The 288,358-nt window shown below is 37.4% G+C and overlaps 2 protein-coding genes and 1 long non-coding RNA gene across 15 annotated transcripts in view; all 3 read right to left on the bottom strand.

The window, feature by feature from the left end:
- HDAC2 (histone deacetylase 2) overlaps positions 1–6,944 on the bottom strand; it is a 23,768-nt gene extending 16,824 nt beyond the window's left edge. The window contains exon 1 of one of the 2 annotated variants that reach the window (XM_021555497.3): positions 6,764–6,944. In XM_021555497.3, coding sequence (XP_021411172.1) covers positions 6,764–6,815 — 52 coding nt within the window. In that variant the 5' untranslated portion in view covers positions 6,816–6,944. Of the gene's footprint in view, positions 1–458; positions 509–6,763 lie in introns of those variants that run through there. The other variant, XM_085575047.1, reaches the window with a different exon arrangement.
- A 3,359-nt stretch (positions 6,945–10,303) lies between these two features.
- LOC116183480 (uncharacterized) lies at positions 10,304–35,438 on the bottom strand. 2 transcript variants are annotated; one of them, XR_004148115.3, is made up of 3 exons: positions 14,504–35,438; positions 13,742–13,863; positions 10,304–13,271 (listed from the first exon to the last, which is right to left on the bottom strand). It is a non-coding gene; the product is annotated as an uncharacterized LOC116183480 (long non-coding RNA). The 2 variants fall into 2 exon arrangements; XR_014953719.1 differs by having other exon boundaries at positions 10,304–13,863.
- An 11,920-nt stretch (positions 35,439–47,358) lies between these two features.
- Positions 47,359–239,900, bottom strand: HS3ST5 (heparan sulfate-glucosamine 3-sulfotransferase 5). Of its 11 annotated transcripts, none has more exons than XM_021555514.4 (5): positions 238,783–239,422; positions 168,552–168,622; positions 139,974–140,174; positions 53,711–53,849; positions 47,359–49,112 (listed from the first exon to the last, which is right to left on the bottom strand). In XM_021555514.4, the coding sequence occupies exons 4-5, from the start codon at positions 53,815–53,817 to the stop codon at positions 48,182–48,184; spliced, it is 1,038 nt and encodes a 345-aa protein (XP_021411189.1). In that variant the 5' UTR covers positions 53,818–53,849; positions 139,974–140,174; positions 168,552–168,622; positions 238,783–239,422; the 3' UTR covers positions 47,359–48,181. The 11 variants fall into 11 exon arrangements, with proteins under 11 accessions (XP_021411189.1, XP_077638391.1, XP_077638392.1 ...); XM_077782265.2 differs by lacking the exon at positions 168,552–168,622 and adding an exon at positions 202,450–202,771; XM_077782266.2 differs by lacking the exons at positions 168,552–168,622; positions 238,783–239,422 and adding an exon at positions 239,882–239,900.
- Between the last annotated feature and the right edge of the window lie 48,458 nt (positions 239,901–288,358).

Genomic DNA, 288,358 nt, shown 5'->3' on the forward strand with positions numbered 1-288,358 from the left:
CTTAACTACTAACCCTGTTACACCCAGAAATTAGCTCCAGATCCATTGTGGCAACCACATGCACAAACATTCCCCAACACCTGCTGCTGGAGATCCACAGTAGTTTAACAAGAACTTTATAATCCAGATTAGCCTGTTACATTGGAGACCAACTAGGCACACAATTAAGATAACAAATTTGACACTCATTTCCAAGAAAGGAATAGCTGTTATCATGGGCTAGTAGCAAGTTTTCTTATGAGCTCAGGTATTGTTAGAACACACACAACCCCACTCTGAGAACTGACATTCTCAACACATGAACCATTTTAAACGGAACTGTCTCTGGAAACATTAACAAGCTTATAAAGTAAGTCCAGTTGTCAATGGCTTTCAGCTGGAGATTTCTAAAATACCTCTTCATGACAGCATCTCTTTTCCTTTTGACCCAATTTCCCGATAGGATTACTAAACTTTACCTTCTTGAACTTTTTACTTTTCTTTCACATCCTTCAACATGCTCTGCCTTGTCCACTGGGAACAAAAGAAACACTATTTTCACAATGTCATACTATTTTGTAAATTTTATCAGTCAGAGGTAAAAAACAGCACTACTACAAAGCAGCTTTAGTTTCACCTCTTCAACATGGGCTTCATGGAAAAGGGTAAATGTCAGCTTGCAGTAGCATCAGCAGCTACCAAGAAAAACAAGTATTACAGTAAGATTAAAAGTTTCAAAGCATTCTAAAATCCTTCAAGCTTTCAGTTTTCAAAGAGACAAGGAAAGTAAGAACACTTAAGAAAACAGATATAACCTAATGTACCATAAGAAGATGTAGAAAAACTACCCTTCAATACCTAGCTCTTAGCCATCCTATAACAATAGAAATACCAAGTTTCAACATTAAGAACTTCGAAGAGTTTGGACCTTCTAACTTGGATACTGAAGGGGAAAACCAGCACTGTTTGTCAGCTACTTATTGCAAGCCTATAGGTTTGGACACATGCAAGTCAAGAGCAAAAGTATTAAGAGTATAAATAAACTCCTTCCTTCCAACAAAAACTTTTTCAAGCACTTTACAAAAGAATACCTTATATATTTCATGTTTAGGAAAAAAATCTATCACAGCTCTTTGAAACTAATGCCTAGAAGATGAAAATCAACCATTTACTAGCTCTACTTTATATTATGAAGTTACTGTTAAGTTCCAGATTTTAAAAAAACCTTCAAGCTAGTGAGAGCTTTAAATTCTGAGATTTTTAGGAAAATAAAGATTATAAATAATGTGATATTATTGAGAAAACTTCATTACAAATGCATCTGTGGCTTAAAACTGAGTTTTTTTAAGAGATCATTTCAATTTTAACTACTGCAGCTTCTATAGCCATCACTGACATTTTATTCAGATTGCTGATGGATGGGGAAGCCTACAATTAAAAAAATTATTTTAGATCTTATGTATGATGTAATTGTGTTATTTTCCCCATACGAAATAGAAAAAAAAATAAAATTAACCAATTTCCCAAATACAATTGCAACATATCCTTCAATTACTCAACTAAACAAATTTTAACTTATACATAATCTATATACCATACACTGCAGCATACAGTTATATAAATAAATCAAGCAAAATTTTTAGATTTCATTTATTCTTTTTCTTACCCAAAAGGAGAATTTTAAAAGAATTGGCACGTTGGTAGATTTAATGGGAGTTTATTTGTCAAACAGAAGATCTGTAAGTCAGTATCTGGCAGAAGAATACTGATCCTTCTGTATTAGAGGCCAGCAGTAGTGACTAACAATAGATATCAATATAATACACTTTAGCAACAGACAATATAATACCATTTATATTTTTCAGGTCTTAGTATCACTAACAAAAAACGGTTTTGGCATTAGCCTCAAAAACAAATTCTTAAAGCATATGGCCAAAAAGCCTATCAAGTATCAAGGGATTAGTGATGCCTATGTAGGCAGGGGTGAGGAAGGAAAAGCAGAAAGATCTCCTCTTTCTTCATTAGTACCTTGATTTTCAACCAACATCGTGAAGGGGACCCATCATGGAGACGACATATACGGTGATGAAGGCAAAGTTGCCAAAACTCTCTCCTCCTTACCTAGTGAAGAAGGTGGTGCACTTCCTGGTACAAACACTTCATCTACTGATCCTGAAGTTTATGTATCTCCTTTTCATAATCACAGCCTTACTAGAGTACTTTGGGAAGAAAAGCAAGGTGTACCACGAGCTAAATGTGTGAGGATGGGACTCACTCACTGATGGAGCTAAAAAGCTCTGCACAAACCTCTGCCAGGCTGACTAAAACTGTATCTAAAACTCTGTATATATGAGGAATGGGTACAGTGAGGTTAAGCTCACAAGATTATTACTGCAGATACCATGAGCACTTCACTTTATACTTACTAATATAAAGGTAAATTCTTACTAATATGGAAGTAAAAATCATACAAAAACGTTATGAGCACAGTGTATCACCAGTGTGAGAACACATAGAAAGCACAAAATAAAAAGAATGTAACTGAATGAGGATGAGAAGGGAAAAATGCAATGTAAAGTTTGCAAATCTATTGATCTTTCACAGCAAGGCTTCAAAAACTGAAATTTACTGTTTTATATTAGTAAAAATGCCAGTTAAATGGCTTCCATTGAGAAGTAACAACATATAATCTCTGAAAGTCTTTAATTAAGAAGAGACAAACCAAGCGTCCTTTAATGCTATAGAAGTTTACTGCCCCACAGTTTACTATGTGATACAGACCTACCTGACAATTGTAACATACACTGTCGTGTTTTGGGTTCAAATATATATATATATATATACATACACATATACATATATATATATATTCTTCTCAATTCATGCAAGTTACATGCCAAAATGATGAGAACTATCAAATAAAAATAAACCCATGATTCCTTTGATGAACATAAGTTTTAGACATCCATTTCTCAATCCAGGACTTTAGCAAGGCCTAAAGAAAACATTTTAACACACAGAAAAATGCAAGAGGCTACGTGCCCTAAAAGAATTTTAATTCTGGCCAAAACACCACAACTAACAAAAGCTATCTCCCCAAAAAAGTATTAATTTCTCCAGTTACTATGACATACAGAAAAATAACACCATTAAATATACTCATTGCAAAGCAGTCTGAAGCGACTGAACTAAGAGACAGGAGATGACATCTACACTGGTTTTTTAATACTTTGTAACTTGTATATTAGATTACTTTATAACTTTTAACTGATAAACTGTTATGTACATGGATCACATCCCTGCTTATTTTAGGTATAGTTACCATGAAATGATGAGGTATTTATTTCAGAACTGTACTATGCAAAGAAATCTAATTGCCACAATGGAAACCACATGGAAAAAACATAACTTTAAAGCAGCAGTTACACTGAATTTACTTCAGCGACTCAAAGGGGTGAACTCATGTAAGGCTGAATGTAAAATAAAAGATCATCAGTGCCTGATGAGTCCAACAAACAGCTATTCAAACAGGTCTAAAATTACAGCACTAGTTTCTGAAGGATCGGGCATTTTGTATTGGTTTTAAAGTTAAGCAGACAGCAGAAGAGTAGCAAAGATCTGACTTTTGAGCCTGAGCAGAGGCTGGACACCATCACAATGTTTGGAAGGCACTGCACAAAGTACTGATGAATTTCCAGAAAATATTCCTGTTTAAGTTCATTTTATCTGCAGATGTAAGCTTTAACAGAAGTACTACTCCAACAATGCCCAACTATAGTAACACACTGCCCTACTAAAACAGGTTTAGTCTCGTCTTTATGGGTGGAACCAACAAACTCTGATGCAGATCTTTCAAATTTTTTCATGAAGGTAGAGCCTTTTGAACACCCACACTAAATTATGCACAAGAACCAATCTAAACAATACTGCTAGTGCACCGGCATGGAATAAATACATGAACTCACAGTAACCACACCAGTTGCTGCACGATTCTCTAGAGCTGTGCCAGTCTGTGCAGGAGCACAGAGCTGGAAAGACCATCTGGGGTCTGTTCTCACTGCTGTGGGCAACTGTACAACACCTTGGAAGAGCTACCTGAGCCACAATGCTGCAAAACCATGACAATAACCTGAAGACACATGGCAAGAGAGTAAACTAAAAACTATGATAGCCTTCCACATCTAGCATGGTTCTAAGCAGTGTGAGGAGCACACTTTGTTAAGCTGTATCAAGACTAGAAGAATTTCTGAAAAATATTTTAAGCAAGATCATGGAAGTATTTAAATTCATATTTTAATTCGTTTTTCCCATAGTATACTGGCTTAAATTTAAGCAAAGTTCCTGACCTGAGCATGATCACAAGCAGTGAAGATTCTGCAAAATTGGATGTGGTTAACTTTCTATTGCGAGCAAACTCAAGATAATGAAATCAAGCTTTGTCTACTCAAAGTTTATTAGTTCCACATACAGTATGAAGACTGTTAAAACTATTGATTTAGGAAAAAAAGCCTTAACAACAATACACTCTAAAGAAGTGACAAGCTAATTAAAAAATCAGCATTAAATGACAATCATACCAAGTTTCACAAAAAGCAGGGGGAAGTTTATTGCATCTCAGAAGATAAGCGTATATGCTTCTGGAACTTTTCAAGACCTTTTAGTGTGTAACTTTTAAGAAACAGAGTAAAAGTACGTGTGGAGAGCCAATTATGACCCAAAAAAAGAGGTAATTTACTTCAGACATGACATTCCTTTAGAGATATACCACTACCTCAGTATTTTTTTTTGTTTTGGGTTATTTAAGGCTTCAAACACTCTGTTCACTGTGATTCAATGGCTTTGCTGATACAACAGTTAGTATTATTCAGAATTGCCAGATGAACCACACAGTAGCATCAGGATATCTATTTTCGGTATTAACTCTAAAATTTTTTCTAATAACTCTATTTCCAAAAGGCATGCAAAATAATTGTTGGATTTGGCAACACAAAAAAATGAGACATCAAAAATATTCCAAAACTGTTTCTGGCACATATAAAATATTTATTTTAAGGTACAACAGGTAATATCTTCTCTACATTATTAACTACATTTATCCTAGTCTACAGATAAGCTGCAACTGCTTTAAGTCACCATTTTCCTGCCACCTCCAAACTTGCTCCTCTTCCAGTTTCTCCTGACTCTTCACAAGTATAGCTTTAATCATTAGATTAGGGAATCTAATGCTAGCATCGAGTACCAAATCCAGTGATCACAGAAAAACACTGTATCAACATCTGGTGAACTACAGCTACCTGACTTTATCAAATAAAAAAAAAAAAAAAAAAAAAGGAAATTGATTTTAAAAAAGGCAAACATTTTCAGAGAGAAAGCTTATAAACTATCACTGCTGTCTTTATTTCAACAAGGCGAAAAGTGATTCCTCTTCCCTAGGAAAAGTAAGATCCTAGCCTCAACAAAAGTATCCCTAACAGGGGCCTCCTTTCCCCTTTAGGCTGAACAAAGAACCACTGCTAGCAACAAAGAGAAGGGGGCGGCAACCACCACTCTGCCTTCTTTAGTGTGGTTAAAAAAAAAGCCAAGACAGGCCCCACAAGATCTGCCATTTCCAAAGAACAGCAGGTTTGCTACAGCAACACAACCTTTGATATCTTGAGTGGGTTTAGCCACTCATCTTCACTTCCAAAATGGTGAAAACACCAAAGGTCTCCGGCTGAACATCCTCAACCTCTGTTTGCTGACTATTTCCAAGACCAGTCTCAGATGCAGCCATACAAGATTGTTACAATAGGAGGCAATTTAATCAAATCTCTAAACTAATCTGCCCATCTAGCTCACCTCCCAGTACAAAAAGGGCTAAATAAATTCAAGCTTAAGAAAACTAGAAGTTCTTGGTGCTGCGGCCAGAGAAAACCGCAAACAAGTTGCTGAAAATATCTCAAACCAAGCACTTTTTTTGCCACGACTGACAACGCCGATCGCAAGCCCCCTGTGTCCCCACTACACCAGTGTGGCAAACTCAGAGGGCCTACATGCAAGTCAAATTCCACTATTATTAACCACCCACGCACACAACTTTCCGCGTTTTGCGGGAAGGGAGGCTCGTGGGAGCCAGACCTCTGCTCTGATCCGTGTTCGGCTTGGGAATGGGGGAGGAGGAGGCAGAGAGCCCCTGTCCCTCCGTACCCCAGACCTCGGCATGAAAGCGCTAGGCAGGGAAAGGCCTCGGCTCAACAATCACCAGGTGCCAGAGCTACACATGGCCTGGACTTTCTTTGCAGGGGAGGAGCCAGACACAGCAGCAGCTTCAACGCCTCCCTGCTCAGCGGATGGAGGGGAGTGTCTCAACTTTTCTTCTTCTTTTTTTTTTTTTTTCCTCTTTTTTTTAGGGGGCGGGCGGGGGGGGGCACGACGCGCGGGCGGGTGGTGAGTATTTTGGGGCGAAACAATGGCCACAGCACCTACCACCGGGGCTGGGGGATAAGGGAGCTCCCCGACCCTCACCTCGCCCGACTCCACCACGCCGGCCCCGCCGCCCCGCGGGGCTCAGCAGAGCCGCCGGCGGGAGCGGGGCGCGGCGGCGCAGGTGAAGCCAGCGAGGACCCCCGCCCGCCATGGGGCCGAGCCGAGCCGGGCCGGGCCGGGCGTGGGGAGGGGAGGGCCTCGTCCCGCGGGACGGGGGCGGCCGTGCCGGCGGGACCAGGAACACAGCCCGCCCCGGGCGGCCATTAGAGGGGCGCCCCCCCCGCTCTTGCACGCGCGCTCCCGCGCCGGCCCCGCTCACCGTCGTAATAATAGCAGACTTTCTTCTTGCCGCCGCCCTGACTGTACGCCATAGGGCTGCCGCGTCGGGGCCGTGGGCAGGGAGCGGGAAGCCGAGGAGAGCGCGGAGCCGGCTCGGAGGGTGGGAAGGAGGGGGCGGGAGAGCGGGAACTCGCGACGCCGGGACCGCCAGCAGCGGGAGCGGGCCGGACTCTCGGCAGCGGGAGGGGCAGCTAGCGGGACGCGCCCAATTTGCCGCCGACAGAGGGAGGAAAGGGAAAGAAGGAAGAGGAGAAGGCGCACGCGAGCGGACGTGGATTCCCGCCGCCCCCTCCGTGAAAGTTTTCCTTAGTTATACACAAAAGCCAGGGAAGAAGCCAGTGGGAATTCTTCATAAACAAATTCTTGGAGAAAACTATTTTCTGTCCCACCCCCACGGCGCGCAGTGGTACGATCCGCCGCGGGTGTCGGGGCGGTACCCCGCCCCTCAGCGGAGCTGTGTGGCGCATGCGCGGGGTGTCCCATGGCGGCTGCGGCAGGAGCGGGCACGGGGACCGCCGCGCTTGGGGCGCAGCGGGCCCGGCCCTGCCCAGCGCCAGGGCCGCGGCCGAGCCCCTCAGCCGCCCCGGCACCGCCCGGGGCCGCGGCCGAGCCCCTCAGCCGCCCCCGCACCGCCCGGGGCCGCGGCCGAGCCCTTCAGCCGCCCCCGCACCGCCCGGGGCCGCGGCCGAGCCCCTCAGCCGGCCCCGCGCCGCCCGGGGCCGCGGCCGAGCCCCTCAGCCGCCCCCGCACCGCCCGGGGCCGCGGGGCCTCGTCCCCAACCGCGCAGCGCTTTCCGCCGCGCTAGGGCCCGAACTTCATCCTCATCAGGGCGTCTGCAGATGCTCGGCCGGCTGGGTTGTCGCGTCTGGTCCCCTCCCCAACTGAAAGTCTACTCTTTTCCACAACAAAACTCGTTTCTGTTTTGTTTCGGCTTTTTTGAGTGCTCCTGTCTGTCAGTACTCTGTCTTAGTGGCAGGCGTTGCATCTCAGTATTCCTGTTCTAGAGGAAGTTCAAAGCATGCTTCATATAGCAATTCTCCCAAAAAATCAGCGCATGCCACACAAGAAGCATTTAACATCTGAATAATTTTTTTCTGGAGATCTATCAGCCGTTTTCTCTCCTTGCCTCGGCTCAGGTACAAACTCAGGAAGGAGAAGCATGACGGCATTCATGCTTAGCCAGCTTGCTTGTATTTCTATTTATACAGGGATTCACACTTGTGATGCCTGATAAACTGAGTCTGGGGGTACACATCAGTTACACTAAAGTTTACTGTTTCTTCAGCTGACCCCAAAGGCCTATATTTACAGACTTTACACTCATCCAAGTCTTGACCAAAGTTTGTTGATTTGCTGGAGTCTCTAAAAGTAACTAAAACCCCTGGTTATTGCCACATGTGCTTCACTATTTGAAAACAAGGCAACAAGTATAACCTATGTCACACAAAACCAATACATGCCTGAACACAGGTTTGGTCTTTGTTCCCAGGATTAGGTTGCTTTTTCCCCTAGAAGTACCTCACAGGGGTCTGGGTCCTTGTAATTGATTTAAAAAAATAATTTTATATTATTAGAGACAGACAACTGTAAAATAAGTTTGTTAAGCACATGCATGCACAAACACCTTAGGATAATCCTGGATTCCACCCCCCATCCTTCACCTTTTAACTAAAGGATATTATGTTACGATGTCATCAGATGGTATAGCATTTTTAAAGAGCTTTTTTCATATTCCATTTGGAAATTTTTCTCTTAGACATAGCATACAAAATTTATTCCTACATCTTATAATACAGCTGATGTTTGTTTCTTGGTGTGAAGTGCAGCAAAATACCTGTATAACACTATCAGAGGCACGATATCCATTTACTGATAAATTCCTTTTTATCTCAGCGTTCTTAGTGCTGTCACTACTTGAACAGACTTAGATTGGACTCCAGAAGCTCCATGATTTTGTATTGGCTAACCACCGCATTATATGCTTCTTTGACCACTAAAATTCAATGTGTTTATGAAATTACTCAACATTTTGTAGTTGTCTGATAAATTTTTCTATCAAAATAGTAAAACAACATATCAACTACCTCAATATCAGGAATACTTTTATTGCACCACATAGGGAATTCAATAAAAGCAGTGATGTATTGTTAAAGTTCTTATTAGGGACTTCATGTGAAGAAAAAAAGCTCATAATTTTAATTAGTCTCAAATGGATACTCAACCTCATATAGGAATAACTTATTTTGGTTTAAATGGCCTAAATCAAAAGAGGCTATGTTGCTTTCAGGGCAAAAATAATTATTCATAGTCTTCTAACATCTGAATTTAGGCAAGTGCAGCTCTTATTTAGAGAAACTCCTTGAATACCAACTCATACCTGCATTAAGAAAGTGTCAATAAGCATATAAAGTTATCCTTTTGTCAAAGGGGTAAGAATTCATTCACTGAATTCACAGTAGCTCAGTATGACAGTAAGGACACTATTACATTTAAAGGTCAGTAAAGCTTAAATATCAAGTTTCACGGGTTGTGTATACGAGGGTGATTTCCTAGACCAGTCCCGCTTCTAGCAATGCAGGTTTTGCAGATGTCTTCAAAGCTGCTTGTTAAGTGAACAGCATGCTACACAAAAGCTAATGATCGAGAGGAAACTTCGGAGCGTCACTTGTGGGGTAAACAGACACCCACACCGGCCAGCTGAGGCCCAGGCCCCTTGGAAAACTGAATAGACCAGATAACAAAGTATCACTGGGAAAGGCTGCTGTTACTTTTACTATGTTGCAACATGCAGACACTTTATAATGTAATGATTATTTTTTTTCTACCTTCCTGTAATGGCTTGTTTCTGTTACTGGGTGAATGCTAACGTTATTTCACTCTTTCCCTGCATCATTATATTAACATTAGCTTGTTATTTCACACTGAATTTATGTTATACCTTAGATAGTAAGGTTTTTTTTGGGAAGGGACATAAAAAGCAGCAATAAGGATCTTTTAAACAGAAGAGTAACTTTCATCTTCAACATATACATCCAACATTGCAATAGAAAGTATTATTATTTCTTACACATTTATCCTAAATCACATCTACTGTAAAAACTCACAAAATGATGAGGCAAATAATGGACAAGAAGGTCTCTATAAGTAACAGTTTATCCCTTTACTGTTCTTATCAAAAAGCAATCTATAATTCTCAAATCCCTTCACTCTCCCTACCTCCACTCAACTAAAGGTATTTTTAAAACAGAGCTTAAATGGAGGATCTGGAGCACCTATTTTTTCTCTTAACTGCTGCTATAGAAAAGCAGTATTACTTTGCACACCATGAAATGATGAACAATTCACCTTCTTTCTCTCTCCTTGCATAATCTAAAAGCAGAACGATACAGCTAGAAAGCTTGCCATCACCTAAGCTTATTTCTTATCCAAACTATTAAAGCCCATGCACACACGTCGATATAGCCACCTTAATTCTCTTTAACAGAGCTCAATAACTAATGAAATTGACAGGAAAAAAAAATGCACTAAAACTGAAAATGAAATCTATAGCAAATAAAAAAGAAACCCCAAACAGCCAACCAAACTAAAAATCAACCAACAAACCATTAAGAAACAACAAAACTTCTCTTTAAAAAGCAAAGAAAATTATTCACCTAAGAATTGATGAATCTCTGTATTAGCAAAGGCCAGAAAGGGTCTTTAAGATCACCTCATTCCAGACCATAAAATCAAAAATAAAAGAAAAAAAAACCCCAACAATCCAAACTAGTTTAGAGAAACATACAAAATATATTCATAAATTCAACTCCTCATATAAGAGTTACAGCTTATACCATTAAGCACAACTCAGCACACCCCACCCACCTCCCTTACCCCTAGCCATATTCCTTTCTCCTACCACCCTCTTTTTATCTGTGAAAGCAGCATTTTCAAGTGATACCTATTAGCACCATTCACAGCTGCAAGCTTGTAATCAACAGACATATATGTGTGGAGAAAAATCACAGACAATGCTCTTGACTTGTTCTGTTCATGCTGTTGATAGGCCTTAGATAAGCTCTGGAAAGCATAAGAGTAAATAAAGTTTTGGAGTCACTTTCCTGAGAAGAAAACATAGTTTTCATCATGCAAATACCTTGCTAATGAAATCACTTTATGTAGAATGTCAAAATCATTAAAGAAAACATAGATAAAGAGAACTAAACAAAAAAAAAGGTTCATATTTGCTCAGATTCAGATAGCTTATTTGCCCAGTAAGCACTGACAATATTGCTATCTACCAACTGCTTTTGAATTTCAAGGCTGCTCAATATCCTTCCTTAATTGCTGCTGGAAATTGCTAAGAGTAATAGTGATTTTGTTTTAGTGCTATGCAATAGTTTGGGAACTGGGGGAGCTTGCCCTGCTCCTGAATGCTCATGCTGATAGTAAGGGCAATGACTTAGTTTTAAACAGTAGTAGGCCAGTATATTTTCTTACATGCCTATCATTTTTCTGTGCAGTGTCTTCATGTCTATGTCATGTGTGTAAATATAATTAATCTGTTTCGTATTGTGCCTAGGACAGATGTACCCATTCTCTGATTGTCTCTGCAATTGCCTGAAACTGGTTCCGTCTGCAGTTGTGTGCCTGGCAGTTTGATAGCCAGGAAAACTCTGTCTTCAGTGCACAGCACATAAACTTGCAGATACAGGTTTTACTGAAAGTGGCATAATTCAATAGTTCTAATGCTTGTCTTTAAATAAGTGGCTAGAAGCATCAATATTCAAATATTTTCTTTTAGAATCTTACCTTTTAAAGAGTTGTTAGGAGTAGGAAGGTGGATTAGAAGAAAACTGCAATGGTAGGTATAGTATAATGAGAGCATAGTAATTAACTTTTCCTATTTGTACTGAAGGTTTTAAGAGACCTAAGGAAAATGGTACACATTCACCTTTAGAAGAACTTAGATGTCTCACACTATTTTTTTAGTTTAAATGCCATTTGTTGGTGACTGGCTAGAATGCCTGGTATATAGACTTTTCCAGTGGTCATTGTTTGCAGAAACAGATCAATTTAATTTATTCATGCTTTCAGTGAGAAAACTCAATGATGTCCTCTATATCGGGTAATGTCTGAAGAAAGACTTATTTTTTTTAGAAAATCTGACAGATATTTATGACATTCAAATGACAACAAAAAGATTATAAAAATAACCATCCATCATAATATATTTCCCAGAGACACAGACCTCCATATCAAGCACAGTCCTTGTAACTTACTCATGTCTGCTTTACTTTGTTTTATTCTATTTCTAAGCTAAATACTGAAGCTGAATGGAAGACAAACTTGTAAAAAGTAGCAGACAGGCCTTCTCAACTCATAAATGCTGCTTTAATAGCTTTGTATTAGTATGCTTGCAAATTGCTAGGGTTAAATATATTTGTTCATAGCAACAGTATAATTTACAGAAACCTGTATGGATATAGACAGGTAAGGGTTTTTTTTCCATATGTAGTGGGAAACTTGTGCCATGCTAGTGGAAAACAGCCCACTAATAGGAAGTTCACAAATGAGGAGCACTGCAAGACAGAGATGAGCATGGTGAAGAGTATCATGGTCCTCCAACAAATACTGAAGAGTGAATCTTGAACTGCCATAACCTATAAATCACTTCCTTGTTTCTTCCGTGTCTCAGCAGCTGAGCAGGTCAAAGCTGATAAGACATTCTAGTCCCTGCATGATTCACTCTTCCTCCTGTTTCCTTGATTAACCCTTGATCTCTCAAACAAGGAAAACCAGTGAGCACTGGTCATTTATGCAAACATCTCATCAGTGTTAGTTTTTGCATATCTGGTGTACCATGTATAGTGTTATTAAATAAAGATTTGTCTGCAAAAGAAAAATGCATCAATTTATTTTAAATCCAATTGAAATCTAATTTATACTGTCATGAGGCTTTGTATAAGCACTATTTCAATTTGACAGTGGTAGGTTAGCTTCAGTATAGACTGACTCTAATCTTTGGAGACTAATTGATATAAAGCAGCATCCACATAGTTATTTGCATCAATTAGAAAACAATTAAAGGTAAACAGGGAAAAATTATCTTCGAATTAGTACTTATCAGTTTGAATTTCATATTTGACTGAGTCTTATCAGTAAAAAATCTGACAAAATAAATGGAGATGTGGAGTCTACAGATAGTTCACTGCTCAGAGGACAAGACCACTCACCACAACTTTAGCCATAAAAATACAAGTTTTAATAACAGAAAGAGTAACCTGAGGATGGATGTGTCTGAGGAGTTGTGCAGTTATCAGCATGGAGATGAGGTCCTTGGCAGTTCTATTTGACTTTATTTCCTCTGTACAGAAATTGCCAGCAGGTTGTGGATCAGCAATCTCATTATTGCAAAGTCATGAATGTTCCTTCTCTCCTCATCCCTTGTTAGGGTGGATATATAACAGGTGCAATGTACCACAACATTTCTTTGCAGCACAACAAACCTGGGTGTCAAAAAAGAGAAAAAAAGATGAGAAAAGGTTTCTTGTTAGTTCTCTTAAATCTAGTCAAAAAAGGTCATAATTTAGAACTTTTTATGCATCATTTTTTTTTTCTAGAAATATCACTCAAAAAAAAAAAAAAGAAAAAAAATTAGTCATTATCTCTCCCAAATGCCAAAATATCCATTCTACAGCACTGACTCAATATTACATTCTAGAAACCACATAAATTGACCATTTTAGAGCCTATGCTTTATTGGTAGTTTGTAAGAATTTGTCATATTTTATCCAGGTGAAAATACTGCAGTATATATACTGTGCATATTTTGTTCTTTTACATGCAACACTGCCTTTAGTAAAGGAAGCAAATCCTTTTCTATGCCTTTCTGCCATCATTTTTCCTGGAGCCATCAATGTTGATGTGCTGGCTGAACACTCACGTCTCTGTTAATATTCCTGTTTCCTTGCCTCACCCCACTCAGTAAGTAGATTTCTTTGGGAATATCATATTCATGCAGATGGTGTCTGGTAGAGCAAAGCATTTGAAGGGCAGGATGAAACATGTTTCTTGTCACTGGAGTGATTAAGGAGCAAGCTACAAAAAATAAAGGAGAAAGTCACTGTTACATATTTATTCCCCATTAAATTGCCCATGGCATTTTATATGCTTTTTAATCAGTTTTAGCCCCTGATATATTCAATATCAGGGTTAAATAACAGACTTCTTGGAAGACTGTCTGACAGCTGGCATGGCTACAATCTATTTTACTTGACCTTACAACCATTTTCTATTTTCAGGGTTGCCTAAAAGCAGGCCACTATATCAACAAAAGGGCCTACTTAATGCACCACCCTCATCTCTTCAGTCCCTTCCTGGATTTCTCTGCAGGTCTGTGTGTCCCTAGACACATCCATCAGAAGGTCATTGTGGACAAAGGTCAGACAGGCAGGTGTGTGGGAAGTGCCTCAGTGCTTCACCAGCGAGAAGACTGTTGGGGCCCATGTTCTCCAAAGAGCCATGCAGTGAGTCATATCTGATGAGTATTCTTAGGATATTACAGTAATGTCCATTAGGCTACAGCTAAGAAAAAGAGTAAATGTAATGGTGTAAGACTAATAGAATGTTGCCCTCTAAAATGATAAGGAGTGACAAGGAATCAATGTGCTTTAGCAGGATCATAGCTGAGAGACTGTGACTATCTGTGCTTTACGTGTTGCCAGACTCTAAATCTCACCTGATTCTTTCATCTCTCCAACCCCACGTGTGGTCTCTCGCTCTTTCCAGTGTCACAAATTCCAAAGTTTCCTGGTTGGCAGTCATATCTGTATTTTAGGTTTTCCATGATACTTCCTGCCTGAAAAGAGAAGGCAAGTCAAAATTGCATTGAGCTGATGAGAGAGGCAGAGGAAGAATGCTGGTTCAGGGCCTAAGTGTGACTACTCTAATCTTTAGGTGTCTTCTATCAAGCATCTTTTTTCTTCTTTTCTTCAAATGGTGTTTAACTTAAGCCTAACTGTCTATAATTATACCAGCTGAAGAACTGGACAAGCTACATTCCAAATGATTTCCAAACAACTTAGTTTCACTGCAGTTTACTTAAATAGTCAAACCTATTTTGAGAGCACTGAGTAGTTATTTCTGCTACTGTATTTATGTCAAAAGTTTTTACAGTTCCAAATATAAGTTGAGTTTCCTAAGAGACCTAGACTTCAATAGCAAAATTTAGGAGAAACCAAAGACTTTATTTCCAACATGAAGAGCAAAGAACTAAATCTCATATCTTTTTTCAACTCAAGCATTTAATGCTCTGTCATAGACAAAATAAAAAACAGAGGTTAATCTGTTGTACATAACCTGATAGCCTAGCTCTCCACTACTTTATTCTTCATGCAGTCCTGAATTAAAACTAAATTTAAGACTGTTTATGAAGTGTTCCTTAATTCAGATTTTTAGGTGATAATCATTAAACATACTAAAATGTTAATATGCAGCATTCACAATGTTGTGAGCTGCATTTTTGAACCATACGATGGATGCATGAAGCTGCATCTGCCTACCTTCTGTTCCAAATGCAGGAAAGAGGTAACTACAGATTTCTTTAACAAAAAGCTAAGGAGACAAATATTTCCATATTTGGCAGTTGAAAAGAAGAGATAATAAATTTGCTAGTTATGAGAGTCAACCCAATGAAATTGCTGCATTTTGGATGACTGACAGATTCTCTCTACTGAGAGATTCTCAGTAAGTAGAAAATACCCCCAAAATTTAAAAAAAAAAAAAAAAAAAGTAAATGAACCAACCAAACCAAACAAAAAACCTCCAACTTTGATATTTTTTTCTTCCATACATAAAAAATAGTTGCAAAGTATTTTCTTCTCCAGATCTGCTTGAGGGAATTTGTCCTTATGTGAGAAGTAACTATGTTAGTAATTAAGAGCATTTGCTATTTATAAAATAAAAAAACTCCTTTCATAAAAAAAATTATCCAGACCCAGTGCTGTCATGTGATCAGATGAATGATAACATATGCATGATCTCATTAATATGTACCCCACCATCCAAATTAACATTGAGGTTCCTGAACCCAGTCTTCCTTCTGACCTTCACGTGTCCTTTGCTCAGCCTCAGCTTGCAAAGGCAGAATATCATTGGTAAGTATTTTAAAGCTTTTTCCAGCCTGAAGTTTAGAGGAATTTGATGGTATATTGTAGTCATTCCTCTTCTGTCTCTGATAAGCAGTGATAGAAGGATGTTGACATTTAAAACATTATCAATGGGAAGCTAAGTTGATGCTCAATGAGAAGGATGAGGAAAATTGTTCCTCAGAACATTTTTAGTTAAGATTCCAAAAGTGCAAGCAGATGCCACTACATCTGTTACATTCTGTTCCCATGTTTGAGAACATGTCTCCCACCACGTTAGCTGGAAATTTCATTCTGAGTCAAATACCAACAAACATAGATATTCCCCCTCAACTCCCAAGTCTTTCTGATCTGGAGAACAAAGAAGTAACATTTAAAAGATACTAATATATTTTACAGCTTACTTGCAAAAATCTAAACTCTGCATGTATTTACTATTAATATTGATGCATATGATGTAGAAGAAACTTATTTTTATAAATTTTGGGTAAGTAGCTAAAAATGTGTGTGCTAAAAACAATGTGAGACTAGAATCTAATGAAATATGTCTCTCCAATATGAGAAACATATCCAGTGTGAGAAACGTGTAGGACAAAAGGCACTATGTGGTCTATATGGCCATTTTCACAAAGAGAATGGCAAAGGAAACAAGCTGTAAGTGACTAAGTAGGAAGCAGCATATTTTCATACTGCTTGCAATTATGGAATACTTACAGGTAATTCATAACAAAGAAATGTCATGTGTTTTTTGTTAGTCCTTTTATAAAAGTGATTCAATCATTTGCATATATGTATTTTTTTAGTATGTTGAATTAGTTTTTCTGGCTTTGAAATATTCCGATATATCTATTAATAGCATTATTCTCAACATCACGTGCTTAGAACATATAGAATTCGAGTCTTAGGGCTGTGAATCATAATTTAAAATCATATTCAAATCCTGTTTATGACTTCGATTTATCAAGGCAATACTTTTCAATGGTTGCACAAGTTACCTTTTTTTTTAGTTTTGTAGAATTTATACTACAGTAAATCCCAATGGAATTAACTGTTGAAGCCAATGGAATAAAATGAGCACAGTGTTTACAGACAGTTATTTAAGGGCCAAATGTCAGGGAATCTGTTATGAAAGTCCCCAAGTAGCTCTGTTAGGAGTCTGTATTACAGCCACATGTTAAGGGAGAGCCTGAGGAAAGGGATACCTAGTTCGTCGTTACACACTGAAAACTTTACCTGTTAAACTACCATTCAGATGGAGAAAGGCAGCTCCAGACATGCCTTAAAGGAAAAGTTCAGGAGAAATTACAGTCAGCACCAGCTTTCCAGGATCATGCTGCGGGTTCCAACCAGACAGAGCACCTATCTTGGAGAACTTTCTGAGGTTTTTAATTAGGTGGATATAGGTGGCTTTCCATCAAACTGGGTTCCTGCAGACAGCGCCCATTTATCCTGCAACCTGATACATACCAAAAAGTCACTGAAGAGGGTAGCTGTCTCAAATCCTGAGACATTAAAGTTTTCCTTAGCAAGATAGTTATAGAAGTTTCAAAAATGCAAACAGATCCATGACTCAGAATTTAGTTTGATTATGGATTTTTTCCAATAGACAGTTTGGATGTGGCCATCCGTTTTGGAAAGCTAAGGTAATTTTATGTAATGAACATGCACTGTACTCTTCAAGTTGAATTCAATGCCACAGAGCTGTCCTGAGGTTGATTAAATTACTAATTTAAAACATAGAGAATATATTGTATTTAGGGTTTACTGTGTTAATGCATAATGTCAAGTATTAGTTCTTATTTCAGACAGAATCAAGCCTTAATAAGGATCACTTGCACATAAAGTCTCTGAAGGTTTTACTTTAGAAAAGTCATACTAAGAGTTTATTGTGTTGCTTTCCCCATCCATTATAAGGGACATTTTTAATTGACTTGGCAACACAATTAAGCAAAAAATTCATGCCAGTGGGGGACACAGCAATGTATTTTGTTTGGCTGGGGTATTTTTTAAAGCAATTCAAAGCAGAAAGTACTAAAATTCTCCTTTCTTTTTCATTAGGAGGAAGGAACATTTTTTAAAAAATTCTCTTTGTTGTCATTAGTGACAATTCTGACCTTGAAGTTAATGTCTTCCATAAGCCTCTGCTAGTGATTTTTTTTCCCTAGACCATGTAACCACTTCTTTAGACTGTACTTCTTTTTAATTGACTTGCTAAGCTTTTCTCCAAAAGATTTTTTTCCCTTTTTTTATCCATTTCTTTTGAAATTTAGAGAAGGTAATTTCAACTTACTTCAGTCTGTTATAGATTCTGGAAATATTCCAGAGGCAAATATAGGACTAAAGCAAACTAGCAAAATCAATTATTTTAAAGTTTTTCTTTTAGTTTAGACAATTTTGACAATAATGCTAAAAGGATGCTGCAAAATGTCACAGTCTGGTCAGGAAACTGCAGTGTAATGTGTAGTGAATAAATAACACACCAAGTGACACTGATAAAAGATTTCTGGGGAAAATAACATCCTCAAAATGTTTTCAAATTGTCATACCCCAATTTCTGGTCCCACTTACATCAAACTAAATCTGCAGCGATTTCACTGACAACATCGAGATTCTTTATCCCATAAATAATGTTTTCATGAAAGGTGAGCCTCATTGGAGTTATTTCAGCAAGAAACAGAGATAGCTCAAGCTTTAAGTGAAGGAAAAAAAGCACAGGGATCATTATGTCTTCATTTCACCTAAATAGTGGGTGCATGGCACTGACTGTTGGCCCATTTTCCCTTGCAGCAACCATCAGCCTTCCCTTGTCTGCGTGTCTGGGCTTCTTCTCTGTGAGAACTGTATGAAGAGGAATGGGGCCGAGGAAGTGGGCTGAGACATTTTGATATCCTCTGATAGTCATATATGTACTAGTACATACATTTATTTACTAGTGCTTTAGAACATGTAATTCACATTTTGTACATCATGCATGAAAATAAAAGGACTGGTGGATGAGAAGCTCAACACAACTCTGCAGTGTGTTCTTGCAGCCCAGAAAGTCAACTGTATCTTGGGCTATATCAAAATAAATGTGACCAGCAAGGCAAGGGAAGTGATTCTCTCCTTCTATCCTGCTCTCCTGGAGTGATGCATGCAGCTCTGGATTCTCCAGCATAAGGATGTGAAACTGCTGGAGCAGGTGCAAAAGGCCACAGAGATGATCAGAGGGCCAGAGCGCTTCTTCTATGAAGGGAGGCTGGGAGAGCTGGGGTTGTTCAGACTGGTAAAGAGAAAACTCCAGGGAGACCTTATAACATCATTCCAGTACCTAAAGGAAGCCTACAAGAGAGCTGGAGAGGGACTTTTTACCAGGGCATATAAGACAAGGGTGAAAGACTCTGAGCTGAAATGCATTACGTTTAGATTAGACATTGCAAAGAAATTCTTTACTACAAGAGTGGTGAGTGTAACAAGTTGCTCAGAGAAGTGGTGAATGCCCCATCCCTGGAAGTCTTCAGAGCCAGGCTGGATGATGCACCTTTGACCAGCCTGGTCTAGTGGTGTTACTGCCCATGCAGAGATCTTGGAACAAGATGATCTTTAATATCCCTTCCAACTGCAAGCTTTCTATGATTCTATGATTCTGTGATTCTCTGCAATTCAAATACAATCCTTAGTTCTGAGGATGTAGCACTGATTACTATATTTTCTGCAACTTACATAATTGTAGTTCTCCATTATATTGTAGCTACACATTGTAGTTCTCCAGTGTAATACTTTTCAGCTTCATGAGCTGATGTTTTGCAGCTGTAAAACCGGTGCAATGTTCTCCATCGTCTAGCTGTTCACTGACACAACAGGGAGACCAAGATGATGTTCAAAGGCTGTCCTATTGAGTACTAATTGGTATAATTACATAAAATTATATTTTAACAGACTTTCTGTGAAAGAAGTTAGGGTAGCATTCCAGTTTACCTGCATGTTTCCCAAAAGATATTTTTTCTCTTACCTGTGACTTTTCTGTGAATTTCTTCAAGCACCATCTTCCAATGAAACAAAACCCTAGGTGTCTTAAGAATTCTCTGTTCCTTAAGGCATGAATGTGCTCAAATATATACCTGGACATTTGTAAAACCACACAAATAGAAATAAACTGGTTTGCATTAATCCCAGGTGGAATGTTGTTTGTCATGAAAATGGAGTTTTGTCAAAGGTAAACCTTGAACCCACAAGATAAATTACTGAATATCCTTAACTATGTCATTACTTTGTAATAAACCTAATGTGATCATTCTTTATTCCCTTTCTTAAGGTGCACATAAAATACTCAGTCTGAGCTGGTGAGTTGTTTACTTATGCTTTGCAATAATAATAAATGAAGCTTCTTTTTTTTTTTATGTTTGTCTCCTAAAAGGTTCCCTATCACTACACACTATACACTTTCCTTTCTTCTCAGAAGCTGAAGCAAGTGTTTGATTTATACTAGCTGAGGAAGCAATCCTAAGCCTAACACTTTTCAACATATTGCATAAACCTGCCTTTATATTACTAAGAAACAAAAGACTCCAATAGCATAAAGTGCAGATGGCAAAAAAAAATGGTAGAGGCGACAATTTCTGTCTTTGAGGAAGGCAGAAAATGTTTCCTTGTCTCCTCATTGTTCACTATTTACAAGTTCGTTGTCTGTCGTCTTTCACAAGGCATGAGCTTGGCAGAGTCCAAATGCCACACATCACTATTTTTGCCAGCAGGAGAACTCTTGCGTCTCTAGGTGGATCTCTAGAAAAATTGCTTTTTATTATATTTTGATTCATCTGGCTCTGTGATGGAGTTCTGCTGCAATTGTTTGAACAGTTTTCAATGAAGATGGCATAAGGAATAAATGTTCACTGAATCCTTTGGGAGTGAAAAGAATGCATCTGCCTGTTATATGTCTCAGAGTTTAATTCAAAATAGTCAAATGATCTGCCCAAAAGTATGTGCCTTATTCTCAGAATTTAAAATATGCTGTCCCTTAGGTTATTCAGGTTATGTACTTTCTTTTGCTTGTTGTTCACTCTTGACTGTCCATCATCCAAATGAACACCTGAAGTAGGTGCAAAATGAGCTATTAATTCATTTTCTCTTCCTGGTAAGTGACTTGGACAGCTTATGCATAGATTAGCCTTCCAATACCATTGGCATTCAGCTTGAGACGACTGAACTCAGCTGCTCAGGGCTAAGGGATCCTGTTGAATTATTTTGGGTGATTTCAGCTTTCACATGGCCATTTGATTAGCAAAAGCAGCACCAATACTTTCCTATTTGATTTGTGGCTTGGTATTTTAATAGAACAATGAGGCAAATCCTTGACTTATCCTTAACTGGCACAGCCCCTTCGATTTTATTAAAATAATTGCAAAGTGAAAAGTTTTCCAACACTTACTCTGCCTTGAAACTGCTTGTGTAGCTCCAAATTGCATTTTCTCAGTCTAACAGCATTCCAGTATAATGGATTTGAAATAAAAGTAAGGACTATTCTAATGCTAAGTATAGAACTAATTTTTCAAGATGTTGTTTTGGTTTTGGTTTTGTTGGTGTTTTGGTTTTTTTTTTTAATGAATGACTCTTTGGTTGTTAAATGTTACAACTACCTCTCTTCAACTTCTTGCTGGAATGGGCACAATTAATAGTCTTGCCAGACATTTAGACCTAGAAAAAAAAATACCATTCTGTACTCAAAATAAAACACTGTTACCAGTGGCAACCTCATTGCCTGTTTTAGCAGACAGATCAAGTGCTGAAGGAGCACTGGGACAAATCCACTCTCCTCAACATGGGAGAAGACTCTTCTTTGTCAAGGCAATGTAAGAAGGATGCTCAAGCTATTCTCGCTTTGTGCAAAATTTCAGAGCCACAGCTTCTAACATGGGTTATTCTATAGTAAATTACTTTTAGAGCAAGTCAGAAATAACCAGAACAAAGCAGGATAATAGCAGCTGTCATCTGCTTTCATTTCTCCAATGGGAACTAAATTCACTAAAATGAACTGTAAGAAATCATGGGGGTGGCTCTGTTCCTTTTCACCTGAGCCTGAATATCTGGCTTTATCCTTCAGCTGGGTTCAGGCAAATTAGCTCATTGAGGACAACAGCCATCTTGTCTTCAGACTACTGAGGACAATTTAATTTAAAATTAAATCCTTTTGTTTAGTGAATATTACAGAGGCCATTCACTGCCAAAACAATTCTGTGGGGACTAAAGGACTGGGAAATAGCTTAGAGTTACTAAGAGGTAGGCATTGTCCAGTAGAGATCTTTTTATTCCCAAATAGACTCTGACATCAATTCAGAAGAAGGAAATGGAGGATATCCTGAGTACAGCCCCTTGGGTTCACCCAGATGTTAGCTCAGGAGACCAAACACCCTGGATGGAGATGCCTGTGTTCATCCCACATGTGTTACTGCAACAGAAACAAGCAACAAGCAACAGAAACATGGAAAACAGCCAGACCATGAGCTGAGACCCAGACTGTGACATTCCAAGGGATGGGACAGCAACACTAGGCTGGGGGCACAGCACCAGCAGCACCAGCAGCACGCTCTGAACTGGCCAGTAGCCAAGCACTTGAGCAGGAGGCTTTAGGTGTCAGGTATTGAGCATCACCTGAAGCCAAGAAGACAAGGCACTGCAGCTACAGCAGGGATCATAGGGACAGGAGCTGGAACAGCAGAGCAATGAGCCCTGGGAAGTCAGAGTCACCAAGGTTATCGCACATCTGCCCAGCCCTGTCTGTCATGGACATGGACTTTCCTGCTGGCACAGACAGCTGTGGGAAATTGTACTTGGGCTCAAGGGATCGAAGGCTCCCAGAGACCTGAAACTGCTGGAGCTGCTTCTCCCTCAACACTCACCACAGGCACAGTAATACTGAGTAGACCCTGAGTAGCATACAGGACTTCAGCACCTGCTCATGCTGCATGCATCCAGGCAGAATTGATTAATGATTTGTGCCATTATGCTCCTTCCATCTTGGTTTGACATGTGAGCCAAAATCTAGGCACAATTCCTGCAACACATCATTCCATATATATTTTTTTCTTTGCTTTTTGCCACTGGAAAGAATGGCAAGTTTCTCTTCAGCAGAATTTTGCATTATTGTTGCACTCTCCTTACAATTGTCTGTATTTATTGTTTGTATTTAATCTTTCCTCTGCTGTTTCTTAGAAACACATGATTGAGAAGTCATCATTTACTCAAAACAATGACAAAATATTTTATTACGTTTTATTTTAGAATTATAGTGAGGAAATAATGCCTTAGTCCACAGGGTTTAGAAGCTCATAAACCAAGGATTATTTAGAGCAGTAGTTGATATGGCAAATTATTTACCTCTGAAGGCTCCAGAATGGATGAGGGATTGTTTTTATCAGTTTACAGTAGGATGGCATCAATCAATTGGAAAAACTCACTTCATTGATGAGCAATTACTTAGCAGATCTTTTACTAAAAAACAAAAAGTTGCAGGGTAAGTGAGAAAAAATAATAGGAAATTTCTTCTCAGGGAGAAGTTTATCTCTGTTGTAAACATTTCAAGCCAAATAAAGCATAGATAGCATGCTGATGTAGACTTACATGTCATGGGAATAGCTACCCTTGTCAGAGAGAGCTGACCATCAATTACTGAACCACAAAATAACCAGATTCAAAGTCTTTTCTAAGTGTTCTGTACTTTTTCCAACCACAGTCTATTAAAGATTTGTACAAAAGACATTCACACAAAAGGTTTGCTAGTGTTACATATGCCTATGCTTGCAGACATTACTCAATCTGAAAACTTGATTTTGAATAAATTATTTTGAAGTAATCAGTTGCATGCAATCAAGAATAAATTAATGGCTGCATATTTAATTTTCCTGTCATAGTTCATCTTGGACTATAGATAATCCAAAGATTGAGATACAGTCACATGTCCACCTCAATAGAAGCAAAGACCACTTTACTGCATAACACAACAGAGAAAAATCCTCTTTCTTTTGTGGAAATTTCAACTTATAGTGTAAAAAATTACTCATGACACTTTTACCCTATCACCTAACTTCTTACCCTATCCTCTAACACAGACGAAAATTCCTGAATCTAGGAGGAGACTATTAAAAAAAAATTAAAAAAGCAGTGATTAGAAAAAAAATATAAGATTGACAAAATGAAATGAGGAAACAGAAGCGAGCAAGATAAATTTGAATTTGGAAAATATTTTTTGCAAAGAGCATGGTTAAATAAAGGAAAATATTACCCAGAGATGTAGAATCTCTGTTCTTGGAGATTTCCAAAGCTGAGGTGTACAAGAGCCCAAGAAACCTGATCTAAGATTAAAGTTAACCATAAAATGCACAGGAAGGTGGACTAGCTAACCTCTAGAAATCCTATCAACCTGTAATAACTGATGACACTACAGTGTGTTGTTGCTGAAAGGGGTTGAGGAATACAGATCATATCAGGCATTAGACAAATCCATTGACAATATGTCCATTAATAGACAGCAAAGAAAGAGGATGTGCACTCCAACATCCCCAGTGATCATGGATGCTAAGGATGAACAAAACAAGTAGTGGATATGCTGATGTATGCAATATGCTCATGATGTCTCTTTAAGCAGCATCTTCTGTTGACATAGCCAAGAGGAAAATTCTTGGCAAATGAGCATTTGTTCTGATCCAAAGGACATATAATTTTATCATTAATTCTTCTTACTTATTAGTCAGATACAGCACTACTGCTTCTGGGTCTCTGTTACATTTCCTGGATCCAGGTTTTCAATTACAAATTGTGTTCAGTGCAGAAGATGTGAGCATGGAGATACAGACCTTGGCATTCTGATATTTACTGGGGGACAACTGAGCTCTGTATTTTGGGATTAAGCTAGTTTCTAATCTGCTAATAGAATAGTTTTTGATCACACTTCAGAAAACATCTGGGCTATGCCTCAGGAAACAAGATGAAACCCAGCGTATGTTTTAAACTTTAAAAATATTTTTTTGTTCTTTGATAGGTTGGGAAAAAATCAAATTAAAATCTTAGGTAACAAAGAAATACCTAAAAGCATATCTCAGCATATATTTACTAAGAAAAGCCTATAATAAAATGCTTGTATTTAAACTGGTAGTAGTAGTCAAGCTGACTGAAATATTCAGCAGGCCTGAAATGCTCTCCCTGAGAAACATTCTTACTTGAGCTGGGATCTAAAGCCTTCACTCTGAAAAAGAATTTGGTCATACCCAGGTTCCTCCCACCCTGCTGGAGACACTGTGGTTATCCAAACTATGAATGCCTCTGGAACTTCTGCTAGGTTAGCATGCAATCTCAGTCTCTCTGGAGTAGCCCCATCTGTCTATAGCATAATGACTCACACGTTGCTCCTTAGTAAAGGGTAGAGAAAGTCAACACTCTAGGAATCTGCAATCCCCTTTGGTCGTCCACTATGCCAGAACCTTGACAACAGCTTTCGTTATTGCGCTCTAGTTTTAATGGACTATCCTTTTTTTTTTTTTTTTTTTTTTTCTGGCTGCAGTAGCAGTTCACAGAAATAAACCAAAATTATTCATTATATTAAAAATTTCCCTAATCTTCATTAATGCTGATCTCTTTAGTGTTATTTATTGAATGATAAAATTACCATTAGCAGATGGCAAGTGAAGTATATAAAATGCAAATGCCTACAATATGAAGCAAGCATATTTTACCGAAAAAATTTCATATAAGTGCACATCATGATTGGTCTTTTTTTGTGCAGAGAATGGAAGATAATGGGAATGCCTCTCTTAGATTAATTAATCTATTTATTCAACAAGCTGATGCCACTAGTTAGGTTAACAATATAGAAAGATACATGATACTGGAGCATATGTGCTGCTGTTAAAATGAACTTTTTTGCTCTATTAATAGAACTTTTTCCTTGTGATTCTAAATGTTAATGATACAACACCCAAAGCACAAAGTATATTAGATAAGAGGTTGTAAATTGTTTCTCAGTCTTACTCAGAAGCCTCAATAACCCTATTTTACAGATGACACTAAGAGCACTGAGATACAGATTCTAAATAACTGAATAATATAGAAAATATTCTTTTTCTGGTTGCCAGGGCTCTTCACATTCCCCATGCAGTTTATTTGAACTTGTACATCAAATTCCCATTGATTCCAGTGGACCTAGACAAGTGTCAAATATTCAGAGCTGTAGCCTTTGCAGACTATATTATAAAGTTAATGGGAATCATACAGAGTATCCCCATTGTCTCATTTCATGATTCAGCAGGTTTAGTTCTTCCTTTATGCATCTAATTCCACAGAAGCCATCTGAAAAGTCCTGAAAACATCAGGGTAACTGCACAGTGGGGATCCCCCCAAGCACATATCCTTTCTTAATGTACCTGCGAGTGGAAAGGCTCCCTCATTACAGAAACAAAGGAAAAGTGCCTTCTTTGGTGGGAGTAGCAGTAGCAAAACCAATTGCATTTGCTGTATTCTTAATTTCCTTTCTAATAATTCCATGATACTGTAGCCTTTGCAAACCACAAAGCCAGCTGACATAGGGCACAGAATTATTCCTACTGGCATGAATAGAAATTTCTGATGCAGCCTGGATGTTACAAGCTTGAATTTGCTTAGTTGCACATTGTTTGTGACAAATGAGAGACCAACAATAATGAGGAGATGGGCTATAAATGTTATGACAGAGTTACCAGACTCTTTGCTACATCTGCATATTGCATGTCCATGGAAATGAAGGTGTAGGTGAGAAAGGAAAGGGTTTAGTCAGCTAACAGGGCAGTAAGAAGAATCAAAACAAATGTTTTCTAGAAAAAAAAGTATAGAGTGTTGCTGTGTATGGGGGATTTCTACAGTTTTAATGTCAGAAAGCTTTAAGATCAGACATGAATCCCTCTACTTGGTGGATTTAATTTACATTTAAAAATAAAAAAAATCCTACTGTGATTGAACTGCTTTCAAAATATAAACTATGGCTTCATGTGGCTGTGAGTAGACGTGCCTGGCTGCTGACCATTTCCCTCCAGCTCTCCTTGTGTGGATTGAATAATTTGGAGTTTCAGGTCATAGCCCAGAGGCCACAGAATATAGAAAAAACAGGCAACATATATTTTTTTTCTCAGTAAATGTATATGGGCAGGAAAGGATTATCAACTGTGGAGCAGTATAATTTCTGCTTTCCCCTCAAAGTCATACATTTGTGATTTGAGTTGCTGGAGAACCACAGAAGGGGTTTTTGTGCTAGATGATTATAGAAAAGACAGCTGAAAACTAGACTGAGGCTTGGTTCTGATGGAAAGTCATATTAACAGTAAGGTAATTCTTGAGAGAGTAAGGAATTATTAGTATTTACAGTTCTACAGATTTTGTTTTGTAACATAGAAGAGTAGCTTTGTTTGCACCAGCTAAACAATAATTAACTAAATTTTACATGAGTAAATTAAATCCCTTCTGTCCATTTAGCTGCAATTTATTTCACTTTCAAGCAGTTGCTACTCACATTATTTTTTTTTAAATTGAGCAATAACCATGCTTCTATCTCAGCAGATTCTACAGCTGTACCAAACTTACAGGTAGGTAGGTACATACAGAAAGTTCCAAGAAACTCTCTGGTTTCACTAGTTTCACTGGCTGTGTCTGCCCTGCAGTTTCTGTTGAATAAATAAGTATAATTTACAAAGATTTGTGATTGAATCTCTGGGAACCAGGCTCCTGAATGACTGAGCGTTCAGTCCAGCGGCTTAGGAGGAATAAAGGGCAGTACCCAACTCCAAAGTTTCAGGATTGAGCAAGCAGTGAGGGGCAAGACTGTATGTGCACATTCTACTGCAAAACTGTGAGGGCCTACAAAATACAAAATCTAAGTACTTTGCTTGGAAAAATAGCATAAAACTGTAGCTTTTAAGGACTTTGGTGGAGTGATATTAATTGGGCCAATAGTGTCATTTTGCTCTCTACGTACTGTACAACATTAAAAAGAAAACCAAGTTATAGATACTGTGTCAGGTAAAGCTTTGTGAGTTAATTCACTTCCTGAAAGAATTGAAATTAAAACCAGATTCTAACAGCTAATCATCCTTCTGAACTGTACCATGGAGTCCTAAGAGTGGGACCAGGCCCCTGAAGAACTTCAAAAACAGTATTTCTGAAGGTGCTGTCAAAAATTAGTGTATTATAATAGTATACAGGTCAGACATAAGCTTTATTAACTATGATTATGGTTTGCAAATATTCAGCCAGTGTTTCCTGCTCTGTTTGCCTCTTCTCTGCAAAGTGATTGCAGAGACCCAGACTATATACTGTTTAAGAAAAAATAAAAAACCTATAAATAAAAAGAAAGAAAAAGGAAAGGGAAGACAATAATTTCAATATTAACAAAACCAGGTACCTATTCCAGGGAGGGCTGGACTCATTAAGTATCTTACTAACTGCCACAAATAGAAGAAAAAATTAAAGAGTAAATGTGAAAATATGCAGAGCAGAGCCTATAGGAGTGGCAAAGCCATTATTGTCTTTAATTAATATGAGAAGGTGGAAATTGTCAAAAACTGCTAGTATTTAGTCAGCAGAAATGTTCATTGATTTAGGACAAACTTCGTAGCCAGATGAAATTTTTATTTAATAATAATAATTATACTATCTCAGTGTGACTGAATGTGGACAAGCAGAGAAAGCTATAATGCCACTGAAAGTATTGCAGAGGACATTTTGGTCAAATCCTAAGAGTCACAGACATCTTTTCCTGTTTAGGATAATTTTATAGCTGTGTGACTTGTCCTATGACAAGTCAAGGTGAAGGGACACTGGGGATACTAGAGGCACAGAGAAGGGACCAAAGCCAAGTCCTGTTTCTGATGATGATGTTCTCACTCATGCTCACCTACTTAGTGACAACTTTCCCTCACCCCTCATTGTCTGGGTATTTCACACTATTAATGATGCTCTGAAATTAATTCAGGCAGGTGACTGACATTTGTTATATACTACTCATTCTTCTTCACCCCAAAATAGTGATGTGCTGTGTTTTGTATATATATATACTGCTATTTTGATTGGATTTGAGTTTCTTTATTTATATGGAAAAATGTCTATATCATAGAAGTAAGGTTGAAGAAATGCAAAATTTAAGGCTAAGAGTCATCATGTCTTGGAAGAATTCCTTCCATATTTTTTGGACACCATAGTGTAGACCTCCATGACAGTGTGGGAGACTTGTCCTCCCTCCTCTGTCACCTTGTTTTGACACTGGGTATTTTCTAGCCCCTCATCTCTTCTGAATATGGTGCTTGGCTGACAATGGGCAGTGGGGCTGCTGCAGAGGTGCTCTACAAGCTCCCAGAAACAACCCATCTAGCAGGTCTCATTTAAGCTGTGATGAAGGGTGAGGGACAGGGCTGAGCCAAAACACAGGCTTTTTGTACTACTGCAGGGTGTGGGTATCAGATATTTTATGGTACAAGAATTGGAGATTGAATAAAATCATATTTAAATCCCCAAAGTCACTCAAATCAATTTTCTAGTCTTCTCTGGCCTATGTTTCTTTATTTAAAGACAGTATCACTTCTACACGAAATTGCTTTGCAAACTATATATCAGCAGTAAGTGAGAGAATATTCTGAATAAATTCTCTAAGATTTTGAAGGCTAGGATATAATGTTCTTCTAGTCAAAATGAGAAATCTGTATCTTGTATTGCAAAACTGGTTTCCCATTGTATTCCTTGAGGGGGAGCTCCAGTTAATGAAAAGGATGCAAGGTGAAATCCACTGAAAAAAACCCCAACTCTACAAAGTAAAAGAATATTTCATAAAGATGCTAATAAGCCAATTTAAGGAATTAATCTCTCACTCCTTTGTAAAAGGTTTAATTTTATAGCTGTTACACTGCTTTTCCAGCTGTCCCTCTTCAGTTAGTACACAGCAAAGATTTGTAGCCAAGATTTCTGTGCCATCTTCAGGGGAATACAACATTCTCCTGCACCTGCAGCTCATGCTCCTTGTGTGCACAGAATTTCTCAGCCTCTCCCACCCCAGACTGCATGTACTACTTTTCAGTGAGTTCTCAGCTACTCTCTGGGGAATAATAGTTTTCAGACTGCATGTACTACTTTTCAGTGAGTTCTCAGCTACTCTCTGGGGAATAATAGTTTTCACTAAGTTAAATGTTAAAAAAAAAATTGTTTTATAACATGCAAAGACAAATGAACAAAATCTTTTATATTTTAGGATTTTCTTCATCCCATCCTTTGAGAAAAAGTTAAAAATTGCTACAAATTCTGTATGGAGTACTAATCCCAGTTGTTTTGAATGTGGAATGAACTGCACTTTAAACTGCAGGTTCAGAGGTTCTCATAGTAAGGTAGAATCTTCCAGCTTTAATTTTTCTTCCTGAACATGTTTCTCTTTTATTGAAACAGATTGCCTTCTTCCCCCTCTGTGCCACTTCCCCCCTGCCCCCTCCCCCTCAGGTTTATTTTGTTTTTCTACTTAGAGATTCATTTTAACATGAAATTATAATTGCACTCTATGAGTGAACAGCTACATGATTAAAACCTTACTGCCTTTGAAATGCAAATAGATTGTCCTTGCAAGTGTGCCTGGGCATCAATTTTGTCTATTATGCTGAGGAACAGACTAGGTTGCTAAATACTGAGACCTGAAGGATCCTTGTTCCTGTTATCCTGTGTTTCAAAATACTAAAAAATCCCAGTATTTGGATAAGAAAGCCATGAACCAACAAACCATTGATTTGCCTCTATATCTTCTGCAATACAACAAAATGAGTAACTTAAATAATTTTATGGCCTTTGTTAGTTATGTAGTTTCTATAATGTTGTTTTAGGCAGGCCTTAGGCATCTTCTGTACCTTCTGTACAGCTGGAAAGAAAGGAATCTTTACTTCTGTAAGATATAACTATTTCTACATGAATAAAAGCAAGAAGATTGACTTATTGTAATCTCAATATGCTGTATTTTATCAATTATATATATATATATATCTATATATACAAGCATAAGGTAGCTGTGCAGTGATAAGGCATCCATTAGTCTAAAGATGAACTTTGCCACCTTTCTTTCATTGTGCAGCACGTGGACAACACAGGCCCAGTTCCCCGTGGTTGAGGAAAGCTTTCTCTCAAAGGTCAAAGAAAGGTTGTAGGGCTGGAATGGGCCAGGCTTTCAGGATGACTTGGCATTGTAAATCTTGCCTCTTAGGCAAGTGTGCACAAAACAAGGAGGAAAAGAAAAGGAAGATGCACATTGGCCCATTCGCTGACCAAAAGTTACCACATGTAGCTGGGATGGAAGTTTCTAGCTTCTACTGTTTAATGGAGCTCATGGCTGACCAAGCTGCTCCCTACTACAACAAGAATTTCATCTCTGGGCACTGCTGCAGTTCACTCCAACACATCACATCCTACCAACCATTGCTCAGCTGGCACAGGAGCTACTGCCTGAGGTGGATCTTATCACCTGCTGCTGCAGAGGTGGCAATAGTCAATGTTGAGGGCCTGCAAGTGCTTCGAATACAGCCATTTCCTTTCAGAAAGTGACTCCTTGTGACAGTTAATGCTGTCAGCTGTACCTCTGCAGCTAAGGCATACACTCTAAGTGTGGGGGATATTGACAGGGTTAACAAGAGGAGAGGAAGCATGACATTAATTTAAATTAAGACCTTGGAGACAGATTTCCATAGATTTTATAAGTCCATTCTCTTCTGTAACTGTCTCAGCTTGGTGTTTTGTGTGAGTATAAACAGAAGAATGTTTCTACACCTTCTTTGTGACTCAGTAAAGCGTTGATGCTCACGATCTGGTACAAATCTGGTACATATTTTGGAATGTACCAGAATATGCCTTGTGCTGAATGAAGGTAGCCTTATTGCTGCTTATCCCAGTTTTTCAGCACAGGATGGCTCCCTCGAGGGATTCTTGGTTTTTCATCTCCAAAACATCTCTTTCATTAGCTCTGCCATCTGTTTTATATTAAGCTAGTCTTAATTATGATGATGCCTCTGGTGTTACCTGTGATCATGGCCAATAGACAGTCTCATTCTTGGAATGTGGGAGAAGACTGAGACCTCCCTTATTCATGTCTTAGGGAACATAAAGTGGCCAAGTTACAGCTAGCAATAGTGAAGGAAGAATATATTTGGCTTAGACCTGGAAAAAAAAAAAAAAAGGCTGAATGTTTTTGTTTATGTGACATACATTTTATCTTAAGCATATTGTAGCTTTTCTGTATGCTTTATATCCTGGTATTATACATATATATACATATACCAATACATACCAATAAAGAAGGTGTCTGGAGACTGTTTGTTGCCACAAATCACTTCCTTACCATAAGGAGTTCTAGCAGCATGGACCATGGTGAGGCAGTGCTCTAGACTAAGACCTACCCCTGATTAGATTATTGATAGAGTAATATAATTATATAGATAGAGTAGCCACAGCACTAAAGAGGTTTCTTTCCTTGTAACAAATTCTTGATACACTTATTATTGTATCAATATGCTTATTTAAATATAATATTATAGAATCCCAGTCTTGCTCTTTAAACTTCTAGAACTGAAATAAAATTCAGTATAAAAATTTTACTATTATTATTTTATTATTTCCTTAAACTATATTTAAAAGTTTAAGACTAAGTTTAAGACTAAGCACTCTGTGTTAGCTGCTTTTCACCTTTTTCTGATATGACTTTTTGTGTTTTCTGCCCTCTATGTCCCACAAGATTGGGGTGTTACTTGTAAAAAATATGTTCTGCTAAAGGTTCTGCTCTTCTACATTCATCAGTACTTTCTGGCATCAGTTATTTCCCTGATAAACAACTCAGAAATGATGAATTACATGGCCAGCTTTCTCTGTAACTAATGTCTTAAGTAGATGAGTGATGCATCTCTTGAAGATTTCATTATCAGTAACCTAAACTTTTTTGTGTTCCTTGTCCATGAACCAATGAGACTCTTCATTTGACTACTGGACTGTAAAAAAGGCCAAGTTAGTTTTATTCAGCCTCAAAATCCTGAATGTGTTTTGTGCAGATTACTGGAAAATTAACATGAGCTTCATCGAAAATATTCAGCTCTGATGAAAGATCTTGACAACCATGTCCTTGGGAGCAGTTATACAGGGCCTGCTTAGGACATTTCTTTCCACAACCATCAGAGGAAAAAGTCTCCTGACAATACTCCCTAAGTAAAAACATGAAATGATTCTGTGATGACAGTTTCACATACAGGTCTTGCAATGCATAGCTGGATCTAGTCTGGTCCTGGTAGTCTGCAGTGAAGGCTCGAGGATAGAATAGCATTTTAATGCTAAGTGCTCACACTGGTAGGGCTGGCATTCAGAAATCTGTGAGTTTTTGTCCTACAGTACATATGTAGCATGGACAAGATTTTGACTTTATTTCCTTGGTGCTGTATAATTACACCTTTATACCCCACCAGTAAGACCTCTGAGCACCTTCAGTCCCAAAGTGCTAAACCTACCTAGGATCTGGCCCTCCCTCCTTGCATTTAATTGACTTTGATGCAAAATGTCCCTGTGAACAGTTCCCACTTCGCAGTTAGTAAAAATCTCTGGACCATGAATTCCTGTATGTATGTATAATGCAGCAATAGTAAAAATTGATAAACAATAAACTAGAAACTGGGGAATCTAGAATAATTTGCAAACATAAATTAAACAGAAACAAGAGGAAGCAAACACAGCTGAATTTTTCCTTATCTCTGTAGATGTATGGTTCATTAGGCATTCTGTCCAAATAAACTTTAAATGTGCAAATATGAAAAAATTAAATATCTCCTTTTATTTTAAATATAAATGTATGTTGTTTCTGTGGATTAGTAGTTTCTTCATGAAAGTATGCACTGTTCCCATCACAAAAGAATTCTAAAAAATATTTGAGCTGTTTTTCCTTGTCTTATGACTACTGCCAATCTTCAGATTTAGCTATTAGCATCATGCTCATAGATCAGAGAATCACATAATCACTTAGGTTGCAAAACACCTTTGAGATAATCAAGTCAAATTTATGATCAAACACCACCATGTCAACTAGACCATGGACACCTCCAGGGACAGTGATTCCACCACCTCCCTGACAGCCCATTCCAAGTCTACTCACCTTTTCTATGAAGAAAGTCTTCCTAATGTTCAGCCTAAACCTTTCCTGATGCAGCTTGATGCAATATCCTCTTGTCCTGTCCCTTGCTACCTGGGAGAAGATACCCACCTCCAACTGGCTACAACATCCTTTCAGACAGTTTTAGGAAGTAATAAGGTCACACCTGAGCCTCCTTTTCTCCAGGCTAAACACCCCCAGCTCCCTCAGAGGCTTCTCACAGAACTTGTGCTCCAGACCCTTCACCAGCTTCATTGCCCTTCTCTGGACTTGCTCCAGCCCCTCAATGTCCTTCTTGTAGTGAGGGGCCCAGAACTGAACACAAGATTCAAGGTGTAGCCTCACCAGTGCCAAGTAGTGGGGGAAAATCTCTTTCCTGGTCCTGCTGATGACATTATTCTTGACACAGGCCTGGATACTATTGGCTTTCTTGGCCATATGGGCACACTGCTGGCTCATGTTCAGCCAGCTGTTGACATTCCCAGGTCCTTTTCCACAGGGCAGCTTTCCAGCCTTCCCTCAGCCTGTAGAACTGCTTGGGGTTGTGTAGGACCCAGAACTTTGTCTTGTTGAACCTTATGCTGTTGGTCTTGACCCATCAATCCAGCCTGTCCATATCTCTCTGCACAACCTTCCTACCATCCAGCATCCTAACCCAAGTCGGTGTCCTCTGTGAATTTGCTAATGGTAGACTCCATACCCTCATCCAGATCATCAATAAAGATATTGAAGAGGACTGGGCTGATCTCTGGGAGACACCACGGGGATGGATGTGACTGGATGCCAACTGGATGCTGCACCATTCATCAAACATGTCCGAGATGGATCATTATCTCTTTCCTAGCCCTTTTGTAAAGTATAAATTATCCTGTGTATTTCTTTTGTGGTGACACTTTCTGGCCTAATGTGACACGTTGGTATTCCAATCAAATGTCTCTTTGACCTTATGAACTTTTCAGTTTATATTTCACTAGCTGGTTCCAATTAATTTACACAAACAAGCTTTCTGTTACTGCCTTATCAACCAGTTTCTTGAAGAAAAAAAATTATCTATAGATTCACACAGGAATGAGTGCACACACTCTTGTGGACACACACAGGCACATATACACTATTTAATTGAGGAGGCAAGGCATACTTCACTTTCAATTAATTCAACACACTCTCACTGCTTCTACAAGTAGCTCAAGATTTTGATAGAGGCAACGGTTTGAATTTCAGGGACTGCACATCTAAGTTATTTTGCACATAATTACCTAATGCAGTAAGGGTGCAGAACAGGTGCCTTCTCTCATTTGGCATCTGCAGCCTTATCAGACTGAAGTTCAGCTACTGAAGCTGTAAGACATTTTGGATTTTGGTAAAAGTCCAGCAACTCCAGCAACTCTAAATGTCAAGGGAAAAAAATATAAAACATATTTATGAATTTTTTTTTCTGTAGCACCAACTCAGATTTTTGTAACCACCAACTTCTCTGATTACATGTCTAATTTATTAGCTCCTTACTGCTGTACATTGTCAGGCTCAGATGTTAATAAATTTACCTGGTATAACCTCCACACAGCAAAGAAACTTGATTCCCACTTTGTTGAGAAGAAACTGAGACATAAGTGACCTGCCAAAGGTCATACAGGGAGAGTGAAGCAGAGCCAGAAATTCAACCCATAGTGCCTGACTTTTCAGAGAGAACTTTCATAGTAAGATGAGCTTTTCCCTTTTTCATATCATGTATCTTTTTAAAAAGTCAGTGATTTCTAGCTGGAATATCTAAAAACATAAATCTGCATTTGTGAGTTCTTTTATAAATATTTGCTTTTCAGCAACTTCTTCATCTGCTGACTTGATGCTTCTTTTGAGATTTTTGTTGATGTTTTCTCTACATTGTAAAATACATTCCTGAAAGTGGCAATACCACTTGTAAAAATAATCTTCCTATGTTCTACTTTGCAATTTATAAACTGGCATGAATATCAGTTTCTTGGAACAGTTAGTTTTTTAACCTTAAATAGGCAAACACATATGGATATTCATAGAAGTAATATTGTTGCAAAAATCTTATAGTATAGAATACCAGAAAAATGTCTTTCACTTTTCTTCCAATTTATTACTCTTTACAACCGTTGTGGAATTCTGCTATGCAGTCACTGAAGTTTTATTATGCTGTCTATATCCTTTTGATCTACTGAAGATTAATGGAAGTCAACTGCCTTATTACCTTTCTAAGTGAGACATGATTAGGCTTCATTCAGGAAGGTTGACTACTTTTAAATCAAGACATTTTCCTTTTTTGAAATGTTCCCATCTGATCTTTAAAAAATGGTACCCATGAAGGCAACATGGTAGCTAATGTTTTACTGAAAAATAAGTTGGGCTAATTGTTCTATAATCTCTGTAAGACACATAGGATTTTGTCTTAATTATGACATTAAACTGGTCCATTCTCAGTCATCAGAAGTGTTGAACATTGATTCAGCAGTCTCTTTTAAAAACTACCACTAAAATTTTCCATCAGATAGTTATTACAGTTGCCTTTAGAAACCTTGTCTGTGACAGAACACCCTTATTCCTGGATCATTTCACTGTAACAGAGTGTTTGAGGTTTTAAAGTGTTATTTTCTATGAACAGGAGACCCAGTCACATGAATCATCTGAAAAACAAAGGATTTGAAAGGGATATGAAGACCAGATCAGTCTCTCTCCTCGTCCCACTTTGTCCTGCAGTTATTGTAACATTGTAGAGAAATTCACTCTACTCTTGGCTATTTTGTGTTCTTCACAGCAGTCAACAGGGCTGTCAAACAAACCACTTTGTTGTGCTCATTGTGATATGTTCTAAGGCTTCATCATCAAATAGATGATCTTGTTCTCCTAGAGCATGTGCACTTTTTTCCCCTAGAAATTTCAATCCAGTGCAAACAATTTTGACTCATCCATGATATAAGGATCTTGGCCATTGAGTTGAGGGTTCCTGACATTCGGCATCTCAAGTGAAGCTGTTGAGCCTAAGCCAGTCAAGCTGCCAGAAGTTTGGAAATCCTAGCCTTGCCAGCCCAGCTGCTGTGCATAATGGAATAGCTCATATGCTGAAGACATTTGCAAAAGAACAGAAATATAGTAACCCCCAGACAGCTATGAAAACTACCCTGCATCCTTATAACTCATCCTGCAGATGATACAGAAGGGACTTTCTCAGTATCATATAACAAAGTTGAAAGGAGGGATGGTGAAACTGAAGGAGACATAATCTAAATGGTCTTGACACTGATGGAGCAATTCTGCATAGAAGCTGATCCTGATTTTTTTTTTGTGTCAAGTTCAATAAACCAGTGATGTATTTTTGGTCAAAATGACAATAAAATACAATCATTGGGTAGCAGTAGCTGACTTTCTGATTATTCATTCTCTCACCAATTTTTTTTGCTATCTGGAAATAGCTGGGGAAAGACTTTTATGAACATCAGTGTTGATAAAATATTAAATATGTTTGAACCATTGAACTTTCTGTGTTTAAAAATTAAATTAATTATTAAATAATTGTGTATTTAAGGTATCATATTAAAAAGATGCACCACAGGAGTTATGTTCAATTTGATGATCTTTACAGCAGTAATACCCTTGGACAAAATAAAGAGCTGCAGTGCTACTCATAATATATATGTATAGATTGTCATTTCTGTTATGACTCTGGCCTTTGAATAGAAAACTGACACCTCTGCTTCTGAGTGAAGAGCTGAGAGGTCTCCCACCAGTTCTGTTGGATAATCCAGCTCTTACGTTCTCATTATTATCACTATTATTGTTTCTGTTGTTTTTATTCTTAGCATTACAGCTGCATTTGTTCTTCAGAATTAGGGCTACATGCCTTTGTAACAGCTTAAAGTGATCTAGCTATGAACCTACCTTAGCAGCACTTTCAAAGCAGAGCAACAAGAGGCAAAGTCTATTCCAGAGAGACCCGTGTTCAGCTTGGGCACAGTTACCCTTTCTATGAAACCCTGATCGTGAGGTCTGCAGGTGGAGACCAAGAGTCCAGATTCCAAAAGCTGAGGAATTTTAAACCTAAGTATCCAGCTGCTGTGGAAGGTGTTTTCTTGGTAAGAGGTAGGCTGAGGTCCGGTCTTCTTAAAAATTGCTGGGAACAGGGTAGAAAGCCCAGCTCTCATATCAACACTCAGCTCATGTGGAGCAGATCCTTTGAAATGATCCTCTATGACTTATAGAGGAAAAAATTGAAAAAAAAAATCCGGTATTGAACTGAAAAAGTTCACTTCAGGTAAACCATTCTTATTTATTTATCATATTATTTTCTCTGTTATTTCATTTCTCCCATATACCTGTAAAAAGCCTTTTTGATTCCTCCTAAATACTTTGTCTGTCACTTATCTGTTTACTTATTTCCAGTTCATACATTGTACTCTCAAATATGGAAATTGATTTATTTTATTGTTCCTTTCTATAGTAAATATATTTTTTTCATATTTGCAGCCGTAAGCTTTTATTCCTATTTCTTGCCAAAGTGCATCTGTGCTTGCTTCTATGTATTCTTTCTTCTCAAAAGTTTAGTGCCTTTTCTCTATTACTTTTATTTTTCTCCAAGTTTCCCTTTTTATAAAATATTTTTAAAGTGGCTTTTATCTGAGAGGCAGAAGCTGGTTTTCCTTCCAAGATACAAGCTACAGGATCATAGCAATGATTCATTTGGACAATTTAAGTTGGTTACCCCCACACATAAATTTTCTCACCTATAACTTTTGTAGCGTCCTTTCCCTCCTGCAGTCTGACAAGTTCTCCGTGTTGGAGAAATAGCATAATCCTTGCCTGAAAGGTATGCATTAACCATACCTGACTAAAATTCATGTAGGTCAGGAATCACAGCTTGACCATCCCTGTTTTATAATAGCTCACAATGTGTGGGGACATATTCCTTCACTTGAAGCCTTGAGCTGACATCTGGAACAAGCTCCTTTTTAAGTGGTTAATTTCTCCTGTGCTTTGATTAGGAGGATAATAAACTGTCAGTCATGTTCATAGTACCTTTGGCTTGACACACAGACCTGCCTTTTCTGCCCCCCTGGAAATTTGGTAACTCATCCAGCAAAAAACTGAGCACAAGGGCAAAATTTCTCTCATGTGAGAAATCTTAGCAAGTCCATAACTACTGCTTTACCCTGTGCACAAAAGTCACAGAGTCCCTTCTGTACTGCAAATCCACAACAAAATATGTGAACAAACACACACTTACCAAAGCAAGAGATTTTTAAACAGCCTTAAGGTGAGACAGAAAAGACCCATACCAGTGTCTGTCTCCCAGGTGTACATGAAAGACTTAGAATAAGGCTTTCTCTGCATGTACATATACAGAAAGGTTATGTAGCAAGTGAGAGACTTGCCTTTTATGCCTAAGAAGAAGATGACAGCAGTACCCCCAGGAATCACAGTTCTTTGCTGAGTGATGGGCCAAAGTGCATCAGCAAACAAGCCTGCTTTGCCCTTGGTCTCCCACCATTGCAGATTTTGGTTCCTGCAGGAAAAATCAAGCCTCTCTTCTAGCTGGGGAGTGCAGACCAACCCACAAAGCTGCACTGAGGCTGCTTCTCAGCTTAGGAGCTTCCCTGCTTTCATCTGCATCGTCTACAATCACCCACAAAGAGACACTGGATTAGTCTTTATTCTGGATTTGTTCTTCTTTCCATAGAGATTATGGGAAGCCTAATGGTGTGGGACCTAGAGTGGAAAGTTGATGGGATAGATTAGGCAGAGGAGGAGGAGAATGGTGGCAAACATGCTCCCACAGGAGCTGTGTCGGTCTCCCAGGGAGGTTTCTGTTGATTATCATTATCTGTCAATACTCAGGCCATGGCAGCTCAACACCAAAGGATTTTTCCCAATCTGGGTGTAAGCAAAATTTTGCTGGGATACAGTGGATATGCTAAGACCCAAGTCAGTACAGAAAGACTATATTTATGACACAGCCTTGGCCTGCCTTTCAGGATATGTTATTTTGAACAATGGCTCCAGCCACTGCCATAGTCCCCTCTTTTCCACACCTGAAACTTTCCTCAGGAAACAGGATCACAAAATTTGCTTTAATAGAGCTTTTCCCACTGATTTGGCTGTAGATGTGGTAGATGTGGTCTGTTAAACCAAAGGCGGTGGAGTTTTATTTTTGTGAGGTCTCACTCTGTCCTGGGTTTGATTTTCATTTATGTGGGAGAAAATTAGCTCCTTCTAGATTCGCAGAATGCACTTACAAAAAGCTGCAGCAGGAAAACTGGAATTAATTGAATACCAAGTGCTATTAAACCTTCAGCTAGATTACACACAGAACTGTACAAGTTAAAAGTACATCAGAGCTGTTGAATTGTAACTATTAACATAACATAAAGGAAATGAAATGAGATCACCAGTGTTACTCAAATGAAATCTAATGCTGTTCTCATAATGCATTATCAGGTTGGACGATTGCTTGGTGGCTGATAGAGCAATTCCAGCACCCAAGCTCTTGACCAAACTAGTTAGAGTGATTGGTTCTCCCTATGCCATGTGAACACCTACAATGACATTACACCCTGTAATCCACTATTCAGAGATGAAACATTGCAGAGGACATGGTCCCATCTCTGTGCAAGAAGCAGTGGCAGTGCTGGTTTCCCTGTGCAGGCCTAGAGGGTTTTAAGTGGGTGCTAACTTACAGACCTAGACCATGGCTTCACATGAGATTTGCAAGTTCAAGGGTGTCACTCCAAGACATTTGGGGTAAGTGGGGATCACTTGTGCGATGTCTCAACTTTTTAACCACCTCACAGATTTTGTAACACAGGAGTAGCTGCTAGGTTATTTCTACATGAGTAAGTATAGTGCCTTCTAAGGATTCAGCAACCAATACAATCAATCAGTCATGCCAGATATATGTTTATAGCCTCTTACCTCTCCAAGACTTCGTGGCATCCATCCATTAGGCTTCCAGAGGAGGCTGTACAAGATGAGCTGGTGCTAAGCAAGCCTAGCAGAGTCATAGCACACAGCCTTGATTTGCCACTGTTTTGTCTCTGTTTTGCAAAATGCCTACCTTACATTTGAATTTCCTCAACTTAGGGAAATTTGAATGCTTGTCTCCTGTGTTCAAAGAATATCCTAATTATGATGCAAGTAGCTATAGCCTTTAGGTGTAACTCAATGCATTTTTGGTGTTGAACAAGAAAGCTGTTAAGAAGAGTCTTGTCGGTTTACACTTAGGAACATCCAGGAAAATAAGGTACCTATCATTTTAGTCAACTCCTGTGATTATTTTTATTATTTTATGCAACATAAAAATGCATTGCCACTACTTTTATCTATCAATTTACTTTGTATTTTGTGCAATTGTTATTCAAATTCACTAAAGTGGATTAAAAATAGAAATCTGAATTGTTTAGGTAGCTCCAAGACTTGAGAAGATGTCTGCATAGTTATATTCTGGTTTTCTTTTAATATCTAAGTGTCAAAAGTGAAAATGAATGTGACAGCTGTGAAATACTCAACTTCAATTGACAGCATTTTAAAATAAAGCCTCTGTGGCTTAGCAAAGGAAATTTTGCTAGATCTTGAATATAAATGAACTGGTATAACTAGCTCTGCTCATTCCTCTTTTGTTATCAGTGGACAGACTGGTAGGCCACTGTGCCAGGGCAGACCACTTGCATAAAGGTGGAAACTTTAGAGTCCAGGTCAGAAATCTAGTCAGACTTTTTACCTCATCAGCACTTAGCGGAAGTTTCTTCTCCAGTTAATTCTCGGGGCACTTCAGAGCAAATTGATTGAAATGAGCCTGAAGGTGTAATAGTAGCTGCCCACTGTATGGGATATGCATTGCTAATTACTACTGATGGAAATCATAATTACTTGTGGCTACCTCTTGGAAGAGTAGACTTACTTTATAAATAAAAGAAAAAAGAAATTGTTATTTCCTTCATCTGCTTGGTGTGGGCTGGCTGTTTCAATGCATACCAAATGTGGAGTTTTTAAGACAAAAGATGATTTCACTTCACTATACTTATAGGTCTGGGCTGCATCTTTGCAAGACACTGTACTCCTACATTGCCATCCAAAGTAAAAATGCTTTTTTTCTGTTCCTATAAAGCTGTATTACTAGTGAAGCTTTATGGAGGAGCTTGCAACAACTGGAGCAATTTTCTGAAGATGGAGTTAGTAATAGTGCTGCTTTTAGTTTCACCTCTTATGAAATGCGTATAACTTTTTTTCCATATAGTAGGAATTGTAAATTAATTCTTATGTCTCCATGGGTTTGAAATGAAAACGAAGCCTTCACAGTTCAATGAAGTGGAAAGTCTTTCATCAGAAGAAAATCAGTCAAGGAATTGGATGGCAAAGACCTCATACATTGCAAAACAGTTGGTTGCAATTAAGGCCAGGGGTAAGATATGCATGATTCGGTCATGTTTCCTTTTGTCTATTTAATCAGCCTGAGGCATAACATCAGATGGCTTGAAGTAGCATTGTTTCCTTGTCATATCCTATGTTTTGCTGTATATTATGTGTACTTTATATGTACTGTATCAAAGGACTACAGTCTGTTCAAAATATAGATGTTTCATATCCTGAAATAACCAACACACTTTCATAGAAGCATTAACATTCTAAAGTAGTGAGCACTTCTGCTGAGGGGAAATTATTTTGGAGGTTGTTAGGGAATCATGTAGTAATAACGTCAGAGATAAATTCCTTGTACCACAGCCCTTCTCTATGGTCACAGTGGCAAAGACAATGACAGCCTGTGCTGATATTTCTCTTTCTGTCTCACAAGACATACTTTTCAGGGAGAGCTGTGGATCACTGTGCACCATGAGAAAAAAATTTTAAATTAATAAGAAGCTGAGTGGAGTCAAAGCTGAACTGAAAGCGAGCTAGACATAAACTAAAAAGAGTCCAGTAGTTTGGTGACCATCAGCTACTGAAGTCACAACACGCTACTGCCAGTTTTACTAAAAATCTCAGAACAGCAGGTAATCTTATTTACCATATGCTAAGCACGGTGCAGCAGATGGACCATGGCATTCTAGTCTTTTCTGTGCTTTCCTTGCGCTTGTCAATTCAAGCCCTGGGAAAAAGGCTGGTATCCAGTTGATAACACATGGATGTTCTCTAAGGGCTTTCATCAGTGCATTATTGCAGAAAGGACTGAAAATCCTTTCTCTATAAATTCAAATGAAGTTAGGGAGAGTTAGTGGTTCTGAAGATGGTTTATTATGTCTGTCTCAAAGTTGTCAAAAGGTAAGTCAGCCTTTAAAAAACAGATTAGCCAGAGCTGATCTGCTGGTAGAAGAGTGCTATGGAATATCACATATAAAGTATCTCCTCAAAGAAGCTCATAAACGAAGGAAATATCATCTTGTAGGTACTGATCATAGTTAGTCTGGGCACATGCCTGTTTCACTAGCATGCATGAGCCTTCAGTAACAAAATCAAGTCTTTATAATGCAGAGACTCACTGGAGCTTAACTATTGAGTTTTAAATTGTTTTTTTCTTTGTGAAATAAATTTTATGTGGCAGACTCTAAATTAAATAGAAAACTAACAGCAGTGTAGCTATGTAGACAGTTGATGTCCTCAGAACTAAAGAGTACATTAGCAAAAAATGTCTGAGATTACTATTAAAATCACTTTTAATAATTTACATGAAATCCTTAGCTCTGTAAACAAACTCTTTTAAAAGTGAAATTTAACATTATTTATTCTGCTTCTACTGTCTTTTATAAATCTGAGGACCAAGCATGCTCAGGGACCTTCTATAAGTATAAAGTAGTGTGGCAAGTATTTTTTCAAGAAACTAATTAGACAATCCGTAGCATTTTTGAGGTGCGTAAGGAAGGAAGATAAAACTTCTGTTATCATATCCTTATGCTTATTATCATATTTTAAAGTTACTACCCAAATTTCTCTGATTCACTTTGCATATTTATTCTAGCAAAATGATAACATAAGAAGGCTTAGAGGACTGCTTGGGGGCACCTCTTCAGTGGGTTCAAGGTGTTTTTGGCTAAGTACAAGAAAGAGGAAGGCACTCAGTGTTATTACCTTTGAAGCCTATCCTTTCCCACTGGAGGCATCCAATGACTGCCAACCACTTGAACATGGAAGTGTCTTAATGTTTTCTTTGTTTTAATGCCCTGCACAGAGCATTAAATTCCTGGCCACTTCTAGTGACAGATACTAATTTTAAAGATGTTTGCTGTGACCCAGAGCAGTTTTAGTGACATTACTCATCCTTTAAAGTCAGTTAGTCTTCTGGCTGCCTAGTGAACTGAAGTAGCTCGACATGGAAGGGGCAGGTAATCATGAGAGTCAGTGCAAAGGGGTGGGAAAGAGCACATTGTATGAGGACAGAGACTGGGATCTTGGCAAGCATGAGCTGGGTTGACTTAAATTGCCGTGGGATTGTAGACTCCTTCTATACACCTGGTTTCTAAAGTTATTTTTACAAAGGAAAGGAATAGCATTTTAAAAGAAAGCAAAGATACCACTCCCTGTGACATTCAGCTTCTGACTCCCCCTCATGAAGCAGGGTCCTTTGTGGACCTCCTGGTCTCTGTAGTCTTCTCAGCCTGTACTGAAACTAGCAGCAGTGATCTGTAGGACTGCCATTAATGAAAGGTCTCTCCTATCACAGGGTTCCAGTAAGTTCCAGCATGAGAATAGATCAGCTATCCAGGGAGTAAATATGAGCCCTGTGGTGCTTCCATAACCTGGGTTTGAGCAGTGGCTGGACTGGCTTGTGACACTGGGGTTCCACTTTCTCTGTGGTCTGTACAACATTGAACCAATGAGCAGTACCCTATAAGAACTAAATGGTATAGAGAGATTTTTCACAAGGTCACAGCATAGTTGAGGTTAGAAGGAAAATGCAACCCCCACTGCTCAAGCAGAGACACCCAAAACCAGTTGCCTAGGACAGTGTGCAAATGGCTTTTGAATATCTCCAATGATGGAAAATCTACAACTTCTATGGGCAGCCCATGCCAGTGCTTTGCCTGCACATTATAAAAGTGCTTCCTGATGTTCAGATGGTGGTCCTGTGTTTTTAGCTTGTGGCCATTGTCTTTTAAAAATCTTGGACTATTATATGAAACATGTTGCTAAAAATGGTCTGTCTTTTTTATTCTTAGAGATTGTGGCAAAAGAAAAAAAGGAAAAAATCCATTAACATAGGGTATATGCATTTCCATAATATCTATTCCACTTTCCTGAAGAAAATGCATTATAGTGGCTTAATAGTAAATGAATCTCTGATCTCCAATTATCAGTCCTTTATTTACCTATGTACTAATTTCTGAAAATACAATTTCAAATTCATCTCTGATAATCCTTTATACTGCAAAATGTTGTCCTATGTATTTTAAATAGCAGCTGGGACAATTAGATAAAAATATACAGAAATAATATCTGTTTTAATCCAAACATTTACCAGAGCTGCGAGCCTATAATTTTAGAGTTCAGAAAATGGGAAACATGCAATGTCTTTAGAGAACTTAAATGCAACAAGTTAACAGCTGCAACTTCATGTAGCTGTGCATCACTCTGAAATCATAATTTCAAGCTAAGAATGATCTTCCCAGACTGAGCACTCATGATCAATTTGAATAGAAATTATTCACTCAGAATTTGGGAAGCAAAGCAAAGAGTTTGAAGTGATTTATTCAGAAATTTCTCCTAAAGAGGAAAGTACCATAAGGTCAGGACTTCACAAACTGGTTATGAACACTGAGGCAAAATCCCCATTAACCTAGGAGAATGTTTTGGGTGATGTGTTGTATCTATATATTATGAATCAGTTTTGAAATTTTCTCTTCATTGGGTTATGTCAAATAGACTTGACAACATTGCATTGAAGGTTTAGTGAAAGTGAATCACTCTCCTGCTCTTTTAGTCTTCTTAATATACACTATAATGCCTTTGAACCCTCTTTCCTCCTCTGCTGTTCCTGACTATTCTTCTGTGCATTTTTGAACCAGATTTGTCTAAGATATAGCCTAAATTTATCCACATCCCTCCAAAATTGCAAATGATAAGCTGGAGTTAAGCCAGTTGACTTTAACAGGAATGTGCGTAGTCGTGCCTGGTAGATTATAGTCTCTGTGGCTCTTTTGATCAATGCAGAGAGATATTAATTTCAAATGCATATTTTGTGCTTGGAGGTAACTTTGACCTAACTAATTTGTCTCTTTCATTGCAAATACATCTCAGCCTTCAGTCAATTTTTGGCCAGGACCATATGAAGTATGACCCAAAGCTGCCTGGAATCTGTCTGCCCACCTGAAGACCATGAAAAGGTTAAATTGGATAAAAACTACCTGTTTAACTCTATTAGATAAGTTAAATTTCTGTCTTTTTGTCTGGAAGTAGGCAAGATAAATGGGTCTTATACAGGGAAACAGTGAGTTGTACTGTAGCTACTGCAGAGAATTTCACATATGCTCTGCTGTGTTGTGCTGGCACGGCTCCGATGCAGCATGAAGGGCACACTGCTCACAGTGTTAGCACATATGATTAAAGATACAGCAAGACAAGAAGCAGTCTCCCAGAAGAGTTTTAAAAACCACTTATTTAGAAAAACCAGTGCTTCCAAATCGTGGAACAAAATAAACAGCCCATGATGAACACTTGGTCTTCTTTTAATCTGAACTACCAGCCACTCTGCTGCCATAGCCCAGAATATTCAGATATTCTGGACACCTTCCAAAATTTTTGTCTCCATCAATCTCTAGATGATATTAATTTCCTGAACTAATTTCTTGTCACTTATTGAATGAAAACATGAGCTATATGTTTATCCAGTAATAACAATACCGTTGTTGTTTTCTTGAGAGCAGATGCATCCATTACCAGATGAAAGCGAAAGTATCACAACTGTTTTCTATGACTTCTGAAGCATCACCAATTCTTGGTGATGAAATCACCAAAATCTTTCTTATAATTTTATTCACCTGTCTGGGTTTTTTGGTTTTAATGACGACTCTGCCTTTTTGATATATCTGGTTATAGTAGGCTTTTACAGTCATGCTTTAGCTCACAGGTAGCTGCATTAATTTTAGCAAAGTGCCACAACAAACATCAACACTGTTCTCTGAGGTGCACATTGCACCAGATTCTTAGATGGATAAGCTTTTTAATAAACCCTGCCTCACCACATGTATCACTTTTCTCAACTGTCTATAAACCAAGATTACCTGGGCATATCTCTCTCACACATACCTATGATTTGTCTAAGCTAAGGGACCACACTGACATAGATCAAGCAAAGGTGAAAAGCCATTGCACATATAGGTAATTTTAATCCATTCCATTTTTAAATACCACAATAAATTTAATTTTCACAATAAATTAAATAGCCATATTCAGTTTACAAAATAGAATTACTTAGTGTGAAACCAGTATTTACAAACATTGTACACTATGTACACCATGTTTAGCTTTGTTGACACACAAGTATAGAAGAAAAAATTATTTGACCTTTTCTTGACACATGATTGACATGCTACAAGTGACACTATGGTCCATACAATAAAACAATAGTGCAAACTCACCACAAGAACTCTAAAATAATGTAGTTTGTATGAGATAAGATATTCATTTAAAATAATAAGAAAATAGTACTATTCACTCTCATTGTAAAAATTCAGCACTGTGTTTAAAGTGTCAGTATTCCTTTAGCAATACATGTACCAAATATAGCCTCAAGATTATGCTTTCTCACAGCTTTACAGACTTTTGACAAGAATTTTTATGGCATAAACTAATGTTCTGCTTAGATCAATAAGTATGTTACATAAACACTTCACTAAGCAAGAGGAACACTGACCATTTTAACAGTGTCTGACTTTGTTTCCCTAAATACTTCCTTTCCCTTTATTATTATATCTTAAAAGATGCAACTATATTGACAGTAAATTTATGTTAGTTACTACTCTGTAGAAAAAAATCGATCCCACTGTATATTTGGTCACACACTGCAATATGTACACGTATGCATGAAAAAAGTTACTTTGCTAGTTGTATCTATGAAAAGTGCATATTTCAGCAGAGACATCCTATTGCATGCCTCATGTGCAACAGAAAGTGTTGTTTGAAGTTTTGTTTAGGGCCAGTTAAATGTCCTCCCCGTGATCTGGTAAAATTTTTGATTAAAAGGATGGAAGAACTTGCGCAATTTGGTAATGACAGAGGTGTCCACCTCTGGATGGATGCGTCCCTTGCTACCCGCCAGGCACTTGTTAAAGACAATGTTAAATCGCAAGCAGTAAAACCCTCTGGTGGCATTGAAGTATAAATTGTACTGACTTATCCTTGGAGGAAGATTTAGGAACTTCTCAACCAGCTGGAGTTCAGGCAGTGGTTCTGTGATGAGCCGATCTCCGTCCACAATATGAAACTGCTCGATTGGGAAGTATTTTAACCATCTCTCCAGATGTTTTGTATAGATGCTGGTTCTCACTGCCTTATACTTAGTGTTCACTTCGCAGGTATTAGGATCAATTGCCAGCTTCTCAAATTTGTAGTAAGTTTTGTTCTTTCTTTCCTTGCCTTCCAGCACCTGAGTGTAATCAGAAATAGCTCTTGTGGTAGGTTCCCTGACAATGATCAATAATTTGATAGATGAGTTCATTTTGTAAATCCTTTCAGGTACTTCCTCAGTGATAAAATACGCAGGGCTTTTCTCAATTGTTATTTGATGAGGGTAAGAAAAAGGCATTTTTTTCCGGTACCACTCAATTCCCTTAGCATAGTTTTCATCATTGTCAAAGAAGTGAATCTCTTGAGAAGCTTTGACCACTGCAGGGTGAAGGTTCAGCATCTCCAGTAGTGCTCGGGTGCCTCCTTTCCGCACCCCAATGATAATGGCCTTGGGAAGCTGCTGAACCAGATTGTGCAGTCGAATTTGTTCCTTGGTGGCATTGCCCTTTCGAAATTCATGGAGCAGACCTCGCTTGAACTGCAGGGCTCGCAACGGGATTTCGTCCTGGCTGCGGGATCCAAAACGACCATCAATGGGGCAGAGGGGCTGCAGTCTGCAAGTAAAATAAGAGGTACTTGTAGAAAGAGGGTATCTCTCAAGACAAGTTTTATGTACAAGGGAATCATGCTCTTGGGAACATATTCAAATGTAATGTGATATGCTCATTTTTCAACTTTTATCTTATTCTGCCAGCAATTAAATAATTTGCATTTTTTTAATTGTTTAATTGGTTATTTTTTAGCAGTGATTTAGCTGAGAAATTTCTAACTTGACCCATCTGTCCTTTGCCAGCATAGGAACTGTGATTACTGGTCTTGTGTCTTCTTAAATCTTGCCTAAACTTCCACATTCCTCATTATTTTGTGATGAGTTTGGCAGTTTTTAAAGCATTGTAAGATGAATTATATTTGCACATTTTGATCTGAAGATACACCTGATTTAAGTAATCTCTTTCCCACACTTTTCTCATTCTAGCCTGAAGTCTTCCCATTGTGCTGATCCAGAGATGGCTTTTTTAGTGAAGAGGAGAAAAAGGGATGAAAACTGGCTTTCTAAGTATCATGTTTCAGTATGTCTCCTCCACTTTACAATATGCCCAGTGTTTCTCTGCCAGTCAGAGCCAGAAAGATCAAGGTTCTGATTCAGATAAGATTAGCAAGGTACAAAAATAATGGCAAGAAGAGTTTTTAAATATGCATTTATTGCATTGTTACATCAACAATTTTCTTATAATCACTCTTGTATCCTCCCATTGAACCTTATTTTTTGTTTTATTATTTCTTCTTTTGCAACTGCATTTTTGCACTATTCTTTTATATTCAGCTACAATTTTTTCCCCTCTTTTCTACTTTCTAATTCTTTGTTATTGTATCTGATACCATTGGATCCAAGAAGTGGTTCAGTAAGAGAAATGTTAAAATTTTACTTCTACAGGACCTTGAATAAATTCTCATCCCCACTGTCAAATCAGCACCTTGGACATTATACAGGCCAATATTTCACTGAAGGTTAACTTGGTGTGTAGAGAGAGCTTCCAAGGTCCTAGAAAAAATATTATTACTAATTTTTTTGGAGCCATGCTCTCCAAAATTAAGGATATGTAAGAACAAAGGTTGCCTAGGAAATTTTAGTGTGAGCTTGCTGTGCACATATATTATGATACAGTTCTTAAATTACACAGCTGCATGCTATTATTTTTCACAGGACCCCTGCCTTAGCCAGTATACCAGATGGGCAATGCTCATTAATAGCTGTTTAGGTATTCAGTATTTATTCTAGTTTCTCAGCATGTGGTCCCTCACTCATTTACTATATATTATTCAAACCCTGCTTTCAGGACATAATTATTTATTTCTTTGCAGGTTTTCCATCCATCACTGCTTGTTGGGGTCTAATTTGACACTGATTCTAGGACAATGGATGGTTGGGACAAAGTAAGTTTGATCACCCTAGCTGACCTGTTAGCTGCTTCCTTGATTATCCAGATGCTGAGAGATTATATCCTGTCCAGACAGAGCCAAAGAAATAATCCATATGACATTGCTGGGTTCACATAAACTCTAGCTAAGTCCTGCAGACTAATTAGAAAGTGTGATGAAAAGTGAGTTCCTGTTATTTCTTTTCTCAAGTGTCTAGCTTCTTCTGACTCTTTGTTCTCTGCCATCTACCGAAAAAGCCTGTTTTGTGGCAAGGACTGAATCATTGAAAAGCTGATGCAAATCCACCCATATTGGGAAAAAAATAAAAAGGAAGAAATGTCTTAACAATGCTACAGTTTGGTCAGACTGTGGTGTGGCTGATGAGAGTCTTAATACATCAGCAAGGTGGCAGTTAAAAACATAAGAAACAGAAGCTGCAATTGCTGTCTCTGTTCTCTTCCCTCTCCTTCTGCATATTTGTTATTTGTTTTCAAGCGAAGAGGATTCCACAACAGCAGTTCCAGACCCATCTCAACTAATTTTATCTCTAGCTAGCACTGCCTTCAGTGTAACACAACAGCTTGTCAAACAGGGTGGTTTCCTTTGAAAATAAATAAATACTCAAGATATCCTCTAGCCTAAGGGAAAAGATTTGATGTTGTTAGAAGTCCTTCCTCAGCCTTTATATTTCGGGTTTTTTTACTCCTTCCCCCTGATTCTACTCTCTCTAAACAATCAAAAAGTAACTTTTAAAAGATCTTGGCAGTGGTAAGTAAAGGGCAGATCCTCATAGTTTAAACCAAGGTGTAACTATTTACTCTTACATTGCAACATGATAATATTCTTAATTGTCTGAGTAATTTTCCTATTAAATAACAGTTCTTTGCTAAGAAAGAGTACATGGCACTTATATCACTGAGTTTCTCTCCCAGGTAATTTCTCAAGCTGCTACCATAAAACTCCACAATTCTTCTTGAGAGAACTCACCATGAGCCAATTAATCTCCAGGAACTGCATTTCTGAAAAGTTTCAAAACAGCTGAAGTAAGTCTGGCAATCTTAATGACCTGTCTCACCTGATCCAGAATACTTGTTAATTTTCTTCCAATGAAGGTGTCACAGCAGCAAAAGATTATAAGCCTGGTTCCAGCAGGAGTATTTTGTAGCATGGGAATCAGATGTGGAGGCTCCTGGTACTGCCAGTCAGGGAGTTGGGTAACTCAAAGACTAACCCAGGTATGCTCAAATTTGCCACAGAATCTATTTGAGCTTCCACATATGAAGCAGATCCATGCACTCAGGAGCTGAAGGAAGGTGGCCTCCCCTGGAGGGAAGTGCTCATCTTATCAGATTTTATGACTCAATGAATCATATAAACTAGTGGTAATTTCCCTTTGGGCCTAAGGAAACTCAAGACACTGCCATTGGAGAGCCTAATCTGAGGCTATTAAACAAGAGCCACCCCCAGTTCTCTTGTTCAAATTAGATCAGCATAAATTAAGCATAAATGTGTCTGGATTTCTTCCTGAACCATTAGTTATTCCAAAGTCTGTTGAAGCCACTCAGCATCCTTTTACTGAGAGATTCAACAATGATGAAGCAGAAGAATATTTCTAGTTAATTCATCCATGTCTTGTCCTTTCTAGTACTTCTTTCTCTCTATTTCATAACAATTCCATACACAGGTCTGCTTTTTAGCAGTGTGGTATGCTTCACACTGGGTAAAGCAAGAGAACAAAACTGAATTTTACTGCTGTTGGCAACATTATGTATGAAACCAGTGGAATTCATTGCCACAGGAGGTCAGTGAGTCAAATACTGTGGAGAGATAATTTTATAGCCATCAGTAAATTCTGAAGATGTGCAAGCATAGATAATTGGAGAAGGTTAATTAGACTTCATGCCTCTGAGCATAAAATATACTTTTGCAGGGACCAGTAAGGATTTCTGCCTCCATTTACAGAATCACAGTAGTCTCAGTGAAGTTTCTACTTCTGAAGCATCAGAGGACCATTAGGGGAAAGAAAATATAAGTTCCAGGGCTTAATTTGCAATGCACTTGCTCCTAGCTGAGTACATGGCCTCCTTCTTCTGGAGTGGATTTGAGGAGTGGAAGAAGGCACCCAGTGACTGCCAATGGGGCCCACCATTAACTAGCAATGGACAGTAGCTAGCTATGTTTTCACTTTCCAAACACTGGATAGTCATACAGCATTGTATGACAATTTTGAAGTCAAAAATATGTTGCATCATTTAAAAGAAAGAAAAGAATACAGCATTAACACTTGCAAACTGTCTACCTGCTTCTGGAAATCTTGTAGGTTTTTTATTTTTTTTTAATTCATTCTTTCTAAACAGCTTTCTTATTTTCCTTGGTTGTTTGTTTTGGGTTTTTTTTCCCTTTTTTATTTTTTAATTTTGTTTTTCTTTTGAGTGTGTTGTGCCTTTGTGTAGCACCTATCACAGCAATCCCAGGCCATTTCAAAGCTGACAGGAACAGCAGTGTCAGTGCAGCTAGCACTACCATTACATTGTCAAAAACCAGTCAAAACTCAGCCTGGTCAGAAGTGCCAAACATTCTTTGATTTTCTCTGCTGTGCTTTCTACTACTCTCCAGGAAATCATTTGCAGAGAAAACCCACTTATTTAGCACATTGAGCTACAGAAAATACCAGCTAATTACCATAGTTAAAATTCTCAAACCCTGAAGCAATCTTTCAAATGAAATAGTATTCAAAATTTGACAAGCTGCTCTGCAGGCTCATACTTAATTTTAACTACCACTGTAGCACATTAATTGCTTGCTCACAAATTTAGAAAAGGAGATGTATAAATACATCATAACTGTTTTGCTGAAACTAGAGGTCAACACACAGATGTACACAGGCAAAATGAGCTCCTGTAATGACATTTTTACTGGATGCTGGTTTATTTCTTCTCTGAAAACAAGTGTCGGTGTGCTTAGAATACAAATGGACAAACAGAAAAACTTTGACACGGATGACTGTGACTATTTTCCTACTCTCTTCTCTAAAGGGTAGGAATAAATAATGAAAACCACTATTAAAATAGCCAGTTTTTCTGTCCTCCCATACAAATAGACTTTAAGAAAAAAACCCCAAAAGCCAACAACAAATCAAAAAACAAAGCATGAAAGCAATCAGACCCTTGAAGCAAAAACTCAGACAATCCTAGCCCATTCTACATAAGAGAGCAGCTACTTAATGACTTACCTATCCAAACTCCCAACTCTGGCAACTAGATATAGGAGACTTCCAATAGCAAGGCTGCCTAGCACAAAGAGCTTCTGTCTCAGCAACGCCTGCTGTTTGAATAGCATGGCCCTCCATCAATCTTCAGGACTTCTTCAGTCTGCAGAGACAAGAACACATAAAACACTCATCAGAAAGCATAGCATGTGCAGGGCAGTGTTTAATCAGGTGTTGCACCTGATTAAGCCACCCTTGCAAAATCTTTTCAAAAATGCAAAATAAGTAGTTAAACTTTCTTTTTATTTTTGCTATCAGTTTGCAGTCCCACATGGCAATGTATCTGGGGTAGGATGATAATTCTGGAAGTGGCGGTTCAGCTGCATCCACCATTACTAGGTCTGTCAGATAGCCACAATGTAGGTCTTTACTGTAGAAGCTCACATTGTAATGGGATATCTTGTTAAGTAAATATGTTTATATTTTAAGCCTTTTGGAATCAGACAGATTTAGATTTAAACAGAGCTTTAAATGCCCTGATGTAAAGTAAAGCCGCAGTAACCATGAGTTAGGCTTGCAGGTCCTGTGTACAGTTTACGGAGGCACGTTTACATTATCTCTATGATTATTAGAGTGTATGCTGGAGAGAAATCTAAAAAAAGAGGTCCTGATCCATGCTAGCAAGTCAATTATGACAGAACTGAGAAGCAGGTAGCTGGGATGGGCACAATAATGATTTTTCAGCATCAGTGTATTCTATCAGCTGTGCCTGTGCTGTGCCTGTCACCTCAAGACCTGATGGGACACAAACTTTCACCTTTGAAACAAGCATGCCCACATCCCCAGTTTTTAGCAATACCAAAGCATATATTTAAATATCTTTTTCTGATGTGCTTCAGAGACCATCTAAATCCCATAGTTGAGTATTGCTTCAAATACTATAGTTATTGAGGTAGTCAGGAGTAAAAATATGTGATCTTATGACAAGAGGATTTAACCAGGAGGCTCTTAGCCAAGGTAGAAAGAAGTGCTGAGTAAAACTGTTTGTCTTTAGTTTGACTCTTCCTCAAGAGTTACATTTATGTTCTGGGCTGGATTACATGTGTGATCTGTGCAGATCTCTTTAGAATCTCAGACCTGGATTCCTAATATATTCTGACATGAACTGAGGGGAAAGATCAGGTCCTCCTTTCAAAGCACAGTCAAAGACGACATAGTTCTTCATTCTGTACCAGTTCTGAGCTTCCTTGTACATATGCAGGAGAATTAAGTTTCAATCATTTCACTGCGTCAGGAGGAGTAAAATCATATAATCTACATAAAAAAATGCTTTCATCACCAAATGGTAGAAAAATCATAAATATAAATTGTCATAATCTGAAATACTGATCCAAAGTCTCATTCCCTTTATCAGGGAATATTTCTTGTATTATGGAGTAGTTTGGACAAAAATTTTTTTTCTAAATTTTGGTTGGACTTATTATGAACAATTTTTGATGTCAAGTTTCTTAAGATTTACTACAGCAAAATTTCTTCTGCAGCACATTTTCTTCTTTTTCAGCCCTAGGATTTACATAAAGCAAGACTGGGATACATTATTATAAGCATGAAACTATATGCAGAGGCAGAATTTTTGGTGACATTCCAAGGTTTGGCTGGCCACTGCTAAACACGGCGTAAAAGCATCTTTCCATTTCTGGAAACATCTTTTTCCATTTCTGCCCATGATGTTAAATTTTTGGCCCAGAAGGCCCACTTAAAAATCCAGGAAACAGTCAGAGAGATAATACAAGCTGGAAGCCTTTCCCAGCAGGCAGCACTCATGTAGCCTGCCTGCCCCAGGGCTGGCTGGGTTTAAAGGTGCAGATGCAGGTCATTCCAAACTGGCATTCTTTAAGCATAGTTGAAGAGCCATTCTGAAGCATATTTATTTTACTGCTATAGAGAAAGCTTTCTAATTTCAACCCACCATCACCTGATAAAAGAGCCACACAACAATGAAGTTCTGAGTCTGACTTGTCTCTAAAACACTTCCAGTGCAATAATAATAACTCCTTTTAGAGCCAGGTCACAGCTCAGGACAACCTATCATGCAGGATAACTAATACAGAATATATTGCTTTTTGCGTAGATAAAAGCAATTCTATAATAAGATTCTTAGATAAAATCTTTATTGCAACAAGAATAATATAAAACACAGAGTAAAAGAACTTTGCAATGTAAATAGAGAGACAGAAGAAGTATTACCATCCTTTAAAAAATAAATGAGGAGCAGAGGTACAGAGAGATTAAGTGATTTGCTCAGGGTCACAGAGAAAACCTGTAGCACCCGTGAGATTCAGTCTGAAATAATTTCTTTCTAGTGCTTTAACTACATGGTAAACTTTTGCCATTTTGTAATATGCATTTTTTTCCCATAAAAATAATGTATAAATGAGGAATTCTATACATTGATCAAGGCAGAAAATATGTAGTCAAAGTTGAACTATTAAGAAAAATGCACAGATGCTGCACCTCTGTGTCAATATGTTACTAATTACTCTTTTAACAATTTAATTTTAAAAGATGAAAGAGAAGAACAGGAAGCAGAGGATGAATTTTCATAGGTCCCAGATTTTAAATCTTTTGGTGCTGCTCCCTCTAAATAAAGGTTTATCTTCAGTGCTACAAAAATGAACTTTGTCTCTCAGAAAACATATATATATATGCAGCCTTCTATACATTAAACTAAAGTTTAATTTTCCATGTGTTCTCCTTTATACAGGCTCTTGGATCCCACTTCAGTCCTGCCTGCAAGCCTTAGTGAGGCTGTGGAGGTCATCAGGACAAAATAAAATCAAATTAATGGCAAGATATTTCCTGAAATGTATTCCACAAGGCCTCATGACCTCAATATTAATGTTTGAAATTAGAGTCAAGACAAAAAAAAAACCAACCAACCAACCAACCAAACCACAAAACAAACACAAACAAAGCAAATCAAGCAAATCAATCAACCAAAAAAAGCCCAAACCTGTTCCAGTTTTATATTTGCACGTACCTAAGTACAGAAAACTTTTCTACAGATTGACAAGTATTAAGCACACACTAGAAATGTAAAGATAACGCTATGTATTTGTTTCATTTTTGTTTTCATTTTTAGCATCTAATTTAAAGGCCATGGATGGAGTTTTATTCCAGAGAGATGGTCTCAATAAAACTTTCCCTAGATGTTAATTCTTTTCCTGAAAAAAACATAGAAGAATATTATCTTGACTCCAGAAAAGGCTACACCTTGCAATGGATATACTGAGACAGTTCTGTGTGCCAGAGGAGAGGGCTGAAAAAACATTTCTATTTAGGACACAGAGTTAATACAACCAGAATGTGATTAAGGTGAAGGTCCCTAAGGTGAAAATGTTGCTGGAGACTAACATGGCAACACTTAAATGAAATGGAAAGAAGAAATGAAAAGGAAGAAATTAAAATTCTGGGAAGTATTATCAGGTGTACAAAGTTTTCTGTAAGGAATGCATACTTTTAAACTTTACAAGAAGCTGGAAGGGAAGATAAAATGTAATCCAAAGCAACAAGACTTTTAGCAGTTATTGGAGGTAAATAAGGTATTTTTAAAAAAATTTGCTCTCTTTTAGGGGCATGAACTGAACTGTCACAAAAGCTACTGACAAGTGGGAGGAGGGTTGGGAGAAAGCTGCAGGCAGAATTTTCCCAGTAGTTGAATGCTGAATGTAGAACCTCCCACCCAAAGAGATGACAGCACATTGTTGCACAGCTCCAGTGGGCTTACAATTAAAACATCTGTCTTGGACAATTTAGTTAAATATGCATACAAGAAAGTTGTTTTGTGTCTATCTGAGACAGTCATAATGTACAAAGAGCAACACAAATTACTGAATGCATGATTTCTAGAAATGTGTGAAACATCATGTGTATTTAAAAATGTGGTTTGTAAATTCTGTGTAAATTAAAAGTGAAATGTGGTTTGTGATTTCAGATGTACATCTGATCTGAATTATTATACTGACATGGTACAGTTCAATAAAGAAATATGAGAAAGTGGCCTTACCAGTGTATTGATGTGAATGCCTCATTTAACCCCTTTCCCTACATACCAAATTTGCTGGTGAGAGGACCAGGGTTATTGAGTGGATTGCCAAGAGTCAGTACCACTATGTAGAACTCAGATGATAATACCAACTGAAAAATAGATGGACTGTTCCTGACAAGATGAAGGGATCATGGATAAAGGTAGTGGGCATGACGGACAAATAATGTAATTTTTTTGTGAACTGTTGTAAAAGTTAGTTTTTGGTTCAAATTAGGTCAAAGTCAAATGAGTAGGAGAAAACAGAAGAAGCATGCTAGTAATGATGGCATTACTGATAAAAATCTGAATTGTGCAGAAGCACAGAAAAGAGAATCTGCTGTTATAATCACTTATTCCAAATATACAGACAATGAAACAAGAAATTGCTAGGAACTTGTTTGCAAATGATCAAAGGGAAATTTTTGGACACATGGAGCAGACATGAGAAAATGTTATAGATAAATAAATAGCATGTGGATGGAAGTATAAGAAACAACAACAACATCCTTTCTTTTTGCAAACAGGCTGAAGAGATACAGTCTTGATAGAGTTATGTGATTAATCAAAATGAAGCAAAAACCAAAGGCAAATATGCACAAAGGAAGCTAGAAAAAGAATAAGTAAGATATGTTTTTATTAGAATTTGTTTGGCGTGTTTATTTATTTTTAATTTTTCACACCAGCAGGGGTCAGCTGTTGACCAACAAATATTTGTTGTCATACACTGCAGAAAGATCTCTGGGTTTATAGGAGATTTAAACACAGTGATTGGAGACAAGTCAGGGAACTTATCACTGGGCATGTTTGCATTATGTCTCTTGAATGTTAACTACAGTTTCTTCCACTTCTCACTGTCAATAAAAATCAAGCACCTAGTCTTTTTCTGGGGTATGAAATCATATGGTTATTGGGAGAGCAGGGGAATTTATGCCTCAAACTGTGTGCATTCTCCCCAGCTCATGGTCTTAGTCATGGTCTGCCTGGAAGAGTCAGTCATGTTACTGCTCCTTCTTCTCCAGGTCCTCCCCAGTCCCTTTTTTCTGTCTCACTGGTCTGGATTAGTGGCAAGGAAAAGACACAGTGGTGCTGTACTTTTTCCCCAGTAGCCTGTGCTTTGGTGGTTTCCTTAATTGCAACAGAACAATTGCACCATGTAAACAGTGTTAAGGTACTAGAATGATCATGATAAAAAGAATACTATTTTTCATTTGAGAGAGGATTTTTCCTTCCTAATAGCATTGAATGGTCTAAGAAGAGAAAAATACTTCCCTTTTTTGACACAGTAAAATGAAGTGGATAATGGGAACAGAAAGATTTGAAAATACCTAATATTTTAGAGAATGATAAAGTGCTGACCATTGAGAAAGGGAACTTGGATTTTTTTCTTTTTAATTTTTCATTAATGGTTCATATTTCAATATAAAAAATAAATTTAATTCTCATGAGTAATCACAGTTTTCAGTTTTTTCTCTATAGTATAAGGCTGAGATGGAATAAAGTAAGATTAATACACACTTGCTCAACTTAGGTTTCAAAGAAAGAAAAGAAGGAAATATAACATGGAAGAAGTTCACAGATTCATGTAAGTGTTCCTGTGTACTAGACGTGTCCTTTTCTCCTCATGACTCATATTGACTGAAAGAGTGGAGAAGAAAATGTCAGCAAAACTGATGGAAAACAATAAATAATGCAGATAAACTCCAACAAAGATTTCCTATACTGTTATGCCACAGCTGTGACAATAACCTAAAAATACCTTTTTTTTTTTGTCTGCTATTGCAGAGTTTGAGATTTAGGACTGTCATTAAGCTGCCCTTGAAGCCATTTCTTTGTGTAAAGAAGTGGTGAAAGCCTTTCTCCAGAAAAGCTGCTAGATTCTGAGACCACCCATAAAATCAGCATCTGTATGTGGATACTAGATAAGAAAACATATTTTCATTTCTCAGAAGTTAGCACAGTATCAGTGCTGAAAGAGTATTTGTGACTCATAATCCCCCATCGGGGCTGGCTAGGGTAGCCAGATATCTGTGTTCTCTGGAGTCTATAGGGTGGCAATGACTATTAGTCCACTGCTCACGGGATATTTCACTCCAGACACATTGAAGACCCATCTACTCATAATCGTGCTGTCTCTAGGAAGCTGCTGTTCAAGTGACAACAGTACAGAAGGCCAGAACCAGCTCTTTATCACATTCCTTTCTCAGCCTGACCCTTCCCTTTTTTCTTCTTTTTTTTTTTTTTGCATCTCACTGAAAGACATTGAGCAATATGGTGTTGGGATGAGAGAAACAACTCAAAAGCTTGCTATTGACTTTGTGGTGCCCTGTGCCAAACAGATCTGCTGCCAGATTGTCAGAGCAGTTAGGAATCTCAGGCGCTTTGATGCCCTTGAGGTCTCAGGCACATCTGCTGAGGAAAACTGCCTTATTGCATCCGAGCCGGCGAGGCGGGCGGCCGCGTTCTGCTGAGTGATGCCTGGGTTGCCATGATCCAAGCTTAGCTACAGTGCTCCAGGAACATTTCCAAGCACATAGATCTTAATAGAACTCCATTAGTCCAAAATTCAGATGCCTGTCTCCTTGCCAGAATCCTGAGTATATTACCTAATACTGCTCTTCATAGAGCATGAGATTAATCTGATAGGGTTGGCCCTTTTCTGTGGATTAAAGGTACTTCCCCAGCTACTTCCCTCCTTTTCTTCTGAAATGATCACCTTCCTGAAATGATCACCCTCCTTGTCTGCTCCATTTCTCAGGAATGGTGGAGCTGATGACACTGAGATAGAAAATCTGAGGAAATGCAGTTATTGTTATAGAGAAATTATAATAGCTGCTACTTTCACAGTCTTTAAAAGACAATACCAGCCTTGTTTCTTCAAGATGGCACTAAAACAACTGTAACAAAAATAACAATAATACAGGAAAAAGGAAGTTAAGGAAAAATTCAGTGACATCTGAGAGGGAAGCAATGACTGCAAAAGTTATAAGAAAAATCACAAAGGGAGGCCAATAGTAGTGTCATGTTAGGAATAAACAGTTTACTTTTCAACTCTGGGAAAGATTTAGAGAAGATTATAAGTCTTCTGAGAAAAAGGTAAGCAGGCAGATATCCAGAGCTTTCTTTATTTTGTCCTTCTTTTAGGATCCAGTCCTCATCATGAACAGTTTCACTGCATTGAGCAGGATAAAAAGGCAGAGAGTTATTGTCTAATACAATTTAGTGTAAAATAAAATTACCTTTTGTCACAAATTAGTAATTTTGAAATGTTCTTTTCCACTACTTAGAATCACATCCACAGACATGATTATTTTTCTTTTTATTTCTCCTTTTTCTTTTTTCTTGGAAAAATTACCCTTTCCCAAATAATATCATGTCTAAAATAATACATATGAAAGGCTGTTTGAATGTTCCTTAATTGATTGAAACTGACAAATAAATTAAATTTCTCTTAGATATAAGGCAAAGTCTATGTGGCCTTCTGCAGTTTCTGTTTTCTGGTGACTTCCCTTCAGAAAAGCAGCAAAATGGAACTAAATTCAGAACATTACTAGGAGTCAAAAGCATTGATGGGAAAACTAGCAGTAAAAACTTAACTGAGCTGCAAATATATTTTGATGGCACACTGCATTTACAGTAAATCCACCTCACAGATTTTTGCTCCTGGCTTTTACCCCGCAATGAAAAAAAATACCATTGCATGAGAGTACCCCCACATGCCTCTGTGCAGCTCATATCTTTATATAGTATACTTACTCATCTCTTTTCTCTTATTCAAACTCATATACTGAACTATCCCATTGCTGATGAATAGACATCACACTGTCTGATAATGAGCACCTACATTTGTTCTGATTGGTAGCATCTCTGTCTTTTTACTCAGACCCTTAATCTGAAACATGATCAGCTCAGATGGCTCTCTGTATGCAGGCTATATTTCATAACTTCTTTGTCATAATTGTCCCAAAGATTCAGTCCATTACCCACCTATATAAGTCTAAGTTTTTCCCATGTGAAGCTCCCTTCACCATTTAATCCCAGCTACTTTTTCTCTGCCCTTGGGCAATATAACTGTCCTTCATTCATATCCATTCTGAACTGTGCTGCAAAGGGCATTCTTCCATTACAGCTCCCTCAATACACTTCTGTCTAGGCACACTTTTACCATCTTCCCTTTTTCTTTGTCATACTTTTCTGTCTATTTCTGTGTCTGGATGCCCAGATCCCATGGGGCTTCTGCTGGGAGAACAGGAACAAATGGAATTTAAAAACTTGACCCCGGAGATCGTTATTTTTCAGAATGCAAAGTCTCAGTTCTTCCCCTGTAAGTCCTGACCACAACACTTCCCTTAGAAGTGCTGCCAATTGAATGTGGAAATCTAAGTGAAAACATTAATGACAGTTTAGACAAGAACTTGTTAGTGTGCCTCAGTGAGAGAGGCAGACCTATTAACAGCTTTCTCTGAAAATGAAGGAGCTGGGATTTTCTGCTGTGCACGTGTTCTAAGGACCAACATTACACTGCTGTATTGACCTGAGTGACAGATCACATTTCATTTAGGTGGAAAAGAAAGGGGAAACAAGAAGACAGAGCTGTTACAGTGTTATGGTGTTGTGGAGCTGCCCAGCCCAGTGTCCAGAGCTGGAGAGCTCCCCATAAATGAGCTCTCTGGTCACTACACAGTCCTCTTGTACTGGCACAGCCCATTCATCCATCTTCCTCCCCTTGGGCAGCCTCAGCTGTAGACTGGGTTTCCATTCATTCTCCTACATGTACTCAGCCTGGCAAATATGCCTACTTCATGGTTTTAAATTCTAAAAAAAAGAGAACATAAAATATCAACAGAAACATCTTTGCACATATTTTACTGGTAGGTTTCAGACTCAAGCAAATGCCAGCAGAGAAGTGTGTGCTTCTGATCTTTGCTGGCACTCACACCAGGAAAATTACTGAAGGCCTGCTCCTCTGCTGGCATGAGATGCCTCCTCTCTCTGTCTCTTTCTGAGCAACTTAAAGAATACTTTTCAGCATACTATTCATGATCCTTATACTATTTCATGCTAATGCCTCTTGATTGTCTTGAAGACAAAATTTTACTTGGGCTTCATAGAATAGAGAGGATCTAATCTTTTCTTTGTGGGCACTTGTCACATAGTATCACTTTCCTAGAGATGCATTTTTAAAAATAATTTTGATTTTTTTCTCTGACCCATCATAACCACATGGTCTGTTCATATTTTTGGATATAGACATATTTTGCCTGCCTGGTAAAATATGCTAGAAATGCTGCCACTAGAAGAGGCTGTCACTTGTTTGCCACATAGTTACTGGTGAATCAGTGAGACAGAAGGCATGGATCTAACTGCATGGAAAAGTAATTTTGTTTATCCATGAACTTGAAATAACTGTCCTATGCAGTTCACATTTGTAATGGCAATTAGTCAAGTTATCGCTGGTTTGGCTTTGCTTCTGATGCTCATTTACAGAACCTACAACCTGATATCTTTTGCAATCAAGGGATGGCTGGAACCTCAACCCTGACACTTAAGTCCAAATATGGAAAATTGTAAAATTAGCTGCACAATTCAAAATATCTTGGTTGGGTAAGAATTAACCCCAGAATATCTCAGCATTTTGTTTACTTGGCTGTGAGACATACAAAACAGTTTCTCATGTTCTAAAGGACCTCATATTTAAAGCAACTGCCATATAAGTATACAATAAAGTTAAATTAGTTCTGTTTGTCCATGAAAGCAGAGTTCCTAAAGGGAAATTACAAATTGTATAGCTATCAGAGTGAGTGACATCTTATGAATGTCTCAACAGATGGAATAGTTGATCTAATAATGAAGAAAACAATACTCACTAATAATTTATTTGTCATTTGGTGGGGAAAAAGAACAGTGAATAATTTATTTGGTCAATATTATTCAATCATCAATAGAAATGGTAGAATAATTTATAAATTTACTTATGAATAATTTATTCATCAATTGATGGCAGGAGGAAATTAATGAAGTAAACAACAGTCATATAACAATCAACAGGCTCTCTGAGGCAGGCAGGACAGGCAGGGAGGAACTGGGAGAACGGATCCTTTCTGTCAGGCTCAGAGCACAGGGGACCACCGAAGGGCAGCTGCTCCTCAGTCACTTCTGTAGCTTGCTGACAGTAGTGACCTTCTTCCTCATTTACCCACCCAGAACAAGAGATCTGCAGAGGCGCCCTGAGAGCACTGTATGGTCCATTCACGTGCTTGGGGATGGTGGAGACCGTGTGGAAATTCCTGCTCTGCTGTTCCGCTGGCTGCTGCAGGGAGGGCGCAGGGCTGACTCTGCTTGCTCTGACATACGGCAGCAGAGCTGGGGGCCCTCTCAGCCCCCCAGCAGCATGGAACTTGTCATGCAGCCGAGAAATGTGCTGGGCTCTGCTTGTGTACTCAGAGGAGGAGGCAGAGGGTTTCCCTCAGGAAACCACAGGATGCTGTCTTCTGCTTTTGGTTAAAAAATTAAACTTCAAGGAATCTTATAGAAAACAATATTGGTTGTGTAACTGAATTGTGCTGTGCCAAAAAATATGCTACAAATTGCTGACTGCAGAGTTGAAAACAACGCTTTTGCCCACCATATCTCTTCAGAATGAGACTTCACATGTCTGTGTCCATCAAAATCATTTCAAGGCAAAACTTATCTGAAAGTAACTTTTAGATTTCTTCAACTTAGAAACATCTTTCCAATGTGGCTGTGGGTGGGGGAGGTCTATTCCATGTAATTCATCCAGAAACACGCCACTGCCTTCTGATAGCATTCACTAGTTTGCTCTGAGTTTGCTCTGCTCTCATTGAATGAATCCCTGAGAAATCCAGTCTGAACATTAACCAACAGCCACAACAGAATAATTTTAAAATAAATCACCTGGAAATGGCTTTTTGTGTAATAATCTCACATTGCAATAGCTGTCATAAAAATATTAATATAAAGTAGACATAAGGATGTGAGTAGAAGGCTTCTTTTTCTGTTCTCAATGTACTAAGTTTAATGGCAAATATATGTGCAGTTTGGGATGAGAACAGATGCCCTTTATGAATAGACTAAGTGGAGGAATCAGCTGGTTTATGTTCTTCTCTCAACTCTCACCAGGATTTTTCCACTCTGTTCCTTTGTTAGCTATAAACTGTAACTACTGAAAATCAAAAAATGAGGGAAAGTTTATGAATTATACAGAGTCACAGAGTTTATTAGTCCTCCATGCTCATCCTCTTGGGAGACACTGCAGGAAAAGCTTTGAGCAATTTCCAAATTTTAAAATGTGTTCTCTATGTCTTTATCTCATTCAGTTTTTGATATGGTGCATAAATTATTTATTTAGACTACCATTATTTTGTTAGCTTGTGTTGTCCTCTGGCACCATATCTGCAGAATGATATTCATTTTGCATTTGCAATGACTAACCTAAAAGAAATCAGTTCATTCTTCCTCTATTCAGCTCTCATTCTTCAAAATTATGTGAGAAGGACTGAGATGTGGACAGAATTCCTTTTGACCTTGAATCCTACTTTTTTCATCCTGCCATATCACAAGAGGATGTAAATAAAGTTAATTTAAGAAATATTTCTATTTTCTTCTCTGTCTCTGTCTCTGTCTCTCTTTCTCTCTCTCATGGAGGAAGGAACAGGAAATAAATTCTTCAACACCATTAGAGTTTAGTGAATTATATGCTTTGCTGGTTAAATTCAGAGAAGGGTCTTTTTTAATATATTTTAAGTCTATTACCGTCAAGTTAACTTTTGAGGCTGTCTCATAACTTCCCAGCAGCAATAACATCTGAATGGAACACCTCAATTACTCCCCCTTACCATGTATAAAACAGAGACTAGTCCTTTTCCACACCCAAAGGTACAATGTGTTCTTAAGCAAATGTTTGTTATGATTGATTTCCTCCTTTGTTGTTCCCATAACACACTTACATTCTTTCCTGCCATCTCTCACCCTGCTCTGCTGATATAATTACCAGGTAGCAGACTACCAGAAAAATTTCCATTTAACAATTTATATAGGTAGCTTTACACGCAAAAGAATGTGATAATGCACTGGAGCCAGATCGTAGCCTGGTGGAAAACCTTGTCCTCACTGTTTGATACAACAGCAGACTCAATTACACCAGTCAATTTTACAATTTTACTTCTGCTGGAAAGCACCACTGCAGTGCATCCCTTTCCAGACCCTCCTCAGGGCTCCTTAAAGCCCTCTTGCAAAAAAGGAGGATGTTCTAGTGGGAGTGGGCTCGTGGTCATTTCTGTCCAGCTTGGTTCACCTTGTGCAAAGAGGACCTGGTGATAGCTGGTCATAGTCGCAGTCTGTGAGGAGGTAGCCACACTGAGCAGCTGGCTGGGAGACACTGATGGAGCTGCCTGTGCTTCAGGGCAGGGGCACATCCCCACCTGAGGCCCCTGTCAGGATGGAGGATGGATGGCAGCGCCACAACTCCTTCCCCTGTGCTGGCAGCCACTCAGGCAAACAATCTGCCTCCTGGCATCTCTGCAACAGACCCCATTTTCTGCAAATAGATCATAGCCTAGAATTAGGAAACAGTATTGCAGTATAACCTAATGCTATTTTGCTAATGTCAGCCATGGATTAATTCACTGATGTCTTTCAAATTTCTGTCCTCTCTGCAGGTTCATTTTAATCCTTCAGTCTTTGAAGATGTTTCTCTCGTGGCTCTATGAACATTCCTGCTGCTAACTAACCACTTTACTTGTTTCTAACTATATTTCTGGGGTTTGTGTGCATTAATATACTAATGTCTTGTATTACTTTCTGGAGAAATTCTCATCCTTGAGAATGGCAGACACTTTTATTCTTCTGTGTTTGATTAAATTTAATGTATTTAGTAGTTCTCTGGTACAGATCACAACTAAGAATCCAAGCAGGTGTGATGATGCCAGTGTCCATGTTGTTATTATCAACAGAACCAGATTTCTGGAGAGTGCAGAATGAGATAAAACACCTCTTACCTCCAAGTTAATGCTGTCTATTTAATAGTTGCCTAACAGACTGAGTCTGTAGATGTCTTTGTGTTGTATTAGGTGAAGGAAGGAATTCACTAAATTCTGTTTTATAAAGCACATGTATGTAGTAAGTAAAAAAAAAGTGACGTGGAGTTGAAGTTTATATATGCAGAGGACTTTTTTTCCATTCTGTCCTTCATCTTTTTGTTTGTAGAAGTATTATTTGTTATTTTTTTTGTCTCTGACAGGTGCTGTTTCAGTACCCTCACCAGCTAAACCTGCAAAAAACAGGCCAAAATAGTATCAGCAACAGCAGATTTATCAAACTATCCCATATCAGAAGAACCATTCCCACAGTCCTGCTGTGATTCCTGGAGCAAGGCATTCAGGTAAGTACAGGTGTCCTGCTGATTCCCTGCTATGGGGTGACTGCTCCCTGCTGCTCTCTGCTTCTCCCCAGTTTCCTGCTGATAGGAAGCCTGTCCTAAGGAGAAGATGTGAGGCTCCTGCCCAATCCACCCACACTCCTGGGCCACAAGGGACAAGATATACAGATGGTAAGACCCAGGGAGAGGGCTTTTCCCTGCACCTGCCCACCTTGAGATCCCTAAGGGCTCCCTGTGCTATTTATATCTGCAGGTCATGGATTTCGACATGGACTAGTACTACATAAAAACTGGCACTAAGCCTTATTCTGCCTAACTTACCCCGAAAGGTGCCACTCCACATCAGTTTACACAGTGCCCAGCTTCAGGCTTTATTCACACTGCTGTGTGAAGAACAAGGCTGACTAAAAATATACCAGCACTGCATGCACATTCACACGCCTTATCCTAAATACTCACAGCTCTAGCAAGGTCTGTTGGAGAAACCAGATGTACGAATGTGTTTGTACCCTTTGATACATCAGGCAAAAAAAAAAAAGAAAGTAAAAAAACCTCTTTTATCTCTAGGAATGCTAGCAGTTTTTGTACATCTATGAAAATATCAAATACTTGCTTTGAAATTAAGTCTGTAAGCTGAGTATAAATGAAATACTAAAAAATTACTAGTGTTTAGTCTGCAGTGTAAATGTAAAAGAAAGAAAAATTAAGTCATCTCTCCAGTTGTCTCTAGTCAGTGAGAGATGGTTCTGCACAGGGCTAAGCATCCTGTTCCTTCCAAGGTCACTGAAGGGGCCAGCCCTGGCACTTGGAGCCTCTGCAAATGTTATATCTGTTATTGCAGCCTCTGTAAAGATATAAATGTTACACAACAAGAACAGCTGCTGGGCTTATCCTTTGAACAAACAGAAGATAATGCAATTGAGTTTGCTTTTGGCCAAGAAAGGTCTGGCTTAATGCTTTAGATAGAAATGTGGATCAGATATTTCACACCAGTTTAACACCTGGAATTCTAGAGCAGTCTCTAGCCCCTATCTTGCTGCATTCCTACATGTTTCCCTGCAGTGCCCCACGTCCAAGCCTTGATAGCTGCAATGCTGTGGGAATGCTGCAGCCTCTCCTGCTTGTGACTATCTCTCAGGCTGCAACTTTGAAAAGACAAATTTGTTCCACTGACAACTTCTTCCTTTGTTCAGGATAACCATTTTCTTCCACCAAAGCCTTCCCTTGCCAGCTAACAGGAGTAATGGAGCTGAGACCTCTGCTGTGACTCAGAGTGCTCTGAGCTGTACCAACCATCTGCCTTATAGGAAGGCAGTTCTGTTTCAAATTCCCATAGAAGAACAATACTATTATTACTGCTAATTAATAGTAGGCAAGGACACAAACCCATTCCAGATCAAATTAAGTTCCAATCAAAAAAGTCAGCTGTGATTTCTAATTGATTGCATTTTAAAATCAATCAGTTGGATTGTGTGTGTTTTCCACAAGATTCATCAGCTTACTGATGCTTGTCTTTTTAGGGGGACTGAGATTCAAGTGGAACTGAGAAGGTTTCTTTTTTTTTAAAGTAGAATTGACTTTTTAAGTGGAAGATCTATTTTAATTAAAATTTTACAGTGAGATTTACAGTGAGTCAAGCTCACGTTCCTCTGGAAGTTTATTATGAAGCTATGTGGAAAGAAAGATGCTCTATGTATTTATTCTCTCCCAAAAGGGCATATGAAGTTAAAATGAACCTCTGTGCCTGCTAGCACATACTGACCCCATGGGCCTCCTAAATTCCTGCTCAGCCAAGGCTGCTTCACACTGAGAAAAGAAAATATCATCACCTCTCTTCATGATGGCAGATTAAGTTTTCCCTAGTTCCCTCTCTTTGAGAATCAAGCTCCAACATAACATTTATGGGTGCTAAAGAGCTGAGAGGATTGGTCAAGTTTTAAACCAATAACATCAGCACTCCAGCCAAATGGGGCATGATACAGTTGAGGGATGTTCACCCCATCCCTTCTCTGTGTTATATTAATAGTTTAATTTAGTGCTTCTGGCTTTCCTCTCACCCAGTTTTCAGGGAATAGCTGTTGAATAGCGGTTTCCTACAACTGGCCATGAACATTCAGAATCAGGAGGAGGGACATTCTGTGGAGCACCTTGGTTCAGACTGTGGCATTGACAGTCTTGGGAAGTTACAATAGTATAACTAATGATATTGGAGTTAAATCTTTGACACTACATGGGAAAGCTGTTATAAAAGTCTAAGTCCCCAAATTCCTGGACTCTGGGTAGATGATGACTGTATTTTGAAAAGGTTTGTAAGGAAAGAATATAATGTGCACTAAGCACTCTGTATTACAAAGGATGAATAAAGGAATACCAAATGATAACAACCATGGATCAGAGGAAGTCAATACCATATGACATACAACAGCGATGCAGGTAAACATGTTGCTGAGTGAGCCTTTGGAAAAACAGGTCAATATTGAGTCAATCATTCATCAATATGGGATAACCATAAAAATGATGGCGTTCAGTATCAGAACACAAAGACTTTGGTTAAAGACACATTATATTAGTAAAGAAGCCCCAAACAAATAATTCTACATTTAACTGAGACTGAAAAATCAAATTTATGTCTTGGGCAGAACCAATATCAAATGCTTTGGGACTTAGCTAATGGACTGGTATGTACAATAATGGGTATGTACATTACCTGGGACCCTGGACAGATGGCCCTGTCTATAATGTACATTTTATTTACTTATCATTATTCTTCATGTTGCCAAAGCACAGTTAAAGTTGCTGGAGAATCAATGTGTATCTCCTTCTTGCTATTTCCTTTTAAATAGGAGGAAGGACAGAAGCTGACTTTGGTGTGTTATGTTCCAGTGTTCCTAACCAGGTGAACACTATGACTTGAAGGCCATGCTCCTGAGGGACACAACAGTGCAGACATTCTCTAACTTCAGTGCAACTCTGAGACTCACCCTCCAGAATGTGATTTTCCCCTCTGAAGAACATACTTGTCAGTCAATAACTGCTCTTCTCAACCTTTGCTTTTAGGAGAAATGGAAAACTCATTATATTCTTCTTACACTCTCTCTGTTTTCTTTAACTAAATCATATTTGCCCCTGTAAAAGACCTATTGATTAATTTAATAGATCTTCTGCTCTTTCTACAGATTAACATCTTTTTATCTTACTTTTTTGGTGCAATCTTCACTTCAGTCTATTTAAGCATTCTGAAAGCTTTATAGCATTTTAAAACTCTTCATTCTTTTGTCCCTTAGGTATCACCCTAGACAGGGGTGAAATCACACAAGCACTCAGCAACTACCAGCCACAAACAGGGCCCTTCCCCCTAGAGTGGTGTCTGGTGCAAAGATGACAAGTGACAAAAGCACTTGTCACTCAGAAAGCTGACATCAGGACTGCTGGGCTAAAAGTTGACTCCAAACCCCAGTGGGCATGAATAGGAATACATAAAATTTTCTTCTCTTTTATAGCAGAAAGAATTCTGACTCCTCAGCTCTCATCTCTTCTTTGGCTAGAGCCTTTGGAAGTCAGTCTGGGTGTGAAGCTGCAATAAAACTTGAGGACTTCAGCAGAGGCAAGAGGAAGACAACTAATATACCAGTGTGATAATGCGGTGTCTACAGTGTCAGGGTAGGAAAAGCAGGATGCAATGCTTAATGATACAAGTATCTCCTCAGTCAGTGCCCTAAATGTCAAAAGCCTCACCAATTTCATAGAGACAGAAACTTTGCTTCAGAGCCACATTCTGGAAAATCACTTTCTTCCAGATATCAGTCTTAAACCATGACCTCGCAGTGTGCACTGTTTCCATTGAACTGAATATTTAAGCTTTCTCACAAATTTCCCATCTGCATAGAGCAATTTGTTTGTTGATGTTTAGACATGATTGACATAATTTGACAATCTGGCTTATTAGCTTGCTTTGTAACTATGTAAAATGCTGACAATGATTATCCCAGTTGACTGAGGACATGCTTCCTATGACAGAGTAAACAAATGCAGCAAAGAAGGCATTTTTCCAAATGATTGCTCCAACCCCCTAATGAGACTGCTAACTTATTTCATCAGGGTTGCATTACACCAAGCGTCTTAATGAATCCTCAAGCCACAAAGCTCAGTTTCCTGAGCCTGAGGTACAGCAGCTAGCATTGTATGCCTATGGACTTTTTTCCTGTCTTTAGCTGTGTGCCGCATTATAATGAACCTATTTATTATACTGCCTGCAAAAAAGACATTTCTTTTAAAAAAAAAGTATTTGCAGACTTAGTTTCAAAACCTACCAAACTCCTTAGAGGAGTGCTTCCTCCTATAAATCAGTGCCTCTTAATGGAAAGAACATGATGAAAGAATGAGTAATGGTCGGTAAAAAAATAAGGATAAATCAACCTGATCATTAACCTGCTTGCACAGTAAATTCTCTGTGCTCTGAAGGCCAGGATTTAAGACAGTTCCTCTAAATCAAAAGATTCTTATGAATCCTGTTCTGCAGCTCCCTTCTATAAGTTATGTTTGAGTAGTCAATGACCATGTGTAGCGGATGTTTCTCAGGTGTTCATACATATCAGCAGTGATTTATTTGGATAAAATAACACATGGTGTTCCCAGGGGGAAAAATCATTACTTTAGTTTTGGTGCATCTAATTACAGTAAGTCTATCATCCTCACCATCTCTCCTAACTATCCAGGGAATTGGCAGAGTTTAACAATGAAGAAGACAGTGCTCCAGTGTCCAATTAAGGTTTTCTTTGAGGATTAATAAATCATGTCTCATCAGCCCCACTGACCCAGAGGTGTTAATCTTCACCTTATCACTCTAATCTTAAAGCAAAATTCTGCAGATCAAGTGCAGCAGAATGGTTGAGTTAATTGTTCCATTAGGCTGATGAAGTCTTTATACCAGTATCCAATAATACAATATTCTCTAAGCGTGTTTTGATGCTCTGTTACAGAACAGAAAACAAACAGCAAGAACTGCCACAGCTATTTGGAATAGGTGACCAGTAGCTTGAGATACATACTCAGCTCTTCTGCTATAACTGAGCTGCAATTACATACTGGAACAAGAGACTGAGAAGATGAGAAACAGCCAAGAGAGGTTTTAGTACATCTAAATGCAGTTGCAAAAGGAAACAAATCATGTAGTCAATAATGGAAAGAAGACTTAACAGTTATCTGCCCTGTAAACAATATCCTTGATTAGAAGACATTAAAAATACTGTTTTATTTAAGGGCAAGGATCCAAGTAGTTCACTGCAAAGATTTTTTTCTCACTGACAAGTCTACAGTAATAATGGAGAGTGTGGCAAATTGAGTTAAAATATGCTCCTAAGCACTGCAATAAATTAGAAATCAAATTTTAACTTGTTTCTGGCCTACATTTATTTGGTCTTTTTTTTTTTTAAGTAATCAGGCAGGTTAAATTCTTTTGTCATGAACACACAAAAATACTGAGCTTATATTAGAAATCCATTTAATAAACATAATTTTTCAAACAGTTCCTTCTCTTGATCTGAGTTAGGCAGGAAAGGAAATGTCAGTTGATACCTTTCAGGGTCACATACTTCTGTACCACTGAACAAAGAGCGAGAGGGATGGGATCAAAGGCAGAATAATTTCATGGGATGGATAGAGGGAAAAGGAAAGAGGGCTGGACTTCTAAAGGCTTTTGAATGTGTGATCTATATTCCCATTCACACAATATTTGCTTCCATATATCTGTCTCCTTTTCTTCTAAACAAAACACAAGATTTTCCTTTCCATCTGCCCACTCTCTCCCACTCCTAAAGCAATGGGACTCAGACTCCTCCCTCTTCCAGGTACATCACTAAGGAGTATGTGTTGAATTCAAGAGGATAGAAGCATCTCCTTGCAAGTGTGAAAAAAGGTTAAAATATTAGGTTAGAGAGAGGAAAATGAGTATTTTTTTCCTCCTCTTGCTTTTTATGTGAGTCACATCTTATGCTCTTTTCTGAAACTCATGCAAAGACTTCTTTTACACTCTGGATTTACCCCTGAGTGTATCACCTGAAAAAGCAAAAAAATTTAAACAATATGTTTATTTATATTGTCTGTCACAGAGATTTCTCAGAGAAAATGGACAGCTACTATTTCATCCATACTATTATTTAATCTTTTTTTGAATATTGGAGATATTTCAAAAAGATTAATCCAAAAATAAAACCAGGTAAGCTATTATCATGTCCACCCTCTGTGTGCAGTGCTGAGAAATGGACCAAATCATTATACTGACTTCAAAGCATTTAATCTGCAGAAAAGACAAGTGGCTTACATATAAATGTGTACATCTTATAAAGCCCCTAGATGGGATCATTTAAATGATTAATTTAACCAATACAATTTTGAGATAAATTTTCCCCTACTTATCCCCTACTTATCCCCTACTTTTCCCCTACTTTATTCTGTTAAACAATTTAGTGTTTAACAAAATACTACCAGACATAGAGCATTCCCAAGGTCACTCTACTAACCCTTCTTCAAGACCCCCATTGAAATCCTCCTCTAGTATAAGACTATGAACAAAACAAAATTAATCCTTCCTTGCCCTCCAGCCTAAGAGGATTCAAATTCACATATCTCACTTCCCAAGAGAATTGCAACCTCTTCATCTGTGTGCTGGCGTATTTATGTATGCACATGCATATGCCAGTACCCAGAGACAGAGAGATGGACAGAGCACTTTGTGCAGCTCCTGAGAAAGATCTTTTGTTTTACATTAAATAATGAAGGATTCCTTGGAATGGAGAGCAGGAAAGAGCACGGCCATAGGGCAGCAATTAGGGCACTCAGCTGGTAAAGAGGACTGTTTTCTGCTCTTTGCTTCAAAAACTACTTGCCATTTAAACTAGTGACTTCTCTGATCTCTTCCCTCTGCCCTGCCTGGTGAAGCATGCAAGCCCTCACCTTCCAGGTGGCTGGTCCTTCCAGCAGGACTCCCAAGAAAAGAGATCTTCCCTTGCTTGCTGCAGCTTGTGTCTCCATTGGGGCACCTTCTGATACTGAGTGGCTGTTAGGTCAGCATGTGGTCAGGTCACTGTCTTGACAAATACCTCAAAAAGTCAAATAGCATCCATCTCAGAAAGCTCAGGCAGAATTCAGCTACAGCTGTTGCTTTTATGCTGTACTGGTGTTAGACCTGATTCTCCTTCCATGGGTTGGAGGAGATGCCAAAACTATGACAGTGCTTGTCTTTGGGTAGGCTCAAAGAAAAGTGGTGTCACCTCAGGTGAGTCCTAGCACAAACCAAATATCCCCAGTTACTATAGCTGAATTCTCAAACAAGACAGCTGTCTACCCATTTTTCTAGTAATGCAGGTTCAGGCAAGTGACTTCAGAACATGTCTAAGGCTGTGGTTAATTACTGCCAACAAGTAGGTCACTCAGCTAGGCTATCAAGATTCAAGTCCTTGCTCTAGACCAAATAATTAATCACAAGCCTCTATTCACACCAGGTGAATAAATGAATGGATGAATGAAATAAATATCAAGGAAAAAATGAGAAATAATGTCTGATTCATAAAATACAGAAAGAAGGCCTGGCACCAATCTGTAAAGCAGGGTTTACAGTCAAGGATGTCAAGAGAAAGAAGATGTTTCTCTGGCCAGAGGCAGATGCATCCTTCCCATTTATTTTCCATTTATTAGTTCTGGTGGCTCCTGAACAATTCCAAGGTGGAGCACCACACCAGGGAGTTGGTAGTCTGGGAGAGGACAGTTAAATCATGTCAGTACCTATCTTCCAAGTGCCAGTGCACGTAAGAGGGTATAACTTACAGGCCCTCACCTGTATTCTTAAGATGTACAGAAGAAGTAGGTGTTTCCAAAGTTGGCTGAAGACACTCATATTCAGCTGTTGTTCCCAGAACAGAAAAGTCTGAGACAGCAAATTGTGGTACCGACAAAATAAAATCATTTCCACAGAGAACATTATTGTGAGACAAGTAAAATGTTTGGAAAGTAGTTAATGCCAGTTCACTCCCATTCATACATTTTTAAAACGAATTGATAAAATAAATCCATTTTGTAAGTCTTTTGCCTTTCATATTTCTTCTTAGTTTCTTCTGTTATGGAATTCCACTGAGTGACTATCTCTGCACATTATGTACAGAACATAGCAGAGCAGTGGAATACTTTTATATCTTCTTCTGTCTCCCTCTGCCTGAATTTTAGTAATAATAAATTTGTATGGTTATAACACAAAATTGAAAGCAAGCTGCCTGACAAAGCAGGCAGAATAGATGAACATCAGTATTGCCTTACTTTCCAGATTTATGACAAATTACATTTAGTTTATACAGAAGATGTTATTACCCTTGTGTTTCTGCAAAAAATAAACAAAAAAATATTACATTATAGTTATCATTCTGCTTGGCAACAAAATGTTAAAAAAAAAAAGCAAATAAAAGGATCAAAAACCTGTCTGAGTTGATGAAAAATAAAGTGTGAGCCATGTGTATGTCTCTCACTGAACAACTTTCAGTTCATCAGCCCAGACATCCATTTATAACATTTATAACAGTTGCAGACTTTAATAGAAGCCCAACTTCAATTTGCTGGAGCTTAAAAATGAACTTCTATTTTAATCAGCTGAACCTTAGCAACATGAAATTGATAGGAGCATTTCCACACACTTAATATGTTTGAAGTTGCACTTTTGATTTGCCACTAGTTAGTTTGGGGCACCTTTTTCTGCCAGTAGTTGGAAGACTGCCATTTTGCCTCTGTGCTACTTACTCTGGTTTCTTCTCCAAGTTAGAATTTAATTTCTCTGTTTATTTATTTTTAGCTTGAAATGTTTCTTTTGTCACCCCAGAAAGACTATAGTTGAGGTGATGATTTCTCGTGGGTAGAAATAGAGAAAGGAGAAGTGTTTCTCTTTCATGGAAAGACGCAAGCAGAGATGAATGAATGAAGAGACAAACTGCCATAAATGAAGCATGTTTCTTCGGCTCAGGAAGAAAAACTAGAAGCTGTGGAAATATCCAAAACCCTTACAAGTGCCAGTAAAGTAAAAAACATCTCACAAGCCTTACTTCACACTAAATATGACCCTCCCTTGTGGATAGCTGTTCATTCTTAGAAGATCAGAGCCGCAACGGGCTGTCTGCCACATCCTCTTGTCACCTCTAATTGAAGTGTAAGAAATTAGTTGCCAGATTCTGTGGCACAGATTGAAAAAATATTATCTTGGCTACAGAGAAGCAGCTTTTGTCAAAGACCTGGAAGAATATTTCTTGCTAAGAGTTAACAAGGTAGAAATTTTACTTAAAAGAGCCTGGTTGCAGTTTCTAATCTAATAGAAAAAGCTATAGCATTGATTTTGAGCACAGCAGTTTTTATTACAGTTTGCATCTGATTCTTCAGGGGAAAAAACATAGACAACTGCTGGCTGTATTTTCTTATACTGCTTTGCATATCCCTCACTAAGCATGGTGGGAAGTCAACAAATAATGTATTTGGATTACCCTTCAGGGATCATCCATTTTTCTTCTGCTAGTCGTCATGTGAAAGGCAGGCTCTTGTAGGTCTTCTACCTGCAAACACCCTCTTTCTAAAGGGAGCTCTTGCCAGGCTTCCTCCAGATGAGAGCACACCCCCTAGGGACAATAGGATTCCCTTTCTTCCCTTTCCTTGTCCTTGGCTCTCACTGAATATAATTTAAATTGTTACACAAATCTATTGCAAGCAAGATTTAAAAACAAACAAAAAAAATTTGGTCTAGGATGCAAGTATTAGACTGCAAGCTCAGCCCAGCAAATTTATTTTCTCTAAGATTTGATTTCTTCTCTGTCATTTCATTTTCTTCACCTAACAATTTGCTCAAAAAAACAAGTTTTGTGAACATAGCTGCTCTCAGCATACTGTCCATATTACCTCAGTAAAATAAGTAAATTTGATTTCTGGACATATGTAGTGTTGTGGAAAAGGATCTTCATTTACTGACAAGCCTAGTGGTATAGCTAACAGCATTTCCCAAGTGAGGTGGCCTTGCTTTAAAAAAAAAAAAAAAGAAAAAGAAAAAAAAATCAATATTGACTCTTGACACATTTTCATTTACATCACTGCATGGCTTTCAGACTGGGCACAAATCAATAAGCAGCTTTTAACACTGCTCAACCAGTTTGTTCTATGTAAAAGAAGAGAGATTTGCCTCAAGTGGCTTGTTTTTCCCCTTTGGGCTCCAGGCAGACTCTCTACCATTAACAGTGTGTGATTCTCTGAAATGAAGTTGAGTTTATTTGACTGCTCTTTCTGTGACTGATCAGAGGAGCTTGAACTGTAATATTAATCACACAACATTTTCTTCATCACTACTTACAGTCAATTGACTTTGTACTTAGTGAAAGCGTCTCAGGCAGCCAACTCAATGTACCAGAGGGCAAGAAGTCAATAGGAGGAAGAAAGATTTAGTTTCAAAACACCCAGAACACAGCCTGTGGAGCCACTGACACACACATATTGGGCACTTTATCACAGTGCAGGTGTGGTGCTGTCGCATGTTTTTATTTGCGTGATGAAGGCACCCTCATCACCTTCTGTTCAGCAGACCCCCTCAGCTAACTGCAGCTTTTCCTTCAATCTCAGGGTTACGTGGAAGGTGTAGGGACTAAGTAGTTTGTCCAAATTGCACTGGGTTCAGCAATTATTTAGTTTCAATTTAACTCTCTAGATATTTCACCAGAGAACTGACCCATGAAGTAGGCACCTCCTGCCTCAGATACACTGATGACTGTTACTCAGATGCCAGGCATACTTCATGCTAATAATACTATCCATATGCTTAACAAATACCAATTTGCCTAAGGCACGATTAATGCCATTTTAATAGCCACTTGCTTACAGCAGGCCTTCTAAAACCACATCATCACATATTGATTTTTGGATCTAGAAGGGAGGGAGTACAGATGCCCAGGAGGTACAGCATTATCAGTTTTGTTTCCTAGAGTCTCAGCACAGCACCTCAGAGAATTTTTAGCTCATGAAGCCTTCACAGAAGTTTTCACACCAAAGAAGTGCACACAACATTGAAAACAAGAGCCTGGAGGATTCATTTATTGGATGTGATTCTTTAGAAATGTTCTTTACTAGAAGCAGACTCTGTGTGAAGTCCAACATGCCATAAAATGGGCAATTATGTCTTTTCTATGGCACATTTTAGACATGCATGATCAGAGTCTTCCCACTTGTGTAAAGCATCCTGTTGACTGCCTTCATTGTTTTCATGGGGATTCTCCCTAAATAAAATGGATTCCTCAGTAGTGTGGAACTGATGTAACACCAAGTAAAATGTTGTTTCATCTTCTCTGGGCTTTTCTGGATTAGATTTCTAATTTTCTACACGCATAGATACAAGTAATATCAAAATAATGTATAGTAAATGAGCACATGCTCATATTAAACGTTTGCTATCACTTTATTAAGCAAAAATATTGGTTTCTTTTCTATGACTAAACTAAAGTTTATTCAAGACTGTTTTAAGTGAATAAAATTAGTATCATTTGGATGAAACACACTGAGAATATTTTAGATATATTTTTCTGGTTATTAATTTTTCAAAATTTCCATAGGCTGGTCCATACCAGTATGGAGTAGCTGTCGTCTTAGATGGGAAAATCAATTTTGATTTAAACATCCAAGTTTTCTTGACACTTGTCTCCTACTAGTTTAGAGTTACAGGAAAATATGTGTTTCCCAGAGGAGAAGAGTGCCGTCATAGAATAAAGAAGGAGTTTCAAGGACACTCACAGAGATCAGTCAAAGACAGGACTTTAAATCTGCATTCTTATTCTGTTGGGAGGGGATTCAAATCAAATTCAAATCAAATCAGTAAATGAAAAAGTAAAATTAGCTCTCTATTCAAATCAATCCAAACATTAATCTGGAAATCAGTTCTGTATACTACCAATTTTGCACAATTCTTTAGCCCTCAGTTCCTGATGCAAATACAGCAACCACTTGTTCTCAACTTTATCCCCTGACATTTATGAAATAGTAGGCAAAACTAAATTAATTGCTCAATTAGGAAGCATAAAATTGTATGTCTTGTGGAACGGATCCATTTCATTATGGTTTGTACTCCATGTACTAGTACCAGATACATAAGGCTTGTATCACTACTCACCAAAAAGCCCATTAAATGCCAAGTCCACAGGCATGCTCCAGCTGATCTATGCTGCTCCACCAGTGGCAACTGAGGTAAATTGCCCTGTATGGTGTGATGGGCTGTTGCCCAGAAGTTGCAAATGTAGGCAGTGCACAGCCACAGCAGCCAGCTCCATGGAGCAGCAGGAGGGTGAAGGATGAGGGCAGGACTGCTGGGGAGTCAGCTCTGTCCCTATCAAATGACAAACAGTGGGCACACCAGCAAAGCTGCAGTCAGGCTGACCAGCTGCCCCTACATCCCATCTAAAATTCACTGGCTACTTAGCTGCAAAATGTGAGCAGTACCTTCATCCCCAAACTTGTAGCAGATATAAAATTTCACACCCACCATAAGAATACTTGCAGCTCCTGATTTATTTTGTAGATTTCTGATACTATGTACTTTCAAAATTTATTCTGAACACCTACTACACCAAGTAAAAATGGACACTATATAGCAGTTGATATAATAATAAGAAAATCTGAGGTCTAAGACAAAATGTCACTTGAATAAACTTAAATCTGATTTTTCTGTCAATTAAATAGGCTCATCCTAATTGCTGAGACTACCACTGAAGGTCTTTCCCCAGGATAGAGGACTTCACCTTTCCCCATTGTTTAGGGGCACAGGTAGAAGAGAAATGGAGTTGAAGCATCATGTCTGAGTTCATCCATCAGCCCAATGACCAAGAGATCACATGAGGCAACCATGCCTCATTTTCACTAGATCTGTGAGAAAATCCATAACTCTGGAGCTGAAAAGTCACTGGGGAGAGCTGAGGAAAGTGATGGATACATGAAGCTGGGTGTAGAGGATAGAGAGAAACTACACTTGCTTTAGAGAATTTTGCATATCTGTTGGATTAAGCACAGCATGACAGACTGTGTTTCAGCTGTGACTGTTCCAGTTTAGTGGTATAGTCTAACAGAGATAATGCTAGGCAGGATTTCAGTGGCTTTGGGGTGAAAATAAATTGTCCTAAACCTCCTGTAACAGAGCCTAGCACTCCCTCCCAGAGACCACACTACTGAAGTGCAGCATACGTTTAAGTGGACAGTCAGAGTTCAAACATATGCAATCACGCTGCTATTTCACAAAGGACTCCATTTGGAATGAAAAAGAACATGAGTATAAGGCCATGGGAATTTTTCACCATCTGTGATAATAACTCAGAAAAAGCTTGGCATGCAATCTGCAAAAGATAATTCTCTTTTGGGGATGCGATTCTAGGATTTACTTCCAGGATTCAAGTATTAAATTTTTTTAACACCTTATGATCATTCATAAAGGCAAATGATTTCTATGCATGACATAACTCTTTGAATGAATTGCTAATTGGTGTAAAACATTTGGCACAATGTATTTGGTCCAATATTTTCAAAAGACCAGACCCAGTACCATGCTTAGACTGGTTTACAATATGATACTCCACTATAGGTTGTCCTGTTTTTTCATATGATGTTTTCTGGAATCCGAGAGTAAAGGCTGAAGTGACACCAAAAAAAATCATCAAGTGGTTTTCTGAGTATATTTTTTTAAACCTGTTTACAAACAGAAAAGTTTTGTAACTGTAAAGCAACAAATCTCTGCAGGCGTACAGGAATTAGGATTTCCCAAAATTACATTGTTAAAAATCCCAGAAACTATCATTAGGAACAGGGATATTACCAGACTAAGCCAAACTGACAGCTTGCATACATAGTGGTTGTCTGTCTATATTCTGGGTAGAACTGTGCTCTGGGCAGGTTGGAAAGTTCAGCACTAGTTTGGACCGGTATCCAAAGTGCCCAATAAATAATATGTCCTTTCATAAGGCGTGCCTGACCCAGTGATAACTCTGCTGCCTGCGGGCACACAGCGTCAGGCCCCTTTTCTCAGGACAATTCTCTGCCCCTGTACCGAGAGAATCTGAGCCAGTTTTTCCTAGCAATTTCCATCGGAGACCAAAATCTGCCAGCCCTTCTCCCTACTTCTTCCTCTCCCTGAAATGAATGGCACGAAATTATTATGAAACAACATGGTGAAATATGATCAAAATGTTCATTAGTTGATGAACTTGCTTAATGGGGAAATTAGTTCCTGACCCTCTCAGCCTGTGATTGGGTTGTGCTCAGGATATAGTACTTTTCTGCTTTCATTATTTAAGAATCTGGTGTCAAATTTAATCCTATTCAGTTTGTGTCCTCAATCATTTCTTTTGACAGCAAGATCCATTGCTAATCATTTATTCCTGAGTTGGCTGGGGCTTGCAACACACTGGTTATTAATCAGATTGGCTTTTGTATTCATTAGTTGTGAAATGCACTGAAAAAGCATTCCCCTTCCTCAACCAGACTCATTCCAGCACAAATGTGGATGTGGATTGAAATGAAACCCCCACAGAGCTGAGAAATTCTGGCCTCAGCAGGAACATCAGAGAACCCAGGGCAAAATCCTGCTCATGACTCATTCTCTGCTTTGGCTTTTTCTGAAGTCCAGAATTGCAACAGTTCTGATCCTGAGACCATAGAATGCAAGGGCGATCAAGCTACAGCCAGAAGAAAAGTATTTGGGGAACATCCTCTTTTTCACTCATTACCGTCATTAAACAAATCTCATCAAATTTTTGTGTTATATTGGAGTTAGAAACTGCAACACTTTGTGTGAATCCACGGCAACATTGGACATTTGACAGTTTTGTTGGTCTGGGTGTCCAGTTTTCATCACTGGTGTCTGCCACTTGTTTGTCCCCAGCCAGGCTGGCACAGCACCAGTGTGCCAGTGCCTGCTATTTATATTTATAATCCTGGTCCAGGCACACAATAGCAAGCAGGGCTACGTGAGTGTTACAGGCAGGGACATAAAGAGGTAAGGACATCTATAGGTACCAATGAATGTTGCACATCCTGTGTCTGCTGTGATATCCAAGTCCTTTGATCTCAAGTAAAACTTACAAAGCAAAATAAGGATAACAAACATCCCAGCATACATACCCAGTGATGTAAACATCTATAAGGGAAACATATTGGGGTAATATTTAAACCTACTTTTATGCAGAAAGTGTTTTTAAAAGACACAATTAACTGAATTCTGTATTGGTTTGCAACAATTAAAAGTCTAATGCTGATGAACAAGTCTCTGTAGTATAGTGATAAAATTGCAATGGCATCTTTTCAGAGTCCTGGAACTAATATCAATAGCTTTATTTCTTTTATGCTTCTCAGGAGTACGAGATTAAGAGGACAATTTTCCTACCACAAAGCATACTAAGAGTTACTGAGCACAATGTTGCATCTTTATGCTGCTAAAAAACCATTTTAAATAGCCCACTGGAGATAAAATTTAAGGGAGATGGATTTTCCACTAAAAGGTGCATATGCTTGCTTGTTTTACATAAGCATTTCTCCCAGGGCATGATCATAGCAGTCGCACACACGGCCATGTATCACTGGAGACACAATTTCTTCATGCTAAAGACTGATATCCCACCATGTGGTAACACTACAAGGCAGAATGCACATGGAGCCAAGAGGTGTTATAGCCATGAAGTGTCATTGTCATTGCAGGATCAAACACAGCATTGGGACTGCTAAATTAAGAAGTCCGTAGCTTGCTCTATAGCCTACTCTCTCATCTTTAGAGAAGTTTGCAACCTGAAGGCTAAATACCTTTTAAATCAGCTGTTTTACTTACAACTTCCTGAACAGTGGTGGAACATTGGCTTAAGGAATTCTAGGTGTCATGAACCCAAATGCACATCAGGGAAAATGCTCTCTGTTACTGAACAACAACAGGACAGTGTTTTATCCTCTGTCCTGGAACTGTCTTACCAGTGTGGTGCAGCCCTTGGCACCTGTGATCCTGAGAAAGGATATAAAATGAGAGGATATAGTAACCTTGGACCTATACTGAGATCAGTTTACCCAGGGCATGGGAAGGGTGGAAGTAAGAAAAAGAAATGGACTTTCCATCAAAATCTTTACTCATTTCTTGCCTGGAGAAGTTACATAATGATTACCAGGTACTACAACACTTTTATCACTTTTTGCAATTGATTTAGTGAAAGATTCATATTGTGTTGCCCGACACTAACTTACACAGATGGTTACTTGTTTTATGAGCATCAGGTATTTATATTCATTATATAAGCATAAACATACATTAAAAAGATCCTTTTGAAAAAAAAAAAAAAAACAAGGTTATGATTTTGTAGTACTACTGCAAAACCAAAATAAAATTTCTCCTGTGTTTAGCAGGTCTAGGAAAAAACTTGTTGAGGACCATCAAATATATTCCTATAAGAAAGCCAAGGATAAATTTAATTCAATTGAGTCATACTCTAGGAGGGAAAGATTAAAGTGATGTTTTATCTTGTGTTTTTTCCATGCAGGCTTTCTGCTAACAATCACTTTTTGATGAAGCGTCCAATTTAGTTTCAAAAATCTTTAATCAGATTTGCCCAGCTGTTCCAGAGGAAGGTGCATTTGTGTAAGACTTACCTGTTGTTTTTCAGTTCTTGCTGCTGTCTCTATCCAGAGAAGGATAAATTTAAAAAGCAAGATGCATGTAAAACACTTGTTTTATAGGTATACCCTAATTCTTGTACAATTTCTTCTGTATCTGTCATTGTCACTGTTCATGCAGATACTGATCATTTCAGGCAAATATTTTTTGTTCTCATCAATATTATGATTAGCTATTTACAGAGTTGTGTGAATGTAGCCTTGTTGTAGAAAATATAGAATCAAGGAATCACAGAGTTATTGAACAATTTATGCTGGAAGAGACTTAAGATTGTGGAGTCCAGCTGTCAGTGCAGCACTGCCAAATCCACCACTAAGCCATGTCCCTAAGTGCCATCTCTACACATCTTTCAGATACTGACTCTGCCAGTTCTCTGGGAAGCCTGTTCCAATGTTTGACAGTGCTTTCCACAAAGGCTTTCTCCAAATTTCCAGTCTAAACATCCCCTGGCACAACTTAAGGTCATTTTCTCTTGTCTGTAGAATAAGTGAGGGATCATTCCCTCCACATTGACAGTAAACCTTGCAAAACTGATCTTATCATGCTGAAGTTACCAGACTACCAGAGATGTGTAGAAGGGACTGGGGGCTGTGGGGCTGCTACAGAGGCTGCTGAGTGAAGGCTGGTTGCATGGGTGCCCAGAAGTGCTCCAGCTTCAGGGCCAGGGCACTGCCAGCACTGCCATAGCAGGAATCCCCCTTTTTCCCAAGCAGAGTGTGGATACTGGAGATAGCAAAAGCAGCTCCACCAGCAGCACTCTGTGTTCTCTACTTTCCTATATTGTTTTTCCCCTGGTGCACAAGGGTGCTCCTTTATTTTACCTGTCACAAGGACAACTCCTCCAAGCAGGTTTACTATGCTATTTTTCTAGAAGAGTGCCTGCAATTTCTGTTTTCCCACCAAGTTAATGAAACTAGGGTCATAATTTAGAAATTTGCTCTGAAGAAATCAGGTTTCTACTGTCCTTTCTTTAAAGTGCTTTCACTCTCCATGAGAGCAAATGACCCCTCATCCTGCTATTGCTAGAAACTCCGTGAATCCCATGCTTGCATTGCAGCCCACCTTAAAGGAAACTGAAATACACAAGCCGAATGTAGCCCATAGCTGTATTTTTGGAAGACAGCCATTTTCTAAGGAAAATGTTTTGATAAATTAGTATGTGGTGGGAGGGTGATATTAGGATTTTGTAATGCATCAAATTCCCAGATTTTTCTCTGTGAAAAGTAGGGAGGTAACAAAGAACATAATATATGTACATATATACACATGTATATGAAGAAAGGTGTGTATATATTTTAAAAATATTTGCCTGAAAAATAATATCTGCTTCTATTGAATTCTGGAGATAACTTATATTATTTACTATCAAGATTTGTTTCAAAAGTATAAGTCAATGTGGACATATAATTTTTAGCAGGTAGCAGTACTTAGGAACATAAGAAAACCCTATATTTGGGTTTATGTGAAAATTTCTGCAGAATTCCTGCTCAAATTAAGCCATTCATATATATATATATATATAAAATTAGAAAATGAAGTCACAGAGTTAGCTTCTGCTAACACAATTAAAAGGTGTTTTTTATTCTACCCTCCCCCAATAATTGTTTTGCCTTGTACTTCCTGATACAACATGTGCTTACACTAATTGAATATCTAAATCACTGTAAAAAATTTACATGCTGTAGACTCTACCTTCCAAAAATGCCAAATGTCACCATGTGAAATGATAATTGATGTGCAGACAAGAGAGAAAAGAGGTGTTTTAATTACAGGACAAGGAAATCTTGTTCTGATCTGGTAGAACTGTGACCATTTGTGTGGAGCAGAGTATTTGGATAAAACATAGAAAGGAAATAAGGTTCTTCTCTCAAAAAATTAGCATAAAAATAGTCTTAAAGTTTCAGTGCCATTTGAATTACATCTGCTGGCCATACAAGCATAACATTTCTGTTTGTCTCATTAAGAGCTGATTTTTCTTTCTTTATCCCACCTTCATCTTTTTACAGTGCATATTCAGTGACTAATTTATTTTATAAATCCTAATTTTTCTAGATCCATGTGATTAAAGAGGAGAAACAGAATGAAAAAACCCCACCCTACTCAATGCAGCAGCAGCCAATTCACCAGCTTTAATGACCATGGAGAACAGCTTGAAACCAATATTGATGTGTTGTCCAAAAGATAAGCTCAAATCTGATAGAAAGCCAATTTTTTTCAAATACTTTTTAGCAAATCATGGGTTTTGTGACCTAACTAGATATTATGGCTGACCATGCTGAGTCCAAGGGAATCCAGCATCAGAAGGCTGCTGAAGGTGGTGATTTAAATCTTCTTCCTTGGTGCTGGTGCCCAAGGTTACCTCTCTAGTGTATGTCTGAGAGACTCCAGGATGGAGGATAGAGCAGATCATTGGAAGGCATCCCACAAAATATAAACCTGCAGAGCACTGGGGTCATGACAATGCTGAGCAACATCACTTTAGCCTTCATATAACATCAGCCAGCTTAATGTCCTGGGGTTGTTGTTACATCTTTTGAGTATGAATCAGGGAAATATAAGTTCTTTCTTAGTTTTCTGCTGCCAGATCTGCAGTCTTAAGAAAATAAATTGGTAACAGCACCTGACATCATCAGCTTGTTAATGGAAGTTCTATCCTCTGGCACTTCTGGTATTATCTTTGACCATTATATACTCTGGCTGAAAAAAAAAAAAAGTACAGAGCAGGATAAAATAAGATAAAAAGGGGAATAACAGAATAAGATGGACATTAGCAGAGAAGGATGGTCACTGAATTTAGGATACTTCATTAGGACTCAGAATGCCCTTTCACCTAATAACTATTTGCAGACAGCAAAGTGTTTAAGAATATCTGTGCCCCAGCTCCATGTCTTAAAATATATTCTTTCTTCATTTCATCTAATTAGATTCAATCGGTTCAAGTTAGGGGCTTTCTCTAGCTATGTACAATGTTTAACATGAAAAGTTGTGTTGTACTGAGTGCATTGGCTACCTATGCTCTAGTAAATTAAATAATGACATCTACATCTTTAATAATATTATCTTCATAGAATCACTAGGTTGGAAGAGACCTTCAAGATCACCAAGTCTAATCCAGCCCTAACAACTGAACTTAACAATGGCACCAAGTGCCACATCCAATCTTTTTTAAGCACATCCAGGGATGGTGACTCCACCACCTCCTGGGCAGACAATTCTAGCACTTTATCACTCTTTCTGTAAAAAAACTTTTTCCTAATATCCAACCTATATTTCCCTTGGTGCAGCTTGAGACTGTCCTCTGGTTCTGTCAGTTGCTGCCTGGAGAAAGACATCAATCCTGACCTGGTTACAGTCACCTTTCAGGCAGCTGTAGAGAGTGATCAGGTCACCTCTGAGTCTCCTTTTCTCCAGGCTAAACAACCCCAGCTCCCTCAGTCACTCCCTCATAGGGCCTGTGTTCTTCTAATAGTGGTCACATGTGCAGACTTTATTTTAGCCTTTAAGTAATGTTTAACATAAAACTATATTGTCCCAATCTACAGAAATCATATATAAGATGAAGGAAGTATTCTTATAAGGCTGTATAGTATACTTATATTTTTACGATACTATATTGTTCACTATTGCTATACTTTTGTTACATGTTTGTTATAATTTTTGGTATATAACTACATATTATATATATATATATGTATGTATGTATGTATGTAATTGTATATTAAATTAAGAATATGAAACAATAGGCCTTATACATAACCTCTTTTTTCTGTCTCAAGATGCAAAATTAGCTGTTTAGCCCTTATGTTTTTAAGATTTAAAAGACAGTGCCAGTTAATCTCACTCCAGACTCTAAGACAGAATAGTTAGCTGCAAGTTATAACTTCTACATATGGTACTTTCATATGTATGATTTCATTGGAATTGTGTTTTACTGTTAAATATTTATTAATCTAGTGAAAAAAATTCTGTCAATAAGATAGTTCTGGACATAAAAGGAATATGTTTCTCTTTTTTGTTATATAAGTTTTTGGCTTAGACACAATTATAAGAAGTCTCTCTCTCTCTCTGATATAAACAAACCCAGAGCAGTTTCAAGGAAAATATTGTTAAGAACTCCACATCGTACTTTGTGCAGTCATTTGGGGAAAGAATTGAAGTGATTTCTGCTCCCTAAAAGCAGCTTCCTGTATTTCTATCTACTTCTGGAAAAGACTGTGTAGTGGTATGGATTTGATTAGCTCATATCTTTTCTTTTGAGTCAGAGACAGGGGAAATAATGAATGACTAATCACTTCAGGTTACTAGTTTTTACACTGAGGCTATTACAAAGCCAATTTAAGAAGTCATACAGAAAGCTATAGATATGTGATTAGGTTATAATGCTAATGCAGGGAATTGTGTATAGATAATTATTCTGCAGTACAGATAATTCCAACAAAGACTAATCAGATGTATCAAACACCTAACGATCACAATTTTGTCTGAATTCCTTAAATCTTCATTTTAAAAGCTGCAATTATATTGTGCCTTTTTAAAAAAATATGCTGGGCTCTTTCCTTCCTTGCCTTGCACAACATTGACATGCAGTTTTCACAGAAGCTTAGTTCCCACTACATTCCTACATTCATCACAGCTGGGGTGTAATTCAAATCAGCTTTGGACCTTCTTTAAATTCCACCAGCTGGCAACAGTTTTCTAGGGACTAACCCAGGCAGCAGAGGCAGCAGAGCACAGGCTAGAGCTCAGGCACTGAAGGGGGTCACACCTCTGCATCCAGGGCTGCTCACTGAGAGGCCAGCAGTAATAACACACTTGCAACAGCCTAGGTGCAAAAGGAAAAAGGACAGACTGTATATCAAGATAGTGCTGTGCTACTCTTTTTGTCTGATTTCTAGGAATGGAGAGAGGGCTGGAACAAATTTGTTTATACTGTTATTATCAAATATGTCTCCTATATTATGGAGCCATATTTTTAAATGCAGAAGACAAGCGCTTGTCATGTGTGCCTCCTCCTGACCTCCTGCACTGTATCTCCTTCTCTCCTCCCTTGTCACCTTTCTCTTCTGAGTCCTCTCGTCTGCAGCTGTGTTCAGAATAGGTCCTGCATCTCCCTGCCGGCAACTAATATCTTATCCAAAAACATATGACTCAGTATGATGTCTCTTTCTCTTTTCCATTATTTATACTGTGTGCCCTACACAAAGTCGTGCTACTCAGTTCTGAAAACCTCAGTGCAATTCAATTCACATCAAATCAGCCAGTTTGTCAGCTTCTCCATCACCTAAAAGCTCTATATTCACTGACTGACCTCCCTGAGCATATCTGCTACCTTCCTGCCTTCTGTCACATAAAAAACCCCAACACTGCTGCCATGGTGCTTTCAAGGAATTGACTGATTTGATATATAAATTGTCTGTTGTTTTCCCTTTCTTCAGTGTCTGCTGACTTTTTAGCTGTTTCTTCTTAACATGCTTGTTCCTCAGGGCAGAAAAACTGCTCAGAAAGAATTTAGCATGCATGGTGAAGTGTTTAAGTCATGACTACTACATTGTGTGGCTATGCAAAACCAACATTTATAGTTCCTGTTTTATTTCAAAATGTGTTTTTAGATCAGTCCTTGAAAAGTTTCAAATAATATTTTCCCAACAAATAATGCTCTGTGAAAAATCTTTCAAATAAAACCTTTTAAGAACTGCTTGTTAGGATCTATTAATCAGCAGACATGTCCTATATAAAGACAATTTTAAAGGTTTAGCACCAGCCAAGCCCCTGTGAGCTCTACAAGGCTACCACATTCTGCTTCTTCAAATGTCCTACTGGAAATCCTTTTCTGGCTGAGCATGAGCTGTAGTCTGAATGGTTTCTGAGGGTGACATGAGTTGTAGCATCAAGTACAGTAACAACTTAATAAACACATAGAAAATCACAGTCTTCTATTATTCTGAGGTCATCTAAAAAGATAAATACAATTAAGCCTTGATTTGACCTGTTTCATGGACTTTATCTTTCAGTAATTTTTAAAATCTTAATTAGTATTTAGCATTTATGCAAGGCTGTGTGATATATGAGTGCAACAGAGTCCTCAGCTGAAGGACAAGTATTTTAGTGAATGCGAGACCTGACCCAAAGGCTATTTGCAGCAGTTTGTCATTTAGTACAGGGAAGGTTAGGTAGGTTACAGTGATATATGATCTCTCATGCTCTGGACCTAACAGCACAGTTGAGCTGCTCCTGTGACTTTCATTAACTCTGTGCAGCTCTTTTCATATACAGAGTAAACTGAAGATGTGACAGCCCTTCTCCTTGTGTGTGAAAGAAAAAGGAATACTTCTGGTAAGTTTGGTCAGTCCATTAAAACTCTGTGCTCAGTCCATGTAAGCCTGAATGCAAATTTCTGCTGAGTTTATTTTGCACTCATTCATACACCAAGAGGGAGAGAGGGGAAATCTTGGCAAGTGTTCCACATGGAGCACTGCCAACATGCTGCATTAAACAGTCACCCAGTGCAGGAGCAGCCCAGGGAATGCCAGGGAAAAACAGCACCTGCAAGTGTTCTGCAAAAGTCATGGGGCTATGGAAGGGGTGAAGAAAGGATGTAAATGGACAAAATATGATGAAAAACTGCTAGCAGCCACAGGCATGCAAGACATACGGACAAGGTATTCTGCTTAAGGGGACAAATTCTTCTCTTCCTTTCATGTATACATAAGAAGTAGAGCTGTTAAAATTTCAAGGAGTGAGAAATGGACATTTTTTTCTAAACAAACAGTATTTTGAAAAATGCGGTTTGTTTAGCATTGTTTCACATTGTTGCCATTTTCCCCCTCAATATTTTCCATTGGAAGACTGACCAAAAAAACACAGAAAAGCTGAAAGACAATTATTTTTCTCTAGCCAGCTGGACAGGTACCAGCAAAACCAAATAAACAATCATATCAAGAGGCAGTTCATAATGTAGTTTGTAATCACATTTTCATCAATAATGCTCCTGGTTTATATTGAAAATCTTTTCAGTTGAAAAATTTCCAGCAAACTCTAAATATAATGTTGAGTGCCAGATTTTCCCTGTAGGCTGGTGAATTATTCTGTGGAACTCAAGTTGCCTTGCATAAAACTAAGCTGGATGTCTGTTGTGTGTTACTATATCATCTTGGGGGTTAATATATGAAATTCCTCATTAGTGGCAGGCCTTTTAAAAATTCTTCTGGTGTATGGCAACAAGAGAAATAAATGTTCAGGTATGAATATGAGCAAAAAAGGAAGCAAATGCATAGTAATCTTTAATGGCAATTTTATAATTCCTCCTCACCCCCAGCTCCCCATGTAACAGCTGAAGAGGGAGCCCAGTTTTCAGGAAAAAGTAAACTCAGTCCCAAAGGCAGAAAAATTCTAAGAGCTATAAATTAAGAAAATCATCAACTGGTTTACAAAAAGTCAAGGAATGTGCAAACACTTGTGTGCTTTCCATTCAGTCCATAGCGGGAACGGGTGCCCCTATCTGACCCTTGCCTAGCGAATATCCCCTTCCACAGCAGGGTTGGGAGGAATTAAGGAGGAAATCCATAAGACTTCTCCCATCCACACCATAACATCCTCACCAAGGCAAGACTGAGAGTAGCATGCTGGTAACAAAGTGAGAGATCCCTTTCTCTCCTACATTTACACGCAGGCAGCTGATACCATCTGATATTAGCACTGATTTGGATCTGACAGTGAAGCTCTGGGTGACATCCACAGGACAGCATTGATTGTTTAACCCAAGCAAGTCATGTCAGTGAGAGCATGAGTCAGGCATAATGTGGAGGGGCACATGCCAGCTTTCAGCCTCTTCCTGCTGCATGGCATCAATTTGCTTATGGAGCTGGGTTTAGAATCCCTTTATACCCGGGTAACCGTTTTCTATAGTGATTTTACTTAAGTGACTGAAATAAGCTGCTCTTGCTTCTTATTCCTGTAAGGATGATTGTCACTAGTCATGTGTGACCTTGCAGCATGCAATCCCTCCTTGGCTCTAAGATGCTGACTCAGTGCCAAGTACAGGATGAGTCAAATGCATTATTGCAGTTGCCTTAACTTCTGTAGCTTTGGAAAGCAGCTATTCCACAGCGCCTTCCACCCCCTCACAGCAGACATCTGCATTTCTTCTATATATAGATCAGAAAAAAAGCCTTAGAAGGAAGAAAGAGCACTGGCATAGTGAGCAGCTGGAGGAACTCATGCTGGGAAGCTCCCCTTTACATCACTGGCTACTCCCAATCTCTGCAGGGAGTCCATGGCTGCACTTCTCTGATGTCAGGGGATTGCAGCAGCTCTCATTGCACCTCTGTTTTACCAAGACATTGACACTTGTGGCCAGCAGTGTGGCCTGAGGGGTAGGTACTGCCTTTCACTTGTCTTGCATCAAGATAAAATTTTTATGCATCTTTATTTTTTTTTTTTTTAATTTTAAAAATTTTTAACCCTGAGGTTGAAGTACATTAGGCAGCATGATTTCTAGACTCCTTCCCTGGCTCTGGTAATTCTGTAATTGTTACTTGGGGTACACAATGCCCTGCTTATAAAGGGAGGAAATATTTTTTTTCATTCACACAAAGCAGGCCTATAAAGCCTAGCTCCTACAAAGACTCTAGCATGGGACTTTCCATGAAAAAAATTCCCTGTATAGTGGACCAGAATCTCAGACAAGAAACAGCACTGGGCAGAGCAACCTGTAGCTGTGGATATCTGCATCATTTCATGTAATGTGCCACTCATCATGGTCAGGTGCAGCAGTGAAGTGTGGGAGTCCTCCCACAGAATGCTGTAGTGCTGCAAGACCAAGGGAACTTCTTCCACTTCCACAACATTCTTCTGGGGGGTCCAAGATTCTTTGTTAACAGAAAAGAAATAACAGTCATGGAAATCTGGACTATAACTGTGATGTTTCTTATTAGAATCCTTGCAAAAAGAGGTTTAAAGGACTGCTTTACCAGTCTACCTAAGGAAGATTAAAAAGATAACACTTGATAGACAAGGCACTCATTTAAGAATGCTACCAGTAAACCAAACCAGTGAAAACCACATTTGAAGTCTCTGAAAATTAAAATGTCTATGGTGTACTGCACCAGTTCTCCACATTGCTTTTTAAATTCAAAAATTTTCTGAATTTCCCTTACCGATTTGTGACATTTTTACTGTTTTCATGATATATTTGTTATTTCTAACCTAAATCTTCAAGACAGTTTGCTGAGAAAATTCTAGCACACAGAACTGCTTCATGAAATTAGAATGGCCGTCAGGAGCTAACAAATCTACAAAGCTTTAAATAATATATGAAACTCTGTTTCAAACTGCCTTTTACAGTGGAGTGATAAGACAGATCATTTTGGGGATTTAAGCCTCTAAATATTTTTCACAATTTCAGCTTATGGAAAACAAACAAATCTAAAATATGTCATCGGAGGGGTTTTTTGTTCACCAAAAGAAAGTTATTTGCTGTTTGCCAGAACAGCAATTACCTTATCTTCAGTTACTTACTGTGGGAAAAAAATCATAGAAATTAATCCAGAAAATTTTATTGGCACAAAATGTCACACCTGTGTGTCACCTGTGTGACATTTCTCTTGACACCCAAGAGTGAAGCCTGGTGTCTCAGTCCTGTGCAGCATCACACAGAGCTGCAGAGCACCACCCCAGATGTCACCTGGGAGGTGAGCTGCAGGTGGCTGTGCTGCGTGCTGTGGAAGGGGATGAGGTGCTGGTGCTCCAGCACGGACCAGGGATGTCTTCTGAGGAAACACACTGCCCAGCTCAGGACAAGGGACCTGGTCTATTGCCCACCTGCCTGTTGGTGTAGGTTTTCACAGTAAGTGGCTCAAGGTGATGTTGGGGATAAGAGGCTGGATTGTTTTGTCATTTTTGTTTTGGGAACTGGAGCACTGTGCAGAAGGATCCAAAGGACTGGAAGCAGCCCTTAGCAGCTGGGACAACTGATGGTGAGGGTAAAGCTACCTCAAACTGCACAGCCAGCCTGTTGCCAAATGTGCTGACAAAGGAGTTTTCAGCTTTCCCTAACAGATGTTTTCCAGGGTGCCAACCCTGAGACAAACATTTTATCTCCAGGGAACCAGACCTCGAGGTCCATAGGGTTTTCTCTCTTTGGTCCTATCTCTGCCTGGCCATCTTGTTTGTTAATGTTCACTTGTAGGGGCTGAGAGTCATTAGCTCCCTTTGAACTCGCTATGAATAAAAATAATTTAGCATCACAAGCCTGAGATAATTTTGAGTGAAATCCTGGCATATTTCAGGCAATTAAATGAATGGGTTGTTATCGAGTCTTTTGTCCAATTGATGCATAATTTTACCACCTGAACAGGAACCTTCTCTGTTCTTGCTTCTTTAGGCACATTCCCTGCTCCACTAAAACAGAAGGACTTAAAGGTGGGGTAGAAATTGCTGAGCCAACTAAAAATTTCCTGATGTTTCCTAACAGCAGAGGATGCTTTTTATGTCTTCAAACTCTCCTAGATTTTGAATAAGCAGGCTTGAGATTTCCATCTGGTCTCTTAGCCTCACTTTTGGGCATGGAAATTTCATAATCAAAATAATTCATCTGGTTCAGAAAATGAGAACCAGCATTGAACTGAGCCTCAAAATAGAATAAAATTGGAAAAAGCATGGGGAAGTTATGATACAAAGAAATGGGCTGAAGTATAGGAGCCAGCAAAGACAGTAAGTAGAAAACTGAGTATGAAAGAAATATGCATTCCCAGATACAGAGCAGAGGGTCTGAATTGAGTGGTAGCATGCTCATAAAGTGAAAATAAATTGTGTTGCCAGTTTTCTACTATATGTCTAGGAGTTATTTCATGCAGTCTTTTATCAGACTCATGCAAGGTGACTTGCAGACACAAAGGGGTAGGCAATAAAGGAGCATTGTCTCATCATCATCTCTTCCTGATTGCGTTTGAGGGAATATTAAATAATTGTTTCTTTTGCTAGCAAATCACAATTCTGCTCTAAATATATTCAATTTTTAATTCTGTTTAAGTGACAATGGCTACTTGCTTTTTGAAAGTAGAAATCATTATAGGTGTACAAAGTATTAATTTTGTTTTAGCATAATTTCAGACATCTTGGGGACAACAGCTACATTAAGATTTGAAAAAGAGGGAATGATCATATGGAAGATTGAAAAATTTTGTTGAAAAAGCACTGAAGAGAGATTGATTTTTTTTCTGACTGAAAAAAACTTATGCTAGATTTTTATTGTTTGCCATTTTCTCAAATATTAAGCTCAAAATTTTAATCTGGAAGCTCATACTAGTTTTTACTCTACACTATATTCTTGACAACTGTCAGTAGCAGTTTTTAGTTTAGTATTTTCTCTTAATCTCTTTCCTCCCCTTTACTACTATATTTTATGTGTGCTCTGTATATTAATAAGTTTTTGTACTTGTATGGGTAGAAAAAGTTGAGTCCCTGCCATCATTACAGAGGAAATTCCTCTTGTTCATGTTCATCACACTTTACTTACGTTGGAGTATTGTCATGACTTCACTTTAGCACAAAGTCCTTTCTCTTAGCATGAATAACAGTCTTTTTGGTTTTTTTATCCCTCATGGCATTGAACAAAGTCATTTCACTCAATGTAGGATTTCTGAGAACAAAAATTATCTAAATATTTGCTTTCAGGGAAAAGCTTTTTATAAGAATGAAGGTTATCTGAAAGGATATTTGGAAGGATTGCTGTGAGAGCACCTGTAAAAACACCTGTGAAAGCAGAGAAATTAAGTGATGATTGTTAACTATGCTGTTAATGTGCGCTCTCATTGTGGGCAGCACACCAACATATCTAAAAAAGGAAATTCTTTTCCTTCACCTTTCATTATTTCTATGTTATCTAGACATCCTACAAATATAAATTTGCTTTTCTTGACACCACTCTCAGGACTTCTATTGATATGAGGGTACATTGAAGAGATAAGAAGAAACACAGGGTCATAGAAATTGCCAAGGTAGATTAAATCAGAGGTCTATGTAATTCATTGCCAGCAAAAGTATTAGATAATCCACAATCTTTAGGTAACTTTCTTCCACAGAAAGTTGATGGCTGAGATCTAGACTGTAAAACAAAGTGGATGAGAACTGTAACCTCTTTTTTTGAAATAACAATCAACATGTGAACAACCAATATTTTTTGGGAGGATATCTTAATGTACACATTTTTAAACATAAAAGCTTCTTGAAAGAAAATATTACTTTTTTAAACACAAACTCACATGTCATGGCTCATGCTATCAAGAGGATGACAGCTCTTTTCATTGGCATCTATTGTTAGCTGTGTTTCATATTTTACATGAAAAATTACATTAAAAAATAGCTTTCAGTTCTTAGCAATTCAGTATTTCTAACAGGAAAAAATATGTGGAAGCCTTTAATAAAGGCTGTTGCTAAATTTAAGGTCCATTACAATTACAACATCTTGAAACATTTTTCCTTTCATTATTTTTGCAGATGTTGCTTCTTGCAGCTTCAAGGTGAAGTATGCAGCACAATATTGTGATTTGTTGGAGAGAAGGATAAATTGACCCAGAGGATATGGCACAAAACACCTGGGACAAAAAAAGCTGTTCTTTAGGTGTAAAAATTTCACAGAAATTGAATCAGTGCAGTCTGCACCTTGCTTTCCATGTTCACCTCCAGATACAGACAGATTTGTTTGAAAAAGAATTAAACATTTTGTTTTGCTCATTCATATTTTTTTAATGCATCAATCTAAGTATCTTTTTAAAGAAGGTAACAAAATCCAATAAAGCTTTGATATTTAAGCCTAAATATGACTTCTAATACTTTCCATTTTGATTCAGGAACACAACCTTTCCACACAGTAGAAGCAAATATTCTAATAACAAAAATAGTCACTTTATATACCCAAATTATTTTCCCTTTGTAGCTATCACTGACTCCACTACCTTCTCTCAAGTTTGGTTAAGGGTTTCAAAACTAACAGGAATGCATAAGAGCCTGACAGAAAAATATGGACAGCATATTTAAGTAAATCACCTTGTCTTCAGAAAGGAAGGGATTAAAAAGCAGATTTAATTTATTCTAAGGAGTAGCTCACATAGCCTGTTGTGTCAGTGTCAGCTCTTATTCAGGAGACATATTCACATACAGGACAGCTTTTTACTGAAGAAGTGTACTTCCCAAATTTCACATGCCAAATAAACTGAAAAATGCCTTACAAGTTTTTGACTTTGGTGGACCCCTGAGAAAGAGGTGTTTCTCATCTGCTGGCAAGGCATATTTGTCACATTTCAGGCAAGAGTATCTAGCCATCTTTTAGTTATCTATTTGCTTGCCAGAAAGAACAGATGATGTTAATCAAAGCAATGATGGAAGAGAGCATCCAAAAAGTCCACATGGCTTTTGATTAAAGTGTGTTAGATAGTGTTTTAACTTCAAGGGTTTGGTTGTTGTCACAGATCACCACAGGGATGCCCCTAATACAGCTGTGCTTTTTCACCAGTATTGTACATGGTACACTAACTCTCTTGCTTGTTTTTTTTTCACATACTTTTTTTTATTTTTGTTCAAATGGTTACTAGAAACAGTTTTGCACAACACCCAAAATGTGCTACCCTGTCCAGAATGTGTCAAATGCCTTGCTCAGACAAACTTTTCTGGCAGTACTAATAGGGTCTCAGAGGCACTAAAATTTTCATGGTGAGTGCAGCAAACAGAGTCCAGCTTCACTGCAGAGTGGGACTATGGCCACTTGGAAGGATTGGCATAAGGCTAGCTGGAGTGACTGAAGGGTATCACCCCTGAATGCCCACAATTGCCACTGAAAGAAATTAACACTGGTTTAATCCTAAATTAATAATGTGAGGGATATCACCTGCCTGGGGTGAGCGAACAGGTGAGGATGTGTCAGAGAAAGGAAACTTTCAGGGTTTGGAATTTGCATAGAAACCCATCACAAACAGGTGGGAAGAGAGAGCACTTTAAAACTGCAGCTCAATTACTACATTAAAATTCCAGTTCATTCTGAAGAAGAGGTTTAATAAACAATCAGTCTCTCTGAGGAGTCTTTATTCTGATTTGTCATTACACACAGACAAAACTGGCTTAGAAACTGTGTTTCTAATTGTGAGGCTAATGAGTGCTACTGCTGGTTTAAAAAAATTCTGGAACTGTTGGAAACAAAAATTTCAGTTTAGTCCAAAAAACTCCCTGATTAAGAAGAGTTGCAGAAAGGATTTTTAATCAAGCTAGTCTAGTGGAAGCTGTACATGCCCATGGCAGGGATGTTTGAACCAGGTGACCTTTAAAGTCCCTTCCAAACCATTCTATGATTCTATGTATTTCATGGTACCAAATGACAGAAAAATGAGATTGCAGAAAAAATTCGGTGGTTAAAAAGGCAAACTAATATGTTTGTATTATGCATGTAGTTTGCACTAAAGCATAGTAATGAAAATCAGCTCTTGCTCAACAAAGAAATGGATGCAAACAACTGTGTGCCAAATGTTGGTATTATATTAGTTCTCAGGGCAGTTGAAATAGCAAAGAAATGGTAGGAAAAAAGGGATAATAACAGAGGAAACTGTGCCACTGTGTGTATTCCTGGTGTACCCAAATTTTAATTCTGCAAATCGTTCTTGTTGTATCACTTCAAATGAGACCAAGTATAATTACAAGTTTTTCAAAGAAGCTGGGCAATGCCCTTCCTGTGAGAGGTAATTGCATAAACTGGAACTCCTCAGGTTGAAAAAAGAATATTGGTAGAAGGAAAATATGATTTAAGTCTATAAAATTGTGAGTTGCACGTAGATGCTGAGCATGACACTGATTATTCATTATTTTTCAGGATGTAAGAACTAGGAAGAACAAAATGAGATTATTATTAGGTGGTTTAAAATAAACAAAAGGAAGTACTTTTTCAAGTAAGGCATAATTCACTTGTGGAACCCTTTGCAAATGTCAAAAGTATAAGTGTATTCAAAGGCAGATTGAAGACTTTCAATGAAAAATCCATCAAAAGCTATTAAACACAGTGAAGTGATTATAACACACAGCTCACAAAATCTCTGAAATGCAAATTAATAGGAGTAGCAAGGTTACAAGTTAAAGTATCCTTCCGTATTTGCCCTGTTTCCATCACTTCTTCCATAAGCACACTTTATTTATTTTTGGCAGAAATGGGATACTGGAGTAAATGAACTTTTGAGCTGATCCTGAACAACTGTTCTGTGTGTTGTATATAACTCAGATTTCACTTAAGCCAACAGGGTAATTTCAGTAATTTTAATGGGAGCTGAATTACGCCATTTGAGAGAATGAGCCTCCCAATCCCATATTTTACTAAGGGTGTGAAAACTAAACTTTTTAGATTGGTAAATGCAAATTCAAAGGAAGCAACAGTTGCCCAAACCATTGAGCATGTGGAATGCAGCTGCAAAGAGAGACCACTGTAGGGATTTATTTTAAAACTGTATGCAAAATCTCTAAGTTCATGATTGATCTTTCCTTGAATTTAAGTGACTGGTCAGCTGACTGCTTTTGTTCTCTTGAGTGGTAGCTGGTCTGTTTGCATGACTGTTCATCTGAGCTTGTAAAATGCAATTCAAGTCCAGCCTACAGTTTTATGGAATTATAATGATAATAGATATGGCCAGACTACAAACATGTCACCTTCCTTTTTCCAAATTATTTGTTTTCCTGAGACACTCATTAGTAAGTGCACAATTAGATCAATATTATTTGGTTTTCTTTACTTTTAGAGAAAGAACTCTTTTAGAACACAAGTCATGTATCTGCAGACAGAATGTGCCCTTAACAAAGAAAGAAAATAAAACCAGACCAGAATGCAATCCACAAAGTGATTGCTTCAGTCATACTACCGTAAGTTTGTTACTTAAGACAAATTAAATACCAGTGATGTATTAGCATATATAAACTTATAACTGTCTGATAAAAATATTTATTATTTGAAAGAACAATATTTGAAATTTCCAGGAAGTATTGCTTTGCATATGTGAGCATGTTCTCAAGACACCTCTCATCCAAGGGCTGTAACATTGCACTTCATGAGATCCATTGTATGCTATGTGGGGAGAAGGAAAAAATTCCTTCCACTGCAGTGCCCTAAAATGTGAAGAGCAATGCAGGTACTTAGCATAGGCATTTAACACTGGTTTAGATGCACTATAGTAATTCAAGATTACACGAATGATGCTAATAGCTTTGACACAGGAATGATGGAGGACTCCCACCTTGGAGAGCTGTAATACTCTGGGGCACCACAAAATGCACTAAGGACGCATATTAAGGTATTTCATTACTCCCCTAGGTTTCAAGTGTAAGCTGTAAGGAGAGTAACAGGTATGTTCCAAAGGCAGTTCATCTCAGCCTGTGGCATCATTTTCACACAGGTCACACCTGCCACTTGTGGAAGGTTGCCTTTCCCTGTAGAGAGAAGATTTTAATAGGTAACTACTAGTCCAGGCTTGACTCCCAGTTCTTCTTCAACCAGTTCCAAGAGAGGTGAGTCCTGCAAGGGGACCATTACACTATTACAAGCAAATACTAGTGATGTAATGAAGTTTTGTTCCCTGAACTCACAATAAGGCCTAAGGAGTTAATGTGAAATGTTTCTCTTTTTTGATGTGGGAATGGAGTAAGGGGACTGAAGTGACTTAACCCAGCCTCCTTGATAGGTTATCAGCAGAACTGGCAATGCAGTCTTTGCTTAAGAGCAGCTAAATAGAGTGCATAAAAGCTACTTTATTCTAATAGTGACTGGTTAGTAACCTGGCTCAAAACAGAGATGGAGCTAATTAGATTTTTTTCATGTTTCATAGCCAAATATTAACTATAGCAGATTTAGATGAACAAATTAAGATTCACAAAGATGTTTATTATAGAAAAATTCAGGAAACTGAATGGGAAATAAGAGCAGTAGCTTTTATCTTTATTGTCTAGACTTACTGGGGAGGTGTCAATACAAGCCACCTCAAACACAAATCACAATGAAGAGAAAAAATTCACTACTGTCAGAAGGATTTTATTAACTTTACTGCAGTCTTCCACTCAGTAGAATATCTTTATAAGGAGGTATGGAAGAATTTCTACACGGTTCTTTTGTGGTATTGTTTTGGTTTGGTTTGGTTTTTTTTTTTTTTTTTTGTTGCCTTTTTTTTTGTTTTGTTTTGGTATTTTGTTTTGTTTTGTTTTGGTTTTGTTTTTTTTGTTGTTTTAAAAAAATACTTCCTATTATAATGAGTGAGATAAGTAGAAATGAGAAGAGTATTTCTACATTTTTCTGAGTAAGAAAAATATATTACTCAGTTTTACATTGATTTATGGTGTCTTTGTTTTGAAATGTTGTATTTTAGTATATAGTAAGAAAGATTTTTTTTAAAAATCTTTCTGTTTTAGAAGAAAAGAAAGAGAAGAATGTGTTGGAAAATGTAATTTTTTAAACAGTGGATGCACATATAAACCCATACCATGTCTGTAACAGAAAAAAAAATTACTATGCATAGAAATTTCAATATGAATATGCATGGAGGTGATATGTACATGACAAAAGTGTTAATACTTCCATCTGAAGTTCCAAGAGGTGTCAATATGATATCTAAATGCAGTATGTGCCGTATTTTCAACAATTTGGCTTTCACTAAATGTATTCTTTGAATAGATTCATACATTGTTCAAAAAAGGACAGTATAATCTCATTTCTCATATGTCTATGTATATTTTTATTTACCTGTACTCAGATGTGCAAACTTACATATCATCAAAGAAAATTATGTAGCAAAATTAAAACTAATGAAAAGGAAAACATGAGGATTATATATGAGAGTTCCTTATTCCCTTTTCTCTTCAGAGAAAAAAATCCCATCTATAAACTTAATACTTTTGAATAAAATAGCCAGTCAATACAAAATAGTTTAGATAAAAAATTTTGAAAAACTTCTGCAGAAACCAATGTCCTATATTCTGTAAACTTAATTAAAACTAAGACTAACAACAATGTCTCCAGTTCTAAAAGCTGAGTTGAAATATGACCTGACATAATCCTTTTGAGTTTAAAACCTGAAGGCTAAAATCACTCCAGAGTTCCAAATAGTCTGGGAAAATTTGAACAGCAAAAGTGTTGGCTGTCCTTTACTTCTTGAGTTTTCCAGCTGTTGAGCTCTTCTGGATTCATTTGTCCTTCTTGGAAAATATTTGGCATTTAGATGCCTTCCTGGGTGATTGATCAGACATAGTTTCTTGTGCATCTGGAGTCTCCCTGAGATGGTCATGCAATATCTCTGTATTTTAAAAGTAATTTTATGTTTATACATTTGCATTTATACAAACACAGAGTTCTTATACTCAGTTTTACCACAAGCCAAGAAGCCCATAGGACTGCACACCAATAATGGGTTTTGTCAGCTCTGAACAGAGTGGAGCTCCTGTGCTGCTCTGATGCATCAATATGTAAGTACTCCATTGACAGCTGGATTAGTGCACAGCATGCATTTTCTTCTTTCTGAGTATTTTTTTTTTTTAATTCAAGGGTAAACGTCAAAACAATGCTGTAAAACCAATTAAGGAGAAAGAAAACAAGATTAGAGGTGCTACTTGAATTATTTATTGTTGTTCACCGTTGCCAAGTCTTTAAATAAGTACTTAATAGACCTTACTGTAACTCTCTGAGCAATACAGTAATTTATTTAATGCACAATTCAGCAGTTTCTTAACATTCAACTGAAATAGTCCATATAGTATGTTGTGAGTCTTTGTGAAGCCTCCTAAACTTGGACTGTTCTCCATTTATGAGTCTTCATGCAGAGGTACATTTATTAATCTCATTCAATAATCTGATATATTAAACAGGTATTGATCTCTGTGGAGGGAAATATCAAGATTTGTTGACCAGAAAGCCTAATTCTGACCAATTTAAAGCCAAGTTCAATATTTATCGTGATGGGAGATAAATCACCTCATTCAGGAAAACAAGAAGCTGCTATGTATACACTGCTATTTATTATTGGTGTTTTAACCAGAAATATCTGGAAATCATTCCTCCATGGATTTGAATTTCAGGTATATGACCATTTCATTGATATTAATACGATAAAGTGGGAAAAAATATTAATAGGGCTGGGGAAAATCATCTTTCCTAACCCTTACCCATCTTCTAGGGAATAGTCTCAGAAAAAATTTACTTTTAAGAATGAGCAGACTAGTCAAAATAGCTACAGATTTACTGATTTGTGGTCTGCTAAAATCAGGAATCTTGAAGTGCAGGCACAGCTCAGCAGCCTCCTGAGAGTATTCACAAAGGCTGCATGTAAATCTTGTGGGGGTGAAGAGGGCAGCACCCACGGACAAAGCTGGAAACACCTCGGTATGGGGCACACAGGATCCACAATTTCACACAAACAGTGCCACCAGCTTGTCCCAGCTACAACAGGAACCATGTTTGTTCTCCTACAATAGAACCTGTTTCTTATCCATGAAACCATTCAATTTGTAAACTATTGCTTATCTAGGACCTGTGACTAAGATGTGGTGCAAGGATCCAAATATTGCATATTATGGACTTTAATTATTTTTTCACATCACACACTATGAAGACAAATTTATCAAGGCTTTACCCTCCACATTACCATGGAAATCAGCCTGTGGAAATGAGAATGCAATATCTGTGAGGTGCTCAGGTTTTATGGTAGGATTCCCTACCCACAACCAACAGAAATTTCTGGTTGTGGAGGGGAAGAAGTTCTGGGTTTGAAGGAAGATTATTTCTGATGCCATTATCTGACTATTTGAGCTGTAGGTGTCTTATTCTCTAAACATTTGGGCTGAGATCCAAATCTTTATCTGTACATGTGCCTGCTTGAAAAATAGTGTCAGACACTCATTAGCAGTAACCTACTACTTTTGAAATTGACACCATTTACCTACAGGAAATTGTCTTTTTGAAATAGTACTTTGTACTGAACCATTCTGAGATAATTGTTCCAATTAAAAAATACATGGGGCATTGCTGTGCACCTCAGGATGGAAACTTTATTGTGCTGTGAAAGAAGTCAATAGGAGTTCAAAGTATTCAGCCACCTGCAGAACTGATGATAGAGAGCCAAAAAATTTGTAATTCATGCTGGAAAAAGAAACTGTTTTACAATCAGATACAGTGTTGAAAAGGATGAGGGTTTTAGCTTTGTTTCTTCTCCTCTCCCACCCCATCTCCTTCTCTCCCAGCTTCCAAAACAAAAAAAAAAAAAAAAAGAAAAAAAAAGAAACTATGAATTTCTTATGTCTTTGAGTATTGCTGAGCTCTACATAAATAGGAATATGCTCGCTGTAGGGAAACAGTGAGATTCAACTATTCCCATTAAAATGCTAATTACAGTCCTTTTATAGATCCGTTGGAGAGGATTTGGGGAACAAAAATAGCACCCAGAGATTATCACTGAAAGAAAAAAAAAAATCAAAGAAAATAACATGACATTAAAAAAACTTGCTTCTAAAATTAGAAGCCCACTAAAGTGAGCCTAACCATTTATTCTCCCTGGAGCTGCTCCATATATTAAACTGATACTGAGAAATCATGAATTCTTATACTTAAAAGCACAGCTCACGATTTGCATTATTGCACTTCCATAGATTTTGTGTCCTGTCCAAACTCTCACTGACAACTGGAGAGAAAGTCCTCCAGTCCTTACTACATGGAAATAAATATTGTGGGGAAACAGCATTAAGCAATACAATCATAAAATTATCTGTTATTAAAAACAGAGCAAAAAATTTTTAGAGGGAATATATTACTCAGATGTAAAATAATATGTTTGCCATTCACTCTAATGTTTCAACATTATGATTCAATCTTCTAAAAAGCTGACATGGAAAATAACGGTGTAATAAACCAATTTATCATAATGTGTAAAAGAAACTACTGAAATAAATTGGAATAACCTTTCAAAAACTAGCAGCTTTTAAAAGTATTAATTTCTACTCCAGATAATTGGAAAAGACACCTGGGTGGCCAAGCAATATTTTTTATGGGATTGCCCTGTCAGGGACTCAGATTGTCTTCAGAGTCAGGAGCGATCGTTTAGCACTAAGTGACAGTGAATCTTGCAAATGGGTCTTCCTGGATGCTGTTTGCCATAAATTACCAAACTGAACTCCCCTTCAAGGTCAGCCATAAAAGAAGGCAGATATAAAATGGCCTTCACAGATACCCAAAGTAGTCTTCAGGCTTCACATAACCAGGTGTTAGTTATGTTGGATCCTATAAAAGTGACTTAATGGACACACAGCATAAATTATTATCAAACTTTGAAGATATTCTTGGGAACTAAATACCAGAAGAACATAATTTGAAGTTGTAGCTCCTAGGAGAAGGCCTAACACAAGTTTCTCCCCATTACAGAGCAATATATGCAATGAAACTAAATAACATGAGGATAGAAGATATCAGCATTTCAAGGCACACATGCAAAACAGCTTCTTAAAGGAAAGTAAAACATCCTAAGACTGTTAACTTCTTTTACCTTTTGCCTGTCACAAAATCTTTTGTCATTTTTTTCTCAAGACTATCTGTGTTTACATAAGCAATGTTAGTTCCAGTGTTTCTTCTTTAAAGTGATAGTTTTGGATAAAGTAAAGTTTAGTCAGTTAGGCTTATAAAAGCAGGCACTAGTGGCATAAAACTGTGCTACGAAAGTGAATTTAGTGTTTTTTTTTCTCTGCGACACAAGGAATAGTTGGATGACAACATGGAAACTGTGTTCCAACAGAAACAAACATTAATTCACATTAAAAAAAAAGTGTAGACAGGACCTGGTCTCTTTTGTGGTATCTGCATTTAAGCAGAGATCCCTGTCACTCACCACTAGAAAGTCTGGACTGATGCTTTGTTATGGAGCACTGTCTTCAATGCTTCTTATTTGAACTTCTATTGCCATAAAGGCAGAGAAGTCATGCTCAATACTCTGTGTTTTTGGAAAGGCAGGAAAAGCAGGAGAATATGAAGAGGCTCAATAAGTGGCACAGTGCAGACAGCACCTGCTGCAGGGACACAAGCAAGCCCATGGATGCCATGGTGCCAGAGGGAGCACTAAGGGTCATAGAATGGTAAAATTGTTTAGGTTGGAAGACACCTCTAGGACTGCTGAGTCTAACCACTAACGCAACTCATCCAGGTTTATCACTAAACCATATATCCAAGTGCTACATCCACACAACATTTGAACATTTCCAGGGACGATTATTCCACCACATCCCTAGAAAGCCAGTTCCAATGACTGACCATCCTCTTGGTGAAGTAATGGCTCCTAATATCCAACCTAAACCTTCCCTGGTGCAACTTGAAGGAAGGTACGTCTCCCCTGAGCCTCCTTTTCTCCAGGTTGAACAATCCTCCTTTCCTCAACTGCTCCTCATAAGACTTGTGCTCATGACCCTTCACCAGCTTCATTGCTCTTCTCCAGACATGCTCCAGCACCTGAAGGATGCTTCAACCCTTGATGTGTTTTGGTTCATGTCATGCATGGGGATCTCACAATCCCATTATATCCTTCCCACAGTCCTCTTTCTACTTCACTTAAATGTATCCTGATGCTAATATGCTTTTAAACAATTCTGTATTGGTGTGCCACAGCTGATCAGAAATCTTTCAGGAGCTGCTGCAGTGCACAGAGCAAAGCTTCAGCTAATGCAAACTGCTGGCATGTTTTTCAGAAGCCTCCCAAAATGAGAAATTTCTCTTTGCATAAGTTATACTCTTTAACCTTAAAGCAGCAACAGACCTTATGTTAAAAATACTTTGAAATAAAGGTTTGAGGATTTATGGAGTGAACTCCAGCTTAACTATGCCACCTTAGCCAAATATTCCCAAATCATTCCTGTCATAACTGTGTCATATTGTGTAGTATGAACACACGCTTCTTTAAATTAAACTTTTGATAGTTTTACAATAGTTCTGTAAGAGCTCATGAAAGGATAGAAACTTTATTGGACAAAGCAAAGGCTTTTGAACGCCTGTGGTTATCCATATGAATTAGATAACTTAGAAGGTCTCATACTGTGTACGTACCTTTCTTTGCTCTGCAGTGCTGCTTTCCTCCTTCCCTCCCTGTACAGTGAGCCAGTCCTCCTTGTGCTATGATAATACTTTTCTGTCTGCTATGACCTCTGGAACTGAATAGCTGTTTCATATAATTGCAAAGCTACCCCACTCTTTCCCACTAGCTTCACTTCAATCCTGAGAAATGAAACAAAGAGAGATTCTCCTCACAGCCTCTCTTCATTGAGCTCAGATGTCTGAGCCACAGCCAAAACTAGGTCAAACAGCCCGTTTCCACATCACATACTGACCTCTTAACAATTTTGCTCTGCGATATTCCTAGTGGGTCTTCGCACAGACATTTACAAGAAATGAGAGGAATATAATCCTCTCCAACACTTTTCTAATTTTAAAATAAATTGGTGACATAGTTTGAAGTTCAGTCTAAAGATGTGCTAATTATACAGGGAAAAATCTAATTAACTGAATCAGGAAACCCATAGCAACTATTGTCACATTCTTGTATGACAGAAGCATCAATCTGGCAGTCACTGGAGCATACGCTCAATAACTGCCTGAACTCAGATCCTTTTTCATCAAGACCTGCAAAGTTAAAGTGAGATACCAGCTATGACAACAGTTCAGCTTCACAGGCCATATTGCATGAAGCAGCATTTCCTTCTCTCCTCTTTTTTTTTTTTAATCTAAAAAAAAATATATATATATAAGAAACCTCCTAAACAAAATACACTTAGCATACTTGTAGGTTGAAAGTGTTGAAATGTTATGAAAATGACATTCCCTGAGAGTGAAAGGGGATTAATTTGTAACATAATGGAATATATATTTTTTTCTTTCTGCGGCACTTAATATATTACACTGAAAACCCATGGAATTCTTGGTAGAAGATAATGGGACATTAAAAGACAGAGTGTGAAAATGCCAAGAAAACAAAATCCAATGTATATAGGAGAGATGAAATTTCACCACTGATAAAAATGATCACTTCTGTAATTTATCTCTCTCAGCACTCATTACTCTGACTACAGGAAGAAGTTAAAATATTATGGACATTTTGAAGGCTCTTCCTTCTCCAAATTTATCACTAAAATAGGAGGAAAAATGCTAATCTCAGAGGGAGGGAAAGACACACTATTTGTAAACTGTAATAATGTAGAACCTGTTTAAATAAGTTTGGTACATATGTCTTCCCAAAGCTTTTAAATTTAAAGGTTCATCCAAACAACCCCTGGCATAGATAACATTGCTGATTAAAGACTAGAGGAGGCATTTAGGGTGCATAAGATTTTTTTTTTTAACCAGCTGATATAACTAGAAGGAGCTTTCAGGCTTAAAAGAAATTCAATACACTTAATGGTGTGAGAAGAATGATACAGGGCAACACAGTGCTTGGGAAAACCCAAAACTTCCTGCAAGGCTTATATATGTGTTTCTGATATCCATTAATTAGTGAGCTAATGTACAAGATACATGTAAAGAAGAGACTATCTAGAAGCAGTAAATTCTTAGTGTTTGACACAAGAACTAACAAAAATCTGTGTCTGGAACACTGTAGCATCCCCAGTGGAAAGGCAAGATCTGAAATTAAGGTCAGTCTGTGGCAAGGAGCACTCAAGGTGTTAGGTAGGATATGGCATGCAAATGAAGATTGGGAAGAATATTGAAATAAAATTGATGAAAATGAGCCTGGCTAGACAAGGTTTTTCAGGATTGATACAATGGTAAGGGGAAAAACTTGCTGCAAAAGGAGGTGAACTGTGTTAAGCTTTGACTGATCAGCCACATCCTTCCACAGAAAATGGCACGTATGACACATTTGCATCTTCAAAAGACTCACCCACACTTGCTGTGAAGAAGATGAAGTGATATACCCTAGTTACTCATCTATGAGGCTTCACTTAAGGAAAATAAGGATTATAAATCAATTTGTGAATGTGTGTAGATCATAAACTCATTAAACAGGTAATGTCAGAGAGGGATTTATGTGTTCTATTTCTTAGTCTATTACTAAGACTTAGTAAGCAAAACAGCACAATAAAAGAACACAAGTAAACATTCCATAGATTAGGACAGTTTTTGGATAATGAATTACAGAAGACACTGTCACAGACTTGGTAGAAGTCACTATCACTGTCACAGACTATCACTACAGATTCAGTTGCACTTGCTTCACTTCAAATACCTCATGTATTACTCACTCAGCTAAAAAATTTTGAATTAGGAGATAATAACTTACATTGCTAGCAGAAAATAAGGTTGCTGGTCTGCCATGAAAACTACCTGTTTTGCCACAGCAGTGGGGTCTGAGTTATTTGTAAGAAACAAATATATATGACTTAATTTTACAGGGGAAAGATATGGTACCATGATCACTAGAATTATAAATCATTTTTTCATACTTTCCTTCAATATTTTAGCTTGGTCTGTATGAAAAAAAATCAAAATGAGTATGTAGGTTGTCTTTGTGGATCACAGCATCCTCTTCTTTGTAATTTTTATCACTTTTATGTAAAAAAGCATCAATTTCTTTGAGTTTTTTATTAAAGATGAACAACCTCCTTTGGATTGTGTTGTGTTGGAACTCAAAATGTCTCTCAGACATTTTTAGAGGTTCCAGGCCTTGGTCAGAAGCATTTTAGATCCTGGCAGGCAGCTGGAAACAGCTGTGATTTTGAGTTTGAGCCATGGAATGAGTTACCAACTTTGAAGGTGGAACAAGCAGTCACAAAGGGTTAGATAGTATAGTAAAAGTAGTTACAAAACAGAAGGGAAATTTTTTTAGTATTGTACAGGGGGGTTTTAGCACCTGTACAGGGGGGTTTTTACTTTGTACATGGGGGTCAGAAGTTCTAAGATGGAGGAAAGTGGGCTGATCCTGTTCTTCCTCCTGCTTCTTCCTTGCCTCCATGTTTTTGGTGATGTTGGCACTCACATATTGGTTTAGAGTAGAAAAGCACTTTGTAATATAGGTAGTAGTTATTGGGGAAAAACTATAAACATGTAATATGTAATATATCATATAAAAGATAGAAGCAGCCCTGGGCGTGGGGAGAGAAGAAGAAGACAGCAGACAGGGAGGGTGTCAGGAGTGTGTGTGTGTGCCTCTGCCCAGGCCACTGACCAAGCAGCCACAGCCCGAGAAGACAATCTTTTAGATAACTCGCAATAAACTGCCTTGAGACCGAACAAGAAGAGGCTGCAGAGTTTTTTTTTGGAAGCACATGTTGGAGGAGAGACTTTGCCACCACACGAGACCCCAAACCAGGCCCGGGGTTCTCACAGTGTTGGATTATCAGTTATTCTCTAGAACCTGGGCTGTGAGAAGCATGAAACCCTCTTACAGTAATTTTTAACACAAATGATGACTTTGCTGCTGAATCCCTGGTGCACAGATTAGCTACCACTCAGTACCCAAGATATTGCTTTCAGGAGGCACTTCTCACTATGAGCTCCAGGAGACCAGTTCCTCTTATTTACAACCAAATGAGTAAATAAATGGATATTAATGCAATATTTGCTTTAAAATAGTGACTTCTGTAGCAACCTAGAAAAAAAAAACACATTAAATTCTCCCTTAATTAGATGAAAGAAACCTGATCCTTGCTGTATGGGCTTGAGCCCAACATACCAATGGAGGGCAGAATCAAATAATTTATGAATTGTACTCTACTCTCTGGTTTCAGGGCAGGTTCTTGCCAGCCATCAGCAAAACTACAAATTACCATTTGAGTCATCATCTAGAGAAAAAGTTTATATGCAAGCAAGTCCATTGCCCCACCTACAATGATTGCAATATTATTTTCTTCAAGGATATAATTCAATATAGGTAGGATTCCTCAGTCCTTAATGAAGACTTAACTATTAATCTCTTGTATAAGAGCTGTTAGGTTTCTCCAGTAACATTTGCTCTTTATCCATCTCTCAGCATCTTTTTTTACCTAGTGAATCTCCCAGGAGATCATTTTTGTAGTGCTTTATGCACAACACATTAAATTCATTCAGCATTTAACATATTTACTTGTGATTTTTTTTTTCCAATAGGAAGACATAATTATAAATCTCAACTTAACATTGAAACATATGCAGCAGGTGTCTTTCAAAGGAACTAGAGTAGTTTGAAGACTGGAAGCAAAGACCAGCTGCAGTAATGCTTGTTTTCTTCTAACCCATACAGGGGAGAGAGGGGAAGGTGAGAGACAACTTGTCTGGTTGACTAGCAAGTAGTGGCAGTAGAAGGTATTGCTGTGGGTCTTAGTAGGCATACACATATGCTTGCAGCAGTACCTATTAGTGGAGATTTTAAGGACCTCAGTATTTAAGTAGCTAAATAGTCCTTTTAAAGATGTCATCACGTGTATATTCTGCTTTACTGTATTTTTGAGGAACCTTCTCTTCTTGTTGCCCTGGTATGTTTTGGGAACAAATTTTAGAATGTGTCTTGTAAAGGTTCCCTGTTTGTGACATTTCTCAGGGCCTTAGCATTATCATTTTGGTTAGAACTGTTCTTCCCTGTACTGATGAAATAGAAGGTAATGCTTCACAGGGAGACAAGAGCTGTGGGGTTTTGAAAGAAATATGCATGTATGTGTACAGGAAAGTCTGTGAAGGCAGAAATACAAAGCCAGTGCCATATCTTCCCCATATTTCCACTGAACAGGCAACAAGGATCAGCCATCATCTTTCATCCTGTTGTCAGATAGATCCAGCATGTTCCCACACATGAGGTGGAAGAGACAGCACAGCCCCTTACCTTAAGAGGGGCCCACATTTCTGTGCATAAGATCTTTAAATATCCATAAGTATCTCAGAGATTGTGATATGTGGTTTCTTTACAACCATCATTTTCCAGGATGTGAAGACAGGCTGGGTGCTGTCCTTCAGTGGTTCTCATAAAAAAATGTAACATTTTAAACCTGTAGGACCCAAATGTCAGGCATGAAGGAAGAAGTTTTAGCCAAGGTGCGAACACATCAGCTCTGGAGTCACTCCCAGAGCACACTGAAACTCAACAGAAGAAGTAAAAAATTGATATAAAGGGTCACTGGGAATAATAGTGAGGGTACTCTGTAAAGCACTATGAGAAATCCCCACACATCTTTCAGAGCATCAATGAGTTGTGGAGGTGCATTTCCACCACACCAACCACTCCCACAATGGAAAAATCTTCAGACCTTCACAGTGAAAAATTTGTCACATCCCAATAAGGCAATATTTTTGTTTCTGTTCTGATTTTTGTTGAGAAAGATTGAGATTAATTTTGGGTTTGTAGAAAAGATTTTTGTTGAATTGTCCTTCCATTCAGGATTGATATTGCTATTACAAGTATTTTACCAATAAACGTTCCATTAATTTAAAGCAGCTGCAGCCCAGAGGGCTTCTTTTAGACACTACCCTCAGAGTGTTGACAAGAAAATATTCAGAATTTTCTTGGCCCCAAGAGAACAGGCTGGAATCAATCAACACATTTTTGCTTTGTTGTAATGAACATCTGGAAATTAAATCCCTGTTTTCTGTAGCTGGTCTGCCACAAATTTTTCTCTGGTATCTGTAATAGGCTGGGCACTATCTGAGCAGTACCTGACCAACTTTGTGGGACATTCAGGAAGGTGCTGAGAAATCAGAAGACAATTGCCTCAAACAATAGTGGGATGCTCAAGCAGACATTTGGTACGCCTTTTACCTGTGCTTCATTGACCCAGGTTTCATCAAGATTCTGCACAGTTTTAGACATAGTTATCTGAAGTGCTCTGTGTGAGTGTATTGAGACACTGCCTGACTATTCCCTAACACCACCCTGTTATAAACTGGGATGTGAGCTACACCCAAAGGCAATTTTGTTTTGCAAAGGCCTGACATAAAATAGCAAGGACATATTTAATTAAGAAGTAAAATTCACTTTTCTGCAAGGACTGGGAGAAGGAATAATAAGCATAAGTGTTTTCATGGGGTGAATTTGAATGGAACAATGAAGATATTGGACTGCTGGTGATAGGTAAGTTACAGTGTCCTAAAAATGAAACAACTGGGAAGGGAACAATAGTTCCAACCATAAAAATAAAAATAAAATTGTAAAGGGTTTCTAAATAACACTTAAACCAATTTTCTTAAATAGTCTAAAGTTTACACAGGTAAGATGTTCCTTAATTTTCTGCAACAAAAGCCTGTTTTGCATTAAAACCTGATTCAGCTACAAGGAAAATTCATCTGGATTATTTTTTTTTCAGTTTTGGAAGGAGGAGCTATCTTGTACAGATTCTAACACCATTAGTACTTCTCATATCAAATATATATATGAAGTAATTGACACTGTCATTGAGTTGAAACCATTAGATCAATATTAGCTTGAGAGGTCCCATAATTCTTGCAGTTTTAACATTTAAATGACATTGCTGAATATAAAGTGTATCAAATGGAGATGATTGAGCATTAATTCCTCATTATTGTGGAAAGGATGATTAACTTCATTGAATCTTCACCTGAAATTTTTTGGCAGGGCATTAAAAATTGATCTTTATTTTTGTATTTTTCTTTAGAAGTCCAGGTACAGAATAATGAGTGTTCAAACCTTGACTCTTTTTTTAGTTATTTATAGAGACAAAGAAGCCTATTTTGTGATAATGTGAAATAATAATTAATTTTATGTATTCTAATTTGAACTGCTGGTATCATTGCTGTTAATGAAGTCTCTTCAGTTCACAGAAGATGGTACGTTATTTCAACAAGACCAGCAAAATATGTAAATCAACATGTGTGAAACAAAAAGGGAAAAATAAATCCTGGTGCTGTCATATTTCCTTCTGAAGTTCTGCAACAAATTAGAAGTAATTCCAAAGAAAGGGTTATCTTTTACTATATGACACTTTTATGAAATTGTTTTAGCTTTTCTCTTTAGTGCAGGAAAGAAATCATTACAAATAGGATACAAGTGACCTACAGAGGATAAATCTCCTCCTAGATATTTCTTTGTGTTTGGCTCATTGGGCATTATATATAATAAAGAAATTAATTTTAAATATGTTTACTTATATTTAATTTTGAAATAAATACTACAACAATATGTAAGCCTTGATCTTATTGCCACAACCATTTCACATTCATAATTTATGAAACAGCTTATAAAGCATATTAAAGCTTTGATGATCAAAAGGCCTGGATGTAATCTGGCCTCTTTGTTGTTTTTGGCTGGTGATTGTCTACAGTAATCTGTATTTGATACTATCATGGTCCTCTAAGATACTAACATACAGTAATATTAGAAAACTACAAAGACTGTGGGATGGAAATTTTCATTTGCTCCAGAAAATATTAATCAACTCTGCAATAACAAAAACCATAATCACTGTAATTAGGTTGTTCAATATACAACAAATTTTGATTCATCATTCTTAGCTGTATTTTCTCCAGTTCCCCCTACTCTAACTCAAATACATTTCCTTTTTGTCTTCTCCATATGTCTTTGTTGTTTAAGTGATTCTGTGAGATACTTTGGAAGTATCTGTAGTCATACTGAATCAGCTAGATATTTTAATATTAGAAACTCTCTAATTGTCAATATCATTACAACTACTTCACTTTTGTGACTTGGGTTTGGTAATTTCAAAAATGATTATTCTGGTTGCCTCACATGCCATTCAGAGTTTTCTCTAGAAGAACCTTCCTTGATGTTAGTAATATTTTGATCAGCAATTTTGGAGTGTTAGTTGATTGGTTTTATGAATAGCATGATATCTGGACTGATCTTTCCCATGGGACAATGTAAGGTAGAAAGGGAGAATTATCTGCTGAATTGATTTGAAAAAATTAGTTCTCAAATGCCACAGTCAGAAGGTCATGGTAATGGTAGTGGCACGAGGAGTCAGGCAGAACAGAAATTTTACTTTCAGGGAAGCAAAGAGTGCCCAGAGGAGACCAGGAAGCATGCCCTGGGCAGCAGGTTCTCCTGGCTCTGCCATCATCACCTGCACTTTGGCTGGCTGGCATATTTTCAAATGAGTAGAATTAAAACCCCAAAAAAACAATCCAACACAAACCCAACAGGAAAACATCCTCCCTTGGATTAAATGACCCAAGAACCTCAGCATAAGTTTTAATTCCCTGTTTCTCCTTTAGCACATCGAAATACAGTTAACAGTAGCAAATGTTCATATTAGATAAGGGGAATTGTTGCTACTCACATAATTATGCTGTTTCTGTATCTGAGTCTGGCAGTGAGAGAGAGAGCAAGACATCACATCACACTGTCAGGACAGTTGGTGCTTTTGACTAGAATTCATTTTCCAGTGATCAGAGATGCAGTTTTTATAACTACTTCTGTGCAAACTCAAACATCAATGAAACAAACATCTTTCAGAAGACAAGCTCCTTTTAAACCTTTTTTGCACTGCTGATGTGCTTAATGTGTTTTTAAAAAACTGCAACAAAAACAAGTGTGCAGATCAAAAAGTGCGTACAAATAGAATCCTTAATCTGTATCTGTAATAGGAACTGAGCATTATGAAAAGTGCAGAGATATATTTTTTAATGACTCAGACAAATCCTCTCCTAAATATATTCATTAGTTTGGGGTCTTTTACTTTTTCCCTACCTAGCATAACCTCTTCAGAAATCTTGATATTTAGAATCATGTTCAAAAGCTGTTCACAGTAAGTCATCTGGGGTACTCAAGGAAGTTTTGTTGTTTCAAAACTCTCCTCCCCCTACCATGCAAACCCATTGCTGAGGACTCATGCTTGCCATCTGCTGGCACTTTCTAAGCCTCTAATAAGCACATTCCTGTTTCGTGGCCTCTTCTTTGTTCCTCCAAGCGACACAAAACACCCCCAGTACTGCCGAGGTCAGGCAGAAGTTAGAGGTGTCCCTAAAAGGCAGCATCTCCCCAGTGGGATACCCAGATACTGAACTAATCACATTTGCTGGGCACATTGCCTGATCTTTTTTTTCTCTTTGAAGTGTGTTTTTTTTTTTTTTTTTTATTAATGCTGGAATAACTACTTCTCGTTTAAGTAGGAAAAGCATTTTAAGAAATACTAGTTAGCATTTATGAGAAATATTTTATTTCCATGTGATTCAGTGGGGTTTTGATATGAAAATGCTTAGGATTCATGCCAGTGTCCTTGCTCATAGCAGGGCACTTGGAAATAGTTGGTTATTTAGGGGTTCCTCCAATCAAACCAAAACCATTCTAATATTTTATGATTTATAAAATCTTTTGACAGTAAAGAAATGTTGAAAAAGGCATGCCTGCATAATGTAAAACTGCATGCACTTCCTTTCAAGACTACATTTTAAGTATTTTCAATCACTTTATTAATATGACAGTTATTTGCAATTTTAACCATATGCACTTGTTACATTTTTTGTAAATATGTTAAAAAATACATGTCTGTGCATGAATATGGAAATGCATGTAATTTTATAAAGATAGATGTGGATATCTGTGTATCCATGTATTTCTGTATGGCAAGCAAACCACCTATGACTGAAAAATTTTGAGCACCACTGGAATTTCCCTGTCTTTAAAGGGATGAGCATACATGCATGTATGCACATACACTCACATAATACACATACACTCACATAATATCCTTTCATGTGTGTCCTGTAGAAGAGCAGGTAAATGGAACTGCTTTCTTCTGTTTCACATTACCCAACCTGTATTCTTCAGGGAAAGATTGAAACCCAGCAGAATTCTTGTTCTGTAATGATAGCTATCCCTAGTAGGGAAATTGTTAAGTGGCTGAAGTGGTAATTTTACAGAAGTACTGCATAGCAAACTTTCATTTGGATGAGGAAAATGTAGTGTGATAAGACCAACAAAATAAACAGGGTCTTCCATCCTGTTTGCACAAAATGACTGCTGAGTCCCAGGTGTGGAGATGAGGACTTGTGCTCTCAGCCCCTACACACAAATGTGCCATTCTTATATGAACCATTTATGAATGATTTATCACATTTTAATTTCTGGTTCATCAGCAATGCTATCAAAATAGGAATGAAGAAAGGCCATGGCTAACTTGAGCTAAGTTAAAGCAGTAAAACTTCTGAATATCCTCACTGACTTTATTGAACCAGTCCTTCTTTGTGTCTCTTCAAGGGAGAAAATATGCTTATTTGCTTTTTTTGCAAGGTGTTGATGAAGTAGCTAGTTCTAAAGAAGGAGAAAATAAAAAGTAAAATAAACATGTAAGAGTAATTTTGTGTAAAGAAAATATTGCAACACTCAGACCAATGCAAGGATGCCTGAATCACATTTCCTGAAATGCAAGACATGGCTTCCCTGAGTCAGACAGTCAATCAACCTCTAAGGATGTCAGACTGTGGAAATTCAAAGCTTAAATGACAAGCATTCCAGTCTAGAAAATGTAATAGAGATTAAAAAGAGTAAAAAAAAAAAAATCTCTTAAAACACTAGCATATGAGAAATAAATGATAAATCCTATAACACACATATTGAAAAAATACAGGGAAAGCCTAAATCTAAATCTTCTAATCTCTGCCCCTCACTCTTCCTCCCACACTATTACAACAATGAAAACCTTACTTTTTGGATTTTCTTGTTTTATTTAGGTAATCTCTGAAATGGAAAAATAGCACACATTAAACTTATGTTGGTTTCAGAAAATGAACGTATTACATGTTTTTAGGAATTGGTCAGATAATCTTATGAAACATTAAACTTCTTATTAAGATCATATTTTAAAAAATGTCACAGTGACACATTTCTGGGAAGCTTAATTATGAGAAAAGACACCGATAGAATACATTATTCTTCACAGAGGAATATAAGAAGTAACAAAAAATAATTTTTCTGTTACTTATATAAATAATTTGGTACAATTATAATGGTGTTCAATGATTAATGTTGGAATGTTAGAATAATAACATTTAAAATAATTGCTTTTGTTCCTTTAATCTCATAGTTTCGTTGTTCTTTCATCTTCTGCTTAAATCCAAATGGTTGCATTTGAAAAGTTTTAAAAACATTTCACCAGAAAATCTCATAGAGATATATTATCTCACTTTCATTTCTGTCCTGAGGCTATCATGCTTGACAGTGACAGAAAATGGTTTCAAGGACAATATAATGACAGAGAAGGAATAAATTAAAGGAAACTATAAACTACTTAGTTGCAGAAATAATTTGCTCTTGTTCTAAAACTGAAATCTGAAATAAATATTTTAGACTGAAAAAAAGCCTATAAACAGGAGCAAGCTTTAAAAAAAGCTGCTACTATTTAATTCATGATAGCATTGTTTTGAAGAATTCCTTACATTATCCAATTGCCACTTTCTCTGCAAACTATAAAATTTGGGTGAAAAGTTGATTACATATATATTCTGAAAGTATTTAATCATTAGCAATGTCCTGCTAATCAGGCATAAATGTGAGGGATTGGTTAAAGAATGGTGATTATTTTCTCAGTGCTGAAATACAGCAGATGATCCTCCAGTCCCTACTTTTACAGGGCCAAAGGCTACTTCCACATGTCGATGTGGAGCTGAGAGCAGCAGACTTTATCCTTCATACCTGCAGGTCTTCTTCACACCCTTTTCCTCTCCCCTTCATACCACACACTTTGGTAGCACTTTTGCTTGAGCAAAACAGAAGGAAACACCAAGCATATGGGGTAGGTGCAAAATCTCAGCCACAGCCCTGGATTTGGGCTCTGTCTCATAGGATGGAGAGGTATCTGTATGACCCTGAGACTGAGAAACCAAAGCTAAGAAAATGATTCAGAGTTCATGAGACCCATACCAATAACCAGTGTGTATCCATTAGGCCTGATCTTACTAATAAGTTTAAAAGATACTGATTTATTTCAGATCTAAAGGTTGACTTTTCTAACTCTAATGTTTCTAAGAGTCTGCTGACTTTATTGTGGCTATAGCAAAGTAATAATAGTGGTGGTTCTTCCTGATTAGAGGAAATTTTTAAATTCCCTTAGGCCAAAATCCTTTGGTGCCTCTGCAGAAACATAAAAAATGGATAGCGAATTTGAAAAACTGAAATAAACGACAAGTGATTAAAGGCTATCAGCACCTCAGAAGTGGCAATATGAATGAGGACATCTGTTTTTAAATAAAACATTGATGTGGAAGTCCTTATGACTACTTTCTGAAATCCATTCAAAATCCTTTATTGTTTTTAGTTTTCATAACTAGGCTGATTTAACCCAAGGTGTCCATTTTGCTTTAGTAATTTTGAAAGTCTCTACCATAATTAATGGTTTGTATAGTAACAGCAAACGTGGCTGTTTATTACTTTAAAAAGAAATGTAAATATTTATGACCTAATATACCAAATATGATTAAGGATGTCAGGTAGCTAAGTTTAACATTTAAAGAAATCTTATATTAAATGCTGATTTAATACTTTGTGTTTTCTTTCTATGCATATCAAATGGACCACTCACTGTGAATTACTGACTGCTTTCTAAAGTGTAAAGCTATATGTCTTTCAATTTTGATTAATATATACAAAGGTAGCAGTATGCAATTCTGTTCAGAGTGGCTATGCTTGCAATGCCTAGATTAAATCATTTTGAAGAGGTTATGAATTAAAAAAAAAATTACAACAAACCCAAGACATAACAAACCCAGAACAGTTACAGCATTTTAGAAATAGTTATTAATTTATTTATAGGTTTAGATTTATTGTGGTTTCAATAAAAACACCAAGTAGAAAAGATAAAGACTTGCCTTCATGAAGAGAGGTTTATTTTGGGGAATCAGGGCATAATTTTTAACAACTGTATGACTACAGTGACTTTGTAATAATTACATAAACGTATCCTGCTTTATATCACGCTTTATATTCCCACAATGCCTTTCCTTTTCCTCAAGTGCCATACCCCTTCTAGTTTTCTTAATACTTTCCCAGTCACAGCTTACTAAAAAGCTTTTAAATAACTTAAGCAAACCTTTTTTTCTTTTGTCCTTTTTTTAAAATTAATCACCTATAGAACTGCATATTCTCTAGGTACTATGAGATGAAGATTGCCCCCATTTTGCATAAATTGCTTTTTTGTTACTATTACAAGACTTATAGACTCAGCTCCTTGTTAAAATGGCTCACAATAAAACTGAGTTTGCTCAGGTCACACTAGAGACTAACACTTGCCCAAGGATATTTCTGTGCCTTTTTTTCCCTGAGAAATCCTCCTCATGGAGCAAAAATAACATTGTTAAATTTGCATCCAGTTCACCTGGTTTGCAGTCCTGGGCTTTTCTAATGTACTGCCTTCCCTTGGCTTCACGTGGGCCGTAACTTTCACTTTCTAATCTGTTTTGGCTAAGTGACAGCGCAGAAGTGGAGGAAAAAGAGGAAGCCTTTCTCCATTCATCCATCCATGAATTCATCATTGCCTTCAAACTTACTTCATTCTATGTCCTTCTGTAATTTTGGTTATGATTGTCCTTCCTGAGCAGTGATAAATGTTGAAAAGAAGTCACTGGCAGGGGTAAGGCCAGGTCAGACACTGCTCTGGTGGGTGCCTGCCTCCTTGGCTGCTTGTTGGAAGGTGGCAGCAGAACCTGGGAGGCTGATATTTCCTTCCCTAAGCCTGAAGTATCTCTGTGGTTTGCTCACCAACATCAGAAGGAAGGGTACAGCCACACACAAAAGCATGTTTCTTAATTTGTTCTTGTTTCTATTTACATAAAAGGGTCTGCAATTCTTGTAGAAATCAGGTCTTTTGATTTTACTGACTTGTTACTCTGTTTTATAATCAGTGTCCTGATGTTTCTAAGCAGTATCCTTCAATTCTGAAACAATTCCATTACAGTGACAATTCAGTTGTGCTTAACATGGAGTGTATGCTTTCCTCTAACTTCCCCCTTATTTGAAAAATGGATTATAGATAAAAAAATCTAAATTCATAATTTTAATACACATAACACTGAAATTCCCACCTCTCACCCTCCTTGAGACATGAGGTAAGTTTTTCTGAACCAATATGTACCATGAGTAGAAAATACAGTCAAGAGGGAAAAAAAAAATCTCATTGCTCAAATAAGCAAGATATGTATATTCATATCTTCACAAAGAAATTCAGCAATGTTTTTAAAATGAGAGAATTTTGGAGATTTTCCAGCTTTCTTCTGGCACTATCAGTAGGGGATATTTCAAACTGCTGTTTCTTCATCACAAATGCAGTGTCACTATTAAGCAGCATCCAAAGAGATAACTGAGCTGATGGGTCTGGCCTGGTTTATTGTTTGATGATTGCATCACAGGAATGCAAACAATTCTTACATCCAGTGATGATGCAAGGCAAATTTCAAAAAAGAAATCAACCATGCATTTTATTACACTAACATCTTATATAGTACTGAGAAAACTTGCTTGTGGACTAAAATCAATACATTAGATACAACTTGTTAGCAACCATACCAACTTCCTAATCTACATTTCTTTGAGTTGACAGAGTAAAGCTAACCAATGCAGACAACAGGACACAAGCAGAAAGGCTCTGGGTAATATTGGGAAAGGAGGCATTACACGCTCGAATGAAGAAAAAGAAAGCGAAAGAAAAGGCAGACAACTCTCTTCATACATCCTTTTGCTCACACATTGAAAGTGTGAAAAGGATATCCAAGAGTCATTTGCCACATGCTCTGAGGAGAAACTTTAAAAAAAATTGTCATATTTTTTGTCACATTCAAGAGTTTTACAAGTATGAGAGAAAAAGCTGAAATCGGACAGCGGTACAAAACAGATGGGCTGAATTTCACTTTCTACCTCTAATAGGAATGACAGCTTCCTCAAATGAAGATTTTTCTCTAGTGACATTCTTTTCAAAGCTGAAAAAATGTATCTTAATGATGCCTGTGTGAGATGAGAGTATTGTTAATGTCCCCCCACAAGACAGGGAACTGACCACAGGTATTCAAGATGAATTGTAAAATATAAAAGCAAACTTGAAAGTCATCCTGAGATGCTTTTAAGCTGACCCCTTTCCGATGGCATGCTTGGGGAGAGGCTACCCAACACCTTCAACTGCAGCCAAGAGTTGTTCACTGTTTCTGCCAATAGGGCCCAGATGTTCCCTTTTGCTTAGCAAATGGAATGAATTGGGAGTAAAATGCTCTTAGGGGACAACTGTGAAAAAATTTTAGTCACCTTCCCACCATTACTGAGAAGCCTGTGGCAGAGGCCAAGAGAGTTTTCTCTTTAGGTATGTCTTCCTTGGGATAGAGTTGATGCAATTTAAGGAGTTTCCCTCCCTTGCTGTTACAACATGCACAGCCACCTAATGCCCTCATCAAGTGATTGAGTCAGCCTCAGAAAAAAGCCAATGGGCTTAAAAGCTTAAAAGCTGCTAACCATGAATACAACTCAGTTGTGAAGGCAGAAACCTTCAGCTAAAGCACACGAATGAACAGATGGTGGGCAGTAACTCCTAAAATTGCTACATCCACTTTTGAAGTCTCAGGTGTTTTAATCTTTTCTTTCTGCATTTTTCTGCCTTAACTGACATAATTTCCATTTTTCCTACACAAGACTGTGGAGTTGCATTATTTGTATGTTTTATTATCCCTGTATTATGTATTGGTTTATTCCTTTGTACCCCCGTGTGCAACTTGGTTTATCCCCAGTTTTCCCGCCTTGTCCTCCCTTCCCGCCTTTCCAGTATCTATCCATCACCCTGAAAGAGGCATTTTACCCCCCCCGGGTGCCTTGTCTATCACTCAGTGCCCCTTCCCATCCATCCAGAAGCTTCTACTCAGGGCACCGGGTGATTGGGCGAGGACCTGGGGCTCCCCCCATATCCTTCCCCCATTGGACCCCACCATATCCCCCCATCCCGGAGCCACCCCCTATCCCTATCCCCATTGGTCGTTGGATACCCCTCCCTTACAGTTTATAAGCCAGTGCAAGCACCTTGTGCTTGTTCCTGTTGGCTGGCACCGTTCTAGGATATTTGGCCCCGTTGGGCTACAATAAACTCGGACTTAGCCCCCAGCAGGATCCGCTCTTCATTTACCACCGCGAGGCTTGCTAGCGCTGCCCGGAACCCACAAAGGCACTCTCCAAACCCCAGCTGGGAGCGGCGGAGGGTGCCTCCATCGCCCACCCTCGCCCCACAAGAGCTAGCCAGGGCTGAGAGAAAAGGGAACCGGGGCGGGAGCACGGCACAAGACAGGCATGTTACAGAGACTAGCATATATCTTCTGTGTATTGGCTGGTTTGTTCTCAGTGCATAGCTCCTCATGCAGTAAATGAAGCAGAGGTCTGAAAAAACCTCTGTGTAATCATGAACTAAATATTGTGACATAACATATGCAAATAAGAGAAGTGAATGCTTAAATAGGCTACCCTAGTCCCTCGGTGCTTACCTTGGCCACATTTCAGGGCAAAAAACCTTCCATTTCTCTATGCACCCTTGCTTTTCATGGCACAGAGCTCAGGTTTGCGTAGCATTCTCCCCTGTGTAGGAGTGCTGAGAGGTGCACAGGAGCACACAGCAGCATCTCTAGGTCACTGCAGACAAGGTCTCTATATGGCACCAGTCTTTTCTCCTTGCGCTATGTGTGCAGTTGAAACCAGACTGTGCACCAGACCTTTGTGAAGGTCCCACCAGACAAGAAGAAGCAAATATTTCAGTAGGTGGAATGAATGATTCAAGTACAGAGAAATATTGAAATAAAAAATGCCAGTTTTCTTGCTGATTGTCCTTCTGCTACTGATCCATACACCTGCCTCCAGCAAGCCCTTGCCTCACTCTGACAATTCTCATTGGCCTTACTACTTTTTCAATTTATAAAATATACACCTTTCATTCTCCCCAGCCCATCATGCCCCAGATTTTAGTCCTTGTAAAAGCTTGTTTGTGTGCTCTCCACATGTTCATCTTTGTTTAAAATGATTGTTCACCATCTGCAATAAACAATAGGAAGAATGACCTGCAAGCAGATACCCAATGTATTTTTTTTCATACAATTTAATCACAGTCAATTTGTGCCTTGGAAAATCCACATTAATAACACATATGTAGAGTCACAGAAGTACATTTGAAAGTGCCAATTCACTTTTATTTGCACACTATAGTGCAAAACCAAAAGGCCAGGGGCAATAGAATGAGGAATACTGAATTGTTGTTTGCAATGAAAGGTTGTTGTTGTCTCTCCTTGTCTTTCCAAAAGGCTAAAATTATTTTTATTATTATTATCATTATTATTATTATTATCTCAAACAGTAAGCCTATGGCTTTGCTTGTATCTTGAATTGTGAGCTTCTTATTTAAGGTTTTTCCCAAGTTCTGTCATTTGCCTTGCTTGCAGTGTTTGACTGTGGAAGCTGAAACAATCTTCCTCTGTAGAGCAATTGAAAGAGTTGCTACATATTATGAACATGATCCCACAACACATCTGGCAGTGCATTTATTGGCATAAGCTTGTTACCCTTTTGTAGGAGGTAAAGTCCTGAGGAAATCATCTTAGAAATGCTAAAAGAATATCTACTGATGATGTCTGGTAACAAAATATCCTCTAATGAAACTGGGAGAACTGAGAAATGCTGAGTGGAAAATAGTTCTTCATGCACTAAGGGATTCCAGCAGCTGAGGTGTTAAGGAACCCACCAAGAATCACGGGACTGAAGATAATGTTGCAAGGATGGCAGAAATGAGCAATGAGTGAGTGGGAATTACTTGTATTTGCAAGCCTTGCCACCTGTTACTGGTGTACTTACTCATACAGAGCTTGTCTTAGGTATTTGCTACTTTCATTCATTTTAACCTGCAGGCTGTAAACACATTTGTTATGAAAAGCATAAACAAAACAAAACAAAACAAAAAAAGAACTCACACAAACCCCATGTGAAGCCTCTGAAATCTGACTACGGGACTATTCATCACATTCCTATCCTCATCACAAAGGCACTGCAATATTTGTTATTAGTAGAGAACTTGAGGACAAGAGGAAAAAACAAGAACAAAAAAAAGGAGAAAAAGACAACACAGAAAAGAGTTGGGAAAATGAGCAAAGGCAGAAGAGAGATGCTGATGGTGTTGGAGAGAAAAAAGAGGAGACATGGTCATGACAGAGAAATGAGATTCAATTCAACAAGAGACTCCTTTATGAAGAAATGCATTTGTGCTTTCTCTTGCCTCAGTACTTTTCCTATTGTGATAAGGTGAGGCTTTTGAGTAAGTTTGAATGTAGTAGTGTCATAGCCGTGATGATCAGAACAGTCTCATGTGTACTTTTAGCCAAATAGTCTTCAGTAGTTCTGAAGTCCATTTTGTCAATTCAATGGGAATTTTAATTGACTATTAAAATACAACATTACCCAATAAAGACATTACTGAACTGCTGCAGAAATACCAGAAAATGTGCTGTCAACAGAAAAGTGATTCTCTTCTGTAGGCTTATTGGAAATGCTACAACAGCAGAGACAGCCTGGGGCAGCAGAAATTGAGGATACAGAACTTTCCACACATGCTTTCCCCCCAAATATAAGCAAAACAAAGTGAATGTCTAATCGTGAAAATGTTAATTTTGCATGATTCTCCCTTCTCATTACTTCATATGCAGTAGGTTATATTCCACTGTGTGATAGAGAATGATGGGAGTCTCATGTGTACAACAAAGGGTAAAAATTACAGACTAAATGAAATACCCTTGAAGACAATGGACAGAACAGAGATCTTTGAGCACATTTGTCCTCTTTTTGTTTTCCAGACAAACCTGCCAATAACTGCACTGATTTAAGGCACGAGGATTTTTGTGTCCTTGGCTTCATGAGTTCACAAGGGAGGCCTGACTCTAAATTTCACCAGAGTCCTGTCCCAGCTGATGGTTCCAATCAGAGCAAGTTCGTCTGAACAGCACTACAGGTGGAAACGTGCCTCACTATTGCCCGTGAGCTGTCCCACATGCACAGCTCAGGTGATGTGACACTGCAGCAGGCATCAGTGTCAGTGACAGTGTGTACCAAAGTCAGCTCATTGGTGAGGCCAGTGAAGCTTGTCACAGCTCTGCTGTCCTCACAGAGGGGTGAATGCCACAGTGAACCAATGTAAGTTATAAACAGACAGCTTGTGCTCTAAAGAAATGATGTGTTCACAGGAATGGTAATATCACCACATCACAGCAATCATCTGAAATTTCATTTCTGGAAATCAAATAAATGAAACTGAGCTTGTGCTGAACCTGTGTAAAGGAGTGGGTGACCTTCCATCTAATCTTGTGTTCCTCATTAAACAGCAAACAGTTGAGAAGAAAGTGTAGTAGATTGACAAGCAGCATGAAGACCATATACAGACTAAAAGCAGCATGAATATTACACCATTGCTGGTCTCAAAGGGCTTTATTAAAAACAAAAGCATATAAAGTAGCTCCTGAACAGGATGATTTTTAATTGTGTCCTCCTGGGAAATCTGTACAATACAGACTTGCTTGCTTGTCTTGTAATCTAGAGAGACCTGACAAGCTCTTAACAGCTTCTCTTTGGTCTAAAATGAGTTACTGCTGGGTTTCTGGACTCTAGCTAGTCTTAGTGGTGAATAATATTTACCTGGTTCTAAAACAAATGAAATTTTATCGGTATCTTTTTATATTAAAAGAAAATTAATTTATTTTATACTAAAAGAAAAATTAACCAAATACATACAGGGTGTATTTGAATGTCACATTCAATGTGACATCTTCTAATTTCCATTTGTTATTAGCACAAATCTCTATACAAACAGCAGTGTAAAAGCAGCAAATAGCAACCATTAAGATGATACCTGCAACATGCCCAAGTGTCATGGTACTGGTGACCAGCCTGCATTGCCTTGCACTTCTTAGAAAGGCAGATTACCTGTTTGGCCTTTAGGCAGTGCAAACCTTCTTGAGCTGGATCTGGAGCAGAGAGCTGGCAAAGCACTACAGTGCCACACGACAGTGTCCTCCATCATCTACACACTGTGTTCTGCATGTAGCATAGGCAATGCACTAGGAAGGCTGGGAAGAGGAAAATCTGTAATAACTACAGTGGGTGAATAACATAGGGGGGGAAACCCCACACCCTGAAAGAGAAACCCTCTGCACTTAACCATGATAAATATTATGAAGCACCAATGGAAAGGATTTTAATTTTGATCCTGCCTCTGTGTAATTTTAGAATTTTTTCCTGGGCTAGCAGGGGTTCTTCCTTCCCGTTGGGATTTACAAGCTAACATCTTTAGGAGGATCAATAATTTATCACAAAAGATAACCAGAGGAGAAAGAGCAGAGCCCTACTCTACTACCCCTGGCTTATTTCACAGCTTTATAGTTAGTGCCAGACAAAAACCATGCACCAGACAGGCAGGACTCTTTCTCTGATGATGAGGCACCCACTTGGAAAGAGACAAACCAGGCTCCAGTGTCTACTTGGCAAAAAAAAGGGAACAAAGCACTCCAGCAGGGAAGCCTGGCACTCTTCAGTTTATGTTACTGAAACCTCCATGCCAAGAGGTTTCTGCATAACAGTCTGTAACTGGACAGCTTCTACCAAAATTGGGTCAGCTCCCTTCACAGGCACCAGCTGAGGATCTGCCCCCCAATTATTTATGTTTACTGTGATATGGTAACGATATGGTACATTCCCCAACCATCCCATTGCCTTACATTGATCTCTCAGATGCTGTGAAAGATGATGAAAGTAGTAAGATGAAAGAAAAAGGAAAAGCACAAAACAAGCTCACATTAAATATTCATAACTGGTAGTAATTACAAACAGAAAGTAGGAAATAAAGCAGTAATGATTATGCAGTGTCCAAATCTATTTACAACTCCCTCCAGGAATTTTTCTCCATAAACTTCTGTTGCTGTAGTTGGAAAGTGACCCAATATTTTTGGCCTGTGTCTTTGGTCAAATTTTGCTACCTTGTTTATCTGATATATAAACATAGGCCAGGTTTAGTTGAGACTAAAATTAAAGCTCTACACCTTATTTCTGCTCTGTAATAAAACCTATTATGAACCTCTGTCTTCAGTAAAAACAAAATGGCATTTCTACTGTGCAAAACTTTGGATTTCAACAGCTAAAATGTTGTGTCATCACTTCAGGTGTTAAATACTGTGATTTCATGAAAGGAACTGACCTCTAATTCTTAGAAGTTCTTACTTTATGAGTTTTTTAATATGACTTCTGCTTATTTTTATAACTCGGTCAATTCTGATTGGTCATTATTAAGTCTGTTAACCAAAACTTTTTTAAAAACTACATGTAGAAAAGGTTCCTTTTCAAATGTAAGTTGAGAAGAAACTAGGAGCTTTATCTGAAGGCCTCTCTTTCATGTAAAAACTGATGAATATGCTGACTTGCTTGGAATGACCACTTTTTCAACTACATAAAATCATAAATTTATTTCATTCTGTCTATATTTCTATGGTCTAAAAACTGGTGTTTCTTAATCAGTGTTAAATGCCAACACATGTAGAAGAACCATGAAATATGTGTTAGCCAATATTTCCTGAGCCATACCAACCATCTCAAACCACAAAAGTTGCAGATAATTCAACCTGTTCCTACTTTGCTTAATTTTAATGTTCCCATGAAGTAGCCTTTCCCTTTGACATGGAACTTAATTTTATGGAAAAAAAGCAAGAATTCTACTTCTGTGGTGAACTTGTCAGTTTTTGCCATCTGAGCACTCAGCTTAGGAGACTGCAGTAGCCTTGTTAGGTTTCTAAGGCACCCTAATTACACACATCTGAGACTGCAGAACGCTTCAATTTAAGCCAGCATACAATCAAGTGCTGTGCTTTCACAAATACTCAGAAACATCATCTGCCAGGATCAAGAGAAATTGAATGGATATCTACTGGGTTTTATCTGCAGCTTTGATGCATAATTTTTCATTTTCTTTAGACGGGTTTAATACAAAGAGAGAACATGCCTAGAGTCCCACAGAGGTGTTTTGACATTAGGTTTAATAAAGCATGAAGAAGTCATTAATAAATAATGTTTTGCTGGTTAACAAGTAAAGCTGAATACATTCACAAGACACAGAAGTAGATCACATCATGCATGCAGCCAAACAACTTGCTAAAATGACTGCAATGGTTCCATTTTTTCCATTGTGTTTGGCACAGCCCAACACATTGCACAAATAAACAAGTACTGCAGCATATACACATATATACACATGCACCTTCAATTACAGTGTTACCTGTCAATTTTTGTTTGCACTCAATGGGATTGAGGGGTTTGTAAACAAGCATTCATGAAAATGACAAAGAGCTATTTATATATTGTTAAGCTTTGCAGAGATTGAGCATTGCTGTCTGGAGTTTCAAAGGAAAAGATCTCTTGTATTCATTGAGTTATGCATCATCCCATTCCGGTGTCAAAGCTACAAACTTAATACATTTTACTGCAGACACGTTTGAGCTACAGCTTTCAAGGCTATCAATATTTCCATGTGTCCTTTTTTTCCCAAGGTTAAACATTCTGGCAAGTTTTGACAAAGGGTCTGAGGAAAGTATCTATGTACTTGGGTCAAATACACAGCTCCTATCTCCTTTGGCTACAACTGGGTTTCATGTGGAATCTGTATTGGGAATGTGGCAGCATTAGGGTCTGGATTCACTCTCCATCATGATGACTTTCTCAGCAAAATGCCTAAGTTGGGAGCTGAAGTCACCTTAAACTCTCCCTGTAATCAGTGCCAAGAGACAAATGTTTCCAGAATGTGATTCAGATCTGGGCTTCGGATTACAGAATCAGCTTAAAATGAGCAAGTTCTCAATTTAGAGACTTGTGCTTCATGCTTATGCTTGTAGGCAGGAAAACTCCTCAGTCCCTCCAATGAGGCCAAGGAACAGATTGTACAATTCAAGTTTGGGCCTGTGAGATCTATGCAGTTTGTGAGAAAAAAAAAGATAGGAAAATGTTTCCTTATTTTATTTTTAGTTGGAGATATAGTCATATTCTAAATAAAGAGTCATGATATTCAGAAATGGGGACAAAGATTCCAACTGCATGTCTTCAAGTCTCCAGCACAGTTTGAATAAGCACAAAAATGCTCCAGAAAAACTAACTGTGTTAGTTCACTGCCAGTTGTAGGTAGTGCAACTATCTTGGAATGAACATTGATTAAAAAAAAAAAAAAAGAATATTAGATGTCATCTATTTACTGAAAACCCAACTTTCAACATATTTAGTGTGCTTATGAAAATGAGATTATTTTTCACACCTGATTGAGCTGCCAGGTTCCAAGAGTTACTGAGAATAAGAGGATTGGAGGAAGCTATAATGACTTCTGAAAATGACTTAAATCTCTGATATATGTGAGGAATGGAATAGCTATTTAGGTCGGGCAATTTTTCCAGTTGTTTGGAGGATTTTTTAGGAGAAGATATGAAGAAAATAAACTTCAGATCCATGTCATTTTTAGAACATGAAATTGAAAAGTACCAAATCTTTTAATCTGAATCACAAATGGGGTGATTTTCCTGTGACATTTTGAATTTTGCAAAAGTAGATAATCCTTTTTTCTAAATATCCACAGATATAAGGTGTTCAGGGATCTGAAATATTACATGAGCATTTTTGATATGGAAGAGTAAGTAGGAGTGGATAAAGTGCATGGCCCATTTATTTTCCAAGTTTTTCTTCCATTTACCACTGAACATAATTTCTATCCATGATAGGTAACATAAGAGTGCAAATGCATGATCACAAGTCAGTGAAAACAGAAGTATTTTAGTGAATGCACTTTCTATATATTATCCTATGGCCTCACAATCTCTACAGACTTGAAGTTGGGAAGCAGATTTGAGTGTGGATTACCTCTGAAATGAGATGTAAATTTTAGAATTCAGTCTCCATTCAACTTTTTTTCCTAATTAAAACCTAAATTTTCAAACCAAGAAACAGTTTGCCCATGCTCTCAGGTGAAAATCACAAGATTACTAGGAAACTGTCACTGGACAAACAATGCAGAAAAAAAGTTTTTGGAGATACCTGTCTAGTGAAATCTGAACTGCCTGTGGAAGGCATGAATTAACTGGATACACAATACAACCAGTACAGCAATGCTTCTGGGTTGGGTGATGACATGATTTGAAGTGACAAGCTTTCTTGCAAGCAAAGATGCTTGTGAATCTTCAAATGGTTGGTTTCTCTATTCAGATTCTGCTTGTACTATACTTCAGGTATTTGCATCTTTCTAGGACCATGCCAATAATCCTGAAGCATATATGAGAACACTGATTTAAGGAGATAATTTAGGAATAACTTAGTGTTATAAAACGTTGGACAAAAAATTACATCAGAAAGTTCCATCCATTGTATGAATTGGCATAGCTTTAGAATGCTACATCCACAAGATCTTAAAATAGCAAGCATCAAAACTTTGTTTATGGTTAGCCTTTGGACTTCATGAAGGTGTAGCTGACACTGTCAAAGTTCCAACAGATATCCACGTAGAAATATGTATATACTACCATGTGATGTAATTACACAATTTATACAGATGTAAAAGGAAGGCCTTTATGGAAAGAAAATGCCATTACTACCTCATTTCAATGTACATTAACCTTCAAGGAGGAAAAATCAGAGAATAGTATTTGTGCTACAAATCATAAAAGTTAGCTAGGACAGTAAATCAAAAACAATAAGGAAAAGAAAGATATTTAGGGTTTTTTTCCCCCTTTTGCATTAGTAAGTTAAAAGAAAATTATGATTAAATTTTTGTAAACAGTGTTTACATAGTTGTGGTATATTTGAAATATTAAGATGTATTTGAAGCAAAAGCTGTTAAAGCAGGAATCACTTTGTGAAGACCATTAAGACAGTAGTTTTCTTGATCTTCATGAAGATACCAGCAAACTAATAAAGGAGAGAAAATGCCACCTCCTATTAGAACAATGAAGAAGAACACAGAAGGCATTTGGCAAGCTTTAGTAAGCACATCTTTCAATTGGGTTGGTAACTCTCTTTTAGGGAAGGAAGAATGTATTAAGCTTTCAAGTGACAGTTCAAAATATAGAAAAAAGCACCAACCAAATCAACAAGCATAAAGTTCCTAGGGAACCCAGTATTTTTATGGCAGTATTGCCTGTGAGTCTCTAGCAGATCAAAGCATGTCAGCTTTCATTATATCCCCTCAAGAGCACAATGTTCACACTGCAGCTTCAGATTTGCAAAGGTTCCAGGAGGCAGAGGCTTATCAGGAAAGTGTTTTGGAGTGTTCACTGCCCTGTCTCTGCTGGGACTTCTTGCAGTGACAGGGTATTTTGGGAGGGACAACACCACTAGACTGTGACATGGATTGGCTGGCTGTTTGTTCCTTAGAGGAGCTGGGTTATACAAGTGGTCATGGAAAAGAAATTCCCAGATTTCTAGTATTGTCTCCTGTGCCCTTTTAGCTGGTCAGACTGCAGTCAGGATTTATGATGATACCTTATGATTTGAACACTGAAACAGGAGAAATTATGTATTTACACGACTTCTCTAACAAGCTCTGTCTTTTAAGTACCCCTCTAGGAATACATGTACAATTTAGCAAAACAAATGCTTTATTCATTATGGCAATGAGTATAGCATGGCTGTACACATACCAATTGAATAATAACTTTGCATTTTTTATTTTATTCCTCCCAATAACTACACGTTCCTACAAGTGTTTCACAGGCATGCACTGAGTTTTTTACATAGCTTTTAATGGAAAACATTTTAAAGAGTTTTAAAAAAGTGAATGAAGCCATGATAAGCAGCACAGCTGGCAACCAACAGGAGACTACAAGGAAGACATTACCAGGAGGAAAATATTCTAGAAATGCACTTTCCTTATGAGGCCCAAAGATTAATGAATCAAGATTGGTGCTCCAGTTCATACACGCAAGCCATATACAGAAAATAAACAGGACGACTTGAGTACTCTCTGAATGCATCTTTGCTTTTGAGACAGAAATTTCTGACAAGTATCACCCAAAAACCAAAACTATGCAATCACCAGTAAGAAAGGCAAAAAGCGGTGTTTTTATTTTATTCTTGCTTCCTCCTGAATGTGAACTGGAAGAAATACAAGGGAAATATTTAGAGGAACACATCTTACTTGGTCATGTTGTGACCTCAGAAAATCTAGGGGACTAAACAGTAGGTGACTGCTTATACCAACAAACTCCTCAAGAAAAGGACACCAGGATGCCTTTTTCTGCTCCCTGTTGAGGAAACTAAGTAAAAAAAAGATAATGCTTCCAGGTAGAAGGTTCAAGGTTTTTACAGTGAATACCAACAGTTTTGCAATTACTTCTCCTTCATAGAGACACTCATAACTTTTCATCTATGTTTTGGACCTGGTTCAAAAACCTGCTCCATCCTGAAATTGGATTCCAGCTTCCCCAGAAGTATTTTGTATGGCTTCTCCAGTTGTGTGTTTTCATGGGACATTACTTGTTTATAGCTTTCATGTATGTTTTCACCTCTACTTGCCAGTTATTTGTTACTATAGGAGCTGCTGTGTCCTGAAAAATCCTTATTAAAGGATGCTTGTATGACCTCCCAAAGTTTAAATCACCCATCTTTAACCTTTTTGCCACCAAGAGTAGAAGTTTTAATTTAAGCAGACATACAGGACTTCTGGAAGTAAAATGCTTCGCTGAAAGGCTTCTGCAGTATGTACAGATCCTAAAAGCTCATTGCATAACCAGAAGAGACTCATTAAACCTCTCTCAGGAGCCTTCTTTGCTCAGAAGGTTTCAAATTGTTTCTTGTAGAAACTGTCCATTTGCAGAAAATGAAAAAGCAATTGTGGATATCAAAAGACCCAAAATGGCTGTACCTTTGAGAACAAGATTAGTGCTTACTATTCTTATACAAATAGGAGCCTTGGAGACACTGCACTGCAGGAGCAATGTTCTCTTACTGTGAACAGTCAAACAGCCCTGCATACAGTGAGTTGTAGAAATGAAGCTGAGATCTCTGTGGCTAGACCTTCTTTTTGGAGGTGTTCAGGCATTTTCTAGATTTTGCTGGTTTTGCTGCCTCATATTGTAAGCAAAGTGAAAACTAACACAGACTGAAAAAAAAAAACCAAACATGTTGCAGATGCTTTTAACTGGACTGTGAAGAGTTCTTGGTTCATTCTCTGGGGCCACAGCTGAGCAATGTGCTTATCCTGCCTTTTTTCCAAGGATATGAACAGCCTCATTGCAAACTAATGCTTAAGGCATGAACACAGGAATCTTGCTCAACTGGCTGTCTGGATCATTTCTGTCTTTCAACCAGTATTGTCTGGACCTCACCCAAATTTATTCTCAACCAGATGCTGTTCTCCAGGAGCCATTTTCCTCTAGGCAATGCAACATTTTTATGATGGCTCTGGTTACATCTGTAGAAAGTGAGATATACACTTGGGTGTCATCTGCAAAGCCTGTAGCAGCTTAGCACCTCTCTGGAGTTTTCTGGCAGTACTGGAAAGGGATGTAGGCAAAAGATTTGTAGTCCTATGGTCAGACTGCAGGTGCAGGATATTGGGAAAAAAGCAAATGATGTTACCAGTTTTTCTGGGATCCTATTGAAACCAGACTTCGTATCTGCAAGGTATATAAGATTGGAGTACATTCACTCAGCATTTAAAGAAGGAAGAGATATAAGTAATTCCTTGGCCCTGTGTGAAATTAAAGTCCTTGCAAATTAATACAGCCACACCAAGCTGGATATTGCTGTAATACTAGCAAATGGAAACTTGGTGTACAATATAAAATTCCCTGCATGAAATAGATAGAATGGAGAATATTGTTTCTTACTGCAATACATTTTGGACACTGTGTATTTTACATTTAATTTTATGGTGCAAAGGATATTACTGAAGGAAGGTCTTTAGTTGATAATTTTCTTGTTTGGTAGAGCTGATATATTAAAAGGTTAATGTGCTAAATTTGCATTTTTCTAGACTGATTATTTCTTACTCCAATCTGTCTTTCCCTGTACTTAACCTCTTTAAAAAGAAATCATATAAAATAGGAATTCTTTTCTACAATTTTAGCCAGAAAACCTTACTTTCCCTGCCGATTTTCATGCTCTACAAGCTTTGCCATCATAAACCACTTTGCATGTATTAAGGAGTATTATATTAGATGAGGCAATTTAAGTGTATCCCATTTCACTTGGTGAAACTAAGCAGCTTTGCATTATAACTAAGTTGAGCTAATGAGAATATATTTAAAGCATGTGTTACCTGAAACTGAAGTTAGCTAGTCATTCAATACTACAACCTGTGGGTTTGCAAAACGATGGCAGGAGTCCTGCTGTGAGGGAGATAGGAAAATTATTATAATCTGCATTCCTAAATTGAATGAGTATTTTGCTCAGTAGAGGCCTCTTGACTGCAAATAGTCTGAAATTACATCCTGCTGTTTAAAATGCCTTTTTTCCAAGTAAGTAAAAATGCCCACATTTTCTTAAATCAAATATTTTTTTAAAATCTTACATGAATTAAATTATTGAGAGAGGGAAAGCCATAAATCCTTTACTACCTCTTGTAAAAACTGTTTGATATTCACATTTTTACTAGAAAGAACAAAGTGTCTAGAATTGATGAATTTATGTTTTAATTATTTAATTATTATATTGTTAAAGCTTATCATCATATCTCTCATCATTTTTTACTGAAAAAAATCCATGTTTACAAGTTTTTTAATTTGTACAGAGAAAATTGTATGACAAATATCAGAATCAGCTAATAGATGTGATGTCTAACGTTCTACTAAGGTAAATTCATATTGAAAGTTTTCAGAAAAGACTACACAAAGGAGAGCAAAACACCATGAGTTTACAAGAAGACACAGGGGATAGACTTCTGCCACAAGAGTAGCATGGTAAGCATAACTTCATTCATGTGAGTTCTTTATCTCATTAAAGCCAGAAATGACATGATAGGAAAAAAAAAAAAAAAGAAAAAGGCCCTGGGGATAAGGATTAGAGGGCACTGTACCTGTTTGAGCAATCATTTTCTACCACATGAAAGCACTAAATACTGCAAATACTTTTTATTACATCCTTGCTAAGAGTTGGAATGGAAGAGGAGGTGTCTCAGCTTATCCTCCTCAGATTGTTTGTCCTTTAAATGGTGACCTGTGTAAACATTTACAAGAAAAGATGTCTGTGCTCCCACCGTAGTCAATGGGAGCCTGGGCTTTGCAATACTTGGCCATGTGTGCGTTTCTAAGTTGAACAAACCAGGACTAATCCTCTTGCCCAGAGAGTGGGTGACCCTGTCTCTTCACCCCCAAAAAAGGTGTCTGTATTAGCTGCTTCTTGGAAACTGTTCCTTCCCTACCTCCTCCCTGAAACCGACCGTGCAGTGAATGGAGTGTTGGGCAAGACCAAGGAAATACGTGAATGGGATGGATGGATGAGCAGGAGCCAGCGATCAAACTGATGCCTAAGCCCTGTTTTGCTGTTATGGATAGATGTATGTAGCTTTATGCTTTCTCATAAGAAGTAGTGGCTAAGAGGAAGATGAGGTCAATCTCATGTGAAAGGTGGTCCTCAGGGGGACCAACGAGACATGCAAAGGTGATGACAAGGGTACAGACATATCTTAAACACAATGTTTTTCTGGATCTTTAGGGACCTTCTGCTAAGTTTCAGTCTTGTTGCTTTAGATTAGGATTCACAGCTCTGACCAACTTCTGAAATGGTGGATAGATCACTTCTGGGTTTTTCTTCAAAAAATATATTTCACAGGAGATATTTTTGTTTCCACACATTAGTTCAACCTCCTAGGACATGGAAGGACAGAATTCAGTTTTTTCTGTGTCAGGGGACTCTCCTCCCAACTTCTGGGAGGAAGTTGTAGCCTCCAGAATATAGTCTGTATGTTGTAGGCTTAGCACAAAATCTCCAGGATTAGTTTTAAATCTCAGGTTATGCCAAATGTTCCCAGTTCACAAGCCTTTTTTTTTTTCCCCCTCTCATTAAATGCAATATAGATACTCAATTCAGTATAAACATAATTTATTCACTTACATCAGGGTAATTTCTTCCTTTTGCTATCTAAGCTTTTGTGGGTCTTGTGTATAAATCACATGGCCTGCACATGTTTGATAAAATTCAGTAACCAAAATTAACCATGGAAAATTTGGACAGGTGGCACTCCACTGGTTTTACAGCCAGTCAGATAATTTAGCTTATTAATTTTGATTTGCACTGTTCAAACGAACATGTCTATTATCTGTCAAAGACAGTTTGTTCTCCAATCTATGAAATAATGTTTGTAATATCTTTTGAAGCATTAACCATGACATCCACAGAAATGAAAAATAAAGCACATTTTTTTACACCATTTTGCATCCAAATGTATGTATTGGTATTAATGAATGTAGGCTTTAGTAGCAATACTGTAAGCAAAGTGAAAGATGTGGAGGATACTTAACCTCATGAAGTGCAACAAGTCCAAGTGCAAGTTGCACCCAAATTGGGGCAATTCTGGATATGAGTACTGGGAGACAAACTCCTTGAGAGCGGCCCTGTGGAGAAGCACTTGGGGACTCTCATGGAGGAAAAACTGGACATGAGCCAACAGTGTGCTCTCACTGCCCAGAAGGCCAAACACATCCCGTGCCTGCTTCAAAAGAGAAATGGCCAGCCGGTCGAGGGAGGTGGTTCTCCTCCTCAGCACTGCTCTTGTGAGGCCCCACCTGAGTGGTGCATCCAGGTCCACAGAGCTCAGCATAAGAAAGATATGGATCTGTTGGAGTAGGTCCAGAGGAGAGCCACAAAGGTGATTACAGGGATGGAGGCTAAAAGAACTTGTGTTGTTCAGCCTCAAGAAGAGAGGGCTTTTATAGCAGTTTTCCAGTACCTTAAGAGGGTTTATAAAAAGGAGGAAGAGGGACTTTTTATATTGGCAGATAGTGACAGGACAAGGGCAATGGCTTTAACCTGGAAGAGGATAGGTTTAGATTAGACGTTGGGAAGAAATTCTTTATGCAGAGTGGTGAAATAGTGGCAGAAGTTGCCCAGAGAAGTTGTGGATGCCCTGGATATATTCAAGGCCAGGCTGGTGTCCCTACCCATAGCAGACAGCTTGTAACTAGATGATCTGTAAGACCCCTTCCATCCTAAACCATTCTACAATTCTATCTTTCAGCATTATCTGTCCTAAAACAGCAAGGTTCTATCAACAACTATGCTGAGCTGGCCAAACCCATAATCCTATCCTTTATGTTTATTTATCAGTCACACACAGACATATTACACAAACCTCCCAAGCAAAACATACTCACAGTGCAGGAAGATGGAGTTTACAACACATTTGGCATTTTAACTCTGCAACTGAGATATTAATTCACTTTATAATATACACACACACACTGGTATAAAAGATGTAATATTATTTAAAAAGTCCACATATTAAAGCTACAACATATCCTCTTATATCAATTTTACTTTCTTGGAAAATATTTAGGCACCTCACAGAACTAACACAGCTCTCCACACAGCAAACTTTGTATAATCTTGCAACTCCTCTAACCTTCTGCTTTTAAATGGAGTCTATATTTTTATATTCATGTTCTTGTTCCTACTGAAGTCTATTACAAAGATTCTCTATAACTTCAATAGAACTTAGATAAAATAAAACTGTATTTGTTTTTTGGGGTTTTTTTGGGGGTTTTTTGTTTGTTTTTTTGTTTTCCTCCTCCTGTCTGGAGTAACTATTTGGTGCCAATGGGCAAACTTCTTTTTGATGAGAGATGATATTTATCTTTTGTTTATTTTATACTGGGAGTTGGTGTTTAGAATACAAACTCAAATGCTAGCTAGAGTAGCAGACAGAAGAAGATTGGTTAGAAAGCTATTATTCAGACGATAACACTAGAATCCCTCCACAAAAATAAGAAAAAAAGAACTCAATTCATATAGTTTAATTGCATCAAATTTGAGCTCTGTCTGCTTTAGCCAAAAGGTTTCCTTAAATTATTTTAATAGATTTTTATAGATTTAATAGGACATGTTTAATAAGAAAAAAGTAGCTTCTCTAAAAGTAGGGTTTTTTTTTCAATGTTCATATGAGAGAATATGAAGCCGGCAGAATGAAACTGAAAATAATTTTTCCTCCTCTTCCCCCAAACCCAGATAGAGCATTAATCCTGAAGAATATTCTGCAAAAAATGAAAAACAGATGGCAATCATAGAATAAAATCAAGGTTACATGATTGTTCACTTTTCTTCTCTACTGCTCATAGCATGATCCACATCATTATAAACATAGTGGTTTTTTATAATGTTATGATTCGTGCTGAAAATCCTGATGTATCTTTATGATCTTGCTACTTTACTTGTCAGTTATGTGTCTGAGACATGACTTGATGAGCCCATATGCCCACACACATTCTACCACCTTTCTGAGCATGTATCTGCTTACAAAATTATTTATTCTATGTTTTCAATCATACCATAGAAAAATTATGTCAGTGAATTGTTCTGGTCAAAGTTGATTTCCGGAGGTGGTAATGTAGTGTCAGAATAATATCAGCAGATTACATAATGTTTTAAGAGAAACCAAAGGGTAGAAAAAACATTTTATCAAAATCTTACAGATTCCAGAATATGAATAGCTGCCATTAAAAATAAATTAATTTTTTCCTACAGGCTATGAGTGTCTTTGGCATTCCCCTGAAGCCTACATACCATCTAGAACAAGCAAGCACGCAGTTGAACAAAGACTCTGATCCTCATTGACTGTAAAGAACAAAATAGAATATTGTCTCCTTTTTAACGGTTGTAAATCAAGTGAGAGTGATTGAAATGCACTAAAAGCAAGTCTAGAAGAAATTCCACAAAAGTGGTTAATAGCAATCAAGCTTAGAGCATGGGGAGAGCCTTCTCTTGGTGGCCAGCTAGTCATTTAGAAGCCTTTAGGTTGCCTGAGCTCACTAAGAACATTTATTACGAGGCAGTTAAAAGCATGATCTCAGCTGTATATATGTTGTGTTAATCACCATTTTATTCATCTGTGTCCCTGTTCAAGCAACAAACTGAAACACAGTTCCTGGTGCTAAAGATGAAATGAAACAGTCCTGAAACCTGAGGCTTTTAAGGAAGACACTAACCTTTGTGTCCTTAGGCACATCCAGAAAGTCCAGTACATCTACGTCTGATGAAGAACATTCCAGAAGGATTTAACTCATCTGTTCTGGCCCCAAGAAGTCTTTAGTGGTTACTGACAAGACCATTCCAGGAATAAAGCACCTCCAGGTATGCAGATGGAAAGATCAGACATCTCTGCTGAAATGGTGTACAACTCTCTGAGCCTGTACAAAAAGAGAAGACTCTTGCTGCATTTTTGAAGGAAAAAAAAAAAAAAAAGCAACACAAAAAACCAAACCAAAACAAAAAACTAACCCAACAAGCCAAACCAAAGAACTGAAAGAACCCAAAACCTCAGTTTCCCTGATTAAGAATGAAAAGAAGTTTTTTTTGCAGTAGGGCCCCAGAGGTAGTGCATGTCAGCTCATGTTTCTGGAAGTACCGTGTCAGTATCTTGTAAACATTGGCAGCCTGGAATCTGGAGCACAGGTTAGAGAGGAAGGGGAAGGGGGAAGGAAAATTACAGCAAATGCATTTCATAATACTAAGTCCCAAACAAAAGTCATACCTAATGACAGAAAATGGCTAACTACATTTACTTTAAGTGGGTTACAAGAAAAGGAATGTTAGATATTTTCTGGAAAGAGGTAATATATTGCTCATGCTACTCTGCTACATTTCGTCCTTGACATTGGCCAGAAATGTATTTTACAGTTATTTTGTAAATCACTGGATAAACTACTTTTATACTGAGAACAATGCCAAGCATTCTGGAGAAAATGGTAACAGGATTTAGTGAGAATTGTTTAGGTTATCTTATATTTTTATTATTTCTGTGGTTTTTAGGTTTTTTTTAATAATCAAACTATGCCTCCATGTTGAAGACATGGGTCACAGAGACAAATGTGAATATGGTATTTAATTGCAAATCCCGTACTACAATTTCTAGCTTCAGGCATGAACATATCTACTTTCATTCAAAGTAAATCAAGTCCCAAGGAATTTGGAATACAGTTAAGCCCTCAAAATCATCAATGTCAATGTGACCTGCCAAAAGACATTAACTATGCAATTATTCTGTTAGCTGGGAAAAATACTTGTGGGTAGAGGATCAACATTAAATTAAAAGGCTTCTACAAAAATATTGCAAAGAATGACCAGTCTGAGCACCTTTGCTCAGGTTGGTTGGAGTCTAAAAAGTGCAGATGTCTTTGCACACTTGAAACTAAATTTTGCACCTATGAAAGAATGTATAAATGTACAAGAATCTTGTAAAAGCCTAGGAGAATAGCAGCCATCCTTTCTTTGCCATGAAGTGTTTGTTTCAACATATAATTTCCATCTACATTACTTAAACCACTTACTTGGCTCAAGAGCAGTTTACTTCTGACTGCTGTTGCTGGTAGGATACATGATTTGCAATGCTGAGTATGGTGTTTTTCCATCACAAACATTTATTCATTAATAATTTATTGGATAAATGGCTTCTGATTGAACAATTTAAAAAATGCAGGCAAATCAATGGCAAAAGACACCAAGCAGCATATTATAATGATACAATAATTCGAGCTCATACATTAGAGTGAATTGATAGTGTCCCAAAAGCCCTCTTTTGATAGCTCAGTTTCAGAGAGTAAATGTTCAGCTGAAATAACTAATAAAACATCTCAACTACTGCTCTGAGAAATCATGCCAGTATCATGTACAGTATCTTTGAGAGCTAATAAGTTGGCTCAGGAAAGCAAGCAAACAAACAAACACTAGAAAATGCCTCTGTAAAGCTGTAAGCTCCCACTGGGGGGATATTAATAGTCACATGAAGAAGACAATGAACTTGTCTCAGTTGTGTGAATGAGACTTTGAAAATCATAATGGTCTGATTCTTTGATGCAAGTGATATTTAGAGATATAGATTGCAGCATTAGATCCAAACACTGCTTGTTATCACTCCTATGTGCAACAGAGACAGTGAGGGAAGCAAAGGTGATAAATCCCTTAAGAGAAAGCTCTCAAGGGTTCCTAATGTATCATGAATACATATCCTGCTCTGAGTTACAGGATTTTCAGTTGAGTTGTTCACAAGGAAAATAAAATGCATTCTAAGGGCTGTGCCATGGCAATCATCACCACCTCTGAGGTTCCAGAGAAAAGAAGGGAGATCTGAAAACGTTTCTGGAGAAAAGCTGCGTATAAATATTTTCCCTCTTTCCAAGGTATATTGCATGAATTAAATTTCTTAAATCTTTCCATGGCAGTAGTCAAGGTCCCTGAGAATAATATTGTTAAAATCCTATCATTTTACAGGCATTCTGTATTTGCAGAAAGGACTGTTTTACCATCAGGCTTGAGGAGACTAGTCAATAATGTGTTGACAGTATGTAGATTTATTTATAAAATGGATACTGTTTATATTCTACAAGGAATAGATTGTTTTCAAACATAAATGGAATTTATCTTCCATTATTTGATGAAGACTTATTAATTATATACAATAAATTTCAGGAATGACAGCTCTACCAAAAAAAGCCACAATTCAATGTGGAATATGTGTGAACATCAATTTATGTAGTTTTATATAAATGATCACAAATATAATCAGTTTATTTATTGTAAACAGTTTAAATGAATACATATGAGGTAAAAAATAAAATTAAATGGGGTAATAATTATTTTTTTCTGATTTGATTTTTAATCCACCTGTTTCTGTTTGTGCTAATGTGAACACAGAGCATCTTGTTTAGTGACTATCTATTTTCAATGTTTATCCACTCAACCTAAGAGTCTTTTTCCATGCCAAAATAAGACTTGCTGAAGATGATGTTTGTATATTTTAAATAATGGACTTGAGTTGGTTTACATATTTCCTTTTCTGAATCTGTTAGCTGCAGGGGATTTTTGAAAAATTACATCCTGCAAGAAATATTATAAAAACAGATGACAAGAGAAGAGTCTCCTGATAAAGGAAGAAATTTAAAAGAAATTTTCAATTATTTTATTTTGATTTGGTTTTCAAAACTTTTTTCTAGTCTAGAAAATAGCAAACAGCTAAACACTTGGACATTGTAAGTGACCTTCTCTTTATACACATGAAAATTACTCTTCCTCAAATCATACACAAAATTTGGTCATCACAGTGCCAACACCGTGTCCATTTCAATGAAAAATAAAATGAGTTAGATTAAACCATGAGAGCTGAATCACTTAACACTTCTACAGAGTCAGACAGAAGGCATTAGCTCTCAAAGTGTCAAGGCTACTCTGGAAGGTTCAAATCATCATCAGAGTTACTCCCTACAAAAATAATGAATTTGCAAGAGTGCCATTATAATAGATACAGACAGTCATAATTGTGTGACTGAGGAAAAAGAAAAAGAAAATAAAATCAATGATCAATCACTTGCATATATTTTCATTTTCAGGCTTCCCCTGACTTCCCTCTGCTCCATAAAAATAATTTTCAGAAAACCGCCAAATATCTGAGCCTATGGCATCTGTTCAACCTTGATAATCAGACTGCCCCAACTTTTAAAAGGCCAGAGCTTCTAATGTATGAGTCTTGGGGATAAATCTTTCTGACAGACAGCCTTGGGGCAGTAGTGTTGGGAAGCCCTCCAGCACAGTCCTTCAGAGATGATCGTACATAGTCCAGGAGCTCTTGATGGAGTCTGGGAGGAATTTCTACAGATTGCTTTTTCCACCTGCTGCATGAATATGAAGCATAGTTGCCCTCAAGGAAACAACCCTCCATTCTTGCAAATTTTGACATGCCACATATTACCTTTTCAGCTGTTATTCAAAATGTTTTAAAGATGTGTAAAGCCATGGCAAGTCTCAGTGGCCACCATACCACTGTGTTTGTCATCAGCTTTTCAGTTCCAATCTAGTTCCACTTTTGGTTGCATGATAGAATGAATTTCAAGCAGCTCAATGGTTTGCCACTGAAAAGGTGAATACTAGCAACCTGCATTTTTAAAAATATATGTTTTTCCTTTTGAAGCCAAGTTTCAGTGTGATAAAACATGGCTGAGAAAATCTGCATCAAGAAAATAAAAGTTGGCAAACACTGTGCTAGTGTGTCCACATTTCAAAATAAGCACAAATCTCCTCTTTTTCCTCTATTTAACTGTCAGGCAAAAGGTAAGATCAGCATTCCACACTGAGTAATGTGTTACTATGGTGTAACCTAGTGCAGTGAGTCTACACTGAGAAATTTATAACAAGTCAAAAAATTATCAGACTAAAATTACATTAAAAAAAGGTGTGAAATGTGCAGTAAATCTCTTGAGGCAGTAGTCTTAAATAACAAGTCCATGTTGCAATAAATATTTCATAAGAAAAACAAGTATAAAATAATAATGAACAAATAGTCTCAAAGTACCCTAAAACAGGGGTATGCACAGCACACAAAATCCCATTTATACCTGAGTACAGTTCAAAGTACCACAAAAGTGCATGTATTTTCCTATAACTCACTATATTTCATATGTACAATAAATATGTACAATACACACTTTACGTGGGTTCTTGTGCTTGAGCTCTGCTACAATTATTCAATACAAATTGCTACCTGTGACAAGAGTAGCTGCTTTACTGATTTAAATCCAGCACATTAGCACAACTGTACAGACAGCTACAGCAGTGGAAACTGTCACATGATCTACAGAAATAGGTCAACTTTATGAGGAAATCACTTGTTCCTGGAGGAAATAAATAATGAATTTCCACGTGGGGAGAGACCTCCTTGCAGAGGCAAGGCCAATGTGAATTTTCTTGGCAGAAAACCTGTTTTATCTGAGAGTCAGAAAAAGGAACAGCCAGTGGCCCAGCATCCCTGCCTGGGTGCAGAGAGATGCCTTTCATCACACTTACAGGAGGCACAGTGCAAAAGGGTACAAGGAGAGGATGGGGCTATGACAGCACTCATATCACAGCCCTGGCAGCAGGGGTATACTGTGCTCATTGGGAAGGGAAGGCTACAGCACATAGTGACCCTCAACAGCTTTGTGTGACAGTGAGAAAATGACAAGGGCCAGTGGGACTCACACATGCTCATCAGCACATTACAAACTGACAACCCTGTCCAAAGATTTTATGAATGCAGTTAAGGTACCCATATCTAAAAAGAAGACATTTGTTATGAATTTATTTCGCATAATATATGTATTTTTTTGTTCAAATATATTTAGATACATGTATTCATAACACAAATTATTTTGGGGCCAAAGGAAGTAGGTAAAATCAGCATATCTTATGATAACTGCTATGAATTTTTTTACCTTCCACATCTGTGTATGTATCAGCTGCTTCATCTCTTTACAGCTGCTTACTACATGTTACCATGCAATGTCTGATACAATCTGTAAGTGAAAAGCTGAAAAACCATAATAAAGGATTTTTTTCTCCTATATCATGGGTACTGTCTTTCCTATTCCATGAGTTCAAAGGCAAGCTTTTCTTTATTTTAGTGTTAGTCAGTGGGAGGATAGCTATACTTTTGGTCTTGTTTCCTGCCCTCTCAACTGCAGCTTCCAAATATTGCAGTTATCCACATTTTTAAACAAAGGCAAGAAAACTCACAGGAATACCCATTATTGCAGCCTATGAGATACAAGGGAGGGAGATGAGGGAACTGGGTTTGTTCAGCCTGGGAAAGGAAGAGACTTGGTCTGCAGCCACCTGAGAGGAGGGCATGGAGTAGATGGAAACACTTCCAAAAAGACTCTCCTCAAGGGTCCACAGTGGGAGGATGAGAAGCACAGGGATGGCATTGGGGTATTTGCTGTGTGACTGGCCTGTTTGCAGTGAGAAGTTGGACCTGAGGCACCCTGAGGCCTCTTGTCCCCCCAAGGTGACTCTGCTGAGCAGAAGTCCTGGCTCCCCTGACAGATCAAACGCTGCTTCCCACAAAAAGGCTAGGCATTGCTCAGAAGAAAGAGCTTATATTTCTGAGTGAAATCTACACAGCAGTACTCTGAATCCCAAATCAGATTTTATGCACAAGACCCAAAGAGTCTCAGCCTCATCAGCTTTCCAGAGGAAGTACAGTCCCACGCAAATGTAACTTTACAGACCTGAGCTGATTTACAAAGATGCACAGATTGTAGAGAGCAGTAAATATAATCTGAATGAAAATATCACTATTATTTAGCTTTTTAGTACGTTTGCCCATTAAAGTAAGCTCTTTTGGAAATGAAATACAGGCCAATTGTGAAATCAGTTCAATATCTCCCTTTGATCACTTTCACTCCCAAAACTGATAAGCATATAAATTAGATTAATTAATACTTTTCAGTTCTAATTTCTCTGACTGGACATCTTATTTATTTAATCTGCGTTTATAGGAGCTTCACATCTCAATGTGCAGGGCTTTAGTATATTTCCAGGCAGGCAATGTAAAATGCTCCACTGAACCTCCTGGTATCTGACTCAACGCCCTCCTGAGAGGCAGCATCCTTTGATCTCAGTACCTTGCTTCTGGACCCCTCTCTCTCCTGCTGCAGCAGCAGCAGCAGCCTCATGTGACGCCTGCAGCTGGTGGGGAACGGGAGTTTTCCACGGGCATGCAGAGGCACAGCTGCCAGGTGCACGAGGCAGCACTCTGGGTATGGATTCATTGTGTATCAGTCAGAACAGACTAAAAAAGCAGCCTATCTCTACCCAGTCACTTGTTTAAGCAGAGTAAATGGCCACTTTTTCAGAAATTGGTTTTGTACTTTAAGTGAAGACACTGTCAGCCACAAAGAATCCAAAAACCTTCCTGTGCAAACAAAATTATCTTGCTGTTTCCTGGTTTCCATCATAAACACACATGGAGTTGCTCTGAACCATGTAACAGCCGCATTTGAGATAGAGCAGCAGTCTTTAATTCCAATTTGCTTTTATGTCAGTCCCCATCCTGCCCAAACCCTGTCAACCATTATCATATTAACAGCAGATTTGAAATATGGTTTTTTTCTTTACAGAGCAGAGATATTCAGTCTGGTCTCAGATGACATGGTTAGTTTCACAGTGTTCTCCTGTCACGTCAGATTAATTAACTCAGCCCCAATTAATTTAAACTCAAAGTTTCTTTTATTCCACCTTCTAAAATACCAAATTCCATGGACTTCCTGCAGAGATACACAGGCACAACAATTCCCATTGCAATCTTCTATTATTCTTTACAGAGACACTGTGCCATATTCCATATTCCCACTAGAATTGCACTGATGTGGCTGTACTGACATTGGTAAAATTATTCTTGATTTACTTTGGCACAAAAGAGATCAGCATCATGTCTACTGGGATAAGATAGTTTCTCCCTATGGTCATATTTACCTTACTTAAGACCACAAAAAAAAAAAAAAAAAAAAAAAAGTATTGTTCAGACAGTTTCAATATACCATCTTTTCTCATAGGAAAAAAAAAGAAAAAATATAATTACAGCCTGCTCTAAGGTGAACTGCTGCTTTTTGTGATTATCTGGAAGAATGAGAAGAATATCAATCCAGTAAAAGATCTCTGATGTTCAGCTTTACATGTAGTCACAATATTCTTTATCCAATACTGCTAAGAAATAATCAGGCCTGATAAAAGATCTTTCCTCACAAAAAGGGAGACAGCTTTCATTAAAAATTGAGAAAGCAATTGAAATGAATATAGTATAAGCTCATGTTATTTATTTCTACTCTCAAGTGTTTGCCAGCTTTAGCAAGACACCAGCAGATCCTCTAGAACAGATCTCCATGAATTGCTGTCTTTGGCTTGTGGAGTTTCATCAGGTAAGCAAATAGGATGGCTGGGGAAACAAGTAAAAAAGAGGCATTTGATAAATGAAGATTGTCAAGGATAGGCAAGCAAGTGATAGAAACTGCTTCATTGAGAAAGGAAGATGAATGCTTCAGAAACTTTCTTTTCACATTGGTGAATATCTTCCACTATTTCTATTTAACATATCAAAATTAGTGCTATCTGAAAAACAAATTGGCTTTTTAGAAGCCAATTAGCTATAGTGAATAATAACTTTACTTCTCCTGCATATCAGTTTTGGAAATTAGGTGTACATCCTTAAGGTGCTCAGACACCAGAGTGGTAAGAGTAACACAAGACCTTGAAATGAGTAGAAACTGCTCAATATGTAAACATATTGAAATAATGCTAGTTGTGATAACATTTCAACAGGCTGTGGAGAAGAGTGACAGAGCTTCTGTGGATGCACAGAAAGCTTGTTTCTTGGCCAATACATCTCTTTCAGCACTAGTTTGCAGCCCTAACATCTCCTAATTAATCTATGAACCTATGAGTTACATGATGCAGCCAAGACGACTTAAAACAACCTCCTAAGTCTTTCTCAGTAGGGACTTTCACTAACATTAATATGAATACTTTGCATAGAGAGCTTGGAAATGGAGCTCAAAAAGTTAAGCAGAGGTTCTGTTAACTCTTCATCCTGACATAACAAGGTGGACATGAAGAGTATTGATTTATCTCCACATGTGTACTACTCAACCCCTGAGCTTTAAAGACATGCAGATTAAAAATTTTCTTAGAAGTTCCAGTAGTGCTGTGTTGCTTCTCTTGTAGCACAAGAATCTTTTGCAGCTGAAAAACCTCTTTAGAATTAAAATATAAATAGAGTATTTCCCCCCTCCTCTGATGACAGAGACATTGTTTTCTATTCTTTTATGGTGATCTTTCCTGTGCAATTAAGGCATGCATTCTAGGTTTTACATTTCCTATAATTTGAGGTTTATTTTAATTCATTCCTCAATGAAAATGGAGGTCCTTATGTGCTCCCTTGACTCTGGACTTTACAAAACTGCAACAAAATATTGTGCTTAAAGAACTCTGGCAACACTGGAAATAATCCCAAAACAAAATACTCATCGCAAAACACCACCTTTTCAAAGTTGTTTATGGAGAGTGAGCTCTCTTGCTGTCTTGCAATCCCATCATAATTGTGCATAATATCTGTGGTTAGGTGGCAGATTGGGTGGATCTGGCACAGCATGTGACTCAAAAAGCTCATCAGTGGCCATTCTCTGAAACCTAAGATGCTCTCTTCATACAGCATCAGAGACTGAAATGGATCTCAAAGGCAGCTGGATGCCAGAAAATGGAAAGAGTTTTGTGGGTCTAGGAAAATGCTGCTGTCAGCTCAGCACCTTACATCTCCTTGCGCTCAGGCTGGAGTGACTTCTGACGTTCATAAATCCTCCACTTCTACCTCTGGTTTTCTTAAGGGATCAGCAGCAAGGCAATGAAAAAGGCACCAGGCAGAGCTGAATTAAACATACAAACATATTTTCAGCCATGCTCTCTACCCTATGTCCTAAACAGGTTCCATTTCAGTACAGGTAGGGACTGATTCATGTCTGAGGAAGGGGTTTAATATACCAAGTTTATTCCTTTTAGGACTACTTTCAGGACTACAAAGAAAGAATAATTCTTAAATCAATATCTGAGAAGATCTATGTCCAGTAAGTGCTTATTCCTTTCTTCAAACTCTTCTCTGGAGACCTGTGAGACAGATGGTTCAAAGGACCTAACCCTCATTTTTCCAGGACATAAGGCTTTGCCCTTGAGCTTATTGCTGTCACAGCATGCATATAAGCTCCACTTCTCTTTTTCTGAAGCTGAACTTGCCCATCAGTTGTAGGTCCTGTGGTGATTCATATGGACAATGATTATTTGTCATCAAATAAGCTTAAAATTATACAGAACCAGAAAAAAAAAAAAAGAATTAAAGAAAAAAAATTAAAAATCTGCAAAATTGTATCTTATTATTTTGGGGAAAATTTTAAAACTTTTTAAACTAGCTTTGCTGAAAGTCAAAAGAGTAATCCTATTTGCAAATATGCATATGCAAATGAATGATATCTCTCAAATGAGAACTTGCATAGACAAACTTTCAGGTTCAAGAACCCAGGTGTAGCAGCTGTGGTCATTTAATTTCTACAGACACATTTCTGATGAAACAGATTAATTTTAAAATGTGCAATATGGACAGAGATGCAGCAATTCACACTGCATTTCAAACAATTCCTGCTCAGCATTGCTAATCAGGAAATCCCAGCAAAATAAGAAATATGATACCTCATAGCACTGTCAAAAGACTGAAAACCAACAAATTCCAAACACTCCGAAGAGAAAGTCTTAACAACTCCCAGTGCAACAAATCTGTTACATATGAAAGCTTTATAGATCTTGTTCAAAGCTTCAACAAATGCAAATATCATCACTACATATAGGCTTTGAGCTGATGTCATTTGCCATACCTCCATGGAAGTCAATGATGATACATTGATTTTTACTAATGAAGGTCTGACCAAAAAAAGAAAAATTCTGGGTTCATTCACCTAAGAAATACCTTTTCTCCCCCCCACTTTCAAACTTTATTTATCTTTTCTCCAGGGGAGCAGTAGTGCTGAATTATCATTAAATACATTCAGCATCCTCACCCAGAACCAACCACACCGTAAGTGCAAAGAGGGCATAAGAAATTCACCACTGTGTCTCAGTCTTAGTATAAATTTAGATAATCACTGTCACAGAGATGAAGAAAGGGCAACACAGAAGGTGTTCTGGAAAAGTTTTCAGTTGCTTAGGAAACCTAAGGAAGCAATTGGGAAACCAGTTAGGTAGTTTTAAGACTCCAGATACAAGTAAAGGTATAATATTTAGGAAGAAAATATCGTAGAAAAGGGTTTAGTTGGGTAATCTCAAAAAATTTTAAAGAAGAAAACTTCTGAGAAACAATATAGGTCGGAATAATAAAAATAATTTAAAATATATCTTGCTGTTTTAGAAGTATTTTTTAGCCCTATCAGAGTACGATGTTTTTTCTGATAAAGCGAAGAATGGAAATATAACTTTTCTTAAGAAGAGTGATGAGTGACCCAGTTTTAGAGGTAGCATTCATACTGTTATCCTCTGGTTTTATGTTTAAAAGATTATCTTGACATTAGTAAAGAAGCTTTACTGTATTTTTCCCAGTTAAGTTTCGGAGTGTACGTTTCAGGGAAAGCTAAGCTGATAAGAGAGAAGAGAAAAGGTTTCAAACAAGAGTTCCATTAAGAAAAACCCAAACCCTTTCAAATATACACATTTCTGCAATTTCCTTTTGGATTCCATTTCCTACCTCCTCCTCCCACAAAAAAACCTTGTTGGATGACTTATTTGATACTATCCCCCATCTAGGACTTAAAAGTTATGCAGTGAGTCTCCTTAGGTTGCAGCAGTTTTAAGTAGGACACTTATTCTCCCCACAGAAGAGAGCAAAGCCCCAGGCACTCAGTGTACTTTCCTGCCACTTGTCAGAAGTACTCACTTTGTTTGGTTTGGAAGCTGGGAATATATCAAAGATGAGAGTCAGGGCTATGATTATTTAAAGTAACCATTTTATTCTTGCACCTCAACAGAACTGGAACCCACATCATGGTCGGGTCATCAAGTTCTTTCATTGAAAATATTCTTTCACCATAGTCACAGATACAAAACTCTTGTTATCTAAGAAAGTAATTGTCCTGGTTTGACAAGGAAGTGAGTTTTATCAGGAAGTTGGCGTCAAACCAATCAGTGGTCACATTTGATACTGACACTCTGAGTGAGCACTGAAGCCATTGGACACGCCTCTCAGAATACAAGGGGTTAAATGCAGAGAACTCCAAGGGGAATGCTCTCTTTTATTCTGGTCAGTGAAGAGTTCAGACTGCCACAGGCTGGGTATGGGAGGAGAAGCCATGTGGCCTGGGAGAGGTAGTCCAGGGGGTGAAGGGACTGGAACTGGGCTGGATGGAAGGGTGGAGGAAATCTGAGATGTCTTTATCTCCCCCCACTGAGAGGGAGAGAGAGAGAGAGAGAGAGAGCCTGAAGGCACCTGGAAATTTGATATCATGAGCTGGCAGTACACTGGCAGAGGAGAAAGTGAAGCCTGGCGTGGGGGAAGGTGCCCAGCTGTGGGAGTTGGAGTTCTGGGCAGTCAAGATTCCAGCTGTCCTGGGAGCCCAAGACTTTTAACCCCTTCTTGGACAATGAAAGGTTTGTGAAACATTAATCCTCCTTGATCTGAAAGAGGAGAGAGAGATGGCCTGGAGCCTGAGATGTCAGAAGAAGATGGGGAAAGAATCTTAGGTGGGAGGAGATGATAAAGTGGCTTTTGGCTAGACTTTTCTTGTATAGCCATAGACTGAACTAATTTCTCCTGCAACACAGACTGCTTTCTTAGGGGGATGCAATGGTTTGAACCAAGAGAGTGACCTGCTGCAGCGATGCCAGGAGAGCGACAGGAGTGCAGTGAACAGAGGAAAGCTGAGGAGGGTGTGGTGGTGCCCTTGGTCTTCAGGAAGATCTCTCTTCTCGAGACCCTCACCCCAGGGGAGGAGAAAATGGGGGGTTTGTTTTCCCAAAATGAGAAACTGTTATTCTTTGGTCCTTGGCAAAGCATCCTTAAAGGAGCCCTATGAGAAATTTCAGTCCATGCACGGTGGTGAGAGCAGTGTGACATGGAAAGGAGGGTGTGACACTGGCAGATTTTCTCCAGGCGGTGCCATGTGTGACATGGAAACACTAGAGGTCACAACTGTGTTTCCTGGTGGGTCTATGGTACAAGAGAGACTCTTCTCTCCCCTGATGGACTGAGAATTGATTATTTGAGGGGTGGTAACTTGATTGAGGGTCCAAGTTTTGTCTCAATGTGCTTTGTTGGAAATTGGGTGGGGGAGGAGGAATGTTTTAGGAGGTTTTCATTCTGAATTCTGTGTGTGTTTTTTATTATAGTTGTAGGTTAATAAAGTTTTTTTTTTCTTCATTTTTAAGCTCGAGCTTGCTCTGCTCTGTTTCTGGTTGCATCTCACAGCACTCATTTAGAGAAGGTGTATTTTCATGGGGGCACGGGCATTATGCCAGCATCAAACCATGACAGTAATGTATAAAAGTAATTCATGCAAGCAAAATAATTTACCTATACAGGCAACAGTTAAAAACGTACCCATTTTGCTCACATGATTTTTTTCTTGATCAATATTGCAAAGAGAGTCCTTGTTTGAATTTTTCAGTAAACAAATTCTAGCTGGGGACAAGACTTGAATGAGATGCTGTTGCCAGGCTGGATAAACAGATTCACCTTCATTTCACTGTTTCAATGGTTGTTTGCAAATTGAATACCTTTTATTTATTCCAAAGCTATTCTGGAGGGCTTACTGCAGTGGTTAAACCTGTACAGGTTGACCTGAAATATACCGCAAACAGCTTGATTTAAGGCCAGAAGGAAACTTTGTACCCTTTACTTTCCAATGAGAGCAACTTAGACGTGTAATGTTATTATAATATCTTTATAGTTTTGAAATGCAAAAATCCAACCATATAATCATCACGTTCTAGTCTACATAATTACAGTAATTTTGTAACATATCCAGAATGTAAACACAAAGGAAATTTAATTGCAGTTTTCCCCAACAGCTGGTAAAATCACTGTTTTAAACTTAAACCTACAAAACCACTGTCATTCCTGATGCTACTGATGCCTGGAACAGCAGAAAACATCTTTAAACTTTGTTGGTTTATGAAATGTATTGTTTAAACAGTTGACCCAAGTTAGAAATTTCAAATAGTGGAACATCCCAAGTGATACAAGAATGGTTTTGCATATTGTCAGTGGAACAAAAGACTAGAGAGTAATTGCACAAAGTGGTTTTGATATCAATAGGCTGAATTGTCACAGCTATGAATCATCATAAAAAACTGCTGTAACAAGTAATACAAGAGTTTTTAAGACATTCTTTAGAGAATCATAGATTTAAAAAATCCCAAAACGAAACCCCAAACCATTTAACTTCTTTTATCTTTTTTCCCCCCTATCAGAATAATATTACACAACACAGAAAACTAATTTTCACATTCTAGTGCTCTATTGTACAAGCCCTCAAAAGAAATAAAATTGTTCTCTTTTTCTTTAAGGTAGCTATGAATATTTGAGAAAATATCAAGACTAAAACTACCCCAGCATTTTGATTGATTGAAAGGTTACTATCTACTGAACTGTTTATATATAGAGATTTTTTTTTTTTTTGGTGGTGGTGACTTGCATTTTATCTACCTTTTTGCTATTTTCTCAGAACATAATTTTGTATCTCCAGAAGGGGGATAAATAGTAGGGAAACGGTATTCTAGTGATTTCAGTTTTTGCCATCAGGAAGAAGAAAGACACTTTTGTGTGGGATAGGTAGGCTGCAGGGATATGGCACATCAGGATTCCCATGGTGAAGAGAAATGTGACTGGTGTAGATGAATCAGACAAATGGTATTCTCTGTACCCATACACAATCTTCTACTTTGCCCAACACTCAGGCTGCACCAAGCACAAAACTGATTTATACTTATTTTAAAAAGGAGGTGTGTGGCGGCAACTCTCTGGCTACAGAGAGCAGCACAAAACTTTTCCAGACATCATCCTGGGAAAGGCTATGAGAAGATCAGAGAAAAGAATGAAAAACAATTCTTTTCTTCACTTGCTGCACCTGTTGTGCACATGTGGAATGTGTTATGGAGATTTGTTTACCAAAGAGTGGTTTCTTAATTAGCCAGTGGTGATGGTGTTAGGATTAGTGGACCAATTAGGTCCAGGTGTATTGTAACTATCTATAAAAGCAATGGGTTTCTTAGTAATGACATAATATAATTGATCAGCCTTCTGTGAATCATGAAGTCAATGCTAATTATTATCCAGTTGGAGATCACCTGCTGTGACAGAGGTGAGGTTCCAAAGAGGCTGGCACAGAACAGAGTTGTGTGGTGTCACAGACATACGATTGTTGGAGCAGGGGAGCACAGCTGATTTAGCAGGTGCATCTATAGCTGTGTGCAGGACACCAAGGATTTCTTCTCCACTGTCCCCAGGGAAACCTCAATTCCAAGACCAGCTGCTAGAAACATTCAGCTTCGCATGTTTAGTTTTTCTAATATGACAATCGCATTAGGGACAGAACTGAATGATGAAACTAAGCAATGAGATTTTTTCCATTTTTTAATTTTTCTTTTTTGAATAAACTGGGATCTATTGTCTCATAAAAAGTGTAGAAGCTTTGCAGCAGTAAATACTATATAAGAAAAAATTATTTCTTATTCATGCATCTACTGGCAGTTTTTGCATGATCTTGGTTAGCTTTACAAAACAAGCATTTAAACAGCCAATACAAATTTCATGAGATTACTTGAAAAATAACTACTTATTTTCCTTGTTCTGGACCACTTTATCAAAAATTCATAGAAAGGAATCCACAACCCAATGGATTTTAAAGACAGAAGACAACATTACAGGTTTTCAATGCAATCTGAAAAGTTATTAAGATTAATTCTTCAAAGAATTTCTATGGAGCTTGGAACATGATAAGTGTAAGACCTCAAAATCTGATGACAGTTAATCATCTAACAAGGGAGTCCATTTCCTGAAAAAGACACCTCCTTGAACTGATCTGCCTTACCAAGCTTTAAGCTTAGAGCTTAAAGATGAATTTAAAAAATACCTCAGTGAAAGATGGTTTTGACATGTCTTTAGCATCCCTCATGTTTTCTTATGCAATACTTGGCAAGTGTTACTGCATATTTAGAAAACAATAAATACAGTATAGAAAGCCAATTCTGAATGGATACAGGTATACTTTTTGGGTGTTTTGCATCTCTGACCTCTTTCTAGAAAAAAAATACCACTTCCTAAAAATTTATACTGTTTCTGTACATGTATGTAAATTAGTTTCTGTACAAAAAATACTCTAAAAGTTGACTAGTAGCTGTGAGTTCTCCCAATAACACTGAAATCTGTGACATCCATTTTAAGAATATGTGAAATAATTATTATACAAAGCTCCAAGGATTAAACAGGGAAAAAGATAGTTTAGACCTTTAGCATTCCCCACTGATGAAAAACTGTTTAGAGACAAAGATTTAACTGTGTGAGTACAGTCTTTGGCCAACAACCATACCCAGAAGCTCCTGCACTGGGCACAGATGTGTGCAAAGCTTAGTCATATGAAAAATAAACTGCAATGAACCCACAAGGGAGTGAGCACTGAGGAAGAGGGGGAAAAAGGTATGACCAAAAAAAAAAAGAATCTAGGAAAATGCATTGAGATCAGAAATCCAAACAGAAAATGAAATTGATATCTGCAAAGGCTGGGGTGTTAAAATTAATTTTACAATAATTTCTGCCACAAATTTTATGTCACCATAGCATAATTTTGAACTCAGTTTAAGTCTCTATTGTATCACTCTTACAAGCAGTTTTCTTGCTTCTCCTACCTAAAGAATGAGCCTCCTACAGCTGTGAGATGTATTTTCCCATCATGTCCACCTAGACTCTCCTGATTTCTCAGCAATGTGACTGCTCTTCTTGTTGAGGGAAGACTGAACTTCAGCTGAGGTTTCACACTGTGTTCAGGTAATGCATACAGAAACGAATGCTGATGGTGAACATGTGCTGTGGGAGGTGGGTGAGGGCCATTCTGTAAAATCTGACTAATTTTACTGCCTTGCAGAACAGTTGGATCAGCAGAAAGTACTCAACTCTCCTGGCTTATACAAGCAGTGCTGATAATGATTGGACTTTGTTAGTCCTTCATCATCATCCTGTGACGTTCTAAGGATTTTTAACTGAATATGTTGTCATATCTCTTCCAGAGCAACTAGCAACACTCTGATGTGACTTCCAGGAAGAAAAACCTGCAGGAAGTCTGCAAAAAAGGACTGGTATAACCAGATAGTACAGACAGAAATCTCCTTTGCTTTATTTTCTGGATGAAGAGAATTTTGGAGCTGTATGTATTGGGCAACACAATGTAGAAACATTTGAGGTGAAGGAGCAGCACAACCCTGGCAATGCTCTCAGGCTTTCTCAGCAGAACCTATTTTTAGGCACAAAGGTACTGTTCTGCCTCATGTCTTCCAAATTGTTGGAACTGAATGCATAATCTCAAATCAAGAGGATCACCTTCACATACAAATTCTACAACTTTTTTTCTCCTTCACTGTCCTTCAGAATGGTCTCAAGCACCTGTGATCAGAATTCATCCAAACAGAAGGGTAGACTCCTATTTTTCAACAATCTTTCCTGTCGTGGTTCTCCTTTCCTTCCTCTACCTCCCTCCAGGAATATGGACACCAGGCACACTCTTTCCCCAGAACTCGTTACCCAAGTCCTGGATGAATGACTTCTAACTCCTTTGAAGGTGAAGTGCTGAAGAGTTGCAGGTCAGAGAACACTGAAATGTCACAAAATGTGACAAAACCTTATGAGGAGTTAGACAATTTTTAATATGGAAAAAAACTATTTTTTGGTACAATACAACCTTATTTAGAATAGAACACTATTTTTCTTGAGCCCTTATGTTTATTGGAGTTTTTTCATCCCCCAGTGTACCTCAGTATCATAGCACTTCTCAGAAATTGACATGTAATAACTTCTGTTTGACAAGGAGTTTTATTAATAATTTCTTTTGTCTCTGGAAAAAAAAAACACCCTATGAGCCCTAAAAAATAAGGACTATTTAATTTGGGCTTTGATACCATGTAAAGTCTTGCAGGAAATCTTTAAAAAACAACATTAGAAATGGCCAAGCAACAATGGAGAGGTTATTTTTTCACCAGTGGTGATGCTTTTGACTCCTGTCAACTCTTACTGGTAACTCTCTAGGACATCTCAACCTGTGATATTTACTCCTTGTGCCTCCAGCTGGGAGGGCAGGGAGGAGCAAGCAGAAGTGTGGTTTTAGCAGAAGCACTAAATTGGAGAATACTGTTCCTAAACCATGGCAGCTGTCAATTTCATTATTTTCTACTATATGTATTTGTTCAGCAGCAATCATTATTGAAAAATCATAGAATGGTTTATGTCAGGAGAGACCTAAAAAAAAAAAAATCTTGTAGTTCCAAGCCTTCTGCCATTGGCAGAGACACATCCTACTTGACCAGGTTGCTAAATGCCCCATCCAACCTGGCCTTGAGCACTGCCAGGGATAGGGCATCCACAGTTTCTCTGGACAGCCTCACAGTTCTGCATACCTACCTAAATTTTCCCTGTTTTGGTGTGGATTCTTTATTCCTTGTCCTATTGCTATGGTTTCTGATCAAGAATTTAAAAATATTAATTAATCCTATGCTAGCAAGTCCTGTGCTCTTATGCAGTAGGGAACTTGCCATTTTCCTGTGTCTGTTATTCAAGGTATTAAATTCGCCAGCAAACTGGAGCTGCTCTTAGAGATACTGCAACAGATATTGCCCTCTAAAGCCTTGAGAAAGAAAATTATCCCAGGTAAGGGAGACCATTATTATAGCAGTTCTGCTATCTTTTCAGCTGACATACAGAAAAAGAGACCAAATGTGAAAAAAGGTGGTACAGTGCAGTACCAGCCCCACATCTCATGTTGTCCTAGCAAAACTGGCTGACATCAATGTTAACACCTTAAACAGGTGCTACACACAATCCTACCTTGTGGACCACTGACTGGTGCCTATGCATGTGGACACGACAGATACATTTTTCCTAACACTGCAAGACTGTCTTTGTGTGGATTTATCAGGGATAATGCTGACTCAGCTGTTCCACTGAGTAGATCTTCTCAGTCTGTCAGGACTCTGATGAAGGATATGTACATTTCAAATGCTCTAATCACAGTGAAATATCTTTCTTCATAAATAACACTGATTTCTACTCTGCACTTTTCCCTGCTGCTGCTCCCATAGACAATACAGGACAAGCTCTGTGACAGTGATTGTAAACCCTGACATAAACAGCAGGATTGTTATCTGTCCTTCAACAGATAGGAGCACTGCCAGCAGGAGCCTATTTAAGCTTATTAAACAGGCAAGGTCATTTCACTCCTGTCAAAGTTTTACTTTCAAATTTCTCTGTGGAAAGTAGTTTTCTTCATTTCTATTCTCGTTCTCCTTATGTTTTCATTCACTGATGAAACTTCTTCAAAGAAAGAAGGAAATGTGGCAATTTTCATTTTAGTCCCTTAGCTGCATATATTACTTCTACCTTATCAACAAATATGTATTACTTTGCACAGTCATGTGTTAATCTCTATAGCAGCCAGCACAGGAGGTTTTGTAGTCATCTTTAGCACTCTGCAGATATGTGTTTTCCATTATACTGTACTCAGAAAGCTTTTCTCCCCGGGGGGGTTTCTAATGTGATATTTAGCTTGAATCCTAATGCAGCTAAGCTCCATCAAAACCATGCATATGGACTCAAGGGTAACTGTAAATAATGCAAAAATAGATCAATACTAATCTTGACTTGTTTGTGTGTAATTCTCACAGAGCTCTTATGACTCCAGCCACATCCTGTGCCATAGATTCTGACTGGCTGCTCATTCCCAAGTTGTGGCAGGGACTTCTGGAGTATGCAACATCAGAACTGCTCTTACAGATCATATGTGAAATGTAAGGAGAATTGCATTCTCTCTCTCTCTCCTATATAAGTATATATAGGATATAATCTCTAGAATATATTATTTTCTAGAGAAGAATGAAGTTAAAGATGTAAAATAAATAACTTTAGTGCTGCTCACTACTGTGGGACTGAACTTTCTGATCCTATTGTGTTGAGTGATTTTGTTTTATTTATCCAGCTTTTCAAGAATAAACAGACTTAGAAAACAACTATAACTTATACTAAATCTTAAGGGAAATAAACTGTTTTTCTATATTGTACCTGTTATATTAGTAGGTTGTATTTTTGCATGTGTATTCTATGCTAGAAAAAAGTCAACCATTCATGATCATTTATTGAAAACCTATTTGAATCCAACTATTTGTTGGGCCCTATTAAATAATAATAAACATTTAGTTCTTGAAATGTGTATTTTGATTTTAAAGTTAGAGTCCCATGAACAAACATCTAGTTTTCTATTGGTGTTCTATTTGGAAATAATTCTGAATTATGCAATTTCCTGGACAAAGAACTGCCTTCATTCTTCCCCCACTCTGTTTATCTGTTGTGATTTTTCTTATTTTATTTTTGTATTTACCAGCTCCTTTTATTAATACCAAGCAAAAAGCTGCTTTTTCAAACATTAGAAGAGCCTTATGTTGAGGAAATCAGCTCCTTGCAGGGTTCTAGAGGTAGATTTTGCTCATTAGAAAGTAGCAGACAGATTGCTGACGAAGGTTCTAATAAGCAAATTAAAGCATTAATACCATGAGCTCAGGGTTTTGTACAACACAGCAGACCGTATGCTGCAGAACTTGGGATCTCTTTCCAGCTGTCAACTGCCAGTATCCCTGAGTTCCTGCTAATTGGCGACACACCAAGGCAAACAAGTCAGCTAATTCCAGAGCAGTGAACTGATTAACTTTGGGTGTATATACATATTTATAAAGAGAGTGTTGCTTTTGTCTCAATAATCACAACTAGATTTAATTTCAATTTTAAAAGTTTTGAACTACAAAAATATTAATGGCACACAAAAAAAAAATCCAGCCCAGGACTAATTCTTTCAAGAAAATGTTTGAAAGCTGTATTGATGTCAAAAATGGAGAATGTCTATGTATGTAGAAAACTGGGATTGATCAGTCATTGTATCATTCCTGTCTACTCATAAAAGCACCTCAATTATCTTTCTACTATAAGATAAAGACATTTTACAATATAACATTTTCTTTACTTTAATCCTGAACAATTAGATTAAAATAGACTAGTTTTCAATTTTTTACCTCTTTAAATTTATACACTTTTGTCAGAAAGACATACACTGAGAAAATAATGTCTTTTTAGGTCTAAAACATCATAAAATATTTCCTTTGATTCTTTTCAGTGTAAATATGAATGTTTGGGTCGCCAGGTTCCACTCTCCACTGTCACGTACACTGGGCAGTCTTTTGGCTCCACAATCAAACCTCATGTTTGCAGGGTACAAGATCCTGTAGAACAGCCAGGAAAGCAATTCTACTCTAGGACTAGAATTTAGTGATTTAATAAAGAAAACAAACCTAAAGAAATCAAAGAACTGGGAAAGGAAAACACATTGATTGGTATGCTGCAGAGTGATGGCATTAGATGCTGTAGATGGTGAAGACAATAATAAAGCAGCTTCTGATTATATTTGTCTCCTATGCAAGCCTGATCTCCTTACAAATCAGAATGTGCATCTAAGGATAGGCCCATGACAGGTTTACCTTTTTTTAAGACCATGCTGAAAAAACTGTTGTCTTTTTTCAATATAATAGAAGCACAAAGAATTTTGAAAACAGAAGCTGAAACCCCATGTCTGATTAATAGCAGCAGTGTTTTCAATTTTAAAGCAGAAATAGGTGTCTTGTATTTGTACTTCTATTCCCATCACTTCTGCTTTCCTGGTTTCAGTGTGGCCCAATTGGAAGAGAGAGCTGGAAAATGTTCCAGTAGTCTGCCTTGCTCTCCTGATGAAGTGAGCTGTGATTTTAAACTCCCTGAAGATGAGAATGGCATTCAGATTTGGCTTTCCAATTCCCAGCACAAATCAGTAGAACACATCCATGGTTAAAAGTAGAATTATTGTGCTGATACATGGTAAATTATCACTTGTTTTTCTTATTTTTGAGTAAAAAAACCCAAACAGGCCCTATTTTTCCTTCAGAGATGAACAATAGTGTTTCAGTCTATAGTTTGCCCTGTGTTTTTTGTCAGGTTCTTTATACATTTACTATTGCAACTTAGCAATTTAAAATTAATCACCTTGACCGAAACTAATTTTAAAGAGTGTAAAATATTGGGGATATTTTTTTGTTATAAAACAGAAGATCTTATTCTAATCTCCATGAATTTAGAGCAACACCACACTAGGAAATGATCCTTCTGTGCCAAATCCTTGTTACTGTGACTTTCTAAACAACCTTTTTTTAAACAGTTGTTCTTACTGGTAAAATGCTATAGCTGGCAATTATTTTTAAGTGTTTTATTTTTCTTCTTTTGCCCACCAAACTAGTCTTAATTTTATATTAAATTATCTTCCTGGAGGTAATTTTGTCCCTTCTGAACACTGTCCACACTCATTAAATTGAACCTTTGTATAGGACAGAATGATGCTATGGCTGCAGGAAGGAGCAGGAATCCTAAAGGATATGTATTCAAATATTAAAAAATTATATGCAATATTTTCTGTTTCCTGGATAAGCAAATCAACAGAGGAGAGGGTTATGCTTATATAAAGTATCTCAGCTTGAGTGTGACAACATTAATTATCCACTGTAACATGCTGATTTATAATTATGAAATCAGTAATTTAATTGGCATCTAATGCAGTAAAAACATTCCTGCCACTGTCATTATCTGAGTGCCAGTGCTTGATGCTTTCAAACTTAGTTAAGCTGTCAGAAATTGTTATTCTGTTAAATGCATATACTTGCAAAACTGATCACTATTTAACAAAAATGTTTTAAAAAGGTGCTACTACATGACCAATGAATGCACTATCTACACATTTCAGACAAACCGACCAAGCTCACTGCTGTTCATCAAACACTTCTCACTGTTGGTAGAAATAGCATCTATATTCCTTGGGAAGAGAATCTGCCCCTGAATCCCACCATTGGTATTTGGATCACAGATTACGTCAGACTGAGTGTCAGAGTTTAACTTTTGGGTGCAACTGCATCTGTGTGTTTGTAGGTTTATGACAGGTGGTACAAAGTACAGATTAATGTGCCCATCAAAAGCTGAGAGTAGCTACTTTGAATGAAGCACAGATGAGCAGTACAAGAGCTGGAATCAGGTAAGCCAGTTCACTATACTCGAGGCATTATATGTTAAAGAACTTGGGGACTAGTTTTGCTCCTGTACTAGAGATCATAGCCAGAACAGCAGGCAGTTCTTCAACCTTGTAGACTTGGGTGAAGAGCCTGATCTTCACAGACGGAGTCACACAAAGGAAATATATCAAAATAACCTTAGCAGGACAGTGATCTGCATGAAGGATGCTCTGTCAAAAGAAGAATCTAACTTAAAAACTGGATACAGCAGGTGGTAGAAAGCAGAAAAGAGAATAAAAAACCAGTGCTGTAGTCAGTAAATCATTGTACAATGGTTCCTTAGCCTTGCTCTACATGACATATTGTGCCTGTGTAACTATTTCTGTGATGGAAGGGATTCCTTCTACTGAAATTGTTTTACATCTCCAGCTGCTAATGGGTCTGAAGTACTACCACTCTATTCAGTTCATTAAACCCTATGGGAATAAGCCTGGATAAGCTAGATATAACTGATGACATAACAACATGAGCTGCTGAAATATTTAGGCATAATTTTCAGTTATTGCATACTGGACTTTTTTGGCTTTCTAGCACAGTTGAAGTGCTGCAACTGCTGAGTGTGAACAAGACCATTTTCTCAGATCATTTTAGAAGAGTGTCAGTTCCTTAGAGAATATGTCATTTTGATATAAATAAAAGTATTCTACTAAAAGCTGCTAATCCAAAGATAGATACAAGTATAACCAAGAAAAATACAGTATTACCAAGAGCATGGCCTATGAGGATTCCTGAAGGCAAATAAAGAACTTCACATTAAAAGTATCATGCTGTCAGATCTGTGTATATAGAGTAGGATTCAACTCATATTAACAAAAAGTTAAACAACAAAAAGTTAAACTTCAATGGGAATCCCTCTGCAGCAGTGGAGACATGCATTTCCCTAGGGTGATCCATCCATTCCCAAGGTAGTGTTGCACAGTGTCTTTGTGTTTTCTATCACAAAGGACTTTCTACTTGCAGCCTGTCTTTCACTTGCAGCTCAATTCTCTCATTGAAGTCACAACAGAAATGTTTTTGCATTTTCTCATGTCAGTATTTTTCCTTGTGTGAATGACCACCACCCTAGTGAGTCACGCTACCCTCCTTTCTCAACATTTTGGTTACTCAGTGGACCACATGGCATGCATGCAGACAATTTAACTGGTTGCAGCACTTGCTCCCAAAATGTGCTGCCATCAGCACTTAACAGCATTGTGCCCATAAATGTTGACAGCTTGAGCATGTCTTGAAGACATCCGTACAGGTACCACTGAAGCTTTTGTGCACATCTGCTGGTAAAACACCTGATGCTGATGGGAGCAGGACTTGAGGGTGCTCAGCTGTGGATTTTATCACTTCTCCCCGCTGATGGCCACAAGGGAAATTTTTAATTTTCCCTTTTCTCTCTCTGCTGTTTTTATGTTTACCCAAAAGCTATTTTGACTGTCCATATATGCCACCAGCTATAGAGCCTGCTGATAAATCTCTATGCATGTAAATCTGTCTCTTTTGTGCCAGAACAGGTGACTGATATTTTTCAAACACCTAATTTTCTGGCAGCTGGAGTTAGGTAAAACAAATCCCACCCTCAGGCAGTGCTAAGATGGAGGGAGCTGGCAGAAGCCCTTTCTTAACATCTGACTTTTAAATACTTAGCTTATGTGCACAGTCCTGAAGACTGTGAGCAATACACAGTAGCAATAGGATTACAGCCTATGCTGGTAGAATAACTTAATTGTTCATGATCAGTCTTTCCAATATGTCTCACTGCTTCTGTTCAAAAGTAAGCCTCAGCCTCACAAGTACTTTTAAGTATGTAGTAACAATATAAAAACATCACAGAAGAATTGGAACTGTGGGAAGTAAACTCTCAAGTTTAGTACTTGTAACTTAAGATTCACAAGCTGCTTTGATCAATATAAAGGTAATTAACTGGAACATGAAAAAGATAAAAATACAAAAATTATAATGAGAAAACAAATCTATTATTTAGACAACTGAAAAAATAACAGGAAATGCAAAAGGATATGGAATATTTAATTCAATTTCTTTGTGTATTTTTATTATCAATTGTCATCACTAAGAAGAGTCACAATGAGAGCATCATCCCAACTTTTAATCACATTAAATATAGATTTGTGAAGCATTACACAATTACCTTTTATTCTCCCTTTTCTCCCATAAGAAGGATAGAAAAAGGACTGTTTCTAAAATAGCATGCTGCAATATATAAAGGCCAAGTATTTATAAAATATTAACTGTTAGTGAGACTCCTCAGAATAGTGAAATGTTATGTATTGTCTAATGAAAATGAAGCCAATTCAAAGCAGTCACTGTGGCAAAGACACCCACCAGAGCAGAGGGTACAGTTTATAATGAAAAACATGACATCTTTAAAATCACAAGAAAGAAGTCTGAAATGAAAAAAGTTCCAGTTTAAGTGCACAAAACACAAAAGTCTTCTATTAGGGCATTCTGAGAGATGGCTGACCCACCAGCCTTCCAAACCAGGCAGACACAAAGTGAGACACAGAAGAGTAAATTAGGAACACACAGACATCGTTATGTAGTTTCTGGAGCAGAGCTGATTCATATTCAGCCTAAGAGAAGCCTAGAGAAAAAGCTAGCCTGGCAGAAGTAGTCTGTTAAAACATTTGCTTACTCATTTTTCTATTAGACATAAACCATAATTGAGCATTAAGAAGTTTGCTGGAGACAACTCAGTGTTGAGAGTGCTTAAAACTTTTTGTGAGTGTCCTAATGTGTTTTTCTTAAAGAACTAGATTCTAGGAGTTATTTTCACTTAATTGTTGAGTTATAATTGTTAGGCATATTTCTGGCCTCAATAATGGCTAAATTTTGAAAATATTATCAGATGATATAAAACCAGAAGGCAAATAAAAACAAGTGCAAGTGTTGTTGGCTTGTTTGGACTTATTTTTACATTGTGATTTTTGAGCAGCAAAGATTAAGGACATGCTTATATGTTTTGCTAAACTTGAGTTGAAATCTGGTGTAAAGCAGAGAAGAGAAGAGGAGTAAATAGGAGGCAAGTAGGACTTAAGGCTTGAAAAATAAGGGGTTTCTGGAATTGGAACTTGATCTCTCTTTTGTGCTTGCTAATTTAGATTCTACTTCATTAAAACACAACTCAGCGCCATATTAATTTATTCAAGTTGTTTGAAAGTAATTAGCGAACAAGTCAAGAAATAAAATTAATCATTGTTACAATACATTATGGTCTGGGGAAAAAAAGCTACAAAGTATATAGGGAAAAAGTAGCCTTCATTTATATTAAAGAAAATTCACTTCACATAAATAGTAAATGTCAGTTAAAGCCAAGGGAAATATGTACCATGTTCAACAGTATTAAAACTGACATAACATGAATGATCGTCAAGAACTGATGGTATCTGGCAATGTTAGGAAATATTAAATAGGCAAGAGATTTTTTTATACTGTTTTACCATTTTGACAGTTTATATACCTAGAAAGAAGGTTCATTTATAGTTGTAAAAATGCAACCTATTCAGTTTTGTTTCATATTCTCTGATCCACTTGAGCAACTATGAAAAGATAATTTGGGCTCAAATAAAGGCTTTTGTAATTGCTGTCAGCTTGGCCAAATACTGTTTTGAGCAATCTGGACAAAAAATCTGACAGTATACTTAGTTCAACACAAAATTAATAAAGGCAACTGAAAGCAAAAGCTGCTTCTTACAAGGGAGGAAGTGAAGAAACCTGCTATTTTCACACATTTTTTCATCTTTCTCTCCTACTAAGGACTAAAATCTATTAATTTTGATCTACAGGTTTCATTTGCATGAATGGAGGAATTAGCCTGTGTCTGAAATATCAGCTTTTTAAATGAAAAACAGAGTCTTTGACACTCAGTGTTGACTCAACCCCCATTTACTTGGGGTTATGTGAACACAGCATTTGCAAGTTGCTATCTTCCATGTATATTTAATAAAATATGGTTGACTGGTTGATTGTCATTTCCTCTTTTAGCCAACTGACACACAGTTTCTGTTTTCCAAAACCAATCCCTCTTCTTTATTTCACCATCCCCCTTCTTCTCCTCACATGCCAATTTCTATTCTACAAGATGAATGGTACTCAGGAGGGGAACAGTGACACCAAAATTCCAATTCTGTGTCTTAAATTAGTTGATATAATTTTATTTGACTGTTAGGACCAACATTGCCTTATAATGATACATCTATTTGAAAAAAGAACTTGTACATATATAAAAGATGACTGGAACCAAAAAGTCCAAAAATCTCATACTTTGCTGCCCTTATGGAAGATAGAAATTTTAGAAGACTATAAAAAATTAAAATATTATATTAACTAAAGAGAGTTTCAGCAAGAGAGAGATATCTGGAAGATGCTGCTGTATTATCTGAAGGTGCATATAAACTTCAAAACAGACATTCTCAAGAATATGCACTATAAATATGCACATTGGAATGAGAAAAAGAAATTGAAATCCATAAGGCCATTCAGAGCCACTGCTTCTGCTGTCAGAATTAATGATTTTTCCTTTCTTCCCTAAGGGTTGATTGCTAACACTGTACAGCACTAGAGGCTTCCATAAATGTGATGTGAATAGAAGCTATTCCAAGACCCAAAACTTACTGTGCCCCACTCAGAGTTGTATCTACAAGATCACATTCTTCAAATTAAATATTTTCTTATAACTTTTTCATTACAATATCTTTTTTTTCCAAAACACTACAGTCACCAACAACCCTTGAAAGGAAAGCAAATATAACCACATCATTTTGAAAACACACAGACACACATAAAAAACATTCACAAAAACCACAGACATTGAAGAAGTAAAGAAAAAGGTAAAGTCAAGGCTTCAAGAGTTGTAAGAATGTGAACAGAGCACCTCACATCAAAGGAGTATTTGTGCAGTGTTCTTCAGCTGCACTCAGATACACGAGCTAAGACCTATGGGTCACATCCTCTGGGAGAGAGATGTGGTTGAGTCACTAAGGCAGGACGCAGAGGGCAACAGGCCCCACATCTCCCTGTGCCATTCCAGGGCAGCTGTACCACTGCTGGTACACAGCCCTGAACAGAGCCATAGAGACATCTCAACTCACCTGGCATTGATGAATCTCAGAAGTTTTTGCTGAAAGAGCAGCTCAGTCTGCACTTTCCTTTGTGGTTTTTTCCATCCACTTTTGTCTGTCTGGAATCTAAAATATTATCCACTGAAACACCCAATTTTACTGATGTTTAGGCTTTTGTTATCCAGTTGACTAAATAGGACTGCCTAAAAACAAAAGGGTTTTATCTGGAACAACAACTCTTTTATTTTGCAGCAAGGACACACCTTTTCCATTTCAAATTTCCCCAGATCCATTCCAGGAGGTCAGAAATCACCACAGCACCTCGCATTTGCATCACAAGAAAACATAAAAATATTCCTCCAGAAAACATACCAGTGCATGCAACAGTGTATAAATAAACAAAAACCCCCAGTATAAATAAAACCCCTTAAAATAAATAAAATTTATAAATAAACACTGCTAACATTGTTTATTTTTTACTCAGCAAAATGACCTCTCTTACTCTAAAGAAGGTATCCAGAAACTGCAGTAAAATTGGCAGACATTTCTGAGGCAAGATTGCATAGTTGGGGTCTCCAAACTAACTGAATTTTGTCCCAAGTTTAATTAATAAATGTCATTTGTATGGGACGACAAGAGGCAAAAACGTGCTTTCGACATCACCTGTCTCAGAGAGGTCAGAATTTTGAGGCATTGTGCTCTAATAGGGTCTGGTTTACATGCATCTCCTCAGTTATATAATGACAGCCTTTAGTTATCTGACTCACATCCTACCTCTCACTGTTAGGTATGAATCAAAGCCATCCTTGGTCAGAATGAATTATCCTTTGTCACTGGAACACCATCTGATGGAACAAGAATTATATAAACTTTCATTTTAGGCAGTCCCATTTTTTCTTTCAGTGGCAAAAAAAAATCTTTAAAAGTTGAAAGCAGAATTAATTATGAATTTACTTGTTCATGTAGAATAATCTGTCTTTAAAATAGCTCAGCATTGAAATTGCCTCAAAGGCAGAAACATCTGCTGCAGAGCAGAAGCACATACACCCTGGCTAAAAACAGAAACCTGAGATTTTACTGTTGCTCAGCTTTGTCATTGCTTCTACTTAACATTGGTGCCCAATTGCATTGCAAGCACTATAGAAATTTAATGATTAATCTGAGTGGCACCTAAAACACAATACGCAGGTAGGATGAGTATGTGAAAGCAGAAAACCAATGTCAAAATGCATTCATGTAAAATGTTACAGTCCTGGGAAACCTGCCTCTTCAGCACAAAAAGCTCATGCATACATAGATCTCAGAAGGATTGTATTCAAGAAACAGATGGAAGTTTGCATATTTTTTAAAATGAAAAGTGAAAAAAAGGAAATAGCCTGCAGAGAGCCAGATAGTCCAGATCACTCACCAGTAGCTTACTATTCAGGGACTAGGAGGGCAAGGAAGGAAAAAACCAAAAACAACTGTGAGCAAAATTTGCTCACCACAATAGACTGTAGTATTTGACTCTGGGATTATTAATTTCCCTTTATAAGAAGGAAGGAAAGTTCATTGTGCTGGAGTGAGACACTAGCTGTGCAACTGAATAGTGCTTGCAGTAATGACTAATCAGCTAAAAGGAGCCTGCAGCGGGGAGTCAGTGTGTTACGCAGCCTCTTGCCTTGAAACACCAGCTGGGCTGATTTTGAGAGAGTAGAACTTCAGCAAAGCCCCTCATATCAATAGGAACATGCACAGGAGAAGGTATACACACAAATACACCACCTATGACCATTCCTTACTAGTTAGAGGTCAGTGGGAGACTGCAGATCTCCAGGAAGCTTTGAAACTCTGCCTGTGTACTGCTCGGAGCCAGTGGCTCCCAGTTTTGGTTTCACCACGATGGAGCAGTGAGGACATGTTCTCCTCACAAAGGCCTCTGTTCTTCATGGTTTCCAGCCCTGCTCACAATAACACAGGGCAAGGGCAGGTTCACCAGACAACAGTTCTTGTGTTGGACAGACTCACTGGAAATTCATTGCTGTTTGCTGTTCTAACCTTCTGCAAAAACATCCCTGTTAAAAGCCCTGTTATTATAGCTTTCGGCACTGATGCACAGGCATGTTATAAAACAGCTCCTGATTTTCTGGGATAATTTCTGGAGGGCCCCAGGAAATGGAAAAAACAAGAAGAACACAGAAGATGTATATTATAAGTTTACATATTCAAAAAGTAGGTGGGAAAACAGCAACACAGCAAACTTAAGGGAAATGTAAAAACACAGTTTTGACTGTGCACCACAGATATCCTAAGTGATATGAGAATGATTAATGATGTTAACTGTACCACAGGTGACATGATGTTCTGTATTGTAGTACAAAGCATCTTGTCAAGTGTGATACAGTTAATTCCCAAGCCACATAAATTCCCTATTCAAAAACAAATTTATTGACTTTAAATTATTGGCTTACAATAAGGGCACCATAACATATCTTTTCTGATAGCTATAAATTATTGCAACTATCCTTCTTTCTCCCTGTACACAATAAAGGAAAGAAGAGAAGGCAAAATAAAATTTAAAAAAAACTCCTCTTATATACCCGAATATCAGTCTTATTTTGCCTCTGATAACAAACAGGAAAATCCATATAGAATTAGTCTTTTTGTGATGTGCACCTGAGAAGCAGACAGCAGAATTTTTTAGCATATTAACTAACACTGTTAGATTTCCACTTTCCATGCACCAGTGACAGGGAAGAGAAGAAACCACATCTGTGCTTTTTAAATAGCTGCAAACTTAGAAAAACCCTTCTAGAAATAGGGAAAGCCAAGGTCCCAGAAGGGCAGAGTAGAAAAGAGCTTGTCTGAAGCATTTTAACCACTGATTTAGTTCTGGGTGTGTTAACTGCTGACTCTATTAAATCAGCTGAAATGAACACCAGTATGGTTCTAGCCCGTCTCTGGTTAAGAGATTAAAGAGACTTGGATCTCTCTGGCTCTTCAGCCTGCAGAAGAACTACCACTACCTTTACAAGGGAATGAATGCAGTTCAGGCAAGTGGAAATGCAGAGAATGGTCATATTTAGCAGTGGATTTATACAACCCACTGCCTCATGAGTTGGAAATCAATTCAAGTGCAACCATTTTGGAATTCAGAAAGCCGTCCTCAGAAAAATCACTCATAAAGGACTTAGGCAGCAATCAAAAAACAGGTTGCGGTACTGAGCCCATAATGGCAAAACAAACAGAGAGGAAACTACCTGAAAAGCTACAATAACTGATAAGATGGAGTCACTGTTTGTTTTTTTTTTCCTCTCTTGTTTTTCCATTGCGTCTTCTGGACAAAGAAAGCTGAAAGCCCTAGCCAAGGAGTTCCCCTGTGTCACAGTTAGCTCAAGTGCTTTCCCCAAGTCCCACTGGTGCAAAGGAACATATTGGCAGGGAAGGGACATGGTTATACTGTTCTGGCAAACTCCATCTGGCATCTATGTCCCAGGGGTGCTGGAGACAGCTGGCATTAGTTTTAATAGTCAGATTCAAATCTTTCTCTGGATCAATGTGTACAAATCAGACCTGTAACTCTGTTTGTTGTTGTGTTCCTTCATGAGACAGGCTTTGCCACAACTGGAAAACACTGAGTTTTCTTATTTGTTCATTTTTAAACCCAAAATATTGTCCACTGAAACACCAGTCACTCAGCATCATCTTCCCATTTTTGTTGTTCTTCTAGCAAACTGAGTTTAAAGCCCTTTAAAGGGAATCTATCTGTCCTAATCTGCTGAAAAATAAACCTTTATAACCATAGCTCAATCCCTACAAACTCAGGATATTGAACTCTCCTAACAAAAAGATCAAGTCAGTTAAAATAAACTTCTTCTACCGGCAGTACTGAATACTGACAACAGACTAGATCAAATGTGCCTACAAGATTCTCCATAAACAAAATCTAGCTGAAATTATACCTGAAGAATCTGTGTACTACCTGAAAATTTTCAATTAAGAAAAAATTTTTAAAAAGCTAAAGCTGTTACTTCCTTCTTTTCCAAAGGTATCCTGAATGAATACTTTAAAATTAATTTAATTAATTATTTTAATTAATTTGTTTATTTAAATACTTATCAATACTAGAGCAAGAAGTCTAATAATATGTATGGAAATAGGTGTTCATTGCATATGGTATCATAATTCAAGACTGTGGTGCAGTACCACAGAAACATGGGCAAAATAAATGGCTAAAAATGTTAATAATGATAAAAAAAGATGCCTGTTATCTATTGCTGTGGAAATTTACTAGCAGGAAGAGGTATAGTAGCCAAAAGACTTCTTTTACAGCCCTACATCAGGCACTAAAACTGTTAGCCCAATCCTGAAGATATTACTCCTCGAGAACAGTCCCATTGAAATTTAAACCCTCAAATGTTCTTTTTGAATTATGCTTTAAAAGGTTTTTTTTAGAAAAAACAACTTTGAAATAATTCCAATATCTCAAGCCATTGTAGGAACAAATTGATGCTTCCATATGAGACTCTTTCTAATAGAAGAGTATTCAAAAGCTGTCTTTCAAAGTTTAAAAAATGCTTTCACTTATGTAAAATTTGCTAATAGTATGAATAGTGATATAGAACTAGGTAGCAAAAATATTTTTTTAAAACAAGTGTTGGGTTTCCCTTCATGCTGTTTTAAATTACTATTATTCTCTTAACAGTTACATATCATCACAGCACCAATTGAGCATTAATTCTAATTCTTTCATGACTCAGCAACTTAATCTGAAATTAGTGTCAAATGTTTATGTTCTAGTAGCAAATAAGGATTTGTTTGAGCAGCTTCTGTGTGGTATCACATCCAAATACGGCAATTCTGTTACTTAACATTTTAAAATATGAACAAAAGTGTAATTGGTCTTGAAAAAAAACCCAAACCCCAAAATACCCCCTCTTCTCCAATCCAATTCTTTCTTCTCTCATGGCTATGTAGGAAGCTGTTCAAGTTTGACTCTCTAAGGAAACAAATAAAAGAATGAAATAGGTTTTTGTATCTATCTGATGTGGCAAGACAAAGGAGATAGAGATTTTTGATGGTATGTTTTTTCCATTATCCATATAGAAAATATTCTAGTTTATGTAACAGAACATTTTATCCCTCTCTGAGACTCTGCTTTGAGTGACACACTTGAACTGCCTCTCAGCCACCAATGTAGTATTTTTCCGATATATCCATCAGAACTTTGTTAAACAAACTAAGATTGAAGGGTGTGTGTGTGTGTGTGTGTAAACCTTAAAAATGAAGAGAAGGGAGAAAGAATGAGAAATTGGCATAATGTAGTTAAGAGTGGAAAAAAAGGTATCTTTCATTAAAATGGTGTCCAAAAGATATCAAACTTGGTGAATGACATTTTCTTCTTTGGTTTGCAAAGGCTTTTGAAGCAACCTTAATATTCAGTTATTTCATTAATATTTATTCAAATAATCTCTCTGCATATCCCAGAATTTCTCACTTTTTTTCCTCCAGATAAATAAAGTAATTTTGACAGAAGAAAGGTAGACATTGCAATGGGAACAACTTATAATAGTTGTGATCAAAATAGTTGTGATCAAAATTCAATGACACATTTTCATCTACCTTAGTGAGTTTTGGCTGAGATCTAAAGGAGATTATTAAAGTCTTTTGATTAAAAATCTAACTAGAATGTGGGAGATTAAGACTTGTAAGGGACAGGTTTGTAGCTGCTGTAAAGTTTCATAGTTCTATTGACTTTGAGAATGTTTAAATAATTTATACCAGCAGATGATTTCCCTTCAAAATTCACAGACAACTTTCATTCCCCTCCTATTAATCTTCCACACTATACATACCACATTTTAGATAGTAAATATGAATGTACAGTCAGTACTTTGTTTTTTATTTTTTTTATTATCAGATCTTGGAAGATGAATAAGTTGTGTGCCCATTGATTTCCTGCTGTTCTGTATGTGGAGCAGATAATAAATCCATATCACATCAAGTATGCCTTAGAAAAAGATGCACTCTGGATTTTAGAGCACATAATTAGGTCAAAAGGCAGCCTGGGTAGCTGGTTTGTCTGGAATCAAAGAGAGTATCTGGAAACAAATTGAATATAGCTTGTAGACATTTTCATAGACATGATGACTGAGATTTCACATTTCTATATATTTTAGTAAATCCATAAGTAGCAAAGAAAACAATATGGGGATTTTTTGGTTTTTTTTGAGAGACAAAATCCAAAACTTTTTATTGCTATGAGTTATTGATGAAGGAAACAAAAAGCTCTTTTCTAACTCAACAGAGAAGAAAGGTTTGAGTGTGCTAGTAGGGAAAGATTATGAAGTTGGGAAGCATGCAGGTTTTTACCAGAATCATAAAATAGCCTAGATTTAAAAAGACCTATGGAGGTCACCTGGTTTGACTCCCTGCTCAAAGCAGGGAAGATTTAGATCTTACTTTGAATTTAGATCATGTTACTGAGGGTAATATGGTGTCAAGTTTAAAATATCATCAGAGAAGAATCCTGTCCCAGCTTCCCTGGGCAGTCTCTCAATGGGCTTTACCCTTGTTACTGTGAAAGGATCAAGAAATGGTTTTCACAGTATTTAACTGAAATACCAATTATTATAACTCATGCCCTTTTGTTTTGCATCTTAAAGAGGAGCCTGGCTCTACCTTTCCTTCTATCACCCTTTCCATACACCTCACGTGCTTCATCCCCTTTATCATTTTGGTGGCCATCCTCTGGGCTTGCTCTACCATGCCAACATCTTTCATGTGTTGGGGGCTCAATACTGGACACCTTTCTCCACATGAAGTCTCACAAGCACCAATGTGAGGGACACGGTCACTTTACTTGAGTGACTCCAAATAACTTGGTAATAGAGTTTAGCCTTCATTGCTGCAACAGCACATTGCTGACCATCCTCAAAAATAACCCAGAGCCAATCTTTTGAGTGTCAGGGACTGAATTTTAGGATGTCCCTTCCCGGTTTGTTAGATATGGCTGAGTAAATACCTTCCCAGGTTCCAGTTGCCCTCTAGTCAGTCTTTTTGTTTGTGGAGGGGCTGTTGCTTAGAAAGAAGGGTGAAGAAAAGATTGTCTATTGAAATATTGTTTATTCCTGAGTTTGCTTAACTGCAGTTTTAGTTCTGTTGTGAAAGTTTAAATAAAGACAGGTGTTGAAATGACTTTGAGATATAACTGTGTTTTAAAGAATGTGGAAGTTTAGACATTAAAACAATCATGGATTATTAATTGTGCAATAAATTGCTTTCTTATCCACCATATGGGTCATGAGGTTTCTCAAAGGGGTAGGAAAAAGGAAATGTATTGTCAGTAACATGCTCAGGATACTCATAAAGGCAGTGGAACTTGGATAAGCACTGATATTAATAAAGAAAAACATTCAAAATATAGATTGCACCACACCTGTACATGCTACATAAGGCAAAGAAATTAAAAAGATTATTTTTATTTCTATTAAGTGTTCATATTGTATCTAAGTAACATTGAGTTCTTCCACCTCTTTATGGTGAGATAAAAACATTTCTTTCAGATAGGAGTGCTGCTTCTGTTATCTGTGTCTTTGTCACCTTGAGACAAAGCTGCCAAAACACAGCCTGTGTGAAATCACGTTTATGTGAGACCATTTTGAAGCTAAAGCAAGTTATGAGTGCCATTTCCTGAATATCATGGGGCAAATTTTAATGTGAAGACACAATTATAACAGCTTAAAAACTACACTGGCTGTTAATTTAAGAGGTGCATTTGAACTTCCAATGTCTTTATTATTTAGATCTAGGCAAACTGTCTCTTTATAAATTGTGAGTCAGTTAAAGCTGAGCTATATATCAGCAACATTTGTATTTAGAACTGCTCAGTCTTGGACTCACTATTCAGTTTTGGTTTTTTACCCTAAAAAATTATGCAGTTTTTTACACTGTGGAAATATTATCAAAGATATAATTTATGTCATATATAGAAAATTTTTTACTAAGCCAATCTGTTCAATGTGGAGATGACCTGTGCAATTCTAAATTTTTTAAAATATATAATTACTTTTTAAAGGATCTTTCTTTATAAATCTTTTTAAACTTTGTTAGATTCTAAATGACAATGAGAGTGATCTAGTCAAGTCAGAAATTCCTCTGGTTTACACACAAATGTTTGCAAACGGATGGCTTGTAGACCTGCAGGTAGACCACAGTGGAAAGCAGGGTGAAATTCAGACCATGATCTGAAGCTCATTGAACTTCTCATTTCAAGTCTTGGAAGCTGCCTAGTTCAAGAGTATTTAGACTGGCTTTAGAGACGAGATTTTTCTAAAAAACAAACCTTTGTACTAAGATACTTGTAACATGAAATGGCATAGTTAAGAAATGCACTGTGTGCATCACCTTTCTAATGTGTCCCAGCCATCTGAGCTATGACAAATATCAGCAGAAGACTATTTATAATATTATTTCCTTTTTTTGAGTATTTTAGCATTACTAGACTCACTTTGGGCTCTCCATGCATAAAGGTCACTGTTACAGAAGAGTCTCAGGGAACAAGGACCTCTCCTGATGGCTCCCAGCAGGCAGCTGCTCAGAGGACAGGGGAAAGAATGGAGAGTAAAGTACTTTGACTCCAACAGGCTACTCTTTTATATCTATATAAATTATTAAAGCTGGAGGTGACCCTTGAGAATGAGAAGACTAAACTGGGTTTTTGTAAGCTCCACTGTTTCACTTCCCACAGAAGAAAGAGGAGATATCAGTGAATCTCATTACCATCACCAGTGAAAATTTTACTGCATTATTCTTTACCTGGACACCTTTTAAAAATACAACCACATCGCAGAAAATTGTATAAAAATTGGTTGCTGTGGTAGCTAAAAGAAAACTTTCATAAGAAAGCACAAACCTAGCCTATTTTACAAATTTTCTAATCTCAAGACAATGTTGCTATATTATACAACAATTTTAAACAGAATTAAAGACTTACCTTGTAAGTCTTTTGTTCCTCGTTTTACTGTGTGATCCCTCTCAATGCAAGTACACAGCAATTAAGCATCAGCATTTTCCATTCTGCTTATCTGACAACAACACACCTGGTCTAAAATCTGTAAACCCAGCCACCCACCCACCCCACTGTCTCGCCTGAGCTGAGTCACAAGAATTCAAACTTGTCTTTTTTTTTTGCATCAGCAGCAGACGGACAATATCGATGGAAACAAACAGCTGCTGATTTGTCACTGACCCCAGGGGGAATACAGAGAAATTTGATTCAGTCTCTATAGTTCTCTGACTCTGAAACCATGTTAAAGGTTTGCACAGATACATATTACATAATCTCTTGGGTAGGGCAGGGATTTGCAAGATCATTTTTGAGATGTTCCAAACTTTAGTGGGGAAATCTTTCTTTAACTTCAAATTAGTAATTACTCGTGTTTATAAATACTCCATGCATGGTCTTCTTTAAAACAGCAGAAGGGAAAGCTATGAGAACAGAAACTGGCTAGGCTGAACACACTATCTACAGCACTCTAGGCTCAATAATACTGGGGATCTTTGAGCCCTCAGCAAAATGTGTGGATATTGAGATTCTCTAGTGCAAGGTCCAGGACTTTGGTGTTTTGTTGCTTATTTCTGTCCCTGTCCCTCCCCCCCTCACCCTCGCCTTTAGTTTTTGTTTGTTAGTTTGTGGTTTTGTTAGTTTGGTTTTGTTTGGTAATTCTATATTACAGTTTAGGATGTTTTAGTAGTAAGCACATGTTCTATTATTGGTGAACTAATTCCAAAAACATTTTAAAATATGAAACATCTCTTTTTAATCTTTTCCAAGCTGCTTTAAGCATAATTTCAAATGAAATAATGAACTGCTTTCTCTTGTTAGAGACTGCATGAGTAATATCTGACCCCTTAATTTATGCCTTACTGAGTACTCTCTGGTTTGATGCTTCTCTCAGCTGTGAGGTTTTCACTTATCCAACAGATCTCACAACACCTAAATTTCAATATACCCAGAAAAAAAAAAAAAAAAAAAGACTAGCAAATACAGCTCTTGGAGTATAAAATCAATTTCTAAAAAAAATTATTTCAAGTGACATGCTCAGACATAGTTGAAAACTACTAATTATCTAATGTGAAAAACTTTGAACACTGTTTTCCTGCTAAATGTGACTGGATTATCTAACTGTATTTATAGACCAATAGGGTAAAACTCTTCTCTATGGGAAGGGCAGGTGGCTAGAGATAATTACAATACTTAAAAGTTTTGGATTTCTAGTCCCTCAATGATTAGGGAAAAATAAATTGATCAGAGTAATAGAGATTAATATTCATAGAGAGCACCAACTGTTGTTCATGGTCTTAGGAGAAATCAAGAACCTACCACAATCTTTGCAATACACAGTTTGCTCTACTCTCTTTCACAGGAAGAAAAGTGCCATTTGCTTCAGAATTAGTGATTCCTTATCATTTTATTGCTTTGTATTCCATATAGAAGTAAAACCTACCCAAGTAATTTCTATGAGTGTGCTATGAATCCAGGATACCAACAGTTGCAGAAAAGACTTTGAATAATTGTAGGTATCTTTTATAAATTAATTGACAACCAAATTAATGGGTAATTTTCCAAATACAATTAGAAAACGGAAATGTATGCTCTGCCCCACAGACTGCATTTTGACCATGCAGTGGATTTTCTATAAAAGACTAAAAGTTTAATATTCTTTTAGCGCTGTTTCTGTCAGAGGAGAAGAATGTTGTAGAATGGAATGGAAGAAGACAGAATTCTTCCTTTAGTCAATACTTGCCGAAAAATGAGATAATGCAGTACTAATCAGACAGCAAAATATGGTTTACCCTTTTACAAAATAAAATAAATGCTTATTGCTTTAGGCTATAGGTAATATAATTTAAATCTCATTTGTATATAGCAAATTAAATAAGTTCTAACAAGTAAACAGGATGAATAGGAAAGTCAGATACTTCCTCATGGGATTTGCCTTACATTTCTGCTCCATTTTCCCCTGTTAGTCCTTGTGATATAACCACAACACAGAAAATCTGTCTTTCACATGCCACTGTGAATTTTTACATTTTCATTTAGTTTCCTGATTCATTTCAATGTTTGTTAGGAATTTGATTAGAAGGTAGTGGTAGAGTAAATACAGATTGCTAATGAGTATACAATTGATATACAAATACATAAAAATAAGGCATTCTAGTTTTGTTTCCTTGTTTGTTTTTCCTAACAATGTTTGCAAAGTTAAAGGAAAATAAAATTTTAAAAAGTGTAACTCCAATGAATCATCCCAAACAGATGATTTGTCTTTCAGATAATGAAAGAAAATTTCTACTGGTATCAATACATTGGCTCAACTCGTTATTCTGACCTGTACTTTATGTCATCAGAGATATCAAGATATTATATAAATTACTTTAGAAATCAGGCTGAAAAAAAAAAAGGAATGGGGAAACTTGGTCAGATTTTGATGTTGCTAGACTTTGCATCTACAATAAATCAATTACCTGGTCCAATATGGATCTAAAATCTGCAAAGACTTGATTTAAATTACTTGCATCTCATCTCTAGAGAACAACCTCTTATTAGTCAATATATCTGTGGCAATATTACACTCTTTGGCCTTCCAAGAACTATCTACTAGTAAGTTTTCTCTCCTTTTTAAGATCAACTTCTGCTTGTCAACTTTATTACAAATAACTTTTTTTTATTCTGATAGTGAGAGGCTTTTGTGTTCTTCCTAGCTCTGTGTACAGTGTCTTTCTGGTCTTTGTTTTGCTCACATATTTTTTTTTTTTATGGCAATCCAATCTATTTTTCCCTTTCCTTATTTTTTTCTGCTTATCTGGCAGTCATTAAATAGCACTGGATTTAAACATACTTGTCCTTTGTTCTATTTCCATAAGAGTGGAACAATTTGAATCTATATATTTAAAATTACTTGCTGAAAGCTGCCTGTTCCACCTCCCTTCTTTCCCCTTAAGCTTCCTTCTCAAACCTCAGTGTTTGCTCACTGCCTGCTCATTTGTTGTTTGTTATTCTGCTCTCTGGGCTCTTTTCTGAAAAGCTGTACACACTGTCAATACACTGTCATTCTCATTTGTGCTGTCTTCAGCCCTCATAGTACCAGAGGATAATTTCTGTTGGCTGGAATCTATCCAGAAAAAGGTCTCCCTCAAATATGTTCTTGAAGTTTTTTACTGAAGTCTTCTCACAGAGACATTCTTAGAAACTGCTGGACATCGTATCCCTGCAGCACTCTCTACCCACAGTCAAAATCCTCAATTGCCACTGGGTAATTCTGCCACATACTTATAAAAAATACTCTCAAAATGTTTTATCCATCTGGTCTGTATTCAGTCTACAGTCTTCTAGGGATCTAAATCTGAAGTCGAGATGTGATGTACTAGGCAAAGAACGTTTTTTTCTTTTTCCACTGTTTGTACCAAGACAAAAAAATATTTTATTGTAATAGTTATGCAATTTGAATTAAAAGGGGCAATTGGTATGTCTCTCTTGTGAAAAGGACATAATGTTTTGTTATTTTGATGTGACTTCTAGCTCTTTTCCTTTATTCCTGTATTATCTGCCTTAGTATATTTTTATGTATCTTTGATTTGCAGTGGACTGAACTATTATCGTCCTTCATGCTCCTCTTATGAATGCATTGCATTTTTCTTCCCTGCATTTTGTTTTTTACCTTTAGGCTTCCATTTCTCATGCAATCTGTCCTTTAACCTGTAAACATCTTTTCAAAAGCTTTGTTAAAATGTTCTTTTTTCCTTTTCTTCTCTGCTTCACTGCTCTTGGGACTTCATCTCAGATAAGGCAAACTGAAGTTCTCTAAGTAGCATCCTCTGTGTAGCCACACACCAGTCTGGAGTTTCCAGGACACATCCAGTCTGCATGTGTCTGCATATTGATAGATTATATGTCGGCTTTCGCATATTTTCAACAGATATAAGTTTGCCTGCCCCTTAATGTGGAAGCTTGTCACTTTCCCTTTCATGTTATTTCCATTAGTTAACTTTTCTCAGAAAACTTTTCCCTTTGCTGCCCTGCTGAAATGTTTGGATTTTTTTTTTAACACTTTTATATCCTTTTATGACCTTTAAATTTGATTATATTTGTGGTTTTTTTTTTTTTTTTTTTTTTTTTTTTCATTCTCACAGTCTTCTGAACTCTGAGATAATCCAAATAATACATTTTATCGGAAGATCCAGTCAACTGAGTAGTCATTGCATCATCAATAAAAAAATAATTAGTGTTACTAGGCTTAGTATTGATTGTTTGAAATGCCAAAGTATATGTACATTCTAAAACTAACACATGCAATATGGTCATCATAAATTATTATGAGAATTCCCAGAAAAAAATGCAGTTTTGATTTTTGAATGTGATTTATCCATCCCCTAACAAGATGTTAGCAATAACTACCACTTTAAAAATGTTTTTTATAAAGCACAGACCAAATTCTGAAATCTTGTTCTGGTTTGAAGGAGAAATACTGAGTTCAGAAGCTGGTTCATCAGTACATTTGAGATTTTAGATACTGTATACCTGTGAGATTTGTTGTGTCACCTAAAATTTTAAAACAATTAAATATTAAGTTATTTGTGAAACTCTGGAGTGGGTATTACTAATGAACCAGAAAAGATTCTAAGATTTCTTAATTCTGCAAATATTCTTACTTGTACTCTTAATTTTCAGACTGCTGTGAGGGTTTTGTTTGTCTGTTTGTTTGTTTGTTTAATTTCATCAATACTGTAAACTATTTGTAAAGACCAAAGACATCAACCTGTGTGAATGAGTAAATTCAAACATGCATTTTCTTCAAATTAAATTGTTCACCTTTAAATATTGTATCTTTCTCTACATGAGTCTTTATATTGAGACAACTTTGAAAATTTGGATGTCAGAGAGAATAGCTGACAAATTACAGGAATTCTGATTACTTTTCATCAGAATCTTATCCCAACCCCACTGCTGGTAAAGTGAGCAGTAGACTCTGTTATGCCTTTCTCAACAACTGTGTCCAGTGCAGTAATTGACACCAGGAAAAGCCCACCTCCCTGAGTTAAATACAGAAGAAACAGACCAAGAACTTCTTGAAGATGCATCCTAATCACAGAAAGGTCTTCCTCTTTCATCTAGCATAGCAGAGTCATGTTGCAGGTCTTGTAATGGGTAATGTAAAATGGACTCCTTTGTAAGCAGCAACTAAAAATGGAATAAATAATATTAAATTTACTGTTATTTTCTCCATTTTTCAATCTTGTTTCAATGTCTTCTGCTTTCATTTATTTTTTCTATTCAGAACTCTCTTTTGTCTTTCAATTTAAAATAGCAAGGATCAACTTGTGTTAAAATTATAAAGAGCACACTTTTTGTCAGTCTTCATGAGTACATAATTTATTGAATCCAATCTCTGTTGTGATGCAGCTTTCTAGATTACTCTTATTTCTTACTAAATCTCAGTTGGCAATTGCAAATAATCTTTTCTTTAACCTTCATTCTCTTCTCTCTTTCATACATGTGCAATGACATGTTGACATAATATATATATATATATAATACACATAAATCCTTTCTTGTACTTAGCTATTGCTGTTAAATTTTCTGGCTGAATATAATTGACATTCAAAAGAGCAGTCTAATAAGATGTTAAACACTGTATGAATCAGTTTTTAAAAGTGTTCACTGTACCCAAAACAATAACTGCTGCATATCATGCTGGGGGTTGAACATGACAAATACTTTGTTATTGCTCTTTTTGTAGGCTCAGAATTATTAGCAGTTGATTAGACTTAAAAAGGAAGGTTCAAAGATTTCTTGCACATACAGATAAGGGAAAAAATTTTAAAGGAATAGAGTATAATTCTAAAGGCTCTCTACAAACTATAGCTGTTACCTTGAATTTTGCATAAAGCTGGTCCTGCATTAAGAAAAACCCAATCACATTAGACAGCAAAATAAAGAAAAAAGTATTTTAGCCAGTCCTTTATATACTGTTACACACTCAAACTTCAGAAAATTGGCTTAACTAAGAAAATGTATGTGTTGTATATCTGTTTAATATCTAAGGAAATTCATACTGTCACATGATTGGTATTTTACAGTATAAAATGTAAATTAAAGGCAATATATCAGTACTCTTTGGTGGTGCAGATTAACTAGGAATCCACTTTTATTACCAAGCAAACACAATGATTACAGTTGACTTCTATACTTGTTTCAACAAGTACAGAAATTCCTATTGCAGCAACTAAGAAGGGATCTTAGTGATCTGCAACACTGAAAGTAACATTTGTCTTAAAATATACCATGAAGAGTAGTTTGAAAAAGCTACAGTGACATACATTTGCATTGAGGGATTAATCTTCAAAATTTATGAATACTCATTAAAAACAAGAACATTTCTTAGAAGGAATGTTCTTGGTTAATGTTTTAGGATATATAATAATAATAATAGAGTCATTGGAAGAATTTGTTGCTTTAAGTGTAAAAATCAAACTTTGAATTTTGTCAAAAGAATATGACAATCCAAAGCAGAAGGGAATTTTTTATCCTGAAAGTTATTGCTGACTGAGGGATGTTAAATGAGCAATTCTTGACTACAGAAAAATTGTGCTTGTTTTGGTGCAAATCCTACTGGATATAATACTTTAGAATGTACAACAGGATTTGAAACTGATTTTTTTTTTCTTACTACACAATGCAATATTACCATAGAAAAATACAATTTAAGTACAGATTCTTTTTTGTAAATTCAGAAAAATGTCTACATCATCAATATTTCAACAAGGTATACTTCTTTTCATCCTAATGTATGTATAATTAGTCTTATATAAGGCAATAACTCTGTAGGATAAGCATACCAATCTAATTTTAACAAAAACTTCAAAGGGAAGAAAGAGTAAATCAGTGACTATAGCCAGCTATTGTTTTTCAAATGCACAATCCACTTTTCCCAAGCTTGAAAACAAATGTGAAATATCAGCCACATAAATAATGAGCATAACCTTTTGCTGTTGAAGCTGCCAACATGGAGCTAAATAGTAAGAAGAAAAGAGCACTTCATTAATCATTCATACAAGATTATATCTGATGTAAAATTATATGTATCCTCTAGTATATGCATTTGTTTTGTTTTGGTTAAAATTAAGTAGTCCAAACACTCGGACATAGGTTATGGTTCCAGATGTTTAGGAATATATGAAAAAAATTTAGAGCACTAGTGAAGAAAAGAACACTTAAAAATTGAATTGATGGGAAAGGAGGATTTCCATTGTTGGTCTCTACAAATTACTTCTATTTTTAGCACAGCACACTGTATAAAAGCTCCAGCATCAAAGTCCAGGTCTAGCCTACTAAGACATTCTTACAGTAAGATGCTTTAATAACAAACTGATTGAGGTTTTCTTCTCTGTACTTGTTCTTTCCTGATGACTTGGGTTGGTTCTCCTGTCTCTAAATAGGTCTAACAGGGTGAGGGAGGCCACCCACATACCAAGATCCCAAGTGGAGAGCAAGAGTATGCTGACCTTATCTCAGGCACAGACTTGTGCTCAAACTTAAATCTGTCACTGCCTTCAGGGAAAGAAATAAGGCAAGGTTTTCCCCATAATATTTTCAAACAGTACTGTTTATTTCTTATGTTCTGTATTTTCCTTGGACTGAACTTTGGTTTTGCCTGTTTTGCAGACAGTTTGTTTCTGTTAGACTTAAGGAAAACGAAGATCATTCTATTGATTAAAATAATGACCCTTTATAGAATCCTTTTTTCCAGTGTGAATACTTACTCACAGTGCTGAGTTTACTTGGATTCAATGGGTCTAGTCATACAAATGAAAACAGAGCACGACTGAACTAGACTGCAACCCCGGCAGCCACAGCTTTACAAATCCTGAGGTTTTGCTTGTGAAAAGCCATGCAGATAAGACGCCATCCTTGACACATGCTTTATTTAGGACAGGGGATGAATAATATCTTGATATTTCCTGTAGTGTGAGGGACTTTATACCCCTCTGATGGGACAGCTTCACACAGTGACAATGCAGTTTCCTTCTCCTACTCTCACCTACGGCACAGACTCAGCTGCTACTGCTCATCTGACAGTGTGCTGAACCGGGCAGCCCACCATCCCAGCAAAAAGGGGCAGTACATTTTTGCCAGGGTACTGAACATAGTAAAAGCCCTGGAGGCACACCAGAACTCATCCAAGGAAAGGGGCAAGAAAAGTGGAAAAGGGGGCAAAAGAGTGAGAAAACAGAGCAAACATAGTTTGGGAACCACACCTTTCATGATGTCTATGTGGTTACACTGCTTCAGCTTCATCATATTTTTGCCATCTTTCATCCATCATAATATGACTTCCTGACTACTTTCTACTTTAAATTCAACTTCTAATCAGGAGTCCATGGGGAACAGGAAAGCAAGTAAGGACCTGATCCTGTGATGATAACCTGCAGACTGTGGTTTAGCATTAACTATGCTATTTTTAACAGCCCAAACACGATTCATCTTTTCTACTTTTAGCCATTCATTCTAGTTCCCCCTAGGAGATTTGTCTCCTCTCGGTTATGCTGATTTAGCTCTTCACATGGCTGACCTCTAAACTGGACTTGCAAAATGAAGCACTCAAAACAAAAAAAAAAAAGTCTAATCTTTAAATAAAAACATACCATTTCATCAGTCTGATTTATAGTCAGAGCAAAAAACTGCAGAATTGGCATAAATAAATGTCAGGGCTCAAAGGGAGGCAGGAATGTATGGCCACTTGTGGGGAGGGAGGGAGACATCTTTTAGTAAGCTCCAGAAAGAATAGGAGCATGGAGAAACTGCAGGCTTAATTCAGGCATTAGTTTAGACTTGTGAATGGTGTAGACAGGCAGCAGATTAGACCACTTGGGGAGGTGTGTAATTTTCTTTGGTGAAGGTTTCTAAGAACAGATTAGACATGAGCCTGTCAGCATGTACACAGCTTATCTGAGCTTGGGAGTTTGGATACTATACCTTTGTTTTCTACTAGATGGTGGAATGTTCTGAAATATTGTCAATGTCTGGTTTTATCTATTTCCCAGAACATCTTCAAAATTTAAAAAAAAAAAGTTTTTTGATGTAGCTTTGTTGGAAGTAGCTAAAATGTGTCAGAATGTTGCGTTTTTATGGATCCTCTATGTCCATGAAGACTCCTTTTAGAAAAGGGATAATAAAGCCATTAAGCAAGAGCTACTTAATCTTAAAGCAAAATAATCTAAAATGTTTTGAACTTGAATATCCACATTTATGTGTACTTGGCTTAGTCAATGTTAGTAGTATTGAATTGTAGAAACTAGTAATTAAGCAGGCAATTCGCTATAGGCTGTCAAACAGCAGCTTTACAGAGTTGAGTACACTGCAAATTTAGGTGCTACACTGGGTGCTCATTGCAGATTGCTTGAAGCTGAATTACAGGTTCAAAGTGGAGACAGGCAGCTCTTGAAAAATCAAGGTACTTGGGAGACTCAAAGATATCTGTATTTTAAATACTCAAAATGAATGCCATAGGGCAGGACAGTCAGACATTTAAATGTTTCATCTAGAGAGGTTTGAGCTTGTTTGGATGCACACTCCACCTTCCACAGCTGTCATGTAGGAAAATATGAAGCAGATGAGAATGCCCTGTTTGAAAAGTTAAAATTTTCCAGTTAGATGTTTTCCTTAGAGACCAAATCTTTAGGTATTCAAATATATATATATATATATATATATATATATATATATATCTTTTTTAAACAGAGGCTATTTAGGCATGTTGAAATAGAATGATGGTGCATCAGGAGATGTTCAGATTGGACATGAGAAAAAGGATTTCACTGAGAGGCTGGTCAGTCACTGAAGCAGGCTTGCCAGGGAAGTCACAGCACAAGCCTGTTGGAGTTCACGGAGTATCTTCAGGATGTTGTTACTCATATGGTTTAGTTTTAGGTAGTCCTTTGAGGAACAATTAGTTGGACACCATGGTCCTACCTGGATCCCTTCCAGCTTGAGATACTCTATGATTCTATGATTATTATACAAGTAAAACTGGCCTGGTCACCTCAGACTGCTTTGAATTGTAAAAACAGAGTTTCAGGGGCTCTAGAAGTCACGTATGAATGTCAAATCAGCCAACTTTTTAATTTTGGACTTTTTTCATATAAATAATGGATGTAGTTTGATGTCCTTTTAGATATTAAGAACATAAATGCAAAAATAAATTGGATGTTAGTTATAAATTAGGTGATGAAAAATAAACACTTTCCTGACTTTAGAACTGTGCAAGCTTCCTCATGCTCTATTTTTCATATTGCTTATATCTAACCTAAAAATACAGACTTTCACTTGCAGTGTTATGTTTTGTTTACTGAAACAGTACTAAGTTAGAGACTGAAGAAAAAGCCTGAATACTACTCTTCAGGTGTTAGGTGCCAAGGGGGGAAAAAAAATGGAAGGGAAGGGAAGGGAAGGGAAGGGAAGGGAAGGGAAGGGAAGGGAAGGGAAGGGAAGGGAAGGGAAGGGAAGGGAAGGGAAGGGGAAAGAAAAAGTATAAGTGGAACAGGATTATTTCTCTAGTCTTCTCTTGTGTGTACAGCATTTTGAAAGCTACAGCATTTTATAAATTTGTGCCAAAGCTACTAAGCTGTTCAAAAGATTCCATAGAGAGCTGATCGATTCTTTTTATGTCTTCTGCATACTTATTAACTCTACAGCTATTAATCAGGTCATAGTCTGAAATTTGCTTCAATACCAGAAAATGTAAAGTTGCCTAATGCTTTCCATCGAAAAATCTTAACTTCTGTTGCTTGTAACCTCCCCAGATTTGAATAATAGGGGCTTAAAGCATTCATCCTAAGTATCTGTCTCAGCATGAAACATTTTGGTAAATTCCAGTCCTTTCAAAGAAAGAGATTTTGGAAACAAAATGCTAAAATAAACACTAAACAAACAAATAGAAAAAAAAACAAATAATGAATGCCTGTGGGGACAAATAAATTTTTTGATTTTAGAGTCCCCAGTGGTTTGGGAGCAAGGTCCCCAAATATTTTGTAGATATGGACTTAATACCAAAGATGTGTCTTTTACTTTTTCTCACATGAAATCAAATATTTTCATGTGGAAAAACAAAATCAATACTCATACTTAGCAGGTCAGATTTTTAGCTGGTATTTTTTCTTTCTTGATGTTGTTCTCATTTGGCATGAACCAGCTTTGCACTGTGGTGTGGCTCATCCCAAGCAGTGATCTGAGGCTGCGACATGAGCTGGCCCCTGTCAGCTTGGTGGGGGAAAGTCAGCTAGCCAGATGACAAGCAGGCAAGAGGTAAGAACACCCTGTGCTTGGGTTGATGGATGAGCAACTGTGTAGCAGGAAGAATTTTGAATGTCTGGGTGTGAGAAGAGAACCTGAACAAATGATGAGGCAATGGAACAGCAGGATGTCAACAGGACAGCTCAGCCAGAGGGGTAGGAGACAGGATGAGGAGAGTGTTCCAGATTTGGATGCATTAAATGACAAGGATTTACCAGGTATCAATATGACTCAGAGGTATATTCAACAAGAAGAGACAGAAAACCAAGCATGAAGCAGATGTGGGACCAGGAATCTAAGTTAAGAGAGGAACAAGATAAAAAATTTGGAATGGCGTGTCCATGACAACCTTCAAGCTGAAAATGCTGAGGAAAAAGAGAGAAAGGGCAAACTGAGATAAGAAAAAGAAAAACTAGATGGGTGAAGAGGTAGATAACAGGCATGTGGTCAGGGAAATTGCTATGGGAGAAGGTCTGAGAAAGACACACCACAATGTGGTAAGGCATGGGAATATATCAAGACAAAAAAGACTAACAAGTTGCCTTAAAAGAAAAGAACGAGATGGTCTAAGGAATAGCATTCAGAAGTCTGGGAGGATAGCCTGAAATGGCTGTCAAGGTGATTTGTGAAATCACCTGACAATCTGAAATGCTTTTTTCTCATACAATGCTGATCTATAATGATCATAGCTCTATTTCTAGAGTGGTATCAAACTCTAAGTGGTCTCACTCTCTGTATATAAAGAAATCTTTCCCCAAGCAGTAATGGAATAGGAAGTGTCTCAGGTCTTTTAGGAATGTTTAAGTGTCTTTATGATGCCATAGTATACATTTTTAAGGGATGAAACACATTATCTTCAAATTTTATTTCTGCTTTCTCTCTTAACAAGAGCCTTGTCTGGTTTGGTGACAGACATGCTGTACAAATGACTCTGGAATATGCAGAGGAGAAGACTGAGATCTGCTGTTGTTTCACCTCCTATGGAAGATGGAAAGTGCTTAGGGACAAGACAAATGATTCCAGAATTGTAATAGAACATATTTTAATGGCAAAACCATGCTGGAGATTTGATTAAGTCACAGAATTTGTATGTGAATATCTGAGAGTTGTTTAAATCAGATTAATCTTTGCTCATTTTTCCCTTGCTCACATTATCCTGGTGTCAGATTTGCAAAAATTATGGCAGCGGCAGGTGCAAAAAATGTTGAGTTTTGATTAATCAAGCTGCTGTATAATTCTGCAAAAGGTCTATTTTTTCAACATCTCAAACATCACTTCCTAAATCAATGGACAATTTTAATTTTAATCTCCCTATGTATAAAATTTTAACCTGTAAATTGGAACTGATACTTCACGTTTTAGAGGTCTTTGTGAAGAAGAACTATTAATATTTGCAAATCACTCAGGCAAAATGATAATGAATATCTGAGTAAGGAAAACACAAGAAAAAACACACTATTCTATTCAAAATAAAAATAGCTTGTACACTGTTCTGGGTAAAGGCATACTGGACCATGAAGACAAAGAACTACACCATGCAGTCTTGACCACATGATGGTCTTCTGTGCCCTGGAAAAGTGCACAGAAACCAGGCTGTGACTGTGTGATTCCTGTGTCCTGATACACAACCTGGGGAGCTGAATGAAGATGTCATAAACACCTTGATTCTGGCATTTCCTGGGGCACACTCCCAGAACAGGGGTGTTTTGAGTGCGTATATTTGTACATCCATGTTTCTTTGCACTGTGACTGTTGGTATAAATGCCAGAGTTGGTAGTTTTGTACTAGAGCAATAACTGACATAAATATGCTTCTACTCTCTCCTTCAGACTTTAATGACAGGACAATTTGCGTGTCAGATCTTTATCTCAAAGGAAACTGCCTCTGTATCCTGATTAAATCCCTCCCCTCCCTTCAAAAAACCATATTTCCAATATTCGGTGTTTTCCATGGACTGCATGAATAATCATCTTCATTCTAAAATCAACTATTTTTTAAGCAGGGAAAAAAGCCAACTAGCAGACTAGACCTTAAATATCGAAGCTATTTTAGGATCAGATAATAAAAATGGAAATTCATTGTGTGCAGTGGCTATTGTGCAAAATGTTACCATCAAAATCTTAACTAGAAATTAAGAGATTGACTCTTACTGTAGAAGAACCACAGAGATCTTTGACTGGCATACATGAGAAATCAAATAGCCACCAAATCGAACCAATTTATTGATGGGACACTGTTGTGCGGCTTTTGAGAAGTTCAAGTGAGGCTTCCCTGCCAAGTGCATTCTGTGTGACAGAAGCAGCAGCACCGCCAGTGTAGTGACAGGTCCTCGTTATAGGAACGAACAAGTGCAGCTTGCTCAGGCTCAGAGCATGAGGATGTACTTGAACTCATCTACAAGTTAATTTCTGTGCTTCATACAGCAGAGTGGCTGTAGCCATAAGGAAGCCCTGTCTTCTTTAGCCTATTAACTTGGTTTGCCTCCCAGTGCCTTCCTTGAACTCACTGAACAATGTGAACTTTACAGTAGAATAGGGAGGTAGATTAAAAACTGCCTGCAGTATCAGAAACTATTTGCATTGGCTAGTTTATTCAAACAATTTCCAGCTCACAATAACTAGAACTCTCTATAAAGAGAATCCTTTAAATTAAGCATACTTTAATAATGACTGTAATATGTATACAAATTTTGCTACAAACCTAGTTATCTGATAACTGATCTCCATGCAATATCTTCAGTTTTGCAATTCACAAAAAGCTGTCCTTGTTTTGAATAAGTTGTACTGTCACTATATTGTCAGACTTGTCTTCAGTCACAACTGGGAGATGTTGGCCTAAGAGGACTCAAAAGGCTGATCTTATACATGGTATCTATGGATAATATTAGGGTTTTTCTTAGCCAATGTAGTCTGCCAAAATTCTTTCTATTAGTGGCATCTTGGATTTTTAAAATACTGATGTCACAGAGCCCTATAATTATAGGACATTTATGTCTCCACATTGCCATTAGCATAAAATTTACTTGTATGGCCAAAACAAGTTAATAATTCGGTTGAACCAAAATAGCTGAGGGAAACTGATACCATTAATCTCTCTGGACTGTTAAAAACATTTCTAATCTATAAGGGATTATGCCTTACATTTAACTGCTCACATAAAGTATACTGCTGCTAATTCTATGGAACGTGAATTAAAAATGACACCATTTAATTCTCATATAAGTTTTAAACATGCTATATTTTCTCTCCTTGAACTAAGGGATTCTGTATAGCTGTCAGTGGAAAATTTTTCCATATTTTTCATACTTTCCTCCAGGAGAAAATGCTGCCTACTCAACAGAAAACTCATATGAAGACTAGCTGTTTAAAAAATGCTTACTGTTTATGAGGAGTTCTTAATATAACAATTCAAATAGTTCCTGGATCTATAAATATATTAAATTTATTTTTCTTCTGATCCTGTTAGCATCATGTGAATGCTGCCTATCTTTATTACCAAATACTCAAGCAAGTGTGGCTGCCAAGTCACAGCATCTTCAAACATCTGAACTTACATTAGGAAAAGATGACTACTGAGTTTTCCCTCTTTCTAAAAAGTACTCCAGCTGCACTTCTAATTTTGTACAGGTTATGCAAAGATAAGCATAAGACCATCAAATTGCTGATGCTTTTGTTGGTGTGCAAGTTTTCTGAGATATGGGAAGTGAGGATACAGTCTCCTCCATGGTACACAGTTGATTATAAATGCATTTCAGGTGTGTATGAGCAATGTCTCGACCAGGAAATCTTTGTATCAGATATTCATTTTCAACACGATACAATAACTATGGGGTCCTGACTCTTTGTTCCATTGTGAAGACAGAGGATGTCTCTCTTTTGAATTTGATAAATGTGAGATAAAGTCGCTTATCATTCAGAAAAACCTGAGTAAAATTATGTGAAATAATAACACTGTTAGCTTTGTCTGACACACCTCAGCTAAGGCAAAGACAGTGAAGGACAAAAGTCCTGAGGATCCTGAAAGTAACAGCTGATAAATTCTATAGATAGATAGAAACGAGGAAGAAATAATACACAGTATAGCAAAGGGAATTGCTAAAATCAAAAATAAAAACATCTGAAGAGACAGGTTTGCTTTGAGCATTTTCTTCATTGTTGCAATTAAATTAAGCCTGTAGATTATGTTATTAAAAAAAACAACCCCCAAACCAAACCAAACTTTAAAAATCTAACTTTGGAGTTTTGTCTGTACTATACCTCTATTTGTCAATATAGCTATGTGAAATTTGTGTTGCAGAGAATTTGAGTATAAATTTGGAATTTTCAGGATGCAGCACATTGATATGACCTCAGGCAAATGAAGATATAGCAGAGGGGATCAGACCCTTAGTTGCAGTCAAAATAAAATCTTTATTTATTCCAGTTAAAAAAAAAAATAAAAAAAAAATAAAACAAAAGAAAAAAAACCCAACAAAACAGCAAAGCAAACCTATACGGCATCACAGGTTAACCAGACCAGAAAGATAAGTGCTTATATAAAAAAAAAAAAAAAGGAAAAAGCTACAACTTCTAAAGAAAAGATTTTGGATCCTAAATATCGGCTTAGACAGAATTTTTAAAACAGAACTTTTTTTCAGAACTTTTTTAAATAGAACTTTACATAGACACTGCAGTTATTACTTTAACTTTTTTAGTGAAAGCAACATATTGGTATAAGACCTGATGAGACCACTTGCATAGTAAAAAGTTTTTTCAGGTCAGGGGCAGTCTAAGAGTTGTTTATGATAGAATATGACAAGCAAAATACTTCTCTTGACAAGGCAATTTAAATCAGTAAAACTATATTTCAGTGAGTATACTTTACTCCAGAACACGTTTTGTCTTTCTCTGATAAATAAGTTACCTTGAGAGCCTGGCTGCACTTAGCAGGTTTGGTGATAAGAGCTGCACTGATAGAATTACACCAGCCACTCATTTGTAGTACAGAAATAGATCAGTGATAAAATAGCTTTCTTTGCCAGTACAACTTAAGCCAGCTCTTTGAACAGAATAACATATACTGTCAAAATAGTTTTTGTTGACTTTTTAACTAAAACGTCTGCCTTCTTTACTGTTTTGATGAAGGGTGTTATATCTAGAATGACCAGAAGAGTAACAGCTTTGAATGTAGATTACTGCTGACAAAATCTTAAGATCCTTAATGCCTTATTACATATTTACAGGTACCTTCACTTGGCTATTGCCTAATATAGAGATGCCTGGAAAACATGTAATGTCAATTTGGCCTTAGACTGGTGTGACTTATTGCCTTTCCATGTGTGATAGAGCTAATATATGCCCACTTACACTTACCACCAGGTGACTGTTTAAATTGTAGATTATACCAATACAGATTTTAGTGTGTACTAAGGTAGTAATCTTAATGTTCCACCTGCAGGGGAGAACTGCACTGATTTAGCTAAAATTGGATTTAAATCTCACACGAATCTTTAACACAAAAATTAAGTCCTGGGAATCAGCTGCTTGGAGGTTCCTACGCATTATCTTACTCTGCAGCAGCAGCCTCCTCTGTACATGTCAAGAAGCTTACTCTCCTTAAGGAGGGTAACCCATATCAAATACCTCCCATTTATCAAAAGGAAATGGAGCATGCACAGTGCACTGCTATCATGGAGCCACTGATGCCTGGTAACATATTGTCACCCGGTCACTCGCTAATATGTCAAAGCTGATAGTTATATTGAGATAGGCACCTGCATGGACATTAAAACAGAGTATGCCTAAATGCTTCACACAAGTAGGGTAAATTACCCTATCCCAAGGTTTATGTTGCCATTACCAATGCAATTTAGTAGTAGTCTATAAAGTTTAATCCTAGATCTGTGCCTACATGGTACACTGGAATTGTCTCTATAGCTGCGCTATGGACATATCCTTTATGCTTCAAGCATATGAATATATTAATTTCTGACAAGGGATGATATCCTTTCCCTGAAGAGCTTCAAATTCTTTAGAATTATAAAGCAGCTTCATTAAGAGGTGGGCACCCACACTGCCCTAAATGATAGTTAATATAAGAATTATTTTCATGATGTTAAAGTGATTTATTTTATGCCTTGACCTCTGTGTCTGTGCTCATATGTCTATCACTTTATATCAGTGAAAGGGTGATTTAATTCATAAATCTGGACCTTACTGTATCATAAAATACACAGATAAGATGAAAAAAATATCCACAGATAGATTTTCACCTATTTATAAAGGTAATTTTAATTAATGCTTTTGGATTGCACCTATGTAACTGCCCTGTTTGGCCAAGGACACAGAAGGAAATGCAAGTGATAGAAAGATTTTTTTTTTTGCTGTGTTCTCTTTTTGAAGAGATAAGTGGGAAGAAGGAATTTGCATTTTTATTTAAAGCAACAAAAGCAAATTTGCATTTTTCCAAGAACTGCAGTTTCTTTTCTCCATGCCTAATAAAATATTGATATTTAAATAAACAATGAAGGCACTTGAACAAATAAAAAAATTTTAATTAGTGCAGCTAAATGATGAATTCAATTTTCTTTTCATATTTAGAACCCTTTTGGATGCTTCCCACTGCTCATTTTGGATTCAGGGAGATGTAGGTTTTTAACTATTGCATCTAAACAGAGACAGAACTAAAAGAACTGGAAATTAAAAATAAATAAATTAGCTTTCTTCTGTCATGAGCTGGAGCTTCAAAGGTCATATCTGAGCTTCAAAGAGTGACTAGAAGGACTATCAGCATTGGAAAGAAGGCTCACTGAGGAGAGCAATAGGTAAGAGTGCCTCCAGGAAGGACTTGTGAAGTTTTCAGGAAGGGTTCTGGCAGACAGGAGAGAAGAAGACAGTATCTTATTGTTCTCTTTCTCGTCTTAAATAAAAGATTTGTCTTGGCTGAAGGTGGCTGGTTTGTTTTATTTTTTTTTTGAATCCCACTATTTTTTTTATAGTGACAAAAGGACTAAATTAAGCCTTTCTGCTCCTCCAGTTTTTGTAGATTGACTTCTGCCAACTGCTTCACCACAATTCCTTGGCTTGTATTAAAACTGGAATCTTCTGTTTCTCTTCTCAGCACTAAATGGGTCCAGCCATGCTTTACATTGAAGACCAAATGTCAGTGTGCAGTCAACACAGTGGTGCAAAGTGCCTTGATTTTAATTGAGTTTTTTGAATTTGCACTACTGATTCCTTATTTACACATCGGTAAGAGCAAATGGATAAATTTCCTCCAGAAAAGAAAGTGAATACTATAGATGATAGATGGTGGGAAGAAGTCATGGAAGACAGCAAAGAGCCCAGAGCAAAACTAGAGCAGGTTTAAATAATGGAGTGTGCAGCAGCCTCTGCTGTGATTTCAAAAGGACACTTGCAATGCATACATGGAAGCACTTTTATTTAAATTAATAAACACTGTTATAAAAATAATGCATTTTCATCAATAAATAAAGCAAGTATTTTAAAGGCATACTGGATGCATTTGATGTCCCCTTGGAGCATGGACTATATGTTCATGTGATTCACTTACTGTACATGGGCAAGAACAAAGACAGCATCAGCATTTGTGTTAGTGGTGTTCCTCTTTATAAAATTATATAAGATTGTGTGAGTAGTGTTCCCCTTTATAAGACTGCAACATAGTTTAACATCTACAGAAACATCTACATGAAGATTTTCAACCCCTCAAACACTATATACCTAAATTTTTCTTTATCCAAACTGGCACATATTGAGATATCAAATTGAAAAGGCCTATGTTCAGGACTGCACAAAATTTGGACTTTTAGGTTTATGTCAAGCTGGGCATACAAAAAAAAAAAAATCAATCAGAGTCATTATTCAGGTTGTGCTCTTCCAGCTGCTGTCCATAGTTTTGACATTTTCAATGTCAGAAAAAATTATGGATTTTTGATATAATTTTTTGGGACAAAAATTCTTTTGAACCTTTAGTGGACTTTCAGTTTGTATTGACCTATGTCATAGTTTATGGACTTCTTCTATTGTCTGTATCCTGTGACTTTAAAAAGAATGCTTGCAAAATTGCTTAAGAGAAACTAAATAACACCGAGAGTGATGTGTCTCTTTTCTATTGCAAACCTTGTATACTTAGAAGTGATTTTTTATCCAATAAATAATATACTGACTACCAAGCCTCCTGTTTATGATGACTTTATGAATGCATTTTCCCCAGTAAGACTGGCACATGACCCCCTAATAGGCAAGCACTTCTTTGTCTCTCATGCATTGCTAGATAAGGATACATATATTTCTGAAAAATTGCAGATAAACCCCTTGCTTTCCTGTAATGTTATACTCACTTAAAATCAATACTTGATAATCTCAAACCTTGATAAAGTCGTGATAGTTGCTCAGCTTACCAAGTTGGACAGTAAAATATAAAAGGATTACGTTGCACATAGTTTCAAAAATATCCCCAAAAGCTGAGGAGTAGGAGGATTAAAAATAAAGAAGCAAAATATGAGTACTGGAAACAAACAAAAAAAATAATAGTAACAAGAGAGGCTAGGATGAAAAAACTCTTCTTTCTCCTTGTAAACATTATCTTGAAATAAAATGTATATACATATTTGGTGATTGCTGTCAATGAGAATGATCTTCAGCTTTTGGGTTTTCAGTGCCTCTTTCTGTTTTTAGCTTTCATTTTCCTCTTTTGTGTTGCCATTTCTACGTACCTTACAATTCTTGTAACTTATTTATTGCCTTGATTACTACATGCAAGGCCAACTATTATAATAGCATGCTCCTGAACCTCCCACTCTGTACTTCACCAAACTCTGAGAACACCTCATAAATAGGATATGCTATTTGAATATCTTTGCCAAACAGGGCATTATGCAGAGAGCCAAGTAAGCTGTACAGAGCTCTGAGCTCCAGCATATGCTGAGAGGACAGGTGCATTATGGTTTTAGATTCCAAACTTCTGTGTACATAGTGTAAGCTAAACACTCAAGAAAGGCCAAATATAGGAGCTTCATGCACAGATTTTGAAAATTTGAGAAGTAAAAATAGAACAGAAGTCAATTTTAAAAAGAGACATAAAGATGTGGGGTTTATTTTATTTTCCTTTTTTTTTTTCTGAGTTGACATCGTGGAATAAAGAACCCTTCATTGTATGTCATCTTATGTAAAGTTAAAGAGGTCTGGATGGCAATAGGCATAATAGAAGATCTCAACTGCAAGGAAGATTATCAGGAATTAAGGGTAGGTCATAGGGCACATGTGACTAATCTTGTTATCCTTATTGTTAATCTGAGTAGCGTTATATGTATATTTATGTGGGTATGTATGTATGCATGTATTTTTAAGGAGCTATGATACCTGACCTCTCTTGTGTCTTTAGATGCTAGTACGACCTCAGAACTGAAGGAAACCTGGAATTTTTATGTCTCTGGATTTGCTAAGAAATTTGTGCAGGAAATAACTTGCTCCATGCTATTCCCTGAAAGTCTCACAAGAGAGCTGTCTGGGAAGCTGTATTCCCCTGAGCAGTATAAAAGCTTTATATGCTTTGAATAGTCATTTCAGGGAAGGGAAAATGCCCTAAGTGTCTAACACTGCAAATCAGGCATGACTGGATAGATGCCTTGGATTTTAATGAGAAAAAAATCCAACTTATATAAGTGATCTGATAATTATCTAATTGCAGCTATTTGTTGAAATCTTTAACATACAGGACCCTTCCCTGAACAACACTCCATAAATCAATTTGTTTTACTAAAAGCTCATCTCCACCCTCCTAAAATCTTTGTCAGTTGGAAGAGGAACTACTCACTACCTTAGCCAAGGTAGGAGCCACAGAACTGCTTCTGACCTGGTGAAGTAAATGAGCTTTGAGTTTCAGCAGACAAAGAAAAATTTTTCTTCTTCCATACAGTTTTCCAGTTCTCCTCACAAAGAGGGTAATGAGGCCTAGCAAAATAAAACTAAAATTATGTCATGCTGCAGAGATACAGCACTTTTCTTTATCTCTTCCAAAATCTTATATTGAAAAGTGCTGAACCCAAATAACTACTCTGAGTTTTTAAGGAAACAATGGTTTCTAAGGTCCTCAGAAAAAGCCCATGCTTCCCCAGTCAATGCTGTACCCAACTCAATTATCAGGGGAAAGAATGAAGCTTTGAGACCTTGAGGAATTCACTTTGACATTTACAGATGGATGTGTGCTGTGTGGATTATATTATTATATCTTCTGCAAAGAGAAACATGTGTAAGTGACATTAGAATCAGGAAAATGCAGAAGAACAGAAGAAAACGTAACTTTTTCCTCCAAACTTGAGTCATCAAGTCTCTATTTCAAAACTGTTAAAGTGAAGGCTCTGGAGTGGACAGAAAGGTGACAATATTGTCTACAGTTCATGAGACTTCTTACAATGGTGTTGCTAGAACAGACAAAAAGAAAACTTATTTTCTGTCAGCAGGGCACAATGGGCAGGACTACAACACCTGTTCCTGAAACACTGTTATCTTTGAAGCATGGACTGGAACTTTCAGCTGTAGCTAGTTAGTTCTCACACTATGGGCTCACCTCCTCAGGGTCCCCACCTGTAAAGCAGCAGTAAAGAAAGGGATCCAATAAAGTGTATTTTAATACTGAATATATTTATAAGCACTGCAGCTGAAATCTGCGGAAATTTATTAGAGACTAAACTGAAATTTTTATCCATATGTAAATAACCATTAAACTATGAGGTTGCTGCTGACTGATTTAAAGCCTGACTTTTTCTTTCTCATTCTCTGAAATACTCATTGGTATTAACAAAAATTTGGAGTATGCAACAATGCAAGATTGGGTTAGGAATACACAGGCTTAATTGAAATATTAAAAGGTTATTCCTGATACGTAGTGCTCTCGACTGCAGAATTGTACAGCTAGAAGTACTTGGAAAGCATTTAGATTGTAGCAAATTTACTACTTGCAGCCAGTGATTTATTTTATGCCCTAATGCACTAAAAGGTCAGGAGCCTAAATTTATCTCAATGATTTTCAACAGATTATGGCTTCTACAGTGTGTTCATACATCAGCTACCTTTGGATGTTAATGTTCATTCTAATCTCCAAATTCTTCAAGTTAATGAGAATTCCTTTAGATCTGAACTTAGCCTTTTTTTTCTTCCCCGTTAATCTGAGCATAAAATCACCTTGCAGCAAGATGTTATATTCTGACTTCTTGCCTTTTTTTGATCTGTTAGTAACAGCTTTTAATTTGGAAAGACTATCTCTGAGTTTACTGCGCCTGACTGGTTTCAGCTCAATTGTTTCCTCAGCCAACAGAGCATTTCATTTCTCCTGAAGGTCACTGCAAGCTGCCAAGGCATTGAAACACATCAGCTTTCCATTCATACTGCAATCTAATGTCACAGTACCATTAAGATAAATAGTAGTGGGCATGTATGTATTACTTTTATCTATCAAAAATTACCAAATTTATTATAATATAAAACAAGTTAGTCCATCAGTGAATGAGCAAATGGTAATAACCTCCCTTCTTTAATTCCAACTCTTTCTTCAAATCACTAGAAATTAATCCTTTCATTACACTGGTTTGATTTCATGCTGATAATTATTTGTATAAATTACACCATCGTGCAATTCGCTTTGTGGAAGTGGCTCTTCCAACTGCAGCACAACTAGTTGCAATAAGATGGTGATGCAGAAAGCTGCATGGATCCAAACCATCCCATAAAACAAACACAGTGGCCATCTGTTGGAGAAGGGCAGCCATTAACTGTTTTAAGGGCCTGGATGTGGTCCAGTATTGTTCACTCTACCACCAAAATGAAATGACTATTCTAATCAACAATATGCATTTTAAAACTGGGTCATGATACATCTCCAGTGCCTGTGTTGTTTGGAATCAATACATGCAGTGCTGACTCACACTATCAAAAGGCAAACTAGTCTGTTTTCAAGCTGGATGATATTCATGCGTCTCTGGTTTGTGGAATTCCTTTAATATGAGATATTGTTAGAAAAATTGTTATGACTCAAATTCAAATTGGAAAACTGAGACTTAAGAGTCTGCCACATGAAGCTTAGTTTCTTAACAGCTTCTCTGGACATTACACTGTAGCAGTAAAATAAAGTTGTCAATAATAACTATAAGAATAAAGATAACACAATAATATTAAGAGTAAAAAAAAAGAAATACAAACTTGGAAAAAAGAAATGTATTGGAGTCTCTACATGAGTTCTAGTTTATTTGAAATTGTTATACTATAGTTTATTTAAAAGAAAAAACAAGTTTATTTCCTTGACCTTCCATATTTCCTGTTAAATAGTCTGTTTAAATTTGGACATCTGAGGGATTTCTGAGATTTTTAAGGAGTTTTAGGTCTCCTGTTGCAGTGGTAGGAAACCCATTCACTGGATGTGAGAACATAATGTAGATGCACCATGGCAAGTTTCCTCACAAAAGCCTGCCAAAAGGCATAAAATGGGTCTATCAACACCTTTGTTTTTTACAAGTGCTACCTTGGGAAATGTTGTAAATTATGCCTAGATCTTTGATAGGCTTGTCATACAGATAAATACTTACTACAATCAAAATAAATTAAGCTAATTTTATTCATGGTTTTAGTCAGAATTAAGCTCAAATCTCGAGCAGTGAATAACTAGCACACTGCATGCCATCCAGAGTGAAAAGATTCTAGGGTGATAATTACAGATACAAGGAAAAGAAGGCTAGCCTGTTTCAAATACTTTTCTTGCATTTGTTCCTTATGTAAAAATCTAATTAATGGAATGTTAGACAAATACTAGAATAGCTAAATATTGTTTGCACTTGAAATTCAGGCACAGAATGCTGGATCAAGCTTCAATGTCTGAACACTGGTACTAATGTATTTATAATGTAAATAAGAAAAAATTATCCTTTTATGGGATTTTTATCTATCAAATCAACCATATTACAGATATATTACTTGCTGTAAAGATCTAAGTAAGTAATTAATCAGTATAACAGGTCTAGTCCTTGTCTAACAGTAAGGCTACTTTTCTCATCTGACTAAAGTTATGACTTGGAAAAGTAAGCTAAACTGTATCTAATCACTTTGGGTTGAATCATTCTCAAGGTATAAGGAAAACTTGCTCAGATACACCACGCCCAGAAGCACAACTCCAGATCACTCTTTCAGATTTTTTCACAGAGAATGTATTTCTTAGCTAAGCACGTTGAGGGAATGATAACATTTTTTTGTCTCCAAAGGAGTGAGCTAAGTCTGAAGTTGAACTTGCAGAGGAGCTGAATGATTTCTGATGCTTCAAGAGAGAACCTTCTCAGCCATAGGCATTGAAATCCTATTTTAAAAATGAAAGTTATTCAAAGAAAGATTTTGAAGTTATACTGGCTCAGGCACAGAGGTCTTCTGTAAAGCTGAGTTGCAGGTATGTATTGGAGAAGAAATTATCGAAAATGCAACTTTTTACCAGGTAGGTTTAGGATGTACAACTAGAGTACCTGTACATTTTTCTACTCACTGTTGTGTTCATTCTATGTGCTTACTCTGTATTTCATGGAATAATTTATACTGGGACAGTGGCTGAAAGATGTATTGTTATTACTTCAGTATTTTGAAAGCGATTTTGTTCTTATTTTTGGTCATTTGAACTGCTGTCCAAATAAGAAGTGAACTCAGGAAGGGGAACAAATGTGCATTTTTTTACAAATACTTTAGTGTTTTGTGAAAAGAAAGGAATAGAGAAACAGCAGTCCCACCAACTATTTCATTTCTATGTGTACAGCAGCTGTAAAGAGCAATCATTCAGCAATACATTTGGATCTTTTCAGAAAAGAAGTGTGCCAATTTTAAGTAAAGTAATGGTGGACACCTTAATGTCAGCATGAACATTTGATTGCCATCAAACAGAAGGAGACTATTTATAGCAGCCAGAACAAACTCAGAACCAACATAGCTCTAAATCCAGCTTAACCAATGTCTGATCTGTGCTGCTAAGGCATTTCAGCCCCACTCCATAATCTTCTCCTACAAAAAAGAACAGTATGAAGGAGTGTCTGATTCACTGGGATTCCTAGGTAAGAGATTGCCTGTGTTGGTGGCTCAGATTAGAAATCTAACTCAAAGGAGTTGTGGGAGGACTGCTCTCCCTCTTCCTCTGACTGTGTATCAGTTTGCTCATGCCTTAAATTAGCCCTTGTTTAGTACTTCCCAAAACAACTGGCTGCCTCTCATTCTCCTGCCAATGCACATTTTGTATTTGTCATGTTTACTAAGCACTAGCCAAAGGATACTGAACTAGCCCACAACTCAGTCTTGAAGCATACATGGGAAAAAAAATTACCTGATGGACTCTGTAGAGCCACCCAAACATCCTGTTCCTTTTTGTTGATTTTTCAACTTTGGTGAAAAGCTGAAAAGTCTGATCCTCCTGCAGAGCCAACAGCACAGTTCATACAATCACTTCCTAATCTAATGGCAATAAAATCACCTTAGTTCAGACTAGCAGTTTAGACTGTTTAAATAGTCTGTTTCACTCTGCTGGAAGATGGTGAGGGACTTCTCATACCCACTCCACTCAGCAGGGCAGCGATAAGTCTGGAGCAGTGAGTGCTGCAAAGTGTTCAACCCTTGCATCAGGAAGAACCCAGCTCTCATCTCATTTCCTTCTGGTCCAAAGGTTTCAGCACCACAGAGACAGCATAAAACGAAAGAAAGAAAAAAATCATAAGTTCTTATCTGAACTTTTACATCATTTACCTTTTCACTTTATCCTTGTTCAGAAAGAAACAAGAAAAATAAGAAAACTCTCTCCTCTAGTGATTTGTTATCATTGGAATTCAGTCTCTGGCTAATTAAATAGCCTCAGGTGCCAGACAGAACCTTGTTTGCAATAACTTATCTTGTTTTGGTCAGTTCCTCAGCTCTGCTAGCCAACAGCAAAGCAACAGATACTTCTTTCCATTGCTGTACTATGGTATAACAAAATTAGAGGTAATTAAACTTTCCATTTGAATCAGCATAAGTGGCATTGCATATCAATAGATCCTGCCATTTTCATTGCCTAAAGAAACCTTCAATACATTCAGGAACTTCTCTCTTCAGACCATGGTTTGTAACAGTTAATAGTGTGGATTACACGGTTTGACTTAAATGACTCAGCACTTGACAGCCATCAATAACCTAACATGATAAGAGTGTAATAAATTTGTTTCTCCTCATGCCCTCCTGTCTATTAAAAGAGTTAATTCTGAGAAAACACATAAAGTCAAAGAACAGGGGTGGCAAGTTATGAGCAATCTCCAGGATAATGTATGTAATGTTATGTTGGTTATGTATTAGAAACCTCCCAAAGGAATTTTGCAATATTTAGCAGTAATAGCAAACACCATTAATGGCTTGGCAGAAGATGAGATTTTCTCACACTTCTCATAAAAATATCTATTAGACACAATTGTATGAGATCTTGTTTTTTACTAGGCGGCACTCTCATCACACTCAGTTTGCTGTGCTGAATCCTAGGGAAATATCAGTTCAGATGGAATAGTATCAGGTTTCTGTCACAGAAAACTATGTCCCTTGCTCTGACTTTAGCCTGGACCATTTTTATAGATGTAAAGAATAATAAAATGGTCATGCTGGAGTAACTGGGAAGACAGTGTAATCTGGTGGAAGAGAGTGTCCAAGCAGCTGGAAGCAGGCTTTCTCTTTTTCACAGGCTGTCCATAAATGAGTTAGAAGCAGGAAGATTGTTTTACTGGCAAGAGATATTTGTTGGTTTGATAGAGTAAAGGTAGTCATTGGGACAACTTCATGCACAGGAAACTCTGGTGTAGCCACATAGCCAATGGGCATTATGCTAACACAGGGTATAAATCAAAATTCACCAAGAACAGCAGTGCAGCTTTGACACACGCAGAAGATGAGGGATGGCTTGGTTAGATATAAAACATTCCTTGTCTGAAGGGGCTTGTCTGGACACAGATGTTTTTATTTATAAGTCATATAGGTATAGTGCCTCATATGAATGTTCTCATTAAAAATGGTTCTGGGGTTTTTTTTCCTTGTAGTTTCATATTGTCTGTTTAAATTGAACAACAGCAATAAAAAATACTCAACCTAATTTAAAATTATTGAAATGAGATAATTTGATCTGTAGACTTAGACCATTCAAAATCCTATCATTGCTTATACTAGTTTACTCCCCCAAAGCTGATAAGATCATAGTGTTCAACAACCCACCTGTGCTCTGACTTCAGCAAAAGCTGATGTATTCAAAATTATGTGGGAAAGGTGCTGTACTCTTTTGCAGTGCACAAAGCAGCATGCACCTTCATCTCTCAATGCTAGGAATAATTTCTGTGAACTTTTCAGAAGATATACCTACAGAACCAGGTATTGCCTGGATTGCATAAAAAGAATGTCTCGAATATGCACATTCTTCTATCTTCTTGAACTAAATACCCTCAAGAATTAAACATAGCAGTTTCTTGATAAGTAATTGACTTTTTCCCACCCACTGAAAAGGAAGAGATAAAGGCTCTGTATAACATATGTCTGGATACATTCAGGTCGTGCATAGTGACAAAACACAATATGCCACAGATTACTATGTAATCTTCTTACTGTTTGGCAGAAATGAAGAGAGGAAGTCATAACATTTTGGCACACATTCAGCTAGACAGCAGATCTTTATTGAATGAATATACATATCTGATAAGTGACCACTCAAGAGAACAGTATAAATTGTCTGTATAGAAGAAAAGGTCCTCAACAAAAGGTCAAGTGAACTTTTTCCAAATATGGCATGGAGATATTTTTATGCAGTCAATTAAGAAAAAGGTTTTTAATTGGAGCTGATTCATGAAGTTATCAAAAGCAAGAATTTAAGGATTGATGGTTCTGAAAGGCAGATTCACTAGATTTACAATGGTTCTCTGGAAAAGCATTATACTGTGTTGTGAGGACCTAAAGTACAAAGTTACATGTCTCAAAACACTCTCCCCACAAGATAAACCACCAAAACAGAACTTTAGATAAGTGCAGACAGCACAGCAGGAAGGAGCTAATTCCAGGCCTAATAGAGTTAAAGCTTTGGTTAGCATCTGGACAAAAATTTCTGCTGTACAAAGCTGTGAGAAAGGAAATTATGGCTTAAACCCATGGCAGCCCAAATTGTGGGAATTTCTGTGACCACCCCTTGGATACCTGGGTCTTGAACTATGTACAGCTGCACCTCCAGCACAGGAGGATTTAGGACTCCCACTTCTAAGAAGACCAGAAGAGGACCAACAGGCCACCACTGGAATCCATGTGGTGGTGACATCTTTTCTTAATCTCTGTCTCTCTCCTTTTCTGTCTCTCTCCCCACCCTCCACACCCCCTTCCTATTTTGATCTCTTTCTCTACCTCACACTTACTGTCAAATAAAATATGTGCTGTTGATTTTGGTATATGTTCTCCCTTGCACCTTAATTCAGGCAGAGGCATCTCTTAATAATCAGATCCTAACATTTGCTCATATTGGTAAGTTCTGACCATGGAGATAGAGCAACAGCAAAAGGGGTTTAATTACAGGAATAGATTAAGCTGTACTTGCAAATTAGCTTTTTTTGCTCTTCAAGAAACATTTCTACAGCCAGGAAGTTGCTATCATACTTATGTCATTCAGCATGGTGAAACATTCTCACTTCTTCCTAGTCCAGCTACGTCAGCAAATTGCTTTAAGGGCAAATATGGTCTAAGTAAAGAAATTGTCATAGGCAATTTTTAAAAAAGTTATGCTTGTTTTAGTAAGACATATTGGAAATTATTTTGGATTTATTGTATTAGATTTTATTTACAACTTATCTTTATAAATAATAGTTTGGATTTTAGAAGATTCCTACTACTCTCCTCTGCTTCATCCTTCATTCTTTTTCTAACATTCATTTCCCCCCTAGACAATAATGTCCTGTCACTGAAAATAGAGTTCATTTGTGGGAAAAGACTCAAAGAATAATATTCAACATTGTACAAGAAAGCTAACTGCTTCCTGGGCTGTGTATGAAACATGGCCAGCAGGCTGAGGGAGGTGATTCTCCTCCGCTAATTTGCTCTCATGAGACCTCATATGGAGTGCTCTGTCCAGCTTGGGAGACCCCAACATATGCAGGATATGGATCTGCTGAAGAGAATCCAGAGGAGAGCCCTGCAGATGATCAGGGGGCTGGAGCACCTCCCCTAGGAATACAAAAAAGAGAGAGCTGGAGTTTGGCCTGGAGAAGAGAAAGCTCCAGGGAGACCTTATTACAGCCTTTCAATATCTAAAGATGGTTTATAAGAAAGAAAAAAACTTTTAATGAAGGCGTGTCATGACAGAACACAATGATTTTAAATTGAAAGAGTGTAGATTTAGATTGGCTGTAAGGAAGAAATATCTTTACAATGATGGTGATGAGACACCGAAACAAGTTGTTCAAAGAAACTTTGGACGTCCCATCCCTGAAAGTGTTTGAGTCAGACTGGATGAGGATTTGAGCAATCTAATCTAGTGAAAGATGTTCCTGCCCATGGCAGGGGTGTTGGACTAGATATATTTAAAGTCTTAGATGATAGAGATTACTTGTATATTATCTCCATACAGAAGTGGATTTCATTACTCAATTCTAATCACAAAGTTGAAATCCCTAATTTAAGTCAGTGCAAAGACAACAATGAGAGTTTCACATCTGATCTAGTCCCTCTAGGTTTTCTTTCCAGTTGAGGAACTTCTCTGGTATGTTTCATCCATTCCTGAAGTAGACATCTTAACAGGGTCAAATGAATCATACCCTAACAGTGCCTCTTTCTTTTCTTCAACTCTAAAGACCATCTAAATAAAATACTGTAGATGTTGAGTTATATTAAATCATTTTCAATCTTACTGTCTATAACCATGACAAGATAAAAGACAACAAAAAATGGAAAGAGAGACCTGGTCATAGAAAGTAAGAAGATATGCTGAGAATGCTTCATAAATCCAATGGTGAGAGCTAAGCCTCAGCAGATAACCACAATCACCTATAAAAACTAAATTAAATTACATCCTATTTCTTTACTCACTTGCTTATTCATGAGTGGAGGAAGCTAGATAGGAATATTTACTTTTGCTTACTGATCAACTATGTTTATAAGAAATCTGGTTGAACTTAATGCATTCTTTATCCATGCACTTTTGCATATTCCATGTCATCCCTGCCTCAAATTCCAGAATCAGTGGGCAAAAATGTTTTGATTTCTCAGAAGAAAAAAATAAAAATAGTAAAAAAATTTTAAGTCTATGACATCTATTTACCTATGCAGTTAGAAGCACCTTTCCAATTATTTGCAGCTCAAAGAATAGAACTAGTAACAAATTAATACCTTGCAGCAAAACTACTCCCACCTTGGCTCTAACCATCTTCCCTGTAGATTTTTGTTGGCTAATGCTCTAAATGATACATCTCTCAGAGGCAAAAATAAGTTTTAAAAGAAAAGGAAAGAGGGACTAGAAAGTGAAAGAGCTACGGGTGAGAGGGTAAGTTTCAGGCACTATTAAAAATTGCAGCTTCCATGGAAATAAGGAAAACAGTCCCCAGGCTGGCCATGGAGACCCAAAGCTGTGGGTACATGAGAACAGGTATGACAAATCCTGGTGTGACAATAGCAGAGACACTGGGAATATTAATATAGGGAAAGAAAGCTTGGGGAAGAAAAAGGGGAATGGAATGCACAGGAAATCACATCAAATGTTGAAAAGTGGAGACCTGGGATGGGAAGCAATGAAAAGCAAAGTGGGATAAATGTCTACAGGGACAAGCAGACAAAAATTGACAGGTGGACTACAGACCCCCTGAAACAGAAAGCAGATGTTGATCATCTCACAGAACTCACATAGGTTAGGGGCAAAACATGAAGAACTCACAGAGTTTGAAGAGGACACTTATTTTTCTGCTGTGGCTCAGGGTGTTCACAGGACATGTCTACCATTAAATCTTTAGATCAATATCAAGCAGATAATTTAGCTTTAGCATATTTATCTTTAAAAATTTTAATGACACTGTGCATATAACATATTTTTTCAAAAGACAGGTGGCAATCCAAACTGTTCAGCATTTTGTTTTCAGGACAGTACACCAACTTTTTTGGTACTTTTTAAGAGGATTTATGAGGGTCTAATTATATCACACATATCATCACTGTGTCCTCTCAGTAATTAAGGAGTTTATTTAAGTGCACATAAAATACATTGGTCCAATCTCAGTAGAGTAAATCTTCAGCTTTATTTTAAGGACTTCTAATTTTCTTAGGTAAATTAATTAATCTTTTGTTAGGAAATATCTTGTCACCAATTATTCATTGTGGATTCAGTTCTTGGTAAAGATCTTACTGCTGAGTTCAGTGGGGAGCAATGGAATACTTGGAACATGTTGCTTTGTTTAATATGATCTTGCTCTCTGTAGCCATAAACTTTTTTAGCTTAAGGCATGTAAATAAATATTTTCGAATCACTTCACAACACAAACTCTGCAGTACCTACAAATTAAACTGGGTTTAGATTCTGAAGTGTATTAAATATATTTTGTTGTTTTCTAGGGATTTGCACATCGTCTGTGACCAGTTTACAAAGGCTTTGAGTGTTATTGCTCCTAAGCATCAGCCAAAAACTTACCCTAGCTTCTGAAGCCAAGCTGTGCTCTTTCTTTTTCACATCACTGGTAATAAAGATTCCAACGGTAAAATTAAACACCAAGATAATTCTAGGCCACCCCAATGTCTTCTAGAGTCTACAATGACATTATAGATATAATTGACTGGAACTTAAGGAAATAATTCTGGTAGGGAAGAAAATGGAGACCAATTCAGTCCATATTCCTTAAAGTGGTCTACAGTAGTACCAGAAATAAGATAATGCTAGATTTTGACTCTTCACATGTTTTCTTTAATTATTAAAGCTTCTTTATTGGACTAGCACTGTTAAATTTCATTTTATACAACTGCATTGACATAATTTCTATAAGAATTTCATTTTCCAGAGTAACAAATGCATCTACTTGTCTGTACGTCCTTGATATATAATGAACTTGAAGATTCATTGTGAAATTTTCATTCTTTTGAGTAATTATTCTGATAAGGAGAAATTAGCAATCGGTTTTAAGCATGAAGTTAAAATTAGTCTAAATTATTAATTATTGCAGAAATGCCTTTGACTAAACCAATACATGAAAAGGAGAAATGCCTTTCCTAACAATTCTATGCTAGAAATAATGTAAATTGTCATTTTCTTTCTTATATAAGTAGATAAGGAAAGCCTGCAGCTTTCTGGAATTCTACAAAAAATTGCTACATTGGATAACACTATAGACAACCTCAGTGCAAGCAGAACAAGTTACATTGTTAGTCTTCTCCCCCAAAATAGGTATTTGTTTCTGCCTAAATGTAACCATATAACCAACATGGTGCCTGAAGTTTCCAGTCCAAGGCAATGCGTGAACTGCAGATTTCAAGACAAGAAAGGGTGCAAGACACAAAGCATTAGGAGGAAACTAAAATCGCTTTGACACATGTGGCTTCTGCTTGGCACTGGGGATGAGAGCATGAACAAAAGCAAGAACCCCTGCAGAGGTTATATAACCTCATTTGCAAAGTCACTGAACCTATACGTCTCCCATTCGTCTTTGTGGAAAAACTGCAAGCAAACCCATAGGTCCAGGATATCTCCTAAATCTTTGCTTTCAAAAAAACTGTCTATGATCCAGTGCCCCTGACCCTAGCTCTATGGATGTCTAGGCCATTTCCACCTAAATTACCAGCTGTCATTTCTCTAGGAAATCCGAAGAAACAATGATACAAAATTGTAATTAATTTTAAAAAATAAAAATTAAGGCACATTGCTAAGACAATTGTGCACTTCTCTGTACTACTATTTTGTTGTTGAAGATTTCAGTAGATAAACAGAGGTATTAGTCAAAGATGGTAGAGTAAAACAAGGAGGATTACACACAGAGATGGTAGGTAAATTCCAAAGGGTCATGCAAGACAGAAGATATTGAGAGACAATTTTGCTTCTCCCAGCTCCCAGTAAGGCTATTCAGTTTTGCATTTCACACCTTCTTGCAGGTCCTCTGTCATGGTTTAACCCCAACCATCAGCTACGTACCACAGTCATTCATGCCCTGCCACAAGGTGGGATGTGGAGGAGAGTAAGAAAAAAAAAGTAAAACTTGTGCATTGAGGTAAAAACAGTTTAATAACTCTAAGTAAAATATATTAATAGTGTTAATACCGATAATTTCTCACCACCCACTGACTAAGGCTTAACCCATCCCGTAGCAGTCATCAATGGCTCCTGGCCAACTCCCTCCATTTTATACACCGATCAAGGTTTTCTATGGTGTGAAATATCCCTTTGGCCTGTTCAACTCAGCTGTCTCATCCATGCTCCCTTCTGGCTTTTGTATCTGCTCACTGAGAGAGCCTGGGAAAAGTCGTGGACTTAGGATAAGCACTACTGAACAACAACCAAAGCCTCAGTGTTTTATTGACATTATTCTAATACTGAATCCAAAACTCAGCACTCTACCAGCTACTAAGAAAGTTAACTCTACCTTAGACAAAACCAGGACATCCTCCTAATAAAGCATTATGTCTGTGGGTTCTTCAAAGTCATTAGAAAAAAATCAATGACAGTATTACAATGTCCACTTTACAGGATGAACCACTGAGCCACATACAAATTATTCTATAATGTCAGAGGAAAATACTTATCCCTTATTAATCTTCTTATAACTAGGACTGCTAGAACAGTGAAAACATAGTTCACATATTTTTTTTTAATAATGGCCACTAAAAATTAAGCTTCAAGGGTTAAAAATCAGATATATCAATTGAAATTGTAGATGTGAAGATGCATGTTTGGCCATAACACTTCAAGTAATATTTGTGTCAGCATCCAGAAGTTGTCACATACATATGATCACTGCCTCCAGGTACACAAGGCAGACATTGAAGAGACATGCCCAAAGATATGGAAGCTTTGTATTTATTAATTAATTTGCTTGTTTTATTTTGTGAACAAAATTCAGACTTCCCTAGTTCAATAATGAACATAATCCCTTTTGACTTATGGACTGACACCTTGTGATGAACCAGCCTTCTAGGCCTCCACACTCCTTGGTCACAAAAATGCCCTTCCTTAACATTTTAGTTATCTGTTGACAGATTTACATTGAAGTGTCAAAAAACTACTTAATACATTCATAAAAGCCAGAAAACATTCTGTCCACTCATAAAATCCATATTTGACTGGAAACATCCATGGAAGTTTTCTTCATATATCTTTTGTTCTCTTTCGAGATGCTACCTGGTTTTGAAATAAAAAACAAACAACCAAGCAACACAACAGGAACTGAGGGGTGATATTTCTTTGGGAAGGGGGTTGGATGTTCATGAGTTTCCATAGGCATACAAGCTGCTACCTCACAGTGGAGTGACCTGAGAGAGGCAGCAGTTCCCAGCCCCCGCTGAGTTCCCCTGGAGCAGGCAGCCCCACACTGAGACAAATTATCACTCTATGAATAACATCATTAAGCAAACGCAGAAGGAAAAAATAAATTGCCATTCAGAAAATAGCTATCTGCTAAAAGAAGCTGTAGCTTAATGTTCAACCTCATGACAGTTCCTGCATTCACTGGCAAATATTTTCTTATCCAGTAATTTAAAAAAAATCCAGTAATTTAAAAAAAAAAAAAACTCTCAATGCTTTTTCTTAAAAAAAAAAAACAAACACCACTACTTAAAATGATGATGAACTAAGGCAATATATTCAATTTTGTCTAATATCTTAAAATGCCCTGTGAGATATTCTGTTCTACCTAAATCTAAAAGAGTACATAATAAAAGTACATACAATTGCGTTTTCCTCAGATTAAGTACTTTCATAATGCATTTGTGGACTACATAAACATCTCTACCAGCTTTCAGTTATTCAGACTAATACACAAAATTCCACTACAATTTCTGAATACATAATGGAATACAATGATCACAGCTATCATTAAAGTAACTTGCAAAATTCTTGGAGTTAACATTGTATAAAAAAGAATGTGAATAACTTTATAAAACTTTCAAAACTGTAGATAAATTTTATTGGTTTTTTACTACATTTTCATAAGACATTAGCCCATAATACTTTTACTATGATAAAAAAATACTTTTATGTAGGGACTTGTGGTTTAAAAATCTGTTTTTTCTCTACATTAAGATCATTTGCCTCATTGACAATGAGTGCATCTGTTTTTTCTTAATGAACATACCTAAATACCATGTATTTTAGAAACTGGGGCAATGGTATGAAATGTCACAGAAGTGAAGTAAGCCCATAAAACTTTAGAGAGTGATACCCTTTGTCAGTGTTTATTTACAAACATTTCTGTTACTGTAAGCTTTAAAAAGGCTATTTGAAATGAATTAGTGTTACAGTTAAACTAATAGTTATGGCACATAAAAAATATTGACTGTCTGTCCTTTTGTGTTCTGGCCTAGAAAAGATAGCCTGACCCATAGCACTACCATTCACATACCATAACCTCTAGATCAAGAGAAACAAATTAAAAATGAAAGGAAAAATGGTCAAAACTCTTAATAGGGTCAGATATTGGGTACGCAACATTAAAAAATCTAACCACCACAGCACATTTCCTCTATAGATGGTAACATATGACCCAGATAATTATGCTCTCCCAAACAAAAAGGAGAGGAGTGAGCTGTGTCGGAGCAATGGAACCAGCCCTTTTGAACCTTATGCCTTGTGACAGGCATCCTTAAATGGTGCATCTGTCTCCAGACCCACCAGAGACTCTGTCACAGTCTGACTCCAGTGGCAGAGCCCTGCTCTGGTAAATTATTCCTGCTATCAGTCACACAGGCTCTGTGACCCAAAAGACAGGTGCCATGCAGCCACCATGCTGGCTCTATCCCATCTTCCCTGTGCACCACATTCTGTAGCAGGGCTCCAGCACCCATCCACACCATACTCTTCCCAGGAATAACCTGTGCCAAGAGGCTGGAGTTTTCAAGAGACTCAGTAACAATATGGGGACTTGATGACACAAGGTACTTATGCCTACACTGGAAGAATATATCATTCTCTCTCTTGATAGCCTGACAGAGTGAGTGTAGAGAAAGACAGAGTTCTGTGACACTTGCACTGAATAAATGACCCTTCCAAAGGACAAGATGATGTAGTAAATACTTTTTTTTCTGGCTTTTCCAAACCTGAACATTGCTTTGGTGACTTTCAGACAGCATCTCTGACCAATGGGTAATAACTACAGCATAATGCACCTGTGTGTCTCAAACCCCCGATATTAAAAAGGCACAGTGTCATCAGGAATCATGAAGCTATTAAAACTTTCTGACAAGAGTCATTGGGGTCTGGGGAGATAATGTGTAGGAGCAGTGGTCTCTCCTTGCCTCACTAATCCTGCTGATAATCCTGCCTTGCTGCAGGCTAGGACAGAAGCCAGTTGCAGTACAATGTGGCATCAGGATTTCTGCTCTTCCTCCACCATCAGGTTTTTACCCCTCCTCAAAAGACCACTACCAGCTCAGACAAGTGCTATTTTACCCAAGTATTTTTATTTCCTGCTTTATTTCATTCTCCAAATAGAGAAGCAAATAGCTCATGGCAAGCTGTGCTGCCCAGATATGTAATGTCCTCCTGCCTTTCTTATTTTATCCTTTTTTGCTACAGGGATGTCTTCAAACCCTTTCTCCCAGTGAGAGTCACTCCTCAAATCAATGTCTTCTCAGTGTTCTTTACAGGGGAGGTGACAGACAAGGACCAAGCCATGTAGTGGCACTAAAGCAGGTGAGGCACTCAGTTTCACCAGGACTATGTGATTTTGATTTAAGACTAGACCTTGCCATTTGGAGACTAGCTCAGATAAAATAAGTTTATCAAAAGCTCTGAAAATTCAGGTACAAATGGGTTGGCAGCCCAAGCTGCCAGGAATATTTTTTATATATATCTGGGATGATTGACTGTTCTGGCTCAAGTATGGCAAGGAAAGATACAGTAAACTCTTGGAAGCATAGAACACAATAAGAGGGAGGAAGCAGATGTCCTAAAGAGATAATCTGAAGTCTCCCAGCCAAAGTCCATCCCAAATTCAGAAGCCAGTACTCCTCAGTATCTGACTTAAATTTGATCCTAATTATCTTGATGTGGATTATTATGTAATTCAGAAATACATGGTATGTCCACAGGTTGGACTGGTTAGCATTGTACAATCCTGAGGTGTATCAGAAACACCTTCTCTCAAAATCACATCACAAGACTTCTTTCAAGAAAGATCCTTGAGCCACTATTTTCTTCAACCTACTCATACCAGTGGAAAAGACTCAACAACTTTGAATATAATCAAATATAACATTAATTTTCAACACCTTCACAATGGGATTACTGAGTTCTTATAGTTGAAAGATAAAAGAGAGTGGGAAAAGAGAGAGCTGGTTCATTAAGGACATATTCATCTTTTGTTGTCTCCCAAAACACATGATGAAACACAGCTGCAGTACTGTATTTTTAGTTCCATCTCTATTTATACAATTATATGGCTGGATTTTGAAACTGTAAATTTTCTGTTACAAATTGCATAATTTAGTTTTGCATTGGGGTCATTCACAGTTCTATTATGCAAGTGACAGGTGTGGGAATCAAGCAGAGCACAGAGCTTGTGGTAAGGGGACTGCGAAGCAGCGTTGCAGGCGGAGCACCAGATGCTTTCATCTGCCCAGGCCAGCTGTGACATTCAATAGAAAGGCAAGTGTGTGTATCACCCCATCTCCCCTCAAGTCAAAAGCACTACTTAGCAACCCTGGGCACATCTGTTCCCAAGGACTCTGATTACTTCTGTCCTCCTAGGGGTCAGTAAGGTCACAGGAGTCTTCAAATCCATTTTGGTCCATCTTTATGCAATAACATTGTCATGTTATTGTACCATATGTACCATACATGACTCATTTACAAAGTGAGTCATTTACAAGACTTGGTTTTTGACATGAATTAGAATTTACAACCAAAAATCTGATATCCTGCAACAGGTAAGCACTGCTCTGAATAGACAAACTTATCTTCTTGGAACACACTAACTCTTTCACAATTATTTTTCCTCAGAGTTGATGACATTTCATGATACTAAATTGCAGTAAGAAATGCAGCCTTTTCTGCAGGGCAGTATATGATACTCTACTTCCTACTAGTCTAAATTAAAAACCAATCTTTTAATTTGAAATTTTAGGAAAACTACACAGAATATTAATTAGTCAATCTGGAACATAGCCAAGACACCAGAGTTTAACAACCTTGCTCTTGTAAAAAGCAGCAAAGCACATTTTTCCTATGACACGAGAAGCTGAGGATCTTGTAAAAGAATGTCCATATGAATACAAAACAAAGTGCCATACTGGGGCTTAGTTTCATTAGTTCCTTTTGGGGATGATGGTAGGAAACCAAACCAAATCAAACCAAGCCAAACCAAACCAAACCAAACCAAACCAAACCACAAAGATTAACTACTAGAAACAATAATACCCAAAGATACTGTATTTAAAAAAAAAAAAATCTTTAATTGTATCCAAATTGAGTAATAATTGGAATTTGATATTGTAATTAATAAAAGAAAAGGCTCTTTTCAAACAAAGAATTTCTGGTAGGAGAAAAGCCCTATACAGTAGCTATTTCTAATATGTGATATGTGAAAACAAGGGAATCACAAAAAATTATTGAAAACACATATTACATACATCCAGCTTATTGATAAAATACACAATTCAAATGTAGAGAAAAAAAAAAAGCCAGTCATTTTAATTCCAGGAATTTTAAACTGATAACAGATCTTCAATATAGATCTTAGATAGACCTCTACATCTGTTATTTATTAGGATTTTTATGGACACATGGAAATGCATTAAAAATGAAAGACAAACCAAAAAAAAAAAAAAAACAACCAAGTAAATGAGCCAATCTGTATTTAAAAATTAGACCACCATTCTGGTAGTGTTAGCATATCACCCAACCATGGTCCCATCTGCTCTCATGTGTTTTCTGGGTGTGTTGCTTCTTCACGGATTGGAGAAGTAACATTGCAGTCTCCTAAGATACACACACAAACTTCCCCCATCCCAGAATCCCATATTTCATAAAATAGAGCTCTCAATATTTTTTTCATTTGGGGTATTTTTGTTTGTTTGTTTGTTTTTTGGGGTTTTTTTTGTTTTGTTTTTTAGGAAAATCTGTTCTTTGGTTCTGGTTTTAAAAGCAAGAACTTTGCTTGAATGAGTCACATTCTGGGAATGAACATTTGAACAGCTGGAATGTTCCTACAGGAAATTTTTTATATATCTATGAAAGAAACCAGGCATCTTCTCCACCTTGTTCTTTCATTTTCCCTATGAGGTCTTCATACCTGTATGAATAGTAGAATTTCAAGCTGAACAGCAAAAATGAGTTCATGTCCTAACATTTAAATGAACTTCAGTTCTGAACTGTGAAAATGTATTAATGATAATCTATTTACTCTTCAGGATATATGAAAATTAATAATTACATTAGTGACTTTTGCAAATCTCAACAATGAACACTAAAAAAAGCCAATGAAAAACTCAGGATTTCTATAGTCAAAATAAGATCATAATAGCATGAAGTGAACAAAGCACAGGCTCACTTGGTAAAAAAACAAAAAGAAAAAAAATATAATTGAAGTACTGCTCACTGGAGAGCCCATTCTAATCATCATACCAGATGAGTCAAGATTCCTTCAGGAAAAACTACTGCACACTCATGTCATTGAAGTCTGAATCATAATGCACCCTTATAAGAGGGCTGAAAACAAAGTGCTCTGGTTGTGACGTTTCCTAACATTTGAGCTCTTGGTTTCAAAACCTTCCTAGTCATTTTAAGAGTTTGCCATCATGATCTTTGATTTTAATTTCTTCTTGTTTTGGATGACTAAATAAGGTTTCTCAAACTGCACATCTGAAAGCAGTGGTTATTTTTAAAATTGTTCTCCTTTTATATAGACAAGCTGTTAGTGCACCCAACAATTATATACATTCCCCATCATTGTAAGATTTTGTAATAATATACAATACAAGAGAGCCAAAATTAGTATACTAATGATTCAATTTGACAGTTTCATTATGCATAATGTGGATAAAACTGAGAACTCTTTTAAATTACTCCTGTCATATTCTGAGAAAGACCACTAAACCAACTTAGAATCAACTAGTTTTTGTTTTTTTGCAATAAATTTATCATAATGGTGCACAGCCATATATTTTTCTTTTTTTACCAAATGTTCAGGACATTATTTTGATCTAATTATATTTCATCTAATTATAGTTCATCATGGTTAAAATATCAAATTAAATGGTATGTCACGGATTAACAGAATAATTTGATTTCTATACTGTTAATTAGAACTTACATTTACATGATTATGGAAATTTATATTTGAATTACAAAATTAATACTTAATGTCTAAAAAACTCTTCTGCCTGTTTCTAAGAGGATCTATAGAACAAATAAAATTATTAAAATACATATTTAGGCATTTAAGGTCAACCAATGGGTTTATTGAGGATCTTTGCTCTACCACAGACATAATAAAATTTAAAAACTAGTTAATAAGAAATTAGCCACTCCTGGCTAAGAAACTCAAACATGAACTTGGAACATCCTAGGGATTCTATGGCTAATTGTCTCTCTTGCCCTTCTTGTCTGATGCACATCCAGTCACTGAGACAGGAACATCCCCCGTCCCCCAGGTGCACCCACTCTGCAGTTCAGACACAAGTAGAAACAGGAGACCCTGGATGTGAGCAGGACAAGCCTTTTTCTAGGCTCTGTAGTGCAAAGCCACACATTTCTCATCACACCACCATCTTACAGGTGGGAAGGACTACACATCTAGAGAGAAAATAAGTGTTTGTGATTTCCAAGGGCAGACAAGGAAACACAGACATTCCCACCCAGAGATGCTAACAACTCCATGGACATGGGCTATTCTGGCCTGCCACAGACCCACAGCAGATGAGTTTCTGCTGCCAGCATCTGAAGATGTGCTGCTGGTAGTTGGGGAGATAAGTTATTCCATGCTGTAGTGCTGGGTGACCTGTGCTGCCCTGCAGTTATGTCTGCCCTCAATATTTAGCCAGGAGGAGATCCTTCACCACTAGCTTCTGAGCTGAAAAAATTACCAGCTTCCCTACCTTAAATGCAGCTAGTGCACGCTTCCCATGCCAGAAAGGGTGACCATGTCAACAACATAATGGTGACAGTCACTCTGCAGGCTGCAGTCAGTCACAGAGGCAGTGGCATATGACATTATGAACTGTGCAGAAATGTGCAAAATACTGAAGAGATCCAGCCTTCATCTGGACGGACAAGCAGAGATTTAGTTCCTTCCCAATGATATAACCATCAGCCCTGTATGCAGATTCAATACACAAAACAATGAAGTCCAGCATTATTATAGTGGGTGAAGAATACTGGAAAAGGAAAGAAACAAATTTTTATTTGTTAATGCATGGCAGGCTACATTTCTGTGATAAATTAGAGCCCACTGATGTGTCAAGTGACACAGTGTGTAGCTGACTATAAGAAAGCTCCACATTGTGGGGATGGTTTGGTTCTGGATCATTTTAGAGTACTTTAACACATCACAAAAGCAATTTCCTGTCCTTTCCTGCCTCTTATTTTTCCTTCACAAATTCAAGTACCAACTCACTATGCAAATTTATCTACTGCCAAGATTTAGCACAAATATCAGTTACTTGTGTACAATTGCAGAAGGGTTATAAATATGCAAAAGAAATTTAAGTACAAAAGTTTGCAAAGAAAAGAAGAACGCAAGTGGGATATTGGCTGTCATGACCTTTTTCTGAGGTTACAATCAGATTAACAATCTAGTACAAATGACACCAAAAGAATAAGAAACATATTAAATTTCCTAGTCCTTTTTTATTTCCTTTTTTTTTTTTAACAAAGGCAGGATATCTCATTCAATATCAATTGAAAGAAAAAATCACTTCCATTAAGATGATGTGTTTTTCTTTTGCTATTGCACTAGACTTCTCTGAATTCCTCCCAGGAAAGAAAACTCATGAAAAAGCAAGATGAAAAATGTAATACAGTTAAAAAATTAAAAATTAGGAGTCATCTGGTTTGGGTCTTAATTGGAGTCCTTTAAATAATACTGGTTCAAACACACCATTACTCCAGGAAACCTTGGCATTATATTACACTTTCAGAAACCCTAGAATGATAGAAAAACAGGCAACAGGTGAAAAATATGTAAATAAGTATTTTCATCATGTACTGACTGAACCAAATATCAAAGCCTGGATAGGGCTAATTAGCTACCAAGGCAGCTGTTGAAAATTTGTCCTACCTGAGCATCTCAAAGGGATTCCCACACTGAGCCATGCTGGGAGCCCAGCTCATGTCACACACCGGATCACATAGAGGAGAGTCATCACCCCAGAGAGCCTGATGTCTTCCTATGTTCTCACCCCAGGTGGGACCATCTCAGATCAGAGAGAGGCTCCTTATCAGTTAGCTGGTGTAGGGATATTACAGTCTCGAGGTGAGTTTACTTGTTGGTTATACATTAACCCCCACCTCTGTTATGCCACAGGTTCTCTTGAGAAAGAGCAAAAGTGATGCAGCTATCACTAGCAGATTGCACATCTGTTTTTTTTTCCTCCTCCTCTACTTCAGTTCACACCCAAACTCTGACTGGTAAATTATGCTCAGTCAGTTGGCACCTACAGGTCCAGCGAGACATACAAGATATTTTGAATTAAAAGAATCACTGCTTTTCCTTTGAGTTGACACTGTCCTTTTTTTGGCATCCTCAGAGCCCTTCCACACTTTTCCTTGACTATACATGTTCACATTAATGCCACAGAGAAAGGTGTCCACTGCAGATCTTCCCACCTGACCACAAATGTTCAGATTGTCCCAGAAACTTATAAAATATTTTATACAGCTTGTGCTAGACTTCACCTTTACTTCTGTATGGTGTTACTGTCATGGATGCTGCAGAAGCTGCAATTTACTGTTTATATGATAAATCTAATCTTTAGATCTCAAGATCTCCCAAAAGCATAGCAGAGGTTCTGTGTTTAATGAGAACAATAGTCTGATGATGGGACCATGCTCCTCTGACCACACTGGGAATGGGATCTGCAGCATTCTCTTTTTTATCTGTGCTGTAACAAGAAAATACTGTGGTAAACAGCTTGGTAAATAGCATCTTCTCTTATTTTAGATGCAGGAAATACCCGAAAAGTCTTTAGGGTGGATATAGTAAAACTTGGGAAGCTTCCCCATAGTTTTCTTTTAAAATATTTTTTAAAGCTGTGTTGTGAAAGAATGTTGTGAAAGAATATCCTGAAAAGCAAGTTCCTTATTATGGAAATGACCATAATTTCATTTAATTATGGATAATTTCCAATAAAATTCATTTTTTCATTGTTCACCTATTCTACTGGCATGTGTGTGAACTAATAGATGAGGGTAGTTTTATGAAATAGCATCTGTCTTATCAGAGAGAAGCCTATGGTTTTAATCATATTAAAAAATTACAGGTGTTGGACATTTCTGGTACAGATATCTGTTCTACTAGTAGTGTAGTATCCTTTTTTCCTGGGTATTTGAACATTTTCAGTCAAATTAAGTATCTTTTGTCTCCTTATAAACAGTTGTAAGCACCTTGTTTTGAAAAATGAAAATGCCCAGATATATAAAAAGAAGGTAAATTCAATTCAGCTAGATGAAAGCTTGATTTGCTCAACTGTGAAATCTACAGGAATGTAAAAAGTAATGACCTTTATTGACAGATAAGTGTAAAAAAATTTATTCCAATTTATACACTGGAAATGCCTAAAGAGAAATAAATAAATAGATAAACATATCTATGTAAACTAATATTAAAGTACCAATAGTTCAACATATTTTGAAATGTCCTTGTGTTTTTAAATAGAATATATGCCTCTATGATGTGGTTTATATTCAGGCCCAGTGTAGATACAAAGAGCTTTGTAATATGACTATTCACACCAAAAATTAGACTATATCAAATAATAAAATTCAAGTGCCAGTCACTTTCATTAAAAAAAAGAAAAAAAGAAAAAAAAAAGCAAAATCTTTGTCATGGTCACAGCTAAAGATTTATGCTTCTCTCTCCACCTTGCCCTCACCCCCACCTTGATTTTCTGCTTTTATTTAAAAATAAAAGATAGAACTTTCAGAAAATTACCAGAGAAATGCTGTGCCAGGTTCCAATAAAAAATAAAACGTGCCAACATAGATTTTCAGGTCAGGAGGAAAAATATGATAATTCAGTCTGACCTTTTTCAAAACAAAGAACACAGAAAATTGGGAGGCAATAATTGCAATAAGTTATTTTTATTAAGTTTACAGTTTTGCACAATGACAGTTTAAGTTTTCTCTCAGTAGTTGTACTAGGACTTTTCCACAGCTATCTGGCAATATTTTCAAGCAAAACTTGAAGGTAACAAGAGAAAAAAGGATTTCTTAGTTTGAAATATGCTGACTGTGTACCACATAATGTCATTTGACTGCCTATATCAGATATAGCTTCTCCCATTTTCTGCAAGCAATCCACAGGATAGCATTCTTCTACAATGAAAAGCTTAAATGTGCATTAGGACACCCTTCATGCCAAACACAGAGGATAAGTGATCTCTTTCATTCCTTTGAATGCTCAGAATATTCCAAACAATTACAAAAAAATATAGAGAGAGTTACATTTCTAAATAAATTTAGAAAAAAAAAATCTTTTCACTATATACTTTTTAAAAACCTGGAGCTCAGTCAAATATCACTGGAATGAGCAAATGCATTTTAAGAAAAAAATATATCTGTGTGACAATTTTGTATTTATCTTTTTCAGTTTTTCGGCTCTGGAATTTCAGTTTTCATACACATTAAAATATTCAAGTATTTTTCTTTTTAGTGATTTGCATGATTTTGGAGTTTTCCTCAGAGATAAATAGAGAAACTGTTTTCCTTGACTTTTCAAGGTAGGCTGATCATGGAAATTTCTGTTCAGGGACATTTTCAGAGATTCTAACCCCTTGAAAACCATGTTTTGACTCCTCAGGGTTATCAAACATAGCTCAGGTAGTTAGAGCTTACCCAGTGGTGATATTTGTAGGGCAGGTGACACCAAGTGGTGCCGTCACAGGCAGAGCTCCTGCTCGTGGTGTACAGCCGTGCCTTCAGCTTTGGCTGTGTCAGGCCCTGTGCAAAAGGATTCAGCTTCCTCCAGCAGCTTTTCCCTACAAGTAGCTCAGGAGTTTGTTAACTACAGGGTCACTTTTTATTCACAAAGTTGCCACCTAAGGACAAGGTAGGAGCTTAGAGCTACGTCTCCCAGTGACAGTGCTGGATGTTTTTTTTTGGCCAGGAGAGGTATATTTTCATTTGGGAACAAGTTACACCTGGGACAAACCTAGATTATCTGTCACTTGGTTAGTTTCAGGCAGGAATGCCACTGCACCTCTCCAAATAGTTGCAACTCTTCATAAGCAACAGTCACACCAGTGTGCATTCCTCCTGCCTGCTTACATGTGCAAGAGCTGTATACTTTATTTCCCTTGACATGTTATATAAAGTTTGAGAGGACTTGAGTTAATTACAAAAAGATAGTAATTATCTGTTAGGTTTAATATGAAACCTTTAGAGTGACAATGCAAAATAATTTTGCAGAAATCTCAAGACCTCCACACAAATGAACTCAGTTGATAATATTTATTGACAGAACACTAGTATAATCACATTAATATTTGCAAATTTCAATTACGGGGAGGGCATGAGCCTGTTTAAGTAGGCAGAGTTTTCCATCATGATTGAAACAAACACCAATTTATTAATTCAACTTCTAATTTTGAAAAAGGTGAAAGTGTGATGCTGCTAAGAATGATATATGATGGAGGAGATTATTTTTGCATAGATGTAATGTTATTTTCTTCCTGTGACATTGAAATTCTGTGTCAAATTCTGGGAGAGAGGAAAGGATAAGAAAGCAAAGGTCAGTTCTTATATTAATGAAAAATTGACATGGTTCACTAGCATTATGAAAGCAAGTTATACAGTATTGTGTTGTTCAATAACTGAATCTTTTGGATAAAAATTGTAATTGTGGTTCATAAAAAGAGGGGGAAGTGAAGGGTGATGAAATTACTCTTTTCTTTTTTTTTCTTTTTCAGCAAAGTTTTTCCCAAAATAAGAAAATTTACTATAATCAAGCAGAAGATTGTGACAGCAGAACTCTGTCATCCTAAGGACCCCAACCAAAACTTTTGAAAGAGGAATCTTGCAAAGAATCAAAAGACAGGGATTTTGTGATATATCCTTATATCTTCTATACAACTGTATGCTTATAGACATTAACAGAACAATTTATTTACTAAAATAAGGGTTTATTTCCTCCTGATTTGTAAATAATATAAAACATTATTTACATTCTTATTTGTATTATTTGGGATGTATTTGTACCAAAATGCACCAGTGCATAATCAGAACCACTGTCTACCTCAACTAACAATCAGAGTCACCCAGTTCATACGGAGGCAATGATGTTAGACTAGGACAAGGATAAAATAAACCCTCTGAAGTAAACTGTGCCCTCCTTCTAGTCAAAGAGCAGAACTGGTGTGTTTATGCATCACACATCTAACACAAAAGCCACCATTCAGCCCCAGAAAGAATAGCTTGCAGATGTCACTGCCAGGCACAGTTTGCTGTCAATCTAAAAATATGATACATGATCTTAAAAGGAGCTGAAGAAGCATTCTAGAAACTCTTTGCTAACTAGAAAAAGGCTGGACACATGGCAGAGTGAACAAGCCTTTTCCAACTTTCTTCCTAGAGCTTGCTGGAGCACTCAGAAAAGACTGAGCAGCCAAAGAATCACTTTTCCTCACAGTCCAGGTAAACAGCATGCTGCAAGAGTTCACTGTAGCTGCCATCCTAGGCTTTTTATTTCATTCTGCTCCTGAAAGTACAACAGTGAAACACATCTGCTTTGGTATTCTTCATTAGATGTGACAAAAAAAATTCAACCAACCTACAAAACCCCCTGAGGTTGGAACCACAGCCTCATCACCTATCATGGAAGATGTCACTCTGTCTCATCAGGGTGCACAGTGTGAATGGATCTGGACTCACAGTTCCTTGGAGGGAAGATGAATATGTTTGGTGGCAGCTGGTAGAACAAGGAATATATTGAGCTCATCTTCCCTTTCCCTCTGGCTCAGAAAGGCCTCCTCCCAAAGGAGAACAGCTCCAGTCAAGCTGAGTAAGAAGATGTGCTGTGAAATGGGAACAGTTTACAGCTTTTCAAAATCTGATTTCAATACTGAGAGTATAGAATGCTTAGCGTGTCTTTGAGGCTGTAAGCATGAGAGGGCTCAGATAAATCAGAAGGTACACTTGCTCAAGGCCTTGCTAAAATCTACCTCTGGGTAGCCCTTATCCCTGACGATCAGGCAGAACAGATGGCTAACGGGTTTCAGTCCCTGCCTGGAAACAGTGGGGTTTATTTTGTGCCCAAAATCTGGTCTCATTCCATGGCTGGATGCCCATTGCAATCTGCACTCTGGAAAGAGTCTGAGGGCAGGGTCAGATCAGAGGAGATGGGTGGTAGAGGAGCAGAAGAGGAGCCCAACTGGTTGAGCTGGACAAGCTCAACTCATCAATTTTGCAACAGAAGAGGCCACAGCAGAAGAAGAAGCTGTACAACACAGGCTGAGATGAGAGTCAGTAACAATTCATGTAATTCACTGGGAGAAGCAACAAATGCTGAATAAGCAAAATATTAAATACTTGCATTAGTATTTCTAAAGGCAAAGAGGGGGTAATCTTATTTTTTCTGTATATACATGTAAGGAAATGGATTAAGAAGAGCCATTGGTTGGAAAAATGGACCTGTATCTTTTGCCTTGCCTATTTTCAGACTATAAAATAATCAGTTCCTATGCAGATTTCAAAATAATCCCACATATTTGAATAGGCAGTCAGTGACAAAACCAGCAATGCAGAACGGTTAATTCAGATGCAAATATTAACAATTACTGTAACACAGAACTCATATAGTTAGCACTGTAGGAACAGATACTCTGATAATGAAAACTAAAATAACTGCTGGTATCCATGAAATCGGAGATTCGTATCCTACATTTTTATAAAATTCAGCCTGCATATCAGTGTGGTAACTGAACAGAGTTAAAATTCTGTGTGCAGTCTTTAAGATAATTTTTGAAAAGGGTAGCCTTGTGAGGATAGTTATTTAAAATTCAGAAGGCTGCCCAGAATATCAGAGTAAGTTCAGCATTAGTGTAATTTTTCAAACTGACCCCAGAGGCCTACGAACTAAAATGCCAGCAGATTAAAATGCCTTTTAAGAGCCATTCTGCACTAAGTGTATGTATGACAGAGTTATACTTTGAGTTATAAGCAGGCAGGATCACTTTGGAGGCGACAGCTGCCACAGTCAGGCAAGGACAATTTTGCTGTAGCATGTGTCAAACAGTTGCAGGATCAGGCTAATTGAGAGGTCTCCATCACTGTAACAGCAGCTTCAAGGTTAGTTCAGGGAGTGGGGGTCAGAGTCAGGCCTGCACCCTGCTGAAAGCAGTCAAGGGGAAGGCACAATTTTGGCCAGAGTAACATCTGTTTCTTTCACAGCTTATAGGAAGCTATTGGCAGTGGTACCACATTGCCACCAAATGTGTCATGATCTTTCTCCCTGAATGTTTCAGCCTAACAGCTGTTCAAAATACCTTTGTCAAATGGACTGAGATATTTAATAGACAATTTATTGCTGAAAAATGCAATGTTTTGATATTGAAGCAATCTGCAAAGGGATTTGCAAAGCTGGATCCTTAATTTGGAGCTTTTCCCAAGAAACAGGCTGGAGAAAAAAGCCTCATCTTTGAAAGAAAGGCACTTCAAGACATCTCAAAATCATTTGTCTGACACAAATTTGAGGCTGGCTACTAGTTCACTACCCAACTGCTTGGTATGAATCCCTCTTTTTTTGGACTACATGAGTTGTATTCATCCACTAAGATCTATCATCCCTGCAGACCAAACTGAAGGGAAGGAAGAGATAAAGGCAGAGGCACCAGAGGCATTGCAGCAGGATGCAAGGAGCAGGATGCTCTTTAGATCGTGAATTACAGTTGTAGTTAGTAGACATGCTTCAGACACACACCAAAGAAGCTCCAGGCTGGCTTTAGATCTACTTACTTAACTATTCCTTTTTAAGTATCAGTGATAAATAACTTAAACTTTTTAGAATACTCTCAGATCTCCTTAATCATTATATGCCATACCAAGAGAAAAAATTAATTTCCATTTAGGCGAGAGTGCACAATATATATTAAAGTATAAATTAGAAATCAATATGCAGACGTATATCATGAACAATTGTACAGTACCTCTCTCAAATGTTTACAAGGGATCTTTTAATATCTGCTCCTACCCTACTGTTTCTAAATATATTTATGGAGTTGCAAGCTACACATAATTTTCCAAGCATGAAGAATTTTAGGGAACTCAGTGATTTCACTAAACAAAGTAAGTGACTTATATATCATCTCAACTTCTAAACTAAGCTAAGCTAAAAATCCTGGTATGCTTCGTTAAATTTCAATTTTCTAAATAATTCTCACTTCTTTTTTGGTCAAGCCTAATAGCTTCTACTGAATAATGAAACTGGTATTAGACTACTGCCTATTTATCAGATTCAGATACAGGTTTTATTTTTAATTTGGATACATCAAGTTCATTATATATGTACTTGTGCAATAATTAAATCAGACTCCCTGAAACTCCACTAAAAGCATCAATTAGAGAAAGAAATGGCTAAAGTATTTAGATTTGTTCTTTCTCCTAATTTGAAACCTCCAGAGGTATTAAATACAGCTTGCTGAAACCCTAACTGGAAGTAATGTCCAGAGAAGGCACTGGGACCTCATGATCTTCCCCCTGAGATTCAGTCTTACCACACACCTGGGGTCACAGCGTTTGGAGGCAATTATTTTACCACTAATTTCAGAGAAGCAATTATTATCTCTCTGATAGGTAACTTTCCCCCAAGAGCACTGTAATTTACATATGCAACTCATGAACCACAAAACTGATATTGTAGGACTATGCTGAGTAGAGTCTCTTCTAGGCAGCATTTCAATGTACCCACACCCAGACTAATATTCACTGTTTTTGAAGTTGTGCTATCCTGCATCAGTGAAAGAATAATAAAACCTCGCAAAATCTCAGCAATAAAAGATGAAGAAAGATTAGAAAAGATGACTTGTAGATGTTGTAAAAGATGTGCAGTGATGTTAAGTATCAAGAAATAAAAATTTGTTATAAGTCACTCTAAATTAAATGTACTTTCCCCCACAATTAAATTAAATATTATTTTTAATGTAATTAGCCCACTGACACTCAACTAAAAATTAAAACTATCCAAATATCCTGTGTAAGCATAATTTCCAGCTAGCTAAAAGGTGAATATTTTAAAACTTAAAGGAGTTTGATTTCTGAGACCTTGCCCTAAAATATTTGTCATTATTTTTGTTTTCTTGACACAAACAATACTGATAGTTCCCAAATGAAGATTTTTGCATCTGTTTGATTTCTTGAAAAATGTTAGTAATGCATCTTTTAAAAGAAGTGCTTGTACCCTCAATTTTTTGTACCTCTGAAAAACCAGATTTTTCAACACTATATAAGTTTCTGAAAACAAATGCACTGTAAATAGATAATAGCTTTCCTATAACAACAATTTCTGGATAAAATTACCCCAGCATTTGATAAGAAATGTAACTATAAGTAACACAGAAAAGTATGTAGAAGAGTAGCCACCATTTTCTAAAACATTTTACCACATTCAAATCTTCCCCTGCTTTCAGAATATTATTATATATTCCACAGTTAATGGCTGATTACAAACAAATATTAAGCCCCTGTTACACTATTTATATAAATATTATGCTGTGCTGTAGTACCACCGTTTAAATCAACTGAGTTCATTCATTCCTAGCAAGCAAAGTGAATAAACAGCATCCATGTATTTGGAGTCACACTGACCTAAATAACACTAAGATTACATCCATGGAAATGAGTTAAATTGTAGTAGGGCATGAATTCATACCCTGGAACTACTTTTTTCCTAGAAAATAAAATGTCAGGGCAGGCTCTGACACTGTTTTTATGTTGGCTACTTGACCAGCTGTCTCCCAAGGGTTTCCTAGGCACAGCTAGGGCACTAGCCCAGCTTTGATGGTTTTCCCAAGAGGCAGGCTAGATGCAGCCTGTGCTTGGGAGGCTAAGGGAGCTTAACCATATGGAAGTGGCCATGCTTAGCTGGCCTCCAGGCTAGAGGGAGACCTTGCATCATTCAATTTATTCATAAAAATTACAGGCAAGGAGCAGAAATGCAGCTGTAACAGGAAAAAAAAAAACCCAACCAAACAAACATGCAAACAAACATTCCCAATTAGTCTCCCAACAGTAAACATTCCCAATTAATCTCTCATAATTACTGGAATAAAAGAGACAAACCCTGACAAATCTGTTCCCTTGTGCCCCTGGGGGATAAACAGACGCGAGTGGCCAGCTTCTGCCTACCAGCGCGCCGGGGGTTCGCGCTGCCTCTCCGTGCGGTGCTTGCCGTATTGACCCAGGGCGCTGGTGCTGATGCGCAGCCAGGTCTGCGGGCAGCTGTCTGGCCCTGAGCACCACTTACCGACACGTGTCAGCTCGCATAAACAACACCCGTGCAGCTTAAGGTGCTCAAACACCACACTAAGTAAAGCAGATTTCTTCCCAGCTGCGCACCAAGCTTTTAGCCACATTTTAAACATGCATCCTCAGCCTATATACTGTTCAGCTGTAGGGAATATTCCTCTTAAAAGTTTTTAAAAAGACACACTTACTTTCCCAGTCACTGCTGTCTTTAGTTATGGCAAAGAGACTCTTATTTTCCTTTTCTTTCTCTTCTCACCTAAAGTCTTCCTGTATTACCAGGAATAAAATAATCAAGCTACACTAAACACGTACCTTTCAAAGAACTCACCCCGTTACCTTGCTAATCTATTTTGTCCACTAGCCTAAAACCATGGCACAATGTCGTGTCTGCTTGGAAATAGGGCAGGGATTATTCTCTTCATCAGGAAAAATATTTGGAGCTTTTCAAATGCTTTTTTATCAAGTTGAAAAAGTAAGTTTAAAATCTTCAAAGTCTCAGCAGAAAGAATTTTTTATTAGGGAGAGATCAAGAACTTTGTGTCAATATTTTGGGGACTTCTTTCAGTTTTTTATTTTTTTCTTATTTTCACAAAAAATCACATTATAGATCAAGAAAAATGAAAAATATACCTTTTAATTAATATATTATCACAATGCACAGAAAATGTATATTTTTAAAGACAGCTTAATTTTAACTCATATGTCAGAAAAACTTAAATTTCAAAGAAATTTGAACTAGCTTCAAGTTTTACTTGAGACCTGACTGAAAGATCTTCAAAGACAAGATTTCTGTGATAAAAAAGTTTTGATCTATTCTAAATTGACATTTGAAAAATTGAATTTTAAAATTTAATTCAGATTCTTGCAAAGAGTTGAATGACAAAGAGGCATTTTTCAGATATATTTGCTTTGTGCAAAAGAGAAATTGTTTGAAAGTTTAGAAAATATTTTTATCCTTTTCTCATTTTTCTCTCCTTTTTCTTGTTGAAATACTTTCCTGCTTTGACAAGAAAAAGAGTCGTGGAAAATAAAAGAAAATTACACATTATCATTAAAAATACTTATATACTCTCTGGTTCTGAAACACACAAAGCAAAAGTTTCTAGTTACTTTGTTCTAGAAACAAACAAAGCAAAAGTTTCTAGTTAGTTTTTTTACAAAAGAAGAAGTGACAAATCTTAATGACTGATAAATCTTTACAATCCATTTTTGTTAAAGAAAATTTCCGTTCAAGAATAATGCTCACAAGTAAAGTTTCTGTCATGAAATTCATCCTTTTTTATTCCTTGCTATTAAGTTGTGGAAGGTATACAAAAACCTCTCTGAGGTATCTGAACCACAAATAGTCCCTTTTTTGCCACCAGGAGGAAAGCAAGGACAGTTGCAGCACTGTAGGTCCGATATACAAGAGAGGAAACAGATGTTGCTTCACCCTCACCTAAATCTACTTCACCAGCAGCCAGGGAACCCTCCTGAAGGAGCTGTTGGAAAAGCAACCAGAGAAATGAAATATGTTTAGGCACATCAGAATGAAGGCCTGACTTCCATTTTCTGCAATTGTATTTTGACTTTTTGAAGCCCATGTTTTTTGCCACATCTGAAGGAAGTGAATTTCATTCTTAGTTCAGAAAGCACCAAATGCAGCATGCTGAAAGAGTAGCTAGCAATGTCATTGGTAACCAGAACTTTTTTCATGTGCAAACTGAGAACTTCTAATGCAAGGACAAATTTTTCACTAGTTCTCTTCAAACCTTTTCTACCTCTGAGTGAAACTCTGTGGTTGGTAAAAAGCTTATCAGTCTCTTTTTCAGAATTATTTGCCAAAAAGATCATAATAGATTATTTTATACAGATTGTGAATCACCAGTCAGGAATGTAATTTTCCACCAGTAGACAAATAAAGACATGTTGTTTGACTATACTGATAGATTCTACATTGGCAGACTTTTTACCTGCTGCAAATCTGGTTTACTTTAGATTTGAGATTAATCCTTTTACAAGAGGCAGGATTGTGAAATTATGAAGAGGAAGTATTTGCTGCCACTTCTGATATTATTTATAGTTACACTTACAAAGGTGAGGACATGCATCAGCAAATTATCTAAAATATTTTTCCTTAGATCTTCCTTCTGACATCATGACAAAATCATCTCCACTCAATCCATTCAACAGTCTTTTCAGCATCAAAATTTTATATGAAAAATGGTATATCTATTTACTCTATTAAATAAAATGCTGTATTAAGTACTCTTCTGCTCCACTGCAATTTTCATTTTTCCCAAGAACTCCACATTACACTCACAGAAAATATTTTTTTTATTTCTCCAGTGTAAGACTGTAGTTGATTTTTCAAGTTTAAACAGGAAGACTTTGACAGTGATTGTAGGTGACACTAGCCTGTAGTTGGCAAAATATCTTTCAGATTCATGTTTTTCAGGACAAAATGTAACACTGGCTTCAGACACTGAAGTAAAGATTCATATTGTTTTCTCCTTTTTCAGGATTTGAATACTTTTTGGGCTTTTTTTTTTTTTTTATTTAGCTGGTTGCTTGGTTGGTTGGGGGTTTTTAGCTGTTTTTTTGTTGTTATTATTTTTGTTTGTTTTGTTTTGTTTTGACAGAACTGCCTCTTATTTGTAGCCTTGGGTTTAAAACATTCTGCAGGAGAACCATTGGACCCTACTGTTTTACCTTCAGGAAACAATTTAACCACTCTCAGCTATTCACTGTGTTGTCAAATCTTCCTCTGTAACTTCATGGTCAGACAGAAGGAAGAACCAGCAAATCCCTGCCAGGAGGAGGAAAGTAACAAAGTAGGGCATTATACAGATTTGGATATTAAAAGAGAAAAAGTATATACGTATGCACATGTATACACACAGATAAATGTGTATACAAATGCACACAAAATCTGTTAGGGCCATCTGGATTTCCAACATGGGAAATGGTTATTTTCTGGCTTTAGTCTTCTTTTGAGGCTCCCATCCTGTCGTTATGTCAGCTTTAGTTACTTCTCCCATGGCCAGAACATGTTAGGTAACTCAACTTTCATAATTTTATTTTTAACCTCAGTTGCACTTTTTTTATGTCTTACTTCTGTCTTAGGGATCGTTTCATAAAATACTGCACTTTTCCCTCTCTTGACAAAAAAACCAAACCAACAACATAACACATCCTTATATATATTTTTACTTCATTTTGCTATGTCTCTACCATTTCCAAATTTGTTTCTAAGTTCATTCAAGGTTTTGCCAAACTCATTTTTGTCTTCATACCTGGCAAATGTCATGCCTTATATAAAAGTAAGAGGAAAAATAAAAACAAACCTGTCTGCAAAGAATCCAGGATGCAGTGTAAATCCATTTCCATTGATGTAAAGTGACTTATCTCTCAAGAGATGCCAGTTTTCTAAGGCTGTCATCACAGCAGCAATGTCAGGTTGGAAAAGGAGGTTTTGATATAAGTTAAATGTCCATCAGTTAGTGCAGAAAGTTTACACGCTGCTGAGCAAGCTTAAACACTTGTTGTGGAGGACAAATCTCTTATTTGTCATCTCATTTTTCACTTAATTCTACACAGAATTAATTCATTAATATTAATGTTGCAGATGCACACTTTAAAAGAAAACTAGCACATATATATGTATTATAAATCAGTTCATTAAGTCCATTTACCAATAATTTTTTCGTAATTCGCAGACACTTTTTTACCATTTTCTGCTGTAATGTAAAATCCTGTTATCCCTTGGTAGACTGAATATGTGTCTGCTATAATACAGTCTAATAGCTTTATTTATGACAGTCCTTTGGAGACTCCAGCAACTGTGTGCAGTCAAGATTGTTCAAGCCATTATAATACAAGATTGTATTACAGTGATTTGAATGGATAAAAGTTCTTTCATTTCCAAAAGGGAAATAAATCATTAGACACTGTTCTGTAATATATGAGGACAAATGTGTTCTTTTAGTCCCCCAGACATAGAGCTGTATTTTCTTAAGCAACACTGTTGCAAAAAATAAAATGCCTAAGGACTAAGAGAGTGTGTGAACAAAAAGTACAGGAATTATCTATTTTTTATTTACTTATTTTGTAGCATGAAACGTTGTATATCAACTCAAGTACCTTAAAAATCCTTTGTTTGGGTATACTCAACAGTTTGCCCATGGAGACATTCCTTCAATTTGTCTCCTGAAAAATGTCTGAATCTAACAGAATTGGCTATTAAAATCTACCTTCTGCACTGTTAGTCCATTATTATATGTAAAGTTCATTTTGCAGTAGTCCTTCATTATAAACATCATCCTTCACATCTTATCTACAAAAGTTCATTTTGACTAGAACTATGAAAGAGTACAGCTGTGCAACCCATTTTAAAACAGTTAATTGCTTCCAGTACTTCTAAAGTATATAAAACTTTAAAAGAAAAATAGCAATATTTAAAGATTTCCCCCTGAAAGTTAAATTGAAAGTTGTCTGGTGCTGACAAAATTTTATAACCACAGATTTACATGTTTGAATAAACTTGGAAAAACTATTACCTTTCGTGGTCATTGATCACAAAAGCATCTTTGTTCAACAAAATGTGATTAGGTCCCCTTGAGGTCAGCACATGCTTAAAGACTAATATTTATTCAAGGGTTTTGTTGATGTGAATCTTTCTGCAATTACCATTTCACCTGATTGTGTTAACAATGCACAGTAATGCTTGTTTGTTCAGGAAAAAAATTGTGCTCACAGACTTGTAATACTTGAGAGAGAGAGAGAGAGAGGGAGAGAGAGTGGTTCTAACACAGTATTTATGCAACAGGATAGAAGTACTGTTAAGTGCTGTTGCTGTGTTAGGCAAACCAAAAGCATAAATAACAGAGTAAAAAGTCCTGGTAGTAAGTGATGTCTGGCTATTTGCCTTAAAAGATTGACATTTCTGTTCTTGGTTTTATTTTTTTTTTTAATTTCCATGCATTTGTGCTCTGCACCCAAACCGAACTAAGCTAGGTTTTCTTGCATATCCATCTTTTTATTTCATTTAGCCAGTAGTATATAATTTCAGTCTGCATGCTTTTCTAAGGAAGATGATTTTATCAAGGAAATGTCCTGGTTGTCATAAGAGAAAATTGAAAACACACACACACAAATACACACACACGTGAAAGCAAAGCACAGCTGAGATTAGACATAGTCCAGTGATTGATATTTTAAGTTGCACATGATACTCTTTCCTTGTTCTGTTGCACTGCATTTAGATATTATATGGCTTTCCAGACATGCTATGCATAATTTTACATACCATCTGCTTTACATGCCAGGTTCCATATGTACAATGTATAACCTAAAACCAATATTTTGAATGATTTGAGCTACAGTGGAGGCTTTTGTTCTTAAATTGTTGAATAGAAGAATATAGTCCTAAATAAATATCCAATGAATGTGTTCTGAGTCTAATAAAAAATAAAATTTACTTTGAAAATGTTCTTAAAGTTGGAGTAATGACAAAATTTAGGTGACTTTCAAGAATCCCAGTAATGTTACTTCTTAAATTCAAATACCAAGATACCTGTAAATGCTTGCTACCATTCACTTAACAACCATAGCAATACAAGGGCATAAATATGTTTCAGAGTCAGGCAAGGGACAGTAAAAATAATCTTGAAATATTTATCTGAATAAAGATGAACAGCATTTACTCCTCAAAACAGGATGAGGTTTATATAGCTGCTAAAAGTGAGCAATAGTTATATAGAATCATGTTCTGGCATTTCCTGGTACTTCATTATCTAGCTTCATTCAACTCTGCCTTAAATACTCAGATCTTATAGTCTTTAGTTACAGGTAAGCCTAAAAAATCCTAAATTTCTGTTTTGGAGATGCTGTCCACAGGATCTGTCTGAATGTCCATATGCATCTTTGAAGAAAAAGTACTAGAACATCAAAATTAAAAAAACCCACAGAATTCCAAACAATGGCTCTCAGACAAACCCAAAAATTTATTAAAATAATATCTTAATTTTTAGAACTGCTGACAGAAAGAAGCTTTGGATCTTAAAAAAAGCACCAGCATCACGCCCTGCCATACCCCTCAATAAAAAACAATCCAAACCTCTTAATATTGAAGTAATTACCATATTTTTCATGTTTGACTTGAAATAGAAGTATTCTCAACAAAAATAGGCTGTTGCATTACAATGTGTTAGCAAACAGCAGATAGAGTGGAGAATAGAGGAAGCAACAAAGTAGATCAGATAAAATTTTACTCCCCGTAAAGTCCCATAAAATATGTACCCTCCACTTCCATATATGGCACATGATAAAAGAAACCTTAGAATTCACAGGAAAATTAGAAAGAAACCTGTAATATGACATTTTAAGAATGAGGTGTCTGTCTTGCCTATGGATTCGCAAGGAGAGAAGAGATAATAAGTGAAGTATTTGTCCATTTTGCAGGATTTTTTCCCCGCTGTAACATGAACATCTTAATCTTTTCACAGTTAAGTATTAGTGACACATTCAGTTCACTTCAATGACAATTCTACCAAATGCCTGCAAAAAAAGCAGCACTTCAAACTTTGCTTTTATATTTGCCTATTACCACAAAGTTGTACTTAAAAAGGAAACATCATTATTGGACCATAAACTAGAAAGTTTTTTTTTTCTTTTTGTATAGCATTTTGTTAGTGGTGGAAGCTACAGGGGCGCCTTCTGTGAGAAGCTGCCAGAAGCTTCCCCTGTGTCCCACAGAGGTGATGGCAGCCGGCTCCAAGACAGACCTGCTGCTGACCAAGGCTGAGCACCAGCAGAAGTGGTGGTGGCACCTCTGGGATAGCAGATTTAAGAAGGGAGAAAAAATACCCCGAGCAACAGAAATTGCAGCCAGAGAGAGGAGTGAGCAATAGAAACTGCATTCACAGAGAGGACTGAGAACTTGTAAAAGCAATAGTTCTGCAGACACCAAGGTCAGTGAAGATGGAGTGGGAGGAGGTGCTCGAGGTGCCACAGCAGAGATTCCCCTGCAGCCCCAGGTGCAGACCATGGGGAGGCAGCTGTGCCCCTGCAGCCCAGGGAGGTTCATGGTAGAGCAGAGATCCACCTGCAGCCCCTGGAGGAGCCTGTGCCAGAGCAGGCTGATGCACAGAGTAGGCTGTGACCCTTTGGGAAGCTTATGCTGGAGCAGGCTTCTGACAGGACCTATGGCCTTGTGGAGGGAGCACTCCACACTGGAGTAATGTCCCTCTTTGTGGGACCAACACCACAGCAATCTGCACCTGAAGGAGTGCACCTTGTGGAAGGGCCCCACACTGGAGCAGCTCATGAAGAACTGCAGCCCATGGGGAGACTTGTTGGAAAAGTTAATGGCGGACCATCTCCCATGGGATGAGCATCACACCAAAGCAGGGGAAGAGTGTGAAGAGTTCTCCTCCTGAGAAGGAAGGAGAGGCAGAGACAACATGTGATGAACTGACCACAACCCTCATTCCCTATCCCCCAAAACCACGGGCAGGGAAGAGGTAGATAATTAAGGTGTCAAGTCAAGCCTGGGAAGAAGAATGGATGGGGAAGAAGGCTGAGAGGGGAAGGGGAAGGGTGGATGTTTAAGATTTAGTTTTTATTAGTTTTCCTACACTGGTAATAAATTAAGCAAATTTCCCTAAGATGTGTCTGTTTTGCATGTGACACTAACAGCTGAGTGATTCCCCTGTCCTTATCTCAACCCATGAGCTTTTTGTTACATTTTCTCTTCCCTGTTTAGCTGAGGAGGACAGTGATAACACGGTTTTGGTGAGTTCCTGGCATCCAGCCAGTGGCACCCCAGCACACCTATCAATGTAGTAGTCACACTGTTCATGAGCATGAGCATATTTCTGATACTTGATAGGTTTTTGACCAGATTCAGCATGTAGGGTTGCTTGGGGGTTCTTTCAACGCTCAGATTTGGGAAAAAAAAATAAAATCACATTTTCCTTTTTAAGACATTCCAAGCAGTTGAGAGTGGTTAGTCAGGTTGCAGGAATAAGTCTAGCTTTTGCCATTTGAATATCAATATTTGTATTTAGTGCTCCATTATATATCTGACTGCTCCCAATCTAAATACTGCACTGAACAGAGGACGTTCTGTGAACTAGAACTTCCATTTGCTAATGGAATTTTTTTTTGCATAAAATCTTCTTTGTTATCCGTATGAATATGGGCATTTTAATTATTAATCAGAAGCATTCTTTCTTATTTGTATCTGTGCTGTGAAAGAGTTGGATAAAATGGGATAAAAAATTAATGTACATTTAGATTTTTCTCCTCTCTAGAGAGAGGGTGTTCATGAGTTAAATGCTTATGCAACACCTTTCCTTACAAACTGTACTATAACTCTTGTTACTTCTCTACTGAGACTTCCTGGGCCCAATCCACAGGCCACTGAAGTCAATGAGAGCTCATCTAATTGTCTCCAACTGCTTCTAACTTTTTTTTTTTTTTTTTTTTTTTTTGAGAAAAAAGATATACTGGAAAAAGTACCAATTACTAAGTAATGTGATATAATGTATATGGATTAAAAAATTGGATTCAGCCCACTTGATTTCCAACACATCAAGAAATCATTCCAGTATTCTCCAGTGCAAAATGGCAATGAAAATCTAGAAGACAATCCTGACACTGCTAAAATTCTTTGGTTAGAGAGCTAGCTTCTAAGAGGAAGTTTCTTTTATACATCTCTTTTGCTTTGCCATCTCTGCCCAGTCCTTTTCATTCCATATTGACCATAATTACCTTCCTCTGAAGTCAATTGGGAGTTTTGCCGTTGACTTCAACGGCAGAGTTATCATACCCAGGATGAAAAACACAGTGAGAAGAGATCATTGCCAAAGTACACACAGTAGAAGAAAAAATACTTCAATGATTTACCCCAGTCCACTTAAAAATCGCCAGCAATTGTGAGCTTTCATATGTGTTTCCCACAAATCGCACCAGGCAGTCTAGGAGAACAAAAAGCCCCTTGCACGGTGTTCTTAGCATTTGGTAGCCGGAGCTGAGCCCCTGCCCGAGCGGAGTTAGCCGTGTGCAAACCCGAGCTGAGCGGAGACACCCGCTAATTGACAGCCAACGTTTTACAAACATTACGCTTCCCTAAGGGACAAGCGTTTTCGCACCGGAGCCCTCTGCAGCGCAGGAGGACAGAGCATGCAGGACGGGGAGCGGGCAGGGGAGCCGCGGGCACCTCTCGCTGCGGCGCCGGGGCACCGGCCGGGGCTCCGCTCTGCTCCCCAGCGCGCAGCACCTGGCTGCTCCGCTGCGCAGGTGAGGCGCCCGGCGGAGCTCCGGCTCCGAGTCCGATCGGTGGCACCGCGGCGTCCGAAACACCGGTGGCCAAAACCGAGGAGCAGCGAAGTACCCGGGGCGTACGGGGGACACCGTGCCCTCCGTGCCCCGGTCCCAGCACGGCGCGGAGCAGAGCCGCCAAGGAGGGAGCCCCAAGCGCGGCAGGGCACCCTCCACACCTTACCCGCCCCCGAGGGACCCCGGCGAGGCGCGGAGCCCCGTACTCACCGCGGTGCTGCAGGCAGCAACCCGCAGCGCAGACGAAGCGCCCCCGCCCCGGCCGGTGCCCGCTGCGGTGCACAGACCCCGTCCCTCGGCGCCCACATCCAAACCCCGGTCGCGCAGCTAAAAGTCCTTCTGAGGAGCACACGGCGAGCCCCGCCGCCTCCTGCCTCGGATCGCTGTCACCTCCCCTCCCCTCGCCCCCCGCCCTGCGCCCCCCCGGCGGGCGGCAGCAGTATCAGCAGTCCCTAACCCTCACATCACGCACCGGCAGAGGTGCCGGTCCTCGTCGCTACTTACCGGGCATCCTTCAGAGCGGCGGGCGGGCGGGAGCGAGGGAGGAGGAGGAGAGAGGGAGGGAGGGATTGAAGGAGGGAGGGAGGAGGGAGGGAGGGGGCTCCAGGCGGGCTGCGCGACGCAGCGCTGTGCTGTTCGGCAGCCTGGGCAGCTCGGCAGTCAGTGAGTGAGTGCCTCCGTGCGTGACGGCGTGTGCGTGTGTGCGCGATGCTGGACACAAGCGAAGGGAGACTCAGGCACAGGAGGGGGGCGGGAAGCGGTGGGGGAGATCAGGGGGCGCAGCCCGCGCATGGTGGTGGCACCAGGTGCGGCCCAGCGCGCCCCCGGCCCCGCGGCCCCCAGCGCCCCGCAGCCGCGGCGGGAGCTGCCGGAGAACGGCTTGGGGGAGGCGCGCATCCTCCCCGCTGCCACACGCACCGCCGGGTGAATGGGGGAAGCGGGGGGAGGGATTAAAAAAATAAAGGTAATTAAAAAGCCCAAACAGTAGGAAAAAAAAAAAAAAAAAAAAAAGAAAAGAAAACTCTGTCTCTACTTCCCGGCCGAGGTTTGAGCCCCCCGCCCTAAGCTGCGGTCCCGCGGCAGCGGCGCGCTCCTGCCGCGCCGGGAGCCGTCACCGCCCGCGGTGCAGCACGGCAGAAGCTGCCGCTGCCGGGAGCGCCCAGCTGAGAGCCAGAGCCGCTCCCCGCGCACAGAGGAGCCTCCCTCTTTCCCTCCCTCCTTCCTTCCCACCCTTTTTCTTCTCCTTCCCTCCCTCTCTCTCCCCCAGTCCGCTAAGGCAGGCAACGCGGCCAGGTGCTGTCGGCTCGCCCTGCGGCCGAGCGAAGAGCTGGGCAGGGCCCTCCGCCGGCGCTGGCTTCTCCGCGGGAAGCGGCCGGGCTCCCGCCGGCATTGGGGTGGCGCTGGCAGCCTGCGGCCGCCGGGACGCAGCTGGAGGGGGAGAAGCGAGGGGCGCAGAGGGGAAGTCGGCTGCTCCCAAGAGCTGCCGGCGGCACCCTGAAGAGACGGCGGAGGAATGAAGCAGCAGCGGTGAGGGCCCGCCTCTGCCGGGCAGCGGTGCCCCGGCGCATCCCTGCAAACGCCGCTCCCTCGCCCGGCTGCTCACCTCCCGCCCGGGCGGAGTGACCCACTGGAGAGGACCGAGGACGGTGCATCATGACTGCTGGATGTTTGGGAGAGGAGGGGGGAGCAAGCAGAGAAGGGAGGGAGGGCATGATTAGAGGAATCGAATGGAAAGGAGTGGGGGGGAAACAACACGCACACTAAAAAAAGCTTGTTCTTGGGAGAGAAATCAAAAATAGCCACAACAGCATTTAAAGTTGCTCGCTTAGTGATTTGCATTATAACGCTGCCACTGCTACCTGGCTCCTCCAACAGTGTGCCCAAGGAACATGCAAGATGGGAGAGGGGGAGCTATCTACTTTTTTTTTTTTGTGATCTCTCTTTCTTTAAAAAAAAAAAAAAACAACAAAAACAAAGCAAAATCCAATCACACCCCCCATACCCCACTCCTTTAATGGAAAGGGGGCTTCAGGTGGTGGTTTCGGAGCTCCAAAAGGAGTTTCCTGTGTGTAGAGGACCCATAAGAGTACTCCTCTGGGGTTTTGGGCCCTCGACTTTGGCAGCCCGGGGAGAGGGGGAGCAGGCGCTGATTCCCGGCCGGAGGAATGCGAGGGCAGTGCCCGGCGGCTGCTAACGGGGCAGCGCCCTATCCTGGGGCACAGCGCGGCGGGGAGCGAGCGAGGCCCCAGCCCGCTTCCCCCCGCTCCTCCTGCCGTGCCATTCGAGACCAGTGATAAGTGGCTCTGTTTTCGGGAGCAAAAAAAAAAAAAAATTAAAAAAAAAAAAAAATTAAAAAAATACTAGATAAAACCCACTTTTTATTTATCAACGGTTCGTGCCCTGATTTAAAAAATAGCACCAAATCTTAACCCAGATTATGCAGTTAAATGTATGGAGCCAGAGGCAGCGTGGCTGTTTGCCAGACCTATGATCCATTAACCTCTTTAGCTCATTGTTGGCAGGCAACAATAGCACACGGATAAATTCTTACATCTTAAAGACAAGCCATTTTCTTTTCACAGTAAACTCTCCTCTCCTATGCTGCAATTAAAAATAGAGTATCAACAATAAAAAATATGAGAAATAAATAATACTGTGAGTTTTTAGCTACTTTGTGTCCATTTTATGGGCAAAAACTATGCTTAAGGCAATATGCATAAAGGTGGACAGAGGCATATTAAAAATTCTTATTTTATAAGAAGGATTTTGGACAATTTTACCTTCACCACTGAATTAAATACTACTTACACTGTCTAGAATTCAAAGTTTTAGTTCTAGTTCTCTTTACAGAGAGAAACCAAGCAAAACCCTATGTAATCAAAATAAAAACATGAAAGGACGATATATAGGGCCTTTTTCTCCCTTTCATGTGTTTTAAATACATAGACACATATATCCCCTTTAATCAAAAATGTTCTGTGTGAAGCTATATATTAATACATAAATGTGCATGTATACATGCTCTATATATAACAATTATATAAATAATGTATTTCAAAATCATTGAAAAATTAGAATAAAAAGAGGCAAAGCTAAAAACACAGCTCTCAGCATCCTGCTGAGTGCTATAAAAAAGTGCTACCACTTGGAGAAGAAGTCATAGAATCACTGATACAGAAAGAATATGAAAGTTATACCTTGCACCTTATTTTTCACACAAACAATTTAGGTAGTAGAAATACATCTGTAAAAAAAAAATAAAAGTATATAATGTTTTCTGTGTTTCTCTTTTTTTTGTGTAGGACATTAGGCTGTGGTCCTAACAGCCCAAATATTTATTTTGGAAAGTCTGCATTCAGAGAGGTTGAATTTGTCACTGCTAAATCAAGCTATGTCTCTGGGAGTGGAGGATAGATAGTATATGCAAAATGGATGATTGATCATGTGAGGACCTGGGGAAAAAGAATGGGAAATGTGGTGGGAATGGGGAGAAGGGCCAGCTGGGTGACAAGATTGAATTCAAGAAGCTGGTGTGTTACAGAGGTAGCTGGGCCTGCAAGCAAGCGCAATTTCATGTGGAGGAGGTAGCAGGAAAGAAGACCTTTATTCCTTTATTCCTTTTGCCATGATCAGGCTGTGCTGCAAAACACTTCCTACTGTTCATTAGAAATGCAGAGTGTACAATAATACCTACATCTTCTCAAGACCTCGGCACATTGTTTCTAAATCGCTGTGGTTTAGGAAAAGTCCTCTCAAATACACTAAACATGAGATTCTGGGAAATGATAAAAGATCTAAGTTCATAGGACTCAACCTCTTGAGGAAAGTTTTAGTGGTGTATTTTTTGTCACCTTAACAAGCTCCTCAGACATAGTCAGCTGGCACCATTTTATCCTAGCCCAAGAGAGAAAGGCCCAAGGCTCTTTATTTAATTCATGAAAATGTACTGTTGATCCCATTTTCATTAAGATCAGTAGTAAAATTAAGAAGTGACTGCTACATTAGCATAAAGTTTTGAGTGTGTGAAACTTCTGGCTTTAAGAGCAGATGGGAAGGAAATGGAAACGTACACCATAGTGTCAGATTTAGGCTATATTTCCACCTGTTGCAGCAAAAGTAGTCATAAATAGCCCCAAAAATAATGAATTATTATTGCTACTGTAGATATGTCAAATGATTGAAATCAGGTATATTCTAGCTGTTAGCTTTTTTTCTCTGTTGTCATCACTAAATCCAGTATTTTCTCCTTACTTAAGAGCCATCTACTGTAGCAGGGGAGAGGTATAACGTATCACACACACTAGTCCATCTTTTCATATGTTGTGTAGGATAATCACATTGGCATTAGCAGATGTAAAACTGTGAAGTTTCTGTCTATCCTAAATTCCCAACTTTCATGTGATATAAAAGTAACAGGTATTCAGTAGCCAGAATTTTAAGGAAATAGAAAATTGAGACCTCTATTCTTTAATAAAGTTCTGTTTGTTTCTTTTGTATATTTTTCTGCTACAAAGCCTATTATCCAACACCTTTATTGTATTCATTTTCAGTGCTCTAACTTGAAGAAGTATGTACCATTTATTACAAACGGACATGGATAATAAATAACAAGCAAAACTTGTTCTCTGCAAAATTAGATTAGATAAAAATGGCAAGACTAAAATGCCCAGCCTTTATTACACTTGCTCTATGGTTGCACTGGTTTGCAATCTCATTAACAACTTGAAACCAACTGAGGTTTTGACACTCAACAAGATTTTCTATGAAAGTCAAAATGTCAGAGAAAATGTGCAGATTGGTATAGCATGTCTACTCTTCTATATATAACACTATGGATCCAAGATTTTTAGTTTAAAATTAAAGTTTATCTAATAGTTCTGGGAATTGGACTAGAGTGTTTCTTTACTTTTTGAACATTTAGTCTGTAATAAATGTATGTTTTATGTAATTGTCTCCCAAATTTAAAAATTTGCATTCTGTTCTATGGGAAGTGTCTCATATGTCAACTCTTTTTTTTTAATTTAGGGCAAGCTGACTTACTTTTTGGAAAAAAAACATGAAGAACTTTTAAAAAACTTAAAGTTTTTAAGAATCTCATAAGATTATATAAACTTGTGCATTAAAATCATAGATTTCTTAAAACTTATAACCAATGTACATCTATTAAGTTGGAATTTGCCTTCATAAACCATTAAAAACATGCTTCACTGAATCAGTAAATACTATATGTTTGACCTGTCTGCATATTATTGACTTTTCTGGTTTCTGCAAAGCATTACATCAGAACTCCCTTCCTCCCTTTGTTTTCATACCGGAAAAATCAATTCAAATCTTAGATATACAAAGCAACAAAGGTAATCTAACCTTGATATATTTAAGAATTTATACAATATCCTTCTTTATTTTGTGGAAGCTCTGCTTTGCAGGCTTATCTTCAGCACCTGAGAGTTTTGACAGCTCTTTCTGAATATATAGGAAAACATACTAAACAATAATAGGCTGAGAGGAAGCTTATTTAAAATCGTAGGGGAACGTGACTAGCATGTTAAGGAGAGACTTTCATTTTGGGGGAAAAAATTTCAAAGGTACTAGGCTTAGAATTAAATTCTGCCTTCAAATGTCCATGCATGATTCCATTTAGGAAGAAAAAAAGATTATATGCAAAGACATAACATTAATTTTGATGGAAGATCTATGGATATATGCAGAGCTATTTGGTCATTGGGCACCCATACTTGTCATCATTTTCACAGAGGTTTATGATGTTTTCTCTACTTTGTTCAGTGAAAAACTAACATACAAGGCCTACTGACTCTTGTTTTCCATTCAGGTAAGCATTGACAAAATAGCTGAGGTTTGCACATAACAGGAATAATTCTCAAGTATTTTACTGTCCATTCCATGTTTCTTCCTGACACTTACACTTTTTTCAGCTTACTAGAAGTTTGCTAAGCTTCAGTGATTGAACCTGAAATTCTGAGTGCTGAAGTTCTGTCTCAGGCTGCATGTTTTTAGCCTACCCAATCAAAATGGCTCAGCTACACCTGAGAATGAGATTGAGGAACAATATTTTCTTACATTTCTTGCTAATATATTCATTTTAAGTCCTATTTTTTAAGAACTCTAGCACCTTCAGGTAATGGAGAAGAGAAGTACAGTTGGCAGGATTTAGTTGAGTATGATTTGGCATCTCCATGAAAATTCATTTACATTTTTCCAGTTCATGAACATTTGGAAGCTTAGGCGACACAAGTAAAATAGTGGTTTGTTAGGGTTATGCAATTAATGCATATGTTTAATTGTTCTCCACCCAGATACATTCAGAAATAGCCTGGAATTTTCTCCCCCAATCTTGTTGCTCTTCACCAAGAGGGTCTGTTTTTCCTCTGCTCTTAATTTTGTTTAGAGCCCAAGATGCACTGAAAAGTAGGCTGTTTCAGTGTTGCTGGAGTGCAAGAAGTCTTCCCTGCATTTCTTGTGACTGGGAAGCTGGCAAGGATGAAGTGGCAGGGATTTCAATGGTAAAAATTATGGGAGAAAGTTCTGAGACCTGTGAGGAAGTGGTAAGGAAGAGACTAAATTCAGATGACTGCTAGGTGCAGAAAGGGAGCATAGGAAGAGACAAGGGATCTGCCTGTGTGGCAGTCAGATGGCAAAACTATGTGAGAAGCTTAAAAGTTTGGATATGCTGACAAGGAAAAAGAAGAAATAAAAATACTGAAGACCGTAGCTGGCTAAGTGAAAAGTCAGGTGGAAAAAAGCCAGTGAAGATGTGAATGAAGTCACAGAAGTGGGGGAGAGAGAGAGAACTGAAATAAGACATAAAAGCAGGAAAAGAGACAGAAAAGTCTGTAGTACTGAAGCATACTGCCATGCAGATCTTGGAAATGAACCAACCATCCCAAACCTCAGCATTTCACTGTTATCAATACTTATCTGTGAAACCTGTTGGCAAAGTGTGCCCCTCACTCTCCTCTGGTGCAGCTCCACACAAGAGGTGACCATCTGTTGCCATTGTCAGGCCTGACAGAGCTCTACATGCAGAAATACCCTGCAGGTCTAACTTCCCAATCTCGACGATGAATCTCGTTGGTATAAGGCCACTTTTTGAGATACTTGTGTTCATTGTGTTCATTCTTCTTTGAAGAATAGAAAAGATGCAGTAAATTGAAAATAAGAGAAAGAGAAGAAGGAAAATGAAAGTAAATAATGGAACTCCTTAATTCTTATTGCAGTAAAATGCTGCAGTCATGTATTAGGCAACATTAGAGCTAAGATTGCCTTTGCTAACTCTACTCAACTTCTTCCCTATTTGTGGATATACGTTGTAACACAGTTTAAAACTGTGAAAGCATATACTGTTTCATCTTTTGTCCACACTGGATAACACTGCAAAAGATGAGTCCTGCTTAATGGCTAAGCCGGTGTATAATGCTTTATTTTATTTTCATTGGCATTTGGGCAAGTCAGACACTTTCAGACAATTTATTTAAACTCTATTGAGAAAATTTATTAATTGCATTTTCAGAAGATTTTCTGTGAAACCAGTCAATATGACACCTGACAATTATTCACTTTACAGCACTTCAACCATTCCAAATGTGGAGATGAAACTGAGACATAACCAATTAAAGAATGAATGCCCACCACTTTTGAGTGTAAATGTAAATTATCTAGAAATTTTCATTTTACTCTTTGAAAGGTTACTGTGTGCTTGCTTCAGCTGAGAAGGGAGCATTTCTACAAATGAGGCACAGACTTTGAAGTAGGGCATTACAAACCCAAACATTCATAACTTTTGAGAAGTAGGTGATGAGCTAATTTTGGTGAATTTTCTAGCTTACCAATAGAATTTTCTAGCACTGCAAGGGGCTAGAGAAATGATATCCTGAATTTCATGTCACAATTCAAATGATTTAAGAATGCAACATTAATTGAAATGCATACTGAAACTTCTTTCACTGTATATGTGCTAAAAATAGTAATAGTAATAAAAGGCAGTGAGAATGAAGATGACAGCATTTTTATAAAACTCATCCCACTTGGTTCCTAGAGGTGATGATGAGAGGTCCTGAAGAAAAAAAAAAATATATATTTTCACAATCTGTGGGCAAGCTACCCTGGAACCCACTTATGTTTAGACTGAGGTAATAACTGAGTGTAGGTTCTTCAAGTATAGTGAAACTCTAAATCCCAGAATAATCTGTTACTGAAAAGTTTGCTGAACATTTATTTTTGAGCCAAACTGAAAAAGTTTGTCTACTGTCTAAGTGCCTGTAAATTTTCCAGCTTTGAAATTGACAGCCTACTTCCCTTTCGGTTCTGTGATCTCATTTTTTTTTGAACATTTAAGATATTGCACTTATAGGAGGAAAAGGGATCCAAGCAGAGCTAGAGAAGAGGGAAATTGCTCAGAATTGGTGGGGGCTGGAACCATTTCCTTCTCTTTTGACATTTTCTAACAACATCAATGCCAGGATAACCTTTCCCATTTTCTGGTTTGGAACAAGCATTTAAGAAAAAGTAAAATTGTCAATTTCTTTATTTATTGTCCACAATAAGAAAATTTTCTTGCTAAATTATGTCTTCAGGGGATTGCAATGCCACATAAAATATTACACTAATTTTCATATCCATTTTTGAAGGAACCTGGTTACCAAATCCCTTTACCTTAACAAGGATTGATTGAAATAGGAAGTGGGGAAGGGTGTCAATTTCTTTGCTAAAACCCACATGTGGGAACTTCTATTTGCAAAAATCACCCAGTCACTATTTCCTCTGAATTGATATCTTTTTGGTTAAGATTTTTTTGGCAAGGAATCGCTTTGCTAGGTAAAAAAACATCTGATTAATCTGTAATCCAAAACCAGGTTAGTTAAGGTCAGGCTTGTGGAGAATAAAGTTTTTTTACCATGTCTTTAATCATCAGCAGTTTTCTAAGCTACCATTTCTTTTGAAGCCATACTACAGACTGCTACTCTGAACTTTGACTGATCCAGGTGCCTGCTTGAATCCACACATCTCATTCACAGCAGAGAGGTGCTGCAGAGATGAGGCCTCTGCTCTTCTCCATAGAATTCAGAAAATGCATCATGCACATTTTGGCACTTTCTCCTTGCTGATGTGCTTTCCTCCTTGAACTGTTGATCCACAACAAGCTTTGGACAGTGGAAACAGCTGAATTTCTTTAACTCAGACCCTACGTTTTTGGGAAAAAAACCCAGTAAATATATGCAAGTATGTGTTGAATAACATATTTCAAGTACTGCGTGTGAGCATGACTGTTTACATTTAGTGACATATTTAACAGATTCTTTTGGGAATAAATCTAAACACTTATAATCACATGCTTAGTAAATTTGCATTGTAGCTGGCAAAACTAGAGAAAGATAAGTGGCAACTGTATTGCAAGTGACATCATATAAAGTGATCAAAGTCCTTCTAGATTCCATATTTAGAAGCTGATGTACAAATTAATTTTAGTCTTTCAGGTCCAGCTTTGGTAATCTGACTTTTCCTTTTGTTCAATTTTTTTATGAGACATACATGAATAAATACATGGGTTAAGTCTCAATATACTTAGGTATTATGGAACCATTTATTACACTTTGAGAGTCACTTAGGTGAACTGATGCACCTGAAATCGTGTTGGTGAAAGTGGAAGGGACATGTGCCATAGATCTCATTTCCCCCTTGCTCAAGCATTTACCAAATAATCCCATTCATAAGAGACTACAAATACCTCTTTCAAAAACTTTCTTCCTATGTAATATAACTGGAAAAAACACTAAATTTTGCTTGGTGTAATGGCTAGAAGCCTTTTCAATTTCCACTTCAGCACATTTATGTCCACCTAGAATGTTCTCTGTTTCAGTATTATGATTTAATGAGCTCTTTCTTCTTTATTCACAGACGTATTTATGGAGCTCAATCACCTCCCTGTCTGCTTCATTTTTCTACGTATTTTTATACCAGAAAACCATTTTCAGGGTCATCTTTAAAACTGATCCTTTTTTCCTGTTTTCCTCCATAACCATGTCTCTACATTTTCTTTCTCAAGGTTACCTTCCTGACTAGAAATCTCAATGCTGGATTGCAGTCAAGGTTTAACCAGAGCCTAGCACAATGATACCTGTGCTTGCCTGTTTCTGACAGATTCACCTTTTGCAACAATTTTTCAGTTTTTGTTTGAGATTTTTATGCTGCATCACACTGTCAGTTCATTAATTGAGAAACTGACTGTCACATCCCATTTCTACAAAACATTTCCTTCTGATAAGCCTCCAGCATACCAGAGAACTTTTTTATTATTAGCTCCATGTGCATGACCTTGCATTTCAATCTACTCCTATATCTGTTCATCTACATCCTTTGGTATTCATTTCTGATCTCCTCTGTCCTACCTTCCATATACATGGTTTATCACTATGGATCTAAACCTGTGCCTGATTGAAAGCAATAAACCAGATGAGTTCCTGGAGTGCATTCTGCAGAACTCAACTTGATAATATTTTTGATAATATTTTCTGAAACCTTTGTGTGCTGCTCTCCCTGAAAAATGCATCTTTACCAATTTTACAATTTCTATCTTAATTGTAATCCTTTTTTCCAGATATATTAATAATACGTCATGTGGTACAATATCAAATATATCTAGCCAATGTCTTAATAGAAAAATCCACTACAACATCTGGGGGAAAAAATGTTATCTTGTCAAATAAATACATGGATGAGTAAAAAAAATCTCATAATAATTCTTTAGGAGAGAAGGAATGGTTGTCACATTTTTTTTATTGCCATTCATCTGCTTGAAAAAAACCCCAACAAATAAATCACCAAATCTATTTGTGGCTGCTTAAATATTCATACAAAACTACTATTTGGATGCTAGAATAGGTAAATGCTTAATGATATGTGGTATTTTATGAAATCAAGGTGATACTTTCTAGTGTTCTGTCTGTGAATGACTGTAGCTTTCTCAAAAACTCACCTTTTGAGCTGAACTTTTCAACAAGTTAGGTGACCCCAAGTTTTTCACTGAAATCTCAGGGTGATTTTCTCTGGTTGAATTGGAATAAAAATCAATTAGCAGTGATAGGTAAGACACTTTGGAAAAAGTGACCAAATCAAAATATGTCTTATCATAAAACATAGATAGTAGTCCAGGAAAGGATTAATTTCCACAGACATTTAACAAAAAGATCAGTTGACTCTTGTTTTGTTTTGAAGAGCTTTAAAAGAGTGGTGACACAAAGAATAATAATAATAATAATAAAGTCATAGAACTAGGTCCAAGAATTGGTCTACAGTATGCGATAACATCGTAAATATTCTCTGAAGTCCGGTGAGCAGGATTACTAGGGTGGATAGTGATTATATAATGTTCACAAAAGATCTTTTTCCCAGTTAATTATGCATCCCAGAATACACTTTTCATATGATAAAGGGTATATGTTGTTTCCTACCTGTTTCCATTATGTTTTCTGTCAACATAATTCATATATCTGTATTTCATTTGTGACTGTTTATATATATTGAATGGAGTTTGAGATGGATTATTAAAACCTTCATGTACTTTGAATAATTTCTTTTGTACATAGCTGTGTGAGCTGCCAGCATTACCAAATCTTCAAATGTTGTCTTTTTTCCACAGCCCAAGCTTTCTTTTTTAGCTTTATATATATACATTTCCTACACAGAAACAAATGTTCTCATATGCAGCCTAAATAAGCCTTTTAGCAGGCATAAGTTTTGCTTATTAGTGTCAAAGCAAAATTAGATATTAATCCAGTGCCAAACAGAGTTTACAAGAAAGAAATTCAGACACCAGATTGCAAAGTGTTTTAAGTACTCCTGCACTATTTTCATACAAAGATTGGTCTCTTAACACTCTGAAAGGGAAGAGCTATAGAATGTGCTGTGAAAATATAGAGAATATTTCTTCCCTGTTAATTTATTATAGTGAATTGACATAATGAAGGATGACAAATAGGTCTTTTCTTTTTCACCTGCACAGTGCTTCCCATTAAAATGTGAATATTTTCTACGTGAGCATCCAGAGTAAAACATTTAATTGCACAAAAGCCATGCAGAATATAATTGAGAATATAATATGAAGAGCAACAGACAACATACTGTGGAAAAAAGTGTTAAAGGAGCCTACATTTTGAAAGAAGCTTCTCTGGTATTTGAAAACATTGAGAACTTTTTTTTCTTCTAAAAGGTGGAAAAATTATATAAAGACTTTTTCTTGAGCTTTCCTTCTATCCCGTAGGATTTAAGTTTTTGCTGTCATTACAAATTAGAGATTGGTGTACTGGAATATCCATACCTAATATTTTCTAATAATATTTTCTAATAATATAATGTATTAATGATATTTTGTTGATAATAAATCTAGACTGTTCATTGTTCTCAATTTGAATATAGAATATTCACACATTTTTAAACACATAGTAAAACATATCAAGTCTTCACTGAATTTGATGAAAATAAAATGGACATGAATTTAGCCTTGCTTATTTTAATTCTTTTCTGGATGCTCACTATGAAACTTCATAATTTCCGATGTTACTTGTTGTAAAGAAAAGTGACAGCCATTAGCATTGCTCATTCAGTAAAAAAAACAGGCTCATATTAATAAAGTATAGAAAATGAAAGCACAGTTTTTCCATGCTATATGCAGTTACATATATATGATAACTATCTTTTATCAGCAAGCCAAGTAGAAATAAAGTCAAAATATAAGGAAGATTTCAATAGTTAAAGCACAGTTAGTAGTGTTACATATAACATTTTCTTATTTGATTTCATTAATCATGGCATAATTTTTATTGTGGTTATGTCCAACTGGAAGTGGAAATTACCATACATAATGCAACAAAGCTTAATCTCAATGAACTTTGAAATAAATGCAGTATTAAAAAAAAACCACCAAATAAACTAAATGTCCTCCTTATCTTCTGTCTATATACCTCTGCATGACAGAATTTCAATATGTTTCAAATTTTTTCCTTGCTATTCTTTATATGTCAAGGAATAAGAAAACAAAATTGGTTCTTGCATGGTTGGTTAGTTTTCTTCTTTACCTATGCAAAGGTTTTTGTAAAGGGCACTTGGACTTCAGGAAACACACCTACCTGTGGCTTAGTGAGTTTCTGAGGAGCCACTGAGTCTACAATCCTCTTAGGCCATTTTGTTGCAGAGTGAAATTTCCATAGTATGCACGGAGCATTATTAATCTATTCTTTATATGGAAAAATTTTGCCCCAGATTCAGGAGTTTTGTATTATTTTTTCAGGAGTTTATTTCTAGCTATTATATATTTTGCTTCACTGATAAGGGAGGAGCAGCTGTACTTACAAACATAAGAGCCCAACTTTCATTGCTGCCTTAATCTAAACAGATGTGTTCACAGGTCTTGCTAACAGCCTTGTTTGCATCTGAAAGCATATTCTTTTCCATCATGTTTCTTCCCTCTGCTTTGTCTTGTTTAAAGACTCTCATAATTGCAAGGTTTATAGGGCACTACTACTTCACACACTAGTTAGCTTAAATGAAACTGAAGCTAACATGACAACATTTGCAAACTAGGTGTCATTTAAATACTTTTTTTTTACTCCCTGCATGCACAAGCTTACACAGGATTTAAAGTACTAGCTGGATGCCTATCTTGCAAGTACACAAACACTTGAAATGCTTTATTTTAGAGAATAAAATTACCTCTTCTCAAAAAAATCAAGCTGTTAGAAAGCTTTACTATCCATCAAGATCTACTGGCACAGAACTTTATCAGAGTGTGGAAGGTTTGGCTTAGCAAAAATAAAGCAATTTAATAGGTCTAGAGCCCTTGTTTTCTTCTGGCAGTTATTTCACTTTCTTTGCAGAAAACAACCTACTTCTATTTTACTGTTCAGGGTCCTATATTTAAAGTGCTTTGTCATTCATGTTTTCTATAAGAACTGTGTTTTGAGTGCTGACCCTCTGTAGTTCAGAAATCCTTTGGATTTATGTTATAACTTTAAGTCATCACACAAATTGGTATATTTTGGCTTAATGCAATTTAATAACACAAATCCTTTAGATCACTTGTTCTTATTCACTTTTGTGTGTCCACATCATCTTTTAGTGCCTACATTTAATGATTTTTACTGGATCTGAGTATATTAAAGTGAATGTACTACTACATAACAGCAGGAGTATGTCTGAATGGCCTTAGCAATCTCTAAAATGCAGGGATCAGATTCATGCCTTGAAACCACAGACAGAATTTGCGGTCAAGCCAGTGTTTGAAGGTCAGAAAAATGGAGGTTTTGAACCCAAGGAGATTGGGATAACCCAGCCTACCCACCTCTGTGAAGCCACACAGACAGGGAGATGTGAGTGCTGAGGGAAGTAGTCAGTTATGGGTGTCTGTGAATGAAGACAGCTCATTTGAAAGGGTTCCTGATGACACCTAACCCTACCCTGAACAGTGGGGTGCTCTGCACTGAACGGAAAAACCCTGTTATGAGAGGGTTGTGTTTGTTGTCCTGTGCTTGTGAGGCTGAGAGGAAACCCTGCCAGCAGGGTGAGGGCTGAGGAAGTGAGCTGAGGCACTTGAGCAGCCAGATGTGAGCATGGTTTTACAGCCTGACAAACCACTCCTCAGCTGCGAGAGGCTGCCGGAGAGCACCTGGGAGCAAAATTCTGCATTTGCGATCCATGTAACAGAAGCGTGGTTTTGTCCCCACCATTTCTTGACAAGTTAACAACTAATACTGAACAGGTTTATTCTGTGTAATCAGCACAAGAATGAAGGGTATTAATTCAACAGCGTGTACTGCTACTGCGATATATATGAAGCTAAGGCAGAAATGGTGGCATGGAAAGTCACCCTTGAACACACAGCAGATACCAGACCCAACCTATTAATAAGGCCAGGTAGCTGCTGCTGCTGCTAGATGAAACAAATCAGAGTTTTCTCTTGCAACCTGAATTCAGTAAAATTTCAAGGGTGTTTACTTTAATTATAAATAATAGTATTTCTTCATGACTGTTAGAAACTGTCAATCTATTATGTTTATTTTGCGTCATATAGCATCCTTGTATGTGTCTCTCAGTATGTATCTGTTGATTCCTTTAATATTTAGTACCATCATATGAAAGTATTTTAGTAACACAAAAATCAAGGCAGAAAGTGAGCTTTTGAAACATAGTGACAGGCACAATGAATTCTTATTTTTCATATTATGGCATGTATGTTTTCTTGAAATAATTATATATAGTTTTCGTCAACAAAGTGATATGCTGCTTAAATAAGTCCACTCAAGCTTATTGCAAATGGTATTTTTGTGGCTTACTTCCTTACACTTTTGTCATTCTACACTTGATTTATAAAGAGATTCATGGAAAGTCATAATTATTTTAAGAAGGCAGCAGGGAAAGTGTTCTTTCAGCATGTCTATAAATCTTTACTTATGCTGTACAGAGAACTCTGCTCTCTATGTCCGCTTTAACAGTGTATGAGGAGTATATCATAATGCCTTGAGTTGTCTGAGATTCAGGAATCTTTATAATATGAGATCAAAAGTGGAGACAATTTCATTCTAATAGTCCTGGCAACAAAGTAAAAAAAGACACCAATGCAGCTGGCACACAGCAAGAGTAATGTTCTTTCACAAAGTTAAAATATTTGTGGATTGGAAGGTGTTTATGTGTGTGTGTGTGTGTGCACATACATATGTACGCATATGTACATATAGCTAGGAAGTTAGTAAATTTGAGATGTAGAAAAGGAGATGTTTAACATAAACATGATCTATTTTAAGGATAGTATTTCTGGGAGAATTCAGAATATAAAATTTTCCCCTCACTGAGTGTATATCTTGGCTGTTCAGAAGAAAACACTTTTCTTCCTGATGAAATCCACAGCAGAGAGCATCTGGGCTATTGCTTTTCATTCTCCTAAACGCACATTTTCAAAAGACAATTTTCCTTTTCTTTTTCTCTTCTGCAAGGAACTATCCCTTTGTAAGGCTTACAGCCTATAAAAGAAAAGGTGTAGTTATGGTGGTTACATATGGACACAGATTTCTTGTGAAGATTAGTCAATCTCTTTCTTTGAAATTTGGCAAAGTGCACAGAGAAATATTTGTCAGGAATTTTTTAGGTGCAGCTAATTCTGCTTTGGGTAGTAGTTCTAAATGATTTGTTATAGTCCTTCCCCTTTTTTAGAATCTCCCTATGAGATCATGCTGCTAAGCAAAAACCACTGAAAAGTGTTCATCTAAACCACTTTATTTTAAGAGCAATACACCGTTTTACATCTCTGTTTATGTAAAGTCACCTTATAGTCATGTGTAAAGAGTTTTTGAGAATGGATGTCTCAAGGACCTGTCTATAGTGCATTACACAGTAAATACTGTATTCTGAGTGCATACTGCAGGATCACACAATAGGGATAGGGTTGGAAGGGATCTTAAAGATTATCTAGTTCCAAGCCTCTTGCTGTGGGCACTCACTAGATGAGATTGCTCCCCCTTCTCTGGGCCTTGAACCCTGCCAAAGATGGGGCATCCCCAGCTTCCCTAGGTGGGGCATCCCCAACCTGTTCCAGTGTCTCACCATGCTCACGCTAAGGAACTTCCTCTCAACACCTGATCTAAACCTGCTCTCCTTCACTTTAAATTCATTTCTCCTTGTCCTCTTACTACCTGCCTGTATAAAAAGTCCCTCTCCCTCCTTTTTATAGGCCCTCTTAAGGTACTGGAGGTCTCTCCAGAGCCTTCTCTTCTCCAGAGCTGAACAAACTCATCTCTCTCAGCCTGTCTTTACAGGAGAGGTGCTCCAGCCCCCTGATCATCCTTGTGGCTACCTCTGGATTCTAACAGGTCCATTTCTTGTGCAAGGGACACCAGAGCTGTAGACAGCATTCCAGGTGGGGTTTCACAAGGGTAGAGTAGGTGAGGAGAGCCTCTCTGTCCCTCCACCTGCTGGCCACTCCTCTTTTGATGCAGTCCAGGATGTACTTCTGACCTGTGAGCCCACACTGTTGGCTGATGTCCAGGTTTTTATCCACAAAACCCCATGTCATATTAATGATATGGGTTGAGAATGAAATAGAAAGGACTTGAAATATATTATTTGTTGGATTCTGACATATTGCTGTTTCATTTTCATACCTTATTAAAAAAAAAAAAAAGAAAACAGGAGATTTAAATAATAAATGTCTAGAAAAAGCTAGGAAAGCTAAATATTAGGATGGTCCGAAAAAAACAGCTGGACAACCAATACACTTTTGATGAGCTCCAGTCTACAGTTTTCAGAAATGCAAAAAAATGCTAATATCCTAGAACTTATGTAAATAAAGCTTAATCCATTGCTATTGCATATATTAATGTATAGTTCTCTTTCTTTTCCTTTATTTGTTTCCATTAGCAGTATGACTAAGAAAAATGAAGTTCTGTCACACTCCTGCATCACCTTTTTTTACTTTTTAAGTATAAAAAACATATGTAGCTTAAGGATGTATTCTTGAGTGAAAAGTTTGCAATAAAATCTGTTTTATTTACAGTGGGGTAAAATTTAAGAATATTCTTTAATGTCAGTCTTTCAAAATGGTTCTGCAACTGAAAAAACCCACCTACTTACATGTAGAAGATTTATTCTTCATATTAAATCACTGGGGGGGTTTTAATTTATTTTTACCTGAATAAAATATAGCAAGTAATAATTTTGGTGAATATTTAACTTGACTGTTTATTAAAATTTCTAATATTTTGGTTATTGCAATATATTATATTTATAATATTTAGTACTACAGCATTAAATGTTCCTCTTTGTAAATTGAATAATAGCTGTTCTTTATAAAAGGTCCACACACCAAAATTAAATTTTACAGCAGATTTTTAATTTAAAAAATACCATTATTGATTTCTTGGTGCCAAGTATAAATATGCTGCATATATAGTTTATGTACACTTAAATTAAGATAGTATTATGGCTATCAAAAATACTAAATATGTATCTAAAGCCATTGAATAAAAATAATTTCTTTTGCTATGTTTCCTCTCCTAATTTTCAGAAGCTTTTCAAAATCTCAACAGAGAAAGACACAACTGTTACAGTCTTCCTTCATGACTCTGCGGCTTTGAAGCATCAAAGATGAGTTCTATCACATAAAATACCTTTGCCCAATTCATACCTAACCCAACTACTGCCAAGACAGGGAATTGTTCTCTAAAGACTCTGTTTGACTGATAGAGCAAGTAGAGAAAAAAGAAGCACTTGACATCAAAGTAGAGCAGAATCTTGTTTAGTTAGGGCCTTTTTTATGTGCGATAGGACTTTGTTAAACAATATTATTAATAACTTTTGTTTCCAGCAATGTACAAGTAGAAGTGTTGGTGCCACTGATTCAAGAGACTAGAATTCCTGAGATCAATCCAACCTGATTGCTATAATCTTGGGACAACTTGGTTTTGTAAGACTGTTGCTACTTCTTCCTAGCCCAACTTGCATTCCTGGTGCTGTAATCTCTTTCCTATTATTGTCAGTGATTTAGCTAGGCCTGGTCATTTCTGAGATCATGAAAATGTCCTGAGGTGTTAAGTAATTGTTGTGATTAGCAATGTTCTACAGGAATCTGGTTATTTTCCATGTTCCTTAAAGAAAGATCATGATATGTTTCACTGTCTCAAAACATTTCTTATATCCAAATTAATTAGGTTGGAACACAAAGTTTGGGGCTTTTTTTCCTAAATGCCATCCTCATACAGAACACAGGAAATATGGATATCCCATAGATCTAAGTCTGTGTATTGGTCCTAAACCTTAAAAGGGCAATAACATCTTGTATCCATCTTGGCTCTGCTGAGGACAATGGGTGGAATTAAATCTGTCCACAGAGAATTACGGTGTAGCTGCCATTCAGGCTGGGACACAGCCCTTCTCACACTCCAGGCAGACATGCCAAAGTATTTGTGCCTTACGGTAGCAAATCATTACTGAAATAGATCACTCACCAAAGTTAATAGGAATTACATTTTTTCTGAGGTCTGTATACATAAAACATATACAGGACTAAGATATTTCCATCTCCTCTCAACCCTAAATACTTAGCTTTCAAAAAATTATCAAACTTGCAATATATCTTCCTTAATATCTAAGTGATGTTTTTCTTAATTAAAAAAGTGCAACCTGATTATATTTTGCATGTATGGGTAGTTGAATACACAAACAGAAGAGAAAAACCTTGTATTCAACCATAATAGGCTTTCAAAGCAAACTCGATGAAACAAACATCATATGTCATGTTTTTTGGTTTTTTTTTAATGACATGCCAAGCTGCTCAAGTTTGGCTTTCCATTCCTCTGGTGGTAAGATAGCTGCTAAGATCTCCAGCTCTCCCTTATTAGTGGTTTAGGCAAGATTAGAGTGTGGTACATTCAAAATGGAATCGACAACCAGTTCAGAGAGAGGAAGAGGGGATTTCTAATATGAAAAATTGTCTGCTTCCTAAAATTTTACCAGTCATGTCATGTTACATTAGACAGAGTAATAGAACATTAGCTGTGTAATGAGACATGACTGCTAAAATGTAAAGGAGAATGCACTTTCAGATTGGCTAGTCTTGTTGAAAGTGATAGCTTGCATCTAATCTGCAACGCTTGTAGATATTATGCAAACCAGCTGTTTGTGAATTCCAGATCATTTGGAAATTGGGAGAAGTGTCAGACACATTATCAGCTTTTCAAAATATTTCTGTATTTTACTTTCTGTTTCTAGATTACAAAAGGGTTTTGAGAAATACAATTATAAGTTATCTTCATTTAACACTTGACCACTTTCTTACATCCTTTGGGTCAGAACTTCAATTGAATCAATCATAAGGGGGTTTATTTTACTGACATCAACAGGGCTTCAGACATTTGAACAACTTTAAACCTATTCTGTCTTAGCAATGCAGCAGCCAGCAATTTTTCTCCAAAAGTATTTTTACCTTGTTATGAGATGATGTTTAATAGCAACTAAAATACTTCATAAAAAGACTTCAGAGAAATTTTATCAGAAAAGAGGAAGGTGGAGATTTTAATTTCAGATTATTTTGAGTAATGAACTGAATAAAAATCTGACTCCTGAACTTCAATGTGTGAGGCATGCTAGCTACTGAGCTATTGAGGCTTGTTAGATGTTCTCCTCTGTTCCATGACAAATAACAAAAGGTTTTCTTTCTTTTCCCTACTCAACCACTAGAAAACAAGAACTAGAACACTGATGATTTTATGTGCTATAATTCTGGGTTTCAGCCATATCACACAGCAAGTCAAACCAGCTGTTTCAAAGTCTGAACATTTTTAATATTTTACCTTTGCAGTACTACTACTTACCACATAAATACTCTGCCTCATACAGGAAACCCTTAAAACTTGATCACATCCATATTTTTTTGTCTGAAAAGGGAGAACAAAATGGTTGGCAATGAACGCTTAAGAACTAGGCACTGGATTTGTGTTTTGGCTTTTTGATTAAGTCTAAGATAAATTATGAAAATATCGCCAGCAACGGGAATATGAGACTCATTTAGTCAGAAGAAAGAACACTTGAAAATTGAAAGATTCCATATATGAAATGTACACCTAGAAAAATCAAGAAATGCAAACTTGTAATGCTGCCAAATCAATCTGCTCATTATATCACTTACATTTAATATTTAGAAAAATAATTCTAATTTTAAATACTTTATTCAAACTGTTGCCATTTTATTTAGATAGTTGTGTTAGGCAAACCTAGCTCCCTCTAAAATCACTAGGAATAGGCAATTTCATAAACAGCAACTCAGAAAAGGAAAAATAAAAACAGGAAAGAAAAAAAGATTGATTTTTGCAATGCTGATTGAAGATAAACATTTAGATGGAAAATGGAGCTGGCTGAGTCTATGAACTGCTATGTATGTAGTTTTTGTGAAAGTTTCTCATTTATTATTACTGTGCAATTACAGTCATATATCTATACCAACTATAATTTAGCACCAGTGTAGATGAATTGCCAATATTTGCCTTCCTCTGAGCAAAAAATACACAACTCCTGAGCTGAATTATACTGTCAAGCAATGTGGAAATTTTAGTTATTCTGTCTTTATTTGCATCTCAAGAATCACATTGCTAAATCTTCACAGAGCATCTTGAAAGAGAACCCCTTTATGACTATATTCTTCCTACATATACTTTTTATTTAAATTGAAGTTATCTCAACTTACATTTTTAATAGCAATGAAATCCTTTGGGTTCTTATTAGATGGAATCTAGGCAAAAAATCCTCTCATCTGTTGTGTTGCACAGATCTTTGAAGGGTAAAGAAATCTCTTTTATATTTGCAGTTGTGGTTACAGATTGATATGCTTATGTCTTTGCCAAAATGATAGTTTTATATATGCAGTTTCAGTCACTCTCAAACCAGCAAGGAAATGAGAGGGGAAACTAATGCATGCATTTTCCAGATCCTGGTTTATGTTTCTGCAGATACAGACAGCTTAGAATTTGCATTTACAGAATGAATCTTTGTTCAAGTTCTGATCTGATACTTCTTTTGTTTGGTTGGCTTGTTTTGAGGGGTTTGCCTTGATCTTAGTAGAAGTCTTGCAATGCAAGCAGATACAGAAGTAGGACTAAAAACTGGGCTGTGTTTAGGATCTAGGTAATGTACTTACAAAGAGAATTTTGGCTCCAAAAGTTTGCATTCTTGGCCTTAGCTTATCAAAGACTAGAAGAAAACTCATTATAGAATCTCTAGGACTTATGATGTTGACCAGAAATAGGCTAAATGTACTGTCCAGAGTAAGTGAGACTAAGAGAGCTTCCATTTTTAAGAAAGAAAGAAGAAAAATTAAGTAACTTGGGATCAAAAGAGTAAGAATCTTGAAGTTATCAAACTATGCAATTTCAGTATCTCTTTTCCATTTAAAATCTCATTATATTGATGACTATTATTATTATTATTATTATTATTTACACTGGTAGATGCACACACATTTTGGTTGCAAGAGATTCCATTGTAGGATTACTAATGAAATATGTAGTGATTTTTTGTGGGAGTGTAACATCTTACAAATCACCATGCAATACAGAGAGAGATACAGACTCTCACTGCTGGCAATAAAATAAAACAAAAACAAATTTAAAAAATCTGGTCTACATAATTGAAGTTCCTCTTCATTATTCTGACATTAGCTAGCCTCAGGCTTTAGAATCTGCTCAATTGTAATGAATCGTTAAGATTTCAGTTGGACCAAGGAGAAGATAGCACCTCATTGTACTTTGTTGTTAGCAAGATTTTAACAAAATAACATCTGCTCTCTTATATTGTGGATGATTTAATTTTTAAACACTTGTTCTCAACCTTTAATTTTCTGCAAAACAACCACATAAATTATTAATTCATCTATATTTCCTCAAGGCGAGTTAGACTTAAGGTCCTTCATAAATATTTAAGAATTCTATTGCAAAATAAACAAAAACTCCCACTTAACTTTTAATTGCAAGTCCCCAAAACCAGCAGCAGCATCAACAACAGTAAAGAGAAAGATCTCAGATAAAACCACATTTTTGTGAAAGCATTCAGCCTTATAAGTTTTTGAAAATTCAATGTGGTTTTGCACCAAGTTTGCAAAACGTATTCTATTAGCAACAAAAGTCAGAAAACAACAACAACAAAAAAAGACCCATGTTCAAATATAATTCAGTCTTGAACTGAAAATCTCCCTAGTGGTTCCCAGGAACACAAAGTGCAACAGCTATGTGTATTATGCATTTTCCAGGAATACATCTGCCTATATTCATATCGAGTGTTATCCAGGCCCAAATCTGAGCTGCTATTTAATTCTGGCCCTGGATCTGAGAAGTGAAGGCAGACTCAAGCTTCAGGGTTAGCCTAACGTAATTTCAGCTGCCAACTCCTCCCTTTTACCCAAAGGAATTGTGCTAATAACTATGGATCACTGCATTTGCTATTTCTCACCATCTCCTCAGAACAGTTCTCACCTCTTGGAAAAACAGAGCTCTCTGAACTCTTTGAAGTGGTGCAGAGATCACAGCAAAATTAAGATCCAAGTTCTGTGAATGTAACAAATTTTATTTTATATATATATACACACACACACATATATATACCTTTTTATATACTATTTTTTTTTACAAAAAAAGTATTCTTTTTCATAATATTTATTGGGATTTTTACCCATATAATTCTTGAGAAAAATATTATAAAACTGTATTTCCATGTTTTCAGGTTTCAGCATTGCTTTGAGATAAATCTAATATTTTTTAAATACTTATTAGTTTAATTTATGTATATAGACATAAAAACTATCTTAAGAATTTTTTTTTACCCCTTAAGGTAAAACCAGTGAATTACTTAGTATCTAATTTCATGCAAGAAAAAATTTTACAGAAATGTAAATATGTAAACATTTCAGCCATTATTCCAAAGGGAGGAGAAGAAAAAATTCTGCCATAAAATGCAAAACCAAAATGTCAGCATTTTCATTTCCTATAGAACTATAATATTCCCCTAAAACATAAAACTTGATTAAAAATCCAAGTGGATAAGTCTAAATATTTTGCATAATACAGAAGAGCTCAGCTCTGACCACGTTTACTGTTTCCCTTCTCTTGGCTGTGGTTCCATACAGATATGAACTCATGGATTCCAACTGTGCTCTCACCTTTTCCAGTGCTGTCCAGAACTAATTCCAAGGAAGTAAACAGAATACAGGGATGTGAGAGTGGGGTGAGGGAGATTTAAAAGAGGTTCATGAAAGTATTTCTCCTGCCTTGCCATATGGATATTGATTTCTCCCCCTCAGGCTGAATATAATTGCCTGCTCTAATTTAGCATTGATCTACCCACCCAAGTTTCTTAAAGCACTGCACAGGCATCAATTAAATTGTTCCTAATATCACCTTTGTGAAGTAGGATAGCTATAATTATTCACACTTAGATGATGGTGAGGGGTTAAAAGTGATTCGTCCTGAGCTATTCAGTGAAACAAGCCAGGAATAAAGCATGAGACAATTATACCTTGCCATGTGCCCATTATCAGATCATTCAGAGTTTCTCAAAAGGCAAAATATTTGCACATGTAATGACTTGAGATTCCAGTGAAACATAATTGGTTAGATAATGAGTGTACCGTGACTGCTACTGATCATATTGGATATGCCTCTTGCCTTGACTTCTCTCTTTTGTGGGATTTTTCCACTTTCTAATTTTTTTCTTTTTTTATTCCATCCAGACTGCTTAAAATGTAAGAGGCTTTTATTTCCTATGGTACAGCTCTTGGCACTTGATTTTGATTTGTTCTCTGATAAGAACTTTTATGTTTTATTACCTGCAAGAGATAACACCTCTTGCTGCTGAGGATGACAAACCTGGTTTTGCTGCTCTGCTTTTTAGTGTCATTTTATTTAGTAGTTCAAGAGAAATCAGCTAGGGTGCTGATGAGGAGAAACAAGTACAAAGTATTTAATATACACATCCGAGAGTTCAGAAAAATTAAAAGTTCTACTATATTTACTATGAAAGTCCAACGCTGAAGCAACACATGGGTTAGACAATTCTTTGAATCAAATAGGAGCAATAAACCAAAGTCATACTGGATATCAGATTTAGTTTAGACAGCTTCCCTATGAAATATGTGACTTGTAGTCAATCAAGAGAAAAACACAAAGAACCCCCCCTCCCCCCACCCAGAACACTATTACAGGCTTTTAATCTGCACATGGGAAAATATTGACAGATTTGTTCAAACGTAAGTTGGACACAACCTTTACCCTTCTGATTCAAGCTTTATATGAAAGAAAATCATATTGAGATTGGAAAGCTCTACAACATGTACAAACTTTAATTATCAGCTAGGCTATGCTATGCAATGCTTTCTCAGAGAAACCACAGGAATGTCAATAACTCAGTACATATTTGACCTCATTTTGATACACTGCTTGGCTTGAACAATGTAAGTCTGCATTTTTGGCCAAGAATTTCTGGCTTCAAAGAATCCCCTCTGGGTGGCACTTAGGGCCCTGGGTTAACTTTAAACATGTTCATAATATGATCCAAGTTGCTTTAGGCTTCACTGTTAATATTCTAGAAAATTAGGGACACAGAATACAAATTCCTTAGGCTGTTTCTTCTGAAGCATACATTTTTCAGAATAGGAGATGCGAGAGATAGAGATGAACTCACTTCTGACTCCTGAGGAAGTTATGGAAATTAGGTAGGGTTCTCTTGCTCTGACCTTTACAAATATGCAATATATGATAAAAAAAGTGTGCTGTTTGTGGATTTTAATTTTGTTCCATTTTTGTTTGTTGGTTTGATTTGGTTTATAGGACCTAGACCCATAATCTTCTTCCAACAGACTTTAGTTTGAGGACACGTTTTCTCCTTTGTGAGGAGGGGAAGGGAAGGGAAGGGAAGGGAAGGGAAGGGAAGGGAAGGGAAGGGAAGGGAAGGGAAGGGAAGGGAAGGGAAGGGAAGGGAAGGGAAGGGAAGGGAAGGGAAGGGAAGGGAAGGGAAGGGAAGGGAAGGGAAGGGAAGGGAAGGGAAGGGAAGGGAAGGGAAGGGAAGGGAAGGGAAGGGAAGGGAAGGGAAGGGAAGGGAAGGGAAGGGAAGGGAAGGGCTTTTCCATCATAGGTTGACTTTCTTACCTTGGCTGACATTGCCTTTTCCTTTCTCAGAACATGTAAGAGAAAGGACCTTACACAGAAGTTGCTCTCCCACTTACCATGAAAGTCCAGGGAACAGGCTGCCTCCAAACTAACTGGACTAGGAGAGTGAATATTGCATGTGAATTTGTTGTTTGGAAATAGTACTTCTGCTATCATTTTTTCCCCTCAAGTAACAGTGAGTTTTGGGGATATATAATATCAGTATTCAAATAGCACATTTTGCTTATATACTATTTAAAATGGGATTTGTGCCAATAAGGACAATTAAGAAAGAAATTGAGATAATTGCTATTGTTAGTTTTCCACTTGCAGAATGAATGGGGGAACTTAATGCATATCTATATCTATCCATACACACAAAGGGAAGAACAAGTAACTAAAACCTTTGTCAAAATAGCAGCAAAGAATCTTGTGCTTCATAGTGCTGATTGGGAGGTAAGGCAGATAATAGCTTTCCCTGATAAAAGTTTCCCAGTCAAAGAAAACATTTAACACAGCAATAACCGAAACCCATACTGTGCAACTTTAAGCATCACCTCAGCCATGGAACAGCTGGACAAATTCATAGGGGTTTTTTGATAACCGCAGGACATAATGTGAGCTCTGATCACCTACAAGAAATAGAAATGCTTTTCATATGCATGACCCACCGTGCATTTTTACTGGGAGAGGAAAGGTACTTATCAAGATAACACTGACAGGTGGCAGAGCAACTTGAACAGTACAAGATAGAAATTCTCAGCCAGAGGGTGGCAAGAGAAAATGAAGTAATGCTGACTGGTTTAAGCTGATATGTCTCCAGTTACAGCATCCTGACTGTGTGAAATGGGACATTGGGAGAGGCTTGGATTGCTAATGTTGATAATTTTTATTTTCTCCCTATTGGAGTTCCTTTATTTTCCTTGCATTATTCTTTCACACTGAATACAATCACACTTTGCTCAGGAACATTTGGGATAATTTGAAGCAACTGAGAACAGCAAGTTTTTTCTTATCTGCTTGCAAAAGAACGATCATTAGAGTCTGAATCATGTGGCTCCAACTAATCTGCCTAAAGGAAGAAGGTATTTTTCAGGCATCCTGAGTCATGGTTCCCTTTTATATAATTTTCTCTTTGTCACAATTTCTTTTACCTTCTCCATGACCTGAATAAGTTAAAAATAACTTATGGATGGTGTATTATCCTTAGTTTGTTAGCTGTTAATATAAAAATAAGTAAGTTCTCTATCTTATACTTTTTCACTACCAAACAAAATCAGAACCCCAGTTAGACTTTGATATGAGCTTTTTTTACAGTCTCATGGCGGGGTTGGTTTGGTTTGGTGGTTTTTTTGTTGTTGTTGTTGTTAGTTTTTTGGTTTTTGAGAGAAGTCAAGCATTTGATAGATTTAAAGAGGACTTTTTATAAAGTTTTTCTTCAATCTTACTGCTGTGTAATGAAAGTGTTTCACTAAAAGTAGTTGCAAATATCATCAGCACTTTTTAAATGCTGTAAATCAAAATATTCAGAAGCTCAACACCATCACTGCCACCAATTCCTTTGTTAGCTATTTCAGATATACAGTTATTTTGTTTTGGCATGAGCTATAGCACCCCATAGACTTGTGAGAAAACAGGTGAATTTGACCCCCTATATTTTTGCCTAAAATAACTAACTTCAGTACTATTTCAGAATTAGTAGGGAAAAAAAAAAGAAAAAAAAAAAGTAGAGGTGAGATTTCAAGCTGCTTTTAACTTCCTTTTAGCTTCATGCACATATGTACATGCACATGTGAACTATTAATACACAGACATCTCTTGACAGATATATATGATTGCTAGCTTTAATTGCTTCTCAAAAAACTAATATTGTTTAAAAATGCCTCTGTATTATCTGATAATGTATGGTGTTTGTTCCATCATGTATTAAGTGTGAGTTAATCTCTCACACAACAATGCTTTACCAAGTCTCAAGGTTGGCTGTAGGACACACCGTTTTAGCTAATATCACTCAGGAGATCAGTTATTTCCCATTGTGATTCCCAATTGGCATCTTGCAGTGAGCTTGTTTACTGCTCCACAGCAGAATGGATTGTCTGTCGTTAAGTACAAAAAAGCTGCATGAAAATAGTGTTAAGTCTCTGGTTTAAACTGACAAATTCTAGGGAAGTCTAAATTAAAAATGAAGTATCAGAACAGAACTTTTTTTTTTTTTTGAAGCAATATTACCTTGGAATGGGAAAGGAAGGCAGCATAGGCAGTAGTTTTTCTGGCCATTACTACGCCAGTCTTTCACTTAAAATCAGAAAACTAAGAATTTTCACATGGTCCTTGTTTTTCCTTTTCAGATATGAACAAAGCAGTGTAACTGGGCCAGTACTTATAGGCCAGCTTTTGGTATAATTGTAATTTGAAATTATTGGGATATAAGAATAGGATTTCTAATGGAGATGTTGACTGAACAACTAGGCAATACATTTATTATACTGACAAGATGATAAAATCAGTCGGGAGAAGAGTAAACCTACTTGACTCAAGGTGTATTGGATTAACCGATTTAAAAGATCTGACATAAATAATCAAAAAGTAGTATTATAAATCTGGTATAATGAAACTTGTTCTTGCTTTGTGTCAACTGAATCCTTAAAGACAGGAAGTGAGAAAAATAGTATTTAGATGTAAAACTAAAAAGCAAGTATGCCAAAGCAAACACAAAGAAAGGTATATTTTCTGGTTGGTGAGATAAGAATTAATGGGTGGCAGGGGAAAAAGTGCTTTTAAAGAAGAGTGACCACAGAGCAGAAAACATCAAAAGAAGGTGGGCATGGTTGTGAAACAAAATAGGAAATAAGACTCTAAGAGGACTAATTAAGAAGGAGAACAAAGAAAAGCAGTGTTTGTTAGATAAATTACTGGTCTAGAAGAAGAAGTAAAAAATAAAGTTTTCTTTCAAGGCAGTATTATGCATTTTGTTACTACTATGCAGAGAAAATGTAAGATGATGAATAAATACAAGACAATTCAGATCCCTCCAAGCTCTTGGGTTCACAGCAGGGATAGACTAACAAAATGATCACTATCCCACCAGCTGTATCTTTTCCCAGTACTGTTTCCAGGCATAAAGAAACCTGTATTTGTCAGAAGACAAACTCCTGAGCAGCCTGAATGGGGGAAAGAATAATCATTCATCCAAATGAAACATAAGTAAAAAAGGAGTAACTTATTCTAAACTCAGCACACATGGGTGGAAAAAAGGAAACATTTGCAGAAATGATATTTCCACCAGTTACTATTCTAGGTTATGATTAAATCACCTAGCATAGACCTCTTAGTCGCTTAGACTTTTTTGTATGGGCAGCAGACAAAAACCCAGCACCTCGAGGCCACTAGTGTTCTAATTTTTCTGTGGAAATGTCTTTCTTTGTTGGCAACTATGGTCCTAAAATAGACATTATCAGCAATGTAAGGTGAAGGGATTTAAATCTGTAGTCTAAATTTAGCTAATTGTCCTTGCTCTTTGTCATCATGTTTTTTCAATACTTCAGTAATAGCAAGATTTTTTAATATGCAGTGACTTTTCTTAGTAAAATCTATCTTTGTGAAGCTGCACAACTTCTGCACAGGTTCTGCACACAGTAGTTGCTATTTTTCAGCCAGGAAGTGGGTTGCAGCTACAGAGAATAAAGTTTGGCTTCTATTTTCGAAGCCCGAGGCTCTGGTCTGCAGTCGAAGCCAAACTCTCACTGCTTGAGTACTGCAGTGTTTAAATAAAAGTAATGTCAGTGTTAAATTCAAGCTCTCCATGCCACAGCAATGAAAATAACATACTGTGCCTGGGAAGTGACTGTAGGGATGGAGCCATGCTGCTGGAAGCAGGTGTGTACATACAAATGGCAAGCAGGGAGAGAGGATCTCTCAGAAAGCACTGGACTTTTTGTAGTTCCTGGAAATTGTGTGGCTCAGTAATTTGGTCTTTGTTGTGGGTGGCTGAAAAAACCCTCCACCTTCTGTACATAGGTCCTAGGGAGCCACTTAGAGAATTTTCTTTCTTATTTTCCAGCTAATTTTGTGTAGGAAGGTTTGAAGCACAAATAAACTGCTGTCACTGAACTAATGTGACCCAATTTCATATTTATTTATGAATAGGTATTGCATATTGCTCTTTTTGAAATGAAAAAAACCCGTGTTAATAAGAATTTTAAGAACTTGAAGAGCACAGCTGTACATGTCTGTCAAAATATAAGGAAAGTAATTATAAGTACATGCCAGAAGCAACTTAGTTAGCATTAAAAAAAAAAAAAAAAAAAAAAGAAATAAAAAAGAAAATAGGATCTCTATGTCAATGCCCCAAGGGCGTCAGTGGTGCACAGTGTTTCTTTGTTTCTTACTAGCCTTACCTGGGACTTTCTGGGACCCTCTTCCACACTATACACATGGGCCTGGGCCCCTCATTTCTGCTGAGCCTGCAGTTGCTGCTGAGCTAAAATTTAGATGTGCCTGTGCCTTATCCTCAGCTGATGCCGCCTGAACTTCCTGTGCTGACTTGACCTTGGACCTGACTTGTCACCCCACGTTTGTCTCATTGCCACTGGACTGTTGATAGGATGCACTGCAGCGACAGCCCTGCCCTGCTGGCCTGCTCAGCTCGTTCCAGGGTGAGCTCAGCCTGTCCTGGAGTCCCCCTCAGACCCTGCTCATCCTCCTCCTTCACAGAGCTACTCCTGCTGCTCCACCTTGAAAACTCCTTATTGACATGAATGGTATTCAAGGCAGTTCATTCATAGGGATTAATATATGGATGTTATCTCACTAGAAGAGGAATATAGAAGCAAAAGTCTGTTCTGAAGCACTGTAATTGCTGAAGAAAGCAGCAGTTGTTGATAGTGCTCATGATTTATCTGCACTTCTTTTATTTTGAACATATTTCTATAGAGTACCATGGGTTTTACCATAAAATTTAGTTAAGTAGCTCCATTAAGAGTATTTTAAAAGCTATTTTTGCCATTTTAAAATTTTGTAAATTCATGATTCTCTTTATTGTTAACAACAAAGGACACTTATTAAGCAAGATGCTATTTTCTGCTCATAGATATCTACACTATGAGGAATGATTAGGACTATCAAACAAAAATGGTTTCAGATCCCTTTTTAACTCCTTTTCATTAAACAGGAGAAAGGGAATTATTTTGGCTTTCTAGTATTTGCATTTCATTTGCCTTCTAGAACCATCTAATTTGAAATTTTTTTGCAAGCAATTGATACTGATAGTCTTGTACTAGACTTTTTTTTTGTCATAAGAGGAAGGGTTTGTCAATGTCTGATTGTAGCTGCCAGATTCTGAAGGCCACACGCAGTGCCAGGCAGCCCTAAGTCTCAGATGTCCTTTGCAGGCTGGTGCTGTGTAGCAGGGTGTCCTGCTGTGAGAGGATGCTCTTGGAAGAATTGATACCTGGGTATTGTGGTTTGACACGGAAAAAGAATTTTTTCCGGAAGGAAGAGGTCAATCTGGATATTGACCAATTGAAGGTGGACACGCCTCTGAGAACACAGAGGGGTTAAAAGCAGAATTCCCAGGGGAACTCACTCTCTTTGGTTCCACTCAGCGCGCAGTGCAGCCTCTCCCCTGCCCGGCTGTGGCTGGGTGGGGAGGGGAAGGCCCATGGCCTGACTGAGGTGGGCCCAAGGGTGGAGGGACTGGAACCAGGCTGGCCCCTGCAGATGGAAGGGTGGAGAAATCTGGGATGTCTCCGTTCCCCCCCCAGAGTTTCTCTCCCAAGAGGGAGAGAGAAAGAGACAGCAGCAGTGGAGGAGCAGCGGGGGGGGGCCCGCAAGGTGCCCAGCCATGTGGGAGTTGCCGGAGTCTGGGCATCGAGCCATCCTGAGAGTTCGGACTTTTAACCCTTCCTTGAGAAATGAAAGCTTGTGAATTTTTCTTTCCCCTCCTCGGTTTGAAAGAGAGGAAGAGGGACACCTTGGACCCTGGGATGTTAGAAGGAGAAATTCTAGATGGGAGGGCCACAAGGAGTGGCATTTGGCTGGACTTTTCCGTGTTAGCCACAACCTGAACCAATCTTCTCCTCCAAGAGAGACTGTGTTTTGGGAGGATGCCAGTGAGTCAAGAGACCTGCTTCAGCTGGGAAAAGACAGAAGTGGAGCGAACAGAGAAAAGGTTAGGGGGTTTGTGGTGGTGCCTCTGTCCTCAAAAGAAGGAGAAGAGAAGATCTCTGTTCTTGGACCCTCGGCCCCAGGGGAAATAGAAAATGGGGGGCACTGTGGTCCCAAACAATGAAAAAACTGAACTGTTGTTTTCTCCCCTCTTGGCAGGGCATCCTTGAAAAGAAAAATCCTAAAAGCAGTCTGTCCATCCATGCATTTGGTGGTGAGAGCACTGTGCATGGAAAGGAGAGGGTCACCATGGCAAACTTTTCTCCGGGCGATGCCATGTGTGACATGGAAACACAGGATGTGGAGCTGTATTTTTTGGGGGGGTCTGTGGCACAGGAGAGAGACTCTGTTCCCTCGAAGGGCTGAGTATTGATTGTCTGGAGGGTGGAAACCTGATTGGGGTCCTGTTGCTGTCTCTCCCCCCTTTCACAAATCGATGGGAAGAACCATCCTCTGCTACCATTTGTTGCTGTTCTCGACCGACTCCGGGCGGGCGCCGGCGGGACACAGCGGGAGGGGGAGAGAGGCAGCGTTGCTTTTTCCCCTTCGGCTCTGCGAGGCTCAGTTCTAGCGCGGGAACAGACGAAATGGCGACACGGGACTTGGGTGCAAACACGTGTTTATTGTGGGAGCGTGTTCCCGAGACCCCGGGACACCGACCAGGGGTTGGTTATACCCCGTGCCGGGGGCGGGGGGAACCTGAGCTGCGGCCAATGGGATGGGAGGCAGGGGACAGGGGCAGGGAAACTGCGGGGACAGCGATGGGAAAGGCGGGGGGGCAGGGACAGACCGCATGGTGAGGGGGAAGGCAGGGGGAATGCAGGAATGAGACAAGGTACCACGGGAGGGAGAGGGAACGCGCAGGAAGGGGGGAGGGGGAATGGGGGAAGAAGGGAAAATTACAAACTTCCACAGGGTCCAGATTGTGTCTCACTGTGGTTTGTTGGAGTTGGGTGGTGGGAGGAGGAATGCTTTTGCAAGGTTTCCATTTTGATCTTTGTGTGTTGTTTTTTTTTCCCTTTTTCCTTTCTTTTTTTTTCCTTTTGTAGTAGTAGCTTAATAAAGTTTTCTTCCCTGTTATTAAGCTTGGGCCTGCTTTGCTCTGTTCTCAATTCCACTTCACAGCATTCAATGAAGAGGTTACATTTTCATGGGTGGCATTGTGCCAGTGTCAAACCATGACACTGGGGATCTGAGGAAGCTCAGATGTGTTGACTCAAATGATCTTCTGATGTAAGGGTCCCTCAGGTTTGCCATCTATTTGAAGAAAAACTCTGGCCAAAGTATCTAGTCTTCTGCCTCTAAATAGTCCTCTTGTCACCATTTATATTAATTCTGCTTAGACTTCTACACACCTGAAAAGTCCTGTGTTTTGATGCAAGTTTTCAAACATCAGAGGGGAGAACAAGTGCATCAATATACCTGGTTTCATGGTACAGATGACACAGAGGAAATCTATCTAGCAACTATTACTGACATTTCTACAACCTTTAAAAGGGTTTTTAGTGGGTTCTTTTTGCTTAATAATCTTCCCAATAAAGTAAGAAATATATACTTTTTTTCTGAAGGTAGCAGCAGTGATGAAGACATAGTAACAGGAATAAAAAAAAAAAACAACAAAATGGAGATGTGGTTGAAACAACTCTTGGCCTTTAATATGTGCACTTTGAAGTCAGATTTAAATATTATGTTATTAATGCCTCAAAATGACAATTACATTGTTAATAACAGTCCCAATTGAAGGGACTAGTACAGTGCTATCTTAATTTGGAATCTTCAGGGATTAATGTTGTGGTGGGAGAAATAATATAATATGTTTGCTCCTCTGCATTGTCTGGTAAACTTTGACTTTTAACACTGTAATGCCACCATTTCTGTTCATATTTAAATATTTATTGTCACCTTCTCCCAATATTTCTTTTAAGAAGTTTCCTTCTGATTTATAATCTTTCTTAACATGCACAGAGAACATCCTTCCAATCACTGGTTCTGCATTCCAATATAAATGCAGGGATCCTTACACTTAGAGTTGGGTTTATAAAGACTTAATTTTAGAAGTTTGAAGTTTTGGTGCACTGAAATATGCATCATTAAAGCTCTTACATGCAACATCTGCTTACATCCTATAATGTCATCCTATTGTAAGTGAACATTTAATCCTAACTCATTATGCCTCTCCAAGCAAGCTGCAACCCTGAAACTTAGGAAGGAGATTTGCTTCTGTTCACAGAGATTGATGCAATCTGTAATTAGAACCCCATACTCTTCCCAGCTGCTGTTGCTGGCATAGTTGCATTTGAGAATGATGTAATATATCCTCTATTGCAGCACTTCCTACTCTTTTCAGTCAAATGTACAGGCTTACTAGCTTGGAACTCACCCGTGCCAGTCACTAGCCCTTATCTTCTATTTAACTCTGTGCAGAGTGAAAAGGAGCTAGTGCTAGGTTCTAGTGCTTTGCTAGCACCCTGTGCAGAAGTTCATTATTAAATAAAGGAGAGAGACAGCTGAAAATCAGTAGAAAAAGCCTGAAATGCATAAGATAGGATCATATTTGCATAAGTCTAAATCACATATCTAAAACGGAAGTATGTCACTATTAGTACAGAAGGAGGGGCTGCAACTCTGGAAAGTAGCAATTCTGAGACGTCCTGTGTGGTGGTATATTAAAAGGGCAAAATTAATTTTAGATGTATAGATTAGGAAATACTGACTCATATTCAGGATACGTTTAGGTAAATCTACATCTGAATGTGACTGTCAGCTGCAATCTGCTCCTTTGCCATGATTTCTAAATCTATGTTAAAAACTGTGGAGAAAAACGAATTAGATATTTTTTGTCTTCTACAGATATGTGATTCTAAACTAGAGAAACTAGTTCAAGGTAGCTTCTCATTAACTAGAATTATCTGGGGATTAATGAAGACAGAGAAAGGTGTTTTGTTTGTTAAAAGGAGATCTGAAAAATTACTGTTTCCATGAATAAGTTCCCAAGGAAGATAATGGATGGTAAAAAGCTTAAACTTATCAATGATAAGAAAAAAACCCAGCCAGTTTCTAGAAACATGAATCAAGGAAATTTATGCTTGAAAAGCACAAATTTGCAAATGTCATTTTCTCACAGATTTTAATCTCTGAAACAACACATGTATTGATGTGACTAGTCCTTCAACTTCTAAGGTTATAAAATCAAGGTTGGATGCCTTTTTGAAAGATAAGCTTTAGCCAAAACAGGTTAGTGAACACAGTGGAAAGCTAATTGGATGAAATGTAATATGAAGACTTTCAGAGTAGAAGCTTTAATGATTCATTTTGGCCATAAAAGTCTGTGAAGCCAACTAAAATACTTCAGTTGACCTAAGTAGATTTTTTTTTCTGTAAGAATAATGAACAGCATTAACCTTCTTAGGCCATGCACCAATTATTTAATTACTTTCCATTCTCAGTAAACTTTCCAGAAGAAACACATTCTTCCAGTATTAAGCACATCTATTTTTTAGTGAAGAGACAAGATACTTCACACAGAGGAATACAAGAGATATTGAGCTGTATATACACTAGTGAATTACAGCATCTGTATCTGATCAATGGACAATCTTTAGCATACAAAGGAGGAAATTACTTCAAGTTAGTTATACAGTAAGTTAGAAACAAGTCTGAATTCCACTGGAAAAAGACATTGTGGTTCAGTATCTGTTAGCTAAACAGAGTAATTTACTTTATTTGCCAGTCCAGCATATCTTCTTTAAACTTGTTTCAAAAGTAGCTCTGCATGATGACACAGCTGTGAGGGAGGTATAATATTTTGTCCATCAAAAGAGCTGAGAAAGCAAAACCTTGAATATTTTCCTTGTCAGCTGATATGAAGAACATGAGTTAATGAAATAAGTTTTGAGATTGTTTCAGTAAATGGCTTCCTAAAATAGGTCTCCTCTCATATACAATATGAAAAATTGTAACATAAGTAAGGTTCTGTAAAGCTTCTGTGAGGTTTGGGTAGTTTGGTTTTGGGTTTTTCTTTTTTTTTTATTGTTGTTTTGGTTTTTGGTTTTATTTGGTTTTGATTTTTGGATTTTTTTTAGCTAGATCTCATATCTGCATATAGTAGTTCCCATTTTTCTTATTGTTACTGCAGAATGTAGACCTAGAAATTATCCATAGACCATTAGTCATAATGACATTTAAAAGAAACAAGTGGACAAAATGAGCTTCCAGTTCCTCTTCCTTGTCTTTTTTCTTTCTTTCCAAAAGCACTTTTGTATGGTACTGCATTAAGGAGAATAAATTGGATAGACTCTGTTCTCTGTTACATCCACATAGGGCCCATGCCATCTGTGAGATGGGTATCACAGAATTTATTTTCACATATCTTGCAATTAATATCAAGTGTTTCTTTAAACATGTGGTTCAAACTCTTTGGGGAATTCTATAACAAGATTTTAGTTTCCTGACAGCACTTCAAACTAAAATAGTTTCAAATATACAGTAAAAGGGAAAATAGTTGCTGTGGGATAAACTTAAGGGTCATTTTTTGAAAGGACACATTCAGATACAAGAGTAATGCACTCTTCTGAGCTAAGGGACCCATTCTTCAGTCTGTGAGTCTGTATTTCCTGATAACGTTAATCAGAGTAATGTATGCATGCTGAGTGGAGGCTAAATCCTTAATTGTCCTAATGATACTATTTGTAGTGGGGTGTTTTCTGGGGTTTTTTCATTTTTATTTTTGTGGTTTTTTTTTTCTTTTAAAAACCTAAGTGTTTCTTCCATTCTTGCTGGATTTAGACAAATGCGTAAAAAGGAAGGGCAAAGATGTCCTATTGGACTTTCATTTACTGAAAAGGATGTTGACAGCAAGAATAAGAATACAACCCTGATTCTTACTATGAATCAACAAAATTTTATGCAAATATAAAAGCAGTTGTTCTTCCCTTAATGTAGTAAACTTCAGAGGAATTTGGAAACAAATGAATACAAATGTTTTATTATATAAATAATGCTGTCATTTAATTATTAAATAAATGCTTAATACAGCATCATTCCAAAATTCCTCCTACAGTATGCAGAAATGAATCTAAATGAAAATAAAAATATAATATAGTTAAACCCACATTCTTTCTATGACCTATGAGCAACCTGAATAAGGACTTACCACAGTCTTTTTTCTGTAACTTGTGCTGATTCATGGAAGGTATTTTCTCTAAAGAAAAAGCCTGTAAGCATCTGTCATACTATCACCCTACTCATTCTCTGCAGTTCTAATGGCAAGAAAGAGTGAAGTCAGAGCAGGTATGTGTACATGGAGCAGTCACACCCTGGGACTTGTCTAGATCTGTGTACAAGCAAGGACCAAAAAGCATCGTGGAGCTGGAATTGGTTTCTCACCAAGGGACATTTCCAGCAGCTGCTTCCTACCAAATAAATGGAACTTGGAGCACAGAATATCTATTTTGATTTGCATAGATAGTAGGACTGATTTACTAGGATGCTATTTCTGTTTCATGGTGATACAAGCAAGTGAATCACTGCATCTATCTCGGCAGTTTATTTTCTTTTGGTCGACAGAGGACAGATTGCGTGATTCTATCTTTATCAGTTTAGGATACAGATTATCTTCTTCCTCCTTTATAGATTATTTAAAAGCAATTAAAAATTTATTTAAAAACTGGTTGACCCAGTTGTACAAGACATCCAGATGTGTGAAAGGACAATACAATACAGAAACTGTTGTGTTTGACCAACAGCTCAGTAATTCTTTTTAATTTTCCAAGTTAGATTGTACCTTTCTTCAAGAATGGGCAGTTACAGTACATGTGTTACTCAAAACAACCACCAGAAAGGATACAGTGCATGCATGCAGAGGGGTTAGGCTGCTATTGTCACTTCCTTTTTCCCCAACAAGTTCTCGAGACAGAGGAGCAGATCATAGCCAGGATTTATCAGAACAGCCATTTTTTATTTAAGATTTTGTTATTAAAATAATCTTGCTGTTGGTATCAATATCAGATAGCTGTTTGCATGGTACATTTACTTGTTTCATCACACAGTCCACAGTCACTTACAGTTACCCAGTGGAAGCCACAATGAGGAGGACAAATGAAAAGTGAGGCCAACAGAAGTGGAAGGTCACACTGAAGCACCAGTGGTCCCTTGGTACAAGCTCAGAAAGTCCCCTAAGGGGTGGTGAACGTGTAATCCTGTTGACTTTGCCCATAGCAGCCACCACAGTCTTCCACGTGGTCTGTCATCACACAACCTGTTGTTCACGTGTGTGTTGGCCTTCTACAAATTTGGCTAACCCTTGGTGTCCCGAGTTTGCCAGGTCTCAGATTAATCAGGAGCACTAGACTCCAGAGCTTATATATGTCCTTTTAAGCACCTCTTTCCCACTCACTCCCTTCCTATCTTCATGTCCTTTTATTTTAATATGAAATAAAAGCAAAATTGTATTATCATATGGTATTCTTTTCCTTCTTGAAGAAAATCTCTTTTCCCTCCTGCTAGGAGTTATTTATATTATGTCATCTCAGAATTTTTAATTTTCAGAAATTCAGTATAGCAGGTGTATATGGAGTTAATATAATGTGATCTGGTAATTTGCAAGTATCATTTTTATCACTGATAAAAATTGTCAAATAGTCTCCAAGCCTTTTTGCACTCAGGAATCATGGCAAAATTCCTCCAGCTAGGGAACTACAAATGTCTCCTGCTTCCCTATTCTGTAAATTAGTGAACACTGTTTTTCTGTTTATAAATGTGAGAGAAAACAGAAACAGCCCAAAAAAATTACACAACTAAAAGAAGACCCATTGTTCTGAATCGTAAAACTGCCAAAAAGGTAAATTGCAGGTCTGAAAATGAATTTATTAAAAGAAGATGGAAGACCTGTTTTTTTCAAACCTTCCAATAGAGGCACTAAATCAAATCCCAAATCTTCAGTAGCAGATATTAGACGTCAACCTTACAGCTCCCACATTTATCTCCCCATCCTCTGTGTGTAGCTTGGTTCAGCACTGGAAAGAATAGGGCTGCTATAATTAAGATGCAAAGGCACTGCCTGTGTTCTTCCTCACACTATAGTCCTTGAAGCCTAAGCATATGAGACTTAAAATAAACTTCCTGTGAGTAAAAAATAATATTTATTGAAGTGAAAGCTGTTGACAATTTACAACTCATTCAGGAAATTAGAACATTATGCTTTCACCATTTCTCAAAAAATCTTTATTAAATTGTTCTTCTTAAAAAAATAATTTGATTAATCATTTCTTCTAGTAGCTCTTATAGTATCCTTCTGAAAAGGATTCCTTTTAAATTGGAAACACAAAGCTCTCTACTTTTCTGTTAGATACTGCTGTGGATATTTCTGAAAAGTGATTTATAAGTTGTAGATTCTCTTGCAAGTAAAAGGATTCAAAATGAAAAAAGATCACGGCAAATAGCAAAGCTGACCTAAAAAGGTGCAGTTCAGGCCTAAAACTTTGATTTGGTAGGTTGAACTTCACACAGGTTACAAACTGTTAAAACACAATTTGGTTGCTCTTCAAAGGAAAATAAATACTCTCAAAGGAAAAGAAATAGTCTCAAAATCTTGAGAAAGGATGCAAGAAGTAGTTTACTGGGAGGAAGCAGCAAAATTAAAGTTCCACCTATGGTATTCTGCCAAAAATTAAGCAAAGAAACTGAGAAGTGTACCGGTGATTGTAAAGTCCTGGATAAATGACATTGACTCTAACATCAAATAATTGCATGTCTCCAAAAAGAGACAAAGCTTTACAGAATGTCCGTAAGTAGTAACACAAATGAGCCATTTGGAGAGAGAAGGATAAAATTTTCAGCAATCTGTACACTGCTGCAGAATAAAGAAATATTTCATAAATAGGTTGTATCTGAAAGTGCAACAGTTTTGTAAAAGACCTCAATATTTTTTCTGGGTATATGCTATGAGAATTAAAGATGGATGTCTCTTAGTTAATCTTGTCTTACTATTCTGTGTTGATTCTACCTCCCAAATGGTGCATTCACAGCTACATGATTCTTAGGTAACAGACCTGACAAACTCCTCACCAAAAGATGTTTTGGATGCATGGTTTCATGGAAAATTTGAAGAAATATTCTTTGTAGGCTACTAAACAGACAAACTCTCTCTATGATTCAGGAAATGCCTGAACTGTTGAAGTCTAGGGGATTATTTAGGAGAAACAATGGTGACTAGTTCTTACTTCTCCTCAGCCCCTCTGGTTTGGATTGCTGTAGGAGACAGCATACTTAGCTGGTGCTGCCAAAGCAAGACATTAGTGAGAAGATAATTTTGCTCCAGCAAAATACATGTTTGACTTATAAACTACTTGCAGCTGCTGTTGCATATTTCTTTTGTTATATATTTCTCTCTGAGTTGCCATTGTTATCTAGGAGAGTACCTTCCAGTGTAATTTTAATACAAATTACCATATGGAAATTATAAATTAATATACTTTTCCTAGCAAAATGTATTATCCTTAGACTAGTGGTCTTATTTTATTTAAAAAAATTTTTCTTTATATAAATATATACAGAGAAATACATATTGAAACAGATTGAAGGAATTACTCCTTTAGGAGACTTAGTTGCTTACACATTGTGTTTTAATGAACAGCTGTGCTCTTCCATCTCAATTAGTGTCCATAGAGCAAGTGGAACTGAAAACAGGATGGAAGACAAAGGGCTGCATCAGCAGTATCAGGAAGATCCTATATTTGAGTCAAAGAAAAAGGTCAATTTTTCATTTTTATCAGTTTCTGTGAGGAATGAGAGAGGAAGGAGATTGAGTGAAGTATGTGAAAAATAATTAAAAAAGCAGACTGAGTAGTATCCTCTTGAACACAAAGTTCAAAGGAGAATATCAGAAGTGTAGTTAATACCTATAGAGAAATGGTGATTGGTGAGAGCTCATGGCACCCTTAGAAGGATTGTTCATGTCAGCCTTGTGATGATTTCTGCTCAGAGTATAAAAGAAAAGGTCTGTGGTTTATAAAAGTCACCAAAATTATTTATAGTTTTTCACCTTACACTGTAATTTTCTGTTATTTGCTATGGATTGAGCTGAAGCATTTTCTAAGTGTTTTAAATGTGGTTTTATTTCTTTTACTGAATTCCTTTCTCTGTTTTTCCTGAAGATCATAATTTGTAATTTTTCTTATTCTTCTATACTGGAAATGATGTGCCATTATTCAGTCAGTAAGTACTCTTCCCATACGGACTTGATGAGTCTTACAGAATTTACCTGACAACAGAGACTGGGACAGGACCCAAGGGCTCAAGAGGGTCATGAAAGAGAGTTTTTTGTGCACAGCTGCCCAAGAATATAGACCTAAATTACTACCAGGGTAAGGGGGCTTTGCAAGAAGCTGCAGATGTGCTTAGACACTAATGCTGAGGTGGCAGCTAGGATGGGATTCTTATCACAGAAAATTCCAAAAGTACAGCATGGACATTGGCATAGACTCTGGGAGAGAGCAGCACAGTGGAGAGAGACAGCATTTTTATTTCATTATTCCTCTGACCAAATGTAGCTGTTTAGTTCAAAAGATAGGATTTTCAGCACAGAAATGCCTATTTTTTTTTGTGCAACTAAAAGCCCTTTTGTTCAGATGAATCCCATGCAGAGCGTCTGCAATGGCAGAGCATTGAAGGGTATCTTCACCCTGATTTGCTGCAGAGCTTCCTCTGAGCAGTAGCTGGTGCTTGGATTTTCTGCAGAAAAAAAGAATGATCTTCAAGGGTTTCACTTGCTGTTTTTTCCTACTAATATTCATTAAATTTTCTTTCTCTCTGCTGTGAATATATTTCACATGTCAGCCAGCCTAAACTAAATCAGAGCTTAACCATTTTTATATTTTAGCACTCATTCATTAATTTTTGCCCCTCAAAAACTTCCACTCTGTTTCATTAGTGGAAACAAATTTGTGGGGATTTTGTCATTTGGCTGGTTTTTTTTTCTGTATTCTGAAGTTAATGAAATGCTGTAAAGCAATTTATATCTGCTCAAACATGTTTGCTGATGGAAAGTTCCTTATATACATTACTACATTGAAAATGGAGCAACCGCTGGAAAGTGTGATTTTTTTCCAAAATACAGACAAAGTGTTAAATATACAATCCTACTCCAGTGTGATTAATTACAAATCAAGTTGCACGAGACAGGCATTTTGAACTTGCAAAAGTGTTCAAGTTCAAAGCACCTAGAGTGAATACACTCAGAAATACGCAGGAAAAACGAGTGAGCATTCTCTTGAAATTTCATAGTTTGAAAAGATAAATGAGACTGTATAAATGTTCTTCTAAGAACTAACTTTTTATTTGAAATAACCAGACAGAGGGAAATACTGTCTCCTTGTTTGTCCTTGCATTTTATATATGATGCTGCCTCACTGTGTGACCTGAAGGAGCTGTTGCAGTACAGAAAGAGCACCAGTACAGCAAAGAATGCCTCGTTTCTTCTGTAGACCCTTTAAGTGTTAATATGCATGTTAATTGACATTGCTATACTCTACAATACCTCCCCTACCCAGTCTCTAATCCCTTCATGTCAATAAGCCTGGTTCTAGCAGAAAAATAGGAGACTATTTGGCCTGTTAACTTAGTAGAAACTACTACTCCAAAGGAAGAAGTGAAATATACCTTTTCTTCAAATAACCCTGCGCTTGCTGTCATTAAATAGAGAAGAATCTTTTAAAAAGAGGCATTCATTTTTTCACACTTTTAAATATGTGGGAAATCTGATATTTTTAATGCTTATACTGGTGTCAGCAGAGAATTAATTCTGAAAAAAAAGTCAAGGGGGAGGGTTCTTTTCCACCATTTCTCTATGATTTTATAATTCCTGTTTAGTGAAGAAGATCTGCTCTGTAGTTTAGGATTATTTTTAGGTTACTCTAATTTACAGTTTTGCATACATGGACAAGGATCAAATGGGTCATTGCACATGGCAATGCACATTCTACCTTTTCCAAAACCCATTTTGGTCCTATGTTTCTCCCCTCAAGAATACTTTTTAGAAAGGCTGAGGACTGGGAACTGAAGCAAGTGGGTCAGCTTTGTGCCACATCAGCAACATAAAAACTCTGGAATAAAAGCCAAAAGTTCTGCCCTGACTATCTAACTGGCATTCTCTATCAGGAAGATACTCATAATTTCAGGTAATTAAATGACTAGGAAGCTCATTTTGTGCTTGGCAGCCAAAATTAAACATGTCAAATGAACAAAGCCTGCTTAAATTAGTGAAATACTAAGGGCTGCTATTAATTTCAATTGGTTAATTAGTTTTACGGAATATTTTGATCAATTTTTGACTGCTGAAATGATATTGTAAATGAAAAGCCAGCAATTTCTCATTTTTTCTCTTTTTGGGACTGGAAGAGAGATTAGTTTGTATTTTTCTGCTGCAAAAATATAGCTACAGAATGTTGGGTTTGGGTATTTCTGCTTGTGACAAAATATCTATGACAAATTTAAAAAAAATAGAAAAAAGTAAGAATAATTGTTTGGTAATTATACATTCTCAGAAAATGTGTTCATTCTTCAGCTAACATACTACTTCAAAATGTGGATATAAAATTCTTTTAGCCATTTTTAGTAAACATTTTAGATAGCAATAGCTGACTTAGCAAGCACTTTGGACTACTGCATTATTCAATGGAAGAAAATATTATTCTGTAAAAAAGATTCTTCTATTATTTAAGTTCATAAAATAAAGCTCTTCAGAAATTTAGTGTGTGCAGTGACCAGATCTGGTTTTAGAATGGTAAATTTGAAAACAGTGTTATAGACTCCATCATGTTTTAGCAGATATTCCCTTTATTATGTAATGAAAAATATATTCTGAGAGGGCTTGAGAGTTAATATATGTCAAATGGCTTACATATATATTAATATATTGACATGTAATAATATGCATTGGTCATAGATAAATTATTTCATACTTAGAACACTATTAATAATTTCGGCCCTTTATTTCGCAGAAATAATATTTTACTTCACAGTAATCCAAAGGGTTTGGGTTCTAAGCACCCGCTAGATTTCCATTTTAAAACTTTGCTGGAAGTAAACATGTACAAAATGGATTGCCAGAAGAATTAATTTTCATTCTTTGCATTTTTATTATTTGAAGTCTTCTTATAAGTGGAACTTAACAGTGAGGAAAATTGAGACTAGGAATTGCTACAGCTACCACTATTATAACTGCAGGTAAAGCAGTGTATTGCAGGAAAGCCCAGACTGGTTTTAAAGCATTTCTGAGATTGAATGGCCTGGATGTGCCTAGTATGCTAGAATTATTTGGAGACTTGGTTTCTAAAAATGCAGTGAAATGATGAGCAAAGAAAGTAAGCACAGTCTCTGTTTGCTTTTGAGTGCTACACCTGTTCTTCCAAACCTTTCAAGTCAGTAGGCCTTTGATTACCATCCAGCAAGTCTGATGGCAGTGGCCTGCTTTTCAAACTTTATTCCTTTGAAGTGCTAGAGATGACTTTTCCACAGAACATGTAAGTAAAGAGCTTCTTGTGTACAGCTATTGCACACAACTGCAAACAGTCTAGGAAGTCTTGGCCCTTAAGGTTTATACCCTCTGATCTCGTAGACCCTTGACTGTGTGTAACAAATACATTTTTTTATTTGCACTGAACATAGTGGGTTATGCACACATGTAAGTGCTTAAGGGGCTTGGAACAGAGGGCTTTTAAATACACTCACCATCTGATTTCACACCTTCACAAATGTGCTTTGCTGAAAGCATGATGAACTTCACATGAATCCCTTTGACACAGTGATGGAGAGAAGCTGAGCGTCACCCTGATATGGATGTGCACAGGCAAGAGATTTTTAAATCAGCTCAGCTCAATGAATATACACTGTGTCCCCTGCAGAGCTGCCAAGGTCAGTAAGAGTGCTGGTAATCTGCTGTATAAATGCCAGATGCACAAGGTATAGTGCCTCTAGGCATTTTTAGTTCACATTGTTTATAATGGAAGTCAAACGCCAAGGTTCATTACAGTAAAAAGTTTAGTGTTTCTTCCTGTCTTGCTTTGACATAAATCCAAGTACAAATAAATAAATAATGGTCTAAATGTTCAGGCAGCATCTTTTTCCAGGCTGGCACAACTCTAATAAAGTTTAAAGGAGTCATGTAAGAACTCTACATTGTGGAGAATTTTTTAAACAGGTCACACAGCAGGATTTACCTTTCTGTACAATCTCTTTAATTAAGAGGGAACTAAAATAAGCATTTTGTAGCTGGGCATCTTTACCTTTTCACTTTTTGTTTTTTATTTAGTTCCTCCCCTTCACATTTTGACCCATTAGCCAGCAAAGACAGATAGAGATTCAATGTATTTTGGTTTGTGGCATGGCATTTAATGTATGTCAGGTTTCCTTTATTTAGTAAGAAAGGAATGGGCATTTAACCTAGTAGGGAAATGCCTGGATCTTTGGGTGCCAATCTCAACTGCTGCAGAGAGTTCTTCTTTGCAGTCCCTTCTACAAACTTATGGAGTGGGTGAGGCAAAAGGTCTACTGGAAATATATTACATGGAATATCATTTGCCTAATGATTAGAAACCTTCTTCTGATTTCCACACTGGAATTATTTATGGCCAGTTTGTATCCATTTGATTTTGTGCCAGTGTTGTCCTTTAGTCTAAACAGATCCTATCTTGCCCTGGTGCTTCCCTGTCTGTGTATTTATAGAAAGTAATTCAATATCATTCAGCCTCTGTTTTATTAGATTACGCCAAACCCAGTTTTACTCTTCTTCTAAGATTCATGGTTCTCTGATACTCCAAGAGCCATTTTCTTCCCCTGTTCTTTTCTGAGTGATCCTAAACATTGCATAGTTCTCCAAAAGCAACCAGCAGTACCTTGTGTAAAGACACTCAGTTCCCATGGCTCATTCTGGAAAAGCCTTGCCTGATGAAGTATGAATTACCTTTGCCTTTTTAAGAACATCACTATGGTACATAGGCATTATTGGTAAACACAGATTCTCTTATTTTATAATCTTTTGAGCTTATAATGTAAGTTCTTAATGATAGCCCTTAAGTGTATGGCATTGCCCTTTGCTTGATTGAATTTTTGTCTCATTACTATAATGCAATTCTCTAAGGTCACCAGATCTTCCAAACCTCTTTTATACTGTGGGTGTTTTCCCAAAGTAATGACATCTGTAAATTCCATTAAAACAAGCTATCTTTTTGTAATAAGGTCACTGAAAGAAGTGTTAGCTAGTTTCCAGAAATTCTGTGTTATTGGTAGGCTTTCTTCAGCATCTTCAACTATTTTCTCCCTTTCTTACTCTTTCTCTGCCTTCTATACTAGTTCTAAGCTTTTCCATGTTAACCAATTTGTTTTCACAAAGCACCTTATGAAATGCTTAAAATGATATCTCAGAGAAATTCCTTGCATTTCCAAGGTAAATTACCAAATCAATTTTGCATTATCTATTTCATAAGGTTCTGCCTTGTTTTGTGACATTTTATGCCCTTGATTATTTTGCACCCCCACTAAGAATTTTTTTTAAAACTTTTAATTCCACTCTTGCAATACTTGCATAGTTCTGGGAGCTAATGAGTAGGTCATTATTTGCCTGGAAAAAAATATATCCTCTCCACTACACGTCATAATTTTAACCCATGTCCCAAAATTATGAATAAGTGAAACAGGGAGCATGCATCTAGATGAAGTTCCCAGTTTGTGGTTTAGTACTAATTTCACAGCATGCAGCTACAGCAATTCACGATAAACACTGGCAAAGGAAGTCGCTGGAGGACAATCAAGATTTTTAAATTGATCTGGAAATGAAAACAAGTAATATGCACTTCACTTTCTCAAATATTTGTAGATTCTAATTGCTAAAATTTGTTAATATTTTCTTTAGTGGGTTTTCTACCACTCTTGTCTTTGAATTCACAAACTAAAAACTAAAGGACAGTACAGAATTAGGATCAAGATTGGCTTTCATTGCAATTCAGATAAAACAAAAAAATTAATGGGTAAATAGGTTGGATTTGTGAAATGCATTTCTCAGCATCTCAATTTTCTATAAAATATTAACTTTCTAATGAAAATAATGACTTGGGCTTTTCCTCTTTAGAAAAAATGTTTGATTTTATTGTAGTTTGGGAAAGCTGAAGCATACTGGTTATATACTGTGTTCTTTTGGATTTTGATGTTGGTTTAGATGGCACATTAAAAAAAATAAGTTAAACAATGCAGAACAATTTCCATATGCCAGTTGAGGAAAATTACATGCACTGCCTCTTTCTACCTTGACAAGGAGAGACAAGCAATGCCATAGTTTAGAGGGGAAAATGTATCATTTAAATAAGGCCTGTGAATTAAAAAAAAAACTATTTTGACATATTAAAGGGAAATATCAGAGACTAGTAGGCCAGAGGAAAAAACAATACTGCAAAGACACTGATATTTTTAGACCTAATATTTCCATTTTGCAATAATTCAGGCATAGACTTTGCCACACTGTGAGCCCTACTGTTGGAGTTTATGAATTTTTCTATTATTTAATCATCCAACACACATAATTTTATATGATCTATAAATGAGCAGTACTTGATAGTCCCAGACCACTGAAGAACTTCAGAAAAATTTAAGATTTGCATCCCTTCCTGATAAAATACTGTTATTTCTTTGGCTTGAGAGCTTCCTTGCTCATACTGCAAGATAGAAAAGCACAAATCACTTTACTGCAGTATTTTCTCCATGGCTGAGTTACAAATCTGATGTTTACCAAGTGTAGAATGGTCTGGTGGCAAAAGAGAGCGTGGGAGTGAGGAAATTCATATTCTAATGCTGGCTGTGCCCCAGGCTTCTGTATGAATCCATGGGCAAGTAGTTTAACCTCTTTGATCCTCAATTTATTTTGCAGGAAACTGGGGAGGAAATGATACAGTTTGTCTCGCAAAGGTGTCAGGAGAGTACCTTCTGGCATTTTTAGATGGAATTGAGTGCTCCAGAAAAGCAAATCTTATTACCTTTTAGCCCACTTCTATCTATCAACCATCAGTGGAGATGGGATCAGAGGCCTTACCACTTTCCAAGGGAGGTGTATGAAAAACTCAGTTGAAGATTAACCAAAATGTTCAGCATTAACTATTAAAGCCTTCATTCGTGAATTCGAAGCAGAATAATATTCCTTTGGTGCCATAATTAATTTGTACTTTTAATTATGATACCTGTGATCACCCAAAATAAATTTTAAAAGCGAAGTTAATTATTGCTACTCAGCATCTCCTCTCTCACAATTGTTACTTGGAATTTATTTTCTAGGCACAGCCCACACTTCTAATCACTTTATAAACTAATGCCAATAGTGGAAAGATAAACTTGGCATCTGGACATTTGAAGCTGCCAGTTATATTGTATATATGGCCACTGCTTCACTATGGTAACTGCAGGGGAAAAAATTGAGAAAAATAGAGATAGTCATTAAGAACTGCCAAAAGTCAGCGCTAGATTATTATTTTAATTACAAGGGGATGCTGATTTGCTTTGTAATTCCAAAGTGAAGTTTCTGTTGAATGTCCAATATGTTTGAAATTAGGCTTTCATGCCAGTTTTCAATAAAAAAAGAGGCTGGTATTAGGAAGACTCTGTAAGCATACTAAAAAGAAAAAAAGTAGAATTATGGCTTTTTGCCATAATTTTGGAAGACCCAAATCCATCTCTATGTCCAGGAAGCCATAAGATTAATACAACACAGGAAAGGGAGTGTAAATTTCAAAGTCACTGTTATAGTCTGTGGCATAACAGAAAAGTATCACAGATCTCTGTCATAAAGGCAATGCATTAATCTAGGGGCTTTTATAATTATTTGGACTTTGAATATTGTTTTCCGGTATACTGTAGAGCAATATTTCATGCTGTACATGTATGCATTAGACAAATTTAAGGCTCCTGCCCTTCAAAAAGCCTAAAAAAAGATGAATTTCCCATTCCCAAGCAGTGCCTCAGGTCAATTGTCCATGTGGGATCTGACCAGGAAGCTCCTGGGTCTTGTTGAGTAGCACAGCAAGAGAACATCCCACAGTGTTGTTACAGTGGCCCTTTGGTGACTACACTGATTAGGTTCTTTTCTAACACTTTTTTCAGATCTCGGTAGGGATGTGACTTCAAAGATCTATGGAAGTGCTGAACTAAAAGAATATATGTATATTTTGATATATTTTATATTGATATATATTGATATGTATTAATATATATTGATACATTTTATATACTTCTGCATATTTTGTTTGCAGAAAAGGATTTTTACAACTGAGGTTAGGAAGGATGGTCTTATGACTGAAATTTCAAAGATAATTATCCAAGTCCTAGGTCTGCGATTTCACAGCTTGTCCTTGAGCAAGTAATCTGATTTCTATGATTTAGATAGTCATGTGTTTTCTTTGTTCTGCCTGACAAAGGCTACTTATTCCTGTGTGTTTGTACAGTGCTTATCAGACAGGACTCCCAGTCTTTCAAGAGGTCAATGAGGTGTAAGTTATAGTTTGAATTTATGATATCAAGTTCTCTGCAATAACTGCCTGTACTTATGCCATGGTAAATGTAGGTAGTTTTCTTCTTCAGTCAGGAATAAGCTGTCTCACTTTTACTGTAGAGTGAGAGCAAGCACTCAGACTGTTGTAAGAGTATAGCAAAAATTCTAGAAATCTACATCCCACATTACCAAGTGAAAACTTAGGCATGTAGCTGTTTTTCTGTGCAGGGATTTTTTGAACTCCACTATAACCACTACATATAGATAACACAACTCTGAAATTATAAAATCTTAAACAACAGACTTTTAAGTGTAAAATAGAGAAGGTTAAGATTTTTTTTTTTTTTTTAGGTACATGACATCTTAAAGTTGTCATCTTATTTGCCTAGGAAATTTGTAACTGATGTTCCTCTTACTTTGATTGTTCTCTAAAGACTTGTGGTAATTCTTCTTCATTATCATCCTCCAAACTTCTGAATCACAAATACACCAGAAGGTGAAGATTGTAGGTAACCTGTGTTTGCTCACAAGTGAAAATTTGGTTATTGATGGTAGATAAAAACAGTTAAATATTTCAAAATTAAGAACACTTAATTGTAATTGAGGGTGAACTTTTAAGGAGCTTTATTGTAAGTATATTCAGAATTGCATGTTTATATTTTTGATATTTCTGCTATAGCTTTTGTGACTCAGGAATCAATGTTTC

This window comes from Lonchura striata, chromosome 3 (assembly GCF_050655825.1).
Source record: "Lonchura striata isolate lonStrDom1 chromosome 3, ASM5065582v1, whole genome shotgun sequence".
Lineage (NCBI taxonomy): Eukaryota > Metazoa > Chordata > Aves > Passeriformes > Estrildidae > Lonchura > Lonchura striata.

Bases quoted from the DNA above. Each gene is read 5' to 3' on its own strand.
- HS3ST5 (XM_077782266.2), bottom strand. From the start codon at position 53,817: ATGCTATTCAAACAGCAGGCGTTGCTGAGACAGAAGCTCTTTGTGCTA. The intron at 49,113-53,710 runs GTAAGTCATTAA...TTTTACTTGCAG, and splicing joins AGAGTTGGGAGTTTGGATAG to ACTGCAGCCCCTCTGCCCCA.